General features: G+C 36.3%; 10 protein-coding genes across 14 annotated transcripts; 7 read left to right on the top strand and 3 right to left on the bottom strand.

Annotated features, from left to right (window-relative positions):
• Positions 1–12833: 12833 nt before the first annotated feature.
• On the top strand, positions 12834–13744 carry LOC120627118 (sodium/potassium-transporting ATPase subunit beta-1-like). The gene has a single exon (XM_039894976.1). The coding sequence runs from the start codon at positions 12834–12836 to the stop codon at positions 13731–13733; it is 900 nt and encodes a 299-aa protein (XP_039750910.1). The 3' UTR covers positions 13734–13744.
• A 21076-nt stretch (positions 13745–34820) lies between these two features.
• LOC120627097 lies at positions 34821–56447 on the top strand. Of its 2 annotated transcripts, none has more exons than XM_039894945.1 (6): positions 34821–34965; positions 47043–47191; positions 50487–50601; positions 51190–51388; positions 52369–52525; positions 56269–56447. In XM_039894945.1, the coding sequence occupies exons 1-6, from the start codon at positions 34959–34961 to the stop codon at positions 56374–56376; spliced, it is 735 nt and encodes a 244-aa protein (XP_039750879.1). In that variant the 5' UTR covers positions 34821–34958; the 3' UTR covers positions 56377–56447. The 2 variants fall into 2 exon arrangements, with proteins under 2 accessions (XP_039750879.1, XP_039750878.1); XM_039894944.1 differs by having other exon boundaries at positions 52363–52525.
• A 7009-nt stretch (positions 56448–63456) lies between these two features.
• Positions 63457–66304, bottom strand: LOC120626969. Of its 2 annotated transcripts, none has more exons than XM_039894786.1 (2): positions 66030–66304; positions 63457–63727 (listed from the first exon to the last, which is right to left on the bottom strand). In XM_039894786.1, the coding sequence occupies exons 1-2, from the start codon at positions 66136–66138 to the stop codon at positions 63489–63491; spliced, it is 348 nt and encodes a 115-aa protein (XP_039750720.1). In that variant the 5' UTR covers positions 66139–66304; the 3' UTR covers positions 63457–63488. The 2 variants fall into 2 exon arrangements, 1 of the variants encoding a protein (XP_039750720.1); XR_005658883.1 differs by having other exon boundaries at positions 63660–63780; positions 66030–66086.
• Positions 66305–72591: 6287 nt separating this feature from the next.
• LOC120627017 (sodium channel protein Nach-like) lies at positions 72592–101636 on the bottom strand. The gene is made up of 13 exons (XM_039894855.1): positions 101607–101636; positions 101357–101479; positions 91059–91117; positions 90394–90477; positions 88409–88606; positions 87851–88054; positions 85696–85831; positions 84544–84648; positions 81686–81881; positions 80271–80324; positions 79618–79696; positions 75185–75303; positions 72592–72698 (listed from the first exon to the last, which is right to left on the bottom strand). Exons 1-13 carry the CDS (start codon positions 101634–101636, stop codon positions 72607–72609), a joined length of 1479 nt encoding a protein of 492 aa, XP_039750789.1. The 3' UTR covers positions 72592–72606.
• Positions 101637–102952: 1316 nt separating this feature from the next.
• Positions 102953–132554, top strand: LOC120627149 (probable 2-oxoglutarate dehydrogenase E1 component DHKTD1 homolog, mitochondrial). Its single transcript, XM_039895019.1, has 20 exons — positions 102953–103153; positions 104434–104560; positions 105964–106129; positions 109199–109415; positions 111595–111756; positions 112337–112410; positions 114435–114548; positions 115577–115690; positions 117228–117335; positions 117798–117955; positions 118360–118495; positions 119550–119681; positions 123107–123209; positions 123791–123948; positions 124710–124866; positions 125721–125923; positions 127192–127312; positions 128792–128980; positions 130680–130765; positions 131684–132554. The coding sequence occupies exons 1-20, from the start codon at positions 103039–103041 to the stop codon at positions 131792–131794; spliced, it is 2751 nt and encodes a 916-aa protein (XP_039750953.1). The 5' UTR covers positions 102953–103038; the 3' UTR covers positions 131795–132554.
• A 412-nt stretch (positions 132555–132966) lies between these two features.
• On the top strand, positions 132967–133218 carry LOC120627164. Its single transcript, XM_039895040.1, has one exon. The coding sequence runs from the start codon at positions 132967–132969 to the stop codon at positions 133216–133218; it is 252 nt and encodes an 83-aa protein (XP_039750974.1).
• Positions 133219–136519: 3301 nt separating this feature from the next.
• On the top strand, positions 136520–144312 carry LOC120626672 (heat shock protein 68-like). Of its 2 annotated transcripts, none has more exons than XM_039894284.1 (7): positions 136520–136565; positions 139743–139966; positions 140562–141443; positions 141517–141786; positions 141856–141957; positions 142524–142751; positions 143305–144312. In XM_039894284.1, the coding sequence occupies exons 2-7, from the start codon at positions 139796–139798 to the stop codon at positions 143554–143556; spliced, it is 1905 nt and encodes a 634-aa protein (XP_039750218.1). In that variant the 5' UTR covers positions 136520–136565; positions 139743–139795; the 3' UTR covers positions 143557–144312. The 2 variants fall into 2 exon arrangements, with proteins under 2 accessions (XP_039750218.1, XP_039750219.1); XM_039894285.1 differs by lacking the exon at positions 136520–136565 and adding an exon at positions 136612–136640.
• Positions 144313–145636: 1324 nt separating this feature from the next.
• LOC120626906 (transmembrane protein 135-like) lies at positions 145637–170782 on the bottom strand. Of its 2 annotated transcripts, none has more exons than XM_039894695.1 (9): positions 170558–170782; positions 165532–165662; positions 161759–161885; positions 159425–159576; positions 157607–157718; positions 151667–151819; positions 150483–150623; positions 148664–148830; positions 145637–147621 (listed from the first exon to the last, which is right to left on the bottom strand). In XM_039894695.1, the coding sequence occupies exons 1-9, from the start codon at positions 170726–170728 to the stop codon at positions 147558–147560; spliced, it is 1218 nt and encodes a 405-aa protein (XP_039750629.1). In that variant the 5' UTR covers positions 170729–170782; the 3' UTR covers positions 145637–147557. The 2 variants fall into 2 exon arrangements, with proteins under 2 accessions (XP_039750629.1, XP_039750630.1); XM_039894696.1 differs by lacking the exon at positions 170558–170782 and adding an exon at positions 167632–168153.
• Positions 170783–171941: 1159 nt separating this feature from the next.
• On the top strand, positions 171942–252703 carry LOC120627016 (CCR4-NOT transcription complex subunit 6-like). Its single transcript, XM_039894854.1, has 5 exons — positions 171942–172039; positions 189661–189776; positions 191001–191194; positions 197097–197272; positions 252642–252703. Exons 2-5 carry the CDS (start codon positions 189669–189671, stop codon positions 252701–252703), a joined length of 540 nt encoding a protein of 179 aa, XP_039750788.1. The 5' UTR covers positions 171942–172039; positions 189661–189668.
• Positions 252704–253029: 326 nt separating this feature from the next.
• LOC120626762 lies at positions 253030–259431 on the top strand. The gene has a single exon (XM_039894436.1). It carries the CDS (start codon positions 253218–253220, stop codon positions 254619–254621), a length of 1404 nt encoding a protein of 467 aa, XP_039750370.1. The 5' UTR covers positions 253030–253217; the 3' UTR covers positions 254622–259431.
• Positions 259432–278732: the final 19301 nt, after the last annotated feature.

The following is a 278732-nucleotide window of genomic DNA, read 5'->3' as shown; positions in this document are numbered from 1 at the left end:
GTGTTGTGGCATCGGTATGGTTGGTTACTGAAATAATACCACGGTATTTAGTGTTTATTGTATAATCCCAAGAAGAGGAAGAGATAGTACCCTGAATAGATTCCGTTTTACTCCAGTTCATACATCAATATTCGGCAAGATGACTTATGTATTGGCACACGTTGAACTTTGAGGCCACATATACTAAATTCTGCTGCTGGCGCATTGAAAATCAGGATTTTTGGATGAGCTATATAACTTTGCCAAAAAATTTTCTTCCAGTGTTTATTTGTGGGACTTTTAAATCTTTATACTCAAATGCTCGAAGGAAAAGTAAAGGGTCAGGGGCCTTGACTCAAAAAATTATAGATCCGGGACCGTTACAATTGAATACCCTTTGATTTGCTAATTAAGTATAATTTCATTATATTGCTGATTGTGGTAATGAAAACAAAAAGTTATCGTTTGTTGTGACAATGAATATATTTTGTGATATAATCTTTAATCCTTCTATTTTTGATAAGCCTACAATGAATATTGCTAATCTTTACGGGAATTGTATAGCAGGAGATAAAATGGTTACTAAAGTATAGCGGATACAGCATATAAGATTGTAGATTCCTGAATAGCCTGTCAATTTTATTGAAATTGCCGATTTGCAAACCAAAACTTATTTAAAACTTTTGGTAAACTGATTATTTTTATATTATAAAACCATCTATTGTAGATAAATTGTATCAGTATTCACCATACTTACCATCTATGATGAAATTCCAGTCAATGATAGCTGCCATTGAATATTTTAAAAATACCTCCATTTACTAGACTAAATTTGAAAGGTTTACACTGTATATACCTACTTGGTGATTTCTTTTATATGTCGTGGCATAAAAGTTAAACATAACTTTACTTCATTTCCTGAATAACTTATTACTAAATTTTATATTTATATATAATAAAAAATGTGTTGCCATGGGCTTCTATTCTATTATATCTATCATAACCTATTCCGTATGCCATAATGTCACCAAGTATAATCTTCAGTGATTTTATCTCTTTACTTTGTCTATGCATATTATTTTTACGTCCAAGCAAACTCGGCAAATTCAATCATTGTTAGTTAGTAACTTGTGCAAACACGTACCAAAAAAAATCTATTTCTTATAGAGTTTAGAATTTATTTTCCTCAGAGAATCTTATTCGCTCGAATTAAGGCTTTCTAATTTATTATAAGTAAGTATATTTAAACATGTTTTTATGAGTTGCGTACTTAGGTCGATTTCTTCTTGCTAGACACCGGGCTTCTTTGTATTTAATAACATTATGTTGTGAAGTATAGAATTTATATTTTCAAAATTCCAATATTATTTCGTACGCAAGATCCGAATGTGATAGTAATTAGCTAGTGCCAATAAATAGTTTAAATTAAATAATAAAACTGTAATTTTAAAATATAAAAAATACTATTTTATTCTTGATTAAAATACTCGAAAAATATTACTTTCTTCAATGGGAATTTTATTTATACTTTGACTTAAAACTTAGATTAAATGTAAATCATTTGTTTACTTCTGACGAAAACTAAATAACTAAACGTTTTAACCAACGTTTCAAGATAATCTAATATTTCGTTTACGTTTTGGAATATTGAAGTCCTATTGAAAAAAGTAATAACGGAATCTTTTATTATTATTTATTATTAATAATGCCTATGAATGTTGTAAATAATAAAGCTACCGATGGATATAACACGTAGTCTCGATGTGTCGATGGATTTGTCGTAAATGTACCTTAAAAAGGATTAGGGCAAGGATTGTAATGTCTTCACTACTTAAAACAACTCTTAAAATAGTGGAATTTAAAAATAATCATTGAATTATTAGAATATAAATAAATTATTGAGTTAATATTTTTATTTGTTTTATTTCACCTGTTGTAATGACTTACTGATCGAAAATAATAATGTATAAAGCTATCCTAATTCGAAATAAAAAAAGCAATATGTTCTTTCTTTTCTCTGTAAACATTTATTCGTACTATGAACTCGTAATAATATTATAATATCATCCTTACCAACCAACTACAGGGTTCCGGTATTCTTTCAAATGAGAATGGTTTAAGAAGGTAGGGTTTTAGGCTGTAGTCCACTTCGCTGGTCAAGAGTGAATGGGATTTCACACGACTTTGAAAACATTATGGAGAACTTTCAAGTGTACATCCTCACGATGTTTTGCTAAACTTTTGTAATATTTCTTTGCTTTTAACGCACATAACTCTCAAAGTTTAGTAGTGCATGCCGGGGAGGGTCTCGGTCTGGAAAGAGAGGCCAAAATTCAAAAGTTTCCGATGGCTAAATCTTTTAGGAATTAAAAAATTAGCCAACAGAAAATTTTGGATTAGACTGAATTTTAACATCGGGAGTGAATGGTCTTTAACGTTGTACCTCGTAGTTACTAGTATTCCTAACATTTTTAACGCAACAACGACATGTTTAAAAAAGTACTTTAAATTATTATCTATTAAGCAATAAAATGCATGTGGGTATGCAAAATTCAAAAATTCTAAATTCAAAATTCATTTATTTCAAGTAGGCCTAATATAAGCACTTTTGAAACGTCAAGTCTGTCTGTGTGTAGTGACTCTACCAACGGTTCGGAAGGCAGATTCTACCGACAAGAAGCCGGCAAGAAACTCAGCAGTTGCACTTTTCCAATATCAACAATTTACATTTTACATTTTAAAATTCATTTTTCTATCTTGTGAGAGATGAAAGCGGAGCCGGATGCTTCCAAGCAACCTTGTCATTAAGAAATTCATAATTTGTATACTAAATAGGTAACCTCGCTGTAATAAATGTGTTTTAACACATTCTTTAAACTTATGCATTAGTAGGTCCAAAATTACCTGCAAAATTATATGCACAGGCTATGAAGATGATATTGAAGATCTCCAGTATGAGTTATACAAACTTAGGTTAAGTTTTTTAGTACTCTTATCTGATAAAAAAAACTTAAGGATTGCCTATCCTTAAGTTTTTTTTATCAGATACTGGAATTTTTTTTCATTTTATATCATTTGAAAACTTAGTGCATATCCATTTTATACCCTGTATGCACGCCACTGCTACCTTAACGTTTGTTCGTTGATTTAACGTTGGTTCTTAATAATCGACCTTTATGACTGAAATTCAAATTTCACTTGAACACATTTCATTACGAGAGCAAAGCTGTGATAATTAAACTAAGCACAGCACTTAAACCGAACTGTTAGCACGTAGCAAGCGAGTAATCATGTTCACAGATGTTGATTTTCGGAACAAAGCATAACTTCTAAGTAGGTAGGTGGTTACTTATTTGTGTACGTCAATAAATAGGCCATCAGCCATTTAAATGTAAGCTCACGAAATCATGTAAGCATTTTTAGGTCTAATTTTTAATTTGCTTCATTGTTGGATCTCAGTTACTATTACTAGCAGTGATAATATAACCGCTGCTCTAAACCCTCACTCCTAGGGTCATCGAGGGACACACAGAGTTTTTAGTGGGCGCAAGTCCCACATAACTACTCCGTTTCCCCCAACGGAGTGGTATGCGTCAGGCATTTTCTCTGTATTAAAAATAAAAAAGGGTCCTTTGCTCGGAAGGGATTAAAGGGATAACTCTATTGTTGCCTAATTTTATTTTTAAATAATTAAATATACTACGACAATACACACACCATCTAGCCCCAAAGTAAGCGTAGCTTGTGTTATGGGTACTAATACGACTGATGAATATTTTATGAAAAATATACATAAATACTTATAACATACAATAATACTAATAGGCACTGAAAGACATTCATGTTCATCACACAAATATTTTTTAGTTGTGGGAATCGAACCCACAACCTTGACTCAGAAAGCAGCCCACTGCGCAAATCGGCCATCATTATTTTATAGGACCGCAAACAACCTAGCGTGTTGATGCTATTCCGCCTTTAATTTCTTTGAGAATACATCAATCAACAATATTGCTATTTAATTTTATCAGGAAATATAAACTTTTATAATTCGGTTTCTAGCAATTTGTACTGCGATTTGTTGTAATTCATAGAGAATAATAATTTTAAAGTCATAAATAGTAGGCGAGACATCTTAATAATAATTTCTATAGCAGTAAACTATTTGGTAATAATCCCTCAAAGATCTTACCCTCAAAGCTTATATCTACACAAAATCATATCAAATGAAAGGGTTTTTTTTTTATTTTATACATTACATTTCGTATATTTTTACATTTTAGGTGCATATTTTAATTGAGTTTGATTAGTAGAATTATGTACACCATATTAAAATGGAATCAATATCTATGTTATTTTGTTTGTACATAATATTTAAAGAGAGGTCAAAGTGAATTGGGGTGCGTTTCATCGCCAGAACAAAGCTCTCAGCGGGTGCCTAATTGAATGAGGTGTCCTGCTGGCACGGAATGAGATAAGGACCATCAGTCCATTGCACGCTAGATTACATGAACATAGTTTTTTTATTACGCAAAGCTATTATGTTTTTATTAACAACATAGGTACCTACCTTGGTTATGGTGATGACAGTATCAAAATAGCTTATTGCAATGAAGTAGTAGCTATTCATTTAGATAATATTAAATGGTAGTAAAGTTCATTGCAATGATACATAGCGGATATATATATTTTAACAAGAAAGTAGACTGTAACAATATTAATATTAGAATAAAAAATAAACTTGTAGTGCAGTTTACTAGGCTGCATAAAATTAGGAATTCATTTAAGAGTAATCGTATATCTTTTTATAACAAATTAAGTTCAAAAAAAACGAAATAAGTTCAAAGTTTATATAAAACGTAAGCTTATAGAAAAATCCTATTATAATATTAAGGATTACATGTATGATAAAAAAGCTTGGGTATGAATTGCTCTTCTTCATAGCTAAACATTAACTTGACCGTGATATGGTGATAACAAAAAAAATACCTGGCTTAGTTTGTTGTGGACTCTTCTTAGACCATTGCGCGTTTGGAACCCTCCTAGCTTTAGTTTTAAGTTAACGAATGCAGTTATCACCTTCACTAATTAGTATAAGTGTAACATGTTAAATGTGTGAACGCTTCATAAGTGCCTTGCAATCACAATCACCGTAGCTAGCTATGTATCTTCTATTGTTTTACGTGGTATACTGAGTTACATACATACATCCATCCATACATCCATCCTCACAATCATACGCATTTATAATTATATTAATAGGGGGGGTACGCATGATTCAATTGTTGTCCCATATGCCTTGCTACTTGCTGTTATTTGTGAAGAGTTACGTCCTTCATCTCCGATAATATTTATCAAATCTTCATTAAAATTAGACCATACATGTTTTATTGCATACACTTTCAAATAAAAAAAGAGTTACAAAAATCGGTTCAAATTTAACGGAGTGATGAAGTAAAATTAATAAAAACTTTCATCCCATTTCCCGGAGGAAACTTTTTGTTTATCGGGATAAAAAGTAGCCTATATGTTGACCCGGAATATCAGCTACCACTATACCAAATTTTATTTAAATCCGTTCAGTGGTTTTCACGTGATGCCCGGACAGACAGACAAACAGACAGACAAAAATTAAATAAAAATCTGCTTTGGACTCAGTATCGATTATAAAGCATCCCCCGGTGAAAATTTTCAAAATATATTAAATGTACAGAAATCTTCCACAGTTTTATTATAAGCATAGATTATAAGTATAGATATGCTGTCTCTACAAATGATGTGATGCGCAAAATCTGATTGATTCGGGTAACGCCACGCTTAACTGTGTGCAGCCAGTCAATTCGATATGTTTTAATCACAATATTTTTTATTCTGTATCATGTATAGAAAGGTCATATTTTTATTAATTATAATTCATCCGATGAAATAGTTAGCAGCTAATAGACCAGCTAATTTGGAGACACTGTGAAAATAAAATAAATATAACATTAATTTATCATTTAAAACTACTTAATTTATAAAAAAAACGTGATTTATATATTTTTTTTTTGTACGTATGCGTAGCTTGTGTTATGGGTACGAAGATGACTGAAGAATATTTTTATAAATAATATACATAAATACTTATAATATACATATAAACAATTAAAAGTTAAAACACTAAATATGATTCATCTCAGTCCTCCAAATCAATAAGTGAGCTTATTGTAAAAGTTTCGCTATTAGTTCAACACGTAGCTCAAATCTACACTGCGGGTACAGTAGATACGTGCCGAGTCTTTGAAGTAGCCGTCGCTACGGCGGAGTCGGCGGTAGATTTGTGTCGACAAGAGAGAGCAGGTCCAGAAACATTAATTGCAGGTGAAAGTTGCAGTTTCTGTGATGCGAAAGAATTTTTTTTCGAACAAAACTTACAGACAGATTTTTTTATTAATAATAGATGGACCAAGACGGACCACTTGATGGTGGTGATTAACATTAATGAATAATTTCATCTCTGGGTTCGGATATTCGTCTCTGGAAACAATTATTTCACCTTCCAATTATAGATTATCCAATTAAGTATTTCCGACTTTTCCGGAAAGATTAGTACAAGAACAATTTGTTGGGTCGAGATAATCAGATTACGCTGTCTTTTCGTTGATTTATTAGTTACACTGCTACGTAATTAATATCTAGCTGGTTTTAAGAAAAAAACTTCCATACCTCAGTGGTCAGCTAATATAATAAGATAATAATATATAATCGGATACAGAAGGCAATAGTCCTTGAAACGGCGCGTATTGTGAGGAGGTTCCTCCCTCTGGAGCCCAGACCGCCGGTTGCTTGGGCATTCAAAAGCCCCGCAAGCTAGGTTGGATTTTTTTTCTATAAATTTTTAATAGTATTGATTTTATTAAAAATAAAATAAAAGGGCATAAGTTTTCAATTAAGAAGGATGATATATTCTATCTCTATAATTTATATCTCTTTACTTAAGAAAAGTATATAAACTGAAAATGCTATATATTATATATACTAATAATTCACTATAGGAATGATTATTATTTAGCAATCTATTGAAATAGAGATATGCTTATGATACTAATTATAGGTAACTATGTTTTAACGTTAAAAAAAAATCATCGGGCAGTTAATTTGGCCGACATTTATAATTTATATTCCTAGTACCTACCCAAAGTTCTTTGAATGAAAACAAAAATAATCCATTATAGAGATCGTGAACTAAAGATAACCAAAGTTTACGTACGCAAAACTTCGACCCATGAAAACAGTCTATTTACATTCATGCTTCATCCTTAAAGTTTCCTACGAATTACATTTAAATTGAACAGTACCTGAAGGGCCTTGAATATATTTTCTCTTCTATTAGGTATTCCTTCTCTCTACGTCGTGTTCCTCATTGCTGAGGGTCGTGAGCCCTTCCACTTACAACCTTCTGGACGATTTTGTGCCATTTGCCTCGGCTTTGAGCAACGTTTAAAGCAGTATGCACTTTGGTGTCGAGAGCAGTGCGAATTTGATCCGACCAACGAATCGGGCTACGTCCTCGAGGTCTCTTTCCTTCCACTTTGCCAGTGATCACTATATTTTCAAGATTGTCTATATCTCTTCTATAATGTGACCGAAGTACTCGAGAATCCTCTAAAGACAGGTGGTTGATAGCCTTCTTGTAATTTTAAGCTGTCTCAAAACCGATGCGTTGGTCCTGTGTGCCATCCACGGGATTCTCCTCCAGCACCACATCTCAAAAGCATCAATACGTTGTGTATCATACGTTGGCTGCTTTAATAGTCCATGTCTCAGCTGCTTACGTAAATATAGGAAAAATAAGTGCGCAGCCCAGACGCACTAGGTATTTTTAAATAGGTACAATTTGGAAAATTTAAGGTGAAGGAGTTTAAATAGAAGTCAAAAAACGGATATAACATCTTCCTCAATATTCCATTACAGACACACTGCAGGGCACAGGTATCCTCTCAAAATAAGGAGTATATAAGCTGTAGTCTATGGGATTAGTAGACTTCACAGGCGTTTGAGACAGTGGCGTGTGTTAGAATATCATAAAATAACAACTTGATATTTATCATATTTAATTATGATTTATTGAAGTATATTTCAAAGTTAATATTAATATCCTCACATTAAATATAAAGACCATTTTTATTAGTCAACATTCAGTGATGTCACTATACTTGAAGAATTAATAAAGGTGTCACTATACCGCTGTTAATACACAACTGTCATTATACAGTTTTGTAATTGTATTTTAAAAATAATATTTAGAGTAAGTGAAATTAATATAAAACCATTGTTGTTAAAGTCATCATACAATGATGTTATTATACTTTAAGTATTAATATTTGTTCATACAATTGTCATTATACAATTGTGTCACTATACTTTAAAATTAAAGCTTTCCGGAAATGGATATTAGTAAAACACGTGATGTCGAAAAGTATAAAACTAATGTGCCTTGTCAAAAAAGGGGCAGTCTCTGCTTTGCCAGCAAACAGTTGGTCCTTCACGTGGGTTACTGAGGCCACCACGCTGGCCGAAATACTAAAGTTAAGTACTTTGCATATTATTTAATTACTTTTCATACGATAAAATATGTGTTATAAAATTAAAGATATATAAGAAATAATTATAATGAAATATTGTAAATGTGATATTTAAAAAGAAGGGTTGCTCTGGAGTTTCTTTCGCCACTTCTTCTCTATGACATATGACCCCTTCCGAAGTGGTAGTAGTTTAAAAAGAAAATATTAACGTAAAGATTAATGTGAAATATATTAACAAAATACTTTAACGGAGTGTTCCTTGTTTTATTTTTATCTCATTTAATTTGGGTTTAATTATTACTTCAATGAGAAGAATTATTATTCTATCGCCCATTCGTTTAAATAAGATCATTATATCAAAGGCCTTCCTACCTAAATTGATAAAAATCTATTATCAGAAGTGGAGATTTTTACCCGTTTTGTTTCTATTTCTAATGCAATTTAATGTTTTTTTCCAGTAACGCCTTGTTTATGTAAGGAGATTTGACCCAAAACAATAACAACAACAGACAAAGCCGTCGGGCTTTGTAAAATGTCATCGAGGACCCTGACCAGAGCAATTGGTGTTATGCATCACCCGTGGTCGCTATTCTTTAGAGTGGTAACACTTAACACCGGTAAGGCCATATGGTTCTTGTTTATTTTGTTGAAACGAAAATAGAGAAACTAACAAAGTATTGTTTTGAATAAATTCGCTCACTTTCGAGATATTTGAATAATACACACTCACAGATAGTACAACTTATAAGATCGCAGCGCCAAAGGGTCGTCAAAATTGTGCCTTTATTTGATTTAAACCTCGTAAAGAAAAAAACAATAGTCAGGTTAGCCGAACGAAATGTAGTAAAAACCACCTACCTACTTTGAGGACAAAGTACTGTTCAGGAGGGCCGAGATAAATATTATTTAGATTTATTTACTAAACTTAAAGTGAATGTAAGAAAAGAGAAAAAAAAAAGAAAAAAAAAATTTTTTTTGGGTTAAATATAACTTTAGACGCAGATCATATTTTTTTGTTTATTTAAAGGTCCAAGTCAAACTAAAATAAGGAATATATTATAGCTGTCATTATTTAAGTAATGAGGGTATACTGCCATAAACAGTATTTTTGATGATGAAATTGTTGTTATCTAAAAAGAATAGATTAAATCTTTGTTTGTTAGGAAGCGTATACATAAAAAAAAAATATTAAAAGAAAACGACTGTTGTGGTGTGTGGTCCTTTTCGCACAGAGGCCGGAAATATCAAAGTATAATATTGCTGGTGGGTTACGGATCTGATGTAGTCTAGATTCCACGTCCAGCCGTGGGAGGATAGCATTAGAGGTCAGTAGCCTTTTAAAAAAAAAGGAGTACTTCGAGAGCGAAGTACAGGTCAGTCTGGCCGAGATATGGTATTAGAAAATGAATATGATTAAAGTGTAAATAATTTACTATAATAGAATATGTATGTTTCATTATGAATACATTTAGAGTTGGATAGATAATATATAAATTTTATGGGAATCACTTTATAAAACAAATAATTAAGAAAATAAATACGACAGACATTAGGGCCCTTGCCTATTATGAAATAGAACTCTTCCAGAATATTTTATTATGTTTATTTTATTATTATGTTATTGATTTACTATTTGTTTATTATTTTTGTTACCTATGTTTATTATATGACTATAGTTGGACTGTGACGCAACTGACATTATGGATATCACCAGAGAGTGATGGAGTTGTGGATATCACCAGTGAGTGATGGAGTTGTGGATATCACCAGTGAGTGATTATGTTGATATAATAATTACTTAATTATACCTAATGCATCAGGATCTTACTCGCGGCTGATTAAGCTTCAGCGTCTGCGAGTGAGGTGCTGTTGAGACACGTATTACACGTTGTTCAAATTGCTTTGGGATACTTAAGGTTTACAGTGACTGACTTTAACTGTGACTTTTCTAATGCCCGTCCTTTTAATATTTTCAACAAAGTAATTCAGAGATATAGATAGATATATAGATATATATATGGATGGATATATAGATGTATGTATATATATATATATCTCTATGTAATATATAATCTGGAGTAGAGGCAGAACTCAAAGAATTTTGAGAATAAAAATTGAAATGGAATTATTTTAACAAAGTTTGTACATGTTAAGATGTACAATTAAGAAAAAAAAAAAAAAGAAATACGTATTTATGTTTGTATTACAAAGGTCGTAAACATATTTATAATTTAGGATTTGCATTGATGCAAAGTTATTATATTACAATAATCCAAAAATTACAATTTTAAATAATTGATTCCCATGAAATTCCAACCTTTAAAAAGGGTTACTAAACTTTTAACCAAGATAAAGCTGAGTCAATGATTTATAAACTGTAAAAATTTTGAGTGTATGTAATTGTACTTAATGATGTACTTCGGGACGAAGTACGTGTCAGTATGGCCGTGTTAGAATATCATAAAATAACAACTTGATATTTATCATATTTAATTATGATTTATTGAAGTATATTTCAAAGTTAATATTAATATCCTCACATTAAATATAAAGACCATTTTTATTAGTCAACATTCAGTGATGTCACTATACTTGAAGAATTAATAAAGGTGTCACTATACCGCTGTTAATACACAACTGTCATTATACAGTTTTGTAATTGTATTTTAAAAATAATATTTAGAGTAAGTGAAATTAATATAAAACCATTGTTGTTAAAGTCATCATACAATGATGTTATTATACTTTAAGTATTAATATTTGTTCATACAATTGTCATTATACAATTGTGTCACTATACTTTAAAATTAAAGCTTTCCGGAAATGGATATTAGTAAAACACGTGATGTCGAAAAGTATAAAACTAATGTGCCTTGTCAAAGGGGCAGTCTCTGCTTTGCCAGCAAACAGTTGGTCCTTCACGTGGGTTACTGAGGCCACCACGCTGGCCGAAATACTAAAGTTAAGTACTTTGCATATTATTTAATTACTTTTCATACGATAAAATATGTGTTATAAAATTAAAGATATATAAGAAATAATTATAATGAAATATTGTAAATGTGATATTTAAAAAGAAGGGTTGCTCTGGAGTTTCTTTCGCCACTTCTTCTCTATGACATATGACCCCTTCCGAAGTGGTAGTAGTTTAAAAAGAAAATATTAACGTAAAGATTAATGTGAAATATATTACCATCATACTTTAACGGAGTGTTCTTTGTTTTATTTTTATCTCATTTAATTTGGGTTTAATTATTACTTCAATGAGAAGAATTATTATTCTATCGCCCATTCGTTTAAATAAGATCATTATATCAAAGGCCTTCCTACCTAAATTGATAAAAATCTATTACGTGCACACATTGTATGCACTGAGCGAGCAGATGAATTAATGATTTTACTTTTATTACACATTACAAAAATTACATTAAAAAGAAAAGTATCTATAAAAAACAACGTATACAATTTTGATGAATATATTGATTAAAAAAAAAAATAGTACAAAATAAGGCGAACATAAGGTAATGCGTATCATGAAACTAGACAATACTGCTATAGTGCAAGACTGAGTCGCAGTTATTATCGCACATCTCTGGAGCGAGAATGAAATAGCTTACCCTATGTATATCATAAGTCGTACTTGAGTTTATAAATATTTAATTTAATTTCTTTACGCATAACTCCGATAAGTTAAAGGCGCGTGTCAGTAATACCACCAATTATTCAATTTGCTTATAAGTTTTTTGTTAATTCATATAATTTTCATCTACAGCCGATTTCTCTATAATTAACAAATTTAATGGTGAATTGTTAACCGATTAATGTTACAGTATAATACGGATAGAAGTTTATAAATAAAGTACTTTTATTAAATAACAAAAAACTCACAAATCAAGAGTAAATAGGCATCTTCTAGGCATGCGCGCTCCACCTTAGGTTGCATCATCGCTTACCATCAGGTGTGATTGCAGTCAAGCGCTCGTCTATAAACATAATAAAAAAATAAATAAAAAAAAAACTAAACTAAAAGGTACAAATTAGTTTGGTTTTTATACTAAGCGTGTTTTTTAGTTTTTTGAACTATTATTTTTTCAGTTTATACCGACGGCCTGTCTTTCCATAACATTGCTCAAAGTATTAACATAAGACTTGTAGCCATCCTGTTTTATAAATCAAAATACAGTTGCCATCTTTGACGGTTGGTTCAGTGACGTTTAAGTGTACTATGTCATATTATGCATATTTAAATTTTAGATTTATTAAGATACCATTAGCATAATTTTAAATATAATGGATAAAAAGACACGTAACAAACATCCCTCGTTACCAGTGCCGGGTTCCTCTAATAAGGTTCCCAACGCTCCATTACATGAAGAAGTAGGAGAGCCACCAAAAAGGTCTTGGAGAAATCGATGTTGCCGCTATATGTACGATAGAAACACGAAAAAGTTCTGCGGCAGAACATGCAAGAGCTGGTTATACATTTTAGTGTACACAGTGATGTATTTAATATTTCTGAGCACTTACACACTGATTTTCCTGTACGGTTCACTATTGGTAATAAAATACTTGGACGCTTATCAAATGGTAGAGAAAACGGATCTATTGACGTATGCGGCTGATGGTATTGGGTTATCAGCGACGCCGACATCTTTAAACGCCATGCCACTGATTTGGTACAGAAACGAGCAGCAAGAATATCAAAAATACGTCAAGAGTCTGGAGAGTTTACTCAGTAAGAGAAGAAAAAGGGAAGTTGATAGCTTTCCCGATTTAGGACCCTGCGGAGAGGCTCCGTTCGGTTACGGAAATAGTCCTTGTGTAATTATAAGGATAAACAAACAGCTGAAATGGTCAGCTAAGCCTTTGAACGCAAATTCTTCGAGAATGGATATCCCAATGAATGTGCGGCATTGGTTGAAGTTAGAGAAACAGAGACTTTGGCTGCATTGTGACGGTTATCATTCATATGATAAAGAACATATTGGGAAGATAAAATATTATCCGGATCCTCCCGGATTCGATCCCAATTCTTTTCCTTTGGACAAAAACAGTCATTCGCCTTTGATAGCGGTACAAATTTCCGAATTCACTTTAGGCGTATCATTGGCTGTTCAGTGCAAACTGTATTACGAAGGTGGTTCCTCAACAAAGGAGTTTTTATTGTATGTAACACCCAAAAGAAAATAAGTAATGCAGGGAATTTTAGGATTACCAATTTGTACATAAATGTTATTTTTCATTTACTTATTATTTGTGGTGATCCGTGCCCTGTAGTGGGCCGGTAGTGGGTTGATAATAATGACGATAACGATCACGAGAGAGTAAGCTTAATGAAAACGGACTGCATCTCCCATCACTAACTCACAGATTGTGAAGAGTTCAGGCCTCAGATACATTTGAGTCTCAGATGTACAGATTTCCTCACGATGTTTTCTTTCACCGTTAAAGTAAGAAAAATATAACGCAGAGCTTCGTGCCGAAGATTGAACTCGTTCTCTTCGAAAGAGAGTCCGAAGTCCTATCCACTAGGTTATTACCGCTTACCGGTCCTGAGTCCCTGGTGCCTTGGGAGAGTTATAATTTAATAAAAATATATTATATAATAAATGTATATATATAATATATTATTTAAAAAATATATATAAATAAATCCCAACTACCTAACCGAAAAAATCCTGACAGGAATTGAGCCTAGGACCTCGTGACCCGTAGCCGAAAATGCTAACCGCTAGACCAACGGCATTACAACAGTAGAAAACCAATTTTACAATTCAGTTACTGCAAATAACGTCGCAAATAAGAAGATCTACAATAAATTCAATGTAGTGTAAAAAGAATAAGCGATAGTGTCGAACTTTGTAGCGAAAAATACGCGAATACATTGAAAATAAATTTGATTTCGAGAATTGAATTCTTTCACGTTTGCAGTCGGTAGTACTAGATTTGCTCGCTCGTAATCTAGTATAGTCGGAAAAATATAATAGGCCCGTTTTGACATTTGTGAAAGACCATAGAATGTAACTTGGAACGAAACTGAAAGAAACAAAAAAATAAAAATCAATTACATACAGTGTTTTAAAAAATACGTAAATTTTTTTGGGACGTTAAATAATATGAAAGAATATATCGCGAGTATTCTTTTTGCGCTTACTTCATAGTAGCATGCAATTTATAATTGTTGCGAAACGTTCCGAAAACAGTTACGTTCTCAGTCTTTTTTTTTTTTATACTAGAGCTGTAACCATTTTTTTACTGAATATCGAAATTAAATATTGTGTAGTTATCTTTACTGCAAAGAATGTGCTTGGTTCATAAAATGGGTTCTAAATAATGAGTCTGAGATGATGTATCTGACCAAGCGGCACATGACTGAAGCGTCCCCGCGCGCACTGCGCAGTTTTTCGTTCCTCATCTTGTAAAGTTGACTGTGCGCTCGTTTAAGTTTGATATATATTGTTTACTATTACGTTAACTATGGCTCTTCTATTTTGGACATTAATTTAAACATAGTGATTTGACTCGAGTTTTGTGTTTGTTGTTATATAGTACTAACTCTGTTTCAACATGTTGAAAAGTGGACGTATAATCAACAGCCAGTCACGCGTATTGGTTGTGAAGTTAAAGGAATACTTTGAACGAACGAACACTTTACAATACATAATAATATCAATCGAGTACTGATACAAACTTGAATTGATTTATCGTGAGTATCGAGTACAGAGTCTCATGGTTACATAACTAGTTACGTCGCGATGACAAATGTCAAAACGGGCCTATTACATTTTTACGACTATAGTCGTTTTCACATATCAAACTCTGTATCTTCAAAGTAAAAGGAGAGACGGTTTTAGAGCATAGACCCACTATGCTGCTCAAATGTAGGTTGGTGGGCTTTAACGACTATTACCACGGGGAACGAAGGCTTTACGTGCCTAATTTCGTAACTCCGGGCTGGTACCGGAAATATACAATACTTTGTATAATTTGACGCGACCCAGGATTCGAACTAAGGACCTCGTGATCTGTAGTTGAACATCTTAACCACTAGGCCTATGAGGAAATTAATATCAACATCACTATCTTACAAAATTAAGGGATTTTCCTTCGAAAATAATTTCGTTTAAGCTGTCGCAATGAATCACGTTCAGCCCGTTCCAAAATAGGTATTTATTTAAATTGCTTTAATTTATACTCTTCTTATCTCAATGCTTGATTTATTTTATCTGTATCGTTGTAGTAGAAATTCAATGGAAATAGAAATTATCAGCAAACACGTTTGAAATGGAAATTAATTATATGTATACCTCGTAATTGTTTTCAAAACTATCACGGAAATGGTTGGCAGAAAGTAGTCGTTATTTTGTTCCAATTTCTAAATTGGAAACTGCAGTAAAGTAAACTCATACTTCATTAATTGTTAAGGTACAGTAAATATAAAATTACTGTGGTTTAGGTATGTGAATAACTAGGTTTTTTGCTTTGATCCAAGTACAGAAATTGTTAGGTATGTATTGGGTTTTTCTAACAAGAATCTCTCAGTAAAGTTACAAAATCAACAATGTCGACTTTCTCGCCAAAATGGTTTTCTTATTCTATTTGAGCTTTAATGCTATGCAAATAAGATCCATTTTACTCCAACGTTCGAGTATTTCTATACTCGATATTAACAAACAGCTGATAATAAAACCGACGGGTTTGCTTTTATGCTTGTTTGTTTGAACGCACTAATCTTCGGAACAACGAGCCCAAATAAAAGGTTTAAGGCTATTTAATACTACGACCCGAAAAGAGTAAGCCGCAGTCCCGCCAACATAGCCCAGCGATTTGTTGTCGCTGGTTAGTTAGTATAAATATTTATATAATATAATGTCAGAATAATTAGTCACTTCTAAGTCACTATTAAAAGATCGTCAACATTTACAACTGATAGATATTTATGTTATATATTGACGTGACAACGTCTTATAAATTGGTTTGCCGGGTGACACTTCAAGAAACTGCGTTACGCTCCGCTCACGTTATGCGCTCACAATGAGAGCGAGTGAGAGGCACGCGCCCGCCTAAGAGCGAGAGAGACAGACATAAAAAGTGAAAGGCACGCGTCCCTTTGTAGTAAACGCTGTTTCATTGTACGCAAATGTATTGCAAGTTATTGTATGTATATTTGTATATAAATACGTATGTATGTGTAAAGGTAAAAGATTCCGACTCGCGCATCCGTCCCGTACGGATGTCTGTCTCGCAACCGATTGCTCGAGGTGAAAGTGTCAGTGGAAATCAGTGTCCGTTTCTGCGTTGTGGTAGTGCAGTGTAGTTCTAGGGTCTAGGATTCCTGTAAGTACACGTGTTATTATTAGCGTAGTTTAACACCCTCGTCACCTAAAGGCGAGGCCCCATAGGGCCACACCCTTTTTTTAGGCACACACCTCCCTGCATGGCAGGGAGGTCAACCGCTACCCCGGGGGCCGCCATGGCCCTCGCCGACTCCGACCTTAATCTGGAGGCCCTCTTAAAGGACCTCCAGGAGAATAACGCGGGTTACCTAAACCGCTTTAGGACTGTTAGGCCTAGAGTGTTCACGGACAGCCCGCAATCCCCGGCTCCCGCAGAGCCGATTACTGAAGACCCGGTCGCTATCCCTGCGATAGCGATCGAAGAATCTACCTCCCCGGCATCATCCGAGACCGACGACGGCTTCACCGTCGTCGGTGCAAAAAAGCGGAAGCTTAAGGCTTCCAAATCCAAGGCGAACCCGCCAAAGAAAGTGGTAACGGACCGCCCGATTAAGACCCAGTCCCAAGCGCCCCGCGCAGCGCCTCGCGCAGCGTCCCAGGCTTCCCCTGCGGACGAAGACGAGCCCGAAGACTCCCCTATGGAGGAGCAACCCCAACCCAGGGATAGAATCCCACCTCTCTTCATCCGCGACAAGCTCGCATGGATGAAAATCATCCCGCTTCTTGAAGCGAACGGCATCGGCTTCACCGGTGCCCGATCCACCGCTATAGGCATTAGAGTACAGTGCCTATCCTCCGACGACCACCGTCGGCTAACTTCAATGCTCAGAGAGCATAATATAGGTTTTCATACCTACGCCCTAAGAGACGAACGCATTCTCCGCGTCGTCATTAAAGGATTACCGAAGGAGATTAGCTCCGAGGTAATAAAAGCCGACCTTTTGTCGCAAAATCTACCTGTCCTGGAGGTACATAGGATGTACAATACCAGGACGAAATATGTCTACGAGATGGTTCTCGTTTTATTAGAACTTTCCCCCGAAGGTAAAGAGATTTACAATCTCGAAAAAGTGTGCCACCTTTCAGGACTCACTATCGAGAAGCCCCATAACAGAGGCAAGGTCGGCCAGTGCCACCGATGCCAACTGTACGGCCATTCCGCAAGGAATTGTTTCGCCCGCCCTAGGTGCGTCAAGTGCCTGGGCGACCACGGCACCGCCGATTGCTCCCGACGGGACCCGACCGTCGACGAACCACCGAGCTGTGTACTCTGCTACACCCAAGGGCACCCCGCGAATTATCGCGGATGCCCAAAGGCGCCGCAGTTTACACGGCGCAGGGGACCGCCGCCGGCTCGGAGACCCGCAGCACAGCCCGCCCAACGCTTCGTCCCAGCGCCGGTACCCGCTACCAGCGCATGGGCCAAGCCCCTTAACGGAGCGCCTAGCGCCTCCGCCCCCGCCCCCGCACCGGTGCCGGTAGCCCCTCAGGCCACCGCACCGGCAGCGGCCCACCCGGCCTCAGCGCCCTCGCCCATGCACCTATCTCCGGATATGGACCCCCTGGACTTCATCCAGTACCTCGTGTCTGCGGTTGACATGAACGAGGTAAAAGTATTCTTTGCAAAGGCAAAGGTCTCCCTCAACCAGGCTATGCGTGAGCACTCTAGCCTCCTAACAACCATCGGGACTATCCAAAAAGCAATCCGTTAATGGGTAGTACATATAAAGGTAGGGTAAAACCACACTCCCTGGCAGTCAGCTTCTTTAATGCAAACGGCATTATCGATCAAATGCATCAAATCCGTGAATTTATATGTGCACAACAAATCGATATCTTCCTAGTGCAAGAGACCTTCTTAAAACCTAGTAGAAGCGATCCCAAAGTTGGAAATTATAACTTAATTAGAAATGATCGGACCACCAACCGGTTGGGTGGTACCGCGATCTATTACAGAAGGGCTCTTCACTGCACTCCTCTCGATCCTCCACAGCTTACCAACATGGAAGCCTCCGTATGTCAGGTGGGTATGACCGGCCATCCGTCGATCATACTAGCATCCGTTTATCTCTCACCGAACAAAACCTTTTTAGAGAGTGACTTACTCGCTCTCCTCTCCTTAGGTGACTCTGTCATTTTGGCTGGCGACTTCAACGCTAAGCACACCGACTGGTCCCGCTCCACTAACGCGCACGGACGACAACTTAACATACTTGTCAGACGACCCGACCTCAACTTTATCGTAGTTGCCCCAGACTCGCCGACTCGCTTCCCGATGTCGGATAGTTCGATCGACCGACCGGACATACTCGACATAGCGCTCCTCAAGAATATCACCCTTCAGGTGAACTCTGTGGAAGTGCTATCCGAGCTATATTCGGATCACAGACCTGTCAAACTACAGCTAGGCCCCGTAGGCCCCGCGATCCTCCCGACCCGTAAAGTCATCGACTTCAAGAAGCTCTCCGGGCTACTCGAAGCGAAGGACTCTGTGCACCTCTCTAAAATTCCTGACGTCGTAGAGACATTAGAGCAAGCCCAGGCAGCCTCACTGCACCTGACCAACCACGTTTGTGACGCTACGAGCGAATGCTCCCGCGAGATGCCGTGCGGATTTTACCGCATGGTACTCACGGAGGACGCGCGAGAGCTAATCACAAACAAGAATAGGGCCCATAGGGAGCATGACAAATATCCGACACGACAGAATCGGTTAGAACTCTGGAGAGCCCAGAGGAAGGTAGTGTCTATCATTACCGCACTCCGACACGGACAATGGGACAGGTTCTTGGGGGAGCTCTCGCCATCGCGTAGTGCGTTCTACAAACTGGCGAAGGCTCTCAAAATGACCCGCGCTCCCGCCCTCCCACCGTTAGCACGCCCCGACCTTCCGCCCGCCTTTGAAGATATCGATAAGGCTGAATGCATGGCTGACTGCCTCGAATCCCAATGCTCTCCGAGCACCGTATCCATTGATAGGCCCCACGTCTTGCGAGTCGAAAGCGAACTCGCAACAATCCTCTCGACCCCTCCCGATGGTGAACCTCTCGCCCCGACGACCTGCGATGAAGTTCATACTATTATCAAGGGTTTCCACTCTAAGAAAGCCCCAGGCCCCGACGGCATTACCAATAAAACCCTAAAGTTACTCCCAGGACAAATTATCAACCTACTTGTGGTAATTTTTAATGTATTCTTGGCAAACTGCTACTTCCCCAACCAGTGGAAGGAAGCAACAGTCATAGGTATCCACAAGTCGGGCAAACCCCGCGACCTTCCCTCCAGTTATCGCCCTATAAGCCTCCTCAACACCTTAGCAAAGGTGTATGAGAGGGTAATATTACACAGACTGAAGGCAGTCGTAGAGGAGAAAAACCTCCTTAACGACGAGCAATTCGGCTTTCGAGCCAAGCACTCTTGCGTCCACCAAGCGCACCGCCTCACGGAGCACATACTGGCAGGATTCAATCGATACAGACACATGAGCCCCACTGGGGCCGTGTTCTTAGACATTGCCAAGGCCTTCGACAGGGTCTGGCACGCCGGCTTGTTGTACAAGCTGCACCATCTGGGCGTGCCAGCTAGTCTCGTTCGTTTGCTGCGAGCGTATCTCACCGATCGCACATTTCGCTATCGTCTAGACGGTACGCTCTCTTCCCCTAGACCCATACGAGCGGGAGTCCCTCAGGGCTCCGCGCTCTCCCCACTTCTATACGCGCTCTTCACGAGCGACATTCCCCGCGACCTACCGGCGACGGTCAAACTGGCCCAATTCGCCGACGATACCGCTCTCTTTGCGACCGATCCCAAAAAGAGCAACATTGCAAGTCGACTCCAAAAGGCGCTCCACCTGCTGGGCAAGTGGTTCCGCCTCTGGAGGATCGAGGTTAACCCCGAGAAGAGCGCAGCGGTGCTCTTCACGGGCAAACCGAGAGGCCGCTTCACGGTAAACCCCGCAGAGGTCACCCTCTACGGGCGTCCCATACCCTGGCAAGACAAGGCCAAATACCTGGGAGTAACGTTCGATCATAGAATGAGCTTCACCGCACACATTCGCAAGGCCCGCAACAAGGCTGCGTATGTGATGGGTCGTCTCTATCCGATGATTTGCCGCAAAAGCAAATTATCCCTCCGTCACAAGGTAACCTTGTATAAAACGTGCATACGTCCCATTATGACATACGCCAGCGTCGTATTCGCCCATCGCCCTCACAGCTCCTACAGGAGCTTTCAAGTCCTGCAGAACAAATTTATGCGTATGACCACGGACAGTCCGTGGTACATGCGCAACGTAGATCTCCACCGAGACCTCGATCTTCCCACCATAGCCCAGTACATGAAAACATTATCAAAGACCTACTTTGAAAATGCAGTCCGACACCCCAACCCCCTAGTGGTCGAGGCGTCCACTTATACCCCCGTCCCCGACGTCGAACCAAAGCGGCGACGTCCGAAGCATGTCCTTGACGACCCTGACGACAAAATAACTACCGACAACGTGTCCCAACAACACACACACACGCAACATTCACAGCGTCTTCGCCGGCGAAGACGAGGGCCCCGATTTCTGACGTCATCCGGACGTGGATCCTTACCACGGTCACGGGGGCGTTCGGACTAAACAATGATTAGTCCAAAAGTCCACCAACAGTCAGATTAACGTCGAACCGAGCCGAGGTCCGAGTCCTCGCAGGAGGCACCCTCGGGTCGACGTCTCCCATACTCCCCCCGATGTCGTCGAGCCCTGGGGCTCTTCTCATGGCGAGCTTTCGCGCTCGCCCCACTCCCCCGGTGACGCCGTAGCAACCCCTTAGGTGGTTATCGGCAAGTGTCCTTCCGAAAAAGCAAAAAAAAGTAAAGGTAAAAATAAAATTTTGTTAATATGAAATTCAGTGCGAGATTCTTTGTATAAATTAATGTTTTAAATATAATTCTTTGTATAAATAAATGTTTTAAATTGTTACTATTATTTCATCCTTCTTCCTACTATACGAATGAATATTCACATTAAAATTATTTTACCACTCAAAGTCGTTGTCACGTAAAACTTTCGCCCGTATACCGACTTTACAGGCAACCAATTTGTATATATATATTATAGTTATATTTATATACATATATATATTTTATTTATATTTATATATTTGTATAATTTTTAAATCTTATTTATTGCACCACCTACCTCTTTTTCTATGTTTTTTCCTTTTACGCCATTGGTTGCCTGGAAGAAATCGCTATGTAGCGATAAGGCCACCAAATTGTACTCTCTTGATTTGTATTTATATCTTTGTAACTACTTTTTGTTTCTTTGGTGTACAATAAAAGTGTATTCATTCATTCATTCAACTGATAAATGTTGACGATCTTTTAATTTATAACAATTAATAAAAAAGATCGACTAAAATAAACACCCAGGCACTGAAAAACATTCATGTTCATCACACAAACATTTTCCAGTTGTGGGAATCGAACCCAAAGCAGGGTCGCTGCCCTCTGTGCCAGTCGGCCGTCAAATGTACATTAAGAGTTAGGTTTTAATGGCATGAGCCCCCTAAACCCGCAGTGGGTATCGTTGTGGGTTAAGCTCCTAATCCCTCTAACGTTTGAAAGTAAATACGCATCCCGTACTTTCGCCGGTATCAAGAGACACACAGACACACAGACGGAATTTTTAGTGGTTGCTGACCTCATATAACCACTCTGCCCCACCCAATGTAGCGTAAGACATTTTCTTGTCCGCAATGGAAAACACATCATCATCATCATATCAACCCATTACCGGCCCACTACAGGGCACGGGTCTCCTCCCACAATGAGAAGGGTTCAGGCAGCAGCGTAGGTCGGCCCCCCACGAGGTGGACACATGACATCAGGCGAGTAGCTGGAGGCAAGCGGCCCAGGACCGTGTATTATGGAACTCCCTACAAAAGACCTATGTCCAGCAGTGGACGTCGATTGGTTGAGGTGATGATGATAACACACCTTTGAAAACACTATGAAGAACTCTCAGGCATGCAGGTTTCCTCACGATGTTTTTCTTCACTGTTGTAACCAGTAATATTTTGATTGCTTAAAACGCAAATTACTTACAAAAGTTATCGGTGGTATTTGAACTCGGCCCCGCGAAATTGAAGCCGAATTTCTTACCACTAGGCTATCACCGCTGTTATAAGGCATATATCGCGATTATGTTATAAACATTAAACATACATATAAAACACTACTCCAGAGTTATTTTATGTGGCGCTTTGTTACGTTATGGAACCAATAAGCTAAGGAGCGCATAAACTCTAAATATAGCAATATCGACATTATGCCATGTACCCAACACATGTAGGCATACCTCGTAAACATTATGTAGCCCCGGTAAACAAAGGTTTGCTCGCTTCACGTACCTACTGTGAAGTACATAAAACCATTGTTGCCATGTCTTATTTGATATTGATGACTGAGACTAGTAGATAAGTTAATCGGTTACATAACATATGTTTTTATGGATGATTTTTGTTAACGAATAATAAATAAATCTGTAAAATAAAAAAAATAACAAAATGAAGATAATGAATTACCTTTATATAGTTTCTTAATTATCTCTCTGAGATAGAATTCAGCCAAAAAGCTGTTAAACCACAGAATAAAAATCTTCTTTTGTCTCAATAGCTCGAGCACGGGTCTCCTCCCACACTGAGAAGGGGTTGAGGCCGTAGTCCACCACGCTGGCCTAGTGCGGATTGGTGGACTCCATGGTGACTCCACTCCACTTATTTTTATGTGACGCTTAGTCACTTCATGTAATCAATGATGATTAAAATTGAAATGATGTTTTCCTTCAAAGTTGAAGAAAGTGATATTTTAATTAATTACATTACTTAGAAAAGTTTGAGGTGAGTGCTGGAATTCGAACTCGGCCCCACGAAAGGGAAGTCGAGCTCCCGCCCAATTTGCTATCACCGCTGCCATTGCCATTGCTCGTGTAGTTCATTTTTAATAAACAGATGCATACCTCTGTTAAATATAATTTTTACGCCATCTACGTGTACAGTATAAGTATATAGCACTTATAGTATATTGGAGGTATGTTCCCGTCCCCAGAGTAGGATTTCATATGGAACATGTGACACGGGAGGGCTTAACAAGGTTTGCCTTTCAAACTAATGCATCGCTCGCAGCGGGAACCTAATACTGACACCGCAACACAACCCAGGGTAATTATATATAACAGTCTTAGATACCTACATTGTCAAAGATATAATGATAAAACTATAAATAACAGTGAGTAAGGCTCACTAAGAAGGAAAGCAGAAGAAATAGAAATCACGTGTTTTTTTTTTTCTTTACGGGTGGGAAATCTTCGAAATGATATCCGACCTCAGGCAAGCTCGGGTTATGTGGGTTTTTACACACCAAAACCCCCTCAGTGGCCATCCACGCATGAAGTGCTTGTCCCGGGATAAAATAATTCCCCTGCCTCGCTGTGGGCTACGGCAAGCTGCTAGCTTCACGAGGTCGTATATATTAATGGAAAACGGCGAGAGCACCCACTCTGTTCGATGTCCGATGCCCCTTCACCTGGGAGTATTGATAAGATTGAGGTGGGCGATGAGTGCCATCAACCCAGGCCCAATTGGAGGAAAACGGAGATCACGCGCGAAATAGATGTGTCCTGCGGCATCACCCAAAATAAATTTGGCAGTAACAAAAAAATCTTTATGTATTCAGTACAGTTAAACCGAGGGGTTTAAAGTGAGGGGTTTGCTATGAGCTATGAAGTTCTGTCCTCTATCTCCAATTATATTCATCAGATCTTGAAGAATTCGATTCATCAGATTAGGAAAAGCTAAACTGATAGTATAACCTATCCAGTACAAAAATAATGATTTCAGTTATTTATTATTTGAGGGAATTATGGTGTTAAATCTTAAAAAAATTTCATCCCCTCTCCCAAAGCCGAATTTTAGATAAGAAGTATCCTATGTCCTACCTCGTAGTTACGAACTGTAATCGTGCTGAGTTTCATTTTTATTCATTCAGAAGTTTCAGCGTGAGGATGCGGCATGTGCAGATAGACAGTAACCCAGACATTACTGTTTTGTGTTTGAGAACCATTTTAGAATATCCTCCATTTTTTTTTTTTTAATATCGTAAATACACAGATTTTTTTCGTTACAGTTTTTTTAAGTATACTACGCAGATATGGACCTTTATTTGTTTTTATTGAAGAAAGAAAGAGGCAGAGGTTTTGTAAATAACAGACAAATATTACAACAAGCCAAAGACCTCGTCATCAATAATGCTATGGTAATGAAAAATAACGTTTTGCTTAAACTGAATATCAGATTTGTCTTGCATCTGCAAAAGGACACCATTTACCTTACTCGTTTTTTACATACGTGTGGATATATCAATAGAGAACACAAGTAAGATAAGTTGGTAGTTTTAGCAAAATTTCAAAAGTAGCCTTTTTCATCAGGATGGCACCGAAGGTTATTCTAATTTCTGTTAATTATTACTTAATCGAATTAAATTATTAAAGTCCTTTTCCATCTTGAGGAAGGTTATAAGAAATTTAACATAACGTAACGTATTGTCACCAAGGTTTGTAGACCTTAGATTAGAGGCCTTACTAAGGAACCGTGGCATTACGTTGGAATAGTTTAATAGTGTTTTTCAAGTTCTGATACTTTAAAGGCTGTTTCAGTTGAAGGGTGACAAAACACTGCATTACACACTGCACTGCATAATTTTAATCACATTATTTACGGTCATAGGAGTCGTGTAACTCAGCGGGGAGTCGTACCAGTGGCACTACGTACAACGGTAGATTCCGGCCGACCAAGTACGAAGACAAGCTCAGGGAAAGAAGAAGGAGTCGAATAACGGGCGGGCGATGCGGTTGGTTTGCGTAGCATGAAAGTCTGTATGAGACAAATTAGCAATTAATTGGTGAAAGCGCTCAGGCCGCGATTGCCCGAGAGTCGCAGGTTCAAATCCTGTCGGTTCCGAAAAATTTTTATATGCATTTTAAATTTATAAAATTGACAATTCCTCCAAGTGTAGGTAAAAACACTAATAAAAATTATAAAAATTAGCATACAATCAGATGTTACGGGGCAAAGTCACGGGGTAAAGCTAGTATAGTAATAAAGTGTCCCCGTTGTAATGCCAACTACGGTGAGGTCACTGTATATTCCTTAAAAGCTTAAGGCACTCCAAGGCACCGTAAAGCTCACAAAAGCTTTTTATTAAAATTCGGAACGTAAGAGAGATGCGTGGGAAAATTTACCGATACATTATTTTGACCAGCATAGAATCTATTTTCGTGTTATTGCTACAAAACGCGGGAGAAGTAAGAATATTAAATGTCTCCCATGGCGCAATGGTAAGCGTCGTGGTCTAATGAGTGAAGTGCGGAGCTCGATCCCCGGCTGCGGCAAATTGGTAAGGCCATGGCTAGTTACCACCATACCAACAAGGACGTACCTACCGCCAAACGATTATGTGTTCCGGTGCGATATCAAGTAAAAACCGATTTAGGATATAGGTAACTTACCTTAACGGAAACTTGCATGTTTGGGGGTTATCCATAATATTTTTAAAGATGCGTGGAGTCTATATTCACCTATATCAACCCATTACCGGCACACTACAGGGTACGGGTCTTCTCCTACAATGAGAAGAATTTAAGGCCTTAGTCCACCACGCTGGCTCAGTGCGGATTGGTGTACTCCACCACCTTTGAGAACAAATAGATTTCAATAATTCATTTTTTATTTGAAAGTGTGTACTATCGAGCATGTATTGTCTAATTTTAAGTAAGATCTGCTAAATATTCTCGGAGATAAATAGCATAACTCTTCTTCACTGTTAACAGCAAGTAGCAAGGAATATATATTCTACAAATTGGCTCAAATATAACGATGTTTGTTAAAGATGCCACACCGACTTGGAGCTTTAGTGGCGTACGCCGCGAAAATGATTGATAATATATAAAATTAATGTACTACATATTTAAAGTAATCCTTATTACCTACAATAAAATCCGGGAGGCTATAATATGTCTAACTGTTAAGTCCCAATAACCGCTTTTTTATTTTTTTATAAGTTATCAATTAAAACATGGGTAAAATCTAAAGATGGTGACATTCGTATCATGGTATTAGTCCTTATCCAAATTAATAGTTTTATAATTAAAATTGATTATGTACCTGCAAGCTCCTCTTTAAATTATTTAAATTAGACCTATGTTTAAAAGTTACAACGGGTATAGAAATGCTAAAAGCAAGAAAAATGCAGAGGGACGCCCGACCGCGTATTATATAGTTTGGAAATTAAATTGGACGCGGTAGGTGGCGCTGCAATTAGGTTCTTAGTTTTTTTAAGATATAAAAACAGATAATAAACGATTTGATGTAGACGAAGTTGCACGGGTCAGCTAGTAGTAATATAATAATATTAAAATAAAATTAAGTTAAGTGTCTGTAAAAGTCCACTAAAGCTATTGTCGAAAAACTGTATTACAGTTTGACGGACTGTGTTTAAGTTTAAGTATACAAACCAATGTGTTTAAGTGCACAAAAGTTTGTACAAGTCTGGAGATTATTATAAGGAACAAATCGTTCTTGGAAAACAAAGAAAATATAAAATGTAGATTGAAAAATTTATCTCTACTTAATTCACTTGGCGTACTGTTCAAAAAAACAAGAGGGTATTATGAAAAGAAATGGACTTTTATAGGGACTAAATCCACATCAAAGCCGGGGAAGCCTCGAAACGCGAAAAATCGAGCAACCAGAAAGATAGTTTAAGATCGGGCACACACGTACATGAGCTAGAGATATTGAATACTACCTGTTGCCCGCGACTAAATTTACCAGTTTTCACATATCCCGTAAGAACAGTTATTTTACCCATGATTAAAAGCCTATTTGCTATTTCAAACCAAAGCCTATCTCTGAGACAACCGCCTCGATGATCACTAACTGCCTCTCCAAAACCCTTTTTTTGTTTTTGGCGTGGTATAAAAGCTTTATCGCTACCTCTGACCCTTGGGCAGGACGGAGGTTATGTGTTGTCTCTAAAGGGGTATAGCCAAACTAAAAAACACCACGGCATGTCGCTCTTGTTGGCTTCGTTAGACGCCCGGGGAACCCGTTGTTCACCTCCCGGACGTCTACCAACCACCCCGACCGATTTATAGGGCTCCCACGCTAATGATCCTCTCAAAAAAACCCTAGAGAAGCCCAAAAACCTACATTACCTCGCTGCTTTGGGTTTGCGTTCAAGGGAGGATGTTAAACTAAACGCAACCGCTTAACACTTAAGGTCCTGTCTGTGTTGTGAAAAGCGGCTCGCACCATTTCTCACAACGCATGCTCGCAACTCATTCTTATTTCTATCATCTAAATTAAATCTTCAAAACAGTTTGCAACTGTAGCAAACATCCATACGTCTATACATACTCACCAACATTCATTGTGATTATAAAAAAAAAAATTACCATTTCATAGCATAAAAAACTATTACCAATTGAGTTAAGTTTGTTCCGATTACGGCTTAGCATTTTACATGAACGCTAAATTCGACGCGTAACCCTGTAATTTGCAAACTTTATAGGGTTAACCCATGGCGACTTTTAACGGCGAAGTAGAAACGATCTCGAATCGATAATATACGGATGTATCATATCGAAATATCATATCTCTTGAAATATGACAAAACATTCCTACATGTAGATATTCCGGGACTCACAGAGAGCATTTTCCACTTTATGAATTTACGAGTATATTCAGATGACCACAAAGAAGGATATTTGCCTGTAATTGATCAATACAAAAAATACCCACCTACCACACCTCGCGGCAGTTGCAATGGATATGTGTATAAAGCCTGATTTGAATGTTTCTAATTGGTATATTATCCAGGGTACTCCGGACATACATTACGTTCCTGGAAAAAGCAAGCTTTGGCTGTATGTGGCAAGATACAGCTAAGACACCACAAAGCTGTAATCCTCATTTTATGGACTTGTGTCGTCTACATATAACTATTAGTGTTGTCTACATATAACTATTAGTTGCGTTTGTCAACACAAACATCACAGATCAAAAGCAACACTTTTATAGTTGTCGCTTTGTAGTTGCACTGGATGTGAATACTAATTTAGAAGCTTAAAATAGGGGATAACGAGATCTTGGCGCAAGGGACCGAAAATGTTTTTAATGGGCTATGCTAAGCAAACCATAGTTAATACTATTTTGCTTTTTAGATGCTCATTATTTTACATTGAGTTAAGTTAAGTAAACAGTTCAGTTAAGACTGGTAGTGCTGGGTGAATACAGTTCTCACGATTTTATTTTTATAACGATTTACGAACCAAGCAGTTGGAGCTACCTGATGGTACCTAAGTGATAAACAGAGCAAGACTTCGCAGAGCATGCAAGGACCTTCAATAGCGTGCATAGAGGATATGCACAGGGTATGCAGATGATATAAAATGAAGAAAATATCCAGTACGCAGTACCTGAGGCGCAGGTTTTAAGCCAAATGTGCCTGTAATAAAAGCGCACCAATTAATCAACCCACCACCCAATGCTGTTTAGCGGATAGGATTTTTCTTAAACGTTTTATATAAACTTTGAACTTATTGAGAGACATATCAAGGATTTCATCTGGTAATATGTTGTAAAATGATATACAATTACCCTTAAATGACTTACAAATTTTATGCAGCCTAGTAAACTGCACTACAAGTTTATCCTTAACATTCTTTCTCTCCATTATTCATTCTCGAGGATCTGTGTAATATAATAATTTCTATAAACTTAGATCGCGTTTTTTGTTGGAATATCAATATTTTTGACTTAACGAATATTATATATTAACGGTATATGCAGGCGAAGTACGATTTACGAAAAGTACCAAACTGTGTAATGCCCTCATAAAACTCTCACTTAGGGGTGGTCCAATCTACGAAAGTACCGAATTAATAAGAATTTAGTGTCCAGATAGGTCTAACGAGAATGCATGGTTTACGTCTTCCTTTTTACTGTCACATCGGCTATAATCCTGTGGTGAGGGTTAATTAAGATTTATGTTAGTATGAGATTGTTAGTAACAAATAAAAATAGCCATATAGATTATCTCAAATCCACTGCTAGAAATTGGTGAGGGTTTACACACGCCTACGGTTTTGTGCCGCTTGTATCCTGCGACTCTCTGCGACTCGTTTTTTGTAGTCTGCGATTTCAGGCGTGAAGTGAAGTGTCACCTGGACTCTTGGTACCCCAATTTTAATTGTGATCATCATCATCATCTTATCTAGCCATTACCGGGCACAGGTCTTCTACCCCAATGAGAAGAGGTTAAGGCCTTAGTCCACCACAGTGGCCCAGTGCGGATTGGTGGAGTCCACTCACCTTTGAGAGCATTATGGAGAACTCTTCCTCACGATGTTTTCTTTCACCGTTAAAGCTAAAGATATTTTAATTGATAAAACGCATATAACATAGCGAAGTTAAGAGGTGCGTGTTGGGAATCGAACTCGGCCCCCGAAAGTGAGGATGGAGTCCTACCCACTGGGCTATCACCGCTTCATCTAACCGCTTCATAATAATTGTCATAATAATCGTTGAAGCCCATCAACCCGCATTGGAGCAGCGTGGTGGGTCTATGGTCTAAAACCGTCTTTCCTATGTGAAGCGAGGCCTGTGCCCTGCAGTGGGACGTTAAGATGATGACAAAATGAGGTGAAATGGAGGTTGAAAAACTTTATGGTTCCCGTGTTTTACAAAGTTATCGGCATCTTGTGGATACGAGTTTTAAATCATTACACATTCGTAAACTTTAACGCGACTCTACGAAATAATATTAAAATGTACGCTATAAAAAAGATTTTATTCTTATTTACGATTCTAATGTCATACAAATACAAGGCGATGGTGTCTATATATTCAATATGTGTTTCTGAACAGGTGAATATTTAGAGTTTATTCAACACCACATCATTGACGTGTCGAACATCGTAATTTATCACAAATTGAGTATCGACCCTTTAACAGGGACGTAGGATGGTGAGGCGGGGTATTCGAGTACCGTAAGATATTGTTATTATCATGTAATGTAGGTAGGTACGCATCAAAAGTGCCACCTATGGTCCTACTTTTTTTGACTTTGACTTCGATTATAAGTACCGAATTTTAAAGCTTATGCATCATTCCTAGTATACAATTAACTTTAACCCTAGTATGCTATAATTCGCGAAAACCAGGCAAATTTAAAAATCAAGTGACGTCGAGGTCATTTAAAATTTCTTCAATGTTTGTTCACCATACAAATCTTACAAACACTCTAAGCACGTTTGGCCATTTCCCAGTAGTTTTGTGCAAGGCTGTGCCTTTTTAGTAACAGAACTAGGGGGAATAAAATCACATTTGTAGGGAATAAACGGCTCAGACACTGGAGCATCCTCATGTGAAGATATGACTTGGCTATTCTCGGATAAATTAAGAAATTGGTTACACCCCTAACTAGTTACACTGCTTGTGTCATTGGTTCATTTTAATTATTAGGTTTCCTCGTCGAGAAATTCACAGAAAGAGATTGCTCAACTGTGAGACATTCCAAAAGGCGATGGTATTCAATATCAATATAATAATTATGAAAGGTACTTTTTATGTAAATAAAAAGTACATTTTAAAACCCCCCCAAATAAATCCTGGCTACGCCCTCGCCCTTCGCTGCTTCGAACGTGAACGTCCCCCAGGCGGATTTGGCCTGATTCTATCAAACTTAGGTAGTTTGATTTTATGCCAAATGGAATTGCTTTGATTTTATTACCTAACATTGGCACGTCAACTTTGAAATTAGTTAAATGTAAGGGACTGAAAGGGATAAAAGATATTCTCCTTTCGCATACACACGTCATAAAGATCTCAAAGAATAAGTACACATCTTCTATAGGCAAGCTCGTTCTATCAAACACAAGATTTTTAAAAAGCCCATACATACGTTTATTATTTATACGTTTTTTAAATAATTATTTTTCTCCGGGTATTTGTTTATATGCAGCACCTACCTATTCTCTGTATTTGTTTTTATTTGCCATTGGTGGCCAGAAAGAAATCGCTTTGCAACGATAAGGCCGCCAAATTGTAGTCGTTAATTTGTTATACTTTTCTTTTTTTATGTACTTATTGTGGTGTTGAATAAAAGTATATTCATTCATTCATTCATTCAAACTGGTCGAAGTCACAGCGGACAGCTAGACAAAATTAAAATAATTTGCCCTTACGCTTAGGTCCAAAACATTAATTTAATAAAATTTACAATGAATAACGCTCTGTTAAAGATTGAATTTGTTTTACCAAAATAAAAAAATGACTTCTGAATGAAATGTTATACCAATTATAAAGTACATAAATTTTTGTCAAAATCAATTCAATCAAGTTTTAACACTATGCGCTACAACGAGCTTCCAGGCGCAATACAATAATATGCAGCTACTACCTTTAACTTTGATAGAAAATATGACTGCCGCAGGCCGTGGGTTCGATTCCCACAACTGGAAAGTGAAAACATGGATGTTTCTCGGTGTCTGGGTGTTTTACCTGTATATTATAAGTATTTCATCATCATCATCATCATCACCTCAACCAATTGACGTCCACTGCTGGACATAGATCTTTTGTAGGGAGTTCCACAATACACGGTTCTGGGCCGCTTGCCTAAAGCGGCTCCCAGCTACTCGCCTGATGTCATCTGTCCACCTCGTTGGGGGCCGATTTACCGGTGCGGGGTCGCCATTCCAGCACCTTAAGACCCCAACGTTGACCAATAAGTATTTATTTATTTATTTTTATTTATTTAAACTCTTTATTTGTACACCACTACACAGTTAGGAAAATATAAGACGAATAGAGAGAAACACAAAAAACTGGAGTAGAATACAAAAGGCCTTATCGCTTAAAAGCAATCTCTGCCAGACAACCTTAGGATTAGGAGAAGAGCGAGAACAAATAGATGGTGTAAAATTATTATAAACCTACATTCAAATAATATTTATGTGTATTATATTCATAAAAATATTTATCAGCTATCTTAGTACTCATAACACAAATTTCGCTTACTTTGAGGCTAGATGGCGATGTGTGCATGGTCGTAGTTCCTATATTTATTTATTTATTTATTTATCTTTGAGTGTTTGCCTAAACAATGCATCAATCGCGGTCGCGCGCTGTTCGAACATACAAAAAAACGTATTCAAATTCAAAAATGTTTTATTCATTAGACCTTAATATCACAGACACTTATGAAGCGTTCATACATTTAACATGTTGCACTAATGTGAGTGATGCTGATAACTGCATTCGTTAACTAAGCGAGGAGGGTTCCAAACGCGCCCAGGTCTAAGAAGAGCCCACTACAAACTTAGCCAGGTGATCATACTAAATGATAGCCTCTTTTTTGAAGACCGTAATAGCTTAACGTTAAACCATACAGCACTTTTATGTAAATTTAAATTAGGTTTAGCCTCATAAGCAAGCTATTCATTGGTGTACCTGACAACTAAACAAGTTTTAGCGCAATCAGATTTATAACTTTTAGTATGGATCTAGTCCCCACGTGTTTCGACTTCTAGTATACCGTACGTGTCTAAATTTTATTGAGGTTAATTGATCATCATAAACAGTCTACTCTCCCAAGGGGAGGGTTTGCCCATATTCAGTAAGCTGGGCAGACGGATTGGTGATCGCAGTAAATGGTAGAAGCAAAGAGGACGATGGTGCCCGTTTTCCGTTATACTTCCTTAGTCGCCTCGTACGACACCCGTGGGAAGAAGAAGGGTATACACACTGACATGACAACAGTATACTGATCTGGAGTGGCGTGCACTGGGTTTCTTACCAGGAATATGCATGCAGCAGAAAAATTGCATAAAGCAGCAAATATCCTCCTCCGATGCGAGTTATATATAAATTTTAGGGAAGGCAGTGCTTCTGTGCATGTATGAAGTGCATACCACTGCTGATCTGCCGTCACCACACTGCACACATTGAAATATATTCTATGTAAAAGTCTTCAGCCCTTATTGTTAGATATAGCATAACGTCGGAATAGCGACGAAGTTTTTTGTCACACTTCAACTCATAGCACCTTTCACCTCACTGCAAAACTATTGCGCGGTAAACCACGTTAATTATTAAGGTCCCCAGTATTCCGAGTTACGTTCAGTAATAACTAAATGTAGCATAACGTTGGAATAGTTACTCAGTGTGTTGACACACTTCAACTGACAGCGCCTTGCAAATGCAAGAGCATGAAAAAACACTGCAACACTATCCCGACGTTATGTCACGTTTATTAATAAAGTCTCAAACAGGCCTTCAGAAATTGCTGAGCAATCTTCTATATGAGGTCACAGCGTACAGGCTCCATACCCAAGCTGTTGCTTTAGGGGAACACTCTTCTACAATCCACGTAATTACGTCACAGGAATCGCAGGGAACCGCTAAACCATCCAGACCAGATTCTCCATCCAATCCTCCAATTTAGTTCGTAAGCATTGATTGAAAATACTTCAGAGAGGTTTTTACAGTGAGCTTATAAATACAGTAACATATTAAATCAATGGGTTCTTAGCTCGATGACGATTTATTTAAGGCCTCATGACACCTCTACTACCTACTACTGTGGACGTCAATAAAGTTTTAATGAGTTAAAAATGTATACAGTGTATTTTTTTATACGGCCATTTTTGCTTTAAGGCCTTTCTAAAATATTACAAGTTAGCTATATCTAAGATAAAATAATTATTATATATATCTTTGAAACATTAAAAAAACAATATAAAATATATAAATGTGTATTAAGATTTGAATGTTACAGATAATCAAGGGCCTGTCTTTTTCTTTCTAATCAGATAACAGCGCGGCGGCGTGTCAATTAAGTGCGAACGATAGAAATGCGAAAACAATTTTCCACCCTCCCAGCTTTATCCAGTTTGGGATCAGTAGCTTTTCCGAACCGCGAGGGAACGGACGTTTGCACCTTTGCTGCGAAGTTAACGATGAACAGAAATAAAACGGAGGGAATAACTTCGTTATAAATTAATTAATTCCAGTTCCCTTATTGAAGTCTAATGTGATTATTTTGTGATGTGAGTTACTGGATTAAACTTTCAATGCCCGGTGAGCTTTTTAGTTTTAACTAACGTAATGAATGTCTTCAAACTTTGAAGTAAATTACGTACGGTAGAAAAGGTCCTTTTCCGCTGTCCTTTTCCGCTGCACGCTATACCATCAAAGTTTGTTTCTCGATCTTTCTTGTCTTTTAGTAGTGTTATTACACTTTTTCCGCGGTAAAGAGTATCCCATTTATAAATCTAGTGTACTACTCGTATCTCCATTTCAAATTACAGTCAAATCTGTTCAGTAGTGTTTCCGTGAAAGGGCAACAAACGTCCATAAATCCGTGCATCTTCACAAACTCACTTTTATAATATAAGTAGGAATTTACTAAAGGACTTTACACATGACACGATGCAACGGATGTCGAATCGATTGTCAATTTGAACTATGCGTTTGTCCTCATTGAGCGATTTCGCCGTTTATTAAACACGCCACTACAACGCTTATGAGCAGAGCTTATGAAGGACAAAGAGGTATTTTAGTAGAGCTTTTTGTGCCAGAGCTCGTCCGGGAAAGTACTTAAGCAATGCTTATTTGTGCCAATTACAATGATCACTAATTAAAACAAACTTACTCAAGTTACTGGCACAAGCGTAATGCACATACCTACTATTTACACACTGCACGAGACGGGGCATTCTACTTGCTTGTATGTTATGCCACGTCCCGATGAATACAAATCAACGAAGAAGAAGAAGAAGAAAAAGACTTTATTGCACATACAAATATAAAGCCAGGTTAACAAAAAAAAAACGATAATATACATATGCACAAAGGCGGCCTTATCGCTTGAAGCGATCTTCTCCAGACAACCTATGGTTGAAGATATTAGAGAAAAAACGGGATATTTCAATACCATAATAGAATATCATAGCATCTCAACGAAAGATTGCAAGTGTGTGGACGGCAGTTTTGAAGCCAGGGATCGCTGTGATTGGCGTGCAATTAATCGCTGCGGCGGATTGGCTGTGAATAGGGTCCTTTTGTTTTTTTAATGATTTTAATTACCAAACCTAACAAAAACCATCGCCCATAAACAGATCAACACTTTCACCTACTACGGGGACATGAAATACGAGCAGTTTACCCCCGTTTATTATTATTGATAAAGCTGTGAGCATTTTTATCCTTGCCCCGGGGATAAAATTGTATCATCCTGAGGTTTAGGTGCTAAACAGCATGTGCCTATAATTACACCGCGGCTACGCATTTGTTTTTGTTGTCTGTCTGTTTAAATGAGTTCATCTTTGACGACCTCGCTGGCGCGGTGAGCACTATGAATTTATGTAAGCGTAAGCGTATTAAACGTAAGCTTATAGAAAAGTCCTATTATAGTATAAAGGACTATGTAATCGATAAAAAAGCTTGGGTGTAAATTATTGCTCTAACCAGGTTGCTCTTCTAATAATTTAAAATGACATTGTGAGATGGTGATAACAAAAAAACAAAAAACACCCGGCTAAGTTTGTTGTAGGCTTCTTCTTAGACCAGGACGCGTTTGGAACCCTCGTAGCTTTAGTTTTAAGTTTACGAATGTGGTTATCGCCATCATCTCACTACCGTGTGGTTCTTATGTACGCATCAAAAGTGCCACCTATGGGCCTACTTGAATAAAGATATTTTTGACTTTGACTTTGACTTTAAGCAGGAGGTTAATCAAATATAATTTTTAATTGTTTCTCTAAAACTATTTATTAATTACGTAATAATTATAAGCGCATTTGTAAAAAAGCTATTCAATTTAATAAAATATCTAGCCGTTATAAATTTATAGTTATCAAAAGTTTAATTTATGGGTAGACGGCCGACTGGCGCAGTGGGCAGCGACCCTGCTTTCTGAGTCCAAGGCCGTGGGTTCGATTCCCACAACTGGAAAATGTTTGTGTGATGAGCATTAAGTGTTTTTCAGTGTCTGGGTGTTTATATGTATTTTCTAAGTATTTATGTATATATAATTCATAAAAATATTCATCAGTCATCTTAGTACCCATAACACAAGCTACGCTTACTTTGGGGCTAGGTGGCGATGTGTGTATAGTCGTAGTATATTTATTTATTTATTTATTTATTTATTTAATTACAATTTAACATTTTTAAAATTACTGTAACAATAATTTGGGTTCCCGGAGATTATATGTATTAATATGTATTTTATTTATCGCTTTCTACCGAAATTAACGGTCCACTTATCCTTCCCTGAATGCAGAGCTTTATTAACCGTATAAAATCTCTCCCAAAAGTGGTAAAAATGATTTATGCTCGAGCGAGTTTAAGCTTAAAATAAAACTAGCCAGCTAACCATAAAACAGATATAAATAGATAAGTACCTTCTCGTCACAAAAGATTTTATGGTTTACAAATCATACAGTATTGTATACCTTTTGTTAAATTTTTACTTTTAATTTGTTATTTTTATGTGGTGTACAATAAAAGTGTATTCATTCATTCATTCACTATTTGACAACCACTGCACTATGGTGAGCGCTGTGATCTTTTAACTCAAGGTCCCGAGTTCTGATGATTCCGGTTGATTTATAATTTCTGAATTTTCATTGTCTGGCGGGGGCTTCGGTCGCTTCCATACCGACAAAGAGGTGCCGCCAAGCGATGTAATGTTCCGGTGCTATGTCTCTTAGAAACCAATTAGGGGTATGCCTACCATACTCCCTAACAGGTTAGCCCGCTATCAACTTAGACTGCATCATCACTTACCACGAGGTGAGATTGCAGCAGCAAGGTTAACTTGTGGTGCAAAAAAAAAATTTTTTTTTTTTTATTTGTCCCTATACGACTAAGAACACCTTTCAAATGTCAGACTGTGATAAAACACTGAATATGCGTTGGTGCTTCAGCCGTTCCTAGTGACTACCCTACCGACAAAGATGTGCCACCAAGCGATGTAGCGTTCCGGTACGATGGTATGAACCTGCCATATCCCTAGTAGGTTAGTCCACTAGCATCTTAGATTGTATCATCAATATCGCAGCTGGGGGAATAATATTATAGAATAATATAATTTTTTTGGTACTGTGTATGGTGCCCTTGAAACGTGATAGTCTAAGCATTTGCTTAATTTGCTTATCATTTTGAATTTTTTTTAAATTACTCTTTTTAGGGCCGTCTCTTACTTGGGTGCCTTTAAAAAATTAAAACTTATATAAAATTCACAAGTGGTTCCGCAGTGGAAAAATGACTCCAGCAAAGTAAAAGCTTACAATTACGGTGTTTTTCCCATTGACCTAGAATCTGGAAATTGCGCGCTAAAAAAGTGGAAAGTTTAAGCTTACAGGTAAGCCCACAGGTAAGGTATGAATTAATACACTTTTATTGTACACCAAAGAAAAAAATGTAGTTGCAGAGATATAAATACAGGGCAAGAGAGTAAGCAACTTGGTGGTCTTATCGCTACATAGCGACTTCTTCCAGGCAACCAAAGGCGTAAAACGAAAAAAACATAGAAAAGAGGTAGGTGGTAATAAGATTTAAAAATTATACAAATATATAAATAAAATATAAAACTATAATATATATTTATAAATATATTACATATATACAAATAAGATATGATATAAACAAACATGAAATTACCCATACTTAATGTAAAGTACTAAAAATCATATACAACATATATAGGTAGTAACGGGAAAATATAGTTGTTATAAATTTCGCCTTTGCAGACTATGATTAATAATAATATTTCACAGAATTAAGAATATACAGAAACCGCCTACACGACTAATATTGAAGCACCAAAAACCACTCGACTTAAGAAGTGTTTCTCGAACAAACGGTTAGTCACTTCCTACCATTCAGCAGTTCATCTTCATCATATCAACCCATTACCGGCCTACCACAGGGCTCGGGTCCCCTCCAACAATGAGAAGAGGGTAATGTCCACCACGCTGGCCCAGTACGGATCGGTGGACTCCACACACCTTTGAGTACATTATGTAGAACTCTCAGGCATGCAGGTCTGCAGGTCATGCAAGGAAGCAAGTAATATTTTAATTACTTAAAACGCACATTACTTAGAAAAGTTAGAGGTGGTAACCCCCCCCCCGAAAGTGAAGTCGAGCTCCTGCCTACTGGGCTATCACCGCGTCACACGTCGCTTCCCATGTGCCAGTAAATATTTTACCTCTAATCTTCTAATCGAAAAGATTTCCATAAAACCGGAAACTCTAAAAAAATCGATCTCACATTGGGAGCCTATGTACGGTAGTTTTGCTAATGAAAAAAAACTTTTTATGTGTTGTAATTTGTTTTCTTAGGTCACAGAGTAACTTTATGCCTTTTTATGAGGCGTATATCTATATCGGTTTGATAGCGTGCTAGTGTACCCTCAGATGTTTAGGTCAGTGGACTAATAGCTCTAACCACCCGTACTGACCTCTCAAGCGACTTTCGCTTTGATCCACTAGCAAAAAGCTTTCTGTATTAACCTACTTGAGAAGTTAAACGGTGCGAAATAGTCCGTAATTAGATTCTTATACATGACACATGTAAGGTCAGTTGGTATATTTTGTAGATTTTCGTACAGCTTTAATGAGCGCTGTGGTATTTTATGTGAGAAGTCTCGTGTTTACATTATGAAGATCAAGGAAAAAAACTTCGAAGAAATTTGGAAACTCAAAGTAACTGAATTTTCGGGGCTAGTTACCATCCAACCGACAGAGACGTACCGCCAAGGGAGTTAATGTTCCTTAACGATGTTACGTGAATACTGATAAGGAGTATGGTTTAATATAACTGCCATAATCCTAACAGGTCAGCCCGCAACCAACTTAGATTGCTTCATCATTTACCATCCAGTCAGATTGCAGTCAAGACCGACTTTCTGAGAAAAAAATAATAATATACATAACATAAACTTATTATGCAAAGAATATGAATTTATTTTATTGATATATATAAAACTTTAAATTGTATAATTCAAAATTATCCTAGCCGGGAATCGAATCACTCAAAAGACCGCAGCGACGTCATAAAAATCATGTAAATGTTTTCCTTACCTATTCACTGAACTTCCACTCACTACAGGGCACGGGTCCCTCTCACTGTGAGAAGGGCATAGGCCGTAGTCCATCACGCTGGCACAGTGTAAATTGGTGGACTTCACACCCCTCTGAGAACAATATGGAGAACTCACAGGCATGCAGGTTTCTTCACGATGTTTCCTACGCCTTAATGAATGAATGAATCAATACACTTTTATTGTACACCAAAGAAAAAAAGTAGTTACAAAGATATAAATACAGAGCAAGACAGTAAAATTTGGTGGCCTTATCGCTACATAGCGATTTCTTCCAGCCAACCAAAGGCGTAAAAGAAAAAAACATAGAAAAGAGGTCGGTGTAGAATAATAATAGTAACCTCGAGGCGCTATAATCTTGCTAATACATAGATAACTAGACAACTCTAGCCAGCAATGTAATTTAAACTTAGCTGACTACTATGTGGTCTCGAGTTTAAGCCAACACAAGTTTGTGTGTGCCGAAAAGCAAACCTTTCTCGAAAGGGATGTGCTATAATAATGTTCTGCTGATATTGAGCAGTAGAGCTTGTTGTCATAGACCTCGTCCAGGAACTATTCGGCATGCTTATTTCTGTCGCTAAGCAGCTTTTTTGCAATGCTGTGTACCGGGCTAAAATGTGTGGTTGCCGGTGTAATTTCAGGCTTAACACTTACGCCTGAAATTGATGGACACAGGGCTGCATTTTTTTCAAATATTGAATGAATTAAACAATGAATACACTTTTATTGTACACCAAAGAAAAAAAGTAGTTATAGAGATATAAATACAGAGCAAGACAGTAAAATTTGGTGGCCTTATCGCTACATAGCGATTTCTTCCAGCCAACCAAAGCGTAAAAGGAAAACACATAGAAAAGAGGTATAGGTGAATATATTACGACAACGCACACATCGCCATCTAGCGCCAAAGTAAGCGTGGCTTGTGTCATGGGTACTTAGATGACTGATTTATAAATAATATACATAAATACTTAGAATACACATAAAACACCTGGACACTGAAAAACATTCATGATCATCACACAAACATTTTCCAGTTGTGGGAATCGAATTACGGCCTTGGACTCAGAAAGCAGTGTCGCTGCCGTCTATGTTGCAGGACATGTTCTTTGCGTGCCCAGCTAAGTGTTGTGTTTCAACAGTGCTTATAAACCAGGCCTACTTGAGACAGCTTAACTTTGAATTTGAATTTTGAATTATAAGTATATTATGTTATTTAGGTAGGTAAATTAATAATAAAAATTATAATAACAAAAAAGTTGTGAAGTATATCTCCAATCTTTTTGATGGGCTTATAGGCCAGGAGGGTTACAGGTTGGGATGGGAAAGTCTTGACGTAACTTAGATAACCATTGAAATCGCTGGCGAATCGTATAAGTATTGCATTTCTCGGGGTGCTCCAGCTTGAAAAGGTGTGCTAATTGCATAAACAACGAAAAACTGAAAAAAAATGCAAAAATCGCGTTTTTTTCCGGAAACAATCGCGTATATCTCGATAAATATGCATTTTAGAGAAAAAATGTATACTTATAAATTTGTTCGTTATGAAATTTCCTATAAGATAGAGTTGGTCCGATATCCATAAATTTGCAATTCTCGCTGCAAAATGCTCGAAAGTGCGAAAAAAGTAGGTCAAAAACAAGGTCATTTTAAATTGTTTATTGAACAATGAAAAAATTCTTCAATCACGCTATAAATTTCAAGAAAAGTACTTGGTTCCAATACAAATCGAACGCCGTAAGAGCGGTTACGATCGGGCTGATAGTTTTTGCATAATTCTATTGTTAATTAAGCTACCTTGAAAAAAAGACCTTTTTTAAAATTTTGTGCCAGGCTCAAAGTTATGAATCTTTTTTTGCGCCCCCGCTTTCACACCTTCTTGGACCCTTAAACTATCATACGCAATTGTTATCTTAACCATTTTTCAATTTTTAACAACTTTTTGAGCGGTTTTAAAAAGTTGAAAATTTTTGGCTTTTAAATAAATAAGCCTGTGAAGCGGGATTTGCGAGTGTGAAAAAATCGAAAGGTAGGGAAAAATAGTACTCGGAGAGACGCTTCTTTTAAAAAAAAAATCATCCAATTTGGTCCGTTAGATGTTGAGATATTACATTCCAAAGTTGGGAAGGGTTTGCGGCGTAACGGTTAATGATGTAACAATAAATTTTATACCAATCGATAGGTTTTTCCGAGATCTTTTCCTATGTGCTTTAAAAAATGACATAGGATGTGTGCATCACGCGCAAAAATTAGCATAAACATAATGTAGTGCGCGCTCGGAGGCGCGCTCGGGCCGGAAGTAGGAGGGGTGGGGATAGAGTGCGAAACTTGAAACGGGCGCTTCAAAATCGGCGCGCTCGCTTCAGGGTGACTTATCTCGGCTTCTACTGCACCGATTTTGACCATTTTTTTTTTAAACTGGGGTACAAGAAGGAGATAAATTCAATTTTCGTAGTTGCGTTTATCAATTTTTATAAATAAACAATCTGTATTCGATTTTCATAAACATGCATTTTTAAATGTTGCTAAAAATTAATGCTAATCGTGATATCATTATTGGGCACACATTGTACCTTGTAAAATAGTATTAAATTGAAAAATTTATGCGGAATAATGATATAAATTAATTTTATTGTTATTGAATTACTATAATACATTGAATAACAGAAGATAAGGTATAAATAATTGTAAAATATTGACATTTCCATTACATTTACATAAACTATAGTATTTATTTATTAAAAAATTGATTTATTACGTTAATTTTTGTTTTTTACACGGAATTTCGTCGTTGCTGTCTTCGTTGTCGGAAACGCAATCTTCATCTAACATATTTCTTTCTACATCGAATTGAACATCATTTTCCCTCTCATCGACATCGCTGCTATCTTCTATATCTATATTATCTAATACATTTTTTTCGCAATTTTTACATGTTTGACCGTGGCATCCTGCGCAATAATCGGAACATTGTAATCCGTGTTTGACACAGCTGCAAGATTTTGTGCAGCCTTTAGTACATTTACAACTGATGTCCCGAAGTATATTGAAGTATATTGTTGTATAAGTATATTGTATATTGTATATATTGGGGTGGGCCTAATGAGGGCCTGTCTAGACACCTCGAGACACTGTCCGTCTAAAGTCCATGTAGACACCTGGAGACTGTCTAGACACCGCATAATTTACTTTAATCTTGTGTCTTGGTGCATGGTTAATAGCTAAGATAATAAATTAAGGGATAAGGTCATTTAAAAGCAATTACGATTTACAATGCCAAAGGCAGGCACAAACTTGTACAGATTATCCGACGTGAGTAGATATTAGCGTAGACAGGAGAATAGTAGCAAACAATAAAAAAGTTTAAGCATGAAATTTTTCAATTTAATACTATTTTACAAGGTACAATGTGTGCCCAATAATGATATCACGATTAGCATTAATTTTTAGCAACATTTAAAAATGCATGTTTATGAAAATCGAATACAGATTGTTTATTTATAAAAATTGATAAACGCAACTACGAAAATTGAATTTATCTCCTTCTTGTACCCCAGTTTAAAAAAAAAATGGTCAAAATCGGTGCAGTAGAAGCCGAGATAAGTCACCCTGAAGCGAGCGCGCCGATTTTGAAGCGCCCGTTTCAAGTTTCGCACTCTATCCCCACCCCTCCTACTTCCGGCCCGAGCGCGCCTCCGAGCGCGCACTACATTATGTTTATGCTAATTTTTGCGCGTGATGCACACATCCTATGTCATTTTTTAAAGCACATAGGAAAAGATCTCGGAAAAACGTATCGATTGGTATAAAATTTATTGTTACATCATTAACCGTTACGCCGCAAACCCTTCCCAACTTTGGAATGTAATATCTCAACATCTAACGGACCAAATTGGATGATTTTTTTTTAAAAGAAGCGTCTCTCCGAGTACTATTTTTCCCTACCTTTCGATTTTTTCACACTCGCAAATCCCGCTTCAGAGGCTTATTTATTTAAAAGCCAAAAATTTTCAACTTTTTAAAACCGCTCAAAAAGTTGTTAAAAATTGAAAAATGGTTAAGATAACAATTGCGTATGATAGTTTAAGGGTCCAAGAAGGTGTGAAAGCGGGGGCGCAAAAAAAGATTCATAACTTTGAGCCTGGCACAAAATTTTAAAAAAGGTCTTTTTTTCAAGGTAGCTTAATTAACAATAGAATTATGCAAAAACTATCAGCCCGATCGTAACCGCTCTTACGGCGTTCGATTTGTATTGGAACCAAGTACTTTTCTTGAAATTTATAGCGTGATTGAAGAATTTTTTCATTGTTCAATAAACAATTTAAAATGACCTTGTTTTTGACCTACTTTTTTCGCACTTTCGAGCATTTTGCAGCGAGAATTGCAAATTTATGGATATCGGACCAACTCTATCTTATAGGAAATTTCATAACGAACAAATTTATAAGTATACATTTTTTCTCTAAAATGCATATTTATCGAGATATACGCGATTGTTTCCGGAAAAAAACGCGATTTTTGCATTTTTTTTCAGTTTTTCGTTGTTTATGCAATTAGCACACCTTTTCAAGCTGGAGCACCCCGAGAAATGCAATACTTATACGATTCGCCAGCGATTTCAATGGTTATCTAAGTTACGTCAAGACTTTCCCATATCTGAAAGATTTTCCCGTAATTCTCCTGGCCTATTAATGCTCTATCAATATTCAGTGATAGCATAGACAGCGATCGATTTAATAAACACGGGTCTCGTAACTTTGCCTTCACTGAGCAAATGTTGATGTACACTTATGAACAACGCCACAGCAGTTAATAGTAAGTACATATTACAATGAAATAGATCTAACTGTCCGTTTAGGTATTTTATTACTGAAATGTAAGCAATTTTTTAGCAAATTCAAATAGGTCCATAGACCTTTAGATTACATAAGAGCTCTTTAGATTACATAAGAAGACCATGGTAGTGAGATGATGGCGATAACCATATTTGTAAACCAAAATAATATAAACCTTAGTACTGAGACAATCTACTTTTAACTTCAACTTTTCTCGAAAATGTAATATACTGGCTGCAGAGAATGTGTGTCTATATAGTGCTATCACTGACCTGTATTATACAAGGTAAATATTACAGTATAATAGAGGTCAGTAAGTGCTGTTATTTTATGCTTTAAAAATATTTTAAATTAAAGCAAAGATACGCGCTCCTGTTTTTTTTTTGTAATTTTACGTTTCGAAATATGTCACCATTGTCACAAACAATCAATGACTTTAAATTTAATAGAAGTTTGCATAAAAAAAGCTACATGGTCACAAATAAATTATACGAAATTGGTCTGTCTGTTTGTTTGATGTGTTTAACACCGATACAATTTTTTTCTGAATTACTCGAGTAATACTTATTTACATTCAATATATATATCATATGTTTTTGGTAATGCTTTAATATTCCAATAAAGGCAATTTAACCTTACCTTTTTAGATCTTACCTTTTTAATTCAAACACCGTAGTGCATAAAAAGTGTGATTTTAAAACTACAAACTCATAAATGATTCAATTAGGGATTCTTGAAAACACCGAAATAAATGCGGACGAGAAACGATGATAATCCAGTGGGTAGGACTTCCACTTCACTTTCGGTGGAACTCTCAGTCATGCAGGTTTTCTCACGATGCTTTCCTTCACAGTTGAAGCAAGTAATATTTAAATTGCTTAAAGCGCACATAGCATAAAAAAAAAAGTTAAGGCGCGTGCTGGGATTCGAACTCGGCGCCGAAAGTGAAGTTGAAGTCTTACCCACATAGCTATCACCGCTATTGTACTTTTATTTATACAAAAAGTGTGACAAATACTAGTCCTTGTTAAGACATCCCCAATAGGCAAGCACAGTTCACCAAGCATTCAGAGATCAGCAAGGTAGCAGCAGGAAGAGCTTTCTGTGACGAGCTTATCCGGGGAAGTACTGCTTACTTCAGCAGTACTTCCCCGGATAAGTAATAACAGGCACATGGGGCATAGCACCTACGCCTCAGGTTAGTGTACACAGGGCACTTCATACAAAGGCTTCCGACTTAGTGTTTGCTCTGTATACAGGCGATAATTTTCCACAAACCATCTGCTTGCTAGATCAAATTGTACTATGAAATTTTTTTTTAAAATTATAAACGCAAAATGTCTCTCTCCTTTAAGTGGGATGTTAATAATTTGGGGATGAAGTAGCAAACTCAGATATGACTTATAATCTCGCCAATAGCAATGAGCATGTTAACGCAGCTAACTACATTTGCACGTCGTCCGAATCGGGCGTAACTAACTTGCGTTTACCGTTTTCCAAAACTTTATCCACGTAGGTACGTACGCGTGCAAACTTTCATACTAAAATACGTTTGTTCATTTTATCAACTCACCCATTTACCAGCCCACAACAGAGCACGGGTCTTTACCCCACAGTGAGAAGCGTTAAGGCCGCCCCCCACGCTGCTTCAGTGCGGATTAGGCGGACAGTAGCGGTTAGGATTTCGCCTTAACTGTCGCGAGGCCGAGTTCGAACCTCTAACTTTTCTAAGTTATGTGCTTTCAAACAATTAAAATATCACCTATTTCAACGGTGAAAGAAAACATTGTGAGGAAAGCTGCCGAAAGCAGTGGGTTGATATGGTGATGATGATAATGAAAAGTACAAAAAATACTGGTGACTCTACCCCTAGCGATAAACGGCCATAAGCCGCTGTGCTCGAAGACTAGATCCAACCATTCATCTTTGAAAGTTATAAATAACTCATTTGTGCAAAACTCGATAGCGCGATTTAGGATATGGTTGCGCAATATAGCTAGGTAATATGGAGACCGCCGCATGTCAAGCTAGTTAGCCCAAGGAAGATTGCAGCCAATGGTTTAAGGCGTTAGCATAGTGGAATATAAAACAGCGACGGTACTTTCGCGGTCTCCACACCGTAGGCGTACCCATAGGCATAGGTAGGTAGGCATGTTGCTGACTTGATATGAGTCAGTTAGTGAGTTTTGCTTATTCCCTTGACACAGTGATCAACACCAAGGCGATGTGGTCGCGGAAGCAGTCCGTCTGCAGCGCAGTCAGTGGCACGTCCAAGGGCGACGAGCAAGATGCACACCTTCCACTGGGACAACGCATCTATCCGTTTGCTACAGCGCTGCGAGTTAGAGTACTACAGGTAAGTTGAGTTTTGCTTTTATTAGTATTAGCACAGAATTAAGAACATACAGAAGCCTCATTCAGCCAAAATTGCATGCAGTGCATTGCGTTCAAAACCGTGGAACGCCCCGCGCACGTCACACCCGCGTAATGTTGCTAGCTCACAAACTTTTCCCATTTTCCCCATTTTAAAGTAAGCGTTTAAAACATTAGAAATAAATTAACAGACCAAGCAAATGACCCATCTGATGGTAAGAGGAAAACCATCGCCTATAAACAGAGCAACACTTCGCAGGTCATGCAAGGAACATTTCCTACAAAGTGCCACCTCGTCCATCAACCGTAGGCGTAGGTGATAAGCATCTTGTGGTCGTGATTAATACCATGAAATACCATGCCTCAGAACGGAACCCAGCAATGGTGTGAGTACTATACGAGACAAGACGAGCTTTTTTAACAAAAAGCTTAGGTACTACTCATAATTATAAACATACAGAAACTGTGTACACGACTAATAATGAAGCATAACACCACTCCACTTTAGTAGTGTTCCTCGAACAGGCGGTTAGTCATTTCATGTAGCAGTTGACAGTAATTATTTTAACTCTTATATTCTAAGCATTCACCATAAAATGGGGAAAATGCGAAAAGTTTGTGAGCTAGCAACATTCTGCGGGTGTGAAGCGAGACGTGCTCGGGACGTTTTCTCTTTTTTGTAACAACAATCGTCAATGCACTGCATTCAATCATGACTGAATGAGGCTTCCGTATGTTCTTAATTCTGTGGTTTTGTACTTATCAGTCAGATTTCATAAATTACATTTTCCATTTGATACATTATATTTAACTTAACACTACGATCCTTAGGAACTATAGGACCGTTTGTACGTTACATCATGGGCCATCGATTTACTGGTTATTAATAAACATTGACACAAACATTAAATTAAATATTATTGACGGCCGATTGGCGCAGTGGGCAGTGACCCTGCTTTCTAAGTCCAAGGCCGTGGGTTCGATTCTTACAACTTGAAAATGTTTGTGCGATGAACATGAATGTTTTTCAGTGTCTGGGTGTTTATATGTATATTATAATTATTTATGTATATTATTCATAAAAATACTCATCAGTCATCTTAGTGCCCATAACACAAGCTTTGCTTACTTTGGGGCTAGATGGCGATGTGTGTATTGAAAAAATAAAAAATAAAATGATACTGCTTTATGCGATGAGGTTAGCCCTCGATTAGTAAAAGTAGAAAATAGTAAAAGTAGAAAATAGTAAAAGTAGTAAATATGAAACCTTTCAGAAATACTAATGAACAGCTCCGTCAGGCAGCTATAAATTCCTGCCATGTTATCAAGTGCCGGGATTTATTACTAAAACTCAAATATCACACGAATACCTACCATCTTAAATCCCTGACAAATTTAGACGATTAATATTTCGGGCTAAATTAACGATAATGATCCGGACCGACGATCCTCACTTAAAGGCTTAAGATAACATACTCAGAGTGTAGCAAATAACGCCAACGTTAAAGCTTATTCACAAGTGGCTTTATGTAAAGTAGAAAGTAGATCAACTGTATGCCTACCCCAAGTAATACAATAGGACAATATGAGTTACTAAATAAATTCCGCACCAGTAGTTCGAGTATTAATAAATTCTTACTAAGACGATGCTATAAGTAGGACAAATTAGATGAATAGATTTGAAAAAACTATTGCCGTTGCGCTGAACCTCTTTTCCACCGTAGTGTGCGATGGGGACAGCTGCAGCTCAGACCGATTTTACCTATAAAATTTGACAAGATAGCCGCTTTGTATTCACCTGTTTTGTCAGCTCAGTTTTGAGCCGATTCTTTTTACACTTTAAAAAAGATTACGTCTAGGCTTCTCTTTCTTTCTTTCAAGTTTTTATATATATTTTTATATATTATTTATTATATTTATTATTAATATTGATAAACAATGCACACCTGGCCGTACCTCTTCGCAGCCAGGTGGCCGGTACGGCCAGGTGCGCAATGGCAAACGTGATTTTTTTAAATTTTCATATAAATTACCGTGATGAAAACGTTATTTTATTCAAAAAAACAAGTGAACGAAATTTTTCCCCTAAAATGAATTAAAAATAATTTAATTAAAAATACTGGCGGCCAAATTTTGATAGGCAACCTGGTAAATACACTTCTAATTATAAACATACATGAACATTTGATTTTCAGCAAAAAATCGATGAACGCACTAATCCTGCAGTCGGATCTTAGACCATTTGCACAGGTCACACAAATACGCATGTCAAATTTGACAAAATCATGTTCATTCAATTTAAATATTTAGTAAAACTGTACATTAGACTATTTTCAAATACAATGTGTTAATAAAATATGTGTTAAATTTTTACATAAGACACATTAATAAAATTCATTAAAAATAGAAATTAACATCGAAATATATTGGTTCTGTTTATTTTGATTGCTATATATTTTAGCATGTTGTGAATGCATCCGAAAATTGAACGGAAAGTTGTACTTTGGCATGAACTATGATTACACCTGCGCTAAGCAAAGCAATGCCCCTAGCCCCATTTATGTAAGTCTGTATGTATGACAGTGCTTTGCTAGGTCAAAATAGTTCTTTGTGGAGTAATACTTTCGACTGACTCTAAGCAATGACTATTTATCTGGGCCTAAGTATCCCTATCCCTATCCCTACTAATATTATAAATGTCAATGTAAGTTTGTTTGTTACGCTTTCACGCAATAACTACTTAACCGATCCTCATGAAACTTTGTACACATATTCTTGGAAGTGTTAGAAGTAATATAGGATACTTTTTATCCCGACATTAAGCTCGGTTCCTTTGGGAGAGGGGATGAAAGTGTTTGACGATTTTACACCAAAACTCCGACAAATTATAACCGATTTAAATAATTATTTTTGTACCATGGAGGTTATAATATGTGTTTAATTTTGCTCAAACTGTAGACAGAACTACTCAGCGGATAGCAGCAAACCCCTCATTTAAGGCTCAGCAATACTGAATACTATTTTCAGAACTACAACTAAATTTGATGCCACGTCAAAAACAAACTCAGACGAAGTCGCGGACAACAGCTAGTTATAAATATTTTAATCTGTTTTCACGTCAAAACTTGATAGTATGCAAGCTCTTAAAAATCGACTTAAGACTTTGGGTAGCATGGTATGAAATATGAAGGTCCATTTAGTCAGCGCACGCAGATAAAGCAATTAGGTAACCATTATTCTACTGGTGTGTATTTAAAGTGTTGATTATTTCCCCCTAGATAGTCTGCGGTATTGGAGGATTGGTTGTTGGCGCCGTTGGATGGCTGGAGGAAAGGCAAAAGCTAGAGCTCGGACTTGGCGTTCCAGCTGGAGCAGTTACTGTTCTTGCAGCTGGTATGTTTTGTTTCATTTCTTCCAGTTCTACCTTTATGCTGCGTTATCTAACGTAACAAAATAGTATAAGAGCCACGCGAGCGTTACAAAAAGACGTCAATAGATAAGACGTCTTTTCCCGCGTAAATTACGGGACGCAGCGTTAATCACCCACTATTTGAAACCTTCAATCACGTACTCATTGCTAATCGTAAATGCCTGTCCCGAGGACCTGCTCTCGTATTGGCTTATTTAAATATTTTTAATTCCCTTTAACAAATGACTGCATTAATATTTAATTACATACATAATTACATGTAGTTATGAATAAAGCTAGCCTTAGGTTACTAATGACACATAATTTCACTTATAGGTAGTCACAGCATGCACTGGTTAGTATGTACGATAACTCAATTTTATACAAGCATTATTAAAAGATATGTAAATTTATAATAATAAAATTGAAACAGAAAGCTTCATAAGTGCCTGTGATAGGCCTATATGAATAAAAAAAATTTGAATTTGAATTTGAAATAGAAACTTACATTACCAATGTTAATGTCGGCAACTATCACAGATATATGCCGTTAATTTTTACATTATTACCAGCTACCTCGGTGTACTACAGCCGCGGTTTCGGGGGCTGGGTGTCAGCTCGATCGAGAGCCGTCAGAAGTTGGGGAGCGCCTTGGAGGGTGTTGGGACCATCGCCATGCGCTGCCATTCCGTTGACAGTGCTATGGACACTTGCGATAGCAGCCCACATTGCTATGCTTGCGTTCTGCATACGATCGTTAATGAATCTTGGGTAAGAAACACGGAAGTTTATATTTGAAATTGTGCGTTGGTAAGTCAACATCTCTGGTAGCGGAACTAAATGTCCATAAAACGCACTCTCCGTCAAAACTGTCTGGGTTTGCGTAGGTATATAGAATGAAAATTTATCAATAACACCATATATATTAGTCCCCAAAGTAACGCTATTGTAACCAATACGAACGTTTAAAATATCTTCGTCATTATCATGTATTTCCTCGCTACTTTATACTTTCCTTTCTTATACTTTACTACCGTAGTCCACCACGCTGGCTCAGTGCGGATTGTTGGACTCCTTTGAGAACATTATGTAGAACTCTTAGCAAACCGGTTTCCTAACAATGTTTTCTTGCACCGTTGGATCAAGTGATATTTTAATTTAAAACGCACATAACTTAGAAAAGCTACAGGTGCGAGCTGGGATTCGAATTCGGCCCCCGGAAAGTGAAGTCGAGCTCCTACTAAATGCGCTATCACTGCTTCCTACCGCTTTAATTTACTTTACACAAAATAAACTCTCTTACCAAGCGTTTTAACACTTAACGTTCAACAAAGTTCTTTTCATACATAATGCCGAATTTTCACCTAGTTGCTAACAATAGGTTAGAACGTTACAAAAATAATCTCTGACGAATCCACGGACTGAATCAGTGCAGTGGCATGCAGATTTTAGACCAGGGTAGGTATAATTCCGAAACTTGGCAGAAAATGGAAAAATCCCCCTATTTTACGAGTGATACAATCTTTAGGGTGGGCAGTACTTCTTTGCATGTATGAAGTGCACGCCATTGATCTATAGTCAATTATTTCGGGCGTTATAATATATCATAAATGCACATGTATTGATCCTCTCCTAAGTAGAGCCCGAAGTATAGTAGCGACATCACGCTAGCGACGTCCAGCAGTGAACGTCAATCGGTTGAAATGATGAAGATGATGACCAAATAAGTCTTTATTTTTTTTTAGATGCAGCAGTAGAACCTGTATAGGAGTGGCCGCGGCGCAACTGACAGTGTCCTTATCAACTTTAGCTGCTGCTTGTTTCATGGTACAGGTGGATTTTCGATTTGACGCCGCCCTGTCGCCACCGCGACCTTCCGACGCCAATATCTGTACCGCTGTATCCATGGTATGTATTAAATATATATTTTTTGACGACCTCCCTGACGCAGAGGTGAGCTCTGTGGTTCTAAGGTGGCCCTGGGTTCGAATCCCGGCAGGGACAATTTGGAAGATTTTAAATTCTGAATTTTCTCTAATCTGGTCTGATGGGAGATTTCAGCCGTGGCTAGTTACAACCTTACCGAGAAAGACGTACCGCTAAGCGATTTAGCGTTCCGGTACGATGTCGCGTAGAAACCGTTTCGGGTTATGTTTAATACAACTGCCAAACTCCCTAACAGGTTAGCCCGCTACCATCTTAGACTGCATACTTACCACCAGATAGATATAAAGTCTTTATTGCTCATATAGAAAAAAAAAACAAACTAAACAAAACAAAAGGTAAAAAATATGTATGCACAAAGGCGGCCTTATCGCTTGATCTAGGTCTATCAGCGATCTCCTCCAGACAACCTTTGAGGTGGTCAGGTGAGGTTGCAGTCAAGGCCTGATTAAGTAACATCCTAAAGATAAGGAGATTCCTAGGCATACATCAACCTTGCAACAATAGTTTTCACCTAAGAGTTGGTTGTTTTTTTTCTAGAGATATCGCGTTAATCATTAGGCATCCGAAGAGTTTCCTAGGTTGAGTGAAAACGCTCAGTATAGTTTTATCAGGTCTGTTGGTCTGATGGTCTGCATTGTGTAAAATATGGCGCTTGTAAAAAATACTTGTTATTGTTTTAAAAAAAGATAAAACAAAGAAATAAGAAAAGTTAAGAATAAAAACTTTCCCGTTATAAAATCTAATGAACTTTTTCATTATCACGATCAACAGCGATTGGTTATATCGTTTATACGGACATTTATAAATGCGTCAGTAATTAACGAAGCCATATTCATTTGCACGAGCTTCGACCCAATATTGGACCAAATGCTATTTGTCCAACCCTAATCGTCGTTTGATTGCATGTCAGGGCCTATCGATAACAACAGTGCTTGTAGGGTCATTGATTCGAGTTTGGCTTCACAATATATGATATTTTATGCGGAATATAAAAAAGAAAAAGTTTATTAAACACTAACATTACAACAAATTCAAAGTCAAAGTTAAAAATATCTTTATTCAAGTAGGCCCATAGGTGGCACTTTTGATGCGTACATAAGAATTACACGGTAGTGAGATGATGGCGATAACCACATTCGTAAACTCAAAACTAAAGCTACGAGGGTTCCAAACGCGTCCTGGTCTAATAAGAAGCCCACAACAAACTTAGCCGGGTGTTTTTGTTTTTTTGTTATCACCATCTCACAATGTCATTTAAATTATTAGAAGAGCAACCTGGTTAGAGCAATAATTTACACCCAAGCTTTTTTATCGATTACGTAGTCCTTTATACTATAATAGGACTTTTCTTCAACTTGTTTGTTACATGCAATAGGTACGTATTGTTATTGGTCACAACAGAACGAACGAACCGTTCGGTTTCATAGCTCATTTTTTTTCAAAACGTCGCATAAACATCACTGGCTTCTCTATATAATTAGTTTATAAGTATAACTTTCACTCTGAATTTCATATGTTATTGCCAAAATTAGCACTTTTAGTATATACTTAAACTTAAACTATACTAAAGTATATAATATATCAGTACTATTACGCATAAGTACTGTTTGTTTCCTTTCAAAAACTAATTATAAATATAAATCTATATATTATACATATATATATATATACATATATTTATATATTATATTTTACATTTGGTATTTATACTATATCTGTGCCTGTCTGTGTATTGGATATCTGTATTCTATTCGTATTATTTCTTCAAGTACTCAGCTCTACTCTTAAATTTTTCTTACATTCGATGGTTTCTGAAAGAAATCTCTTTAGAGATAAATTGTCATTGTGAAACATTTAAATTAACATAAAAATGACAGGAAAACTAAACATTAAATAAATAATTGACACACTTCTAGTTCCGGCGTTTTGAGTTGTTTATGAAAAAATACATTTGGTTTAAAAACTTTGGTGTCTTGGAGTATGGGCAGGCGACTTTTTGTCCCCGGGGGAAGTACAAAATGTTTTCTTCCTCCACAGTTTTATCAACTCTCCAAGCATTTTCGAACTGATGTGAATAATAAACGTTTATTAATAAACGGGGTAAGCTTCTCCTATTTCCTGTTGCCCTGCTTTGCCAGACGGAAGAGTTAATTTTATCCTTTGTCACGGAATATAACCGTGAGATATAATTTTTGTCTCCAGGTTATGCTAGTCTAGCGAGTTGTTAATAAATTAAATAAGCAAATATAAACGTTACATTCATAATATTAGGTGCTACAATGGTGCCCACATTTTTGTACTGGAACCTTTAAACCAAACTAAATTGGCACGTACAAAAGTAATTCTTTCCTTTCTAAATTACATGGTGAAAAGGATGTAGTTCTAAAAATCAGAGTTTACTTACTTATTCACAATAGCGGTACATATCTCGTAGCCTGTGTAATATGTAGAGCTAAGATAATCCTAATACACTGTCACGAACCTTGGAAACAAAAAGACCCGTCAGATATTCACCAGTCCAGATTACTTAGTCTCCGGCAATTCATAACGAATTCCACTCACGTATGTAGATACATAGCTCCCTTACACAATAGAACCACGTAGACAACGTGACACGGGAACAAAGCTTTTATTATCATTGAGTTAAGGATCATAGATTTCTAGGCATAGGTGACATCTATAGACAAAAGGAGAGATATCCCTTAATTGCTCTGTGAAATTATAGCTGTGGTGTGCAAGTAAAATTAAACGCAGCAATTTCGTTAAATGCGTGTTAGGAATTTCATACAATACGAATTCTAGCGCACGCTGTGAGTTTAAAACTTAATAATCCACGCGATAAATGTACACAATGAATATTTAGCTTTATTTTGTACACCTAATCTGCGAAAAACTGGTAATACAGAAAGAAAGAATATTTTTTTTTTTACATTGCGCCACACTTTACAATATTGCCAAGGTGCCAGCTCAGCATTGTGCTGCATGCGCCAGTGAGAGCATACAGCGCTGATTTTCAGTTGGCACCTTGTTGGAAATGCGTAGCTATCCACCGACCATATTATAATATTTTAATAAAATAATAAACTAAGCTATATAAGTAACAAATAACAATCGAAAAAAAAAACAAAATTAAGAAAATACAGCAATACAAACGAATACTAATAATATGGTACGGTTCTTCTTCTGAAGATGCTTTAGTGTCGCAGCGAAATGTGCGCGGAGAGTACATTGCGGAAGATCTGTTTGTTCTGGACTATAAAGATTAGATCTGGAAAGAAATTATAAATTGCAATTTTCGGATTATAGCAAATTAAGTTAGTTATTCATTGCATAGAACGGAATTCCGCAAAGTTACGCCTGTTTCCATTAAATTCGATGTAGTGTCTATTTAATACAATCTAATGTCTCCTTCCTTTCGACTTTGCAAAAACAAAATGTGTATAAATTGATTGTGTTATGTTTAAGTATTTTTGATTATTTGTATACATCGTGTAAACTAGTTTATTTATAATTTTTCCTGCATTACGTGTGTTCCTAACCTCAGAATTTTATCTTTACCCGGCATTGATGCAATAACTAAGTGCCTAGTGTGAAATGTTGTAACTATTCGATCGCGTGAAAGTTAACATGGATTTGTATGGAATTCCATGCTAATCGTAGCTATATTTAACGCGCTTAACTGAACTAACTTTATCATTCCACAGGTACCACTAACATCGGTGGCAATCAACAGCGGTAATAGTGGAGACGGTGGTCCAGAGGGTAGTCCTCTCAGTAAGGAAAAAAACCAACCCCCCGACCCACCTACTTGATGTGACTCTTACAAATATGGACTGTAAATATTCTATAATCAAATTGAATGTAAATCGATGATCCTTTGGCGAGAAACCATTTTGATGGCCTTGTTAATACTTTATTGATTATTTATTTATACCTAACAACAATATTGATACTTTTCATTTTCACATCACCACAAGTTGACCAAACAAAAGGAAAATAGAAAAACAAAGACTAAATCAGAATACAAATGGTATTAGTACCACGCAACCTTATGAAAACCTGAGGTTAAATACTTTGGCGGTGCATTTATGCATAATATTAAAATACATGGGAATGACTTAATACTGATACTTGAACTATATTACACAAATAAAATAGTAAATAATAAAAAAACTTTCTACCTCGTTAGAACAATTTGGATCTTAAGAAGTATTCCGTGTCTTATGATGAAGAATGCAAGGTTCGGCTGGCTAAACTGATTTGGGAAGAACCCTTACATCGAATAGCAGAAGTACAACGAATCACATGCGAAAACAGGCCTTGAAACATATGACATAAACCTCAATTTAAGCTGAATTGGCTAGATAGGATTTCTTAGGTGGATGAAGCCTGCCTATTGATGATAGTTTCATAGGTTGGCACCAATCAAATTATAAAAAGGTGACATGATACTGTAACATTAAAATAGTGAGTTTGGTGGTACTAAATTAGGTGTTGATGGTTCGAATAGCACTGCTGATGAATACAGGAGTAAGCTCCAAATCACTATATCCTATGAGAGAGCTCTTTGCTAAGCATTGGGACGTTGAAGGGGTGATGGTTGTAAAGATAGATGTTGATGTAGGAAAACTTAAAGAAACCTTTTTTTCGGATTGCTGTGTAACTCTAATGATTTTAACAGCGTAACGAGTGTTTTATGGATGGGCACTTGACTGCAATTACCCCTGGTAACCATGGTGATGATGCAGCCTAATCTGGAGCACGCTTGCCTAGAAGACGTCTATTCATTCTTGATTTGAAGGTACTCATATTGTACGTACTTGAGAAAATGGAAACTGGAATGCCCTTCCAGATCCTTACGGTGGTTCGATGGTAAAAAGGTGAGGGGGGAACTAGATCGAGCAGTTCTTGAGCACACTCTCCGAAATATATCCTATGGAATACCGAAAGGCAGGCAACCTTGCGACGATGCTCCAAACTCTTGAGTTTATTATTGCCTCGGTCACTCATGTGCCTTCTAGCACGGCTTGCTTGTTGGCGTGTCTTGAAATGGAGCTCTGCCAGGAAGAGTTTGACGATTGTAGAGAAAGGATCGACCGGACTTGTAAGCCCAAGTCCGGACAACGTCAGAAGTCGGGGACCGGCGAAGACACTGAGCAGAAGTTGAGTCTGTGTTCTGATAAAAAGATACTATGTTGGTAGATGGGGATCTACCTACCAAATACAAACAACTGGGGAGTTGTTCGTATTTGGAGGAGGAGGATGATAGGTTGCAGAGAGTTACTGAACAACTAAAGACCTAATTTTAAGTGGCCCCATTTGCGATACTTCACATTGGTTTTACAACTAACAACTGAAACGATGATGCACTAACAACGCTAAATGCTAAATATAGCGTTGCGAGATATTGCTATAACTGAAATAGTCCTTGACGTGAATTTTACCACCATTGTACTCACGAATTACACAGATTGTACATACAAAGGGACTCGTCATTGGATCATGGATAATAAGTACATATATAATATTATACTTCACCTACCAATAATGAGAGTAATCTTTTTTTTCCTTATAGAGCCTTATTTTTTTTTTTAACTATGTATTGCGGCCAATAGGCATGATGACTAAGTTTTGAAAAACTGCCTGGCGGTTTTCGGAAGTACCTAAAATATCCAATTTAGCAGATATTCAATTGTTGATATAAATTGAAAATGATTACTTCCCGCGAGAACCCTCGAGTGTCATGGCCGCATAGTGAGTTCTAAGGCAAATTCGATGTATCTGAGTTACTAAGTCCTTGTTCCATAGCAAAACATTATTTATTTTAACTGGGCAACTGTTAGGTTTAAAATCACAAAATACGCAAAAAACAAGTGCAGATATTTTCCATGTCGAAGCGGTACAAAATTATCTTTATATAGACGTGACGTCATTTGTCGTTTCACCTGTCATTACGGATAGCTAAATTTGCAAAGCTAAATACCAATCTGGCTAAAAATATAAATACGTTTTTCATAGTACATTAATTCATCGTTAGATAAATATAATATTTTAGCAATTCTTTGTAACTGTCATCATGCCTGTTGAGGCCAAATGTAAGGCAAATGAAATCAATGCGACCATGTTATCGCTGTCAAAGTTCCGCACGATACTTCGAGTAGACTCTTCCCTATAGCTTGTGCGTGGTTTTCAACAAATTATGGAATGATTCTGTTATTTACTACTAGCTGTTGCCCGCGACTTCGTCTGCGTCTGATTTTGTTTTTTGATGTGGCATTCAATTTAGTTGTAGTTCTAAAAAAAATTAAAGTATTAAGTATCGCTAAGCCTTAAATGAGGTGTTTGCTGCTGTCCGCTGAGGAGTTCTGTCCTCTATCTCCAACCACAGTTTGGGCAAAATTAAACACATATTATAACCTATTCAAAATTGTTTTTCAAAAATAATTCTTAAAATCCGTTATAATTTGTCGGAGTTATGGTGTAAAATCGTCAAACACTCATCCCCGACAAAGGAACCGAGCTTAATGTCGGGATAAAAAGTATCCTATATTACTTCTAACACTTCCAAGAATATGTTTACAAAGTTTCATGAGGATCGGTTTATTAGTTTTTGCGTGAAAGCGTAACAAACAAACTTACATTGACATTTATAATATTAGTAGGGAAGTAGGGATAGGAATTATCCAATAGCATGTCTTTTTGCAAAAGCATGCTAATGGATAGTTTAAAGTGTACTTGTGCAAACTATTATTTGATTTTCACCTCGCTAGTTTCATCATCATATCAACCCTTTACCGGCCCACTACAGGGTAAGGGTGAGACTCCCACAATGAGAAAGACTTATGACTTTCCACCACGCTGGCCCAGAACGTATTGGTGGACTTCACACACCTTTGAGGCCATTATGCAGAACTCGGTATGCAAGTTTCCTCACGATGTTTTCCTTCATAGTTGAAGCAAGTGATAGTTTAATTGCTTAAAATGGACGTAACTTAGAAAAGTTAGAGGTGCGTTCTGGGATTCGAACCAGTGGGGGCGAGTTCGAATCGATCCACTGCTTTATCACCGCTTAACTAATTTTCTTTATTTTAATGAGCTGTCCGTTACCTTGTATGAAAAAAAAAAAAAAAAATAGAGCCCGGGAACGAGTCCATTGCCCTGTGGTGGGCCGCTAATAATGATGATAATGATTCAAACCGTCAAAATGCAATTTCTGTAGTTGATAGAAGCCGGTGAATAAGTTTTAACAGTTCAGGTTGCCGGTTTTATTCCTACGCAATGAGTAGAAGGGATTAAGGGTTATATTAAAACGTAAGCAGTGCCTCAGACGACAGCTAGGTTTGAATAATAAAATTCGCCAACGACGCAGCGAGCTGACGAAAGAGTAATTCGACTAGTAGAACCGACCGCCCATTTTTATTAAATTCGTAACGACGCGACGTCTGAAAGTCCAAAGCAATTGTTAAAATGAAAAAAAGTTTTTATTACTAAAAAGCACTTAAGACGTCCGTTGCCTTTTATTCTACTTTATTCCAGTGTTAAACAAAATGTTATCTGGAAAAACATGAGCTCTAATGAGAATCTACTAAACGAAAGCAAAGATTGTAAAACGAGAAAAAACAACTTTGACAGCAATTAAGAACAATGAATCATTGTTTCAAAAGATATATGATTTACTTTCGCGTGAAATAAACGTTAAATCACTGAATAGATGGTAGTTGGTACTCAGGTAACATTGATTTAATATATTAGTACCATCATCAGGTAAGATCGGTTTAGTTTTATATATCTATCTTTACTTGATTGTTGTTGTTTGTTCCGAATTATTTAAAGAAACTTATTGATGTTATACTTCTTTTGGCGCGTTAGGGAAAAATGGTGAGAGTAAATTTTTACGATGCGCTCGCACACCGTCACAAAAAACCGACACCATGAAGTTAGCTATAGTCGACATTTTAGTTTTTCTAAAAAAGGTGACAGTTGACTTTAAATAATTCAAACAATATCTATTTTTTATTGTTATTGTTGTTTTCTCTACAAACCTAGAATAAGGCGTAAGAGACAATTTTTGAAAAAAAAAATACCTTGTTACGCCAAAGAAATATAACTTCTAACTCGTGTACATAAATAAGTACACACACATTTCTTTTATTTTTATAGAATATTTATCGTATACAATATTTTTATTGAACAACATTAATTCAACTCTAGAAACGGTAAGTTCCTTTTGAATTATGATATATTTATCATTTGAATGAGGCCATCCACAAATGAATATAAAATATATTATAAATTTCTGATACATTACCTGGTTTTATTTATTTCTTCATAGGTAGATAGGGTGGGAGTGAACTGAGATCCTTAATATTGGTAAAAGTATGTCCAATATTATAATTTTTAACAACATCAATATGAGCTGTTAGCCCGCGTTCGCTTTAATTGCTGTTTTTAACAACTCCCGCGGAGACAGTTAATTCCCCTGGGATAAAAAGTAGCCTTGTCCTTTTAACTAACTCTATGCCAAAAATGAAGTTAAATGGTTGCTATGTTAAGGCGTGAAGGAAAGAAAAACAAATAAACAAGTTTCGTAAATTAAGAAATATTCATTATACTATAGAATACATGAAGAAGTATTAATTATATTTCTTCACGTATTTTATATTTTAATTAAAAAGATCAATAATATTATAATATATATATATCTATATACAATGTGTAACCGAATTACGTAATAATGTTGAAGGATGCATAAGTACACTTCATAAGGAATAACCTAGTACCAATATTAAATAAAAAGCAGCATATTTATTTTTCCATACAAACGAAATCAAAACTTTACTCTTGACAACCCTGTTGAAGATAAAAGACCAATACGCGTAAAGAACTTACGGTACGCGACGCGTACCTAATAAAGTGACATTTTTGCATGGGATGTTAGGCTTGTATCTGATTTCTTTCAGTTAAAACTATTGCTGTGGTTTACTTAAAAATTATTAGGTTTTCAGTTTCACAGTGAAGTCTCACAGACAGTACATGACGTACCTCTATAACCGGTAAACAATTTAATTAATCATTTTACATTATAAACATAAATATAACATTTGACAAAGCACTCAGGGCTACTGAAGACAGCGCCAATCACGCTTAAATAGAAGGAAAGTTAAAAGGCAGTAAAAAAAAGAGCAATGTTGCATAACCATATCACGAAAATCGTGAGCTGGCACTTATTCAGAGCAAAAGTCGCATAAAGAAAGTCTCTGACACCATGTCAGAGGATAACTGGGTGCGAAACATTTAAAAAAAAAAACGGCAGAATATTATTTTAGATTACATTTACACGTTGCATGCAATAGTTAATTATATTTCTTCATGTATGAAACTTATTTTTTTTAATTTATAGACCATCGCTAATAATAATACTGCATAAGGTAGAACGCTCTTGCCTAGAAGACACAAATTTTCTCTTGATTTAAAGAAACATATATACATGGTGGCAAGGTGGAAGCCAGATGCCAAAGCAGAAATAGTTCAGCCTTGACCTGTAGTTATGAAATTCGAAATATAACTGAAACTGTTTGCTTTAGCCTCAATTTTTTTTTATTCCACTACAAGTCAACGCTTGACTGCAATGTCACCCGCTATTAAAGTGAAGATGCTGTCTAACATGGTAACGGGCTTACCTGCCAGGGTATATAAAACACATACCCCTAATCGGTTTCTACGTGACATCGTACCGGAACGCTAAATCACTCGGCGGTAGGTTTTTGTCGGTTGGGTGGTAATTATAGGGAATCATCATCATCAATTGAACTTATTGATGTTCACTGCTGAACATGGTCTTTTGTAGGGAGTTCCAAAAACCACGGTTCTGAGCCGCTTTAAAGCACCTAGGACCCAATCGTATTCAGCTTCGCGACTCGCTGAGCTATGTCTGTAACTCCAGTTCTTCAACGGATCGTCCCATTTCTGATTTTATCACGCATATAAACTCCTCGACGCAGAGCTATCACGCAGATATAGCTCTCTCCATCGCCCGCTCAGTGACTCTGAACCTTCTTATGAGGCCCATCGTAATTTACCACGTTTCAGATCCGTGAGTCTTCACTAGTAACACGCACTGTTCGAATACTTTGGTATTCAGGCACTGAGAAATTGGGAATCAAACCTGGGAGTTCACAATTAAAACCACAGCGACTCGTCACTAAAATAGGGAAGGTGCTAAGAGAGTATTCATCTAAACAGAGTTTCACCTAGCTACTCAATGGGGTGATCTGTTCTACTATAGATACTCGTATCTACCTATACTGACTTATATTTATCCCAGAATTTAACCCACGCAATAAACAGCTTTTAGACGAATAAAGGTATTCATACCTATCATAAATAACAACATAAAAAGCCTTAGAAAGTAGAGCTATTCAAACATCTTCGAGTCTAATAACATTTCGTAACGTAAATAGAAAATAAATAAAGTCATACGAAAGATTAAGAGACTTCGTACAAGAATACATTTTGACAGGTAGTTGAAGGCTGGATTAGTGAACGTAACGTGGCGTTTAAACGTTATTTTCCACAAAATGTATACCATATTTTAATCTACATAAAAAAATATAAGTAGTTTTGCGTTATTTACACATGTTAATTTGAAAAGGAGGTAGGTAACAAAAAGAAGGACTTTATTTCTCGTTTTAAATACGTGATCAATTTTATTTTATTTTGATTCTGGAGCATTGAGACGATTCAAGCCACGCATTATCAGTTTTTATATAGAAGTAACCTAAAATTAAAAAAAAACAGAGCCACGTGATTTAATGTTTTTGTCAAATAAAAAGAAACACTTTTTTTAGGCAAATATTATAATTATTTCACTTTATATTATTTACCAAGTAATACAAGGTGATACCTGTGAAGAAGAAAACATCTACTAGGGTTCCATAACCTCAGCAATGGTGGCATGATAATATGGATGTTTAGTGTTTCTTGTGAGGTATCGCCTGGGGGCCATGCAGAACTTGGTTTGGAAGCAGACGTAGGTGGGTGACCTGCATTCCAGCATGCAGACGCACCCGGAGGCACAGCTAGTCATGTTTGCCGGGCAGTAGCGCGGCGGGGCAGCTTTGGGGCAAGGATCCACACAGACTGGGCTGTCGCAGGCCATATCGTCTGAAAGCACTTCACTAGTTGGCCAAACTCCGTAGCAACGTTAATCTGTTATCCTATGTACAAAATAATTGTTTTAAGTTACGCTGATAAAAGTGGTGAGATAATCAGAAATTTGACAACTTCCCAGGCGCAACGGTGAGTGCTGTGAATTTAAGTTGGAGGTCCCCGGTTCGATTCCGGCTAGGGTATTTTGGGAATTTATAATTTCTGAATTTTCTCTGGTCTGGTCCGGTAGGAGGCTATGGCCGTGGCTAGTTACCACCCTATCGACAAAGACGTGCCGCTAAGCGATTTAGTGTGCGATGTCGCGTTGAAACGTACTCGTATAAGGGTCCGTTCACACAGACCGGCTCGGAGAGCATCGGCCTGCTTTTTTCTTTTCACACAGACCGGGTCGTATACGCTTGGAATTGGCCGGAGCGGAGCCGCCAACTATTTCACATCGACCGGCTGGAAGAGATCTGAAAGCGGGTGCGGCTGCGCGAGCGAGAAAGAGCACGCAAGCGGAGCCGGTCGGCTCCTTTTATTACTTCACACGAAGCGCGTTCAGGCATTTTTAATGACAAAAAAGGTGCAAATGCAAAAATAAACTTTACTACAATCACTCAAAACACTGTTTCCAACGTGATAAAAATCTGCTCTCCTCTCCGAGCCGGTCTGTGTGAACGGACCCTTAGGGGTATGACTAGGTATAGGTAGGTAGGCCATGCTCCCTAACAGATTCGCTACCATCTTAGACTGTATCATCACTTACCACCAGGTGAGATTGCAGTCAAGGGATAACTTTTAGTGGAATAAAAAATAAAATATATTTATTTATATGAAGAATAACATATACTCGGTGTTTTTTTATTCCATTGCAATAAAGCTTTGACTACAATCTACCCTGAGAGTATCTAATTGATAACTACTAAGACATCATGAGTTATATATTTGCATCGTCTGAGTCTCGTTCAAGACCGTATTTATATCAAAATACCCGCCGGCACAATGTCATGAACATGTTAAAATGAGGAATAATGAATGAATACACTTTTATTGTACACTGTAGCGGTCTCCACATTACAGAACTAGATGGCGCTACAAAAATTCTGCATGGCGCTAGCGAAGTGTTTACGAAGAATGCCTATATATACAACTTCCAAAAATGAATGTTCGGACCTCGGTCCCCGAGCACGATCACCCGCTCGGAGGAAGATCTTCCTATTGTCACGGTCGAGCGTATCACCGTAGCTCCCGTACATACACCAAAGAAAAAAAGTAGTTACGGAGACATAAATACATAGTAAAGAGAGTACAATTTGGCGGCCTTATCTACATAGCAATTTCTTCCAATGCGTAAATGGAAAAAAAACATAGAAAAGAGGTAGGTGGTAAAATAAATAAGATTTAAAAATTATACAAATATATAGATAAAATAGGTATATTTATATATATATATATATATATATATATATATATGCAAATAAGATATAAACATACATGAAAGTTAAAATGCTAATCAATTAAATAAAATATCTGGCACTTATCAGGATATATTGAATTATTTTTACAAAATTACCGTCACACAAGCGATGATAAGAGGCAGCGGGCTGACCTGTCGGGGGTATGGCCCTTAAACCTTTAATCGGTTGAAACGCAACATCGCACCGGAACGCAAAATTGCTTGGCGGCTCCAGAACAGACGAGAGTAAATTCTGAAATTATAAATTTCCCCTACTGCCTACTGGGTATCGCATTCGGGACCTCCCATTAATAGGACAATAACGGAGGGATAAGATGATCATCTTATCCCTCCTTTATCGTCCTCATCATCATTATTATCCTATCATCCCATTACCTATCGGCCCAAGGCCGTAGCGTGATTTTAAGTACCTTTAAGCCTTTCTTAAGAATCATATGCAATAATGATTTTTAAATCGGACTGGTATTTTCTTAATTTAGCGCGTTCTAAGAAATAAACTTCGCTCTGTCTTAAAAATTAATTTCTAAGTTATGTAAGTTCGGGGTACCTCCCACAATAGGAACGTTAAGGCCGTAGTCCACCACGCTGGCTCAGTGCGGATTGGTGGAGACATTTGACGACATTATGGAGAACCCTCAGATATGCAGGTTTCCTCACGATGTTTTGATATTTTTAATTAAGAAAATATAACATAACTTAAGAAAATTTAAAGGTGCGTGCTGGGATTCGAACGTGGTCCTCCGAGAGTGAAGTCGAAGTCCTACCAGCAGGGCTATCACAGCTCACCTACATTATATCAATATTCAAGTTATATACTATAGTTATATATTATACTACCATTGACGCGTCCCAATGCTCCAGATGCATCCCATGGATACCAGCCTTCCTGACACAGGGTCGAAGATATCGTTAAGAATAAAACAGCGCTCAGTAATTTAGAATCCATTATCAAAATTAGTTTTAATAACCCTGGAAAATCTTTTTTCTGTATATGATATCATCGGTCATTTCATTTATTTAGCTCTTGTATTGGTTTATAAACATGGCTTCTGAATGGCTTGTGGACTTAATTGTTGTGTTTCTGTATTTATTTTAGAATTTAATTTGCGTAGCACTGGTATGGTATCTATGGTATATAGTTATGATTATGACACAAGTGTGACAATCTATTTGCCACTGACAAATCTTTTTCCTTGGGCATCTTTTTTTGCTAAGAAGGAATCTAAAAAAACGTTGTTTATATATATTTTTTTTAAATCATGTTAATAGAATTTGTTACAATAAATCGAGCTGTCCGCAGGGTCTAGAAATTTTACATAACATACATAACTTAGAAGTTAATTTTTAAGACCCAGCGAAACTTATTTCTTATAACGCGCTAAATTAAAAAAAATACCAGTCTGATTTAAAAATCTTTCTTGCATTTGATAGCTTAATTATTCTTGAGAATGGCTTTAGGGTACTTAAAATCACGGCACGGCCATTAAGGCCGAGCAAACGTAGTAATAATATAGGCGGGCGAGTCGACGCTGTGGGTCGGAGTTTCTGTTAGGGTATATCTATTTTCGGAAGTGGTACGCGAACATTGTCTCGGGGCACCGCTCGTCATTGTGTTATAAGTGCTAAAGTGGTTAAATAGTGCGGCATTGACTGCTTACTTGACTTCATTAGTACTTGTGTTATCACAAATGTAGATAACACTTATATTGACCCGTTCATCTCCGGCAATAAATACCTAAATAGGTAAAGTTCTGTGGTCGGAGAACCGAAGTCGATTCAGAGCAATGATGAGAATTCATTACCAAATCTTGCTTGCGCATACGCATAAAAAGATACTTTGTTTGCCGAGTATGGATGCAAGTTATTTCTGTGACATATTATGAAGTTGGTTTTACGATTTCAAAATCAGCTTAGCGGTTTAGTTTGCGGTTGGATTGTTAACAAATAAACAGATTAAAGCTGTGAATAAATGAATTGAAGTGGTGATAAGGCATTGTAGGAGCTCGACTTTACTTTCGGGAGGCCGAGTTCGAATCCCAACACCTTTAACTTTTCTAAGTTATGTGCGTTTTAAGTACCCAATTAAAATATCACTTGCTTCAACGGTGAAAGAAAACATCGTGAGGAAACCTGCATACCTGAGAATTCTACATAATGCTCCCAAAGGTGTGTAGAGTCCACCAATCCGCACTGGGCCTTGGTGGACAACCTTAAGGCCTTAACCTTTTCTCATTGTAGGAGGAGACCCGTGCTCTGTAGTGGCCGGTAATGGGTGGATGTGATGAACAGATTAAAAAACATTTAATTGGAATTTCACCATTTTTACAACTATTTTTAATTGAAACTAAATAGGTAGGCATAATAACGTATATTTACGTATCGTTTACATATATAAAAATAAGCAAACAATATATTTGTATTAACTTAAGCTTATATTTACATGTGTTTTTGTGTCACTCATGAACGTCTGTTTTCCTGCTCTCTACCTACATACACGACCATAACTTGTTTGCTGTTGCTTTAGTTGCAGTGCCGCTTATAATATGGCTGTCACTGCGTATTTCTCTAAATGTATATATCTCAGGATTTTTTATTAATATGCAAACTGTAATACCCCATCGGCTGAAATCCCATTCCCAAATTTACTAATAGTTTGTTCTTTCGGATTGCATTATTTTTTCTAACCATAGGTTGCATTATCACTGGAATATAGGGCAAGAGAGCTCGCTAGAGCCCTAGGGCTCGAAGTAACTCCGGGAAACGTCATTCAATGGGCACCTCATGTGTGACTTGGACCACAACTTAGGTAGCCATTGTGGCTAATAGTCGTAAGATTTTTTGACTTCGTGCCCCATCTGAGAAAGTTGGCCGCGTGACCTATTTGGGGGCCTTTTGGGAGCTTGGGTGGAATATCTTCGGTTCGGCGTTATGCAAATAGGGCCCCGTCTGACTTTACCCGCGGGGCAAGTTTTCTTACTGGTCCCAAAAATAAATCTATTGGCTAATCCATCTTCCTCATCTTCGTTCTTAAGTGTATCTACATTGTCGGGGAAGACAATAGTATCGCTTACTGGCCTCCTGGCCTTCGACTGTGATAAACTTGATTTACTTGCAACAATTTCACTTTTTATAACACCCTTACTTTCTATAACCGTACACAATAAAAGCACAGATAGGATACACAGATTTGTCACAATCATCTTCTCGGTGTAAGTCGGATACACAGATTTGTCACAATTTACGTCTCGGTGTAATAACAAAACAATTTCGTTTTGTTTCGATAGGTATGTTCGAATTTAGTCAAAATATTTACGAGACGTGTTTATCGTTTGTGGTTTTCTGCTAAATACTGGCATTGCGGTGTGCGCGTATTATTTTATAGCAATGTAAAATGTGATTAATAACATTGTCACAACGGATTTTAAACCTTTGAGGAGCCATTACACTTGTATCTTTCTTTTTTTCCCGTCTTAGTTGTTTTTCCAATAAACACGAGGCAAACTTTATTATTGAGATTAAGTTAACATTATAACTTCTGCTCAAACTATTTTCCATATATGATTAGAAAACAGATGACTATAGCTGCTAAGCTGCGTTTGTAACTTCAATTATGCGCAAATAGGACCTCTTCTTCTCAAGTTACCGGAACAAATTCTTCCACCTCCAAACGCGAATTTATTAACAAGCACTGGCGTATTCGTGTCAATTATTTTTTGATCCGGAAATACAATAATGTCACTAATAAATAAATTATTGTTCTTTATTTGTGGCAATGCCTTGCTTTCTCGCTTATTAACCACAATTCTATTTATTTCGCGACTTTCTATGGACGCGAACAATGACAGCACTGTTATCAATAGTATACACAGTTTCTTTACAAACATAATGAATGTAATATCTTAATGTATGGTATATTAATTTGCTTAACTTGATTTGAACTCAGTTAATAATATTCAAAGAGACGTTATACTGATAGTGGATTTGAAGACAAATACATAACTGTACGCTAATGTTATTAATTTATATGTAGAATATCATGTAGATTGTAGGTTGAGCATAAAGGTGACCTTACACGGTGCAATCCATCGCTTGGTAACCCGTCGCACGTGAAATTGTAAGCGACTGATTGCACGTGCATGTTCAAATATCATTGCAGGCAATCGCATGGTGTACCGTGTAGGAGACTTGTTTCTCAGTAGAAAAGGACATAATTCCATTGAACCGTGAAATGCGCTCCCAATACACAAACAGCAGTCAAAATCTCTAGCTACATTTTACTTTAACAAGATGGCGCTTTCATATGTTTTATTTTACTGTTTATATTATTTACAAAAACTCTCATTGTATGTGTACCTGAGGTTTGAGAGGCCCTGAGGGCGGGGTCACTGCTCTTATGAAGTGCACGTCACTGCTTACAAATTCAAATTCAAATCTTTATCTGCGTGATTGCCTGCAATCACGCAGATAAAGATTACACAACAAACAATTTGATTGAACATTTTGACAAATTTGATCTTATACTAAAACATAACAAGTTACGTACTACAATCTGCCATTCTATAGCATGAAAATTATAATAACACCTTAATTTTAAAATTATTTTTCCAATTTATACAAAATGTCAGAAAATTAAGGTATCAAAAATTGTGAAATTAAATTACAATGTCAACTTAAAATTAAATAAAGTAAACCAAATTATATACCTAGAAATACAATAATTTAAGCCTTTGATTTTACAGTTTTATCCATTCCAAGCATCGCGGACAGGTGAAAATAATATCCAAATTATATACATATCTACATATAGCGGGGGGTAAACTTCTTTTTCTTGTTACCGTGTTTAGGAAAATGGACAGGTAAATTTTATCACTAGTCAGTGGATATAATTGGGGGGTGAAATGTTTGTTTTTTACCTAGCTAGCTGTGCTGGAACGTTTATACACCTGAAAGTCGTCGCGTACCCAAGTCTTGCCCGAGTATTTTTTCTACACCGCTTACATATTGTCCGGTAAGATATTGCTAATGTTACAGGAGCAAGCAATTTGTGCAAATTACTGATGTTTGTTACACTAACATGGAGACTATTTACACAAGTTACTGAGTGTGACATTCTACTTGCGACTGATAGCAGCGACCGATTGCACGTGTGTCGACGGCAGTTTGGAAGTAATGGATCACTGATATCTGCGGGCAATCGATCGCTGCAGCGGGTTACTCGTGAATACCTATTACAGTCCGCCGGGTAATCCGCCGTTTTTGAATCAAGATTTAAAAAAAAACAGTTCAAGATGTGATTCAATAAGTCTCATTAATTGAATATGTTACTAAAATAAGTTTAATATACCTTAATTGCACAGGGCATTTATTAAAGGAAAAGTTACGTACATACATACATATTTATGAGCAGGTACTTTGAGTATTGATTAATTTTCGGTTACTCGTGCTCTAGCAAAATGACTGTTTTTGTAACGATTAATTATTACAGATTAAACCTAAAGTTAAATAGTGTGCATATCCCGCTAAATAAGACTTACTTAAGAACCCGGAATTTCCGTCCTTCTGGTCATATGGGTATTTCATGGGTAAAATAACAAGGAAATAACATCTACCGAATATTAGCTCGTTAATTAATATTAATGTATATCTATTGTGCAATTATAATACTTCGGTGACCTTTATAAAACAGCTCTACTAAATAGGTATGCCCACAAAACATTAGGTACCTACAGAAACCCGATGTTTAAAGTGTTTTTAATTTTTTATATCATATTTCTTCCTATTTTTTTCTCCATTACTTGGGAAACTAAACTTTAATTAGGAACTCAACATTATGGAAAAAAGGGCACATCGATACAGCCATACCTAACCAAATGATGTGCTTAACAATACCTACTATCTTTTTAACCGCGACTTCGCTCGCGTTACTATATATTTTGTCAATCAATTCGTGTTTTTCCGTTCTTTAAAGTTATTTATCGGATAATTTTTCATTCAAATTCAAATTTTAAATGATTTCATTCAAGTGGGCCTAATGTAAGCACTCAACAAGTCTGTCTGTTTGTCTCTCTCTATCATTCTGGATGAAAGGTACTTCATATCATTTTCTGTACCCCTGACATCGTGTATACATAATTGTATGATCATCGGTTGAGGAATTAAGTCACGAAAGCGTTTCATACAAACTTCGCATGATTTATAATATTAGCAAGGGTATATATAAAACGTAAAATTAAGGCAATGTGCGTAGAATCACAAACGATTAAATTCAGGTGACATTAGTTAAGCCGAGCCAAAACGTAGCATCCAACTTGCATCGGTAGCGGCGTTCGAGTTTGCGTCAAGCATGCACCTTAGAAGAACTAAATTAATAATTGTTAAGTCGACTTAACAATTATTCGTTGTAACGTCAACATCTTCTGAGGATACTCCGGTATCGGAGCGAAACGTGCGTAGAGGGTGACATTGCCGAAGATCTGTTTGGTGTGGAGTATAAGGATTGAATAAATTATAAATTACACCATACAGATTCTCCTGTTTTTCGCGGAGTATAGCAAATTAAGCTTAATTTTCATAATAGAAGAAGAACTTTTGTGATAGAGCTCGGAAGTCCTACAGCCATGCTTATTTTTACCGCTAAGCACCATTGTTACAAAGCTGTGTTCTGGTCTGAAGAGCATGGTTGCCGGTGTTATTACAGAAACATGAAGTTGAATACCTGCGCATCACGTTGTAGGACGTATTCCTTGCATGCCGTGTAAAGTGCCGCCCAGTGTCCATCAACCCAAGGCGTAAGTGTTAAGACTCATGTCATCATCAATTCAAACAACTGACTTTCTCTGCTGGATATTGGGTGTTTATTAGGGAGTTTCTAAATCCACAGTCCTGGGCCGCTGGTTTTCAGCGGCTCCCAGAGAGTCGCTTGTCGTCTCTCCACCTCGTTGGGGGCTGACTTACGCTGCGTTTAGCAGTGCGGGTCGCTATTCCAGCACCTTAGGAACCCAACGTCCATAGGTTCTCCGAGCTATGTGCCTCGCCCAATGCCACTTCAGATTCGCGACTCGCTGAGCTATGTCAGTAACTCTACTACTTTTACGTATCTCCTAATTTCTGAATCACGTAAAGATACTCCTAGCATAACTCTCTCCATCACCTGCTGAGTTACGCTGAGCGTTCTTATGAGCCCCATGGTAAGCGACCAAGTTTCAGATCCGTAAGTGTTCTAATGTGCCGGCCTGTAATTACACCGGCAACCACGCCCCAAAGACCGGAACAAAACAATGCTGCTTGGCGACAATAATGCTGCTTTGCGGCAAAACTAAGCATGGCATAACTAACAAATCGCACGCTACCGTGGTAGATGGACGTCTTCGTATGACCCTTCAAAAGTTACGAGGTAAAGATCAAACAAAGTGCTTCAGTTTCGTCGGATACAAAAAAGGTACACCAGCTCGATCACGCTGAGGAGGGAGGCCCCAAAGAAGACTCCGCCCACTCCTCCAATGTCCACTGGAAGAAGAAAAAGTTTGTACAAAATTATATATAAAAAAAACTTTTCCTCATTTGGAATTGTGCGACAGAGTGTTTTTTTTTGTTTGTCCTTCCTTCAAGACCTAACTTAGGAACCAATCAAAACAAATTTCTAAATGAAATTATAAAATTTCGTTTGAAAATGTGTGAAAGCGTGTTTGCTCGTTCTTCCTTCCTACAAAACCTAACTAGCAAACAATCAACTTGATTTTTGGCATAAAGTTAGGCTACTTTTTATCCCAGGTCACAAACGGTCTAAAAAATCGTAATAAACCTGGACTAAGAGCTCGGTGTACTTAGAACAGCTATTTATAACTATGAAAACCTGACTTTTCCAAGTGAACTTATACAAAAGTGTTCTTTCATGTGTTCATCGTTGACTCATCATCAACTAGGTGAGATTGGAGTCAAGAGTTAACTGTACTGAAACAAACAAAAAACACTTCCGTTTAAAACTCTGCGTTTGTTGCCCTGACGTTAAAGAGTATCAATAGTCAACCAAGACGACGATTAGGAGTTTAAAAATCTCAGATTTAACGTAGTACCGCCCATGTATTTGTTTCTGTCGACAAGGCCACAGCTTTAAGTCAAAATATACGAGTATTTTATATACGAGTAGTCTGCACACCAACTCCGCTGAGCGGCAGGTAGACAATAAATTGTAGACCGAGCTTAAATAGGCTTTAATGCTAGAGGCCTATTTAACAGCTAAAGTGTGTGTCCTTCCAAACGTATGCCTGGATTTTTTTATTCGGTTTATTCGGCAAGTTTTTACCTGGCGTTTATACACATAAAACAAAGCCCCATTATTAAACACCTTCATTACATACACCATAGCTGAGATAGGGGTTTTTAGCCGAATATAATGTCCACAAGCATATAATATGTTTATATTTTTCCACATATTTGATATATATTTTTAGTTTTAGGTATTAAAGTCATCCTCACAATCCTACAAAGGTCTGGTCAAAGGTGTCTCCTCACAAAGCAAAGAGGGATTTAAAGCAAAGACCCACCCGGCAGATGCAATACAGGTTGGCGGGATTTAACGACTCTTATTACACATATGTTATAATAACCGTAACCAATGGCTTGAAGTGCTCTCCGAGGCGCGATAAGAATTAAAAAAAAAAAACCAATACCTAAAAATTGTGGCCCGATCTGCGAATTGAATCCAGTACCTTGTGATCCGGAGTTGAATATGCTAACTACTAAACTAATGTACTTAAGTACTTAAACTTAAATGCAAGTCATTAACTATAATTGTTAAATGTATGTATTACGAAGCCTATGCGTGGCACGTAGCTATTATGTTTAGAATATGCTGTCATACATCAATGATTGATGTGTTTTTATTTTTAACAATGTTTTTTTAAGTCACAGTCACAGAATTAAGGACATTATATGGAACCCTCTTTCAACCATTACTGCATGCAGTGCATTGTGTCCAAAAACATGTGGCATGGCAACAATGCCTCGCGCATGTCTTGTCACGTCACCCGCGGAATGTTGGTAGCTCGCAGACGTTCTCCGTTTTACCCATAGTATGTTAAACGCTTCGAACATTAGAAGTACATATAATAAAAATTGTCAACTTCTAAATGGAATTTAGTGACTAACCCACCTGGTCGAGAAACACTACTAAAGTGGAGTGGTTTTTGATGATTCAATATTAGTCGTGTCCACGGTTTCTGTATGCTCTTAATTTTGTGGTCACAGAGTCTGTCATCAAATTTAGCAAGTTAACATTGATACTCGTCCCGGTTTCTAAATCTAAAGCACCGACATTTTTTCAAGTTATACTTCTTTTGGCGCGTTAGAGAAAAATGGTGAGAGTAAATTTTTACGACGCGCGCGCACACACATGAACATGAAGTTAGCGGTCGACAACATTTTAGTTTTTTTTAAAAAGGTGTGACAGTTACCTTACAATAATTGAAACTATACCTTTTTTCCATTGTTAGTGTTATTTTTACTGCAAACATAGAATAAGGCGAAAGATACAATTTATGAAAAGACTTTTATCTTGTTACGCCAAATAAGTACAACTTCTAACGCGTGTACACACAAGTTTTCTTTTTGTCAAATTTAAAAAAGGAATGCCTTATGTTCAGTGGCGTGCCTAGGCATAGTCCTAGGATAGGCATTGTTAGAGTTATAAAACGCCTACCATTAAGTATTTATAACTCGTATTGTCCATTTTCTTTATTTTATATTATCTGCATACCCTGAGCATACCCTATGAACGCCACTGCTTATGTTTACTTACCGTGCGGTGATGGCAGATCAGAATACAGTTGTCACAGACCCCCCTCTTAAGGGTGTTGTTAGAAATATAACGTAGAAAGGGCAGCAGCGTTCCCCGTCTGCAGAGCGTGGTGATTATAGGCATAAGGCAAAGGCTCTCGTTGGGAGAGTCCTTATGTCCTGCAGTGGACCGTTTTAGGCTGACGATGTTTACTAACCTACAAGACCGAGTGTGTCTTTGATGGCCAGTCTTCGTACTCTCAAGGACGGCAGGTGCGCAAGGCGTATTCTTGCTCGGGAGCCACGTTTTAACATTTCTGGCGTTTGCTTTACACGACTGTTAACAAAAAAACATCGACTGTAAACTTGAAAAAACAAATATAAAATGATCAAAATGATTTTGTTATGTTACACTTACTTAAATGTTATGACTTAGCATTGACTTCGCAAGATGGGCACCGTATAAAGAACAGAGGTGCACCGCGAAGGCGCTCCTTTTGTACTTCAAAAATATTTTTTTTATAGTATTTCCGCTGGAGTGTCCCGCACTTTGAAAAATTGTGTGAATATCACCAGCTCAGCCATTCCATTGTATAAAAATTAAACTACACAATGTTTTATTTTTCTTAAAAAGTTATTTATTTTAATTTTTGTATTACTAAATGAGAATGTTTTATTATTTGCGCCTAACTAACAAATACCTATCTAATTGAACTAGCTAGGTAAAGTCACGGGCGCCGTGAAAAATTTCTTAACTTGTAAATCCGCCACTGGCCTAATAAGGTTGGGTACCCCTGACTTACACTAATGACTTACTTGCAGAAACAGGCTCAGGAACTTTGTTTCTGGACGCTAGTACTTAAAAAATTACAATATTCATTTATTTTAAGTAGGCTGGCTACTCTTTCAGCACAGTTGAAACGTCAAGATTCTACCGAGAAGAAGTGCAAGAAACACAGCAGTTGCTGGCATGCAGATTCCCTCACGATGTTTCCTTAACCGTTGAAGCAAGTGATATTTTAATTACTTAAAACGCACATAACTTAGAAAAGTTAGAGGTACGTGCTGGGATTTGAACTTAGTCCCTCGACAGTGCATTCGAGCTCTACCCACTAGGCTATCACAGCCCATAAATAACAATGTTATTTTATTAAACCCGCAGGTAACTTTTACCAGAAGCGTTTCCGGGATTATTATCTTATTTTAATCTCCAGGATGCTGGCTACACGTGTGCCAATTTTTATCAAGATTGGCTCAACGTTTGAGCCGGACAAAGGTAACAAACAAACAGGGACACTCTCGCATAATACATTTAAAACAAGCCAAGATAAGATGTTTTAGAACCTCGTTGCTCGTTGTAGTATTTCTCCTATCTTTAGTTACCAAGAAAACTGTTTTAAGCAAACTCGCTAACGAGAGAAAATAAAGTTATGGCCGCGAAAATTGAGTTGACTTTCCAAGCTTGAAAGCTGATAATTATTATCTAGGGTTAATTTAATAGCGAGAGTTCTGTTATTTTCTACTCTATTTGCCAGAGGCGAATGATGTTAATGAATTTTATATTTTTAATCTTTGTATCATTTATCGTTTTTTATTTATTATAACTTTACATTCATCCCTATCCCTACTAATATTATAAATGTAAGTGTGTTTTTTTACGCTTTCACGCAAAAACTTCTTAACCGATCCTCATGAAACTTTGTACACATATTTTTGGAAGTGTCAGAAGTAATATAGGATACTTTTATCCCCACATTAAGCTCGGTTCCTTTGGGAGAGGGGATGAAAGTGTTTGACGATTTTACACCATAACTCCGACAAATTATAACCGATTTAAACAATTATTTTGTACTATAGAGGTTATAATATGTGTTTAATTTTGCCCAAAATGTGGTTAGAGATAGAGGACAGAACTCCTCAGCGGACAGCAGCAAAACTCTCATTTAAGGCTTAGCGTTACTGAATACTTTAATTTTTCTTAGAACTACAATTAAATTTAATGCCACATCAAACGCAGACGAAGTCGCGGACAACAGCTACTAAGGTATACATTTTACAGCAGATGCTTTTTTTTGTCGTAATTGACGGACCAAGTAGATGGCCTACTTGATGGTAAGTGGAAAACCATCGCCTTTGAACAGAGTAACACTTCACAGGGCATGCAAGAAGCACGCCCTGCAACATGCCACCCTGTGTCCTTCAATTTGAGCCTGTAATAACCTTCACACCAGAACACAGCATTGCGACAATGCTGCTTGGAAATAAGCATGGCCAGTGGCGGTACAATACAAGCCGAAAAGCCCGGCTTGCGTTATAATAAATCTCCTAAAATAATTCATACTTGATAGCAATGAGGAAATTAACACGATGTATTAACTTTGACTCAATAGTGTATGCACAATGAGTATACAAACACTACGGCTGGCTGCATGGCGATAGTACTTCCCCGGACGAACTCAAAATGCTAAAATATTCCTTCCTTCCTATACTTATTAATTTATATAATTTGGTACAAAATTTTATATTATTACACTGTAGCGTCAATCAGCATTTTATTATCATACTAATATTCAAATGAAAATGTGTGACTTTTCGTATGTTTATTTATTGGCTTGTTATCTATGTTGGGCTCAGCAGAACCGACCTAAACGAGATTTCCACATATTACAATACCTGTTGAATGTGACATTTCATAACATTATTCCAACTTTAGTTTACGTTTACTATTATTATTATTATAACTCTTTATTCTTACACCAATCAAGAGTATATACAAGAGAAAAAAAGTAACATTAAGAAAGAAGTAGAATATAAAAGACGGCCTTATCTCCTAATAGCTATCTTTGCCAGGCAACCTCAGAATTAGGAAAAAAAGTGGAAACCAGACCTTTAACAGAAGAACAGTTTACCTATTTGTAACATCCTATATCTTTACACACATGCATACATTCTGCATGAATTTAGTGACGTCACGTTTAAAGCTACATCACGGAATAACTAATAGTACCTACCTACATATCTACTAGTGGTTATACATACGTCATAAATTCTTGTTATTCATACGTCATAAATTAAAAACAATCTGACTCAGGCACTTGTTTTGGCTTACTATCATCGCATCAAAATATTATTTTATAATTGACAACTGGACAAAAGTTCCGCCAAGCGATTTTACGTTCCAATAAGATTCTGCGTAGGAACCGATTAGGGTATTGATTTATAACAACTGTCAAACGATTAGCAGGTTATTTTTATAGCAATAATTGAGGGACCAAGCAGGTGGTCCACGTGATGATAAGTGGAAAACCATTGCGTATAAACGGGCAACACTTCGCAGGGCTACCATTAAACACTTCCTACAACGTTCTACTGTGTGTCCTTTAACCCGAGATGTTAAGCACGATGTGCAAAAATTATGGAACAATCCCCCATCAGATGTGTTTCTTCAAAAATATTTCACACATACACACACACACACATATGTTCAAAACATGTAACATAGTACAAATATGATTACCAGCGTTACCTGCGAATTGATATCTTTATTTTTTTACTTTTTTACTTTTTGTTTTAAACAAGCCATATTTATAAGGAGAGCACTGTCGCCTATAACACAGGTTTATACCTAGCTTAGGGACAGTTGATTTCTGTATATCCGTGTTAATTTTAACATTAATTCAAAATTCAAAATTCATTTATTTCAAGTAGGCCTAATACAAGCACTTTTGAAACGTCAAGTCTGTCCGTGTGTAGTGACTCTACCACCGGTTCGGAAGGCAGATTCTACCCAGAAGAAGCCGGCAAGAAACTCAGCAGTTGCTCTTTTCCAACATCAAAAATTTACATTTTATATTTTAACATTCATTTTTCTATCTTGTGAGAGATGAAAGCGGAGCCGGATGCTTCCAAGCAACCTTGTCATTAAGAAACTCATCAATTGTATAATAACCTCGCTAATAAATGTGTTTTAACACATTCTTTAAACTTATGGATTGGTAGGTCCAAAATTACCTTAGGAATCATATTATAAAAGCGTATACTCAATCCCACAAATGACTTCTGCACCTTTCGCAGACGATATGCAGATGTCACTAATTTATGACCATTTCTTGTAAGTCGACTGTTTATATCCACTTTTTGTTTATAAAGACTAATATGTTGTAATATAAGTTATACCTATTGTGCAGATGTAATGTAAATTGTACCTATGTTTTATTGAACAATAAACAAAATATTATACTATATTAAATACAATATAGGGTTATTCAAGGGGCGGATAAACAAATTCCTTAAAAGCCGCCAACGCATCGGTGGCTCCTCTGGTGCTGCAGATGTTTATGGGCGGCGGTTATCACTTATCATCAGGTGACCCACTTGCTCGTTTGCCCGCTATTAATATATAAAAAAAAGCGGTAATAGTTCCCCAGGCGAGCTCTGTCATAAAAAGCTACTCGGTTAGCTCACGACCTTCTTACTCATTAATTCAAAATTTTTACTGTCTTTTCGGACATTAAGCACACTGACATTCATTATCTCAGTGACAAAGTTACGAAAAGAAGTTTTCAATTCATTGGTGTGATCAGAGAATATGACTGATGTAAGCCATACAGGAAAGGATTTTTTATTAACCGTAAGATAATTGCTTACTCACTTGGAGAATTTATGAACAGCACTGTATTGGGTTTCATCGCAAGCCATGGGACAGTTGCAATCATAGTTTACTATCCTCTCTGAAAACATAGCAAAGTTATTATCATATATATACCTTAAATTTCATATATAAAACCTTTTCAAAAGCCTTCGTGGTTGTTAGATTTTTGAAGAGTTCCGTTGTCAGTCTCCGTAACGCTTTATCAGATCTATATGATATTAAAAATGGGACCCGTTCTGAATAAACCCGTTTCGAAAAAAAAATTTTGAAAATCCGTCCGTAAAGATATAAATAAAATAAAATATATTACGACACATCGCCATATAGCCCCAAACTCCAAAATAGGTGTAGCTTATGTACTAAATGTACTAGTATGGGTACTAAAATAACTGCGGAAACTTTATAAATTATATACAAAAAATACTAATAATATACAGATAAACACCTAGGCACTGGAAATTTATTCATATTCATCACACGAACATTTATCAGTTGAAAAATATTCATGTTCACACAAAAACTTTGCAGCGTATAAAATCTCGGAAATAAATGACGGAGCTTTGACTGAAAATACATTTAAAAGAACATCTGTATTGACAACCTCCTCGGTCCTCAGTATTTAACGGAAAAAAAAAAACATAAATCTCGCATACCTTTATTGTTATCCAGACAGTTTAGTCCCAAGATGTCGCAAGCCGGAGACCCGACTGTAAAATAAGGAACTAACTAAGCAGGTATTTATTTATATTCTAATAGCTTACTTCAGAAACTAGAATAAAGTTTAAACCTTTTAAGTTTTTGAAATGCCAAACCATTTCAAAAACTTAAAAGGCTTTTATATTATACGTTAATTAGAACCAACCGGAGTATGGCATAGTCGTATGCAGCCAGACCGCCTAGAAAGTATACAAAGACAATTCACACAATTTTATTGCATTTAACTAGACAAAAAAAAACTTTATAAGGATCGACTTAAATCTCATAAAACGAACCATAGATGAACTCTGAACTGTTGAGCCATCTATACCTTAAGGTTCTATCTCGTATGGCAAGGTTCCCCTTTTCCACTGTTAACCCACAAATTTTACAGAACTTATCTCGGCCACCGCTCCATAATATCTAGGCAAAGTAGATTGTATTTATATTATATAGGTTGTATAGGATTGTATAACTAATTCGAATCTGTTCATATATTTAAACGTCGTCTGAAGGATCACCTCTGATCTCGATAAGTTCATAAATGTATATGTGTATTTTTCTTATTAAAACCTGTAAAGTCTCAACATTTATGATTAATGTATCTATTTTTTAAATTATGTATTTATTTAGGGTGTCAACTATAGTGTATATAATTTCATGTAAGTTTATTGTATGTTTTAAAATGTCGATTTTCTTTTCTTTTTTTTTTCTTTTTTTATCTGTACACCAAGGACCATCTTTGTACCTTTAGAAAGTACAAAGATGATGTACAAAAGATGTTTTCCTTCACCGTTGAATCAAGTATATCACCTGCTTCAGTGCTTAAAACGTACGTAACTTAGACGTACGTACTGGTATTCGAGCACACCTCCCCCGAAAGTGAAGTCGAAGTCCTACCCACTGGGCTATCACCGCTTATAATAATTGTAATTTAATTTATTTCTTATTAATTCATTTATTTATTATGTTACAATGGCTTATAGACAGGGTATGCACAGGGTATGCAGATGATATAAAATGAAGAAAATCACCAGTATGAGCTATGAATACTTAAGGATAGAATTTTAATATCTCTTACAATGTCTATCCTTAAGTTTTTTAAAACTCGTAATGGAGATTTTCTTCATTTTATATAATCAGCATACCCTGTGCATATAGATTACATAACTATTATACCCATTGGAGCAGCGTGGTGGAACTATGCTCTAAAACCGTCTCTCCTATGAGAAAGCAGTTGCCTTTGCCCAGCAGTTATAGACTAATAATTGATGATGATAACTTATATTATTATTATGCTTGATAAAACCTACGCCCAGTAGTGGGATGTACTATGATGTGGAACGTGGAGAAAAAAGCCAAAAGAACTCACATATGTGTGACAAAAAGTGATGTGTACAATTGCAAAAGCTGGTCTGGGCCAAAACCCTGCAGTATAGCAGACAGGCGCTATACGTGAACTCCTTGAAGGGCCAGCCCGGGAGCTCAGGCCGTTCTTTCTTGAACAGACAACCGCGCAGAGACGGTGGCAGCGAAAGTACTGTCGCGTCGTTTACCGTTTGCACTACCTGAACAAAGAAAAGTATAATCACTATAACATTTTTTTTTCGGATTTTATATAGCTTGGACGGGAGCTATGACGAGGAAGATCTTCCTACGTACGGGTGATGGTGCTCGGAGACAAAAGTCTAGCCTAAACAAAAGTAAATTTTTGTGAACAATTACTTAGCGCGATACAGAATCTTTGTGACCGACAGATAATTTTGAACCTGACAGGACCTGATCCAGCGACTCTGCGACCAATCGCAGCCTGAGATAAAATTTATATAAAAAAACTACGTTAAAAAACCGACTTCAACAAGAAATAAATAATTTCTACAACATTTTTTATTCGTTGCCTACTAAAATCTCAGCGTAATCGGTGTACATGAATAAACAAAAAAGTAAGCGAATTGAGAAGCTCCTCCTTTCTGAAGTCAGTTAAAAATCGACTTGGTGTTTGGCATGAGTTTATTGAAAGGACGTTGAGCAATACAGGCTACTATCCCAGAAAAACCAACGGTACCTACGGGATTTATAAAATACCGTTATTAATCAGAACGCAAAACGCGTGACATTAAAAAAAAACTGATACCCGCGTTGTCCTCCTTTCAACTAACTCCATTCCAAAAATCAAGTCGATTTATTACTTAGTTAGTGCGTAAAGTGAGAACAAACAAACAAACACACTATTACATATTATATTTAATAGGATGGACTAACGTGGCCTACCTGATGGTCGCTTGAAAATCATCGCCCATAAGAAGAGCAAGACTTCGAAATACCTTAAAGGAACAAGAACGAAAAGTTCTCGAAAGTTCTCGAAAGTTCCACCCTATGTTAATCAACTTGAAGCGTAGGTATTAAGCGTCATGTGTCTGTAATAACACCGGCAACACAGCGACACTGCTTAGCGGCATAATATATTGCACGACTCATGATGCGAAGCATCAGAGAGTGCTTTACGATCGAAACATTTTTCTCGCCTCATTTCGGCGGCTATTTTTATTATTATAGCCTTGTTAGTTCACGGAATCAAGATATTTTGCATACTATTGTCGAGATAATTTAATGGAGATTAATTCCATACTTTTAAAAAATTGATTTACTATTCTATTGCATAGAATTCAAAAAAAATTCCTGTCCGTCATGTGTGAAACCCGAAAACACTCTTAACTTGTGAAAAAATCCATTATTTGAGTTAAATTTTTTTTTTTTTTAATTCTAATCGACGATTGTAGGTCACTGAATGCGAATGATTAATTAATTCAGTGTAGTTTAATTGCAATTAATAAAAAACGAAAACTGCAAGACTGTATATCTATATATATCCATGTAAAATTAACATGGATGGTGATATATCTATATCTATAGATATTATGTACATTTTATTCCAACATGGGCGCCTGTGCATCACTTTCCTAGTACAGCTGTTTTAAAATTTTTTTTTTTTCTTTTTATTTTGCACGACTCATGTGTTTTTTTTTCGTTATTTATTGACAAATAATTGGATAGCTATTTTATTAATGAGTCGTGCACTTTTGGATTTTCCAAATTTTTTTATTTGTATTGTTATATATTTTATTTGTATTTATATGTTTTATATATATATATTATAGTTATAGTTATATATATAAATTTGTATAAATTTAAATATTATTTATTGCACCACCTACCTCTTTTCTATGTTTTTTCCTTTTACGCCATTGGTTGCCTGGAAGAAATTGCTATGTAGCGATAAGGCCACCAAATTGTACTCTCTGTACAATTGTGATATGTATTTATATCTCTGTAACTACTTTTTTTACTTTGGTGTACAATAAAAGTGTATTCATTCATTCATTCATTCATAAATAAGCATGGAAACTAACAAGCTCGGTCACACAAAGCTCTACTACATTTTTTTTTTATTATTGTAGGAGGAAATCCTGAATGTCAAAAGGTCAGTTACTACCTCTTAGCATGACCGACTTCGCTGAGAGTACACTACTTCTGTAACCTACGGACTAAATCTTCCTACAAACCCCATCCGTATAAAAGTGCTTCTGCTATAATACATTTATTTAGTTTTGACAACCATGCTGGTGCAACGGTGAGCGCTGTGAGTTTAAGTATGAGGTCCCGAGTTCGATTCACGACAGGTGCAATTTGGGAATTTATAATTTCTGAATTATCTCTTATCTGGTCTGGAGGCTTTGGGCGTGACCACCCTACCGACAAAAGACGTGCCGCTAAGCGATTTAGTGTTCCGATGCGATGTCGCGTAGAAACCAATTATGGATATGACTACCATACTCCCTAACAGGTTATTCCGCTACCATTTTAGACTGCATCATAACTTACTACCAGGAGAAGTTGCAGCCAAGGGCTAACTTGTAGAAAAAAAAGTTTAGTAAAAACACACCCCGAGAAAGTTAGCCCAATTAGTCTTCCCAGGACTATATAAAAATTCAGCAAATTACAAATAATTACATAAATGATATAAATAGTACAAAATAGCAATAATAACAAACAACTCAAATAATAACAATAACCAAAAAATTTCAAAGTAAAAACAAAACATTCATCCATATAATTAAACCCACTCTCTATCACAATTTTTTTTCGCAGCTGAATAATAATATTATCCGAACGATTGTTACCTGTTTCACTATTTTTATCTCTTTAAAAGTAATTATATATTATTGTAACCTTTAAAATAGCCTCAAAATTGGTTACAAGAGCTATTTCGGAACTTTTAGGCAGGATATTTTCCAAAGTTACAGCAACCATATCTTCGGGTGCATGTATTTTCACCTAAAACAAAAAGTAGTATTGAAAAAGTTATTCGGTCCTTTTTCCCAGGAAAAAAATTAAAAAAAACAACTCAAAATTTTTATTAAAGTAAGAAATTACGAGTATGTTTACTATAATATAAAAAGTGCCTTGTGGTACTTGTGGCAAACCCTCCAGTTAGGAGAGTCCTCTTGTCCAGCAGTGGACTGTTGTGTGCTATTCAATAGAACGAGTAATTTATTGCATTAAACATTATTTTACATAATAAAGGTATCTAGCCATAAGCTTGCGTATGTCATATCAATAAATAAGCATTTATTGATAACAAATAAAGACTTAAAAGAAAACATAAAACAAAATACATTAATCCATGTAGAAAGAAATACAAACTAAAAAATATGATTAGCTATTTCAAGTCGCTTTATTGTGGTCAAAAGGCCACAACCGTCTCTGTGTTGCATTCTTCAGAAAATATTAATTCGAATAAGACTACACAGTTAACAAACCTCAAAATACTATATACTAAAATTTAAGTAAAGAACAAAATAAAAATAGTACATTATATGATACAATAAATAAAAATAATAATAATTAGAAAAACCAAGAAACTAAATTGTTCTAATTGATCGAAGGTTTAAATATCCAATGTCCATCCGGAATGCTTAATTTAGATTCAAAGTTGATAAATGATGAGCAGTAATAATCTCACAATCTTCTCTGAAAGATGAAGTAAAATATTTAGAAGCTCCATTTATAGTGCTTCATGGATGCAGCATCAAAAATTAAACCAATCATGAACTTACAATGAATATTTTTCTAATGGAATGCAATGTTAGAAATATATAAAAAACCAAACACAATAATTAACACAATACAATTATTCTAATTGTTTTTTTGTTAATAAAATAATGTCAAGGTTATTAAATCATTATTTAATTTAATGACCGTATTTCATTTACACTGTAAAATCAAATATCTAAAAACCAATCAAATAGTCTAAGTTTTAATACGAGTATATTAAGCGACATAGTTTCAGCTTGAAAGTCCTCTGTAAAAATATGTACTTACATGTACCGTCTTAACTGCGGTGAAAATTAAATCAGGAAGACCAATTTTTCTATTCACGGTACGTATGCTAGTATTTCCAACGATTGCGGAATTGAAAACGTAACATTCCCCATATTCCGTTGCCATCGGTTTAAATCTTAAATAATAATAGTATATTATACAACAAGTTCGGTACATGGCCTTTTACAGTAAAAGCGGTATTAGTCGCGCGAGCGCGATGAAAATGCCAAAGGTGTATTTAGCAATGTACCACACGTGTTGCACACAAAGATTTTCATCACACTTGCGATTGGTTTTCTTTCGGGGCTACCGTATTCGATCACGCACCTTTAACTTTTCGGTGCTATATATATATATATATATATATACCTATTTCATGCAATTAAATATCACTTTAACGGTATAAGAAACCATCGTAGGGAAACCAGCATGCATGAGCGTTCTCAATAGCGTTTAAAAGGCGTTTGATGTATCAATCACTTGGGTTTAGAAAGTAGTGGACTACTTTCTAAACCCTTCTCATGTTCAAAGAATACCTGTGTCTTGTGCCGGTGCACACCACAGAGGATATACACAAAAATCTATATATATAAAAGATAAAGTTTGTGGGTATGTTCCGTGTAGGCTCCGAAACGGCTGGACCGATTTCAATGAAACTTTCAGAGAATCTCCGGATTGACCTGGCGAGTAATCCTGTAAAGTTTGGTGACGATCGAAGCACTCCTATTTTTGAACTGTAAAACTGTCAAATACAGCTTTTATTTACTACTAGCTGTTGCCCGCGACTTCGTCTGCGTTTGATTTTGTTTTTTTATGTGGCATTAATTAAGTTGAAAATATAAAAAAAATTAAAGTATTCAGTATCGCTAAGACTTAAATGAAGGGTTTGCTGCTGTCCGCTGAGGAGTTCCATCCTCTATCTCCAACCACAGTTTGGGCAAAATTAAACACATACTATAACCTTTATAGTACAAAAATAATTATTTAAATCGGTTATAATTTGTCGGAGTTATTGTGTAAAATCGTCAAACACTCATCCCCTCTCCCAAAGGAACCGAGCTTAATGTCGGGGTAAAAAGTATCCTATATTACTTCTAACACTTCCAAAATATGTGTACAAAGTTTAAAGAGGATCGGTCAAGTCGCCTTTGCGTGAAAGCGTAACAAACAAACTTACATTGACATTTATAATATTAGTGGGGATGATGATATTCTATTGTTGGGTTAAATGGGTGTAGATTATGATCTTCACCCGTTCGAGAAGAGAATGAATACGGAGAGAAATAAATGATTTAATATATTATGAGACTTAAATAAAACATTTAATGATGTAAGTTTATTGTTTAAATAAAATAAAGCAAAGTCTAGCCCGGCGAAGCGGGTTGGGTACGCTAGTGCTAAAATAAAAGAGTGGTAGAAGATACACTTTGGCAGCCTTATCGCACCATACCACTTCCTGGGATCCAAAGGCGTAAATGAAAATGCTATATAATGCCGGTAATGAATCATGTACAATAAGGCCAATAAAATTCTTTCCGTTCACTCACTATCATCCTATAGATGTAAAAAGCAGGTCCATGACTGGCTTCTTGCGCTGGATTATGATAGCACAGAGAATCTCCTATCCTTACAAAAATGATCTCACATGTACCTTGTACTGCATATATCCATTCATATATCCATGCACTACCCACACACACATACACATTCTTTGCCTCACGAATACGCACGCAGCACCCACACGCACGCACATACGTTCATACACACACACACACATCCACATACACTCATGCACAAACTCATACACACCCGTACTCACATACATCCACTTACTGCATTACCCTGTTAAAACATTTAAATCACCATTTAATTTTTCTTTAATATTTTTGCATGTTGCATGTTAGTTAAATCAATATCCAAAATAAAATATACTTGTCTTAAATTTTTGTATCAAAACTAATTATATAGGGGAGAGCACTGATATCTATAGTACGAGTTTTTACTCAGTTTAGATACCATACAACCAAACATAGTACTAAGCTATGCTTTCTGTAACTATTTAATAATCGTGTGAATAAATGATTTTTATATTTATATATATTTATATTTAATGAGTTGATAATGATGATTGTGATAACAGCTAAAGACTACACACATGTCACAGCATTTGTAATGCTTCCCGCCCCACCAGCAATCTGTAAGCAGTTCCGGGCAATCGCGTCTGATCTCCATAACGTCGTGCTCAAAATCTTGCTTGCATGACACGTTGAGCTTGCAAACTTTACACACTTTGCAGTATCTCACGTTCCAGTACGACACGTCTTTGTAAAATTGGAATAATTTAGAAGGTTTCTTTTTCCTGTGCGAAATATATTATTGTTAGTCTATTAGTATTGTCAAAAAATCTATTTAAAAAAATCTGTCTGTTTGTTCCCGATCATCTCCGCAGAGGGAGGACTAGTATTAACGAAATATTCGCTCGCGGATAGCTAGTGTTATAAAGAGTAACTTAGGCAAGCAAAATCAGGACAAAAAATTACGAACACAAGAAATTGGTTTAGTCAATGTGGGTATAGTCCGGTACGGGATATCACTAACATATAATAAGATGCCTGCCAAAAGGCCAAATGCCATTGGAATATGAGGCAGCACAGGCCCACTACGAAGCTAATCATGGTGATTTCTTGAAACCTAGTAGGTAAATAGTCCTTACTCTTTCAAATACGCAGATAACTGGCTATTTTCAGGTACCGACTCGCAAATGGTAACTGCCGGGAACGGAGTATCCCAATGCAAATAATTCGTCTCCACGGAGTAGGATGCCGCACCCGTAGAGAACAGCTTGAGTGCTGACTGCAAGATCGAGCCGGCGCCGTAGCAGCATGATATTAATATGGCAAGCCAGAACACCCTGAAACAGAACATTTCTAATTTTTCGGAAGGACCTTTAGGTTTGCAACAGCGTCATCGGGGAGGTGGGGCGAGCGCAAAATCTAGCCACGGCTCGATGACATTGGAGTCAAAAAGGGGGACGTCGCCCGAAGAGTACCTTCTGCGAGTCTCATGCATTGCATGTATTACCTAATTGGGACACATTGTCTGTAGTTATTTATTCGTGTGTGCCCACCAATCCAAACCGCAAAATGATTGTAAATGTTGATGTTGGAAAAGAGCAACTACTGAGTTTCTTGCCGGCTCTTCTTGGTAGAATCTGCTTTCCGAACCGGTGGTAGAGTCACACAAACATACATACTTGACGTTTCAAAAGAGCTTATAACTAGGCATACTTGAAATAAATGAATTTAGAATTTTTGAATTTTGTGTTGGCCTGGGGTCGGGAGTATAAATAGAAGCCTCGGGTTGGGGTTTCAAATTATTTTTCAAAATATCGCATAATGATATATTTTTTTTTTTATTGGTTCTGAGCTATGGTCGGTAGGTCGATGTCTCTATACTTGAGGACTTCTAAGCTCTTATAAACATTGTGATGGAACGTATACACGTTTAATACGTATGGATATGAACTCTCGCAATCGTTCAGGCGTTATCGAGTATTTAAACCCTGTAACGTAAGAGTAAAATAAAATGTATTTTGTTTTGGTTTCTCGAGGTCTTCTACACTTTCCAAACTTTTCTAGAGACTTTGTTGGTCTCCAGGTTCTAAGGTATCTATGTCAAACATTTGAGCATTTTTGCTGAGATTGAACCTAACGTAAAAAAAACACATTTGCAGATTTATTACAAAAGTATGGATGTGAAAAATTTGTGAAAAACGCAAGAATCATATGACGCTAGATCATCTAAACATAAACGCAAAAGTATATTTGTTACATTTGTAACGTAATTGGAAAAGAGTATTTGTCTGTTCTTTCTTCACGCACTAACTACGCAATCAACTTGGTCTTTTTGCATATAGTTATTTGAAAGCGTACTTTTTATCGGTTTCACGGGATTTGCAAAAAAAACCGTAATAAACGAAGATCACGATATCTTTTACCCGCAGCTTCACTCGCGTGGTAATTTGAAAAACATTGCCAGGAGGAATCGGACGTCGATCATGGATGCAGAAGAGTGCACACAGTGTAAACAATGTTGTGACTTGTGTCTTTCCATTTACCGCTAAGATTTGTAAATTTCGAGCGTGTTCGAGCATTCGAGGTTTCCAAGTCTACCCCGGCTACCTGTAGTGTAGCCTTGTGTTATGTTCTATATTATAATCGTTACACACATACATTAATATTTACGCTCACGTTTTGTACTTCTTTCACGCACCATCTGAGCAACAGATTGACGTGATTTTTGGCATAGAGATAGTGTTTTTCTTAGTTTAGCTTCAGGAGCTTGTAGTACCATAATTATTTAAGATGTCACGGATGCCCCGTCCTAAAAATTAGATAATCTTTTACTTTATTGTTTTGACTTAAGATTTTTTAGTTTATGAGCTACATAGGCTTCTTTTTATCCCGGAGAAATGAAAGCAAGCGAGCAAGCAAGCGCGAGCGAAAGCGTGAGCGTTAACGTAAGCGTATCCCATAGGACCTTTGCTTCTACCAATCTAAAAAGTAGCCCATGCCACTCTATGGCTCATAAATTATTTCCATGCCTAATCACCTCAATCCGTTGCTCTGTTGCTGCGTTATTGATGGATAAACACACTTTCGCATTTATAAAATTATATATGAATTGATATTTTCCTACCTTTTCAAATAACCTATATGGGAAGTCGAAATCACATTTCGTATGCCATGCAAATTCGTCATATCCCCAAAATAACCCAATTTACTTTTGATATTGTCGAATAATAAATAGAAAATATTACTTTGGCTCCTTTTTACCATTTTGATATTTTATAGCTACAACTGTGCTTTACTCGCTATGCGTGACAATACAACGGAAAACTGTGACTGTTATTCAACACAATAATAATTTAATTGAAACGAATACATGTTATTCGTGCATCACATAATGCATTTCGCTTGTTAGTTTAAACTGATTACAGAGTAAACGGTGCATGTATTACATCGATGATTAATAGTAGATTCAAATATCAGGCACAGGACAACGTCGTCGATCAAAAATAATCGTAATATTTAATAATGCGAGTGATACTTTAAGCAATTAAAATATCACTTGCTTCAACGGTAAAGGAAACCCGCATGACTGAGAGTTCTCTATTATGTTCTCGAAGGTGTGTGGAGTCTACCATTCCCGCACTGGGCCAGCGTGGTGGACTACGGCCTTAACCTCATTCTCATGATGAATCCCCCTAAACAAACAAGTGATTCTGAATAATCATAAAACTTGGATAATCATTTTAACACGTTTTGGAGTCCCAGACATCGAGTGTTGATAATCTTTCCTACTTTTTGCCTTGATATAGTATGAAGTAGGAAAGATTTCCCTTACCGACAGAAACCTTGAGCTACGCCGAAAATACTTACTAATATTAGAAATACGAAAGTCTGTTTGTTTGTCCTTCTTTCAAGCCCTAACTAAGCAAAAATCAACTTGATTTTTGGCATAGAATTAGATCAAAGGACGGAGATTAAGATAGGCTGCTTTTTATACCAGGAAAATAATGGTGTAAACCCGTAACAAAGGCGGACAAAGAACGCAGGTAACAGCATTTAAGATTATACTTGCTTTTGCTTTTTCGGAAGGACACTTGCCGATAACCTCCTAAGGGGTTGCTACGGCGTCACCGGGGGAGTGGGGCGAGCGCGAAAGCTCGCCATGAGAAGAGCCCCAGGGCTCGACGACATCGGGGGGAGTATGGGAGACGTCGACCCGAGGGTGCCTCCTGCGAGGACTCGGACCTCGGCTCGGTTCGACGTTAATCTGACTGTTGGTGGACTTTTGGACTAATCATTGTTTAGTCCGAACGCCCCCGTGACCGTGGTAAGGATCCACGTCCGGATGACGTCAGAAATCGGGGCCCTCGTCTTCGCCGGCGAAGACGCTGTGAATGTTGCGTGTGTGTGTGTTGTTGGGACACGTTGTCGGTAGTTATTTTGTCGTCAGGGTCGTCAAGGACATGCTTCGGACGTCGCCGCTTTGGTTCGACGTCGGGGACGGGGGTATAAGTGGACGCCTCGACCACTAGGGGGTTGGGGTGTCGGACTGCATTTTCAAAGTAGGTCTTTGATAATGTTTTCATGTACTGGGCTATGGTGGGAAGATCGAGGTCTCGGTGGAGATCTACGTTGCGCATGTACCACGGACTGTCCGTGGTCATACGCATAAATTTGTTCTGCAGGACTTGAAAGCTCCTGTAGGAGCTGTGAGGGCGATGGGCGAATACGACGCTGGCGTATGTCATAATGGGACGTATGCACGTTTTATACAAGGTTACCTTGACGGAGGGATAATTTGCTTTTGCGGCAAATCATCGGATAGAGACGACCCATCACATACGCAGCCTTGTTGCGGGCCTTGCGAATGTGTGCGGTGAAGCTCATTCTATGATCGAACGTTACTCCCAGGTATTTGGCCTTGTCTTGCCAGGGTATGGGACGCCCGTAGAGGGTGACCTCTGCGGGGTTTACCGTGAAGCGGCCTCTCGGTTTGCCCGTGAAGAGCACCGCTGCGCTCTTCTCGGGGTTAACCTCGATCCTCCAGAGGCGGAACCACTTGCCCAGCAGGTGGAGCGCCTTTTGGAGTCGACTTGCAATGTTGCTCTTTTTGGGATCGGTCGCAAAGAGAGCGGTATCGTCGGCGAATTGGGCCAGTTTGACCGTCGCCGGTAGGTCGCGGGGAATGTCGCTCGTGAAGAGCGCGTATAGAAGTGGGGAGAGCGCGGAGCCCTGAGGGACTCCCGCTCGTATGGGTCTAGGGGAAGAGAGCGTACCGTCTAGACGATAGCGAAATGTGCGATCGGTGAGATACGCTCGCAGCAAACGAACGAGACTAGCTGGCACGCCCAGATGGTGCAGCTTGTACAACAAGCCGGCGTGCCAGACCCTGTCGAAGGCCTTGGCAATGTCTAAGAACACGGCCCCAGTGGGGCTCATGTGTCTGTATCGATTGAATCCTGCCAGTATGTGCTCCGTGAGGCGGTGCGCTTGGTGGACGCAAGAGTGCTTGGCTCGAAAGCCGAATTGCTCGTCGTTAAGGAGGTTTTTCTCCTCTACGACTGCCTTCAGTCTATGTAATATTACCCTCTCATACACCTTTGCTAAGGTGTTGAGGAGGCTTATAGGGCGATAACTGGAGGGAAGGTCGCGGGGTTTGCCCGACTTGTGGATACCTATGACTGTTGCTTCCTTCCACTGGTTGGGGAAGTAGCAGTTTGCCAAGAATACATTAAAAATTACCACAAGTAGGTTGATAATTTGTCCTGGGAGTAACTTTAGGGTTTTATTGGTAATGCCGTCGGGGCCTGGGGCTTTCTTAGAGTGGAAACCCTTGATAATAGTATGAACTTCATCGCAGGTCGTCGGGGCGAGAGGTTCACCATCGGGAGGGGTCGAGAGGATTGTTGCGAGTTCGCTTTCGACTCGCAAGACGTGGGGCCTATCCATGGATACGGTGCTCGGAGAGCATTGGGATTCGAGGCAGTCAGCCATGCATTCAGCCTTATCGATATCTTCAAAGGCGGGCGGAAGGTCGGGGCGTGCTAACGGTGGGAGGGCGGGAGCGCGGGTCATTTTGAGAGCCTTCGCCAGTTTGTAGAACGCACTACGCGATGGCGAGAGCTCCCCCAAGAACCTGTCCCATTGTCCGTGTCGGAGTGCGGTAATGATAGACACTACCTTCCTCTGGGCTCTCCAGAGTTCTAACCGATTCTGTCGTGTCGGATATTTGTCATGCTCCCTATGGGCCCTATTCTTGTTTGTGATTAGCTCTCGCGCGTCCTCCGTGAGTACCATGCGGTAAAATCCGCACGGCATCTCGCGGGAGCATTCGCTCGTAGCGTCACAAACGTGGTTGGTCAGGTGCAGTGAGGCTGCCTGGGCTTGCTCTAATGTCTCTACGACGTCAGGAATTTTAGAGAGGTGCACAGAGTCCTTCGCTTCGAGTAGCCCGGAGAGCTTCTTGAAGTCGATGACTTTACGGGTCGGGAGGATCGCGGGGCCTACGGGGCCTAGCTGTAGTTTGACAGGTCTGTGATCCGAATATAGCTCGGATAGCACTTCCACAGAGTTCACCTGAAGGGTGATATTCTTGAGGAGCGCTATGTCGAGTATGTCCGGTCGGTCGATCGAACTATCCGACATCGGGAAGCGAGTCGGCGAGTCTGGGGCAACTACGATAAAGTTGAGGTCGGGTCGTCTGACAAGTATGTTAAGTTGTCGTCCGTGCGCGTTAGTGGAGCGGGACCAGTCGGTGTGCTTAGCGTTGAAGTCGCCAGCCAAAATGACAGAGTCACCTAAGGAGAGGAGAGCGAGTAAGTCACTCTCTAAAAAGGTTTTGTTCGGTGAGAGATAAACGGATGCTAGTATGATCGACGGATGGCCGGTCATACCCACCTGACATACGGAGGCTTCCATGTTGGTAAGCTGTGGAGGATCGAGAGGAGTGCAGTGAAGAGCCCTTCTGTAATAGATCGCGGTACCACCCAACCGGTTGGTGGTCCGATCATTTCTAATTAAGTTATAATTTCCAACTTTGGGATCGCTTCTACTAGGTTTTAAGAAGGTCTCTTGCACTAGGAAGATATCGATTTGTTGTGCACATATAAATTCACGGATTTGATGCATTTGATCGATAATGCCGTTTGCATTAAAGAAGCTGACTGCCAGGGAGTGTGGTTTTACCCTACCTTTATATGTACTACCCATTAACGGATTGCTTTTTGGATAGTCCCGATGGTTGTTAGGAGGCTAGAGTGCTCACGCATAGCCTGGTTGAGGGAGACCTTTGCCTTTGCAAAGAATACTTTTACCTCGTTCATGTCAACCGCAGACACGAGGTACTGGATGAAGTCCAGGGGGTCCATATCCGGAGATAGGTGCATGGGCGAGGGCGCTGAGGCCGGGTGGGCCGCTGCCGGTGCGGTGGCCTGAGGGGCTACCGGCACCGGTGCGGGGGCGGGGGCGGAGGCGCTAGGCGCTCCGTTAAGGGGCTTGGCCCATGCGCTGGTAGCGGGTACCGGCGCTGGGACGAAGCGTTGGGCGGGCTGTGCTGCGGGTCTCCGAGCCGGCGGCGGACCCCTGCGCCGTGTAAACTGCGGCGCCTTAGGGCATCCGCGATAATTCGCGGGGTGCCCTTGGGTGTAGCAGAGTACACAGCTCGGTGGTTCGTCGACGGTCGGGTCCCGTCGGGAGCAATCGGCGGTGCCGTGATCGCCCAGGCACTTGACGCACCTAGGGCGGGCGAAACAATTCCTTGCGGAATGGCCGTACAGTTGGCATCGGTGGCACTGGCCGACCTTGCCTCTGTTATGGGGCTTCTCGATAGTGAGTCCTGAAAGGTGGCACACTTTTTCGAGATTGTAAATCTCTTTACCTTCGGGGGAAAGTTCTAATAAAACGAGAACCATCTCGTAGACATATTTCGTCCTGGTATTGTACATCCTATGTACCTCCAGGACAGGTAGATTTTGCGACAAAAGGTCGGCTTTTATTACCTCGGAGCTAATCTCCTTCGGTAATCCTTTAATGACGACGCGGAGAATGCGTTCGTCTCTTAGGGCGTAGGTATGAAAACCTATATTATGCTCTCTGAGCATTGAAGTTAGCCGACGGTGGTCGTCGGAGGATAGGCACTGTACTCTAATGCCTATAGCGGTGGATCGGGCACCGGTGAAGCCGATGCCGTTCGCTTCAAGAAGCGGGATGATTTTCATCCATGCGAGCTTGTCGCGGATGAAGAGAGGTGGGATTCTATCCCTGGGTTGGGGTTGCTCCTCCATAGGGGAGTCTTCGGGCTCGTCTTCGTCCGCAGGGGAAGCCTGGGACGTTGCGCGAGGCGCTGCGCGGGGCGCTTGGGACTGGGTCTTAGTTGGGCGGTCCGTTACCACTTTCTTTGGCGGGTTCGCCTTGGATTTGGAAGCCTTAAGCTTCCGCTTTTTAGCACCGACGACGGTGAAGCCGTCGTCGGTCTCGGATGATGCCGGGGAGGTAGATTCTTCGATCGCTATCGCAGGGATAGCGACCGGGTCTTCGGTTATCGGCTCTGCGGGAGCCGGGGATTGCGGGCTGTCCGTGAACACTCTAGGCCTAACAGTCCTAAAGCGGTTTAGGTAACCCGCGTTATTCTCCTGGAGGTCCTTTAAGAGGGCCTCCAGATTAAGGTCGGAGTCGGCGAGGGCCATGGCGGCCCCCGGGGTAGCGGTTGACCTCCCTGCCATGCAGGGAGGTGTGTGCCTAAAAAAAGGGTGTGGCCCTATGGGGCCTCGCCTTTAGGTGACGAGGGTGTTAAACTACGCTAATAATAACACGTGTACTTACAGGAATCCTAGACCCTAGAACTACACTGCACTACCACAACGCAGAAACGGACACTGATTTCCACTGACACTTTCACCTCGAGCAATCGGTTGCGAGACAGACATCCGTACGGGACGGATGCGCGAGTCGGAATAAGATTATACTATAAATAAGATTATCCATGCCCATGACAACAAGCTGGCAACAGCAAGGCCGAGCCTGAGCAGGTTCCTTTTCGGCATTCTCGCTCTTTTTTTTTCCGCAATCATAACAATAATAACTATAGATAATACTTGTTGGTATGTGTACAAAATTGTACTTTCTAGATTCGAACATAGCACCTTAATTTCTGTATATTATATGTATTTATGTTTATTATATTCATAAGCTGTAATCAGCTAAAAAGTTTAAAAACTAAAATAAAAGTTTTAAGTCCTAATATTTAATTTTGTTTGTTGTACCACCTACTAATTTCTTATAAAATTTTCTTGTATGCCTTTGGTTGCCTGGAAGAGATCTCTATTTAGCGATAAGGCCGCCAAATTGTACTTTCTACCTTATTGTGCTGTTGTATTTGTATCTCTGTAAATTTTCTCTGTGGTGTACAATAAAAGCGTATTCATTCATTCATTCATTCATTCATAAAAAATTCAAAGTTTATATGAACATATCAGGACACACCTAATAGGCTCTGAACATAGGTTAATAAATCTGCTTCAAAAATAATAAAAACTTTTTTCTATGACTATGTATTAATTTCTGACTTCCTTCGCTGGCTTAGTGACCCAAAGATAATCTTGGCCGACACCAGTAACTCGCTCCTATTTTGTGCCATTTCCCGCCAATCGACTTTTCTATCTATTTTTCACGTAACTGATCGCACGTGAAAAAAAATGTCTTGTGGAACATCCTAGGTTTCGATGGATTGATGAAGCCTGCAAAGACTTACACTCCCTAAAAGAAATTACATTTGCAGATAGATCTGTAGGTACAGTAGTACCCGTCCATTGAAATCTTAACTCATTTGTCAATTTTTACCTCTTGAGTACCTACATATTTTAAAGAGACATCCGTCATATTGAATTTTGAATATATTTAACTAATAGCAAGCCAAAAGCACTTTATTAAGATAACAGCAGCAAAAAAAAGACTTCATTCGGGTCCTGATCATCAACATTTACTATCGTAATATTATATTACCTCTAGTCGTTTGCCCTTTTCATCATGGGAGCAGCCTGGGGTCAAATTCTCTACCCAGCGGCACTTTTGCTCAACTCAAGCTCAAAGTATCTCATTTTATGAGCGATGATAAAAATAAATAGGACTCTTGTGCGAGAAGACGCTTTTTGCGTCCTTCAGTTTATCTGATACTAATATATAAATAATATTAATAATAATAATACAATTTAAAGAATAAAAATACAATAAACAGAAATAAGTAATAACGTCATTTTAAATTAATTAGACAAATTACAATTAATCAAATGTTGTTACACAGTTCGAAAAGTTAACTAAGTAGGTATATTGCTGTCACTAAGGTATTCTTTTACACTATAATAGTTTTTTTTTTTTGAGAGTATCAAAAATTGCTCGCTCTAATTTTACTAGTGGTAGATTTTTGTGACAGCTAAAAAGTAAAAAAGTGTGTAAAGCTGAAAAATTTATTTGTTTGTTCGTTTACTTGAGCGCGATGATCTCAGGAACTACTGGTCCGATTTAAAAAATATATGCAGTGTTGGATAGCCTATTTAACGAGGAAAGCTATAGGCTATATCATCGCACTAAGACAAATATGTTAAGCATTTAAATATCTAGGACATGTTGTTACCGAAGCTTTGGCGGTGCGCTGTAATATTATGCTGGTCCACAGGTTTGCCTGTTGTAGCCAGGAAGCAAAAGTTAGTTTGTTAAAAGCCCTTTGTCAAAGCTTTTACACGGGGTCCCTGTGGACCAGCTATACACAGGCATCGCTTAACGCCCTACGAGTAGTGTTGCCCAAATGCAAGAACAAGACGAGACTTAGCCAGTCTTGGTCTTGGTCTTGCGCCAATACACCTGGTCTTGGTCTTGGTCTTGGTCTTGCGCTCCCAGTCTTGGTCTTGGTCTTGGTCTTGCAGCAAGAGTCTTGCAAGTCTTGCAATTACCTATTAGTCTATTACTATTTATTAAAGTTTACTTTAAATCTTAGAAAAACGTATTAGAATTGGAACATTGTGAGCTTGAATTAACATAGCCATAGTAAAGATCAAGCAGATTAATAAATAACTGAAGATTTGATAAGAAATTCGAAAAATCAACTGACCTATATGTCGTTTTCCATGGAAGTAACTGTTTCTTAATAAACATTTATGATTTATAAGCTTACATTTGCTAAAACATGTAAAAAAACAAATTAATTACAATAACTTGACTGTATTTTAAAGAACAATACTTATCTGTCTAGAAAGAGATTGAACCCTCAACTTATAAGAAATTTAATAAAAGAGTTTTACGATTTATCATTTATTTGAATAAAGCTGAAGAGTTCGTTTGTATGTTTGATGACAGAAGTTTTAAAATAAATAAATAAATCCTGAACGTCACTATACCTCCAAAGTTACTATTCCTCGTGGACGAAGTCGCGGGCACAGCTAGTAAATACTTACTCTCATCATCTCTCTCAGAGATATTCGAACACTTTTTTGCTATTTTTTCTTGTAAAAACTTAAGAAATATAATGACTAAATGTACAATAATAGTACCTAAGTAATTAGTTTAAAACCATATAAGTAATCAATATTATAATTACTTACTAGAATGAATTATTATGACATCTACTACCTATCCTCACCATTTTATCCTAATCATAATACTACTTGCGTGATCAGTATAATGTATTCATTTTCATTCTAAGCACTCTGAAACTTATTTATTCTTTGGAACACCTGTAGGTACTCTTAAAATTCGAAATTATTTTGCATGAATAGTGTCAAATGTTATGATTTCGGCGCGGCGGCAACGATTGTTTTAGATTTCAAAAGAAGCCGCCGGCGCGTGTATCATAACCATAACTATGCATGCACTCAGTTTGATTTTAATAGATATTTTTTTATTCGCTATGTTTATGGTATTAGTCGTAATGCGCATAGGTCCAGTTTTTCATATTCTTTGATATAGTTTTTTGCGTCTCATAGAATTCCTAAGCGTACCTACCTACCTATACACCGAACTGTTACACCTAACTACTCCGTGAAATAGCGCTAAGTCCTAGCTGCAAGACGCAAGAGTCTTGCAGGCTATGTCTTGTTCTTGCTCAAGTCTTGCACGGTCAGTCTTGGTCTTGGTCTTGCTAAAAATACGCGGTCTTGTTCTTGGTCTTGGTCTTGCAAAAACGCAAGAACAAGACCAAGACTGCAAGACCAAGACTGAATTTGGGCAACACTACCTACGAGTTCAGGGCTTACAGTTCAGGGGTTGTTGTTCCGATAGTCGTTTCAGTCAATGGTCTTCTCGCGAAAAGCTTCGACCAACATCTCAAGAAGCTTTCGCTTGGTTGTTGGATCAAGGGTCGGATACAGAAGGCAGTAGTCCTTGAAACGGCGCGTATTGTGAGGAGGTTTCTCACTCTGGAGCCCAGACTACCGGTTGCTTGGGCATTCAAAAGCCCCGCAAGCGTAGGGTGGAAGTTTTTTTTTATAAATTTTTAATAGTGTTTTTTAATTTATTCTTAAGCATTGTTAATAATTTAAAAAAAAAAAAGAAAAATAATAAATGATAGAATTATCTTTATATTAACAAAAATCCTTTATTGCCATACACTATTGATAATACAAGATTATTAACCAAAAGATTATCAATTCATATTAACAATATGGCAAATGGCCGCAAACTCAGCCTTATGCTGTGCATTAGCAACAATGCTCAGCGCTGATTTTCAGTTTACACCAGTATCAGACTGAGCAAACAACCGCGACGCCCGTTGCGTTATTACTATAACTAGAGTAAATTTAAGTAAAAAATTTAAATTAAAAAAAATCCAAACAAACTGTAACAGAGAGCAAATAAAACTAAAACTAACACAAACAGAACATATTAAACAGTTTAAATTAAACAAGTAGGTAAATAAAAGTAATTAAAGAAAATAAAATAAAATTGTAGAAAAAATAAAAAAATAAAATACATAAAAAAAAATACACAAAACAACAAATATATCTTACTGATTAAATGACTTCCTGTTTATTCACTTATTCCAAACAGAACTCATTTTGCATAGACAAATCTCGCTGCTTCAATTTGTGAGCTAAGGTAAAATTTTATTAGCTTGTGTTTAAATACTATTTCGCCAAGAATATTATCCCATTTACGGAACGGTGTAACGGAATACATATTATATGTATATATGTGTATTATATTCATCAGCTATCTTAGTACCAATAACACAAGCTACGTTTACTTTGGGGCTACATGGCGATGTGTGTATTGTCGTAGTATATTTATTTATTAATTTAATTAAGGTTTTTGTTTGTTATTATTTCTAACTCATTAATTATAGAAAATAGTGCAATCAAATAACGCATCGCGTAACGCGATGGATACTGGAAAGTGGGAACGCTAAGCGTTGTTGCGAGAATGCACATATGTTGGTTCCGAGTTAGCGGCCATTTGCCGGATTGCAAAGTTGTAATCACTGTCATAATTTATTAGTTATTATATGTTTTAAATGTCTGATCTTTTGGTAGTAAATATCGTGGTGTTGATTTCAATTTGGGAATCCTGGCTTTCAATTTTAACAGGTAAGCCCGTTAGTATCTCAGTATTCATCAAAACTTAGCATCAGGTGAAGACAAGTCAAGTCTAACTTGTACAGAAATAAGAAAAAAAAGCTTTATTTTGTGTTCTTCTGATCAAATTCTTAGCTTAAAGAATCATCTGTTAGTGATAATAAAGCGAAATTGAGACGCACTCGCTTAGTAGACGCACATCGCTCTCATTTTATTGATAACAACATTATCTTCTGATTGGCTGAAACTATTCTATTGTTTGCAATATGCAATGGGAACGAGTGTATTAAAAAAAGGCAATAACAACGATTGTTGAAATCGCAATGTGTTCGTCACAGAATTAAGAACATACAGAAACCGTGTACACGACTAATATTGAAACCACTCCACTTTAGTAGTGTTTATCGAAGGATTTAGACACTTTCTCCGTTTAGCAGTTGACAGTAATTATTTTACCTACGTCTTGTTTTCTAAATATTTATCATAAAATGGGGAAAATAGGAAAAGTATGTGCGCGGGGCGCGTACAAACTAAGGCGGTCTCCAGGGCCTGTTGTACGGAACGCTCGGCGAACTCTTCAATGTCTTGAGCGCACGCTTCCGACGCGAAGTTCTCCGTCGTTGACTTCACGAGGCGAGCGGGCAGAAATCCACCCTGTTAATAATAATTAAAAAAATATTAAAAGTACTTTTCCCAAATATGCTTGTAAATTGAGGCATTATTTGACAACCTTCTTCGAGATCAATCGAAACTGTTGCACTGTTTTACTGCGCGTTTTTACTGTTTTTGGATAAAATGCACTGCTTGTCATTGCAGAACCCGAACATGCAGAAAATGCGGGTTCTGCATGTTCTTAATTCTGTGGTGTTCGTATTTAGCTATCGACCCCCAAGTAGTACAAATATAAGTAAATATTTTGAAATATGTACATAAGTACGCAAACTTCCATGCGTAGGTACCATTGGAGATAAGAAAAACAAAGTTAAGAAAATCAATATAGATGATGAATCAATCTCTTTACATTTATATCTCTTTATAATACTTTTCGTTAAATTTTTATTTACAATTTTTATGTGGTGTACAATAAAAGTGTATTAAAATTATTAATTTTATTATTATTCATTTAAAGTAAATTATGAAACACATTGATAAATTTCTAAATATTATTCTTTAAATCTAACCTATTATGTTACTGGAAAATTTCTTTACATTTAATATATTTTGAAAATTTTGACCGGGGGATGCTTTATAATCGATACCGAGTCCTAAACAGATTTATGTCTGTCTTTCTGTCTTTCTGTCCGGGCATCACGCGAAAACTACTGAACCGATTTAAATAAAATCTGGTATACCTAGTGGTAACTGATATTCTAGGTCAACATATAGGATACCCTTTATCCCGATAAACAATGTTTCTTCCGGGAAACGGGATGAAAAATTTTATCAATTTTACTTCATAGCTCCGTTAAATTTGGACCGATTTTAATAATTATTTTTTTATTGTAAAGTGTATAGTATAAAACATGTAGTGTCTAATTTTAATGAAGATCTGATAAATATTGTCGGAGATAAAGGACATAACTCTTCACAAATAACAGCAAGTAGCGAGGCATATGGGACAACGATCGAATACATGCGTACCACACTACTTAATATTATAAATGCGAAAGTTTGTGAGGTTGGATGTATGGATGTATGTATGTATGTATGTATGTATGTATGTATGTATCAACGCAAGCTAGCCACAATGATTATGATGTTAGCATCAGATCTATTCCAGCTTCTCGATTGACTAATACGCGGACGAATTCGCGATTGTCCGTTAGTATTAAACATGTCAAAATGTATGCAAAAATACTTTTCGAAGCAAAAGAAAAAAATATTTTTCTACTGTAAAAGTGTATCTATTCCGATAGTTACAGAAACTAATGACCTTGGCTATTGTTTTTAGTAGATATTTTGCGTCTTATCGAAAATAATAACACCTACTTATCAAGATATTTGTAAGTTGCTGACGAACAAAATGTTATACATTACAATTATCATAAATACACAAGTGAATCTTTCTTGAGCGACGTCGTACGACAGTGCGTTCCGAATAGCGGAGCAGTAAACTCCCTCGCGGAATTATTATGTTTTAAATTTAGGAGGCCGTGAAATTTAAGGAGTGTATTGAAATGTTATTTTTGTTTCGACGAGAGTGATAGAGAAACATGATTGGTTTTGGTAAATTGCGAGTGAGACAGTTGTTCAGAAGGAGGGATTGCATGAAATATCATTCGGGAGTGGGAGTGTTCGGGCATCGACCGCGGGAGTCAATCCAATTCGGTACGTTATCACTTATCAGTTTCATTATCCGATAGAGGAACTCAGGAATATAATTTCAAAGTGATATTCGTTTTGCTTGGATTTTATTTTAGTGGATTTTTTTATATTAATTTAGTTAATTAGGTAATCTATAAGTAACCTATTGATATGAGTATAATAAAGGCAGCAAAAATGAAAAGTATTAAAAGGGGGAAACTTTTTAAGCACAAAAGCATTACATTAATTTTAACTCTGAATAAATTACTATATAAGTAACAAAGTGCTATTATATCCAGCCTTGTCCAGTACAAAAGTGTTAATAATAAACAGTAACTTTTGTATTTATTCTAGGCCATTAGAACTTTCATTTAATAATATCATCTTCATATTAACCAATTACCGGTCCACTAGTGAAGATTGGTGGACTTCTCACGCCTTTGAGAACATTTTAAAGAACTCTCAGGCATACAGGCTTTCTCATGATTTTTTCCTTTACCGTTAAAGCAAGGGATATTTAATTGCTTAAAACCTTTGCTTAAAACGCACATTAGATACATTAAAAAGTTAGAGTCGCGTGCCAGGATTCAAACTCGGCCCCCTGAACGTAAAGCTGAAGTCCTAACCACTAGGCTATCACCATCAGCTGTAATGATTTAATTATATAAATATTTATAAATACATTATTATAAATGCGATAGTTTTTTAGTTTTATCTTTATGCCCAACCATTTATTTATTTATTTATACTCTTTATTTGTACACCACATGAAGTTCAGAAAAACAAAAAAAAATACACTTCATGTACGAAGTAGGATACAAAAGGCGGCCTTATCGCTAAGAAGCGATCTCTGCCCGGCAACCTTAGGATTAGAAAACGAAAAAGAAAAACGAAAAGAATTTTGCAACCAATCAACCTGATTTCTGATAAAGAGTGACATTGGCTACATTTTAGCTCAGAAAAACAAATAATTCTCATCTCAATAAACGCGACCTGCACTGTTTTTTTTTGTCTGGTCGAAAGCTTCTGTGGCTTGTCCCCTACCCTGTACCCTACCGACAAAGACGTGCCGCTAAGCGATTCAGCGTACCGGTATGTTATAGCGTAGAAACCGATTAGAAGTATGGACGCCATACCCCTAACAGGTTAGCCCGGTAACATCATCATAGACTGCATCATCAATTACCAGCAGGTGAGATTGCAGTCAAGAGGTACCTTGCAATGGAATAAAAAAAACCAGCAATAGCAAATTAGTTCAGAGATTTTTGCACCACCAAATTAACACTGTAATGTGAATTTATTAGAGGTACCAGAAGAAGTGCTTGTTAAACGGTACGAGAACTGCCGGGCGCAGCAACTACTCAACGCATACCGTATTTACGGCCACTTGCGAGCTGATATCGACAATGTTGACTATAGAAAGGAGAACAGGTAAATATAACAAGGTAACAATAGTGCAAATATGTGTACAAGAGAACACAAGTGTGAGAGTGGCGCGATGGTCCAGCACAGCGGTCCAGGGTTCGATCCCCGACAGGGTCTTTTTTTGGATTTCATCATCATCATAATTAGGAGGGTTAAGGCCAAAATAGCGGTGATTAGCGGTGGTAGGACTTCGACTTCACTTTCAAGAGTTCGAATCCAACCTCTGACTTTCGTAAGTTATGTACGTTTTAAGCAATAAAATAACACTCGCTTCAACGGTGAAGGAAAACATCGTGAGAAAACTTGCATACCTGAGAGTTCCCCATAATGTTTTCAAAGGTGTGTGAAGTCCACCAATACGCACTGTGCCAGCGTGGTGAACTACGGCCTTAGCCCCTTCTCATTGTGGGAGGAGACCCGTGCCCAGTTGTGGGCAGGTAATTGGTGGACATGATGATATAAATATAAATATACTACGACAATACACACATCGCCATCTAGTTCCAAAGTAAGCGTAGCTTGTTTTATGGATACTAAGATAACTGATTATTATTTTTTATGAATAATATACATAAATACTTATAATATATAGATAAACACCCAGACACTGAAAACATTTATGTTCATCACACTAACATTTTCCAGTTGTGGGAATCGAACCCACGGCCTTGGAATCAGTAAGCAGGGTCGCTGCCCACAGCGCCATTTCACTAGGCATCTCATATAACCTAACTTGTCTTTGATTCTTATCACAAGTTTCGTTTATATTTCAATTCGTTTTTTTTTAATAATCTTAAATCCATTTGAGATAATAAAAAAATAACGTATTTATGTTTTTTTCATCTGTCAAGTGTCAGTTTACGAGTTCCCTAAACGATACGCACCGCCGAATCGGTGTCGTATCTTGAGATGGCGCATAACGTCGTTAGTGTTAATCCAAGAGTTGTTGAAACATTTTTTTTCTCTACGCATCATCTAAGTCATCTGACTTAAGTATTTCCTAGGTTTGGTGCCAAACGGGCATTAGAGATTTCAGGAGGACCCTCGACGCTGCTCGAATGCGTATTACTTATTTTGCACAGAAGTAGGATCATACAGAAACCGTATACATGATTAGTATTGAAGCATCAGAACCACTCCACTTTAGTTGTGTTTCTTGAACAGTCGGTTAGTCACTTCATTCCATATAACAGTTGCAAGTAATTATTTTACCTGTAATGATGTAAACGTTTACAATAAATTGGAGAAAATGGGAAAAAGTTTGTGAGCTGGCAACATTCAGCGGATTTGAAGTTAGATATGCGCGGGGCGTTTTCACAGTTTTTGGAGACAATGCACGTCATGCAATAATGGCTGAATGAGGGTTCTGTGTCTTCTTAATTCTATTTTATTTTGCTTGTTAATTCCAGGAGCATCAAGGAGCTCGATTTATCAAGACACGGGCTATCGGCCGCAGACGTTATCGACTCGGGCCTATTGTACGGGCACAACGGGAAACAGACTGCGAGCGATCTGCTCGAGGAATTAAAGCTAATTTATTGCGGCCCGATTTCTTACGAGTTCTCCTACTTAGAGGTAAAATCAATTTCATGTCAAAGTCAAGTCATTTCTTTAATCTAAAAGGCTCGTCGACTGCACGTTTGATTTGTACATTACATAGAATATTTGACGTGTGGTGACGTCAGATCAAATCACAGTTGTGAGTGACCACCTGTCCTCTTCGCGCGGGTGTCGTACGAGGCGACTAAGGGCAGCGTCTTCAAATTCAATTTAAACAATAGTTTATTCATGTAGACCTTATCAAAGGCACTTATGAAGCGATCATACATTCAATATGTTACACTAACGTTAGTGATGGTTATAACTGCATTTGTTGACTTAAAACTAAAGCTAGGAGCGTTCCAAACGCGCCCTGGTCTAAAAAGAGCCCACAACAAACTTAGCCAGGTTTTTTTTTGTTATCACCATCTCACAGTCTAGTTAATGTTGGGCTATAAGTAAGACCAAATCATACCCAAGCTTTTTTATCACACATGTAATCCTTAATATTATAATAGGCTTTTTCTATAAGTTTACGTTTTATATTAACTTTGAACTTATTGAGAGACATCTAAATATAGAAAATGAGAGAAAATGTCATGTCTTCTGCGTTTACTACCATCTACTGCAATCATACGGGTTGGTGAGTTGGCCCAGCGTGTTGATTATGGGCTAACTCTTACTTAACCTACTTCTAATTATTGATAAAGGTATTTAGTCCAGCAGTGGACAGGTGTTACAGGTAGGTCGTGCATTTCATAGATGCACAAAAGCACTGCCTACCGTAATTTTTTAATATAATTCGTATAGGCGATATTTTGACTACCTCTTTGGCGCAACGGTGAGCGCTGTGAAAATTGGGAATTCCCGGAAGGGGAAATTTGGGAATGTCTGAATTTTCTCTGTTCTGGTCTGGTGGGAGGCTTTGGCCGTGGCTAGTTACCACCCTACCGACAAAGACGTGCCGCTAAGCGATTTAGCGTTCCGGTGCGATGTCGCGTAGAAACCGATGTCCACAGACCTAGCTAATTGGTTAGCCCGCTTCCATCTTAGTATCGCTGAATACCAGGTGAGATTACAGTCAAGGGCTAACTTGCAGTGGAATAAAAAAAAGGTGTACCGAAGATGGCGATGACTGCATTCGTAAACTTAAAATAAATAATAAAGCCATTTAATTCTAAGTAACATATTACCATCGCATTACAAAAAATAAAATAAAATAATCATAAATCAAAAAATTATTTGAACACCCATGTTCGGGTAAGAGCCACCTCCATCTTGGCCCACTGCACTGTATTGTTCGCGAGTCTTGTTGAAGTGGGCCCTGCGACAGTTTCCAGGTCGTAAACTTAAAATTAAACAAGCTACGAGATTTCCAAACACCCTGATCAAAGCAAAAGCCGACAGCTTAGCCGGGGTTCTGATTGTGTTCATGACCAAGTATAAGACGTAATGTTAATTTTTAAAGTAATCAAAATTAATTTATCCCATGGCTAAGTAGCGTTTTTTTATGAAAAACCACCAAATAATCGAAAACAGTTCCGAACTTCTTTAATATAATATTCTAAAGACAATGGAACAGGTATCGAGTTTCTTAATTATTGACATAAAAGGGGCCAGGGAAATTTTATAAAAAACAATCTGCTTAGAAATCATGATTTGACGGCCGATTGGCCATTGGGCAGCGACCCTGCTTTCTGAGACCAAGGCCGTGGGTTCGATTCCTACAACTGGAAAATGTTTGTGTGATGAGCATGAATGTTATTCAGTGTCTAGGTGTTTATATGTATATTCTAAGTATTTGTGTAGGTATATTATTCATAAAATTATTAATCAGTTATCTTAGTACCCATAACACAAGCTACGCTTACTTTGGGGCTAGATGGCAATATGTGTATTGTCGTAGTATATTATTTATGCATATTATTCATTAAAATATTCAACAGTCATCTTAGTACCCATTACACAAGCTAGGCTTACTTTGGGGCTAGATGGCGATGTGTGTATTGTCCTAGTATATTTATTTATTATTTACTAGCTGTTGCCCGCAACTTCGTCTGCGTTTGATTTTGTTCTTTGATGTGACTTTCAATTTAGTTGAAGTTCTAATAAAATTTAAAGTATTCAGTATCGCTAAGCCTTATGAGGGGTTTGCTGCTGTCCGCTGAGGAGTTCTGTCCTCTATCTGCAACCATATTCAGATCTACACAAAAAATTAAACACATATCTCTATATACCTCTTTAGTAAAACATATCCTATATTACTTCTAACACTTCCAAGAATATGTGTACAAAGTTACATGAGGATCGGTTAAGTAGTTTTTGCGTGAAAGCGTAACAAACAAGCTTACATTGACATTTATAATATTAGTAAGTAGGGATAGGGAAGTAGGGATAGGGATAGGGATTTAATGTAAACGATGGCACTTGAGGTTTAACAACCTACCCCGCGGGTCTATGGACACAGGGCGGCACTTGCAATATGTGTTCCTTGCATGCCCCGCGAAGTGTAGCTGTGTTTATAGCCGATGGTTCCCTATTAACCCTCAGGCCATATGCTTGGTCTGACAAATATTAGTATTAATAAAACAAATGAATTTAAAAAAGTGCTTATTGTTACTTTAGTGCCGCTGTTTAAGGCCACACCAAACAAACGGCGTTCAACCTGTGTCCTCCGCGGCGTTCAAGTTTGCGTCCAGCGTGCGACAAATCACAGATAACGCATGTGCGATCAACAGTCTTATGATTGTTCTCACGCTGAACGCGAACTTAAAAGCGGTGATAACAAAGTGGTAAGAGCTTCGGCCTCCTTATCAAATGGACCGAGTTCAATCCCCGGCACGAGCCTCTCACTTTTCTTAGTTATGTGCGTTTTTAATTTTAGCAATATCTCTTATAACGGTGAAGGAAAATATTGTGAGTTAACTTACATGCAACATGCATGCAACAGAGATCAAAAATCCTGTGTAGTCTACCAATGGCACTTGGCCAGCTTGATACGATGATGTGATGAACGTGATGAACGCATATTTGAACGCCGCGAAGAACGCAGGTTGCACGCGGCGATGTGGCCTTCGCTTTCGGTAATTAAAGACTTTTTTACAGACAGAAGCGGAAAGAGAATGGTTTGCTCGGCGTGTAGAAAGCGGTACAGATACAGTAGACAAAGAGAGAAGAATTGAAATACTAAAAGAGCTGTTAAATTCCCAAGCGTGGGATAAATTCCTGTCAGTCAAATACCCAACAGTGAAGAGGTACTGCGGGGAAGGCGCTGAATCTCTTCTCACTTTCTTTTCGACTTTGTTCCGGCTAACTACCTCAGGTACCTAATATCTTTACGTAGTTGCTAACCTTATGGATAAGTTTTGAATAGTTGGGCTCTGTAGGTTAAACTTTACAAGTAACTAGCTGTGGTTTTACCCGCGTTAACTAAACGTCGCAACTCAGTGTTACATTTGCCGCGGAGCTACCTAAGGTACTCATAGTCGTATACTCATTTGAAAATAACTGGAAACCACGCTTAATATTATTTTTTAACTACTTATCTTAATATATATAAATCTCCTGTCACGATGTTTGTCCGCGATGGACTCCTAAACTACTTAACCGATTTAAAATTAAATTGGCTCACCGTGAGCGGTCTGGTCCAACTTAAGAGATAGGATAGCTTAGATCTTTAATTATAGTCACAATTTTATTTTATTGCAAATTATTTGTCTATAAATTATTGGCAGTCACATGTTATATATATATACTACTATACTCATTTAAAGCTTAGCGATACTGAATACTTTAAAAACAAAATCAAACGCAGACGAAGTCGCGGGCAACAGCTAGTATCTTATAATATGCGGTAAAATAATATGCTGTAAATAGCTATATTTATCTGCATAAGATTGTCTCGATAATAAACCGACTCCTTTTCCTAAGAATTTATATTTTATCCCTAAAAATGACAGTGGGCATTTGACAAATGTTTTTGGGATTTATAGTTAATTATTCAGCCTCTTTTTTATTACCAGTAATCGGAGGTATTGCAATAAACATTATAAATAAAATAAATAAATATAAATATGCCGTCTCTTTCTTGCAAGTTACAGTTACTCAGGCTATTCCATTTTATTTATTCCCCTATCGATTACATTAAGTTTTAAATGTATAAATTACAACCTAAGGTAGGCAGTTTTGAAGGTAATAAGACGAAATAGTCATCGCAGTAAAAATAATAAAGTGGAAAGAAATGGAGGCCGTTGCCAAAGTTTGGACAACCGACAAAGTTGGCGGAAATGAGTTTCAAAAAAGAGTATCTATTACTAAGTTTCGAACAGTACAATTGTGTGAGGGAATAAAAGCTTATATTTTATGTATTATATAATTTTACAGCAGCAGGTTCTCTTTACCAACTCTCGTTTGAAACAGTATCTATTTGTTAACATTTTATTAAACTTAATAGGTGCCTCTGTTTACTCGCACGTTACTTAATAACTCAGCTGGGAACAAAAGTTTATATTGAAAGTAAATTGGATATTATAAAGTCATTTATTAGTTCCCCGTTGTTTGTTATGTGCGAGACTCTGTACATAAATCGGTAATGAATATTAAAACTGAAAAGTTTGCCGGCATATTTAGTACACGAAGGCTTGAATTGGGAGCGGTTCAAGTCACAAGAATGTCACGGATAATTGCAGTATCCTATCGGAAAAAAAAACGATTCCAGAAAAGTGCTCTCAAATGCAATTAAGCATTCGTTATAATTGTTCGAAATGCAAACATTTTTTAAACTACTACTAGATTTATGCTGACTTCTTTAAAAAAAAACGATCTAAGCACGAGTAATAATCTTCCTCTAAGGGTTCCATAACCGAAAAGGAAATATTATTTCATCATCGTTGTTAGCCCTCAGCTGGGCATTGACCTTTTCGAGAGCGCGACACCTCACGCAATACCTCACGCAAAGTAATCTATAGTTATATTAATTTATATTATTATTTTAAATGCGAAAGTGGGTTTGTACCTAAAAGCCCTATCTAAACGAGTTGACTTTTGGCGTAGGGTTAGTTGAAAGGACGGAGAGTAACAAAGGCTACTTTGATTCTGGAAAAACATTAAATTCCCAAATTTGAATGCATTTGGTTTATATTAAACTGGTTTGTACCTTAAAGCCCTATCTAAACGACTTGACTTTTGGCGTAGGGTTAGTTGAAAGGTCGGAGAGTAACAAAGGCTACTTTTGATTCTGGAAAAACATAAAATTCCCAAATTTTCATTTCATTTGGTTTATATTTAACTGAAATTCCGTTTAAACGGGTAATTATCATACCGAAAAAAATACGTAATAAGTTTCTCTCGGGATAGGGGATTGAATTCATGATTTTATAATCTTTATATTTACACCATAGCTCTGTTATACATAAACCATTTTCCATACATACATTTTTTCCATTTTTAGAAACCCTAGAAAATGCTTCCATCTTTAAAAATATACTTATTTTTTTTTACAGAAGAGTTAAAGCACGTGGTAATAGCAATGGCACACCGGGGCAAGCTCAACGTGCTTAGCGGTCTGATGCAGTGTCCGCCGGTGAAGATCTTCCACAAATTCAACGGCAATCCGGAATTCCCGGCCGAAGCAAATTCTGCTTGTGATATAGCCACACATTTAAGTGAGTACAACGAAAGGAGCAGCAATATTACTAGAAACAATACAATACTAAACTACATCCAAATAAATAATAATGGATATATACGTGTGTCGGTGTAAAAAAAAAAAAAAAATTTAAATCTTTTTATTATAAATAAAAAATACATTGTTATTAAATCTCAATTACATTACGCTATTCCTCATTATGGAAGATTTTTGCGCTTGAGAGGTTTGCACAAATATATATTAATTATTATATATTAATTAATGTTTAATGTAAGAAAAAAAACAAATGAAATATTTCTATAGTGTTAATTAATGGAATTTGTAGGAATGGTCTGGATGAACTTCCGCATTGTAGTTTTTGCACCTACCCTGAATGTAATAACGTTTCAATTTGTTTTTGATTTGCTTCAGGTTTTTATTTTCAATTTCTTCTAGTAAAGGTCTAGGTAGGTGTGTGTGTGTGTGTCGTGCGTCTGTGTTGGAACGGGTGAGTTAAATTGTATCTAATGTTATCGTTTTTCTCATGCCATACTTTGATCGTTCTCAATCATTCTACAAGGACTAGATTCATTTACAAAACGTTTCCTCTTTTACAGGTGCATCAAGTGATATTAGTATGAACGGCCACACAGTCCGATTCTCCCTCATTAACAACCCATCTCATTTAGAGGTAAAAATAACATGTAAATTCATATTTGCATCCGATTTTACAAGCTAAATTTATACATAGTGAGTTTCTGGGTCGAGAAACTTGATGTCTCAGTTGACTAGGTACTCTACATCAATTTGAATTGCACTCGTTGAATACCTCGACCGGAAATAACTGAATGTAGAGTTTCGAGTACATGATTGTTATGCTATCTCTCGCAAATACTGAGTGACCTTTTCCGAAATGAAAATTCAAATACGATTGGATAACAACAAAATCAATCAAATATACAGCATTCTACACAACATTCTACGCATTTAATAAAAACGAAATTATGCGATTCATCTGCGTAGATAATTTATTTTACACTGTAGGTGATGGTTGATGGATTATCAAAAGCTGTAACAGTTTATGCAACCTGCGCCAAAATAGCTTGCAGATGACAGATTTTTTTACGACTTATTTTACCGTCGTATCTTGCCAATTTACACGATGTATTTGTGAAGTTTATACCTATATGTTACTCTGGTTAGTTATTTCAAAGTAAAATTTTTGCGTCAGAGAGTAACAAACACGCATACGTTCATAAATCCTCAATAATTAACCCGTTTGGGTAACTCATAACCTTCCTGGCGCAGAAGTGAGGCTGTGATCTCAAAATTCATTTATTTCCAGTAGGCCTAGTAAATCAACACTTTTGAAACGTCAAGTCAGTCTGTTTGTAGTGACTCTAACACCCGTTCCCAAGGCAGATTCCACCGAGAAGAGCCGGCCAGAAACTCAGCAGATTGATCTTTTTCAACATCAATTTACAGTTTACAATGGCATGCATCTATCACCTTTGCAGCTATGTGCATTTTCTAAATCTAAGCAATTAAAAAAATATATCACTTGCTATAGCGGTGAAGGAAAATATTGTGAGAGAACCTGCATGCCTGAGAGTTCTCCATAAAGTTCTAAAAGGTGTGTGAAGCCATAGGCTGTATTCTACAGCACTTGGCCACATTGGTGGACTATGGCCTTAACCCTTTTTATTCTAAGATGACACCCGTGCCCATTAGGGGCCGGTAATTGGTTGATTGATGATGATCATCTGATATACATATGCAAGAGATTCATCTCAAAAGAACATTATTAACAATTACTATCACATTATTATTATCTTTATTAACAAAAAGTGGATATAAACAGTCGACTTACAAGAAATGGTCATAAACTAGTGACATCTGCATATCGTCTGCGAAAGGTGCAGAAGTCATTTGTGGGACTGAGTATACGCTTTTATAATATAATTCCTAAGGTAATTTTGGACCTACCAATGCATAAGTTTAAAGAATGTGTTAAAACACATTTATTACAGCGAGGCGAGGGATGAATTTCTTAATGACAAGGTTGCTTGGAAGCATCCGGCTCCGCTTTCATCTATCACAAGATAGAAAAATGATTTTTGAAATGTAAAATGTAAATTGTTAATGTTGAAAAAGAGCAACTGCTGAGTTTCTTGTCGGCTTCTTCTCGGTAGAATCTGCCTTCCGAACCGGTGGTAGAGTCACTACACACAGACAGACTTGACGTTTCAAAAGTGCTTATATTAGGCCTACTTGAAATAAATGAATTTTGAATTTTTTTGAATTTTTGCTAGAGAAGTGGTTCTAATTTGCCTTGCAAGATACTATTACATACAGAAAAACTTTGAAAAACAATCTTACTATATATATAGTAAGATTGTTGAAATATCCTACTAATATTATAAATGTGAAAGTGTGGATGCGGCTGAACGGAGTTGGATGAAATTTGTCATGTATGTAACCTTTGACATGGAAAGAACATAGGCTCTTAAGAAGTTCGAGGGAAAATTGAAAATTGTTTGCGAGCTAAGCCGCGGGCAGACCGCTTTCCAACCGATTTCTCAAATATTTCCCGTACTAAGATTAAAAATTGTTAACCAGCGAAGCTTCAGACCCAATACTGAAGTCCACGCGGACGAAGTCGCGCAGAAGCTAGTTATATGATAAATATTTCAAGTCAAATATTTTATTTTTCAGGCTGCGAATCCAGTGTCGATGGGAAAAACTAGGTCCAAGCAATTAAAGATAATGGAGGGTGATTATTCCGAAAGTGAGTCGTCGAGATTTGGTGATAAGGTTCTCAATGTTCAGGTAATAAAACGAAATGAAATAGATTTTTCGATTTATCATTAATTAATCAAGACATAATTTACTAGAATCCAGGATGTTTTTGAACATTTCTTTTCTTTTTCATTGTAAATGATGTTGCTGTCTAAGATGAAACATAACTTTCTCTCAGCGATATTACCAATATACCTTAACCGTGTTTTTGTGTCGTTAAACATCGACCTTTGAATCTATCCTCTTAACTCTAAGAGACATTGAAAATGATTAAATTTTACCAGTTACAAAAAATTAAAACATTAATTTCTGCATTCAGAAATTTGGAAGCAGCTGATCAAATTAAGTACTGTACCTATTTGATTATTTTGTTCTGCTGTATATATGAAACTACCGCAATTAATCGAATTGATATCGCCGCCGCACCGCGCCCTTGTCACTGGTTATAGGAGGGTTTTTGTACACCAAACTATTAATTAACTTTTCCTAATACACATATTATATATACATGGATATGATGGATGGATTGGATTTGTTGGAGGAATAGCTTCTGACAAATACGTGCCGCCAAGGGGTTTAGCGTTTCGGTACGAGACCGCGAATAAAGGGAATTTGAGCAATTTAAATATCAACAGTGAAGGAGCTATCTGGAGTTATCTATAATGTTCTGAAAGGCGTGTGAAGTCCACCAATCCTCATTTGGATAACTTGATGGACTAAACCCATACTGAGAGTAGTATAAATAAATAAATATACTACGACAATATACACATCGCCATCTCGCCCCAAAGTAAGCGCGTAGCTTGTTTTATGGGTGCTAAGATGACTGTTAATTAATTTAATGAATAATATACATAAATACTTATAGAATACAGATAAACACCCAGACACTGAAAAACATTCATGTTCATCACAGAAACATTTTCGAGTAGTGGGATTCAAACCCACAGCCTGGACTAAGAAAGCTCGCTGCTCACTGCGCCAATCGGCCGCCAATCGGTCGGCTGTAGTGGGGCTGTAATGCTTCGTTAATGATTGTGATGATGATTTCTATATAGATTCATGGCGACGCAGCGTTCACTGGACAAGGAGTTAACCAAGAAACTATAATGCTCTCACAAGTCCCCCATTTTGATGTCGGAGGATCATTACACGTAGTTGTTAATAACCAAGTGAGTACCCTAATATTTTCGGTCGACTGTATAACTTTGGCGGTAAAGTAGGTACTTACTTTCTATGGACGAAGTTTACCGCCAGATAACTCTCCTATTCACCAATTCAAGCGCGATGTTATTTCAAAAAAAATCCTACTGGAAAAGGCTTATGAATACTTTAGGAGCCTGACTTTATTACTCTTGGCGATCCTTATTTATTATATACTAGCTGTCCCGGCGAACTTCGTACCGCGGACAATATTTTTTTTTTGATGAATATTATATTTTAATACTTATTGTCCTATTCCGGTCTAAGAGGAATCCAAAAAATCAAATATCATAAAAATTGGTCCAGCTGTTCTTGAGTTATAAATGGTGTAACTAACACAACTTTCTTTTATATATATACTAGCTGTCCCGGCGAACTTCGTACCGCGCATAATTTTTTTTATGAATGTTATTATTTTAATTCTTATTATCCTATTCCGGTCAAATTCAAATTCAAATTCAAAATTTCTTTATTCATGTAGGCCTATCACAGGCACTTATGAAGCGTTCATACATATTTCTTTACATAATTGTAACGGGATGGTGATAACTTCGTTCGCCAACTTAAATCTAAAGCTACGAGGGTTCCAAACGCGCCCTGGTCTAAGAAGAGCCCACAACAAACTTAGCCGGGTAAATTTATTTTTTTGTTATCACCATCTTCCAGTAAATTTAAATATAGATTTTTAATAGCGCTAACCGTTCAGCTCAAATTAATTAATAGCGAAAAAGGAACATTTCTTATAAAGTTGTAGTATGATAACATTTTTAAAAGCATAAACCATTTCGAGATACAATTAGCTAGCCAATTAAAAAGAAAGAAAGAAAAATTGTTGTTATATTGAAAATCAATAAAATGCGTTGCAGTAAACTAAATTAATTTAAAAATACCAAAGCGGTAATAGCCTAGTGGGTAAGGCTTCGGCTTTCCTTTCGTGGAGACCGAGTTCGAGCCCACGCACCACTGACTTTTCGGAGTTATGCGCGTTTTTAAATTGAGCAATTTTAATATCACATGCTTTAAACGGTGAAGGAAAACAGTGAGGAAACCGGCATGCTTGAGAGTTGAGACCTAACGATCTCAAGGGTGTGTGAAGTCTACCAATCCGCACTTGGCCAGCGTGGACTCCGGCCTAAACCCTTCTCATCCTGAGAGGAAACCCGTGCCCTGTAGTGGGTCAGTAATGGGGTTGGTGATTATGATTCCAAAATATTTATCCAAACCTGTCTGAATTAAAACTTACATAGCTCTTAGCACTGTACCATATTTGTGTCAGACATAATGGTTCAAAAGTTAAGCAGACAAAAGATAATCTACCTATAAAATGTATAGAGATAATGAAGTAAATTAATTTTCAGAATATATTTTGCCCCCGTATCCAAACTAATTATTCCGGTTTGTTATTGAAAATGTTATCGCTTCATTATAAATTTATAAATCCTACCCGAAAATGTTTCATATTGTTTTTAGCCTTTGTTGCGGAGTTTAATATGAATTTCTGTACAGGTAGGCTTCACATTACCGTCAAATAGGGGTCGTTCCTGTCATTATGTCACAGACTTGGCGAAAACTATAGCCGTTCCCGTAATACACGTAAATGGTGACTATCCAGAGGTAAGTATATTTCAACACTCATCATTGTCGACTTCATGGCCTATGGCTTGGACATAAACCTCCTGTCTCGTTAGAGAGGAATCAAGACCTGAGAATCTGGAGATTCTCAGGTCTGATGAATACTGAAGGCTACTGATAGCTGGCTTCTACGATTATAACCGATACCTATAAATTATGCAATAAACATTATTAAAGGGGTTGAGCTACGCAAAATTCCTGCATTTGAGCTGGTCAAAATAATATTTGTTTTGGAAACCCCAAAACAAAAATAATTTCGAACTAAAGTGGAACGTGCAAGAACTAGACTAAAAAAGCAGTACTATCAAATTTGCTTAATCGTGGATAATTTATACACTTAAAAGGCCTCAAAGTAACCTTAATTTGCTTGATATTATAATAATAGGTATAGTTTATTAGTCTTAAAAATTTTTGAACAACTAAGAATATAAAATAATATTTCAGCTCGTCTCGAAAGCTACAAACATAGCGTTCGAATACCAAAGAAAATTCCGTAAAGACGTTTTCATAGACTACAATTGCTATCGGAGATGGGGACACAATGAGCTTGACGATCCTACCTTTACAAATCCTTTACTTTATAAGCTCATACATAACAGAGAGTAAGTCAAATTGGAAATATTATACGCATAGTTTATCTTTACACAATTAAACAGAATTCAGAATTCTCTTATCAGTGACGAATGGATCTCATACGGCACATAAATGTAAATATGGCCTGTCTTTCTTACCATGATTATATAATATATATACTCATATTTACTCATCATATTTCTTTGAATTCCTATCGCAATCGGAACGGTTCACTGTCCGCGCGAAAACGACTCGCCAACTTGACCAATTTTGCCATAAGGATAAAATTGATTAATACATTCTTAGGCAACAAAATGATTGGTTTTTTTCTTGCCTTTTCCACTGGCGATTATAACTCGGAACAAAAATTAACTGTAGACGCTCTAGAAACTAATAATGGCAAGAGTATTAAATTAAACATTATTTCTTTAAGTTCTATTCCTGATCGTTACGCAGCTGAACTTATGTCTGAATCAGTGTTGAGTGAAAAGGACGTCACTAACATTAACACAGAATATACTATGTTTCTACAAAAACAATTCGAATCAGCCACTACGTACACACCAAAGGTAAATTTTTAATTTAATCTTTTTTTTTAAATTTAAAATACCTTCCAAGCCAGCCTTTATAATTTCTACGCCACAAGTAACAAAACATTATTTTAATATCGTCGTTTGATGAGTTTTAATTGATTTTTTTAAAAAATATTTGAGGCTTTCAAATTCAAAATTCAAATTCAAAATTTCTTTATTCATGTAGGCCTATCACAGGCACTTATGAAGCGTTCATACATAATTGTTTACATAATTGTAACGGGATGGTGATAACTTCGTTCGCCAACTTAAATCTAAAGCTACGAGGGTTCCAAACGCGCCCTGGTCTAAGAAGAGCCCACAACAAACTTAGCCGGGTGAATTTATTTTTTTGTTATCACCATCTTCCAGTAAATTTAAATTAAGCTATGAAGCTAGAGCAATTCACACCCAAGCTTTTTTATCGTTTAAATAATCCTTAATGTTATAATAGGATTTTTCTGTAAGCTTACGTTTTATATAAACTCGTAATAATCATTCCATAAGTTGCTGTTATTTCCATACCCATTTTAATTTTACAGGTAAGTTGAGTTTATATAACTTATTACTTACTAACTTATTAACTTATTTTAGAGAGAGATTTTACTAAAAAAACTGTCTGATATCCAGTCTACTGGGGATCCTAGAGCTGACAGTTACCTTGGCCAAAGAATCAGTTTTGGCATTCAAATGGGCAGTTCTGCCAGCATCTTGGACACCAACCCTCGTTGCTGTGGTTTAAAACCGTTTTAGATTTAATTTAGTTTTATTATGTATGTATGAGTAGCTTATATTTTTTAAAATTTGTTGGTCCTTTTAAATAAATCCATACTAATATTATAAGGGTAATATATCTGGATCTACTGAATTTTTTTTTCCAATAGTAAATACTATTATTCGAAACGACTATGGGAACAATAAAGATCGACTCAACAGAAGTAAAGTACCTATTTATTGTTACCCACAAGAAATCCCCAGGGAAACAGACGGTTTCCCGGGAAGTCTCGGGCAACTGCTTGTGTGGTATAACTTCTAATAATTTTTGTTTCAGGTAACATATTTTCAAGAACAATGGACTGGAATGTCTGCTGCACCTGCTGCCGTCGAAGTATGGAATACTGGTGTGGATAAGGAAATGTTAAAACTTATTGGACGCGCTTCTGTAACTACTCCTAGTAATTTCGTACGTATTCAGATATTTTTATTCGCAAAAATCGGAGATTTTAATTTTGAAAGTTTGGTGCATAGAATTTTAAAGCCACAAAAAACTGGGTGACCATAGCAAAGTATTTAGAGACTATTATACAGAAAAAGGAGAAAGAAGAAAAGAGAAAAGACAAGACCATGAAAAGTTTCAAAATCGTTATCGTTAGGCCGAAAGGCGGGTACACGGTCAACGAGGTGACAGGAGGGGTTTTAGCCAGTAAAAGTCCGGCACTACCTAGCGCCGCTGGATGTCCATGAGGATGGATGACGAGGCCCTCCTGTTAGGTAAAAAAAAAAAGAAAAAAGATATTTTTATTGCTTTATTATTACCGTCTATAACTAAAAAGGAAACCAACAGATTAAAAATAAATATAAAGTGGGTCGGCCAATTTTTAACAATAGCCTAAGTACAGTAAGTAAAATATAATTCTTAAGAGATAAAACATCTTCCTTGTTTACAAGCGGGTGGAGGTTCTCTTTATGTTAAGAATAACATTAGTGGATAAGCGTACTTAAGCATTAAATACATACCGTACCACTTTATATTCTTGCTACAATCTCAAGCGGAGATGATTTGCATAACGGGATAAGATTATGCTTCAGTTAAATAAAGACTCAAAACAAAATTAGGGGATCACCACAAACATCACAAGCGCATTCTATTATTCTATTTAAATCCAACGTTACGTGCGTATCATTACTTTACATTAATGGCAAACGCTCTAATCATATGCACTAATGGTAACTTACCATTCTGAGATCTACCTCCAGATAATATAAGCTATTGATAAAATTATGAAAATTAAGCTTAATTTGCTGGACTCTGCGAAAAGCAGGAGAATCTATATGGTGTAATTTATAATTTCTCCAATTTTTAAACTCCACACCAAACAGATCTTCGGCAATGTACCCTCTACGTACGTTTCGCTCCGAAACCGGAGCATCCTCAGGAGATGTTGACTTTACACTGAATAATTGTTAAGTGAAAAGCAGGAGAATCTGGATGGTGTAATTTATAATTTCTCCAATTCTTATACTCCACACCAAACAGATTTTCGGCAATGTACCCTCTACGCACGTTTCGCTCCGAAAACGGAGCATCCTCAGGAGATATTGACTTTACAATGAATAATTGTTAAGTGAAAAGCAGGAGAATCTGTATGGTGTAATTTATAATTTCTCCAATTCTTAAACTCCACACCAAACAGATCTTCGGCAATGTACCCTCTGTACGTACTCAACGTACGTTTCGCTCCGAAACCGGAGCATCCTCAGGAGATGTTGACTTGACAATGAATAATTGTTTCGCGGAGAACAGCAAATTAACCTTAATTTTCATAATATTTCATGGATTTACGCAAAGTAACGCCTGCTTCTATCCAATATCTATTGTTAGAACACAAAACAGGATTAGGATCTCGGAATTCTTATTTATTAGCGAGTAAAGTTTGAATTGCTAAGTCGTTAAAGATTGGGAAATAACAATTTGTCCCAGAACTGAAAGTGGGAAAAGTTAATCTGGACGCCAAGAAACAATATCGGAAAAGGGACGACAAGAAATAAAATTCCATTCCTTATCTATGAAACAAAATTTTCTTTCAAACGGAGACGACAAATAAAATGAAACTCGAACCATCCAATTTACTATTTCCTGTAAGTATAGATAAATTGAAACCTTGTTATTTCAACCCATGTTATGGATCCCCAATGTCTAAAGTGGTAGCGGGCTAGCATGCTAGGGGCAGTTATATTAAACTCTGCAAATAATATACGAGTAAGTTGAGTCGTTACGGTATGCAAAGGCCATAGGGCAAATACTTTACAGTATATACATCATCATCGTCACTTCAACCGATCGACGTCCACGGCTAGACATAAGCCTCTTATAGGGAACTCCAAAATTGTGGCTGACCAACGCTTCGTTTACCTGTCCGGGGTCGCCATTCCAGCACCTTGGAACCCCAACGTCCATCCGTTCTCCAAGCTATGTGCCCCGCCTACTGCCACTTCAGACTGCTTTAAGACTTGCTGAGCTATGTCAGTAACTTTCCAGTTCTTCTACGGATCTCCTCATTTCTGAATTAATCACGGTTCGATGATACTCCCAACATAGCTCTCTCAATCGCCCGCTGAGGGACTCTGAGCCTTCTTATTAGGCTCATAGTAAGCGACCACGTTTCAGACCCGTTAGTCATCACTGGCAACAATCATTCTTCGAAGACTTTTGACTCTGGATTTGATGTGACTTTTTTTTTAATCCCTTTTAAAGACCTTGATGTGATGTATTGAAAGGTGTTAACAAATTAGGTTTTTGAAACAAAAAAGCTTAACCTTGAGAGGCCTTTAGTCCACCGCTGGACGAAGGCCTCTCCCAACTGAAAAGTTTGCCAATAATCACCACATTGAGCTGCCGTGTTAGTGATCGCAGTAGATGTTAGTAGTAGCACAGCGGACCCTGCTGCACATACTCGGTTATATTCCCTAAGTCGCCTCGTACGACACCCGCTGAACGAGGAGGGGTTCTGTCAACTGTATTCTGATTTGCCGTCACCACACAGCCAAAGCGTAATATATAAACTAATAATAAAGTTGGAGAGTTCGCTTTTTTGTTTGAATGAACGACGCTTAAGGTCGTTTATTGGGATATATAATGTAGAATAGCGGATGAAAGTTTGTATGGTAGAAAACTTAGGTTGTGCGGCGTACAAAGGAGCTGACGTGAACAGTGAACAGTGAACAACGTGACGTGAACATCGACTAAGTATACATCATTCACACACATACACAATATTTAATACGACTTATATTAATGCAGGTCTAAGTTCTAATTTAGATAATATCATCAAAGTCGGATCCTTCTGTAAGGTTGAAGTACAGCTCAGAGAAAAACATTAAAAATACAATAATAATACAGCGAAAAGATAGAAGGTACAAGTTTGGTTAAGACTAGACTCCATTCTTCAAAGTAAACTTTGATCTTTAATTGGGCATTTACTTAGTAAAAGGTTTATTAGCGTGAACTTTAAATGCCCTGCCATTGAATGAAATGAAAATTTCTTTACAGGGATTTATAACCCTTTCATGGCCATTCATTGTTATACAAATTTAATGGCTTTGCGAATTTCAAAAAGTTGAAAGGCTGTCTACACGGTTTTTTACGGGTTGTGTTAGATTCTATTACCAGCTCACGTAAATTTGATTCAACATGAGATCTTCTATGTTCGCTATGTATTGATCACTGGACAAGACGCGTCGTCAAATGAATTAGCATTAGCGTTCGGAACGATTCCACCGCATATTTACTGTTATGGATGCAAGAAACTTTCAAACACCAACGGGGTTCGTTGGGTGTTTACTTACGATCAAATAAAAAAAACTTTCGCTATTATTTTCTTGTTGCAGAATATTCACGCGCATCTTGCTAAGACTCATGTCAAAAACCGTTTAAATAAAATAACTCAAGAAAGCGACCTTGACTGGGCAACAGCTGAGGCTATGGCAATCGGTAACTATTAAAACCAACCAAACCATTTTTAACTACGATAGCTTGTTAGTGGAAAATAAAGTTTTACTATTTCAAATATCCGAAATTCTGATTTCATTTGCTTAGCCGGAATTTGTTGAACTTTTTAAAGTTTTTCCAACTTGAATTGTAGACAATTAACGTTACGATAGCTAATTTTCCTGACATTTATATTGTCAACCACAATCCTTGTCCTCAACTATTATAACCGTCCACCATGAGTTACAATTTACAATACAAATTTTGGTGGAATCGGTAAAGAATTAATAGAATTATACATATTGACAATACAATTTCCTTACTCTACATACATTCTCGATTTAACAACATTAATCATTTCCTGAAAGAATACATAATTTTGAAATAGGTCTGTTACCTACATTCTACATCTCCTCCTTTGCATTTTAAGATAACCTGGTCTTAAACCTATAGATTCGACTCGAACTAACACCTTTCAATGCGAGTTCCTAATTCGGAACGATCTTCCCGAATAAACAGTTTAACTATTATATCCGCCAATAAACAATACGAAACAATTGCATTAAGCTTATTTAAACATCCAGGTTCCCTTCTTATGGAAGGCCGTCACGTAAGATTAAGCGGTGAAGACGTCGGTCGAGGCACATTCTCTCACCGACACGTTATGCTCATTGATCAGCAAAAGGAGACCATACATGTCCCTCTCAACCACATACATGAAGAGCAGAAAGGATTTTTAGAGGTATGTTGACGGTTGAGGTAATAGGAATAATTGACGTGACATGTCAAAGGTAACTTTGATTGGCACACAATAATTAATAACTATACGACCAAACGTACTTTAACGATTAATTAAAGAATGATGAAAAAAATTATTGATGTTTTATATAGGCGTATCATGAGATACATTTATTGTGTAATGTAATGATTTGAGTTTAGAAATATGTGTAGTGTATAGGAAGAAATTCATATAAATTCGGCTCTAACCTAACTCATACAAAAGTTATCTAATGATATAAATCTGTCTCGCTGTGTTTTACAGTTATCTCAGGAAGACATGATTACTGCCTTACACTGTTTTATTCATTGAGTTTTCGATTAAGTGTACTTATTTAATTTAATAACTGCATGCATGTAGACTTATGCTTTCTGTATAATTAATAATTTAATTAAAGAAAAAAAACAGTTATATTACTAACTAAGCTGAATGCTTTCCATTAGGGAAGGAAGGATAATATAGCAATAAATAGTAATCAGATATTTATCAAAAATCGCGAAATTAAGAAAATAACTAATGCTAAGTTATAAATAGAAAGCAAACCATAAATATGCAGTCAAAACAGCATTTAATTCGGTCCTTTTGGTTGGACGATGGTATTAGACAGAGATGGTATATCATTATCTTTGTAACTACTTTTTTTTTCTTTGGTGTACAATAAAAGTGTATTCATTCATTCATTCATTGCTTAGGGGTTTAAAAAAAAGCTAAGATTTCACTTTCAGGTAGCTAATTCGATTTTATCTGAAGAAGCAGTACTAGGATACGAATACGGCATGGCGTTTGATTCCCCGGACAACTTGTACATTTGGGAGGCTCAGTTCGGAGATTTTTATACCGGAGCTCAAATCATCGTTGATACTTACATCGCGTCTGGAGAAAGTGAGTTCCTTTTTTTATAATTCAGATGTTTATTCCAAGTACCAGTTTATACATATGCAAATTTACGAAACTCCTTTAAAGTTATCTGATGCAGTGTAATTTATATATAGATATATTAGAATGAATTCAAACTGCAACGAGACTTAAAAATACTGAGCATTCGCAGAAGACTTCTGACGTTCTAACCAACTAACTTCGTTTAGTTTTTCATATCTAAATCTTTTGATATCCTTCTTCTTTAACTTAAGAGCTCTTGTGGATGTAGATTTTTCCAACCTCATCTATACGTGGCCCTCTTTTTCACCTCTTTAACCCCCAACCTTTTGTTTTATATGTCTTACAAAATTCAGTCACACAAAATATTCTTAGTAGGTGATTTCCCATCTTTAGATTTCTAATGCACCACAAAATTTAATATTCAAATTTCGATACGTTACTCTGATATTTTTTGTAGTTTCAAAGTGCATTTTAATCGGAGAGTTTTTTTGCTTCCTGGACTGATTAAATGTAGGCAACGATTGATTGAAAGTATTTAAGCAAATATTATTATAATTATCGCTTAAACGAATATTTTTCTTTTTGACTGCATTAAGATGATGTAGATAATAAGGTTTATAGATTTATGCTTATATATACATTCTACAATGTACTTTTATATAATAATTTTAAATTTTAGGGTTTCTCTACTAGCGAACATTTGCAATTATTTTGAGAAATAAAGATCTTGAATCATCAATTACGAAACATTGTATAGAAACAGAATCCAAGCTGAACTTCTAAAACCATATCCTACCGGTTAGAGGTTAGCAATGTAGTTATAACTTCATGTTATTGGTCTCATTGTTTTCATTTAGGTAAATGGGTACGCAGCAATGGTCTAGTAATGCTGCTTCCACATGGGTTCGATGGCGCCGCATCAGAACATTCTTCGTGTAGGATTGAACGATTCCTGCAACTCACCGACAGCTCTGAGACCACTCCCGATTCCGAAGCAGTATGCATGCACGTGGTTAATCCGACAACTCCTGCGCAATATTTCCATCTGTTAAGAAGACAGGTAAAGTTCATTATTTACCTTAATTGTTATAGTATTTCGTTGACATGCAAGTATTTACGTCCCATAATCCTTAGTTATAAACCTAGCCGGCCAAACCTGAACCACCCGTGGCAAACTCCGACCATTAATTATAAAGGGTTTCTGGGTACCAATGACTAAAGTTAAACTTATACACAATAATAAACTTTTCCGTGTACGTAGTTTATTGTAAGCCTAAAAACTCAACAATCACCTAGCTTAGGTGTAATAATTTGCCCGACCGAACAAACAACTGACAAAACGCGTCGCTGTGAAAAACTTGGCATGTAAGAATAAGAAAACTTCACTCAATGAATTCATTTACTCAAATTATTTTCTGTGATCATGCAGTCTAATAGTATCGGGCTAGCCTATTAGGCGTTTGGTTTTTTTTTTTTTTATTCACGATAGGCCAGCGTTTGACGACAATCATGCCGATTAGAAAGCAATGATGAGGTCTAGGTTGGAGCACGCTTGCCTAGAAAAAGCCTATTCCTCTTGCCTTGAAGGTACTCAAATTATACGTGGCAGGAAACACAGTTGCCGGGAGGGCGTTCCACATCTTAGCGGCACGTATCAGAAACGTGGATAAAAAACGTTTCGTGCGTGTTGATGGAATATCAACCACATAAGGATGCCACCGCATCCGTAGTCAGATGGTAGTTATATTAAAGCCCTCCTAGATCTCTAAGCGGCACAGTTCCGAAACGCTTAAATGCTTGGCGGTACATCTTAGTTATGGTGGTAACGCGCTCCAGCTGAAAACTTTACGAGACTAGACCAGAGAAAATTAAATACAGAAATTATAAATTCCCAAATTTCACCTGCCGGGTATCGAAACTGGGACCTCCCACTTTTATAACCAAAGCGCTTACCAGGGATTTGGCCAGAAACGTCTCATCTAAGGTATCGTCTCACCTTAATGACATTTTCAAATATGAGAAATATAAGGATCTACGTGAATAGAAAGAAATGCAATATAAATTCGTCATCAAAGCTTTTACTTTAACGACATGCTTACGGCCTATTTAACCTTTTGAAAAGAAATATCGATGTAACAATTTCCAACCGTGTAAAATTGGTAATATGAATTAATAACGATGGAAAATTAGTCTTGACATCAGTAAACGCTGTCTCATATATGGTATTTATGTTGTTTTACAAAAGTTTAATATAAGGATAAGTTTCAACGAACAGGTCGCATGTATATCGAGTGATTTGTTACTTGTAATACGTCTTTATCTTTCCAGATGATCCGCAACTACCGAAAGCCTTTAGTGGTGGTAGCTCCAAAAATCTTATTGCGATTAGCTGACGCGACATCACCACTATCCGACTTTGAACCGGGGACGCATTTCAAACCAGTCATAGGTAATGAAACGAACTTACCTGTAAATACTAAGTACTTACCTGCTTATTGTTTGATTATGTTTTGATTACCCGCCTGTACGAAAACACACACACCTATATTTCGGATAACTAATGACTATGATAATAATAAAATCCCGTTTAAAGTTTGTTTGTTACGCTTTCACGCGAAAACTACCTAACCGGTCTTCATGAACCATTTTATACATATTCTTGGAGGTATTAGAAATAATATAGTATTCATTTCATTGAAAAATATATGTGTATACTATAGCAGTACGCTGCCTCCCAAAATTACGCGGGCGAAGCCGCGTGGCACATCTAGTATTTTTATAAATTTAAAGTGCATATAAAAACCTGATGTTAGAGGCATATACTTATTTCGGCATCGACGGTAGGAAGGACGGTAGCTTAATTGGAGAAAGCGCTCAGGCCGCGATTGCCAGAGTCGCAGGTTCAAATCCTCCAAGTGAAAGTAAAACACTAATAAAAATTATAAAAAAAAACAAAATAATAAAATACTTTAATGTGCTTACAAACTTTGTTAGTGGAGGCTATCCGGGCCCTTAATTTCAGAGCCCCGGGGCACTGCCCAGCCCTAGGGTATTTACGCCACTGCTCAGGAAACCATACTCTGTTTGAGTAGATAACTCTAAACTTCAGTAATATTGGGAAACCTTGTTACCTATTGTTCTTGCTCTACAGACTACATCTCACAAATTGTATTTGTTTAGATATTGATATTTCATGGGGATTTTAACTTTTGGGTTGGAAAAGGGATAGAATTCCGCGTCACGAGAACGTTTTCCTTGTAACTAAAAAGAGTTCTGTCATAACAATAATATAATATCCTTTTCACAATTTATGATTGATCTTTGTCTAATACATTTATTTTTGCAGTGTTACCGTTAATATTTTAGAACAGTGTTTTATCTATAGTTATAAATGACGGACCAAGCACCTGATAGTAAGTGTAAAACCATCGCCCATAAATAAAGCAAAACTTCACAGGGCATGCCAGGAGCACGTCCTGCAACATGCCACCCTGTGTCCAACAGTTTGTGTCGTAGGTGTTAAGCTCGAGAAGTTGACGAGCTCTGTCACAAAAAGCTTCAATACTACTAACAAATATCCTGTATATGTTTTTTCTTATAAGTTTTTAGGTGTTTTTTATTTTTTTTAAGCATTCTTAAGAATTTTAAAAGATATAATTAAAATCAATAAATGATAGACTACCAAATATTAAAAGAAAAACGGTAATAACTTCTTCTATTCCATGTTCCCGTGAATTAGCAGGTGGAAACGTTAATTATATGCCTTTACAGGGGATATAATTTTTGTCTCCTGCCTGAGCTATCCCTGCTGGTGTAATTGCAGTCATGGGCTAACTTGTATTGGAATAAAAAATATATAAAATAATTTTATGCTTTGGTTATGTAAAGAAAAATGTACTTTTCTTAAACGTTTAGGTCAATTTTGCAGGTGATGCTATAGCTGATCCGTTGAGAGTCAATCGAGTGATACTAGTCTGCGGGAAACACTACTACGAGCTGAACAAAGAGAGGTTAAAAGCGAAAATAGACGACGTAGCCATTTTGAGGGTGGAATCGCTCAGCCCTTTCCCCCTACAAGCACTGCAACATGAAGTTGCGAAGTATAAAAATGCCAGGAGTAAGTATTTATAACCTTGTGCATGGCTTGAAACTGCCATACAAATTGACGGCCGATTGGCGCAGTGGGCAGCGACCCTGCTTTCTGAGTTCAAGGCTGAAGATTCGATTCCAAGAAACGAAAAATGTTTGTGTGATGAACATGAATGTTTTTCGGTTTATGGGTCTTTATATTATCTTTAAGTAGATATTTCTGTATATGATTCATAAAAATATTCAAAAGTCAAAGTCAAAATTCCTTTATTCAAGTAGGCCTATAGTTGCACTTATGATGCGTACATTACATGAAAAATGTGTACACGGTAGTGAGATGGTGGCGATAACCATATTCGTAAACTTAAAACTAAAGCTAAGTACGAGGATTCCAAATGCGCCCTGGTCTCAGCAGAATCCTACAACAAACTTAGCCGGGTGTTCTTTTTTGTTATCACCATCTCATTAAAAATTATCTCCCCGGGGAAAGAAAAAAATATATCTTCTCCCACAGCTTTATCAACTCTCGGAGCTCTGACGCACAAGTGGAAATAATATCCAAATAATATATGTGTACTAATAAACCGGGGTATATTTTTCCTATTCCATGTTCTATTGCTATACGAGGTTGACATGGTAATTATACAAAAATTATATCCTTCTGAGGGGATATAATTTTTGTCTCTAGCCTGCAGGGAGAAAGCAAAAAAAAAAAACCCTTGATCCAACAACCAATCTCACCTCCTACTGCAGGTGAGATTGCAGTCATGGGCTAACGAAATAGAAAATAAATATTTTAGCTATATTGGGCTTCCCAATTTATTAGACCAACAGGGAATTGATCTCCGAAATTCCCACTTAAAAAACCACTCGGACTCATTGCGCCAGAGGGGTCGTCAAGACCTCACATAACTCGTAGTATTCGTCCCCTGTCATTTCCACCTTCTCATTTCCGCAACTGCCCGTGCGGTTTCCACGGGGGATTGGGACGAATCCAATTTCATTCGGTTTTAATTAAAATTCCTACTCATACACGCCAGCGTTTCATATTAACTCGCTCATGTGGGCGACTTTACTGCGCATTTCTAATATTAACTGTGGAAGACAAATATGTAGTAAGTAACTCCGTTAGCAAATACTAGTTATGATTATCTATAATGTTACTGAAATATAAATTTATTTTTGTTTATTTTTTAATAGTAAATTAAAAAGAGAGATGGCCCAGCTCATGGTAAGTGGAATACCATCGCCTATATAAAGCAAACAGGGCATGCAAGGCCCAAGGCATAATTGCTTAAATGAAAACGCACGCACGTGCTTACGGGGGATCGAACTCTGTCCTGGAAGTGAAGGAATTAACCACTAGGCTATCGCCGCTTCATATTAAATCATAGTAGTGTTTAATACTATAGTAATATAGATATTATATAGATTTTGGGCAATGCTTTCTGATTCTAAGGCCGTATGTTCGATTCCCACTTCAATGTCTGGGTGTTTATATTTATATTATAAGTATTTATGTATGTTATTCATAAAAATATTTATCAGTCATCTTAGTATACATAACACAACGCTTTTACTTTGGGGCTAGATGGCGATAGGTGTATTGTCGTAGTATATTAATTTATTATTATTGTTTATTTTCCTAAAAATTACAAATCACTGAAGCAAATGATCGATGTACAATTCTATATAATTTAACAATTCTGTACTATGTACTATTTTAGAATTCATATGGAGCCAAGAAGAACATAGAAATATGGGAGCCTGGACATTTGTTAAGCCTCGGTTTGAGAATCTTCTAGGCAAAAAGGTGAGGCTTCTTTAAATCTTTAAATACACAAAACTTTCTCTGCTTCTACAATTTGATATTTATTCGTAAAACTGACCTCTAGATCTTTATTTATCTGCTTATCGGGAACTTCATAACTTAAGTTCGTGTACTTTGATGTGTTTTTTTTTATAGTAATATTTTCAAGCAGATTGAAACCATCGCCTATAAAAGTATTACTGTTGCTATTTATTAAAGCAATCTACAATCTAAATTTATCTTACAGAAAAACTGTCTTAAGAATTATATACAATTTACGATACGATTAATCGGTACGAAATGAAAATACCTTCCCGTCACTTGCCTATATATTATAGAAATCTGCATTTTTATTAAAGTAAACAAGGAGTATTTTGTCAGAAATGTAAAGATAATATTCGTACGAAATATAAATAAATATAATATATGTGTTCCTCAAATTTAATGTTACGTATTTGCGAAATAAGCTTGTGGTATAAAAATTTTTAACCATTAGTATTCAAAAAATAGGTTAAGAATTTGGTTAATGAGTATAATTCATAGAAGTAATTCATAACGAATATTTTTGTTTAGAGTTTAGAATTTTAAGTGTTAAATTAATAGTCATATTATGCAAAATAAACTCTTAGTATATAAGAAAATTGCACGCCAGAAACTGGCAAACTGTTCGCACTATTGCCATTTCGAACACAAAAAAAAATTTCACAATTTAAGCAATAAAAAAATATTCTACTCTATTATAAACGTTCTATTCTATTCTGGCCACAATACCTTTATAGCTACTGTAAAAGTGAGGCCTATGAGCATTCGACTGGGTGATTGGTCCCGTGGTCTACTACTCTCCACCTTACCTACCACTAGTAGTTTATCCATGTTCCTGGGCAGGCCTGTAAGAAATTAAAGCGGATGTTTTGTTTGCAGTTACTTTACGCGGGAAGGGCAGAAGCGCCAACGACAGCCGTGGGCGCCTCTAAACTACATCGTGTTGAGGTTGAGCATGTTTTGCGAGAACCCCTATACAATATTAAATAAAAATTTAATTAACTAATGACAACTGACAGTACGTTCAGTAGGATGAATGTAATAAAGTTATTGAGATTGGATTTAGCTCAAAACGCAAAGGGTGTTGGCGTGATGCATATTTATTCACGACTTAATATTTATCCAATAATATAGATTAATTAGAGAATGAAAACAAATTTATTGATTATTAAAAACAGTTATAAAATTTGATTGAAATATTGACTCTTAAAATCGAGCTGCAATGCATTAAAATAGATTTGAGTGTCGCTTTAGATATAAAAATCATAAAATTCAATATGGCGGACATACGAGTAAGACGTCATTTTCGGACGAAGCTATTATAAAGCTAATGAAGTCTGACAAATGGAGTAATATTTAGGATTCACCATAATAATATTAATATTAGTGTTTTCGAAGTGCTGCATATAATAAGGACCATGTTTGTGGCGGAATGCAGTTTGGCATTTTACTGAGGTAGTCAAAATCATTCAAATTCAAATTTCAAATTAAAAATTCAAATTTCAAATCTCTATGATATTTGCCAACCCTTTATTTGCAAGGCTAAAAAGGCAAATTTTAAAAATTAAAAACAGGTTACGCAGTATTCCATGAGTTCCTAAACGAAATAAATACCTTTTAGGATGATGATAGAATATTTTACCTGCTATAGGGATATTCGCGGGCAAAATGAATGCCTCTGACGTGAAAATTAATGACCTCTGATAAGTGCATTTAAACCGCATTCATAAGCTTAGTTTGTACTTTGTTACCTTACATAATGTTACAGTGTAAATAAAAGTGTTTTGCTATGAAATTGTTTTTCATTATAATCGCAGTAAAAACGGAGGTTCTTGCAAAGATCTGCCTTGCAAAGTCCTATTAAAATCAGATCAGCCATTTCGTGCAAAATGCGTTTTTGGTTTTTTAAAGATAATAAGGTAGGCTACCTATCTTTATTAAAACAGGCAGTTTTTTCTCAATCACCGAGTGTTATGGTTATAAATTTAATAAATTTGAATAAATTTAAGTATTACTATAACTCGGGAAACAGGGAGGTACATTGTTATCTCCCTGTTTACCTATGTATACAATGCCTTCAACGGTAGGTTCCGTCCTCGTAGCGAATTGTATAATCAATATTGACTAGCAACCGCTTCTGAAGTAACGAAAACGTATTTGCAATGGCGGGCAAGGGAAAAGGCAAGAAAAAAGAAAAAAAGGAGAAAGAAGATGGCGGTGACAAGAAAAAAGCCAAAAAAGGCGGCGGAAGACCAAAAAAAGGCAAAGCTAAAGGGAGATGTAATGTAGATATGCTGACGGATGCAGCTATGGAAAATGTTTACTACGCATGTCACAATGTGCAGGAATTGCTACAAGCCCGCGGATTTTGCCCTCCCGACTTCAATAAGAAGAAAAAGAAGGGAAAACGCTAATCTGAACCTTACAACAGAAATTTATTGTTGTTTTGCTTACTATTTGAAGAAATTTTCGCTAGTGAACGCAGAGCTGCGTGCTTTTATCACTCGAGTCTGTTTAAGTTTGTGTCATGTTAATACTTTTAATTCTATCGAACTATGTGATATGTAAGTTGGACTTTATTAAAACATTGCTGGGTATATCCAAACGTAACATGGTCAGGGGGCTTACTTCCGTGGATTAAAAGCAGTAATTCATGTAACATTTCAATGGACTATAGGTACGCGTCACGTAGCTTAGGTACTATGCGAGTGTCGGTCTTTTATCTTCAATAGGGTTGTCATAAGTAAACAGTTAGAATGTTGTGCATTAATTTGTATGGAAAAATAAATATGCTTGTTTTGATTTAATATTTTCACACAGTGATTGCTTATGAAATATACTTATGCACCCTTTAATATTATTTCGTAATTATGTTACACGTGGTATAAAGAGATTATGGTATGCATGTAATTTTTTTGTCTGAAACTCTTGTTTTTTTTTTAAGGACCTAAATGAGTTATTTATGTGGTAAAACTGTTTAAGGTCACACTATTATTAATATTTGATAATATATAATTAAGATATCATGTAATTGAGGACTTAGCATCATATTTAGATAGGTGGTCTACGTCAAAAAAACAATTTTCAATAATGGTTTTTTTGACGTGACGATTTTGTTGTAGATCATGATAGACCTAAAAAAAGGACCTCGGCCAGACATTTTTAATTTATATTGTGGGAGTATTAGCCTGTGTCGGTGACGTAAAAGAACAGTGACTGCATTATTGGTTTGTTCTGGGGTTTCGTATAAATAGTACCTAATGCTTCCAGCTAACTGTTTAGCAGTCGTCTTATTGTAAAAACACTGACAACCTTCCTAGCACAGCGATGAGCACTGCAGATTTGAGCGAGAGGTCCCGAGTTTGATTCCCGGCAGAAGAAATTTTGGAATTTATAATTTCTGCATTTTCTATGGTCTTGTCTGGTGTAATTCTGCCGTGGCTAGTTACCACCCTTCCGAAAAACAAGACGATGTCGAGTAGAAACCGATTTGGGGTATTACTGCCATACCACTTACAGATTAGCCCGTTACCATCTGAGACTGCATCATCACTTACAAGCAGGTAAGTTGAGATTGCAGACAAGGGTTAACTTGCAGAGGAATAAAAAAAATAAACAAAGCAACATTAACTCCTAACAGGAAATAACTCTTATTAACCTACTTACCCACTTTCTGGTTTCCTTTTTATCTATTGAAAGTTTAGCGATCTACCTAACCTAACTGTAGTTAATCCCCGCCGTTGCTTTAATCCTCCTGTTAAAACTTATAATGCACTGTTTTATATCTATGTATTATTTGCACACTACTAGTTTGAAAAAAAACAGAAGCAGTATACAAAAGGCGACCTTAACACTTAGTAGCCATCGCTGCCAGGCAACCTTAGCATAAGGATAAAAGACTGCAGGTTGTGCGTGATTAAAAAATAATAATACTTACATACGAAAAACTACATACCTAGTAATACTTGAACTACTAGATTATTCAAATAAAATAATACATAATATAATAAATATTAGAAAAAGAACTAATATGTAGGTACTATTAATACGGAAAAATAACAGTAAATACTGAAGAAAACGCTATGAAGCGAAAAGACCGCCAAATTGTATACGCTGTTCTGTTATACTTTTCTTTTTTATAAGTATACTGTTGTGGTGTGCAATAAAAGTATATTCGTATTCGTAGCGAAGTCCGTTAGGCGCAGTTGACAGTCTTCGGAGTCCGAGGCCCTGGGTGCGCTGAACGTGTATGTTTTTTGGTGTCTGGGTGTTTATCCTCATATTTTAAGTTTTACGTATAATATTCATAAAAATATTCTTCAGTCATCTTAGGACCCATAACAGCTAGATGGCGGTATATATATTCATATTTGTTAAAATAACACTAGAAGTTATACCTTGATTGCAATTTCACCTGGTAGCGGGCCACCAAACCAGACCAGACCAGAGAAAAGTCAGAAAATATAAATTGCTAAATTGCCTGCTGAGAATCGATCCCAGGAACTTAAAACCACAGTGCTCACCAGGGAGCCGCGCCGCGTCTAAAGAATAAAACGTACGTGCAAGAACAAAACAACTATGTAAATTTAAAAGTATTTGAAAATAATTTTATGGTATCATACATTGACACTATCGGTGTTTAAATGGACTCTTTTAGAGTTATTTGCCAGAGGCACAGAGTAGGTACCTAACTATGTATGCTTGGACCAGGATTATATAGTCATGAATGACCCAAAGAACTCTCACTATACATTGTTGCTTTCATATACATTTCATATACGCTTTTCCCAAAAGCAATTTAAAGCATTCGCTCGAACTTACAATGGATATAATTATTTATTGCCATTCCAGTTGACACAAATAAATGCAGAAACCCAACTACTTCACCAATTACTTTCACCAAGGGTTGTCTGTAAGAGATTGCTTTTGCAATAAGGCCGCCTTTGCACAAAACTGTATTTAACTTTTTTTTCTTATTATTTTTTTTTTATTGTTTTTAATTTTACTTATTTTTTTTGGTTTTCTTGTGTGTTTCTTGTATTGTTTCTAAGTTTGTGCAATAAAGTATTCTAAATAAATAAAAAAATAAATAAATACTTCATACTGACATAAAAATCGGTGCCCTCGAGTTGAAAGTATAAAATCGTGAACACTTTAAATATTTAGTATGGACTAATATTTGAAATGCAAAAGTCTGTCTGTTTGTATCTATGTTCGACTGAAATAGTGTAATGATCTTGACGATATTTGGCGCGGCGATAGCTTCTCTCCTTGGATTGTTGACGTTGGATACTTTTAATAAAAACATCCGGGCTACACCCACAAATAAACGAAGATCTGATTTGACTCAAACATCATAAGTAGATACCAGTAGAGAAAAGAGCTGATAACCCTCTAACTACTGTTAGTTAGAAGATTTATCCATTAATCAGGTAAAAACAATATCGACTAAATAAAATCGCATGCAATTCAATGTAAACGAATGGAAATCGAAAAATTTGTATTGCATTGTATTTTCACAGGCGTAGTAAAAAAAATCTCATTACGTCAGTGCTTGTATTGAGTATAGTGAAATTTTAACTTATAGCACCCTTCTCTCATAAAAAGGAGGTCAATCTAACTCATTTAGATTTTTTCAACAGGACACGTCATGTGATTGCTTTATGACAAAAAACTTCGTTTAAGAAACGTCAGTTTTCCACATAATTTCATGTACCTGAAACATCGCAATGGAAAATCATATAAATAATGTAAATTAAAGGTAGGTATATATCAAATAATAATTATACAAGATGAATCTATGGTATCGAGCAGTTTGCTATTCATTAATTAAAAGGTAAGTATCTAAAGCATTCAAATCAAATCAAATCCAATAAACATTATTCAACACCAAATACAAATCAATAAAATAAACACAATTGAAAGAAAGAAAAGTTACAATAGGCATGTATTATAACTACATAGTGTTTGTACTAAAATAAATGTTAGGTAATGAACTTCTCCGATAAAATAATCTCAGTATCCGCCCGGAGTAGCGTTATCCATCCTTACCTAGGAGAGCCCATTAACCTATTGGTCCTGATTCATGAGATAATAATCGTTAATGCTCGAATATCCCTGCATTGGGTAATTCCTGAAACTCTACCTGCAAACTAAAATTATATATTACAATAACCTATAAAAATACCGATGCATAGATAAAGCAAACTCTCAGGAATCTTTAACGCTTGTAAATTTATTTTCAGTTAAATAAAGTTCAATTTAAATGCAAATTGGGTTTTATTGAATAAGAAACTTTTCACGCTTCAACATCTATAAAGTTTAAATAAGTTTAGTAGTAGATTTATTTAAAACTTGCTAAAGTCTTTGTAACGTTCTTTTTATCTAGGTATCTAATAGTCTTGCTACAATACGTCTTACAACGAACTGGTGTAGAGTGCATTACTATCTTGTAATGTCCAATGGCAATAAATCTTTCCGATTACTATTTACTATTTATATTAAACTAGCTGACCCGCGCAACTTCGTGTGCACCGAATCGGTTATTAGAGGTTTTAATATCTAAAAAAAACCTAGAAACGAATTGCAGCGCTACCTTATACCTACCCAGGTCCAGTTTTATTTCTAAACTGTGTTATTCGCGGCCGAGCGGCCCGCTGCATTTTTCTTGCTTTCTGCCATTCGATACCCGTCGCAACTTCTAAGCGATAGTTCGATTTGAATAATTTAAAAAGGAATTTGCAGGTTTTTAATCAAAATTAATATTTAAAAAACTATTTATTTGGATAAGTATTAATATCATGATAGGAATGTCAACATCTTAGGAATACCGTTACCCGTGTTTTGAACGAAAAATTAAAGAAAAAGCAGTTATTGTGACTTAACCATAATAGTAAGACTCGCGGATTCTTTTGTAGATAATCATGATTACTTTAAAAACATGTAGTAGTATTATTTTAATGTACTCGTATCATCAATCATTTTCGCGGCGTAGGTACACCAGTAAAACTCTAAGTCGGTATTTTCTAAAAAAAACATCGTTATATTCCAGACAATTTACAGAAAATCATAATAATAAATATACAATTAAAACCATCCATACATACATCCATCCTCACAAACTTTGGCATTTATAATATTAGTAAGATGGTACGCATGCATTCGATCGTTGTACCCTATGCCTTGGCATCTGTGAAGAGTTATGTCCTTTATCTCCGACAATATTTATCAGATCTTCATTAAAATTAGACAAAACATACTTAATAGTATAGACTTTCAAATAAAAAAAAAATATCAAAAACGGGTCAAATTTAACGGACCTATGAAGTAAAATTGATAAAAATTTTCGTCCCGTTTCCCGGAGGAAACTTATTGTTTATCGGGATAAAAAGTACCCTATATGTTGACCCGGCATACCAGCTACAACTATACCAAATTTTATTTAAATCCGTTCAGTAGTTTCCCGGACAGACAGACAGACCGACACACAGACAGACCAACAGAAAAAAATTAAATAAAAATCTGTTTTGGACTCAGTATCGATTAAAAAGCATCCCCCGATCAAAGTTTTCAAAATATATTAAATGTACAGAAATCTTCCAGTTACAGTTTTATTATAAGTATAGATTATTTGATATTAATACCCATATATATATATAAATATATATGTAGTATTAGTATGTATTGTATAAGTAATGTATATAATTAGGAAATTTGGATATTGAAATATCCCGCGACAGTTTTATTATAAGAATAGATGATAGGAAAAAACATTTTAAGTGCCAGCCTAGTTTTATAGAGCGGAAATGCAACCAGCATTTTTGCCACCATTACAAGCACTTAACATGATTATCATTAATAGCCCACTACAGAGTATATGCCTCAGAATAACAAGGTTTTAGGACGTAGCTCACTATGCTGGCCTTGTCTGGATTGGTAGACTTCACAGGCCTTTAGATTACGAAGAACTATCACGCATGCAGGTTCCCTCACGATTTTTTCCTTTTTTGTTAAAGCTTACATCATATGCATGTTTTTCTAATTGAGATACATACGTACTTAAAAGCTTTGGATAGTGGCTTAGTTTGGCGTAGTGGTTACTAGGCTACCACCGCTCTCAGATATAACTAGGTACTACTGCTAATCTAGTCATTTTGAACTATATTTGAAGTCAATTAAGAACATACAGAACCCTCATTCAGCCATTGTGTCCCAAAACATGCATAGTTGCATGCAGTGCATTGTGTCCCAAAACATGCACAGTTGCATGCAGTGCATTCTGTCCCAAAACAGTGGAAACGTTCCGCGCACGTCTCACTTCACACCCGCGGAATGTTGCAAGCACACAAACTTTTCACATTTTCCCCATTTTATTGTTCATATTTAGAACAACAATTTTGCTGACTACCAGTGGCGAGCACTTCATATATGCACAAAAGAATAACCTACTCTAAAATAAATGTATAACTCGTATAGGAGGAGGATTTTTGCTGTTTTATGCAAATTTCGTGTTGTATGCATACCCTGGTAAGAAACCCAGTGCACGGCACTGCTGACTACTAAATGGAGTGAAGTGACTAATCTTGTTGCCTGTTTGAGAAACACTACTAAAGTGGAGTGGTTTTTGATGCTTCAGTATTAGTCGGGTACACAGTTTCTGTATGTTCTTAATTCTTTGCATAAAATGATTAAAAAACTTTTTGTTGAATATCAACAAAAAGTTTTCGTTTCGTGAATCTCTCGACTCATTTGCTAGCAAAGTTTTCCAATCTTTTGATAAACGACCAATTCACTTATCGCCGCCACACAACTTTTTGGGATTATTTTTTATCGAGAGTTCACGCTTGATCAAAATGTCACGCTCCTTATTCAAAATAATATTTATTTTGTTTCTTTTTTTTTATTTAATTAAAAGTTAGCGCTTGTCTTTGTTTTACAGTACAGTCTAAAACCTAGAAGGCGTAGGGCAGTTTTAAAACAGAACTTGACACTATGGCTGTACCAGCAGTAGGTATAGACCTCGGCACCACGTACTCCTGTGTAGGCGTGTTCCAGCACAGCAAGGTGGAGATCATCGCCAACGAGCAGGGCAATAGAACTACGCCTTCCTATGTCGCATTTAATGATACTGAGAGGCTCATTGGAGATGCTGCCAAGAATCAGGTATCTAACTATCTGTAGTAATTCAATACAACGAACTCACTGGTTGGTTCTATGGGCCTCATAAGAAGGCTTAAGGTCACTCAGCGGGCGATGGAGAGAGCTAAGCTAAGCTCAGAGTATCTACATGAACAAATCAGAAATGAGGAGATCAGTAGAAGAACCAGAGATGCCGACATAGCTCAACGAGACGCGAAGCTAAAGTGGCAATGGGCGGGGCACATAGTTCGGAGAAAGGATGGACATTGGGGTCCCGAGGTGCTGGAATGGCAGCCCCGCACTGGCAGCGTTGGACGACCCCCAACGAGGTGATGATGCAGTCTAAGATGGTAATGTGCTAAACTATTAGGTGAATCGCAGTTATATTAAAGCCATATTCCTAATCGGTTTCTACGCGATATCGTAACAAAACGCTCAATCTTTGGGCAGCGCGTCTATCTCAGCAAAAAAGAAGCACAAATTCAAATTCCTAATTTTACCCTACCGGGTTGATACCCGGTACCTCTACTCATTAATCCACAGTGCTCACCACCGCTCCAGGGAGGTCCTCAAAAAAACTTCTATAGTCACTATCTAATGCCTGTACTTACACTTTCAGATTGCAATGAATCCAAAAAATACAGTTTTCGATGCTAAGCGCTTAATCGGTAGAAGATTTGATGACCCTAAAGTTCAGCAGGACTTGAAACACTGGCCGTTCCAAGTTGTATCGGAGAACAGCAAGCCCAAAATTATTGTTGAATACAAAGGGCAACAGCGAAAATTTAGTCCTGAAGAAATATCGTCGATGGTTTTAACAAAAATGAAAGAAATTGCTGAAACATATCTTGGCGGAACTGTAAAAGACGCTGTTATAACAGTTCCAGCATACTTTAACGATTCGCAACGTCAAGCGACAAAAGACGCAGGAGTTATTGCAGCAATCAATGTTTTAAGAATCATCAATGAACCAACTGCTGCAGCACTAGCTTATGGCCTAGATAAAGATCTGAAAGGAGAAAAAAACGTTCTCATATTTGACTTGGGCGGTGGAACATTTGATGTGTCTATCCTTCAAATATCCGAAGGATCCCTTTTTGAGGTTAGATCTACAGCGGGCGATACACATCTAGGAGGCGAAGACTTTGATTCCCGAATGGTAGATCATTTCTGCCAAGAATTCGAACGTAAATATAAGAAGAAAATGTCTGATAATCCAAAAGCCTTGAGACGACTTCGAACAGCATGCGAAAGAGCTAAACGCACGCTATCATCCAGCACGGAAGCTAGTTTAGAGGTAGATGCTTTACATGAAGGTATAGATTTCTTCTCTAAGGTAACAAGGGCGCGTTTTGAAGAATTGTGTTCAGATTTGTTTCGGCAAACTCTTGGACCAGTTGAAAGAGCACTTCAAGATGCCAATTTGAACACGAGGGAGATTCATGATGTAGTGATGGTTGGTGGTTCAACAAGGATTCCAAAAGTTCAAAGGCTACTCCAGGTAGGGACTTTTTATTAATTAAAAAGGATTATTACAGAAAAAGCTTTGACTAATAACCAAATCTTACACATAGGAATTCTTCAGTGGAAAACTCCTGAACCTATCCATCAATCCTGATGAAGCTGTCGCTTATGGTGCAGCAGTTCAAGCAGCTATACTCACGGGTTCTAAAGACGCTCGGATTCAGGATGTCCTTCTAGTAGATGTTATACCGCTGTCCCTGGGAATAGAAACTGCAGGAGGAATCATGACGCGATTAGTAGAAAGAAACACAAGAATACCAATTGCACAGAAGAAAATATTTAGCACATACTCTGATAATCAACCTGCTGTCACAATACAGGTAAGAAAGGCGGAGAAAACATATAAAATTATTCCCGGTTGGAAAAAAAATAAGATTTGATGTTTTCAGGTATTTGAAGGAGAACGAGCGATGACAAAGGACAATAATTTATTGGGCACCTTTAATTTAACTGGTATACCACCAGCCCCTAGAGGAATTCCCCAAATCGAGGTTAGTGCCCGTAATAAATAATCACATAATGCAACTAACTCTTACGTTACGTTACGTAAATAATCTCTAACCTTAATAAAGTCATTGATAAAAGTAGTGCATCATTTTCAACAGTAAATATTGTGAAAAGCACTACTTTAAACCTCTCAATTTAATCTAGAGATTTTTGTACTTATAACAGAATCTAGACAGGTTAGTGTTAAACACGTTCGCGTGAGCAACCTCGAAGTGGATTCGTACCTTCTACTGCAGCCCACCATTATCCCATACAAACTTTAGCGACGTCTAAAGACGTCCCGCCAAATTGAATTTGAATTTGAATTCTATTGTATGTGTTTGTCTAATAAGACGTCTCACAGGAGTTTTTTTTATATAATAGAGGTTCTAAGACCTTCCACCGTAACAGGTAGGACCGTTTAAAGGAAGTTCGGTGACATTGCGGCGTGATGTGAAACATTTAAATCAAATCGACGTCGTACGACATACCTCACGCGAACCTGTCAGGTTACAAAACCATTTATATTTAGTATAATAACGTTATAATTAAATAAGAACTCAACTTATAGGTAACCTTTGATATAGATGCGAATGGTATTCTTAGTGTAAATGCATATGACACATGCAGCGGGCGCTCGGAGAGAATAACCATATCAAACGACAAAGGACGCCTAAACAAGAAGGAAATCGATAAAATGCTTCAAGACGCCGAGAAGTTTAAAGCTGATGACGAAGCTATAAGAAAAAGGGTGGAGGTCAGAAATCAGTTGGAAGCATATTTGTATGGATGTAAAATGGTGGGTTACTTTACCAAAAAATATTCTTCCGTTTAATTCTTACATTATATGTATATATAATATACTTCATGGCCAATAAGCAGTGACGCGACCTCTTGCCTCCCATTTTGATCATCCCGAACCCCACCCGAACGCAGGTACGCTTAGACAGGCTGCTTTCTTGGTGAAAAATCTTCCTAACATTCACATTTTCAACGGAAAATCTTATAGATAACTAGGTATATTTACAGGAAGACAGTTTTCATCTTCACCATCGAACCATTAACGGCCCACAGGCAGGGAACTGCTCTCCTCTTATACTGACAATAGTTAAGGCGGTAGTCCGCCCCGCTGCCCAAATGCGGATAAGTGGACTTCGCTCGCTCTTGAGAATATTTTGGACAACTTTTAGGCATGCCGGTTTTCTCACGTTTTCCTTCACTTTGATATTTTAATTGCTTAAAATAGCACAGAAATGCAAACAGTTAAAGGTGCATGCCATGGCTCGAACTGGGTCACCCGAATGGGAAGCCGAAGCCTTGCCATAAGTCAGTTTTACCTTCTGTTGTTGCAGGCCGCAGAAAACTCTGGCAGTCGATTAACAGACAGCGATAAAAGCGCTGTTGTTACTGAATGCACAAACCAGCTACATTGGTTGGAATTAAATTCTGACGCATCACAAGAAGAACTGGAGATCCATTTAAAAGCAGTTCAGGCTGTATGTCAGTCACCCATGATGAAGCTGCATGGAGCGATACCAAGTGGTGGCCCCAGTTGTGCGAGGCCACCTAGTTCTGGGGGCCCGAGGGTTGAAGAAGTTGATTAAAAACCTAACCTTAGACCATAAACTTCCTTATGTAGCTTAAACGTTGATCGCATAGTATATCTTAGCTTCAATTTTCATCTGTTTCATGGATTAGTTATAAAAAAGGCTAGATTAAGCCAAAATATATCAAAAAAATATTTAAATACCACATTAACCACAGTTCAATTAGTTCGCATTCTTCTCCACTAAATTATTTGGAGGATACTATATTACGAAATGAGTAACAAAATTATTCAGTTAGGAGATTAACTACTTGGTCCTTTTATTTCAATAATAGGTTTATTTTTATTTTATTCTTACAATTTATTTACCGCAGTGGTAAAAACATTGTACGGATTCGTGCGCTACTATTATGGTACTTACGCCAATTTAAATGTCAACTTGAAATGCAGAGTTAAATAAATTTTCCTGTACCCACACCAATCAGTATATTTATAAGAACAGTATATAATTGTTATATCAAATTTACAACAGACCATCTAACATATTGCCATAAGTGCATATATCATTAATATATTTCTGGAGCGTAATTATATGCACGATAATACAAAATATTATATGTCATTGTATTTCGATATCTGTTTTAAAAATAGAGGTACATGAAATTTAGGAACACTAATAAATTTGGTTCAATTAATAAAATAAATACATGCAATATTAAACTGTTTTATTCCAAAAATATAACAATATATATTACTATGGTATTTTTTTGGTACTTTAATCAAATGTAGGGTCCATACATTACCGGGCTTAATTTATCCCATACAAATGAGGTCTAAAACCAATTTTAAAACAAATCAATCTTATTTGGAATGCAACAACTTCTATAAATTAAAACCAATTAACACCAATAAAAACTAATATCTGGTACCGATAAATTAAACACAACCCATTTTTCGTCCTAATACATAGGTTACATAATAAAATAAAGTTTCCTCATAAAAAAAATATACATTTGTTCTTTTCCACCATGTCCGCCATGTCCTTGATCGCATTAATGCATTCGCACACCATATCGACTAAACATCGACTCGACTCAAATTGAAGCAATCGAAAATGTGCTTTATATCATGAGACATAAAGTAGACATCTGAAAATGGCTATGCCATTGTTTGTGTTGCCAGTGATCACTTTTGGCACAAAAATGTAGTCGCTAACAATGAGCGTTACAAGACGGCTTGGAGTCACTTAGCAGGCGATGAAGACAGCTATGTACGAAGTATATCTACGTGAACAAATGAGGGGGTGCGTAAAATAACCAGAGAATTAAGGACTTCAAAACAAGGATGCTCAACGAGTCGGCAGCTGAAGTGGCATAGATGGGGGAAAAAATGTTTATTGAGTGTCCATTAGAGTGGGTATCTGGAATAAGTACCAAACAACATAAAATTTCACACAATTTCACAATAACATAAAAGTTGCCCACGCGTCACAACACTATGTCGCATTATATGAAGCTCTCGAGTCGGTGTTGAGCTAATATGGTACGCCATTGGTGAAAGAAATTGGTGCCGATTCTGGTTTATCAAATCTGATAACTTAAACTACTGTATTGGTAGGTCGAATAGCAGTGCTTTCCGATAGCACTATTTTAAAACATGTTAATTTAGCTTAGATAGTGTTACAAAATGTGCGCCAATATCCTACTCAAAATACTATCCCTCTGTCTAAGTACTGTACGTACTATCTAGAGACATCGACTCGCAAAAAATTACAAGTGCTTTTTCGCCAGGGTACACACTATTTTAAATATGTTTGATGTAACTATTTAACAAACATGTTAACAATTGTGACAAAAGTTAGAGAAACAAAATTTTAATCCATGTTTACATAACGCCATAATACTTCATATAAATTTTCGTTCGTTTATGTTGTTTGCGTTATCCATTTTGAGTATTTTTTTATTACTTTGAGTGCAAATAGATTTATACTTATCTATTCATAACCTTTTGGGATACATTATATTTTAAAAATAGAATAAAAACATGTGCATTAACATAAAAGAAAACAAAAAAAAGAGTTTTTCATTTTGAATGCTTTCTTTTGTTATTTTTTTTTATATTTTCAATACATAGTTTACACTTAAGAGTAATGAAAAGATTGTTAACATGATAAGACAAGTGTAAAAAAATTAATTATAAATATCCCTACAATACAATATTCCCATAAATGTGCCCACATTGCATTATTGATAACGTCATTACACGGTATTTGTACCTATCGACTAATGGTTGACTTCCACCCTTAATCTCCTATTAACTTCTATTTGTGCTATGAAATGAATATGTGACATTGTTCCCAGAACAATATAACGTCAATGTTACATTAGATTAAAAACTAGATAAAATCTATTAATGTAATAAAAAATAATATAAAATTATAACACTATACACCCGGCAGCCGGGGTGGGTATTTCAGTGAAACACGTGTCCGCCCCGACTTCTGTGTGTTACCTCTATATTATATGTCATATCCCGAGGAGTAAAACGAATAAACTATAAAATAAATAGAAAAATAATACAAAATCATCTTTATATTGTCCCTTTACTTATGCAATATACATATTCAGTTTACTAGCCTCAAACCGAAGGTAAATAATAAAATCGTTTTTCCTATGTCATGTCACGTTTTATTAGAATTTTCATTTTAAGTTAGGCTGTAAACAAATCGAATAAGCTTTGCCATAAACTAGCTTAAACTTGATCATAAGCACCGTTTACTTATGGACTCATCTTGCCATAAGCAGCTTCAACAGAGACTCAATATGACTATAAGCACCCATTGTTTACAAGGCACAAATTATAATATAATTAATTAACATTGCGAACTATTGTAAAGAAGAATAATATTAGTGCCTAATAAATGTTATTTAGAGTCAAATACCAACAAAAATATACGTTTATTCTCTATTACCTACATTATTATCGTAACACAGTCCTGTAGGGCTAGCATGCGTACAAAGAGATAATTATCTCTACCCGTATTTTTTGTATAGCGATAGACGAGATAATAGGTAAACATTATTTGTTCGAACTTCGCATGCTAGCTCTACTAAGCACAAATTGTGACGCAAATATTGTTTATCCTCGTCATTACATTATCATTAAATAATTTAAAATTGAAATCCTTCTATGACATGTCAAATATTTTTCACTAAATACAGTAGCACTTATGAATCTAATGTTACAGAGAATCAGGGCCCATATTTATGATATTCTTTCTATTAACATGTCCCAAGCAACTAACAATGAGGAATATATCTATCTTTAAGAATTAGTCTGGCTCTATAAAAAGTGATAATTGTCTTTTACAATGATTGATCAACTAATAAGTCGATTGATGCTTACAAAAAACAATATGACCCCACTTTTTTTAAAACTGAACCGCCGCATCAAACACTCAGAAACAAGGTTTAGTCCGGTTCCGCCCTGGACTCTGTGTGTTCCGTACTTTATGTGGGTATTAGATTTTGAACATAGGTATATTCCGTTGCACTCAGATACCATTGGGGTGGAAATATTTCAATACCTTAGGTAATTAAAGCCAAATTAAAAAAGGACACTTGCCTGAGCGCTACAAATAATCAAATATTGTTGCAATTTTGTTGTACACCAATCTCTATAATAAACTTAACTGTCTTGCCTGGTTTTAAATGGTTGCCTGTAAGAGATTACAGCAAAAAGGCCGCCTCTACATTCCAAAATTTTCAATAAATTTCTTATTTTCGTTTTGTTATCTGTATTATTTTAGGTTTTGCGTGCAATAAAGGGTTCATTAAGTGTCAATTAAGTTTACTTAAGAGATTCTAAGGTCTTAAAGTAAGGCTATCCTTTTCACAGGCAGCATTGTGAAAAGGATGGCCCCATTTTTAGCCGTTTATCTATTGTACTGGTATTGAAATACATATTACCCAAAGGAGTTTCACATCAAGACACGATCGATAAAAACAATATATTTTTAAAAATGCGTCCATTTCATACGTAAATTACACCAAAATTAAACTAAGGATGGAAATCTTTGTACCTAAGGATCTTCTGTATGAAGGAGTGTTGAATTTCGTCAGCTCTGAAAGTAAATTAATTACAATTAGTCGATTTCAATGCATTCAGTGGCGGGCGCTGTGGTCTTTTGAGTTTAAATCTGAAGACACATTAAATCTTAGGATACGAGTAATAACTTCGTATTGTGTATAGACGAGCGCATCACCCGTCCAATTAGACAGAGACAGAGAAAAAAAAAGGGGGGGGGCAGTTTTTTTCGGATTATCCTTTAAATTTATTTTGAACTTGTGAACTCGTTTTGGGGTAGATAGGTGTTGCTCGTATTGGGCATGTATATTATGGTGTTGGTGTCATTCTCATAGTGGTGGGCTGTTTGTATGGGTGAGTTCTTTTAAAATGTCATAGAACTTATATGTCATAAACACAATATTTTTAAGAACTTGCCTATATAGGCAGCTAGATGCTAAGTGAGTGGCGCTGGTACTTCGGTAAGTGCAGTATAGGCACCAGTCCTTTGCGAGGCGAGATTGCGGTAGATTTGGGGAGAGAGTTTGGGGGGCATGTGCGAAGTTTCCCGCCCTTTTTGTCAGTCAATTTCTCCTGATGTTCTATATTTTAAGTTTCGCTAACTTTTATTAAACATATAGCTATATATTATATATATATACTCACATACACTTAAATCGGTTGTAATTTGTCGGAGTTATGGTGTAAAATCGGCAAACACTTTCATCCCCACTCCCAAAAGAACGGAGCTTAATGTCGGAATAAAAAGTATCCTATATTACTTCTAAAACTTCCAAAAATATGTGTACAAAGTTTCAAGGGGATCAGTTTAGTAGTTTTTGCGTGAAAGCGCAACAAACAAACTTACATTGACATTTATAATATTAGTCGGGATATATTACACTTGACGTTGGCTAATCTGTGTAAAGCCAGAAGAAAAAAGAAACTATCTTTTTCGTTTACCCGTTACAGCCGAAACATCCCATCATTATTATTATTGTGTTGTTTGTGTTTATAATTTCATTTCTGTTAGGCGTACAATAAAGTGTATTTTCATTTCATTTCATCCCACCAGAAGATATCGTATGATGAATACTTACTTCTTACTAGTGACGGTGCGCATGAGGTTGACGATGTAACGCGGGCACACGTCTTCGTGCATGACCCGCGCATGGAACAACAGGCCTTGGCATATGCAGTAGAGGAGCTCAACTAGGGGCCAGTTCTCGGGTATCGTGCCCCTCTGGTACAACCACGAGAACAGAATCTGCAAATGAATCATAAGATCATTATCATCGTCATCCTATTAACGACCCAGGGGCACAGGTCTCCTCTCTCATAAAGACTTTAGAGCATACACATAGCACGCTGCACCAATCATTCCGGTTTTTTTATTATACTAGCGGACCCGCAGTTGTTGTCTTGCCTGGTAAAGCAGCGCCACCTATCGCAACCCATTGAAATATACACACAAAATTACATCAACATCGTTCCAGTTATGTAAGAGGAATTGGGTGTTAAATTCACGTACAATACAATTATGTATATTGCTGTCGTTTATTCTTATTCGAATTTTTCTCACTCGTGAAAGTCCAGGGAAGGTTTAAGACCTTCCCTGGACTTTCACGAGTAGTTGAAGAACTAAATTAGCCAAATCGGTCGAGCCTGTCTCGTGTTTTAGTGAGACTAACGAACAGCATTTAATTTTTATGTATATAGATTATGTGATTATCATCATCATATCATCCCATCACCGGCCCACTACAGGGCACGGGTTCCACAATGAGAAGCGGTAATAACTTAACACATAACTTAGAAAAGTCAAGGTGCGTGCTGGGATTCGAAGTACTACCTACTGAGCGCTATCACCGTTTTTTATTTATTATATATAGAAAAAAAAACACACTGTTATAAGCCTCATATTTAAAGATATAAGATACGAGTGTTTTATGTAACACTAGCGTACCCAGCCCGCTTCGCCGGGCTAGATTTTGCTTTATTTTATTTAAACAATAAACTTACATCATTAAATTTTTAATTTAAGTCTCATAATATATTAAATCAAGTATTTCTCTCCGTATTCATTCTCTTCTATTTTCTTCTCGAGCGGGTGAAGATCATCATCTACACCCATGTACACCCAAAAATAGAATATCATCATAGTAAATAAAAGCTGTTTTTAAAGGTTAAAAATAGGAGTGCTCCGATCGTCACCAAACTTTACAGGATTACTCGCCAGATCAATCCGGAGATTCCCTGAAAGTTTCATTGAAATCAGTCCAGCCGTTTCGGAGTCTATACGGAACATACCCACACACTTTATCTTTTATATATATAGATTACCACACTAGCGTTTATTTACGAATATCCCGATTAAGTTGAGTTTGTACCTCACTGCAAGTTATGAGAAGTATATATGAAGATAAAACATTTTTATTTTACGGGGTAATACAGATTGTTCTTTTGAATACCAGCAAAGAGTTTCTGTGCTGTTGAAAATAGTACACCTTTTGCTAAAACGAAAATATATTTAGAATCTTCTTAATTATGGTAAATGACCGTTTAATTTGATAAAATTATTGAAGAAGCTATGTTTCTAATTCGAAAATGTTCTCTTTATATTTTTAATATAGGCTGTATACACCGAACGATGCTGAGTGAATGTCGGTTTGACTTGGTGATCGTAGTGAGAGCAATCATACATTTGTCTCCGTCGGAAATAACAATCGAGGTACGAATCGCGAGTGTAAAGCCTGTTGCCACCAAAATCTAGAGAGCGTCTTACGACACATCAATACAGTGAAAAAACAGCAAAAGTGGTCATTATTTATTAGAGTGTATTTAAAAGTTTATATTATATTTTGATCATTACAATCAGTAGAGTACAATGTACCATACTTGTTGCATAATGTAATTTACCTGCAAAGTTGATGTGACCGGCGCCAAAGCAATTGGCGTAGACGGCGAAGCTCTGAAGGCAACTCCGGCGAGGAAACCCGCGGGCAAGGCGTATAGCGCACTGTCTCTACCGTTCTTTCGGCACAGAAAGCATACTACTAACTGAAATAGAATATGAAAACAAATGAAAATTAAATTTATTAACACGAAATTCGTAATCTAATCCTATATATGTCTTCCATGAAAGAGAATGATGACAAAAGTAGTTTTCGAGTACCGAAACCCTGTAATACTGATTGTCAAAGCGAAATGGACCTAATCACAATAGCCGTAGAGTCGCAAATACCTTATTTTCTTTCTTGATGTTATTTTGACAACAACGCTTGTCGTAGAAGTGAGACGAATTTCAGCTTTCAAATTTGACACATTAATTTTAGCATTTTACTCTGACGTTACAGAAAATAGAGCACACAAACTCAATTGAATGAATGAATGATTTATTTATTTCTCCACATTACTTATAAGTATAAGTAAAATATAATTTCGCTTACGGGTTATTTTGTTACACAGTTATAATGTGGGGACTGATGCTTGAACTAGGTAAAATCTGTGTCTCTAGCCCTTTCCCCAGGATAAAATATACAAGGAATTCTGATAATAAATATTTTTATTATATTATATTGTTGTGACGACCACCCTGGCGCAACGGTGAGCGCTGTGTTTATTTTGTAGGAGGTCCCAGGCTCGACCCGGCAGAGGCAATCTGAATTTTCTCTGGTCTGGTCTGGTGGGAGGCTTTGGCCGTGGCTAGTAACCATTCTACCGACAAAGACGTGCCGCTAAGCGATTTAATTTTCCGGTGCGATGTCGGGTGGATACAGATTAGGAGTATAACTACCATACTCCCAAACAGGTTAGCCCCCTACCATGTTAGACTGCATCATCACTTACCACCAGACAGCGGCGTGCACAGGAATTTGGACCAGGGTAAGCATGGAGTATTAAAATGGCATAAAATGACAGAATTCTGCTCTACTGCCAAATGAAAATGTTAGGGTAGGCAGCACTTTTGTGCAAGTATGAAGTGCACGCCACTGTCACCAGATGAGATGGCACTCAAGGGCTAACTTCTAGAGAAATAAAACAAATAAAAAATATGATGTATGCGTAGGAAATCTGGATATCCCATGAAGGAAACTTCTTACCCTATAAATGCCAATGTAGCCTCCAAAGAACAGCCCAAGTTTGAGATGCGAAGGTTTCAATGACTTCAAGGCTTTCGTCGGTGTGAGTATCCGAGGTATGATCGTCCGCAGTATAGTCATGAGGCAGCCGACTCCAAATAACTGAGCCGCCCCCTGGAAATAATAAATATTTGTTTACTTTTTTTTCATAGTAATAATTGACGGACCAAGCCGCCGGCGCACCTGATGGCAAGTGGAAAACTTTCGCCATAAAACATAGCAACAATTTGACTGTAAATTTTCCGTATATAATTTTCCTTTATAGTCAAAAAATTATTCAATTACACTACTTTACTTTTTAACATACATTTGTTCTATTTATGTGAGGCAATGGAAATAATCCGTGTCTCTCGCCTTCTTAATTCTGTTTACAAAAACCCCGAAATTGACTTATTTATGGTAATATAAACAGTGTACGTCGCAACTTAGTAGATAAACTGTTGCATGCTAGGTTAACTTAATACTTAGTTATAGTTTGCTGCATTTTTGTTGGGTTCTATCAGGTACCCTTGTTTATATAAGACTTATCTGTGGAAACCTGTTATTAGTTTTAAGTAAACCAATTTGCTAACTATTTAGTATCTAAAACTGTTGGTTTTCCAATTAAAGAAAAATAAATCCCTACTAATATAATAAATGTCAATGTAAGTTTGTTTGTTACGTTTCCACGCAAAAACTCCTAAACCGATCCTCATGAAACGTTGTACACATATTCCTGAAAGTTTTAGAACGCCACACCCAAAAACAAAATCAAACGCAGACGAAATCGGCGGCAACAGCTAGTAAAGAATAATTCCTTCCCAGCTGGGTATATATTCGTTTTGTTACCACAATCCCATAGTGACACTTTAACCTAGTTATGGGTAATTTATTCCCAATCGTCATTAGTATATTATAAAATTTATGTATGCTAGGATTTTTCACAGAAACTCGAGTCGACTAAACCTGTGACGTGCACCTTATACATGCACAAATACACTGCCAATCCAATTTTTTATGTAACTCTTTTAAGAGGATTTTAATTGGTTTTCCATCTTCCTACATTCCAGCCAGTGGCGTGCATAGAGGGTATGCACAGGGTATGCAGATGATATAAAATAAAGAAAATCTCCAGTACGAGTTATAAATACTTAAAGGTAGAATTTTAATAACTCTTACAATGTCTATCCTTAAGTTTTTTATAACTCGTACTGGAGATTTTCTTCATTTTATTTCATCTGCATACCCTGTGCTTTTTCACGCCGGAACCAGTGGCGTGCATAGAGGTTATCTCTATGCACGCCACTGGTTCCGGCGTGAAAAAACGCGCCACTGAACACACCTAAACTCAAAGTTATTGCGAGATATCCCCAACGTGTCATTAGGTAGTTAACGTAAAATCAAAACACGCAACTGACTCTATGACGACTGTTATGGAAAATCCACAAAAATACCACTGATGGTACAATTAAACTAATTTATCCTCTTACTCAGAGGCATAACAACTTTTTTTATATATATAATATGATTTAAAATTGTAACCATCATAATTAAATTACGCATGACATATAATATGTAGATATGCGTACTATTAAATAATAATTACTTGACGGGATATTATATATTATCCTTGTAACATGTCCAAGTGACTTATTGTGACGTTATAGTTATCCTCTTCGTTAATCTCTTAGGTATGGCCCCATTTATAATTGTTCTCTTATAACACTTGACGGCCGACTGGCGCAGTGGGCAGCGACCCTGCTTTCTGCGTCCTAGGCCGTGGTTTCGACTCCCACAACTGGAAAATGTTCGTGTGATGAACATGATTGTTTTCCAGTGTCTGGGTGTTTATCTATATATTATAAGTATTTATGTGTATTATATTCATAAAAATATTAAACCGCTATCTTAGTACCGATAACACAAGCTACGCTTACTTTGGGGCTTACTTTATATTTTATTTAATACTTGTAACAGAATCAACTACAACATATATTTTCGTAGTAGTTTTTACCTGAATACGTAGTAGGACTTTATTTATGCACTTTTGAAATGTCAAGTATTCAAGTATGTCTGTTTGTACTTGAAATAAATGAATTTTGAATTAGAATTTATTGTTTCTGAAAATTACGACTCCGCGGGAATAACAATGAATGATTTTACTGCCACCTTTTTGTTTTGTTTGGTTGTTTGGTGGTTTTCAACTCAATTTAATGTATGTCAAATTAATTATCTCTATTTAAACACTTTTTGATCTCTACATTGGGAATTAACTTATCGGTGACATTTTCTTCGCCTGTCAACCGGAACTTTTAAGTCATACACACAAAGTATTATTTCGATCTTTAATACTTCACAGGCTACATTATTGATTAAATTAAGATTATTGTCAAAAAATTGCGCGTGCACTGTGCCTCACAGAGAAGGTGCAGTTTCTACCCAAAACTTCTCCATGATTATCTACATCCTTGAACAAATACCACCGTGTTAAATTTTTTCTATCGCAGATTTATAGATTATGTCCACATAAAATGTATCCTGTATATTTAATTGAATTACCAAAACACAAACATCCACACACGTTAATTGATGATGACATGACCCTAATTTAAAAGAAACATAGTAAAACGATGATATAACAATATTGTTTGTGTCCAAAAGATGTTTGGTCAAATGCGACATTAATAAAAAGGTAAATAAATTTTCTATAGACATTCATATAGGTAAATAAATGGGATGGATGATACAATAAGAACGATGACATTATATCGTCATCTCAACTCACTAGTGGCATTTTGTAATATTTAAAAGTTGACTGACAGGGGAAACTACCGAACTCGCTTTGCTAGACCTATAGAAAGTAAAATATTATGGCCATTAACTTTCTAATTATCGAGCTTTCTTTTAAATTAGAGATGGGCGAGCGGATGGAAGAGTGGGGTGTAAGTTTATATGGTAATATAGTTAACTTACAGCAACCTCGGCTATAGCAGTGTGGTGACGGTCAGAATAAAGTTGACACACCCCTCTTCCTCCTTCGGGTATCATATAAATAAATAAAATAAATATACTACGACAATACACACATCGCTATCTAGCCCCAAAGTAAGCGTAGCTTGTCTTTTGGGTACTAAGATGACTGATGAATATTTTTATGAATAGTATACATAAATACTTATAATATACATATAAACGCCCAGACACTGAAAAACATTCATGCTCATCACACAAAACTTTTCCTGTTGTGGGAATCGAACCCACGGCCTTAGACCAAGAAAGTAGGGTCGCTGCCCACTGCGCCAATCGGCCGTCAAAGCAATTAAAGAAAAAAATAATAATAATAATAATAAATATACTACGATAATACACACATCGCTATCTAGCCCCAAAGTAAGCGTAGCTTGTCTTTTGGGTACTAAGATGACTGATGAATATTTTTATGAATAGTATACATAAATACTTATAATATACATATAAACGCCCAGACACTGAAAAACATTCATGCTCATCACACAAAACTTTTCCTGTTGTGGGAATCGAACCCACGGCCTTAGACCAAGAAAGTAGGGTCGCTGCCCACTGCGCCAATAGGCCGTCAAAGCAATTAAAGAAAAAAAAAAAATAATAATAATAAATATACTACGATAATACACACATCGCTATCTAGCCCCAAAGTAAGCGTAGCTTGTCTTTTGGGTACTAAGATGACTGATGAATATTTTTATGAATAGTATGCATAAATACTTATAATATACATATAAACGCCCAGACACTGAAAAACATTCATGCTCATCACACAAAACTTTTCCTGTTGTGGGAATCGAACCCACGGCCTTAGACCAAGAAAGTAGGGTCGCTGCCCACTGCGCCAATCGGCCGTCAAAGCAATTAAAGAAAAAAAAAAAAATAATAATAATAAATATACTACGATAATACACACATCGCTATCTAGCCCCAAAGTAAGCGTAGCTTGTCTTTTGGGTACTAAGATGACTGATGAATATTTTTATGAATAGTATACATAAATACTTATAATATACATATAAACGCCCAGACACTGAAAAACATTCATGCTCATCACACAAAACTTTTCCTGTTGTGGGAATCGAACCCACGGCCTTAGACCAAGAAAGTAGGGTCGCTGCCCACTGCGCCAATCGGCCGTCAAAGCAATTAAAGAAAAAAATAATAATAATAATAATAAATATACTACGATAATACACACATCGCTATCTAGCCCCAAAGTAAGCGTAGCTTGTCTTTTGGGTACTAAGATGACTGATGAATATTTTTATGAATAGTATACATAAATACTTATAATATACATATAAACGCCCAGACACTGAAAAACATTCATGCTCATCACACAAAACTTTTCCTGTTGTGGGAATCGAACCCACGGCCTTAGACCAAGAAAGTAGGGTCGCTGCCCACTGCGCCAATCGGCCGTCAAAGCAATTAAAGAAAAAAAAAAAATAATAATAATAAATATACTACGATAATACACACATCGCTATCTAGCCCCAAAGTAAGCGTAGCTTGTCTTTTGGGTACTAAGATGACTGATGAATATTTTTATGAATAGTATGCATAAATACTTATAATATACATATAAACGCCCAGACACTGAAAAACATTCATGCTCATCACACAAAACTTTTCCTGTTGTGGGAATCGAACCCACGGCCTTAGACCAAGAAAGTAGGGTCGCTGCCCACTGCGCCAATCGGCCGTCAAAGCAATTAAAGAAAAAAAAAAAAATAATAATAATAAATATACTACGATAATACACACATCGCTATCTAGCCCCAAAGTAAGCGTAGCTTGTCTTTTGGGTACTAAGATGACTGATGAATATTTTTATGAATAGTATACATAAATACTTATAATATACATATAAACGCCCAGACACTGAAAAACATTCATGCTCATCACACAAAACTTTTCCTGTTGTGGGAATCGAACCCACGGCCTTAGACCAAGAAAGTAGGGTCGCTGCCCACTGCGCCAATCGGCCGTCAAAGCAATTAAAGAAAAAAAAAAAATAATAATAATAAATATACTACGATAATACACACATCGCTATCTAGCCCCAAAGTAAGCGTAGCTTGTCTTTTGGGTACTAAGATGACTGATGAATATTTTTATGAATAGTATGCATAAATACTTATAATATACATATAAACGCCCAGACACTGAAAAACATTCATGCTCATCACACAAAACTTTTCCTGTTGTGGGAATCGAACCCACGGCCTTAGACCAAGAAAGTAGGGTCGCTGCCCACTGCGCCAATCGGCCGTCAAAGCAATTAAAGAAAAAAAAAAAAATAATAATAATAAATATACTACGATAATACACACATCGCTATCTAGCCCCAAAGTAAGCGTAGCGTGTGATGGGTACTAAGATGTATGATTAATACTTTATGAATATAATACAATACTTATAATATACATATAACACTCTTAACAATGAAAAATCAAATAGAACCCACGGCCTTAGACCCAGAAAGCAGGGTCGCTACCCACTGCGCCATTCGGCCGTCAAAGCGATTATGGGAATATATCGGAGAACGAAAAGCAGAAACACACGGCTAAGTTTGTTGTGGGCTTCTTCTTAGACCAGGACGCGTTTGGAACCCTCGTAGCTTTAGTTTTAAGTTTACGAATGTGATTATCGCGATAATCTCACTGCCGTGTAATTCTTATGTACGCATCAAAAGTGCCACCTATGGGCCTACTTGAATGACGATATTTTTGACTTTGACTTTGCCTTTGAACATCTACTACGATAACCTACACGTCTGCCCCACGCAATCCTTTCCGTTCCTTTCCTTTCCGAGAAGTTAAGACTGTTATAGGCCACTGCTCGACTAAAGACCTCTCCGTAGACCTTATTTATGATTAAAATGAAACTTACCCTAAAAACGTAGTTTACGCAAGGTCCTTTGTGAGGGCACGCTGGACTTTTGTCTTCGATGCCTTTCACTGGTTCTCCAACTTCCTTGGAAACCCGCGGAGGTGTGAAGAACCTTAAAATATATGAATCGTCAATTTAGGTGACGAATATTCTGCTTCTTAAAAAAAAAATTACAAATTATTACTTTATATAGAGCCAAAGAATTAGTCTGGCTCTATAAAATGTGTGTAACCCCGGGGCGTCGATAAATTACGTGAAGTGTTTTGTTTTTTATTTTCTGTACCTCCCTCCCCCCTGGTGTGATGTCGTTAGATTTTATTAAACCCCCTCCCCCATCGACCAATCTCACGTGAGATTTTTCAAAATGTTTCTAAGGTAAACGCGTTGGACTGTTATTGTAAAAAGAAAAAAAAAATTGCTTCGTGCTTTTATTTAAGCATGAAATTAATCATGTACAATCTGGATTAAATGGACCAAAATAATATAATTGTTTTTTGTTTCAATCAGAAAAAAAAAGCGTGGTATTTGCCGAGATAAAAAATATTAGCATTCTACCCCTTCTCTATAGTCTATATAAACTATAAGTGTGGGAAATTTCATACTCCCCCGTCGGCGCAATTTTAGTAAAAGGGGTACAAAGATTTTGTTGCAGGTACATATAGATACTTTTTTTAGTTCTACGGGAACGGTGCCTGGGTGTATTACCGGGAATGCTGATGTACACCATAGGTGTAAATATAGATCCTGAAGATTCTACACTTCAATGCCGCCTATCTCCCGAGTAGGAGAAGGATAACACTACTCCATTTAATCTGTCATCTGAAAATTATGTTTATTATATGTATATTATTAATTTCCGGAGATGCCAAAATGTCATCAAAAATAAATAAATAATTCGCCTTTATTTTTGTTATTATGAGCAGATTTTTCATTACCATAGCAAAAACTATAATCTCACAAAATAAATTTAGAGCTAAGGTGATAAAGAATGATATGACTACGATAAGGGCATCCTTAATAATTGAGGTAGGTATAATTTGCGATTAACTTTATTTATCTTTCATGGCTACATGGATATCTATTGAAAATTAACTTAGTAAACTACAAATTTCAATACATCATTGTATTAGAAATACCTACCTACATTAATGCCTTTATATCACGTCATATACGTAACTTCCTTCTCTTTGGATTTCCTATAAATTTTCCCACATTTCAAACAACGGAGAAGTAATTTTTTGAATAAGAAACATCGCGTATGACGTATCTGAATAAAATCTGTTCTTTCTAATATTGCAACTCGCTCTAACGTATGATGGCGTCCCTGTCACTCACCAGAGCCTGAGAATCGCGAACCATAGACTAAAGATTGTACAAAAAAACCTTCAAAAACTGGATTTCATTACCCTCGCTACACTCAGGATTCTAGATGCAACACCTTCGCTACGGTCGAGAGTTACTCTAAAATCCCTCATTTGCTTGGGATTTATCCCGGCGCCCGTAATGAAAGACATTGCTTTACCCACTGATTGAACTATTAAACAACAGTCCATTTATTTATATTTTAGCATTTCATGTCCTTTTTTATTCATTATTTAAAGCGCTAATCTGTCCGGTCCGATTTAAAAAAACCTTTTTAGAATTATAGTGCGTTTGTAAGTCTTTACCTCTAAGGGGTAAGGGGGTTCGGGGGCAACCCGCTAGAATTTAATAAAGGTCGCTAGAATGTAATTATGACCCACACCAATTCAGAATTCAGTCGTCCGAAGTACATACATACTTTAACCTTATAGCATATTTATGTTTGAGTGCACTCACCAGAACAAAGGCGTCCGTTTGCTGTTCTCTCTTTCCAATCGCATAAGGTAGAACAAGGCGGAGCTACCGAGCATGAATATAAGGGTTTCGCGACCGACAGACCGCCGCAACCAACCCATATGGTCTAACATACGGGCCCAGTACTCGAAGACCTAAAACAAGCCATTGATATCTTGGGGATGTCTCTTAAAAAGTTCAAAGTTTATATTAAACGTAAGCTTATAGAAACTTCCTATTATAGTTTAAAGGACTACGTAATCGATAAAAAAGCTTGGGTGTGAATGATTGCTCTAACCAGGTTGCTCTTCTAATAATTTTAAATGACAATGTGAGATGGTGATAACAAATAAAAACACCCGGCTAATTTTGTTGTGGGCTTCTTCTTAGACCAGGACGCGCTTGGAAACCCTCGTAGCTTTAGTTTTAAGTTTACGAATATGGTTATCGCTATCATCTCACTACCGTGTAATTCTCATGTGCGCATCCAAAGTGCCACTTACTTGCCTGCTTGAATAAAGATAATTTTGACTTTGACTTTGACAAGTTTCTTTTACTGTTTTCCACCATCATCATATCAACGATTAAAGTCCACAGCTGGGCAAGTCTTTTGTAAGGATACCCAAATTTTAGACGCATGTAACCAGCGACCTCCTGCTACTCTCGTAATGTTTTATATACACACCACGAAAAAATATCTTATATGAAGCGGTGATAGCCTAGTGCTTTCCTTTCGTGGAGATCGAGTTCGAGCCCCGGCCACTCACTTTTCGGAGTTATGTGCGTTTTTAATTGAAGCAATTTGAATGTCAGTTGTTTTAAACGGTGTAGAAAAATTGCAAGCCTGACAGTTCTCCATAATTTTATTCATTCATTCTCAATGGCGTCTACCAATCCGCACTAGGCCAGCGTGGTAGACTGCGGCCTAAAGCCTTCTCACTCTGAGAGGAGACCCGTGCCCTGTAGTGGGCCGGTAATGGGTTGATATGATGACCACGAGCGAGAGTATCCTATTTGGACCAGAGCTTAGTAGTAGTAGAAGCTTTCAGTGCCAGTACTCCTCATTTTAGAGAAATTCTACCGCCATGCTTATTTCCGTCGCCAAGCAGCATTCTTCGGTCGTAATCGCTATTATTGAATTTGGTGATACAAATAAATAAATCCCTACTAATATTATATCCCTATGTAGCGCTATGTAGCGATAAGGCCGCCAAATTGTATACTTTTTGTTAAATTTTTTACTTATAATTTGTTATGTTTATGTGGTGTACAATAAAAGTGTATTCATTCATTCATCCCTACTAATATTATAAATATCAATGTAAGTTTGTTTGTTATGCTTTCACGCAAAAACTACTTAACCGATCCTCATGAAACTTTGTACACATATTCTTAGAAGTGTTAAAAGTAATATAGGATACTTTTTATCCCGAAATTAAGCTCAGTTCCTTTGAGAGAGGGGATAAAAGTGATTGACGATTTGAAACCATAATTCCGACAAATTATTACCGATTTAAATAATTATTTGTGTACTATAGAGGTTATAATATGTGTTCAATTTTGCCCAAACTTTGTGTAGATCTGATAAATGTGGTTGGAGATAGAGAACATAACTCCTCAGTTGACAGCAGCAAACCCCTCATTTAAGGCTTAGCGATACTGAATATTTTAATTTTTTTTAGAACTACAACTAAATTGAATGCCACATCAAAAAACAAAATTAAACGCAGACGAAGTCGCGGGCAATAGCTATAATAGTAACAAATAAATATACTACGACAATACAGTTATCGCCATTTAGCTTCAAGTTAAGCGTAGCTTGTGTTATGGGTACTACGATGAGTGATGAATATTTTTGATATACATATAAACACCCAGACACTGAAAAACATTCATGTTCAACACACACACATTTTCCAGCTGTGGGAATCGAACCCACGGCCTTGGACTCAGAAAGCAAGGTCGATGCCCACTGCGCCAATCGGCCGTCCAATAGCGGCCAATAAGATAGACTTATCATCACAATATCTACGTTCGTGGGGGTGCAGCCTAAGCTATAAATCCCTGTATCCTGTTGGAGATCTTTCTCTCCGTGGAAAAAGTCTGTCGTTTTCGGGAATCCATACAAAAGATATTTTATGTCCAGCTGTTGACGTCATCGTTTGAAAAGAGGCTAACAGCTACGGGCTTGTGTAGTATATTGTTGTGCACTGCTGGGTAGTGTGACACTAGTGGTCTCTTAAATCCATTTCATAATCAACAAATTTACTTTCCTCACCAAGTGTTGTGGCAACCCAGACAGTAATAAAATGAACGCAGCGTAGTTAATATACTCACCAAATTAACGAAAAGGTTGACAACCATAACTCTTCTGTACGGCGGTTCGAAGTAAACAGCCACACCGCTGACTGTACAAGGAAGTAAGACTGTTGTGTAATAATTGAATTGGCTAAAGAAGAGTTTCCTGTAAACAAAATTATAACATCAGTGTCTTGAACGCTTAATTAGTTACTTGGTGGCATGTTTTCGTCGGTTGGTAACTTAGTCACGGCCAAAGCTTCTGCACGGCTAGCTTGGGCAGGAGACAATTATATCCTATTATTATATCCTGGGGAAAGGTTAAAGAGGCCGACTCGCGCAGTGGGCAGCGACCCTGCTTTCTATATTATTCATTAAAATATTCATCAGTCATCTTAGTTCCCATAACACAAGCTTAATAAGCTGCACGATTCACTAACTTTTTCAATTAGTTTCCAACTCGGGGACTTCATACAAAACGCATAATTTTATCATCAGCATCAGCGCTGTGAATTTAAGTAGGTCTCGGGTTCGATTCCCAGCAGGGGCAACTTGGGAATTTATAATGACTTAATTTTTCTGGTCTGGTCTGGTGGGAGGCTTTGGCCGTGGCTATTTACCATCCTACCGACAAAGACGTGCCGCTAAGCGATTTAGTGTTCCAGTGCAATGTCGCGTAGAAACCGTTTAGGGGTATAACTACCATACTCCCTAACAGGTTAGCCCGCTACCATCTTAGACTGCATCATCACTTACAACCAGGTGCTATTGCAGTCAAGAGCTAACTTATAGTGGAAAAAAAATCTTGTTGTAAACTTAACGAATATTTTTATGGGGATAAAGGGTTACTGAATATGGCAACAGCTCACTGAGATTTTTTTTTTAAATATATATTAATTCCCCAATGACCTCTGCCGGGTATCGAACCCGTGACCTCTAACTTACCACAGTCCTAAACACTGCGCCAACGACTCATAGTAATAGTATTGAGACATCCTTAATTTGCCTATTCTAAATCATACTTACTAACCACTGAAAGTAACAATAAAATTGCTTACATAATAAGACAGATAAGAGTAAATTGACTCCATGTACAATCTAACTTTCTCTTCACTACCTACATGTATGCTAAATTACCTATATGTATATATGATATAACTAACCATGACCGATGCCTCTCGCCAAACTAGTAGGTACCATAATATTGTTTGTCAGTAATCTAAAAAATTTGGAAAATCCAAAAGTGGACGACTCATAATGCTCATTTAATTATCAAATATTGAAAAAAAAAAAAGAAAAAAAAAAGTTTCAAAACAGCTGTACTAGGAAAGTGATGCACAGGCGCCCCTGGTGGAATAAAATGTACATAATATCTATAAATATAGATATATCACCATCCATGTTAATTTTACATGGATATATATATATATATTGCAGTTAAATATATATCCATGTAAATTTATAAACAGTCTGTATAAATATATACAGTCTTGCAGTTTTCGTTTTTTATTAATTGCAAGTAAACTACACTGAATTAATTAATCATTCGCATTCAGTGACCTACAATCGTCGATTAGAATTTAAAAAAAAAAAATTTAACTCAAATAATGGATTTTTTCGCAAGTTAGAGAGTTTTCGGGTTTCACACATGACGGACAGGAAATTTTTTTGACCTATTTTGGTGTTTTTTTCCAATTCTATTGCAGTAAATCAATTTTTTAAAAGTATGGAATTAATCTCCATTAAATTATCTCGACAATAGTATGCAAAATGTCTTAATTCCGTGAACTAACAAGGCTATAATAATAAAAATAGCCGCCGAAATGAGGCAAAAAAAATTTTTCTATCGTAAAGCACTCTCTGATGCTTCGCATCATGAGTCGTGCAATTTATATTAATATTGCCTGTGCAATCTCAGCTGAAGCCTTAGTACTATATTTGCTTGCTCAAAATGCAGGAGTCGTTTTCGAATATCAAATTCTGTATCGTCAAAGTGAACTGGCTCTTCTTGTTTTCAGAGTCGCAAATCCTGAATTTCAATTATTTTACAAACGTTCTGTGAAAAGTTCGCTAAAGAATTGCAGGAAACTTTGTTTCATACGCATAAGATCCATTTTACTACGATGCTATTTCCATACTCGAAATCGACTACACGATTGCCGTGATGGCAACGGGCTAACATGTTAGGAGGTATGGCAGTTATATTCAAACCATAATAAATCTAATCGGTTTCTACGCGCCATTGTATCGAAACGCTAAACACTAGCCACGGCCGATGCCTCCCACAAGACCGTAGAAGATTCAGTATTTTACTCACTACTACTGTTTCCCGGGGTATTGCCGCCGAATTTGCCAAGCGGATACCTTACTCATGCACACCGCTAGCGCACTTCCCGTAATTATATTTATACATCATCTTTTAAACTAAGCGACCAAAATATAAGCAGAAGAAAAAGTCTTTATTTCACATACAAATAGAAAGCCAGGTTAAAAAAATAAACGATAATACTAAACAAAGGCGGCCTTATCGCTTGAAGCGATCTCCTGGAACAACCTTTGGATTAAGAAACATATTTCCTAATTATAAACATTACTTATACAATACATACTAATACTACATCTATATAGTGAAAAAATATATATTTATATATATGGGTAAAAATATCCAATAATTTATAATAACGGCAAATTTTATCTACATAAGATTAAAATTGGCTTCACAAAATTTTGTTTGTGGCACAGAACTTTTTCTTGTTACAATATTTAATAATGAGGAACTGAAACTGGAGGATACGACAGTTTTTCTAGGAATAACGTTAGATTCTAAACTTCAATGGGGCCCTCATGTAAATAATTTATCGAACAGGCTTAGTTCTGCTGCCTATGCGGTAAAGAAGATACGCCATATGACCGACGTAGAAACTTCGAGACTGGTATATTTTAGTTACTTTCACAGCATTATGTCATATGGAATTTTACTTTGGGGTAATGCTGCTGATATTAGCACTATTTTCGTGCTGCAGAAGAGGGCTGTTCGTTCTATCTACAAAATGGGTCCGAGAGAGTCATTGAGAGATAAATTTAAAGATTTTAAAATAATGACAGTGTATAGTCAGTACATATTTGAAAATTTAATGTACATTCATAAAAATATTTCTAAATTTAAGAAAAAATGTGACTGCAATAATTTAAACATTAGAAGTAAGAATAAACTTACAGTGCAATATACTAGGTTACATAAAATTCATAATTCGTTTAAAGGAAATTGCATACAATTCTACAATAAACTACCAAATGTCATCTTGGAGATGTCTCTTAAAAAGTTCAAAGTTTGTATTAAACGTAAGCTTATAGAAAAGTCCTATTATAGTATAAAGGACTACGTAAACGATAAGCTTGGGTGTAAATTATTGCTCTAACCAGGTTGCTCTTCTAATAATTTAAAATGACATTGTGAGATGGTGATAACAAAAAAAAAAAAAAACACCCGGCTAAGTTTGTTGTGGGCTTCTTCTTAGACCAGGACGCGTTTGGAACCCTCGTAGCTTTAGTTTTAAGTTTACGAATGTGGTTATCGCCATCATCTCACTACCGTGTAGTTCTTATGTACGCATCAAAAGTGCCACCTGTGGGCCTACTTGAATAAAGATATTTTTGACTTTGACTTTTGACTTTATGCGTATGAATAATGTTACGGGCATAGACCGAGATGTGAATGTGATGACACAACCTCTGCTGCCTTTTATAAAAACATATTCTTTAACGGCACAGAGTATCGGAGTATACCGTGATACTTAGTTATTATAACTTACCTAAATATACAGTTTAATGTCACAAAAGAGCTTCCAACAGTTAAACCAAATATACCAGATTTCAAATATAGTTTAAATTGTTCGATAATTTCTTTTTTGCCCAATTTTTTACCTCTCATAAGTATTTGTATCTGTAAATAAAACAACATATTAGATAAATCTTTTTCAGTGGTTAAATTAAAAATAAATTATTAAAAATTATTCTCTGCATCATCAACTAATGGGACAGGATGTCCATTAGTTAATGATGCAGAGAATAATATTTAGATTAATTTTATCCATTCACTGGATATGGATCTATTGCATTTGTTGTTCCTAACTGATTTCAACACCCCTGATATTCAGTGATGGGTGTGTTCATGACCATCATTATCATCATCAAAATCAACATTAGCAACAGCAATAATGTTGAAATAGGTTAAAATTCGAATTTGTTCCCATTTGCTACCACACATACACACCGGATCATAATATTTTTACCAAAAGGCAAGTCTCTGTTAGGTCCTACCGTTGATTTATATATTAATACTGATGATAAAACTAATAACTGCTGTGACCCATACAGTTGCAGCACTAGCACTGTATGTGCAGCAGTATCTTAGATATAATACTTAGTTAAAATCTCTTAGCACAGGAAAACTTGCTATTGATAAAAATGAAGAGACATTCTTTAAATAAAGAATAATATGCTGCAATGTGAGTTGCTATACTGGACTAATAATTCAAGAAAACAGAACCTTAAACCCTAACTCTCAGCCTCAGCAAGGTGCACATCAAATTGTGTGGAGACATCATTATTAACTAGCCCACAACATTGCATGGGTCTCCTCCTAGAATAAGAGGATTTATGCCGTCCACTAAGCCAACCCAGTACAGATTAATAGACTTCCCACACCTTTGAGAAAATTATGGAGAAACTCTCAAGCATGTTGGTTTCCTTAAAATGTTTACCTTGACTGTTAAAGCAAGCAAAACTTAATTGCGTATAATGAATATAACTCCAAAAACTATGAGGTGCATACTGAGGATCAAACTCAGTACCCACGAATAAGTGAAGCCAAAGTCTTAGCTGCTAAGCTTCCACTGCAATAGCACTTCATTTTTTGTATACAAATTCACTGGATAAGCCCCCTATGGAGCTGTGAGTGTTTAATATAAGAAGGGATCCTATGAGAAAAAAGGTATTGGTCTAGCAATGAGGCAATTCTATGTAAAAGTATTTATAATTCATTATGATTTTAGTTTCATAGGTAGGTAATTAAATTATTAGTTATCAGAAAAATATGTTATCTTATCATACTATTCATAATTTAAGGAGTTGCTAAGCAATTTTAGTCATAATCAGTCAGAAATAAAAATAGTTATTATATAAATGAAAACTTAAAATGATGTTGTACTACTGCATCAATTACTAAATATTCAACTAAGAATTTAAATATTCATTATTGGTATATTTATGAATTACTACAAGCTAACATTTTATTAAAAACCTGGCATTTCTGCAGTGGTTGTCATTTTCTGTACATTGATTCAAAAGAAAATGATTAATGAAGAATATGCACTCTAACAAAAATATGAATGGAACCTAGTTAGAACTACAAACTGATTACTCTTGGTTATAACTGTTACTAGATCTTCTCCAGGGTTTCACCTGCATTAACTAAGAGCTGTAACATAATGTTATTCAGCATACTTTGCTTCTCAACCCATTTAGTCATATCACCTGCCTGCACTGTTACTTTGTTTTTACTTAATATTTTTATGACTTTGTTTCTTACTAGGCTCATAAAGGTTGCTGTGTGATGCTAAATAGCCTATTAACTTCATCTATACTAACTTAGATCGAGATTTGGGCTATGAAATGCAGAGAAGTTTTTTTTATAGCTATATTTGACAGACCAAGTGGTTCGCACATCTGATAGTAAGTGGATATTTGGCCTATGAACAGAGCAAATTGTTCCGCAGCATGCATAGAACAGGTCCGTCAAAGTGCTACAATGGTTTTCAAATGTAGCAGTTACAAAGATTAACAATTCATAAGCTTTAATTTAATACAGTAAATGGACTATCATCTTATAAGTAAATCAAAGAACAACTTACAAGGTAAACCATAGCATAAAACTTGTAGCTTCCTTTTATACAACTCAATAGCATAGTACTGGTAGCATCACTACATTTATAGGTCCAAGGATGGATTAGTGTGTTGCATTCGCAGGAACTGCATGCCTTTTGAAACCAGTGTTTGCTCGCTTCAACCATTATAGAAAATTTACACTGTTCTGGAAAATCACGTCCTTAGTACAACCTGTAGTCCCACTTTACTTAAAGAACACTGGCTTTGTATTCACTAAAGTATCATTGGGTCAATAACAACCGTCAAGGAAGGAACCCAATCGTGAACTAAAGTCTTTAGTCTTGACTCTTGACTGTTGAACTCTGTTATTTGTGAATTATTGAGTGTTATGGCCAGTTTGCTGTTTCATTTTGCGAATGGGTATGTGTGGAAATAACGCAACAAAACGCTAATTAATTGAGACAGGAGGATATTCAAGGGATTTCCTTAATATAAACTAGTTGCGTTATATGACATTCGTGACCAAATCAAAATCAAATAATGGCAAAGCAAATGGCATTATAAATCTGTCACAAATCACTATTGATGACAAATGTCAAATGCCAAATGTAAGTGCTGCCAGAAGCTTCATTGAATTTCCCCCTTATTAAGCCCAGCATAAAGTTTAGAAAAAAAATAAACGACAAAAATTTTCTGTTTTATTGAAAAGGCAACTTGAAAACTTATATCTAACTTATTACATTATTAATTAATAAAGTTCACATATCATGCCCGCTTGGAAAGCTGAATAAAGTACGGTTTGTATTTTAACGCTTAACGGATTATACGGCCCACAATATCCCAGTCATTGTGTAATATCTGTTGAAACTTTTTTCCACTCAAACTCCATGGCCCCAGGGTATCCACGACAAACTTGACAAAATAACTCTCTATTAAAGGCATACTTGCGCCACTTGACGTTTGCAGCCAACTCAGCTATAGCGTCTATATTTATTATTATTCAACTACAACTTGAAAGCAAGCATCTCACATGGTGAGATGGTGACGAGTTAAAGTTGTCCTTCATTCCAAATACAATTTCAAGCCTATTTTTCATGCTTTACTCAACCAATTATACATTGTTATTCTGTAGAAATTCATTCCCAAATACTCTCAAAATAAAATATGAAGTTGCAACATGGTGTCCCGCGCATATAAAAAAACGCGTACTTTTACGCCTTGTATTCAGATAATTCTAATCATAGTACTTCGACAACTTCTAAAAATAACAAAATTGCAGGGAAATACTATAATCTAGCAACATAGAACTCATGTTGTCAAACAGAAATCTAAGTACAAACTGTTTAAATTCTGATCTCTATGGTAGCGGGGTTACATTAAATTGTAAAGCGAAGCTTACACTGTCGAAATACTATTACTGTTGAAGAACTACTTAAAATTATGCAACTAGTTGTTTACGGCGATTTGGTTGGTGCTCTATTTAAATGTATTTTTCATATCAATTTGGTATTTCTGTTTTCTCCTTAATTGTCTTATTTTTTTTTTATTTTGTATTATAGAATCTTCATATAGCGTACATCGTAGCTTTAGGCTTAGTTGGCGAACGAAGAAATCTCCATCCCCTTACAATAATGTAAACATTTATGTATGAACGCTTCATAAGAGATAGCCTATGAATAAAGAATTATTGAATTTGAATTTATATTTTATACAGGCTGAAATAATTAAGGTTTTGTTTTCAAAGTATTATTATAAGGTTCCAGTCGTATTTAAGGAAAATTTCGATAATTACGGATTACAAGATCCTGTTTTCATTCCCACCCTAGGCCAATTGACAGATATTGGGTTATTTTTTCACAGTATCTGCTCGAATTTGCGATATTAAAGGTTATTTGCGTTATATAGCACATTGAACCATCAGTCCCAGTTATTCAATAGTTACAATCCCGCCAACCCGCACTGGAGTGAGTTACTTAACAAACTAACTGCAATATTATATTGTTCTGATTAAATTGTTTGATTTAAGGCGATACTTTACCCGAAAAATAAACCGTCTGACATCCTGACACAAAAATCTAGACATCTTTGACATACCCAAGACATGTGCATGTTATGCGCTAACATTCGAAAGCTATCAATACAACAGTACCTTACAATCTAGGAATATTTATTTTTCTAGATTGTGAGGAATTATGTTTATTACAAATTAGTTTGTGACAGTAATAGAAAATAAAAGCATGAGAAAATCGATTTCAAAGGTTACAAGTTATATAAGCGTAGTGGATAGTTTGATCTCCAGTAGGTACTTATAATTATTCGTAGTTATGTGTAATTGTTTATTCATAGTTGTGTAGTTGTGTAGCTTTTTGTGAGGAAACCGCACGCCTGAGATTTTTTTTATAGCAACTGCTTGGTTCATAATACTATAAAATGTATAATGTTTAAAATGTATAACATCGCCTATAAACACAGCAGCACTTCGCAGGGTATGCAAGACACAAGGACTGTAAAGTGCCGCCATGTATCCATCAACCTGAGGCTTAAGTGTTAAGCCTCATGTGCAACAATACCGGCATCCACGCCCTTCAGACCGGAAAACAGCTTTGCAACAAAGCTGTTTAGTGGCAGAAATAAGCATGGTGATATTACTTCTCTAGACGAGCTCTGTTATAAAAAGCTCTACTACTGCGAGTTCTCCATACTCTTCTAAAAGGCACGTGAAGCCTATCAATCTGCACTTGGCCAGTGTCGTGGACTACGATCTAAACCCTTCTCATTCTGAAAGGAGACCCGTGCCCCGTAGTGGGTTGGTAATGGGTTGTTAATGACGATGATGATAATAAGCTATATTGCCTTACAGCTCAAAGCCATATTTTGGTTCAATCCATCTTAACATTTTGTTGTGACATTCAATAATTTAAAAAATATTGGCATATTACGAAAAATACTCACAAAACTAAGACAACACATTGGAAACCAAAACATAAAATTTCCTTTCAAACACGCTTGAATCATAACTGCAAAAGCTTTCACACAACTGTCAGTCCAGGGATGCACTAATTCTGCACATCCATATTGACAAACACCAGAACGGTCCAATAAAATCTTACTCACTGCAACCATTTTAAATTGTTATTAACGTTAAATTAAAAATTTGATACCAATTACCACTTTTATCGAGCATTTCAATTAACTAAGTGAGTTAGATTATTCGTGTCTTCATTTTACAAGAAATACTAAAACACAAACACAGTCAATTTCTTAACAAATTTGACCATTTACTGCACTGAATTTAATAAATTATATTGAGATAGTTTAACAATACCTATTGTTTCATCGCCGGATCATTAGGTCAGTCAATGCATATTTTATAACCTCATACATTTTAATTCCTTTGTTCAACAAATATTATTGTGTGTTATTTGTGAGATTCCTACACTTATACTATAAATAAAAGTTTCGTAATTACGAGAGTTTAATGTATATACTACTTATTTATTATTAAAAATTAAGTACTTAGAAAATAACATAAAACCAGAAATAACTGAATTGAATAATTTAGCTAGTCTATAATGCAGTAGAATATATTATCTGCTGCAGTCACCATTCTCAACCTAATACCTATATTCTCAACCGATTTAAGAGATTATCGATGAAACGTGTGAAGAATTCCATTTTTTTTCCCTCGAGAAACGCTGGTGGTTCTGTTCAACATCTGAAAGCATTTTATAAGCAGTGTGGAGACCAAGGTTGAAAACGAATGAATTGGAGGATATGAAAATGATCTTTTTGATTTAGAGATACCTATGTGTAGATAAACACCACAATGCGAATGCAAACCTTTGTAATCTTTTGTAACCTTGTATTGAGGTAAAAAAAAGCCAAAAAAGCGAAAGGTCGTTTCCGTTTCTAGTTAAATTATTCATTAATTGTATAACAGTCATAAGATATATCAATTACCAACCTTTACCTACTGAAAATACATAACGTACATTATACAATCATCAAAGTAGTAGAATCTAGGCCTTGGAAACGGCTTCTTATGAATCTAAATAATCCGTAAAGAATATGCGCGTGCCTTAAAACTATGGTTTCTATACTTAACATATTATATATTCTAAAGGAATTTAAGGATCAACATAATAATCAAATTTATTTGATTATTAATGTTTCTTGTCAATTATTTTAACAGTAAGAGCATACGATTATAATTAGTTTAATAATTATTCATCTTGTAAGAACGCAACCTTAGCGTTAAAGTGAAAAGAAAAAGAAAAGTTCTAGAATTTACCGCCAATGTAGATTGTCGCTGCAGTCGGTAAATGGACGTTTGATGTGGTGTTTGTCAAGATTGTGCTGTTGTGTGTTTACAGTGATTTTTATCCCGTTACTATAATCCGGATTGAAGTTAACGCTTTTAAGGAGTAGATGAAGGTATTTACTGTGATTTACTTAATATATTAAGCTTTGAAATAATTTATAATGGTCGATTGTGATTTGGCGCTTGGACTGTGCGTCGACCCATCTCTTTCATGTCAGCTGTATACAAAGATCATACGCATTTACGTTTTTTTGGGCAATATAATGAATTAAATCACTAGTTTTTTCATAAACTATGCCTCGTTTGGCTATTAGAAGCGTATGATTACGATTAATTCCTTTCAATCTCTAGGTTTACCTCTCGAACGTCGGAGGTTATGGAACGATCCCGTTGTCCATATTTCTCGGGCGAAGATAATCCTCTAACAGACAAATTCCTTTTAACACCCCTAATGAACCTTCGCGGTGGTAAAAAGGTACATAGCAGTGCAATATTTTGGTACATATAGCGTAATAACAACATAGTTACTATCAGTGTTTTCGTAGATAAGTAAGTTTAGTTTATTTATATACTACAATGCGAAGATTTTTATACAATATTGTTTAGTAGTAATTGAAATTCAACAATTCGTTCTGGGAGTGGTTTAATATTAACTAGAGGCATCCTAAGTGTTCACTGTTCACATCCATGCTCAATGTCAGATGTTTTCTAATAGTGACACTGGCCCCAATTTCAAACTGTAGTAGCACACGATTAAATGACAATCCAATGTGTAGTTTTAATTTACTGTATTATTTAATATTTAACATGGCACACATCCAAATGATAAAGTTTGTGGTATGTTGAGGTTATGTCCTATTGTTTACAGTTTAGAAATGCATCATTTTCGATGCTAATAATTCATTTACACATTGTAAAAAATATAGCAGTACTTTTAGATGAGTTTATTTTAGTTACCACCAACATTTTAAAATTTCAAATTGGTGCCAATTGAAATACTTATTACAAGCTATTCTATTATTAATAAATATGTTTATTTAATTATTTATAGTATAGACAGGGATAATAATATGCCACCTTAACAGTCTTGTGTCTACACCTCTACAACTTCCATAGTTTTCTGGTATTTGTTAATTTCAAATATTTTCTTCACAATATATCAAAGTCATAACATAATATTACACAATTGATTTTTGCCAACATCAATAATTAATGATGCAGATTATCGTTTAAATGTGACAATGATAGTTGAATTTAAACAGCATGATAATGAGGGTGAACCGTAAGAGTTTGCATCTCAATACTAAATTAAAATTAAATTCAGTGGGTCTAGTCTATAGTTCTTTGCGAGGATACTCTTGTCCAGAACACACACATATACATTAAGTAGGCTGGAATATAAGTATCATATAATTAAAACTTGTACTCAATTCTTGCATGAAGTTATTAATATTTTAATCTTGGTTCTTTAAAAACTACTTTAAAGTCATAAGCTTGGAGTTTCTTGTCAACTTGTGCCTGATTCCAAAGTTGCAGAAAGGCCTAAAGAATTTGTTCACGGATATCATATGAAATATTTTCTTAAGGATTATTAAGATTACTTCTGCAAAGATTCCAAAACAAGCTTTAATGCTTTATTCTACACTATAAAACCTGATCCAACATGTTGCTCAGTCCACCCATAATATTACTACATTTTATGATGTTCATTAGCCAACTATAACCATCCTCAAGTCTTGGGATATCAATTGTAAAAACATTATTCTAATCCAAATGGAATACCAAAATATTAGCACTTTCAAACAAAACTAACTCTTCAATTTAATTATTAGAATAGATAATAATCAATAAAGATCTGGCAAAGATATGAAGTAACAACAAAATATAACATTTACATGTAATTGGTTAATTTTTGGTAGTTTAAAAGCAACTTTATCAATAGATTATATTAATTTGGTGTGAGTCACTTATGAGCAGTAGACAAAACACACACTTAAAGTAAGTAAACACAGGTAGGTCCTCTAAGATAATAACAACTATAGAGTTGATTGCTTTGCAATTTTATCACAAACTTATTACTAATATTGGCAGATAAATCTTTTGAACAATGTCTTATAATGTAACCTTATAATTTCATTACTTTTTTTTTATTCCGAAACAAGATAACCCTTGATGAAATTTTACCTGGTGGTAAATTATAATGCAGTCTAAGATGGTTGCAGGCTAAGTGGTTAGGGGTTAGAGCGGTTGAATAAACCAATCAGTTAAAAAACACCACAATGCTTTATCACTAGCTGGTTCGCTTTTGTCCGTATGATGGTATCTAGGCAAAGCCAAATTCTCCTACCCTATCACAATTATAATAAAAACATGCATAAGTAATAGAGCATTTTCGAAGAGTTGGTATGTATATATATTTTTTATATTGATTCCTGGAGCTGCAGGTTGTCCTCTACTTTGTCCACATGTTCTGTTGACATAGCGTTATCTCTTTTATCATTATCGTTATCAACTCGTTATATATGCAACTAATTATAATAATTAATAGATCATATTTAAAAATCTGCCAAATTTTGTTACAGTTTCTAATGACAATTTAATGAATTATTGTTGGTATTGGTTTTTGTTGGTACATAAATGGTCAAATCTCTTGAATATTTATACAAACTAAAAATAAATTCTCTACGTTAAACTTACAAGTGAAACCTTTTAAAGTAAAACCGTTTACCTACTAAAAGAGGATTTGAACATAATCATTTATGTTAGACTTCACATACCTAGGTCTTTGCTATTAGATAATTCTTTTTTTTAATAGCTATTTTGTCCTAGCTACTTAACCTACCTGTTTTATTGAACCCTTTTTTTTAACTGATTTCCAGTGTTGGTATTATTCTATCTCTGTTATGTCTATGCAGAAAAATCTCTGTTAAATCTATGCAGAAAGTTAGCTTAATTTGAAGGGCCTACAAATAATATATTATTAAAAATATATATATATTATTTATTAGTTTTTTTATTTTTTAAATCATATTACTAACATATTGTACATCCATGTAAAGAAATGTACATTAGTGTCTTTAATTTCGTGGTCTGTCCTTTATTTTGATTACTTCTTAAAGAACTAGAAAATGATATGAAAATCATTTTCCTTTGGTTAATATTGTTCTAACAATATTCTGAAAATCGGAATCGGAAAGCTAGTATTATAGTAATAGAAAGATCTCAGTTTAATGGACAGTGTCCAGTTTTAGTTTCACCACCTTTAAAGTTTACCTCTGTCCCGAGTAGTTTGTTAAGCTATTTTACTAACATTTCGTTTAAAAGGTGCGGCCCACATTACATTACATCTCAACTGTTTCATATAAGGACCAAATGGTAGTAATGACGACTGTACACAATCGCAGCGAGAGGTCGAGTCGGGCGGAGGATGCGATGTAATGTAATGTGCGATATAACATTTTATCGAAACGCGAGTGAAATATAAATTATTAGAATATAGAAATTTACGAAGAAAGTTTTTGCCTACATCAAATATGAAAAGAGCGCGCAAAAAGATTCAAGAAACACTGTTTAAAAATACGTACGGCATTAGGTCTCGCCTCAGTAGTTTTACCCTAGGAGTTATGTTGGTTTGCCCAACATTCGTTGTACAGTACATAAAGAGAGTTTTACTACTGCAAGTATGTAGTGTGTGGAAATCTTGACATAATATGTACACTGCCTATGCCAAGTCTTAGGCTATGAAACCCAATAAACTATTTTCAATTAATAGTTACAAGCGATACTTAATAACTGAGCGCACAGAATGAGTGAGCAGCTGATCCAACATAATATAATAACTATCGTCTTTAAAATATACTATGATACAACTAGTGTGTACTAGTTAACTGCGTCGTTATTCTAGTGGTAAGAAAATATTTTAAATCAGATAACGACTACCTGAGGATCGATTCCCCCCTCGGGACCAAAGAATTGGTCAAATTAAAAAATTCTTTGCCATTGTTGACCTGGCAAAGTTCGCTATGTAGCGATAAGGCCGCCGTACAATTTTTATGTAAATTTACATAGTGTACAAAAAAGGTATTAATTTATTTATTCTTTATTCATGTAGCCCTATGACAGGCACTTCCGTTTTTTTGTATACAAATTCTCAGTCTAGGCGTGGAGCTAGGAAGTTAGTTCCGGTATATAAATCCGTGATGATAATCGTTAAAGCAGCGTAATCACTCGTCGCGGTCTATGCTCCAAAACTCCAGCTCCTTTGACAGAGAGGGATGTGCCTAGCTGTGGGACGTTAATATGCTGATGATAATCACGATGACGAAATTCAATTAAAAGTCTCGGCCGGTTGTGTAAAGTCGGCATAAGTCAGAAGACCGCACGGAATGAAGAACATGCGATTGACCACATCACGCTCCAGTGAAAACGGTGGGCAAATACCATTACAATTACAGATTAAAATGACCGTATTTAAATATCTCTTTGCATTCACATACCTACTCAGCGGGCGATTCGGACTCAAGAGTTGATCGACAAAAGCATTTCGGTATGGACTAAAACGATAAAATCATTGAGAGATCTGGTATTGTTTATATGCTAACCCAAACGCCATATTATATGCACGACATTCGTTTGTATTAACATTTATCTGACAAGCAACTTATATATAGGCTGTTTACGTGAAACTCCATCTTTACGTTATTTTTGTACGTAAATTAAATTTTTGCTTCAAGAAAAATAAGCATTTTTCTAGTATACTTATTTTAAGGCACTTTGTAACCGCTATGGGAATCTTTTATCTCATGGGTTATCTGATCTGTACTTTAGTGCCTTTAGTTTCCCTTAAACTACGCGGACATCATCTTCATATATATACCGAGAATATACGAAACGCTCCTCGTAGATTGGACGTAACGAAACCCGGGATCTGTTCCTTGCGAAACGAGTTCTTGGGTACCGTTAGATACGTCAGAATTGTTATGCTTGTGTGAGGTACTAAATGGTTTCTTTGTTCTCTCTTTCGTTATTTCTAAATATTCAACAAATTTGCCTGAAAATTGCTCAATTTTTGTTGTCGTTTATCAACTATAGTAACGTATTTAATCAATGGTTAATCGAGTAACTTTATGTACCGAAGTCCAGTCCGAAAAATTTGTAAGTTTAATTTAACGATATTACATTTATTTATTTATTTGCCATATTGTGGGAACATAATAAGTAAACATTTAACTAAACAGTCCCTTCACAATCGAATGTCACAGACAGTGTGCAAAAGTTTTAAAAAATAATTAAAAAAACACATTATAATTTTGAGATTTGAAAAATAAAAATACAATAATCAGAAATAGCTATTAATGTGATTTACATACATTACATTACATTAAATATTTTAATTGTATGTTATTTGATCTTTCTTTCCTTATTTCAAAATCCCAACTTAATATTATAAATGAGAGAGTGTGTTTGTTTCTTTGTTTATCCTTGCCTCACGCCTAACCAATTGACTTGATTTTTGGCATAGAGATAGTAAGACTAACTCACCGCGGGTACCACTGCGTGGTGGGGCTAGTAGTACTAAATAAATTCACCTAACACTTTTTTACTGTTGTTGATTGATTAACGTAATGCACCGAAGTACGGACCTTTAGATTCATTACTGACATTTTGCGAATTAAAGTAATAATGTATTTATCAATCGAGTTCCAAAAGAAACTGGTAAGCAATAAAATAATTGGACGAGAATATTTTTGTTCCGACCTTAAAAAAAGGGAGGTTAGCAATTCGAAACGAATCGTGCACTTTATATTATCGGAACTGCAATATATTTACATAGTATGATAATTAATTAGGGCTGCGAACAAGCAGACAAGATGTTAAGGGTTGGACGTACATTTTCTTCAACTTTGGGAACAGCGTAGCCTAAGTTTGATCAATCGGTGAGAGTTGTTTTAAGACAAATGTTAATACATGTGTAAAAAGCATGGGCAAAGTTGTTTTTATTATTTCTTTTTTGCAATATATCTCCATTTCACCAAACATAGGTTTGCGGGGAAACCTATTCCGATTTCGCTGATGTTTTTATCAATAGAAAAGTTTTACCGTCAAGTTATTCCGATTAAGTTCTTATTAGGATTAATAAAAATCTGTGAAGATAGAGGCCAGAACTTCTCAATGGACAATATCGACATACTCAAAATTAGTATACTTTTTATGTGTACGATGGTATACGACTAGACTCCTCTTTCCGCGGGTGTCGTACGAGGCGACTAAGGGATAACAACGGAGATTATATAGAGACTCCCATCTGTACATTCCTCTTAACTTCTAGTACAATATAAATGGGATACGATTTATCTTTGTAGAATCCTATTTATTTAATTATTCGTAATCAACAGCGTTATAATAAAAGTATATTTATAAATAGTTTCACTTAAATCTAAGGCCACAAAGATTACATAAACATAGCATTTTGAAATAATACGGTCTCGGATTTAACATAAAAATAATAAAGTATTTTGAATTAATAAATATGTAAAAGAGTTAATAACATATAAGTGTGAACGAGACGTAAAGAAACAAAAACTATTAAGACTAATCGATCAAAAACAATCAAATAAAAATTTATTCGTCGCAGCATGTGAAAAAGCATATTTTTGTATGTACTGGTACTATGGTAAGCATAGTTGTTGATTCAATGGTTGCTGGTTTCACTGGAATAAAATATACTTAAGCCATTCAATAATTTCCAAATCAAAATTCATTTATTCAAAGTAGGCCTACATTTGAAACGTGAAGAGTGACTGAGCGTGCAAATATTATACAGAATTTAAGTAGTTGTACATCTTTTTGTGACAGAGCTCGTCCGTCACATTTATAAGGCTGAACACCTACGCCTCATTTTCATGGATGGATGGATGGGCGGATTGGCGGCATGTTATTATTATTAAACTCTTTATTTGTATACCACAACATTAACATATTTGAAATATAACAAAAACAGAAACATATCGAAAGAAGTAGTAATACAAAAGGCGGCCTTATCGCTTAATAGCGATCTCTGCCAGGCAACCTTTTTTTTTTTTTTTTTTTTTTAATCTATTTTTTTAAGGGACTTTTATAGGTTACCTATACGTCAGCCCCATCGTTACACACAATATGAATCCTAAATAAACATAAATCTTAAACTACAACAATTTGAGAGAATCACCAACGAATCTATAAAGTTTCATTGCCGAAGTGCTCAACGGTTCGCTAATAATAGAATTAAAAATGCCAATGTTCATAAAATTAATATTCAGTTCGTAGGTTAGTGTTTCTCTCAAGCTGTGATTCCGAACACACGAGGCAACCTTAGAATTAGAAAAAAAAAAAAGAAGAGGAGAATAGACTGCTGGTGGTACAAATATTATTATATGTTTCAGGACGTGCGCCTTGCATGTCCTGTGAAGTGTTGCTCTGTTCATAGGCGATGATCTTTACTAACGTAGCTCACCCGGCTCAGTACAGATTTGCTGACTCCACACGCCTTTGAGAACATTATGGGGAACTCTTAGGCATGCAGGTGTTTTCCTTCACCATTGAAGCAAGTGATATGCTTCAAAATATGGTCAATATTAATTGTCAATAATATTGACTGTGTTCCTTTGAACTGCTGAAGCCTTTGCACGAAGTGTTTTTTTAATTAGTTAAAACGCACATAACTTAGAAAAGTTACAGTGCCGGGATTCGAACTCGGCACCCCGAATGTAAAGCCGAAGTCTCAACCTCTAGGCTAGCACCGCTTACATCCAAACGTTGGAAACAATACTCAAATGTATGTTGGATGTAGTTAAACGACAAGGTTAAATCCTACCTACTTTGAGGTAGTTTTGAGACATTTAGGGCCTTACAAGTAAGTTTGGCATTACGTCGGAATGGTTACGCTGTTTTGTCACACCCTGACATTTGAAAGTTGTGATTGTGTGTGTGAGTGTGTTTGTGACTTGAAACAGTGCGGCATAAACCACGTTTATTAACAAGATCCTAAATGTCACAAACTTTTTTTTATTTCACTATAAGTAAACCCTCGACTGCAATCTCACCTGCTGGTAAGTGACCATTCAGTCTAAAATGGTAATGAGCTTACCAGTTAGGGTTATATTAAACCCATGCCCCTAACTGGTTTCTACGTGACATCGTACCGAAACGCCAAATCGCTGAGCTGTAAGTCTTCGTCAGTACGGTGGTAAATAGCCACGACCGCAGCCTCCCACCAGACCAGACAAGTGACAATTCAGAAATGATGAATGCCCATAATGCTCCCGGCAGGGATCAAACCCGGGACCTCCCACTCGAAACCGCAGCGCTGCGCCAGGGAGGTATAAACTACTTCAATGCGAATTGAATCCTTTTCGTTTAACTACGTACAATTGTTACCTATTCTTTTTATATCGAAGTGTATCTTATTAATGCAAACAGTCCTCTAATTATAGTCAAGGACATTATAAAAGGAAAACAAAGGCGAGTGATATGGCGGTGAATCGAGTGCATTTTAGTATCGCGGATAAATTTAATTGGTCGCATTTTAATTAACAACGATTAAGTAGATACAATGCAGTCGTTATAATAATATTAATTCATTTAAATCTAGGCCACGAGTCATGACTTTGTTTCTGAAATAGTGCGAATTCAGTCCAGTTAAGATAATCGCTAAGTGACCTTAAAACCCGCGTTTTATTTAAGGTGCTGAGTGCTGCTGAATGAGGTTAAAAGATTATTAAAGAACCATGTAGTTCTTTACGGCGATGAAAATATATGTATGTAATCTGACAATTTCTAACTGGTTGTCCAATTTATACGCATCAGTATAATTTTCTCGATCGAATGAATTGCCAAAGTTACCTGTAATGAAAATTTGTATTACGCATGAGAAACAGAAGGGTATAACCCGTAGTCTATCACGCTGGTCCAGTGCGGATTGGTAGATATTACACGCCGTTGGAGAACATTACGGAGGATTCTAAGGCACGCAGGTTTCGTCACGATGTTTTCCTTCACCGTTTAAAGCAAAGTTATATTTAAATTGCTAAAATAAAAGAGCACATAACCCCGAAAAGTCTTTGGTGCGTGCCGGAGTTTGAACTCGGTCTCCACGAAAGGAAAGCCTTACCTACGAGGTTTTCACCGCTTCATGCACATAGTATCTCATATATTTATTTTGATAAAGAATTGTACTGTTTTCTTCAAATTCAAAATTCAAATTCAAAATTTTTTTCAAGTAGGCCTAATATAAGCACTTTTGAAACGTCAAAATTGCTTTATATATATATCTATATAATCCATATTTTTTGTAATAGTTAAAACATAAAAATGGTTTCCAGTGGGTTATCCTGACGTGATAAAAATATACATCGCGATTTTTATTGATCTGTTTAACCAAATCTATGAATTTCTTGGATTTTCTCTCCTATAATATGCATGTATACTACATATAAACCTCCCTCCGAAATCAAATCATTCTATCTCTATCTATTGCTGTAAATTGCATCAAAATCCGTTGCGTTGTTTAAAAGATCTCAGCGTACCGGCGCGTTTGTTTTTTACTTTGTAAAGATTTTAAAATATAAGTTGCTTCAACGGTAAAGGAGAACATCGTGAGGAATCCTGCATGCCTGAGAGCCCACCAATCCGCACTGGGTCAGCGTGGTGTTCTACAGCTTTCACCTCTTCTGGTTCTGGGAAGAGACCCGTGCCCTGTAGTGGGTCGGTATTGGGTTGATATGATGATGATGAGAGGTTTTAAACACACTTAATATCGACTACTCTAGAATGCAACCAAAATATCACAAAAAAAATTGCATACTGATATCGAATCCGGTCACGATCTTAACGACATATTTGTTTACATCTGCCTTATTATCCTTTCCCTTGCAACACTGTACCTTCAGTGTAGTATAGTATCTAATCCAAGTAGCTGCGAGACGAGATCTTATGTTTTTCAGAATTGCATTTTTATATAGCGTTAGCGGTCCATACTTCTATACATAACTTGTATGTTATTGAATACCAATACTTTGCAGAACTGTACACCATACCCTTAGCACGAGACGAGACTTATAGTAACGTAAATTCATTCTATTTCGAAATCATTCCAGACCATACTAGTGCTAGTACGATATTAGTAGATGTAGAGCTTATTGGGATGGAGCTCGTCTAGGGATGAACCTACTACCATGCTTATTTCTACCACCAAGCAGCATTGCTGCGTTCCGGTCTGAAGGGCGTGGTTTCCGGTGTAATTACTGGCACATGTTGATGGACACGAGGTGGCTCTTTGAAGGATGTGTTGCGATCTTTTTATGTTGGCCATCAGTTTGGTCCGTCAGTTACTGCTTATTGTTATTTTTTCATATTTATCCAGTTATTGCTAAATTATTATTATCCAGTTATTGCTAAAAAAAATCGTATGTAGCCAATTTCATGCGTTGCCTCGGCCTCGGTATAACTTGTATGTTATTTGCCTATAAAATGGTGAATATTATATTTTTCCACTTCGAGATGTCAAATCTGTTACTAGGGCTAGTTACAATAGATAATCGTAAGAAGATAAACATTGCTACGTGGACGGTGGCGCTTATGGCATTTCAAACCATGGCCTTCGAATTTTACATTCAGCACTACTTAATAAACATCGGTAGAACAGAAAGCATGTTTAATTTTAAATAATCCGTAATACTCCATCTATATCAACTCATCACGGCCCACAACAGGGCTTCCTCTCAGAATTAGAAGGGCTAGGTGCAGACTGGTGGACCGCAATAATGAGACGCAGATATTTAGGAAAACCATGTAAGTTTTCGTAACGTTTGAACCGTTACTAGGGGTACAGTAGGTGGTCGTAAGAGGAAATCGCTGCGCTGACGGTGACGCTTAGGGTCATAGAAAACGATGGCCTGTTTCGAATCAATATGTCAAGGTCTGTCACAATATTTGAAGCCCACGGCAGCAACTGGCGAGGCAGCGATACAAAGGAGTGAGGCAATAGTGCTGATTTTGGGTCTTGAACATGAATGGATTAGAAATTGGCCTACTTAGGTACAGTGGTATCTACTAAAGAGAAGCGTTGGTGATTTTCGTACTTGCGAAACCGTTTACGCTGTGGTTTGCAGTTTACGTCTAGGCCTAAAATATATACTACGTAACTGCTTAATATTGCGTTATTTATACCGGCAGCTGCGCGTGACTTTGTCCGCAGGGAATATTTGTTTATTCGTTTCCCACGATAGAATATAACGTGGAAATTTTTCAAAATCCTTTTCTTACATCAATATGTTTATATTTTGCGTTCAGTATCTTGCTTTACATCTGTTTTAAATATAGCCTAGGTTACTACTTGCAATCTTTTTCATCTATGCGTATTCAAATAATAAATGAAGAGATCCATTAAAATACATTGCCCACTGCCCAAATAGTGGTGATGCTAAACCGATTATGAGTTGGGCACATAAAACGGATAAACCGATGGATAGTTGGAGGACAAAGCTAGTGCATGGATGACCGTTTAAATAAACTAAGAAGTAAAATAAGAAGAATAAGGAGAAGAAGAAGAAATTATATGCTTCGCACAAACCTAAAAATAAACAGAAGACAAATTAGCAAATTTCGTAGGCATGCAAAGGCGTCCTTTTTGCTGCAAGCTCTTACAGGCAACCTTTGACTGCGAGAACCTAGGTGCACAGACGGCAATTTGAAAGTCGCAGTGTACTGGACCCAAGCGACACAATCCCATGTTGTGTAGAACTCTCTACAAGGGATATATTTCCTGCAGTAAACATCAAGTCCATCAAATCGTTGAGATAACGACAACATACGAAGGGTTCAGCAATTCAAAGACTGACCGCACACAGTCAATATTATTGAAAATTAATGCTTCAGCGGTGACGGAAAACATCATGAGGAAACCTGCATACCTGAAAGTTCTCCATAGTGTTTTCAAGGCTGTGTGAAGTCCAACAAACCGCACTAGGCCAGTGGTGGACTACGGCCTTAGCACCTTCTCATTGTGGGGGAAGACCCGTGTCCTGTAGTAGGCCGGTAATAGGTGGAAATGTGATGATGAATGTGTGATGTGTGAATAATGATTTATCAATTGTCGGCGGGTAGCTTTTACCTTAGATTATAAAAATTAAGGTAATAAAAGTAGTTAAATAAGCGATTGATCAGACGGGCTCCGACCAGCGCCCGAGACAGCTCCAACTCTGTATCAGAACAAAAGGCAAAGTTCTTATACCTGTCTTACTTCGCGCCTCGTCACCCAGTGGGACACGTTCCCTTGGCGTTGCTTCGGCATAAAACGCCGACGCGCTGCAACACCAATACTTAAATTTTTCAATAACCCCGTACACGTTTAATATTATTGACAATGTACAGAATATTTTACAATAATATTTATGTGAGTATAAAACACACGTTTACTTACAAGAGTAAATAGGCTAAGGTAAAAAAAATACAGTAACAAACTATAACATTGCGATCATCGCAATCTTTGTTTTCGCCTGATTTTACGTTTATGTTGTTAAAACTGTTTTGCGTTGTAGGCCAGTTGTATAATACGCAAAAACCACACGTACTTACACGAAATCAAGTTTAAATTAGCTCTTACCTGCGTACGATTTCTTATATGTAACATTTCCGATACAAACTATCATAGTTATTTTATTTTTATTTTTTATTCGTGTTAAAAGTTGAACATAATTGCGAAACCCAAACCAAGTTCATAGAGTTATTGTATTTCAAACAGACCGACCGGTTTTGACTTAGGCACTCTGAGGCAGATCCTATAAAACAATCGAAGGCGACCTCTTTAAGTTATAAGGCCGCCTTTGCACGCTAACACTATGTATTGCTTCTTATATTTTGATGCAATAAATTTTATCTCTCTATCTATGAATTTATTGATCTAAATATTCAATATCTGAACTGAAGAAGCTCGTGATTTCTTTATATATGCTATGCTATATATTAATACGTTGAATCATCATATCAACGGGCCGGCCGACTTCATGTCACGGATTTCCTTACACAATGAGAAGGGTTTAGGCTTGTGCGCTGGCAAAGTGTCGATTGGTGGATAGCCTTTGACAGTATTATGGAGAACTCTTAGACATGCAGGTTTCCTAACAATTTTTTCCTTCACCGTTAAAGCAAGTAATATGTAGTGGGCTCCGGGATTCGAAACCCCGGCCGAAAGTGAAGCCGAAATCCAAACCACTTTAATATACAAGTTACCTATACTCAAGTTGTTGAATGTGATTGCGAATTTAGGAACTTTGTGTGAAAGTGCGACCGCATCATGTACGGAGCTGTGCATGTGTTTGTGTATATTACAAGGTATAATTTTGGCATAGTACTCAGTATTGTGCACCGAGAGTGGGTCATGTAGTCGCGGAGACAGCGGATTAATTTAATTTTAATACAAAACAATCGAGTGTAACCACTACATATAATATTCTGCAAAAAAACTGTGTAATAGTTTCTTTTTTCAAGTTATTATTGACGATCTAGGACTTTCTATAAATCGAAGCAAAACCAAGCTCATGGTGGTAGATCGATCGAGTAAACTTTTCAATATTTGCAGCATTCAGGATATAGACACTGTAGAGACTTATACGTACCTGGGTTCCTTAATCTCTAGTGATGGCTCATGCGTTTCCGAAATAAAACGAATGTTATCTAAGATGATAACAGGCTAACTTGTTAGGGACAGTAGGGTTGGAGTTGACGCGAATACTCGTTTATTACTGGCGACGCTTCAGTGTTATAAATTCCAAATTGCCCCTGTCGGGGATCGAACCTGGACCTCCCACATAATATAAGACAACAACTCTGCCCCCTGCGCCACGGAGGCCATAAAATTATATTATTTGCTGTTGTCAAGTAATCCGTGACCCCATTTGACCTCAATCTTGACCGCGCTATTTTTTTTTAAACAACTTTGAACAGTTACTTTTCTAAGTTTTAAAGTAGGTAAGTAAAAGTTGTTGAACTAAAGTTTTTTTTTTATTATGAACACTAACAAACTATAGCATAGCATAAAAACAACAAATCTAGCTGAATCAGTTATTTTTTTCATCTAAAAGTTTGTATCGTCAAGTAGGTCGCATTCAAATTCTGCTTAGATCATTGGCTATAGATGACCGATAATGTCATCCGAATACAACCAGTTAGGTTATGGCTTCGGCCGCCTTTCCGGGAAAGCGAGTTCGATCCCCGGCACCTGTAACTTACGGAGTTCTGTGCGTTTTAGATAACTTGCTTTATACGTCGTGAGAAAACCTACGCGCTTGAGAGTTATCCATAATGTTCTTAAATGGAGTCTAATAGTACCGTGTATAGTCTAACTTTGGCTTCGGTCTAAACCCTTCTCATTCCAGGAAGAGACCAGTACCCTGTAGACGGTATTTGTTTTATGATGATAATGATCCTGATGATAGTATTCTATAGCATATATAGTGAAGTTAGTTTGTCAGCCATTTTAGCTAAACAGGACTTTAGCAGATCTTGAAATTTAGTAATTAAGAGTCTTATCTTGATTTAAAATAGACTGTAGATGGCGTTTAACAATATTTTATTTATATAGGATAGGGTGGAAATCTCTGTAACGAAAAGCGATTGTACCTGCAGCAATAATTCTAATAATTTATCCAAACTTCTTTTCAAAACGAAAAGAACTAGTCTTCCCGAAACAGTATTTCTATATTCTGTCCTAGATAAATAAATCACATTGTATATAAAGTATTCAGGTTTTAGAACAACAATATAAAATGGTTTTAAAGTAGGTAACTTATCATATTGTAAACTAAATGTTGCTCGCGACTTCTTTCGCCCTTTTTTTCGTTCTCTTTGGAACAAAAAGCGAATCATATATGCTACAAATCAACATGCATGCTATAAATGTGCCAAATTTTATCAAGATCAGTGCAGTGGTTAAGCGGAACATAAGTAACAAATAAGTTGACTTTATATGGCTTTAATTCAAAGTTTAAAGCAGACACATTGGAATACAACATGGAGAAACACATTGGTTGTGGTGCGCCTGAGTTAAATGTCCTTTGTGTGCTTGGTCCTAAAATTAGAACATTAATTAAGCTGTCTGTGATAATGAATTGACAAACACAAAAAGTCCAAATTTACTCAATGAGTTCTACTACAGTTTAATTGTAAAATTGAGGCAGTTTCTTGCAAAGGCTTAAGTAAGCAATGGAGGAAGCTATGCTCGGAGTATCTCAACGTGATAAAATCTGAAATGAGCATCCGAAGAAGAACCTGATTTATCGACATACAACGACTGACGAGTCGTGTATCTAATATGGCATGGCCAAATAGCTCCGGCAGCGACTGCAGGCGATGATGGGTGGGAAAATCGGCGAATACGTAGATTCCTAATACAATTGATGGGTGGGAAAATCGGCGAATACGTAGATTCCTACATCCCGTAGAATTCCCTATAGGTTACTTAAGGGACTCACAGAGTTTTAAGTTGGTGCAAGCCCTAGATAACCATTTCCCCCAACGGATTAAAAAAAAAAAGGTTACATGGCCGAGGGCCGGTTGTCATCTTAAGGAGTCTCAAGCTACAGGAATAAATCTAGCACCGGAAACCGCAGTGGGTCTTCCCACTAAAAATCAACACAAGCGGAACAAGACTGAACCGTGTGTTGACCGTAGTTCCGACAATGGACTTCAATGAGATGATGTCTTTAGTCGTTCAGTTCGTGTATTTCTTAGCGGTTATCACGGACGCGCGGATTGCAAAATTTACCATTGTCAGTAATCTTGCTCTTGCTTAATTGTTGCAATATAACCGTCAGTGATTTATTTATTCTTCGTTATCGCATTTTGAAACGTTCTCTACAACACGTCCCTCTTCGACCTCCAATGCCAAAAGGCCCGTGCAAAGATGCAATGATGGAAAATTTTACTCGTATGAATTGGCACTCTGTTAGACATTTAAACATGAAATGCTTGTTTCGGCGTTTTTTTCAACAATCGCTAATTCCGTCTAGATATTCCTTTGCTAAACTACGTGACAACCAGAGTGTGTGGTATATATTACTTTCATTCCTTAAACGCAGCGCCTATAGATCATCAGAAACAGTTAAGTTCAAATTTTAACTAGCTGACCCGCGAAACTTCATCTGCACCTAGAAAAAAACCTAGAAAGTAATTGCAGCGCTACCTACCAGGTGGACCTGTTTTATTTCCACTATGTTATTCGCGGCCGTACGAGTTATCCTATACCCGTCGCAACTTCTAAGCGATAGGTTCAATTTGAATATTTTAAAAATGAATTTGCAGGTATATAATCAAACTTAATATTTATATTACTTTATTTCTTTCGCATTTATAATATTAGTTTTTAGAAGAATGATACGCATGCATTCGATCGTTGTCCCATATGCCTCGCGACTTGCTGTTATCTGTGAAGAGTTATGTCCTTTATCTCCGACAATATTTATCAGATCTTCATTAAAATAAGACAGAACATGCTTGATAGTATACACTTTCAAATAAAAAAAGAATTATAAAAATCAGTCGAAATTTAACGGAGCTATGAAGTAAATTGATAAAAAATTTCATCCCATTTCCCGGAGGAAACTTATTGTTTATCGGGATAAAAAGTTACAGTTACAGTTACAGATTTATTATAAGTAAAGATAAAATAAAGAAGGAAATTATTGGATTTATACCTCCTTTAGGTTATTTCAAGATTGAAAAATGATCACTTAGAAAGCAAGACTTCGACGAGTATTATATAGAGTTTTTCGCGTTATTAGTTGTATAGCAAAAAAAAACAAGTCATTTAATAGGTATTTTTCCCGTAATAGTATCTTAAAAGTAACCTTTAGAATCTGTATCAAGTTTCTTTACTTTGTTTATAAATATAGTTGCAAGTAAAACTGATCAAAATTACATTACAATATTGTTACATTTAAGGTAAATTCCATCAAACAATGTAGAATACAAATGCCCAGTTCGAGCGTAGCATTTTTTTATGATTATATAATATAGTGTAGTCGCCTATTACGACACCCGCAATGGAGGAAGCTATGCGACCAGCAACGCAGCGTGGTGATTATGGGTAAACCTCCCAGTGGGAGGGGTCTTTAGTCCAGCTGTGGACTTTTATAGGCTTTTGATTGACTGATTAATAATTAAATATACTTGGTTTAAAAGATATCAAGAATCCCAAGGAGTATTGACGTCATACATGTTCAGTCACTCAAAATATGCCAAATCCAAAACAACAAATGTCTTCAAGTTTGAAGAAGACATGTTTGGCCGAGCCCACAAAAGTAGCATGAGGGCAAGAAGAAGGAATAAGAAGTAGAGATTTTTGTGACAGAGTTCGTCCGGAAAAGTACTAGGGCCCATGCTTATTTCTGCCGCTAAGCAGCATTGTTGCAATGTGGTTTTTCTGGCTTAAGAGCGTGGTTGTTGGTGTAATAACAGGCACCTGAGGCTTAACAACTTCGTCTCAGTATACCCTGTAAAGTATTGCTCTGTTTTAAAGGCTATGCACTTCCACTTAGCGCTATCTACGTGGTGCGTCATTATTAAAAAAAAAGAAATCAAGATGTTATGTAGAAGAGAGACCAATTTTATTGGGAATGCTCTGCACTACTGTAGGTATTCCAATTACAAAAAAATCTATATTGTATGTTACTAATATGCGTTTGCCCGGTTCTTATTTCAGGTGACAGAATGTCTCGCAACAAAGACAAGCATGAGGGCGCTAGCGGGCGCACATATCACATTATGTCGGACGCGGAGCGGGCATCTGGCAGGCGCGGAGGCTGGACTACACTTGAGGTACGATATACGATCCATTTTACAAAATAACTGGTACTTTCAATGCCTTAAGTTTTGTTAAATTAACCGCGCCACTAAAGAATACATTTGTAAAAAGCGTACGACGTGCTATCTCATTCGCACGATATTCGAACTCCCGTATACTGTGAGAAAGAGTTAGCATGACATCGGCTGTCTTTTATAAATCTATTCTTTAATGGTGCAGGCACTACATAATATGCTGTCATATTAACTTCTCGGCCACGAATCAGACTACAGTATTCCGCGATTTAGAAATAATATAATATCTAACATTAAATTTAAGAATGGATTTCTTTATTAGGTTTTAATTTGCTTATTTCCATTGAAGTAAACGTAACTCCGAAAAACACAAAATATCTTTAAACATAAAATACCTACATGATTCTTGATCATATTTCAAGGGCGAGGTTTTAATAGCGCCCGCATAACTTCTAAACATGTATTGTTTTTAAGCAAGCAAAAGGAGGTGAACAATACGTTTAAAAGAGAAAAAGATGAATTATGTTGGAAACATATCCAACACAACACCAGATGGACACGGCACGTGTTCGTGGATTTTTTTATTATTTCTACCTGCGTCCTGCAGTCTTGAGAATTGAGTCCACAGAGAAATATAAAAAAAATGTGCGGTCGGGAGACACTGTCAGGAAACTATTAGAGTACAGAACTCGTTTCCTGGAACTCTGAACATATAAAAAAATTCGCTTCGCTACTTAAGTGTATAAGCTATCTGCTACATTCAAAACTGCCAAATCGGTTCATTGTGGCGTGAAGGAGTAACAAAGATCTAAACATACATATTTTATAATATAAATGAGATAAGGTTTGAATTTCATTACTCTCATGCTTAAAGGAAAGTTATGATGGGCTTTATATTGTATTGCTATAGAAAATACTTATTATCTTACATTTATGGTGAAGGTAAATTTTAGCCTGCAAGCCTGAGAGTTCTCCATAATGTTCTCAATGGCGTGTGAAGTGTTTCAATCCACTTGTTGTCCGCATGGTGAAATACGTAACTGATGGGTAACGGGTGTTAACTTAAATTTTCTCCTGATGTCTTCCTTTGGCAGGTAGATTCATCAATTTTATTCCTTGTGAGTGGATATAATCTAGGGATACATTTTGCCTCCTGCCAAGCGCTACTCTAAATACATTAGTTTTTTCCGGATAGGTAAGAAGTTTTGCTTTTTCGTATTCCAGATAACAGGAGGTGTGCGCGCGTTGGCGCCTCCATTGTTTCAACTGACGCACCTGTCGGCGTTGTACCTGAACGACAACTCACTTCAGAGGATCCCGCCCGACATCAACCAGTTGGTCAACTTGCATACGCTCGATATGTCCAACAACAAGCTGCGCACACTGCCCGCTGAGCTGGGAGATCTGATACAACTTAGGTAATGCCACTTTCAACTTGCTAAATTAACGCATCAACTGGTTAAATTAACGATTTAATTTGTTACATAAATACTTCAACTAGTTAAATTAGCGCTTTAACTTGTCGGTTGGTCAATTTTAATAGTTACATTCAATAATAGACTTGCAATTTTGTATGCAGTGCTCGAAGCTTCTTGTTCTCCAACAACAAGTTGAGCGCACTGCCTCCATGGTTAAAATAGTTAATGCATTTGCTACAACTTGTTCATAAACCAATTGGTCAACTTGATATGAGTTGCACGCATTGTCACTGAACTGAGAAAAACTTGACATTTTACGCTAAAGCTAGCATAATTTTATCAATCAGTAATTGATCAACCAACATAGTTTCGATATGGTGATTTCGATATGGTTACATTATATTCCTTAAAAATAAATGTGGCATTATGTCGGAATAGTCACTCAGTATTTTGTCACGCTCTGATGTTAATTGAAAGACGATGTTGGTTGACTTGTGACACAGCATAACTGTTCCGACGTTATTCCATTCTCATTTGTTAAGTTAAAGTTCGTTCCTTCGAACCTTCGACCTAGTTAACTTGGACAAATTCATTAAGCATTATTTCTCTTTTTTAAGTTATACTTCTTTTTGCGCGTTATGAAAAAATGACGAGAGTAAATTTTTACGATGCGCGCGCACACCGTCACAAAAAACCGCTGCCCTGAAGTTAGCTATAAGGTTTGACAGTGTACACTTTCAATTGTCAAAGTCTGGGGGCTCATTCTGGTGATTAAATTTATTCAATAGTACAAAAATCTCCGATAACGAGTCTATTAGTATTCCCAATTTAATGATATTTATTATATCCATTTCTTTAATTATATCGAAATTAGATATTTCTATGTAGAAATATTTTTATTGTTATATATTAATACACTTTTAACTAGATAATGAATTATTATAAAACTTTTAATATATATATCCCTTTTTTAATTTTATCTTGTTACGCCAAAGGAGTATAACTTCTAACGCGTGTACATATACTTTTTTTTTTATCATCTTCATCAATAGCGTATAACAGACCAATTCTGGACTAAACGCCTCTCCCAACGGAAGGGTTTGTCATAATTACCACGTTTGACAGCTAGGTCTGCGATCGCAGTAGATGATATTAGTAGCATGCTACTACTACTAGCTCTAGTAGCTAGTAGTATAGATACTGCCCGTTCTCCATTATATTCCCTTAGTCAAAATGTGGTGGACAACAGTATCCTGACCTGCCGTCACCACACGCCATTTATTTTTTTACCTTTAAATTTGTTTAAATTATTTTGGCTTGGTATTGAATAAAAATTAAACAAATGAAGAATCATGTACTTATGCCTTATCTAGTATTCCATTTCATTTATAATCGTATCTTCATTGCTAACGAAATCTCGGAATTTCAGCTTACGTCATACCCAAATTAATTGCACCTAGGCACCTAAACAAAATATCGTAACATTTCACAACATAATATGCATATTGCTTGTATGTAAAACAAAAGATACTTCTCATAAATAACATAATAATAAATCTTTTATAGATTTTAGAAAGATTAATGTGCGTACAAACTTTTACTATCTCAATTTAAAAAAAAATGCCTGTTAGGTCACTTGTTTGGTACCGCTTAAAGTTGGTGAAGTTCACCAATCCGCACTTGGCCAGCGTGGTGGACTACGGCCTATACCCATCGCACTAAGGGGAGACCCGTGTCTGTAGTGGATATGACAATAATTTTATTCTTCAAATAGCTTTTGCCGCGTTTTTACCGGTTTTAAGAAATCTCATGAAACCATTATTTTACCCGGTATAAAAAGTATCCGATTTCCGTGTTCTGAATGCAAACTATTTTGGCAAGATAAGTTTAGCTGCGAATTAGTGCAGTGGTTTAAGGGTTTTGTTTTATTCCCTTTAAACTCACCTGGGTGTATTTCCGGGATTGAATGTGTTAAGGGTCTTGGCTCTTTCATATATTATGTGCTAAATTAGATCAGATTAAACTGAAAGAAAGTTAGAAAAATACAGACACACATTAGTATACATAGTAAGATTAACAAACAACCAACAAACAAACAAGTTTAGTGGAACTTCAGCAGTTTGTATTCATTGGTTAGAACGCATAAGATCGTAATTAGTATAAGTACTTATTTTAAATTAACTTACTTATCCGGTAGATATAAAAAAAAATATATATATGAACTTATTTAAAAAAAAAAATTAATTTTAGTTCATTTCTTTTGAAGTTGACATATTTTGATAGTTTTTTTATTTCATTTTATTTTTATTAGTACTTTATCGTAAATTTTTGTTTTATGCATATAAACTGGCAATTCCCGGCATTTGGGAATGTATAACTTCTGAATTTTCTCTGGTCTGGTCTTGTCTCTGGCTTTGGCCGTGACTAGATACCACTCTACGTCAAAGACCTGCCTCTAATCGACTTACCGTTACGGTACTGTGTCTCGTCGCTGAGATTGCAGTCAAGGGTTAACTTGCAGTTGAGTATATAAAAAAATATATACCACACGACCAAATTAATTTAAATTTAATACCTACCACAAAATATAATCGTTTAATCGTCCGCTCATACATCTGGGGTCATTATTCTTTACATTATCAACATAGCGATCATTATGATAATATAACAGATACCACCTTGAGTCGGTCGGTGTGCGATATTCGCTCTCAAAACAATCGAGAATCGCGTTATTAGCAAGGTCGATGAACTGTCGCCTGCCATGATAAGCGTCTTGTGACGTATCATCAGTAAACAGCTTGCGAATCCAAAACAGCGCCGTTTAATATTTATAATGAATACTTAAATGAAGGAAATCTATTTCAAGAAAACCTGTTAAAAACAAATGGCTGTTGAATATTTTACAATATATTACAATATTATTAATTATAAATAAATAAATATACTAAAACACTACACGCATCGCCATCTAGCGCCAAAGTAAGCGTAGCTTGTGTTATAATAAAATAGTTTATTTTTCCAAATATTTACAGTTTTAACATGATTGCAAGTTTGGAACCTTCTTTTAGGTGTACTTCACCTGTATGTTATGGGTACTAAGATAGCTGTTGAATATTTTTACACGCTTTATATTAGCTTCACTTGTATGTATGTTTATAACCGACTTCTTTAGGCGCGATTTTGACCCACTTTAAACGGTCAGATTTCTTTCAAACTTTGTAGACATATCGAGGACCGATGATAATACACTAATCTGAAAAGATTATTCCAATTTTCACTATAAAAATAAGATTTTTTACTTATTACTACAGCGCCATCTAGACCCAAATGTAAAAAATCTATGGCGTTCGCGTACCTAACAAATTTCACAGAAAACATTAATTTACTAGATGGTAGAGGGTGTTAGCTGTTACTTTTTAATGGCCTGTTTTAAATAATAATTAGAAATTGCATTTCGAGAGACGGGCACACTGAATAAAAAAAAAATATTTTTTCTATATTTTATCTCTTTAATGGTGGATGGGTTACCAATTAATTTTGCTCAAATAAAAATAATAGATCAAGAAAAACTAAAAAAAAATCGCTATTATGAATAAAATAAAAGAAAGAAATTAGTTTAGTTTTTTATACCAAGCGTGTTTTTTAGTTTGTTTGAACTATTTAATTTATTATGAATGTAAATACATACACGTAAATGCTTACAATGTACAGATAAACAAACAGACACTGAAAACAATCATGTCCATCAAACAAAAATTTTCCAGTTGTGGGAATCGAACCCACGCCTAGGACTCGGAAGGTAGGGTCGCTGCCCATTGCGCCAGTCGGCCGTCTAAGGCATTCAGGTTTCCTCACGATAAGGTAGCATGGCTTTTTGTGTGTATGAAATGCACGCATGAGACCCGTACCCTGTAGTGGACCGTTAATGGGTTGATGACTGATGGGTGATGAACATTAATGTTTTTCAGTGTCTGGGTGTTTATCTGTATATTATAAGTATTTTATGTATATTATTCATAAAAATATTCATCAGTCATCGTAGTACCCATAACACAAGCTACGCTTACTTTGGGGCTTGATGGCGATGTGTGTATTGTCGTAGTATATTTATTTATCGCTGAATTCTCACACAAGTGATGATGCAGTATAAGATGCCAACGGGTTAACCTGTTAGGTGTTTGCCAGTTATATTAAACCCGTACCCCTAATCGGTATATACGCGACATTGTATAACACTAAATCGCTTAGCGGCACGTCTTTGTCGTTAGGGTGGTAACTAGCCACGGCCGGAGCCCTCCCTCCAGAGTAGACAGCAGAAAGTTGAGAAATAATAAATTCCCAAATTGCCCCTGCCGGAAATCAAACCCGGGAACCTGGAAACAACCTTCAATTTAAATAGTTCCAGCGGCCTTCTGAGGGTACTTGCTGGCAGGACTGATTGTCAGTACCTGTGCCATTGTTGCATGGTACACGTGCTTTCCAATCGGGCATGCTCGAAGGGTTTTATATAAACTATTTCCTTAGGCTAAGTTTACTAACAGTTAACTTTGTATTTTACTAACCATTTATGATCCAAGTCGGTTGAAATAAATGTTATTACGCTGTGGATTTAATAAAATAAATTTTATTTATTTTTTATTTTATTAAATCCGCAGCGTACACCGGTGCGCCATGAAGTTTTGTAGTAGAGCAGTAGAGTTTTTTGTGGCAGAGCTCGTCCGGGGAAGTACTAACGCCATGCTCACTTCTGCCGCTAAGCAGCATTGTTGCAATGCTGTGTTCCGGTCTGAAGGGCGCGGTTGCCGGTGTGATTACGGGCGCATGTGGCCTTACACCTTCGCCTCAAATTGATGGTCACAGGGCTGAATGTTGCAGGGCGTACTCCTTGCATACTCTGTATATACTATATATGCTATGATTTTCCACTTAGGTGGGCCATCTGTCTTGTCCGTCAATTGTAACTATAAAAAAGAAGGAATTTCTAAATAATAATAATATATAATATACTACGACAATACACACATCGCCATTTGGCCCCAAAGTAAGCGTAGCTTGTGTTATGGGTACAAACATGACTGATGAATATTTTTATGAATAATACAAGACACTGAAAAACATTCATGTTCATCACACAAACATGTTCCAGTTGTTGGAATCGAACCCACGGCCATGGACTCAGAAAACAGGGTCGCTGCCCACTGCGCCAGTCGGCCGTCACATATATAATAGGTACACACACATATATAACAAAAATGAACTTCATTGGTTATTTATACACTGATTGCTTAGTTAGGGTTTTAAGGAAGGGCAAACAAACAAACATACTTTCGCTATTATAATGTTAGTGCGGATGGACTTAAACAACGTAACACAGTATTATGTCACTGCCGACGTAGAGTTATATTTGTTTGTTTTTATTTTATTTAATTTTATTTAGTTACCTAATTTTAAGATCTTTTTTTTATTGTTTATGTTCTATGTTGATATGTTTTTGTGTAGTATGATAAATAAAGCTTGGATATGAATTGCTCTAACTTCATAGCTCAACATTAACTCGACTGTGAGATGGTGATAACAAAAAAAAATCTGGCTAAGTTTGTTTTGGGCTCTTCTTAGACCAGGGCGCGGTTAGAACCCTAGCTTTAGTTTTAAGTTCATGAATGCAGTTATCACCATCACTAACATTAGTGTAACATGTTAAATGTATGAGCGCTTCATAAGTGCCTGTGATAAGGTTTACATGAATATAACATTTTTGAATTTTGAATTTCTATAATTTGATTTTCACATAAGATGCGTTGTTTTTTTCTCATATAACAGATTTATTATTATTATTATTACTTTAATAGTAAAAAGCCATAATTCAAGGTGAAATTTTAAAAAATGCCCTCTTCTATTACAGAGAATTACACCTACACAACAATTACCTGAGGGTTCTGCCCTACGACCTCGGCAAGCTGTTCCACCTTCAACTCCTCGGCCTCCAGGGAAACCCGCTCAGCAAGGAGATGCTCTCCATCTACAACGACAACAACGGCACGTCGAAGCTGCTGACGTACCTCCTCGACAATATGCAAGGTAAGTGCCATATTTTATTAATTTATTCATCAGGTTACATACATAGATCATTTAATCTACGCAACTGTCTTTAAACATACCTACCTTTAAACGAGCAATTCTTGTATATAATATATACAACGTGTAACCAAATTACGAAATAATGTTGAAGGATGCATAAGTATATTTCATAAGGAATCATCCTGTAAGAATATTTAATCAAAAGGAGCATTTTTTTTTCTGTTCAAACGAATTCAAAACATTCTAAGTGTTTACTTATGACAACCCTAGTATAGGTAAAAGACCGCCACGGGCATAGTACCTATGCTACGCGACGCGTTCCTATTAAAGTGACAGGATTCACATGATTTTAATTTTGTCTGTGATGTTAGGGCTAAATCAGATTTCTTTCATTAAAAACTATGGCAGTGTTTTACTATAAGGTTTTCGGTTTCACAGATAAGTCTCTGGGACTTTACATATTATACCTCTACAGCCTGTGAAGTGTTATTTCAGTTTTCATTTACACGTTGTATATACAGGGTTGATTAAAAAAATACTAGATAGCTCTCGGCCTTTAGTTGTTGTTTTTTAACTCGATTTTATGTGATATATTAAATATTACTCTATTTGTTACTACTCTGTAATGTATCATCGGCGACAGCTCGCGAACGACGACTCGCACGCTCGCAGCGGCTTGGCAACAGGGTTCGATTGTATTTGGTGTTACAGTTTAATGTCACTTTACAGAAGAAACATGATGTATTATTATTTTATGTATGAAATAATTAATTAATATTGAATTTTGAAACTTCGTAGAACAAAAGTTGTTAGTTTTAATGATTGGAACTCAAAGGCCTAAATATTTTTTATTTAACCCTCCATATAATCTGAATCTCGAAAACGGCTCCAACGACTTTTAATAAAATTCAGTAAGCAGGTTAAAACGATCTAGCTAGATTATATTTTTAGAAAAAGCCATTTTATCCGTGTTTTCAAGCAATGAGTTAAATTACGTCACTATATTTCAAGGTAATAATAGCTCGGGTGGGAAATCTTGCGGTCCCGAAACCAGATGACCGCGGTTCAGTTACGGAAGATTATTTTTTCCGCTTTTTTCCACTCATCCTTTTGATTAAGTACACTAAGAAACTTTAAAGAAAACTATGTTACGGTTTTATAACTTAAAATGATAGAGTTCTCTGCAGGAATATCCACAGCAGAAGCGTTGTATCTGCTATTATGCTCAGAAACATGTTGCTTGACCAGAATCTCGTCAATAAAGACGCAGTTGTTTTTCCATCAAATGGCATCAAAGCTTTTTATTACCGTTCTACTATTTTTCCGCTGTTTACTAGTTAATAACTAAATAATCAATCAATAATCAGCACGAATATTTTAATATGTTCGTATATATTTAATTACATAAAAAGATCATACTGTTAATTTAATAGAGATGATAAGTTGACAATGCGACTCGAAACACAGTTAAGAATTAGTCCATAAGCAGTTAAAGCAATAAAAAAAAAATAAGCACTAAGAAAAAATATTGCTAGCACATGAAAGCCTGCATTTGAATAGTCACATAAATACTTAAATAAAATTTGGCTTTAGTTTTAATTATAACTATACTATACGGTTCGTCCATTTAATTAATAGTTTTCAACTCGCGCCCATGAAGTTTCGTTAGCATTTATACAAATAATATAGTACTTCATAGACTGGTACCGCCACCTTAGTGACGTCACACACATAACGGCTACTACGATTTTGCCACAGATTACAAATAATCGGTAGAATTAAATGCTAGTATGTAAACAAGTCGTAATATGTTATTTAAACAGGAAGAAAACAAAACTTTAAGGTTGAAACCAATAAATTAAAACAAAAACATTAGGTATATAAAGTTTTACTTTCTTCTTAGTAAGTATAAGGCATACAAATAAAACTGCCTGTTTTGCCTTCAGTCAACCGGCTTGGCTTTTCTTGCACTCCGGTACTTCCAATGAGTATACAAAGTAGCTTAATATATCCTCATGACCCTTTCACTTATATTCAGAAAGTTGATGTAAGCTCCATTACAAATGATGTACTCCTAACTTACTGTAACCTTACTTATTTATCCTGCCTAGTAGCATTGCAGTTTTTTTTTATACATGTTTCGCACTCAGTTATCCTCTGACATGGTGCCAGGGACCTTCTTTATGCGACTTTTGCTCTGAATAGGTGCCAGCTCAGGATTGTCGTGTAGTGATAATGCTATATTGTTTATTTTTTTTCTCCCTTTTAACTTCACTTTCTCGTCTTCAGTAGCACCGGAGTGCCCCGTCAAATGTTATGTATATATTGTTAATAATGTAAAATGATGAATTAAATTAAGTATTAATATATATATATATATATATATATATATATATATATATATAAAAAAAAGTTGTGTTAGTTACACCATTTATAACTCAAGAACGGCTGGATCAAATTTTATTATATCTGATTTTTTGGATTCCTCTTAGACCGGAATAGGATAATAAGTATTAAAATATAACATTCATCAAAAAAAAAAAAAAAACAAAAAGATCCGCGGTACGAAGTTTCCGGGACAGCTAGTTATAAATAAATGAATAAGATTTTATTCACTTTGCATTGCTGTGTTAAGGTGTGAAGGGCGTGGTTACCGGTGTTATTATAGGCACATGAAGCTCAAAACTCACGCATCAGGTTGATGGATACAGGGCGACACTTAAGGACGGGTACCTTACATGATCGGTGCAGTGGTACTGTTTATTAGCGATGGCTCTCGTTTTACAAGTGGGGCCATGAGCTAAATCCGTCTATTTTCATTATAAAAAAAATTCAAACAAAAGTTGAATGTTTATATACAAGCTAGCAAATTTTAAGGAACACAAAGTCTATTGACCTTACTAAGTACTATTAACAACGGCCTTCACTAGATGGCGCTGACAATAATCGGCGCCAAAACGCCTACAAATGGCATCACTAGATGGCGCTAAAACAAGCGGTTCTAGGTTTTTGGTTTTTTATTTTAATAGTCAATTTTCTATAGCGAAACGTGGCTGGGTCTAGCGGTCTATCATAAATAGTAATTAAACATTAATTTAAATGGTGAGAATTTTGAAAGCTTTATTTACGCGTAAATTCTTCTAAAATGAAACTGACAATAGATCGTCCTTTGCTAATCATAATTCACGTTCAATTCAAGTACTAGCTGACCCGCGCAACTTCGTCTGCATCAAATCGGTTATTATCTGATTTAATGTCTTACAAAAACCATATAAAAACGCGGCCAGGCGTCCGTCTGCATTTTTTTTGCTTTTAGCATTTCTATACCCGTCGTAACTTCTAAACATAGGTCTAATTTAAATAATTTATAGAGGAATTTGCAGGTATATAATCAATTTAATTATAAAACGATTTATTCGGATAAGGATTAATATCATGATAGGAATGTCACCATCTTTAGATTGTACCCATGTTTTGATTGACAATTTATAAAAAAAGCGGTTATTGGGACTTAACAGATAGACATATTTTGTACGGACTTTTTGTAGGTAATAATGATTACTGTGAACATGTAGTACATTATTTTTATATATTATCAATCATTTTCGCGGCGTACGCCAGTAAAGCTCCAAGTCACATCTTTAACAAACATTGTTATATTTCAGCCGATTTACAGAAAACCATAATAAAATACACTAAAACCTTCCACATAAGTCACTCTGTTCATTAGTGAAAACCGAACGAAAATCCGTTCAGTAGTTTGTCAGTTTTTCGCTCAGGCAGACAGACAGAAAGTAGCCTTTGTCACTTTTTATGTCTTCAATTAAGCCTTTCCAAAAACCACGTCAATCTAAAACGCGAATTGCGAAGATTTTGAAAGACAATTGCGGAAAAATAGCCATGCTATCCTGTTGGAGCAGTTTGCTTTTCTGGTATAAAAAGAAGGCTATGAGCTATTCCAGACTATATTGTATGTCTCTGCTAAATTTTAGCCAATTCGGCTCTTTCGTTGTGACGTTAAAGCGTAACAAAAATCCATCCACCCATATATATATATCCATTCTCACAAACTTTCGCATTTATAATATTATAAGGACGTTACGCATGCATACGTTGTCCTTTGCCTTGCTACTTGCTGTAATCAGTGAAGAGTTATGACCTTTATCTCCGAGAATATTTATCAGATCTTTCTTAAAATTAGACAATACATGCTTGATAGTACACACATTTTCAAATAAAAAAGTATTATTAAAATCGGTTCCAGTTTAAGACAAAGATTCTGTTTTGTTTTTTTGATCGCACCAAGAAGAAAGACATTCCACGAAAAGTACATTCACACAAACGCAATCAGGGCCCCAATGTGATCGTGGCAAGGGCAACCGTTTGAGTGGGGGCAATAAATAGATCACGGTCAAGAGCAATGCCTGTCATCAATATAACGAGGTCAATTAAGGTCCGCATGTGACAGTTCGGTCACTCACTTGTACTAATTGAGCTGTTTTGAACTCACGCGGTTTCAATTGATAGTGTTTATTTGTATTGACGCGAACACTGCACTTAGAAGATGCAGTAGGACATCATTTATTTAGGTTTTGAGGACATGCCCGGATAGCACCATGTTGGTTTATGTTACATTTATTACAAAACTAATCTCAATGGAATATTTTTTTTGATATAAAATATAATGTTCATTTAAAATCACAACCCAACGCCATCTCTTTCCGGTCGTGTTCAAACTGTGCTAGGGCACTGACGTATAACCTCACAAGTATATAACCTCCCAATAATAAGTTAACTTGGCTAATGTTTGATATCAGTTCATATCAAGCGCTCAAGCCAACAAGTTGTTTCAATCTTCCACACCTAACACCTATACGCCCGAAATTAACTATCTATCTCATCCAAAATCTATGAAGATTCAAAAAAGTAGTGCTATCTTTTTCCTACTCTTCCCTGCAGGGGAAATAATATCCTCCAATTATAGCCCCTTGAAAGGGATATAATAAACGTGTCCACCCGCTAAGCACGACAACATGTTGTAGGAGATTAAGTTTACTCCCGTTTATTATTACTATATTATTTGGATATTGTTTCCACTTGTGCGCCAGTGCTCTGAGAGTTGATAAAGCTGTGGGAGAAGATAATTTTTAATTCTTTCCCCGGGGAGATAATTGTCTCATGCCCATAAGGATCTATATTCAAGCATCATTATAATATATTCATAAGAGATGTAAAGGTTTTCATTTTTCATTTCATCCCAAGTTAGTGAATGTTGATAAACGGGCACGACCACTTAACATGCTCTCCGAGGCATGGGGGAATATGCTAACCACAAGAACCTAGAGCAGTGAGGATTATCAGAGATGTTATTGGAAAAATAGTTTTTTTACCTAAATTTGCAAACATTGCGTGCATTCAATGTAGAAGATTGACCAATCGAAATATAACTGTTAAAATTTACTGTTTTTAATCGTCGTGATATATTCTTCTTTTAAGCACGAAAATTATCTATCAATTTATTACATTATATAAGAAGTTATTTTTGAGTTTGCAAAATTGCGCTCACAGAAAACGGGCAGTTTTACAATGTGAGTACACTCGAAAATTTGATGTGCTTTTTGTTGTGAAAGTCCTCTATTTTGTGCTCAATGTAATCGTGTTAGAAAGTACGAATGTCTGTTGGTTTTTGTTTTTGGTCGTGTTTTTCAGCAATATCTTGATCGCTGTCACTCAGAGCGAGACTTTTTCCGAAATTTCAATCTTCTTTTGTTATGCCCACTTTTTTTTGTGAATAGAGGCACTTTCGTGTTGAACAAAATAAGACATTTACAGAGACATTGTATTGGCCTCCAATATTTATTTTAGGATTATTATCGCACCATTCTTTGTGTAATTACTTAATCGTCTTTTGGACCGTAACTGTAAAGAATTATTATATTTTGAAACATTAGCATATTCTAGATCGGCTGTTCCCAGATTTTATATGACCTTTGAGTGTATTTTATACTTTAAAATCCGTGATAGTCTAATGATTAAGACTCTGGCTCCTCTTATTTTACGGAGTTACGTTTTAAGCAATCATGTATGCCTTATGCAAAGGAAAATAAGGTATGCATGCTTGACAGTTCTACATTATGTTCTCACAGGTCTTGGTCTCACAATCCGAACTTGGCCAGCGTGGTGAACTAAGGCCAAAAAGCTCATTTCGAAATTAAATAGCTCTCTGTAGTTTGCGGGTTATAGGTTGGTAATGAATCATTTATGTTTGAAGGGTGACTTTTCTTTAAATTATTCACATGTGATAATATGTATAATAAAATTATTTTATAGTAAAAAAAGGTGGTGTAATATTTTTTTTTATTCACACTATTATTAATTTATATTTATTGAAATTTTTAACACTATTCTTAATTTAAATTTATTAAAATTTATTTACTATTTTTTAGTTCGATTTCCTATAAAAAAAGTTTTTTTTAGTTTTTTTTAAACTATTATTTACTACAGCTAACGCCCTCTACCATCTAGTAGCTTAATGTTTTCTGTGGAATTTGTTAGGTACGCGAACGCCAGAGGTTTGTCGTCTGTTGGTAACGCCATAGGTTTTTTACATTTGGGTTTAGATGGCGCTGTAGTTAGTAATTGTAATTAATAGTTCGAAAAAACTAAAAAATCTTATTTTTTTTATTGAAAATTGGAATAATCTTCTCAGTTTAGTGTATTGTCATCGGTCCTCGATATGTCTACAAAGTTTGAAAGAAATCTGACCGTTCAAAGTGGGACAAAAATGAGCTCAAAGGGGTCGGTTACATACAAACATACATACAGGTGAAGCTAATAAAAGCGTGTTAAAAAAAGAACGTTTAGAGAACATTTGAAGGACGGATTAAAATTTTGTTGTAGGGTGGTCTTTATTTAATCTATTTGCATATGAGTACTCATTACATATATGCACATGTGCTTTCATATAATGTCCCTTTATCCATACTAATGTTATCGGGCTTCAGTCGTTCACGCCTCGACACCGCGCCGTCCTTAATGACAATTCGACCCATATATACCCACGATCGAAGGTCGTGAATGAAAGTCTGCAGAAATCCGGTCGTCCAACAAAAATAATGTCTTGATTACACCCGACGAGACATGACAATAGAAACGTTCACGAAACGGTTCACTGAAAAGAGTAGAGAGATATGTATCTTTTAAAAGCTGTATCATTCCATTAGGGAACAAGTGAAGTGAAGCGATCAGCGCTAAAAAAATGTAAATTCGTTTATATTCGAATTAAAATCTATCAGATATTAACAATTATTAGATACCAGTGCCAATTATTAGTGGGTGCCAGACTGTGTGACTTTGTGTCCGATTCAAATGGTGAACTGTTTGACGAGAGTGTAAATAAAAGAAGGATACTTTTTAATAAGTGTTTGACTCTTGTAATGCCTGAATACATTATTAAATTAAAATTTTCAATCATTGGAACCATAATTGCACATTAAATCAATTAAGACGAGAATAGACGAAACTTGATGTAGGGAATTATTGAATACGGGTTGTGAAATCCTGACATAGATAATACAGCACAGACGTACAAAATTGTTGGTCGGTAAAAATAAATCTACCTAGTGTAGAATTTTTTTATTTCTTGTAAGTAATTTCGTGATTCAAAAACTATTTCGTAATAGCGTAAAAGAAAGAAATATACTCTTTAATAAGTGGTATAGTTCATTTGTGTCTGTCGTCCGCGTGCTACCTTAGTGTACATGACAATAAATCCGCGGGAGATATGATTGTTTCACTCCATTACAATGGCGTTAGAAAGTGTGGGAAGACGTTTGTCTATATAATTGATTGTTTCAGACTCCGGCCCGTTACCGCGGCTATTAGAGAAAACGTCCGTGGAAACGGCTTAGTTAAAGAGACTAACGTCGAAAGTGTATTGTGTGGAATGCATATTATAATTATTTTGTTGGCATAGGTCAGTTCCATGAATTGTATCAAGATCGTCTAGTCATATGGGTAAAATGCCACACCATTAATTCTCTTCAGATTCTGGTACTATTTTTATGGGATTAAAATAAATATAATTCTATACTGCTTGTGATATGCGACAACTATCTGTAATTTTTTACCATTTTAGGCGAACGAATAAATGAATAAGTAGGTTTATTTCGTGGATTACCTTTATTGTTTTGTTTGTCTGGTATACTTAAAACATCATTCGCAATATTATTTATTCGTAAAAAATAATCGATATATTATATCAGTCGATGAGTTAGCATTGTTTTACCGTCGGGCTTTAGTGCCTAGTGGTTCAACTCGTCTTCCATTCGTGGTCGTATTTATACTATGTTTAATGACATAATGTTGCCTGGAAGCAAGCCGCTCCGCTTTCATCTCACACAAGATAGAACAATGATTGTTAAATTTTAAAACGATGTTGGAAAACAGCAACTGCTGGGTTTCTCGCCGGCTTCTTCTCAGTAGAATCTGCCTTCCGAACCGGTGGCAGAGTCACTACAAACAGACATACTTGACGTTTAAAAGTGTTAAATGATTTTTTTATAACAGCTTACTTTAGGCCTATATATGTAGCTTACTGTTGCGAGCTCCAATTTGTGTGTGAACGGGCCGGCCCGTTAAGTGTCATCTCTCCGACTACGCGTTACAAGGTTAAGTTGAATTTAGTTATATTTTCGTTGGAGATATTGAAAGAAGGTATTGTTCTTCAATGGGCACTCGCTTTTCAATTGAAACTGTGACCGCAGTTTAACGGGCATACAATACTGCCCGGCTCGTTTGAATGCTTCGGAGCCTAGTTAACCGATTATTGTCCAGTCTGTTTCCGTTGTTTGAGCTTTGGAACTGTTTCATTCGAACAAACATGAAGAGTGTGATTTTTAACCGTCAATAGAATAGAATACCGTATAGAATATCACACCTTGCGAAAAGAAAAAAAAAGTTTATTATTAAGACGATCTAATGTTATCTACATTAGTTTTGCCAATAACAATTTCTAGTGGGTAGGGCTTTGGCTTTCCTCTCGGTTGAACCGATCTCGATGCTCTTTAAGCACCTCTTAACTCTTCCGAGATATGTGCGTTTTTAGCAATTAAATATCACTTGCTTTAACGTTGAAGGGAAATATCGTATTAAAACGTGCATGCCTAAGAGTTCTGCATAATGTTCTCAAGGTCGTGTTAAGTGACTTAAGTGTACTAATCTGCATTTGACCAACGCGAAACTCTGCTCCTTCTGAGAGGAGATCATGTCCCGAAGTGGGAATGGGTTGATGATGATGGTAATAAAATCGGACCCGGTCATACCATCCTCATAAAGATTTCCAACTTCTAATACCTAGAGAAAACGAAGAAGAGTCTCCAATTCCAGCTATATCAAGATCTTCCATGCGTTTCATATATTTTAAGGTGGACTTCATCAAATCTATCAACGACTTACGTTGCGCTGATAGATTTGATGAAGTCCTCCTCAAAGTATCTATCTTCGAAGGACCTGGCTTACTTCGAGGACGAGCACGAAATCTCCTGAAAAATCAAGCTCAAGATATTGCTTAAACACAAAACTAACTGAGAAGAACCAGAAGACAATGGCTTATTTTTAAAGTTTCACTTTCTACCAGAGCATTGCTGGAATACGTCTAAAAATTGGGATACGATAAAAAGCATTGCTATAATTCAAAGCTTTTGAAGCTAATAATTTGGTTTTAAATGAAAATAAAACTAAGTGCATAAAATTCACATTACCAAATGTTAAACATGTAAAAACCACTATACTACTTAATAATGAGGAATTGAATCCGGTGGATACAACAGTATTTCTAGGAATAACGTTAGATGCTAAACTTCAATGGGGCCCTCATGTAAATAATTTATCGAACAGGCTTAGTTCTGCTGCCTATGCAGTAAAGAAGATACGCCACCTGACAGACATAGAAACTGCTAGGCTAGTCTATTTTAGTTACTTTCACAGCATTATGTCATATGGAATTTTACTATGGGGTAATGCTGCTGATATTGGCACTATTTTCGTGCTGCAGAAGAAGGCTGTTCGTGCGATCTATAAAATGGGTCCGAGAGAGTCATTGAAAGATAAATTTAAAGATGTTAAAATAATGACACTCTATAGCCAATACATATTTGAAAATTTAATGTATGTTCACAAAAATATATCAAAATTTAAAAGAAAAAGTGACTGCAATAATTTAAACGTTAGAAGCAAAAATAAACTTGCAGTGCAGTACACTAGACTACACAAAATAAGCAATTCATTTAAAGGAAATTGTATACAATTTTACAATAAATTACCGGTTGATATCTTGGGGATGTCACTAAAGAAGTTCAAAGTTTGTATTAAGCGAAAGCTTATAGAAAAGTCCTATTATAGTATAAAGGATTACGTAAACGATAAAAAAGCTTGGGTGTAAACAATTGCTCTAACCAGGTTGCTTCTTAAATTTTTTCTAATGACAATGTGAGATGGTGATAACAAAAAGAACACCCGGCTAAGTTTGTTGTGGGCTTCTTCTTAGACCAGGGCGCGATTGGAACCCTCGTAGCTTTAGTTTTAAGTTTACGATTGTAGTTATCGCCATCACTACTCACTGCTATGTACACATTTTGTATACAATAACGCATCAAAAGTGCCATCTATGTGCCTATTTGAATAAAGGAATATTTGACTTTGACTTTGACTTTGACTTATAATTCAAGGTTTTGTAAAGTATTTTTTACACTTCAACGTATTGTATTACTAGTTAATGGTGCTCTAAAAACATTGACATAAGAAAGATACATATAAACGAGCAAGTAAATTTGTTCAACTCATTCTAAACTGCATTTATGTTTTATTATTAAGGAAATTGTAGGATTTATGAATATTGCCTTGGATAAAAATTAGTGTAAGTTGTCTGGACGGAGTACTCTCTGTTGCTTAGCCAGGGCGTAAAGGAAAGACAAACAAACAAACACACTTTCGTATTTTTATGTAAGATTATGATTTTAATTTATTTTTAGAGTAATATATTTTTCGTAGAGTAAATTAATATAATTTGTGAAAGTTGTAATAAAAATGTGTGATGAGATTATTTCAATTTTATTTTGTATATAAGTTAAGTTTTTTTTGTAATTCACTTTATTATGTGAGTTTCATGTACCTTTTATATTTGTTTGTTTAAATGTTTGCATGTAAAAAATAGCTGACACAAATTTATCCAAAGTACATGTACTTATGTAGGCGACTATGATTGCTTATACTATATTTCTGTATTTTTTTTTATTCCCACTGGATTCTGGTTTCCCAGAAAACAGTTTAATGCACCAGTTTACAGTTTTACACCCTTACACCCAGTATAAACAAGAATATTAATAGCATTATTATCATCATCTGAGTTTACGCCTCTTCTTAGAGGCAAAAAAGTGGACCATTGGCAACCCCATTGGCACTGTTTTAAAAACATAATTACTCCATACCTATACATTTTTGGCCCGACTTTTAAATCGAACCTGTCATCACGATCCATATTTGAACATGTTTCCCGATAGGCAGAAATTAAGAGCAAGAGAAGTGAAAAGACATTCTCGCATTTAAAATAATCCTATTATACGTAAACATGATGAGCGTTGTTAAAATGTACGCTGCGTAGGCACTATTAGATCGCACGTCCGACCTACAAACGCGCTGAATAAATTATTATCGATTCGATTTTGACTGGTCATCGATTCGAATTTCGAATGACAATGCCGTCGCCACGGCATCGGCACCGGGGCGGTCCGCCGGTGAAAGTGTACGCGAAAGTGAAGGCGGAAACGAGCGGTGACGTCACGTGCGATTTGCGCAAGCGCGTACGCGCCGTTGCGAAATGTTATCTGTATATCGTATTGTTTGTTGGCTATGTGTTGATTTTATTATTCAATCGATAACGTCCATTATTCGGTAGCACGTCATAATTCTTTTATAACGAAGTCATTACAGCCATGGGAAAAGCCATAGTATTTTCTCTTTTCAGGGTGCGAACACCCGGCTCTTACTACCGTGTACACATTTTTGTATGTAATGTTGTTTTAAAAGGTCCTCCTATAAGCACATTTGCTTAAAGATAATAATTATAATAAATAATAAAACCATTTATTCACACGATATTAATAATCACAGAAATCATAGCTTAATACTATGTTTGGTTGTATCACGGATACCTAAAGTGAGTAAAAAATCGCACTATAAAGATATATTTGATTTTGACTTAGAAGAAACCCTATTACTATGACAACACTGTCGTTCCGTTCTTCAGTATGTTTATCAGCGAGCTGTATCTCACGAACAGACTCATCATTTTTTTTTCTAATGTAGCTTTTTTATTTACTAGTTTCGTAGCCTTACAGTAAGGAATTCTTCTTCGTTCCTCTTACTGCCTAGTTCGTCTAGTGGTCAGTATTATAGATTATGGATCACGGAACTGTTAAAACGAACAAAAAAACATCAAAATGATTAAGATTTGACGGAGATATGAAGCTTTTAATGTAAAAGATTGTCCTCTAGATAGCCTTATTTTGAAAGTCGGTTGGAAACAACTTTTAGGGTATCTTTGCGAACGTTAAAAGTGAGAGTCGTAAAGTTTTTATTGCGTAACTCTTCGAATGAGCCACGTGCAATAGGTGTTTAAAAACATTATACGGTTGCTTTAACAACTTTGACATGTATGAATGCGAAGCCAAAAATATTTTCCAAGCTTTGAAACAAATTCCCAATTCCAATTTCTTACATGTGTTTTTAAGGAGTTTTTAAACTACACAAATGGTGTAAAAAAGAATTAGGTATCTGTTATTGTTATAATTTAGTGAAACGGCGACGGACTAGTGGTTAGTGATTCGATTCCTCTAACTTTTCCGAATTAAGTGCGTTTTTTTAAATTAAAGCGTTTAAAATATAAGTTGCTTTAACTGTGAAGGAAAACATCGTAAGGATAACTGCATTCCCGAGAGTTCATAACGTTCAGAACGTTCAGAAAGCCGTGTTAAGTCTACAAACAATCCAGTATTTGGAATATTGCCTAAATCCTTTTCATTCTGGGAAGCCACCCGAGACTAGTAGTGGTCCGGTAATGGGTGGACAGTGATGATGATTACGATGACGATGAATGTTATGGCTGACGAGGCATTTCCCCAGCAGTGGGTCATTAACAGGCTTTGGATAATGATGTTGAATTACAAATGAAGAAAAACTTTAAAAACGAAGTATGTCAGATGGGACAAACGAACAGATCGAAGTACTCACATCATATTTATAATATACAAGATGTATATTATTTATTTATTATTTATGTACCATAAATTGTGATTGTGAACATAAGATACATGAAGTGTACAAAGGAAAGCTTATTTCTATAACAGATCTCTTCCAGCTACCCCAGGGTGTGAGTAAGATGATTTAATTGTGGTATAGGTCAAATAAACTTACCTACTCATGGACGTAAACTCCTCTCCCGTACGTGTTCTAATTTTAATTTTTCATTATGTAAATATCAAAAAACGTTGTGCAAGTTTTTCCTTGACGATGTGTTTTTTTTTGTAAGGAATTTTATTTTGTGCTTAATAACGAAGACTAAAAATTAATCTATCTATTTAGTTTTTTATCGTCGACATAAAATGCGTTTTAGTGGCTTGTTATATAGTATATAGCTTCGTAGGTTTTTTCTGGATCAACGAAAGCTCGTACTTCTGTAGTAGACATATTATTTAAGTATAGCGATCTTTTGTCAGTTCATGCGGATAATGGATCATGTAAGCACTTTTTCTTTTTAATTGATTTACAAATACTTTGTAAAATTCTGAAAAAAAAAGTGTAAATTGACCACGTAGAATTTTAGGTCGCGTTTTATTTTGCAACGTTCTGAAATCGAGTACGGTCATGTCACGCTCTTAATTTTAACTTCATAACGCACTAGTTAACATCTGAGGATTTCTTCGGTATCGGAGCGAGACTTGCGTAGGTACAGAATGTATTTTAGAAGATCTTCGTAGTATTGCATTCAAAAGAGTTAATAAATTATCAAGTTTACAGTTTGTGTACAGGGCATGGATCTTATATTAGTTGATCGAATTAGCACCGTGGTTTAATTTGGTAACTATCTGACTGAAATAGAAAAAGTTGCTAATTCAATTGCACCGAATTTCTTTTCCCCAATAAACGTTTCAATGAGGCCAAAGTTTGTAACCGCATCACGATCGCTGAATACAACCGCAGAAAAAGAAATCATGCTTAAGCAGTTTTTACCCGCAAGTGAGGTCACATTTTAATAAGCGCATTTAAATTCAAATTAACGAAACTCGACATGGGTCCTAAAAAGGAATGGAAATTCGCAGGCGACTTTTTGTCACACGTACAAACAATTAAATGTTTCGTAATAACCGCTTGAATTCTTTTCAATAAAGCCGGATTCACTATCAACTGACGAGCTCAAGTGCCTTCTGAACTTGCAAGTGCGTGGTCTATGGCTTCTATTCATGACTCGGAGCAGTTTTGGGACTTATAACAATTTCTTAATTTGTTGTTTTTAAATGCCTCTATAGGTCTAGAAGTGAGTTATTCTTGAAGACCGAGCCGGGTCTCCGCTCTGTTCAGATTTTTTTTCTGTAGAACTCGCCTGATACTGAGAATTTCCAATTTTATGAACCCTGTCCAATAAAGTCATAAAAAAATTGAAATATTACTTTTGTAAACTAAACTATATTTTGTAATGTAACTAAAATAAAACACCATTTGGTCAAGTGAAACTGAGTCTTCATCATCAGTTTCACTTGACCAAATGGTGTTTCTCGAGAGAAAATGCTCTATTTACATAAAAAAAAACTCAAATCGCGCACTACAGGTGCACCCATAGGGTATTTGGAGAGTTTCTTCGATTTTTCGAAGATCCCTGCAGTAGATCTTCACAAAATAAAATGGTGGGCCCATTTTCTCTCTGGGGCATGAACGAGACAATAAAAAAAGTCATCAAAATCGGCTTATAATATGCGGAGTAATCGCGTAACAAATATACAAACAAACTAGCGCACCCCAGCACCATCTGTCGGGCTAATTTGTTAATCTAAACCATCCAGGGTGCCACCCAAACGTATACCAAAAAAATCATTCAAATCGGTCCATCCGTTTAGGAGGAGTTCAGTGACATACACACGCACACAAGAAATATATATATAAAGATATAGCGTTATCAAGAACCTCCTCCTTTTTTTTTATTCTGTTGAAAATAATTTTTGTCGGGAGTACTGTCAACATCGACAGTTAAAACAAAAACGAAAGTTTGCAGTGAGACTATCTATCACACGAAAAATAATTAACTAAAAGTTTCGTAATAGCATTTCTAAAATCTTATAAGTTATATTATAAAAAAAAATTAAAAACAATTACTTCTGAAAATATCATTATGTAAAGACCTTACATAATGTTATTTTCAGAAGTACGGTAAGTGCGGCCTTACCCTTGAGACAAAGTAAAAATATCTTTTATTCGGTATAGAGAATTAGTTTATAAAGAACGAGTAGACCGTGCAAATTCATCAGACAGAATGATTTATAGGCAACGAACTCTCGCGTGGCTACGTCACCTACGCGCCTACGCGGTATGTTTTTTAATTTTATAACTCCCGGCTAGTTTTTAGAATATCTTGCCAGAGAACCTCCGATACTAATAACATCTTTCCATTATCGACCCCTTTGATCGAGATTCATAGTCAATGATAGCCAAGACCAACAAGAATCGCAACTTAGTTCCTCCCAGGAAGAGAAATATTTACTTTTTAGAATATTATGAAAATAATTCCCTTAACATGTTACTAATTTGTCCGTTCGCTTGCTGTTTGTAAATAAAAAAATAATTACAAATTCTCCAGGATGTTAGCTGTTTGGGATAGATCGGTTGAGCCTTAAGCTATATTGATTTGATATTGTTTTTGATATGATATCGTTTGGTAGCCAACAGCGACGATATTTTATTAGCTTGCTGCCTTGCTATTTTACCAAACAAGATGGTTGCGTGCGTCGGGTGATATCACGGCAAGCGGTTTTGCCCTAACTACGGAGGGCGGACGGTGGATGCAAGGGCGAGGCGACCTTGCCCCGACGGGACGCAGTCTGGAGGTCGGCGATGTATCCCTTCCAGACCTGTACCCTTAGTGTGAGATTGCACATTTCGCAAGTCGCCATCGTTTTCGAGAATCGTTTATATAGGAAAGATATCTCGATCTAACTTGGCAGGTCTGACGTTGCGTCATCGAGATGTTCGCGTATGTATAACGTACAATGTCCATTGAGTTGCCTAAAAACAAGCCACTAGCAAATTATTTAACCAAATTTTGTAACATGTATTGAGAGTAGGTATATTATATTTTAAAAAGGAAAGTTTTGTTTGCTTGTTTGTAATTGATAAACTTCTTAACCGATTTTGAGCTTATTATCAACATTAGAAAGCAGTTGATAAATAAAATTTTCTTTTTTATTAATTAAATTTCAATTATTTCAAAAGTAAAGTTAAAGTAAGTATTCCAAAAGTAATTTAAGCTATATTTAATTTCACTAAGAATAAGATTTCGGCCTGAAATTATGGTTTTTATTGAAGTAAGAAAAAAGAAAAAAACGCAACTGCGCTACGCTCTCTAAAATACCCTTTTCTAATAAATAACCCACAATGACGCATTTAATGCTCAAACAAATTTTAATTATAAAAAATATAAATAAATAATTAAATTTAAATGTGATTTTCCAGTGATTGATAAGCGTCTCTAATAAGAAGGTATAGCATATCAATCGTTACAACAGATTCATTTTACTATTAAGACGATAATATGTACAGTAATTTTATAAAGTGGGTATATAATTAAACATTTGATTAATAACCAATGTTCATGACATGGAATTGGTGGGTATTTTGATATAAATACGACTGCATTATCGATATACTCCAGTCCTACATGGACTCCTCCCGGTGTCTTAGTCGTATATCAGTAGATAAACCTTGCTCTGTACATCATGTTATTTTAACGCATACTTTAGGAGATAAGAATGAAATGAAAATCGTGCGGGGGAGAGTTTATTTTTATTCCGTTCCGCGTGATTCCATTTAGTACCTACTAATTTAGTCTGGTAATGTACCGTTAACAATGCTCGAAAACGACCTTTGCGAGTTGCGGAATCGTTCTAAGGTACCTAGTCATTGATAGTTCATACAATTTTAATATAATCTCTTTGTCTTACCCTTCTTCTGGCATTTGCACTTTTTAGTGACTTTTATTTTACTGTTTTGTTGAACATTTTATTTAACCACTTAAAAAAAACAAACCTGTCGAATGGAAACGTTACTTTTATAGGCATGATGACAGTAACGAAGAATTGCTAAAATCTTGTATTTATCTAATGATATATAATAAATGTATTATGAAAAACGTTTTTAAATTTATATTCGAAGTGGGTTGTGGTATTTATTTCAATAAATGAAAAATCTGCAAAATCTAGCTGTCCTCCGTGACAGTTGAAATGCCGAATTTGACGTCACGTCTGTATAAACATAATTTTTTAACGCTTAAACTTCGAAAATATCCGCGTTTATTAAGTATTTTTTGACGGCCGATTGGCGCAGTGGGCAGCGACCCTGCTTTCTGAGTCAAAGGCCGTGGTTTCGATTCCCACAACTGGAAAATGTTTGTGATGAACAGGAATGTTTTTCAGTGTTTATATGTATTTTATCAGTATTGATGTATATTATTCATTGAAAAAATATTCATCAGTCATCTTAGCACCCATAACACAAGTTTCGCTTACTTTGGGGCAAGATGGCGGTGTGTGTATTGTCGTAGTATTTTTATTTATTATTTTTTTTGTGATTTCAAACTATCCGTCTAGCCTAGTTTTTTATTATCAATTTCAAATATCAGCCTTTAGCTATGGCACAAGGACTTACTTAAGTGCGCCCATGACGACCGGCGAGTGTTGTCTCGAGAAATATTTTTTTATTAATAATTTTATATTTGTAGAGTTCCCTCGATTTTTTTCAGGATCCCTCCAATAGATCTTCAACAAATGGGAACACCTCTGACGTATGACAAAAAAAATAATCGTCATCCGTGTACAATTGGCTGAGTAACCGCGTAACTAATATGCAAAAAAAAAAAATTCAGTCGAATTGAGAACCTCCTCCTTTTTTTGAAAGTCTGTTGAACAGCAATATGTTAGGCTACTTTAGTAATTTGCAGGTGGTTTGTTAACTTTCAACTTAGATTCACAGTCCGTATTCACTATCAACTGAAATCTTAATAACGGATAATCTGTCCCATGTAAACAAGTCCCAATAATTGTTACTATGAAAGTAATCATTGTTACTATGAAAGTAACAATTATTGGGACTTGTTTACATGGGACAGATTATCCGTTATTAAGATTGCGATCCATTAGCAGCCACTTAAATCTTGGATTTAGCGAAGTGAAGTTATCGGCCTTTGTCTACATATGAATCGACTTCTTTACTTATTCTCTCAGTTCTATCTTGAAAGGGATAATCCATTTAAGCGATACCTACTGAGCTTTCGAAGGGCGATCGGGCGTCCTGTCCTTAGACTAAAGGTCGCCTCAAATTGTTTCTTTCGTAAAGTTTCAGTTTATTATATTCTGGGAACTGTTGATGTTATTGTCAAAGCAAAATGTATTCAAGGACGAGGCTGTGCTCCGCGGTTTCAACTCTTTCTCAGCCCAGCTGCCAAGTTTACCAACAAACTGGGTGTTATTTTTATCTATTTAAATTACTGGCTGAGACCTTCGTTAACGTGGATTAAATTTATTCCCACAGGAAGAGTTCCTGTGGGAATAAAAATACTTTCGTTATTTCCCGGGATAAAAGGTAGCCTATGTTCATTTCCATGTCAAAGGCTATTTGCTTACCAAATTTCATCCAAATCCGTTCAGCAGTTTTTGCGTAATTAAACGTAACAAACATCCACAATTTCAATTTAATTTAATTAGGATTAATAGCAGTTCGATAATAAAAGGCAGGTAGCACTGCGACAGTTTGAATGGTGTCCTAAAGACGGGTCTTCATTAATTCGTCTTTATCAAAGTGGACAAATTTAAAACCTTTTTTTTATTCTCGCCAGGTGATAAGATATGATGCAGTCTACGATGGTAACCGAATAATTTGTTAGGGTGTATGGCGGTTTTATTAAACCCATACTCCTATGCGGTTTCTACGCGATATCCGAACGCTAAATCGCTCGGCACCTCTTTGTCGGTAACAGCCACAGCGGAAGCCTTTCATCCGAACAAATCATAGATAATTCAGAAATTATAAATTTCCAAATTACCCCTGCCGGGAATTCAAATTCAAAAAATCCTTAAATCCAAGTAGGCGTTATCACAGGCACTTAGGAAGCGTTCATACATATATGTTTACATAATTGTAAGGGGATAGTGATAACTGCGTTCACAAACTTAACCTAAAGCTATGAGATCCAAACGCGCCCTGGTCTAAGAAGAATCAAACCTTCGTTATAAAACCACAAAGCTTCCCAATGCGCCAGAGAGGTAGCATTATAATAGTAAAAGTTGTGCCGTGTGGTGACGGCAGATAAAAATAAATCTGTCCCCCCCTTCCCCTTATAACGAAGAGCTGGCAGCAAAGTCCTCTGTTCCACTACTATCATCCACTGGGATCACCAACCTCACTGCCCAACGTGGTGATTATGGGCAAACCACCCTGTTGGCATTGGCTCTAAGTCCATCAGTTGAATTGTGGAATGCGCTTCCTTTGAACATACGACAGGCAAAGTCACTGGCGTTATTTTAAAAAGCCGTTAAGTGTTATTATTTGTCCAACTGAAGGCGATGTTTATTTAATAGTTTTTATTTTCATTTATTATATGTTAGATGCATTCTTTTTTTCTGGTATTATCATCATGTTGTATACAAATAAAGAGTAATAATAATAATAATCAGTGGAATGTTGTAGGCTATAGATGAATAGTAAAAGTTAGAAGTAGAGAGTGGTTTATTTGCAACTCGATGAAACGCACCCGTCGTATATTTATGGAACTATACTGAAAACTACGTCGAACACGAGGTTCCGCGTTCGATTCTCGGATCGGGCCAAAAGTAATCAGATATTGTGGGTTTGTCTTAAATCTTTTTTTAGTTCCAGCCAACCAGTAAGATATTAATGCGGTACACTTAAATGTTACAGAGTTGTTCACAGTTTTTAAAACATAATGTGACAACCCGCCTCTTTATCATATCAACCCGGCCTTATACAGGGCACGGATCTCGTCTCATAATGACTAGAGTTTAGGTCGTAGTTACTTCGCTGGCCCAGTGCGGATTGGTGGACTTTTCACGCCTACGTGGAGAGAACGTTATGGAGATCTCTCAGGCATGCAGGTTTCTTCACGATGTTTTTTCCTTCTCTTGGAGAGAACTTTAGGGTATCCACCGTCATTATATTCCAAGACTAGTTAGTTCGTGAAGCGATTGAAATTCGGAAGCACAAAACTTCAATCGTTTAAATTAGCAAGTGTGTGGAATCCAGTGTTAGAATTATGCAAACCAAGAAAGCATCGTACAGCTTCTCAATTTAAAAGTGACGTTGTCAGTGTAGTGTGTTGAACAGTTCGGGAAATACCAACAGAAAGAACACGAAAGTAGGTAGTCAGATTCTGCCCGTGACATCCAACTTAAAATCTCGTATCTACGCAGTCCCGTCGTGACAACGATCCATGCAACTGGGTCGAAATATCGACGAATCCGAAATTTTAAGAAAATAATTAATTCTTAAGATTAAATTAGTAGGGATTTCTACGGAACACCATCGAATGCAGTTTTTCTTTACACGATGGTGAAGTGCGGCATAAAAAGCATTTCCAGCGTTGCAACTAGATGGACTTCGATACCATACGAATCGTAGTTAACTATCACGCGATCGAATTTACTAGGTAAAAAAACCTCACTCTTGGCACTCTGACCCTTTATTTTACTAGTAATATAACGTACATAGTGATAGCCTAGTGCGCTGGACTTCAACTCCACTTTCGAGGGACCGAGCTCGAACCCCAGCACGAACCTCGTGGTATTGAGGTCTATTCAGCTAGAAATTCTTGGATATCGTAAAAGCAGTATCGTATTAACCATTGTATTAATATAGTAGTAGTATATGATGTATAGTAGTAGTATGATGAATATAACGTACAGTGAATATGCTTACGTACAGCAGATTATGTAGGTAAATATAGAAAGTTAGTAATTCCGGAAGTGTATTTCGAGATCACTTTTCACAATTTCGACTATGAATTACAATGAATATGAATATTCGACTATGAATTACCGAACATGAATAAATTCGCAACAAATTGCAAATTGAAAAAGTGCTTACAAATATCTTTAAAATGAGTGACATAGCAACTTGCCAATACGTCTTGCTAATTAAAAAAATTATGTACATATTTTAATAAATAGCTGATTTCAATACATAAAGCTTTCGGTTTACTATATTCAGCTTTCACAATTAGTTGATGGCGAATCTATCTGTTAGTCTAGCCACGCTCAATACCTATATTAAAGTTATATAGCGAAGGTTTGCTTTCCTTAATATATTTATTAAACGTTTTCGCAGCTAATTACGTTCTATGTCGGATTTTCTATCGCTTCGCACTAATGACGAGCACTCCTTCGTAAGCACTGTCAGCCGAAAACTTAAGTTTTATTTTCCTACTGGCTGATACCTGCGACTTCGTTCGCGGTTAAGGTTTTTTATTCCCGCGGGAAATCTCTTATTTCCCAGGATAAAAGCAGCCTATATTATTTTCCATGCCAAAGGCTACATGCATGCCATATTTAATCCAAATCTGTTCAGCCGTTTTTGCGTGATTGAATAACAAACATCCACACTTTCACATTTATACTATTAGTTGGGCAAGTTGGATAATGATTTTGATCCTCTTTTATTTATATTCTTGTTTGTGAAATGTTTTTTTTTTTAATTTCCAATAACTTAAATTGTTAGTGTAATCTGAGTAGCGAACTAACTGATACCCGTTATCGTGAATCGCAGTTGATTATGGTAATTGGTAATAACTAATGTGGACTTTTTGCCTCTAAAGTTGGCGCCATAAGTATTAATGAGGGTTGGTATGTAATCTGGTTTGTGGTATGTTATACAAAGCCACGGGTTCCACAAGGGTTACACGAAGTCATCTAGTGTTTTGAAAATATATAAATAATTAATTTGCGTATATAAACAATTGCCATATTTATTATATAACATATTACTTTTTGTTGATGCTCGAAAGCTAAAGTCTTTTGACTCCATTGATCCACTGAATTCTTTTGTTACGAGTACCATGAAAGTAAACGTACAAATAGAGAAAAAAATGTTTATGACTTTATTCTATTTACGTTTACTCAAGCTTTTATTACACTAAACGCGTATTCGTGACTCGCCTCGAAAACTCAAGATTGAAAAGATAATCTCCCTAACAGCGAAAATTTCTCAAATGAAAATCACTTTCTTTATAAGATTTGGCATCACGACGAATATTTTCGTGAGCAAATCTTCAACCCGAGCTTCATAACATTCAGTCATGAGTTAAGGCACTGTGCAGACAGAAAATTTATCTCAGAGTTTTAAAACTTCGGCAACCCACAATCCCCTGATTGTGTTTAGAAGTGCCCTTTCATACTCTTCCCTGTTAATATAAGGACGATAATATAAATTTATGTACTTGATATTTCCTCTAAGTGTAGGTGCACTATTTAAATTATATAAATATACGGACGGTTTTAGTAATTTCATTATTTGAGCAGATGAATTTGATTATTGTTACAGTAAATTTATAAAGTGGGTAAATAATTAATATTATTTATATCTATAAATTCATATTTGCCAGATATTTTTGTTCATGACATTGAGTTGGTAGGTATTTTGATATAAATACGACTACATTATCGATGCTCCGCAGTCCTACATGGACTCGAACGATGCAAAGATACCTCCCGGTGTCTTAGGCGTTTATCTATCTATCTTATAGAGAAGCTATTTGCCTTATCTACTAATCGGGTTCGGATTTCATATGATTTCAACCAAACTTTCGATTTATTTCTTTACTAGCTGTTGCCCGTGAATTCGTCTGCGTTTGATTTTGTTTTTTGATGTAGCATTCAATTTGGTTTAGTTCTAAAAAAAATTAAAGTATTCAGTATCGCTTAAATAAGGGGTTTGCTGCTGTCCGCAGAGGAGTTATGTCCTCTATCTCTAACCACATTCATCAGATCTACATAAAGTTTGGGCAAAATTAAACACATATTACAACCTCTATAGTGCAAAATAAATATTTGTCGGAGTTATTGTGTAAAATCATCAAACATTTTCATCCTCTCTCTCAAAGGAACTGAGCTTAATTTCGGGATAAAAAGTATCCTATATTACTTCTCATACTTCCAAGAATATGTGTACAAAGTTTCATGAGGTTCGGTTTAGTGGTTTTTGCGTGAAAGCGTAACAAACAAACTTATATTCGCATTTATAATATTAGTAGGGATACACTGTATACCGTGTAATAGGCAAGTAAGCGATGATGCAGCCTAAGAAGGAGCACATTTGCCCAGAATCTGCCTATTCACTCTTCCCTAGAAACTGTATTTACTATTAATTGGGAAGCCATTTCGTTTGCCGAACTCATAATTTATTTATGGCAACTACTTACAAATAATTAGTTCTTTTATACATCTGGTCTCAGTTTTCACCTTGGGCGGTACGCGAATCTTTTCATTGGATTCCTGCCTTTCTCTGAGTATGAAGGTGAACCGCAAGTATGAACTAGAACCGTTTAAATTGTACCTTAGTATTTTTTGTAACAATGTTAATAAGGCTTTTCTAATAATGCATGCTAATAAATGGCAATAAGTTGTACATTCCTGTAACTAAGTTTTTACGTCAGCGCAGCGCCTTAACATGTTATGAATATAATTTTGTGTGCCTTAATACTCTTACTCTTTTATTTTTCTGTACATATGTAGAGCTCATATAGAGATTACAAATATTCTGAACTCCTCAAATAAATAATATTTGAGTCTGCCCTTGAAGTGAACACTATATTGGCCTAAGGGTTCAAAGATAAACGTGCGTTAGCACTTGACGTATTTTTTATCGGTCCATAGTAACAGTTCCATCTTATATTTTAAGACTGGTAACAAATGAATGTACTTTCAGCTCCCTACTGTAGCATAAGAATAGCGGTGATAGTGCAGTGGGTAGGAGGACGACCTTACTATCGGGGGGCCGAGTTCGAATCCCAGCACGCACCTCTAACCTTTCTAAGTAATGTGCATTTTAAGTACCTAATTAAAAAATATCACAGCTTCTACGGTGATGGAAAACATCGTGAGGAAACCTGCATGCTTGAGAGTTCTACATAATGTTCTCAAAGGTATTTGGAGTCCACCAATCCGCACTGGGCAAGCGTGGTGGACTAAGGCCTTAACCCCTTCTCATTGTGGGCGGAGACTCGCGCCCTGTAGTGGCCGGTAATTGGTCGATATGATAGCATAAAGCAGCGTTATTAAAAAATAATTGACGTGCCTGTTCCGAATAAAAATGATTCCCTTTAGGACGTCGAGCTAGTCTTTAAATCATGCGTGTCATTTAAAAATAATATTTCTCCAAGCGATAGAAGTAAGCCCACAGGAAAACGCAGCTAAACGCTAGCTCGTCATACGATAAACATATATTATATATATATATATATTATATTTGGTTTGCTTCTGATGCGTACCGCTAAGTGGAACACCCTTCCGGCGCCACGTTTCCTGGCGCCTATAATTGAAGTACCTACCTTCAAAGCATGAGTGAATGGCTACCTAGGCAAACAAGTTTGAACTTAGACCTTATCCATTGCTTTCCATTCTGAACAGCGTGAAATATATAGTGAGCGAAAATATAGGCGTGATCGTTGTCAAGTGTAACATTATAGTATCACTTTTTTATCCGATCATAGGAGGGTTATGTGTTCATCAGTCTATCTAGGATGCTCCATTTTCGTGATACTTATTAGTCCCATTTTCTTATCAAATCGGTTGCTTGCGCATATTTCCCCATACAAGTTATAATTACACCCTTTTTTTGTTTTCATGAATGATGTGGTGTACAAATAAATAAAATAGCCAAAATACTCCAAAACAGGTTACCACTATATCATTTTATGCTGCACTGACTGCATCACTGCACTGACTGACTGACTTGCATCTAGTGGAATAAACAAAAAATCTTAGGGTTTCGAGTGATACAGCGAGCGAATAGCTATGATCACGAACACTATAGGAATATAGAGAGCGAGAGTGAGATTTTCTGTTGTGTTACTTTACTCAGTAACTTAAAATCTATGCATAGATTATTATATATAAGCCTTTATTCTGACTTTGCATCAGCTTGTCCTGCAACATAGGATTCCTCCAGAGACTTCCACACTGTTCTCTTTTAAGCTGTCTAATGTGTTTTGTTAAATAATTTCCTTTGCTGCTTTATCTTATAATTTTTAAGATTTTGTCTTGCTTTTTAATGTACACAAAACTAGTCAAAATGAAATGATTGTAACTTTATAAAGCAAATTCTATTGTCAGAAATAATAATTATAATCCCGTACATTATTGCTTTAGAGTTATTTATAGAGTTTTCAACTAGCGACATAACGATAAATGATAGTATTGGACGGGAATCTCTGTATTTATGGCCAAATGGCTACAAATAGGTATCGGAGACTGGATAGCTCTTAATATTGCGATCTTGGAGGCTCGACACGCTGTTGTTTATTGCGTCGTAAAGCACGCTCGTGCCGTATACAACTACAACCTCAAAATAAGAGGCACAGCAAACGTGAAGCGTTTTCGTTGCGATTGTCTTTGGAAACAATATAACATTAAACTTGCCCGCGGCCTCCATTTGCGTGTAGCGTGTACTATCTACTTAATCAGTGGCGTATATAGGGTTAATGATCACAATCATCAAAATTAAAAAAAAAAAAAACATGTTAAAATTTTTAGTTCAAATTTCTTGATTTACTTATTACCACAACATTAACATATACATAAATATAATAAAACAGAAACATAAATAAAGAAGTAGAATACAAAAGGCGGTCGGTCTTAACGCTTATTAGCGATCTCGGCCAGAAATGGTGTGAAATGGTTTTATTTAAACTTTAACTTTATACCTGAAGCCCTTTGTTAGCATTTCTGTCTATCAGTTTGTATGATCTTCATACCGTGTGAAACAAATCGTTAGTGTCGTAACTAGCCTTAGCCTGCCACAAGACCTATTAAGAAAATTCAGACATTTTAATTCTCAAATTGCCCCTCTGTTATATGTGTAATTTCCAAAGTCCAAAACCAGTGATAGAATTAATATAGCAACCGGGTATTATTGTGTAACGATATTGATGTTACGTTTCAAATGCACGATCTACCGTGTCGTAACTAACTTGGCATGTTGACCTATTTCTCGAGCATGCTAACTCGTTCACTAGTTTTGCGTTTACATTCTATACAGATAGTATAGAATGTAAACGATTCCGAACTTAGGCGAAAGTTAACGGCGATAAGGGGATAGTCGGGGCTTCAGCTCGGGATCGAGCTCGGTCTTCCTGATATAAAGTATCCTCGGCACGCACCTCTTTAACTTTTCAGACTACCCCGCGTGTTTTATTGAAGCAAATATCACTTGCTTGCTGAAAGTTCTCCGTAATGTTTTAAGGCATATGTAGTCTAGCAAGCCGCAATTGGCCACCGGTGACTAAATCCTAGACCTTTTGAGAGGAGACACGTGACCTGTGGCTCTGCGTCCATCGTGCGAACAAGCGACGCGCCCGTTTGGGCCAGTCTAGTGTATGGCCGTACGCTGGACGCAAGACGTAGGTTGAACGCCGCAGTCTGGTCTTGCATTTAAACCTTGCAGAAATGTTGTTATTTCTCGCTACCCGCTGTATCTAGTTCTACAATTGAACCGATTGACGTCCTTTTGTAGGAAATTCCACAATCCACAGTCCTTGTTTCCAGCTGCTCCCAGTGACAATCAACCCCTCCCCAAGTTTGATTACGTAACGTTACTCCTAGCGTAGCTGTCTTCATCTTTCGGTGGGTGATTTTGAGCCTTTTTATGAGCCCCATAGTTATAGACCATGTTTCCGTTTTCCGCTGTATTGAATTGCCTAAAATAGCCCAGATCATTCCGTGCAAAGTTCTCCATCCGACTCTCACAGGCAGATTGGAGAACTTTCCATATTCTTTCTATACATCTTTTACGATGATAAGCCTGGAAAAACAGGTTGACCGATAAAAAAACATTTAAAACTTATGATTGCGCTAGACCGTTTAAATAGTACTGCCGTTCTATTGAAAAGGATGTCTAATTTGACGTCGTGACGTGAAACGTCTAATTTTTAATTGACATATAATTCTGAGTTACAGATTTTGCAATAGAACTACGTAGTCGTTCTCCGTAGTCTACGAAGTCTTTCTCGTTTTTTTCTATGTATCTAACATAGACACACTTAGATACTTAGATTGATGAAAAATTTCGACATTTCCATGTTTTATTTGAATCCATCACTCTTTTTAGGCCTCGCAAAAGAAAGAAGTCCGGTAAAAGTCCACGCCATTGAAAGAAGTTAGTGTGGTGTGACTCTAAGATACAATTTATTCCTAAAAATAAATCCGGTCAAGATAGAGTCGAAATCGCTTGTGGTGTTTCGTGGAAAAAAAACATTAAAACAGTTTTTATTTAACACGATTGTTAATCTCGGTTGGTCTTTGCTGTACTGCAATTGATTTTAAACGTTTCTTAATGTCAAGCTTTAAATTTATTCTCCGTTTATATGTTTGTGTGTTTATAATACCAACTCACAAAGGTGAGTGTAAAATCTGGAACATCCCATTGGCATTTTACTTCTGTTATGGACCAATCAACCTTATACAAACAATTAAAAAAAATAGGTTTAATTAATATTTTTGGGATTACCCAAATTCTCCGGGATATTAAGCATAAGGCCCTAGAAATATATGCTAACATATATGTCTTAAGTTTATACAACGTGTAAATGAAAACCGAAATAATACTTCACAGGCTTTAGAGGTACATAATGTACTGTCGCTGAGAGTACTTATCTGTAAAACCGAAAACCAAATGGTTTTTGAGTAAACCACTGCCACTGTTTTTATTGAAAGATATCAGATACAGCCCCAACATTACACGCAAATAAAATCATGTGACTCCTGTAACTTTAGTAGGTGACGCGTTGCATAGCGTAGGTACTTTGCACGTGTCGGTCTTTTATCTTCGAAAGGGTTGTCATACGTAAACACTTAGAATGTTGTTAATTCGTTTGTATGGGAAAATAAATAACCTTCTTTTGATTAAATGTTTCTACAGGGTTATGAAATATACTTATGCATCCTTCAATATTATTTTTGTTAAACGTTTTATAAGTAATCCCTATGCCATAGAAAAGGTAACTTACAAGTACAATTGTTGGTCGCTAATTCTGTTGAAACTTTTCGTTTGTCTAGGTTGCAAGCTATCTATGGGCCAAATTTTAATCATGATCAATGCAATGGTTACAATCGGACAGACACCCATTCGCATTTATAATATTAGTATGGATTTTAAATGATTACCTTTTTATATACAGTATCCTACGTATACATTGTGGCAGACAGACTGATATACACGCCAGTAATCCTATAAGATACCCCTTTCTGTTAAGAGGTATGGAGGTATTTATATCTAACGTCCTTTTACGCCTTTGGTTGTCTGGAAGAGATCGCTACGTAGCAATAAGGCCGCCAAATTAGAGACTATATATATATATTGCTCTATGTATTCTTATTTAATGTTTTTTTGCTCTCAGTTGTGTAGAATAAAAGTGTGTTCTATAATCAGTCATACGGAACTCTAAAATGGTTATTTTCGCGTCTCCGCGTCGCCGGTACCGGGTAAGCGTAAATACACTTCAAGGATACATTAAACATCCATTAGACTATTGATTCCGTGACGAGAGCACTATGTTTTCTTTGACATTTATTTTATTTCTAGCTGCGCCCCGCGGTGTTACCCGTGGTGAATAGTGAATAAGTCTTATGGTTGCTTTGTGAGGACGCGAAGGAAGGACGATATTTAGTGTAAAAATATGAATGTACTTGTAAACCACCCTTTTTGATATTGGAATTTGATATGTTTCCAGGATCAAAAGAAGCGTCTCTTATCTTTCTGACATATGCTGATTTTTATTTACTATAAAATAAAAAAAAAAAGGAAATGTTCAGATATTGTTTTAATTTTTATGCCATACAAAAGCCGCAATACCTGCAATCAGGCAAATAAAGTTCTAGTTTAGCCCCATGTATTTTTAATTTGTATGTCAAAGGCAAAGTCAAAGTCAAACATTTCTTTATTCAAATAGGCACATATATGGCACTTTTGATGCGTACATTACATGGCGATAACTAAATTAGTCAACTTAAAACTAAAGCTACGAGGGTTCCAAACGGGCCCTGGTCTAAGAAGAATCCATAACAAACTTAGACGGTTGTTATTTTTTTTTGTTATCACCATCTCACATTTTCATTTAAAACTATTAAAGAAGTTACCTGGTTAGAGCAATAATTGACACCGAAACATTTTTGTCGTTGACGTAGTCCTTAATACTATAATAGGACTTTTCTATAAGCTTACATTAAATACAAACTGAACTTTTTCAGAGATATCTCCAAGATATCAACTGGTAGTTTATTGTAAAATTGTTTACAATTTCCTTTAAATTAATTACTTATTTTATTTAGTCAAGTATATTGCACTACATGTTTATATTTTTTTCTAATGTTCAAATTATTGCAGTCACATTTTCTCTTAAATTTAGATATATTTTTGTGAACATACATTAAATTTTCAAACATGTATTGGCTAAAAACTGTCATTATCCTTACATAATTAAATTTATCTCTCAATGAGAATCTGACCCATTTTATAGATCGCACGAACTTCTCTTCTGCAGCACGAAAATAGTGCCAATATCAGCAGCATTGCCCCATAGTAAAATTCCATATGACATAATGCTGTGAAAGTAACTAAAATAGACTAGCCTAGCAGTTATTATGAAGAAAGGGACTCAAGGTAAAAACCTGAACATTCATTCACGTTTCACCTTTTAAGTTCGTAGTGCTTGGTTTCAAAGTCAAAACATAAAACTAGGCCTACAGACTACTAGCACATCTGTCGGGAGGCTGTACTATGGCATCTTAAATTTGACATCTTTACACAACAACAACTTACATACAACAACTTTAGGCTCATAACTTATTTAATATTATTTTACTCAAAACCTTGATTTTTTGAAGGTCAGGTTGCTATTGTTGCTTGCGACCTCTGAATTCTAGGTTATAATAACAAGCATGCTTAAGAAAAAATATATTATTCGCGAAATTACTGATACGTCAAATTGTAAACAACGTGAATTAAACGTGAGGTAAACGCAGCCTTTGTAAACGCCCAGCACCTTTCGGTTTTGGCGAGGCTGACATTCCAGCACCTTGGGAACCCATCGTCCATCGGTTCTCCGAGCTATGGGCCCCGCTCATTGCCACTTAAGCTTCGCGATTAGTAGACCTATGGCAGTAAATCTGGTACTTCTACGGACCTTCACTTTCTGTTTTAATCACTCAGAGATACTCCGAGAATAGCTCTCTCCATCGCTCTGAGTAAGTCTGAGCCTTGTAAAGACCCATAGTCAGCGACAACGTTCCAGAGACAAAAATTATCAATAGTCTTCAGGTATATCGGTCTAAAATATGTCACGAAGTTTCTCGAATGCTGCCCATCCGAGTTGGACTGGGCGGTTCCCCTCTTTCTGGAATTTGGACCTACCTAACTGGACCGTGTGTCCTAGGTATACGTTTTCATCGAAAATTTCGAGTTCAGTGCTCTCAACTACTACTATTCGAAGCGGAACTAGTCTTATTGAGGCTCCTATACAGTCCAAAGACAATCAGTTCCATATACCTTGTGGGAGGCGCCGTCAAACGATTAGGCGTTTCGCTACGATGTCGCGTAGAAACCAATTTGGATGGAATACAGATTAGGTAATTAGCCAGGATCGGAGCCTCCTACCAGAGCAGAACATAGAAAAAACAAAAAATATTAATTCCCAAATAGCCCCCCCACCTGGGACCTCCAGTTATTAGAATCATAGTGCTCACCACTCCGCCGAAACTAATCTAAACAAGAGAGGTACCTCAAAACAAATAAAAGGTTTATTTGTATATGAAGTCATGAACACTGAACACAAGTGAAAGTGTTAGAGCGGCGCCAATCAAAATCGCATTAAGTCCCACTGTGGCGCCGCCCGGCTCGTGCACTTCCAATAGTGTTGTAACTGTATTAATGTTTATAGTTTTACTGCTTACTTTTCTCTTTTAGTCGCTTTAAGTTCGCGCGTAAGGAGACTGGCTTCACCGCAAGTCGCAACGCAATACGCACTGCCTTAAAATAGTCGGTGTTAACCATAAGAATATTATAAGAGCTGATCTGCCGAGTGGTGACGGAATCCACGTCGCCAGAGTCTTCCCACGGTGGTCGTACGAGGTGACTAAAGGTATACAACGGCGATCACCTACTGGTCTGCCAAGCGTAATGATTATGGGTAAACCCTCTCGTTGTTAGAACCCTTTGGTCCAGCAATGGACTGTGATAGGCTGAAATGTGTCTGTTTATTTGTTTGTAACCTTTGTTTGGTTGTGCCGATCATGACGAAATTTGGCACAATTGCAGCTTGCATCCTGGAGACTACATAGAATGTATTTTATCTAGGTAAATTAATAAAGGGTTCCAGCGGGATTTTTAAAAACCGAAAATAAGCGTGGCCGAAGACGCGGGCAACAACTCGTAATTTATATAGTTCATTAATAATATTTGTAGATTTTAACTCCTCCTCCTAATCCTCTCAACGCGTCAGGAACTGGGCTCCCTTAACTTCATTTTATTTTTGACATACATAATTATTTTATTATTAATCTTTTTTTTAAATCACTTTTTGGTTCAATAATAATTTGGGGTCTTGAATAATTCAATGTTCTGCTCCAAATGAACGGCTCTTTCTTTCTTTGAGAATATTTCTATATTGTGTATTTTACATTGTAAATTCTTCTAGTTCACTCAAGTGTTGAATTACTACCTCTTTGTTTACTTGAACTATTGCTCTGATTTTTTTACCACATCGCTTTAGCAGTTTCTGCTAAAGTGTCTACTAGTGTGAATCTTAATTTCCAGTTTTATGATAGTTTTCTTCAAACTGTAGATTGTGGTAGAAGTCGGTCACTTGAGAAGTATTTTATTTATAGTTTCTTATTTCCCGTGTATTATTGTTTCCCGCGACAAATTTCTGGTTTCCCAAAGAAATTTTTGAGATAGATAAAAAGTAACTTATATCCGTCTTCACAGTGTAATAATTTATTAATTTGACTCTAATCCATACCTAATGTTTTAATACTACTTGTAGCCAGCTACTTCCTCCGCATTTTTGACCGTTTTTAAAATCCCCGTTAGCATTAGCTGAATAAAAGGTATTCTATAAACTCCAGGAGGTAAGCTATTTATAGCTATGCTAAATTTTGTCGTCGGCTCAGCTATTGCATAAGACGTGTCAAAACGTTTAGAAGGTCTAAAGTGATAACAGCAAAGTGGTTGCCTTTGCATCTCATGCATGCATTACATTGTGGAAATAGACGCGTACGCTGTAGTAGGCCGTTAATGGATTGATATGATGATGATTGTTAGACGTGTTATCTGACAACCAACATTGTCATCTGTGTACGCATAATTAAGTTGTTATTCTTTTCTTATAGTTTTTAAACAGTTCCTTTAAACGGACTAAATATAATCGATTACCACGACCTTATCTTATTCTTCGAAGAGTTTTAAACAGTCTTCGAAGCTCTTATCATCCTATCTTAATATTTTACCTCGAAAACCACTCGTACGTCGAAGGTGACAGACGTGAAATAAAATTATCAAAATATACTTGTATCGATTGCAAAATTACTTGTGAATAATACATAAACACGGGTATGTGACATTGTAAATAAACAATTTATCTGAATTATTATTTTTTGAAGGTGGTCATGGTCATTTATTTTCATAAAAAATATATTATGAGGTAGTTATCGAATAATAGGAATATTTTTTAAACATGATTATTTTATTCTTACCTAGTAGAATTCCTAGGACCTTGAATTTGAGCAAGCCCGTTACCTGAAGGACTAATTTCATTCTTCATGACCTTTAAATCATTACACCGTTTCAATTCGCTCACTGCTCATCGTTACGAACTTCAACTCGGAATCTTGCATATTATGTCCATACTAAATTATTGAATAATCTAGATTGTCTCTACTCAATACATTAAAATTTCTATGAGTGACAACAGTAACATAAAAGCCCCATATTCCAATAATAATATAAGCAAATAAGTGTAAGAGAGACAAAGCGAGAGCTCCGATCGTGTACGTAGTAGATTGGTAGGCCGACGTTGCGCTGGATAGATACTGTAAAGTTGAAAGCCATGAAAATGCAAAGAAGAAGGAGGACAAAGAATGAAGATTGGGCGATAAATCTTTTCACGCCACTTCTAATTAGAATATAATAGTACTTTCCCCCTGGCTCTCAATACTGACTTGTAAGTAAGCCCGCCAATCCGCATTGCAATATCAATCAAAACGTACGACACATAATAAAAAAAAGGTCGAATTAAACTTAAGCAGTTCTTTTAGGATACCGAAAGCTAATCGCTTATTAGGCACTAATTGTCCATTGTCCAGTGTATGTTTCTTTCTCTCTTGTTTGGAGATAAGAAAATTTATAAACACGCTGTAAGTAATTGTAACATGCAATCTTACTCGGTTACCCAATGCTGATAAGAATGAAAACCAGTCCATGTTTTTGATAACAGTTGCTGTACGCTGTAATAGCAGCACAAAACCATTAGGAGCCCTTATTGTAATACAAAATGATTGCGAGCGCGATATAGTTAACAACTACCGGCAAATAGTTTCTGGTTACGTATGAAAGTAAATAGCCTTTGGAGAAATAAATCATTTTCTTACTTCAAAGTATATACTCAATTTGATTACGACATCTACGTACAAAACTTGAAATTTCTGTACTTATCGTCATAATCATCATATAAACCCATTACTGGCCCATTATAGGGCACGGGTCTCCTTGCACAATGAGAAGGGCTTAAGGCCGTAGTCCACCACGCTGGCCCAGTGTTGGTTGGTGGACTTCACACACCTTTTAGAACATTTTGAAAGATAACTCTCAGGCTTGCAGCTTTCCTCATGATGCAAATGCACTGTTGAAGCAAGTGATAAGTGCTTAAAACGCTATGTGCGTTACTTAAAAAGTTAGTAGGCGGGATTCCCGAAAGTGGAGTCGAAGTCCTACCAACTGGGCTATTTCCGCTTTCATTATTTAGAGATAGTTTTGGTAGAACTGTGAGATTCGATTTTGGAATATTTTTAATGAACGCTTTTTTTTGCAAAACCACATAGATTTTAGTCATTAAAATGATTATCTGATTCACCTTAGCATGTTGCGCTTCCCAGTGCCGAGGACCTATCTAAATGGCGGAAAATTATCCACGAGATGGCTGATATTAAGACCCGTAGCAGAAACTTCATGAACCAAGATGACAGAATTGAACAATTTAATAAATAACGAATAGTAATGGCTCTCTTTTTCCAACAAAGCATTCAAACAACGAAATAAAAGTTTGAAAGATTGAAAGTAGGCAGTGATAATGGTAATAATTGAGAGGTAAATGTTTTTTAGCAGGTTTCCATTGCAAATCATAGGCCAGTTGTTTTGCGGTCACAGAAAAAAAATGTAGAAAATAGCCATCCTCCTGTATGGAAACTGTTTGCACTTTTAGCGTACGCAAACTTAACAATTTCTAAGCTGGCAGTTGTATTGTGAAGTTTTATCATAAACACCGCTGACCTTAACTGCAGGTAAATGTTAAGCTACACAATAGCTACAAAAATAATGGATCAAGTAGTTATCTGTTTGACGGCCGATTGGCGCAGTAGGCAGCGACCCTGCTTTCTGACTCAAAGGCCGTGGGTTCGATTCCCAGAAGTGGAAAATGTTTATGCGTCGAACATGAATGTTTTCCGTGTCTGGGTGTTTATTTGTATATTATAATTATTTATGTATATTATTCATATATAAAAGAGAAATTGTGTGGGTATGTTCCGTATAGGCTCCGAAACGGCTGGACCGATTTCAATGAAACTTTCAGGGAATCTCCGGATTGACCTGGCGAGTAATCCTGTAAAGTTTGGTGACGATCGGAGCACTCCTATTTTTGAACTGTCAAACTGTCAAATACAGCTTTTATTTACTATGATGATATTCCATTGTTCGTTGTACATGGGTGTAGATAATGATCTTCACCCGCTCGAGAAGAGAATAGAAGAGAATGAATACGGAGAGAAATAAATGATTTGATGTACTTATTATGAGACTTAAATTAAAAATTTAAGTATTTTATGTATGTTTAGCAAAGCAAAATCTAGCCCGGCGAAGCGGGCTGGGTATGCTAGTTATTCATTAAAATATTCATCAGTCATCTTAGTTTAGTACCCATACCCATTGGGGCCAGGAGGCGATGTGTGTATTGTCGTAGTATATTTATTTAAGGCCAAGAACCTTTATATCATGCGTTTAATTTCAGTAGAAACCTTGATATCTCAACAGTTAAAGGTTGTATTGATGGCCGTTAGTTCAAAGATCATCCTTTAAAACTATTGTCTTACTCACTCCCGACAAAAGCGGAGTGGGTTCGATGACCCACTTAGAGGTGCACGTTGCAACGTAGGTTTGTTTAATTATTGTAATTGAAGGTTGAATATTTATTATGACTAATATTAATGATGTGCATTCATGTCAGATAGCTTTTATTATTCATGACTACATACATATGTTTCAAATAACTGTATAACGAATGTTTTTTTTATTTTATATTAATAATCTGATGTTGTGTCGAAAACCAGAGCAACATTTCATTGATTGATTTTATTCTTCCGGTGAATATTTCTTGGCGATTGAAAAACGGCCCTTAATGTTGTAAAAGTAATTTATTCACAGCCAAATTGATCCCTTCATATTTCAATAGGGTAACGCAATTTTCTCGTAAAATGTGAATATTGATGCGGGCCGGTCCCGTCAATCACTTTATCGGTTAAATTATAATAAATCTTATAGAAGACCCTATAAATTTTGTCTGAAAAATAAACAGGTCGTTTATTATCATCTCTATCACAAAACTTCCTTATGTTGGATTTATGTTTTCAATAAAGGTTGGGAGTTAATAATTTCTGAATTTTCTCTGGTCTGGTCTGGGAGGCTTTGGTCGTGTTAACTAGTTACCACCCTACCCTACCGAACAAAAACGCCGCGTAGAAACCGATTAGGGGTATGACTTAAATATAACTGGCATGGGTACCCTCAACAGTGTTGCCTGTTACCATAAGGTAAGATTGCAGACAACTTTTAGTGGAATAAAAAAGAAAAAAAAATGTGATATTACTCTTTTTTTTTCAGTCATGTTTTCTTAAGTTTGACTATTAAATGTTTCTTTTTTAAAATTTCTCTTTTTTCTATTATTTGAATAACTTTTTGGAAAACGCATTGCTTAACATAAATAAAAATAAAAAAAAAGTTAAAACTACATTGTTAGCATACAAAACGGCAATTTACTAGGTAAACACCTAATGTAATAACTAATGACGTGCGTTACGATCTAATGTTGATATAATACAAACTTATGATAAATGATGATGCAATTTCTATCTGTAATTTTTTGTCCTAGAATGTTTTGAATCTTCGAGAGCTGTAATTGAATTTTAATACAAATATTGACAGTGAAATAACAACTGGGTTCTTCCAAGCTATCACTAAATATAATAGCAATAATATGAATTCTAGAAGCTTCGTTTATGGCACGATTTTTAATTTATGATAAAACTTAGAGTTGCTTTTATTTCGTCATCTTATCTTAGAGATACTTTAAACTATCAGATCCAATTTTTTTTATTACATCACAAGCCCTTGATCGCAATCTCACCCGGTGGTAAGAATAACTAAATAAATAATAAATAAATATACTAAGACAATACACACGTCGCCATTTAGCCTCAAAGTAAGCGTAGCTTGTGTTAAGAATAATAGGAATACATAAATACTTGTTATACACATATAAACACCCAGACACTGAAAGACATTAATGTTCGACATTTTCCAGTTCTGGGAATCGAACCCACGGCCTTAGACTCATAAAGCAGGGTCGCTGCCCACTGCGCCAATCGGCACTTTGAGAGTAGTAACGAAAAGTTAAGATCAGTTAGCGCCACATCTTTGTCGGTAAGTATTTAGGGTGGTTACCAGCCGCGGCCTCTCACTAGAGAAAATTTCTCCCGTCGGTAATTGAACCCGGAACTCCACCTATAAGACCAAAGCGCTCACCACTGCGCCAGAGAGGCCGTCAAACATCTGGGAGGTCGCCATCTATCGAGAATTATGTTCACGAAATATAAAAACAACGGCCAAGATACGGGCTCCACTATGCAAATATTTATTCTGTTCAATTTATGAAAGTGCGATCGGAACACAATGCGAAAGTATCAGAACTACGTGTGCCTTTCATAAGATATTACGTAAACTCGGAGAGAAATCTTGGGGCACACCGGAGATATTATGACTAAATTGAGACCGATCACCGGAACCAATTGAATTTGCCTTTATGTTTAATGACTACAGAAATGCAGCTTTTGATTCGTTCGCATTTTTTTTTACTGACTACATAATATTTCCTAGAGCACTGTTTCATTCATTCGATTGTTATTATTTTCAAAAGCAACCATATAACCAACAACCATACAACACGAGATGATTCTTCATTTCGAACTTTCCAGTTTCCGTAATATTGAATTAGCCTTTGCGTTCATTTCTGATTGTAAGATCGATCTCATTTTATTCTATCTTAACAGTCAATAGGTTTGTTAAACATAGAGTTAAGAACAAACAGAACCCTCCTTCATCAATTATTGCATCATGCAGTGCATAATGTCCAAAACAGTGTAAACGCCCCGCGCACGTCTTACCTGCTGAATGTTACTAGCGCTAGCTCACAAACTTTTCCCATTTTCCCAATTTTATGGTAAACGCTTGGAACATGAAAGGTAAAATAATTATTGTCAACTGCTAAATGGAATGAAGTGACTAACCGTTTGTTCGAGAAACACTACTAAAGTTGAGTGGTTTTTGATGCTACAATATAAGTCGTTTACACGGATACTGTGATATCAATTTATATCTCTACAGACTTTATAAATGCGATACGTTGCAGCGAGAAATGTGGACAAACCAACAAAATCACTCCAGGTTTTCGGGATAAAAACTATTCTGAGTCCAAGTCCTATAAATAACAAAGAACAATAACATACAAAGTCTAGTTCTCTGGCCCAGTTTTCGGGATGGTAACTATTCTGAGACCAAGATCTATAGTAATAAATAACAAAGAAGTATAACATACAAAGTCTAGTATTCGGGCCCATAAACTAACTCAATGCAACGAAGTCAACTCATTGCTCTGTTACTTCATGATAGAAGGACAAATAAACTGTCGTATTTGTAATGACAAATGCAGGGAATGTACACATAAGTGCTTCATTTCAAGATTTCTAAACTAATGACGTTCCAATCTACAGAACTCTTAAGATCTAAACAGCTTTAATACTCGTCATATAATCTAATTTCACGTAACGCTGTTGAAAGGAACTCTTTGCTAAAAGTTTTTTTGTTATATTCTAGCACGTGGTAGCATTCAATGCGCCAACCTATTCAATACTGACTCGGCAAATGCTTTCACAAAGTCTCTTTGTCCTTTTTAGATTATGTAACATTCGTAATTCGTAATTATTGTATTACATTCGTTATGAGAGCAGTGTGCTCCAATAAATCTCTTAGATTCTGATAGCGGTATAGATGTTACATTACATAAAAGTTTAAGTGCTTAAGTAGAGGTAGAGTCACTACAAACAGACTGACTTCGTAGCTAACTTAATTTCGAGTGTAGTTTCGTACCTATTTCAAACTAGCTTTTGCCAGTGACTTCGCTTATGTTAATTTCGATTTTAATTGGTAAATTGAAATTGAAAACTTCAAGGGATGAATTAAAAAAAAATCTTTATTGGTTCTCTGCGTTATATAGCTATACTATGTAAGCCAAATTCCATCCGCCTTTTAGTTTTTAATGTGCGTTGATACATCAGTCAGTCAGTTACCTATTTATTTTAGATATATGGAAGTTGAAAACAAATAATGACCGATAAATAAGGACCCAACTAGCGGTATTTTAAAAATCAGTGTTAATCCTGTACAAACACACTTGTTATGTGGTTTGGTGTCTTTGAAGCGATCGTACACTTATTTAACCAGATAATAAAGCAAATAAAGTTGCTCGATGACGCCTGCCCAGTAATCTGGATAAGCTAATACTGATAGGTAAGGTGGAGGGTAAAAGACCACGTGGCAGATCAAATCGTCGCTGGTCTGACCAGGTAAAGTTGCACACAGGCCTCCCTATAACAGAAGCTATCAAAAAGGCCGAGGATAGAACAGGGTGGGAAGGCTGTGATAAAAATCGATACGAAAAAACTTAAACGACGAAGAAGAACTGTTTTTAAAAAGTTTTGCGGGTTGAGATTATTATCAATGACGAAATTATGATGATTTTAAGATATGGTAGCACTGTCTAATATTTAATAATAGGGAGATTAGGCGCCGTCCTTCTCCAAAAGTGGACGCTTCGTTTCATGTGACGTAATTTATAGATGTTGTCATATCCGTTCTTGTATTTATCGTTTACACTGTTGCAATCGCTTTCACCTAATATCTAATGCCTTTCTATTGGGTAACCTATACAATTATAGTATTATATAAAGTTATATAAGAAACGTGTTTTCATAAAACTAAATCCTTTATCGTTTTATATTAAACAGTTCTAACTGCTTCCGTTCCGTTTTTGGTCGTTAGCGTGTACCACCAGCGATCACCTCGGTGGAAGGACCTGAGTTCGATTCACGGTTCTGGAGTTTTTCTTCAGAAATGGGATTTTTGCAATATTTTTTTTTAATTCCAAGCCAGTCCTTGCAGCAAGTGATATTGCAGTCTGATATGGTATTAGGGCTATGGTAGTTATGTTGCCTAATCGGTTTCTACGCGATAACGTACCGGAAGTCACTTAGCGGCACGGCTTTGCCGTTAGGGTGGTAACTAGCCACTACTGAAGTCTCCCATCAGCAGACCTGGTATACCTTTGGTTAGTAATTTCGGGCGTTTGCGAATAGCAACAACCTAAAAAATTTAATCTTTTATTTTAAAGTTACAATATGTTTAATTAGAGGCGCTCCCCCAACCGTTAACTTTCAAAATATGAGACAATTTTTATCTGTACCAAAAACATCACGTGTAGTTTTTGTTGCAATTACGTGAAGAAACTTATTCACCGCTGTTAAAACCGCGGGACGCAGCTAGTATATCTACAGTTACATCTGATCGATGTGATATGTAGTTTTTCTGGATTTTTGGGGGTAGCTCATGTGTTTATCCACAGTTTAATCTATCTAAATTAAAAAAATATGTCGACATTATTCAGTAGATGCGGTGTGAAGGATTAACTAACATACACTTACAAGAAAACTTTGCAATATTAGTGAGATTACAATATGTATATCTTAACAGACGTTTCTTTATGCGGCAACGATACTAAATCATATCAATTCTTTCTAGAAATCTTTGCGCATATTGAGTTGAGCAGTTCAGTGTTTAAATGGATGATGTAGCACACTTAACGTCAATCAATACGCATTTGTTTATGGGAACGCATAGTTTAAGAGATGTTTTAATATTATCAATACACGTATTGATATTTAAGTTACCTGTATTGTATTTTGTTTAGAATATATATTTTTTAATTATTATTTAGAAATATGGAAACTGCTTATACTCAATCGCGTGAGAAGCTTCTATCTGTAACCGTAAGAGGGTTTTCCGTAAGATATTAGCCGTCTGTTTAATGCCTTCTGGTTGAACGCTCTGTGCACTATTCTTTATTTATTTTTAAATATTTTTGTTTAAAAAACCGAGACACTTTTTGCTACAGATCGGAACATGCATCTAGCTGCTTTTTTATTCGCCATCCGAGTGTAGGCTTGTCGTGTGAAAGCAACTGAACACCATAAGTGTTAAAAATTCAAAATCAAAAATTCTCTTACTTCAAGTAGCCCTATTGTAGCACTTTTGAAACGTCAAGTCTGTCTGTTTGTAGTGACTGTACCACCGGTTCGGAAGGCAGATTCTACCGACAAGAAGCCGGCAAGAAACTCGGCAGTTGCTCTTATTCAACATCAACTGTTTACATTTAACATTTTTAATTTAAACATTTGTTTTTCTATCTTGTGAGAGATGAAAGCGGAGCGGGGTGCTTCCAAGCAACCTTAAGAAATTCATCAATTGTATAGTAACCTCCCTGTAATTAATGTGTTCTAACATATTCATTAATGATGCATTGGTGCCTACCAACGACACGAAATATTGAGTGTCTAGCTTCTTACGTGGCAAGAACAGTGTGTGTGTGTGTGTGTCAAGTGGAAGCGACTGGACACCAAATGTGTTTATGTAAGCAGGCAGATTATATAAAATTTAAAATATTTTTGTACTACTTTTTCTTTCTAAGGCGCTGCGCAAACGTAGTAGACACTTTTGTTGCTGAGATGAAATATTGTGTCTAATCACTTACGACGAACACTTTTTGATGGGCAATCCGTGGAGTCAAGTGAAAGCAAATGGACACCAAAAGTGTCTTGTCCGTGCAGGTTGAGGTTGATTTCCAATTGATTGCACAAAAATGAAATATACAACGTAAGTATGCTTGTTTATATTAAATACAAGACTCAAAATTGAGCCTGTCCGCCCTGCGCAAGCTTAATTAGCTCTTTGTTTACTAGTTAAATATAAAATCCATGAATTATCGACTCAGAACTAATCGTCCATTTAGTTGTACCGAAACATTTAGAACGCTTCACCGATGATTAACGACGCGTCAGTGGTTACGCAATATCGAGCTCAGTCTGGATAGTTACCTTAATAACTTTCACCTAACACGAATTGGTAATCGGCCGGCTCGTAATAACCATCATAACTCGCAATAAACCTCGTTGCAACCCATCCGAGAGCGAGAGTGGGAATTTAGTATAAATTTTGTGTTAGCACGCGAGCGCTTGGCAAGAGGTCGTTGTAACCGCACCAGGCTTTCCTTTAACTTATAATATACAAATGCGAAATCATCATCACCCCTGCCTTTTAACGTCGCACTGCTGGGAATAGCCCTCCTCGATAACATGAAAGAGGTTGGCGGATTCTAACTATACTATTATCAACTAGCGGTCGCTCACAACTTCCGCATATAAGTCAACCTTAAAAGATGGAACTTTTAAAGGGGAACAACGTTTTGGGGTGAAACTTTAACCGTTTACGCAGTGCATGCAGCGGTAGCTCACAAAAGGAAAAAAAAACCCCGACTTAACATTCTTTATTGGTGCTCTGCTCCTAGTGGTCTAAGCGTGATGATATATTTATAGCCTATAGCCTTCCCCGATAAATGGGCTATCAAACACTGAAAGAAATTTTCAAATCGGACCAGTAGTTCCTGAGATCATCGCGTTCAAGTAAACAAACAAACAAACGAACTCTTGAGCTTCATTTATTAGTATAAGATAAGTAGTTGCAAGCAAGACGTTTTCGTGCTCTCTTGAGACATTAGCGTGGATGGCGTCTATTTCCCGGGTTGTTACTGATAATTTCTCAACAAATAGATAAAGTGCGCAATAATTTCTGACCCGGTCAGATGTCAGATGAAAGAACTGAGGACCTCTCGTTCCATCAGATCAACGAGGCTGTTACGAAACATCGGTTTTTAACATCGGTTTTTATATGCGAATGATAATAATAAAATCCCGAAACCAAATTATGTTTCCATTTATGTTGCGTATTCGTTAATTTTATTTAATTGGTTAGCTATTGGATCCTTGAAACCAAGATTGAAACCGCAGAGCCATTTATTGTGTACGAGTTGGTATTAAATATCGATAGCTATAAATAATTAAAGGGATATTACGAATCAAACCAAAAAATCTTCAAAATCACAGACGCGATATGAAGCGTTCACAATTTTTTTTTAATTGTTTTTAATAGTCATAAGTACATGTTAACTTAAGGTAAAGGAACGATAACAAACGCGCCCTGCCACTCATTCTCAGAAAATTTCCCGTATTCTTCCAAACGATGGCGACGTTTTTATCTCTAGAACTGCCAGTCGGAATTAAGAACCTTAAAGATTTACATTTGATTTCCCAATTCTTGAGGAAAGCTTAAAGGTTAGAGCAACATTTTAAAATTCACCCCAAGATTTAAATCGGGGATGAAAGTATATAATTGAAAATTAGTATTAACGTTGGGGATTACAACGGCAAAATACATGTTTCCGAACAAAACTTAAAATCCCATCCCCAAAGGGGTGAAAAAAGTGATGAAAGTATATTTATTAGAACGTTTACACTTAGGCAATATCAGTTTATTACTATAAAATATATTGTACATGTTGCATTTAAAATATAATACACGAAACAATATGCAAGATAATGTTATAATGATACGATTTTGATAAAACATATTTAGGGTGTCATTATCACCTGTGTGACGACACATCCGCAAACAACTTTCGATAAAAACACTCATGTTGAAAGTCAGTCGTTAACACGTATGCAATTATGCATATGCTAAATGGGATTGAATACACACTGCCATCTGCCTCTTAAGACGAGCATAACAGTTAACGAAATATGAACGTTATGTGTCATTTATAAAAGTTATAATTGTTTGTACACATTTGAGTAATGTGGTAGTCGGGAATGAGCGTACCAATATGGACAGAGTTGTGTTCATCGAGAGAGGTATGTGAGTCATCAAACTCACTTTCACCCGTCCCTGTGAGCGCGAGGTGGTTTCAAAGGTCGACAAGCGCGATATCAAGGTGACATTTGTGACCTGACATGTAAGATTTTCTTCCCCACTAATATTTTCCGTGTGCCCAACTACGGGATCTGGCAAACTTTATCAATAGTTTATTTCGACCCCAAAGGATTGACTTCTAACAGCAGTGTGTCCATTGGAATTTAAAACTAATTGTTAAAGACATCTCAATGAAAGTCCACTAGAATAGATCTCATAAAAACAGACTGCCATCCACATTTTAGGGTATCCACCTCATACAAATAATATTGTTCGTAGCTAGTTGGTATTGGTAGGTTACATCGGTATATATTACATTTAGTTTATTTAGATTACATTTTGTATGACTACAAAACTTTTATTCCATTAATTAAGAGTTTTATTGCATAGTCAAAAACGTATTGGAATTTGTTTATTTAGTATGAAATCAATACTATAGAGAAAATCTGCACGTGTTGGACAGTGCAAAAATATAATATATACAATAAATTACCAAACTCCATAAAATAATGTAAAACATTAACATTTTTAAAAGTCAGCTAAAGTATTATATCTTAGAAAATATTGATAACTTAGTCATTCACCATATCTAGAATTCCTAATTTGTAACTTCACCATAGATATACTGTTATACATAATATAATACCTGCATGCGTTCTGTGTAGATTTTAAGAATTAATTGTACACCTATTATCTCTTTAAGTGAAGTTTTTTTTTTTTTTTTTTGAGAAATAAATATCTTTAAACTGAAAAAAGTTGGGATCGTCTGGTTGGTTTGGAAAACTCAATGGTTCTGGGTTAACCTGTATAGCCTTCAGCAAATACCATTTGGTTATTTTGAGTTTAAGACTTAACAACGTTTTAGATTAGATAATTCTGTACTATGAACCCGACACCACCCTCAGTTGGTTAGTCGCCTCTGTCTTATCGAATCCTCCTTTCAGACTTCAGCTTACCTTTAATATATTAACACGCTTGCTCGAGTAAGTAAGCATGGTTATATATTATAGGATTCTGATATATAGAATGCTACTTCCTGCTCAATGTTCTCGTTTATCGTCGATTGGTATCAGGTCTAGTTATCAGAATTAACAGTGGAATCTCTACTAGTGATTTCAGACATACTCTGCCGGCCAGAGCTAGAAACCACGGGATCCTCTTGTCCATCTTCGAAGTTTATAGTAGTCAGTGCATTGAGCGCTAGTATGAAATGAACGGGTACATCAACGGTTGGTTGTAACTTGCAAGCATCTTGGTTGTTAGACGATTGGATTCGTCATCGTCAGATAAAGTTGGCAATTCGGGATGCTTACTAGTTCTAGTCATTTCTTACGGAGTTTATTTCAAACAATTTTCAGAGCGTGTTATGCGGAAAGATTTGTCATCAGATATAAAGCAAATTGTAATAAATGTAATGTTCCATTTTAAGTAGCACCGAAATGAGGACCAGGATGAATTCATTTTGGACTTAGGAGTGCTTTTAAAACTTTATCCTGCAGCGGATCATATATTAATCAAAAACCTTGCGTCGCTTCGCTTCGCTTTGGCACCAAAAGCTGTAAAACAATTTGCCGTTTCATTTCAGCACTCTCAGTTTGTAATTATAACGTTTTAATTGATGTAGGAAATTAAGAGCCACATATTTCTCACCTATCTTACTTTCACTATTGCTATTAACTTCAACAAATTTTATTAAGGTTAAATAAATGTTAGTAAATTCTGACGATGGTATAATCGATATTAATTTTTCTTAAAATATAGCTAGTAATATAAAAAAATGCTTTCTTATTTAGTACCAGCAATGAATTGTGAAGTGTCGGGTCAATTTGGCTCTAGGGTCTTTAGCCAAACTTTCAACAGGCTTTTGTGTTGAGGTGTATAACTGTCCATAGAATTTCTCAACCTCACTTAGGATCTCTGGTTTAGAAGAAATGAGACTACCATTGTCAGTCTTCAGGCGAGTCAACAGGCTCTGTCCGATAGACAGATCTCTTGCGAACACTTTCGAGCCTTTGTTGCGCTCAATGGCGACTTTAATTTTCTCAGTGTTAAAGTGTCGCAAGTCTTTCGTCTGCAACTTCGAGATCTGTCTATTAATACGCCGATATTCAGACGCATCTTTTGAAGACTCTAGTCTCATTTCTTGTCTCTTCTCCATAAGCCCGAGTGTATGGGCTGAGAACTTTTTGGTTCTATGTTTACGGTGGGTCTTAAAGAACTTGGACCCAACCGTATGGACAGTTTCCACAAGCCTGTTGTTAAGATCGTCCACAGAATCGCAGTCCAGGCAATCAAACCGGTTTTGCAGCTCCAGTTGAAAGCTCTCGGGGTTTTGGATATGAGCACGAGTAGGCCGGAGCGTAGACTTTACCAGTCTGACCCTTTCCAGCTTTACATTTACATTCAATGTGCCTCTTACCATACGGTGATCGCTCCCGGTTTTCACCCTGAAGATATCCCGGACGTCAGCCTTTACGAGATTAGTATGGCTCTCAAACAACTTAAGAACAACAAGGCACCGGGTGATGACGGAATCACAGCAGAACTCCTGAAAGCGGGTGGAAAACCGATACTTAAAGTCCTTCAGCGGTTGTTCAATTCCGTCATTCATCAAGGCACAACGCCAGAGGCATGGCACAGGAGCGTGGTTGTTCTGTTCTTCAAAAAAGGTGATAATACCTTGCTGAAGAACTACAGACCTATCTCGCTGTTGAGCCATGTCTACAAGTTGTTCTCAAGAGTCATTACGAATCGTCTCGCGAATAGGTTCGACGACTTCCAGCCTCCTGAACAAGCCGGTTTCCGAAAGGGCTTCAGTACCATAGACCACATACATACGCTGCGGCAGGTTATACAGAAGACTCAAGAGTATAACCGGCCACTTTGCTTAGCGTTTGTGGACTATGAGAAAGCCTTTGATTCGGTGGAAACCTGGGCTGTGTTAAGGTCACTGCAGAGATGCCGAATTGACTACCGGTACATCGAAGTTTTGAAGTGTTTGTACAAAAACGCCACTATGTCAGTCCGTATACAGGTACAGACTACGAAACCGATCCAACTGCAGCGAGGAGTGCGACAGGGAGATGTTATCTCCCCGAAGCTGTTTACCGCTGCGTTGGAGGACGTTTTTAAGCTTCTGGATTGGAACGGGCTTGGCATCAACATTAACGGCGAGTACATCACGCAACTTCGGTTTGCCGACGATGTAGTCATAATGGCAGAGACTCTGGAAGACCTTAATGCGATGCTCAATGACCTCAGCAGAGTTTCTCAACAGGTGGGCCTTCGTATGAACATGAGCAAGACGAAAATTATGTCTAACGCTCATGTTCCGCTCCACCCAATTACTGTTGGGAACTCTGCACTCGAAATTGTTGACGAATATATATACCTAGGACACACGATCCAGTTAGGTAGGTCCAATTTCGAGAAAGAGGTAAACCGCCGAATCCAACTCGGATGGGCAGCGTTCGGGAAACTTCGTGACATCTTCTCGTCCAAAATCCCTCAGTGCCTGAAGACTAAAGTCTTCGAACAGTGCGTGTTGTCAGTGATGACTTACGGATCAGAGACATGGTCGCTAACTATGGGCCTCATAAGAAGGCTCAGAGTCACTCAGCGGGCGATGGAGAGAGCTATGTTAGGAGTGTCTCTACGTGATCAAATCAGAAATGAGGAGATCCGTAGAAGAACTAGAGTTACCGACATAGCTCAGCGAGTTGCGAAGCTGAAGTGGCAATGGGCGGGGCACATAGCTCGGAGAACCGATGGACGTTGGGGTCTTAAGGTGCTGGAATGGCGACCCCGCACCGGTAAACGCAGCGTAGGTCGGCCCCAAACGAGGTGGACAGATGACATCAGGAGAGTAGCTGGGAGCCGTTGGAGGCAAGCGGCCCAGGACCGTGCATTGTGGAACTCCCTACAAAAGACCTATGTCCAGCAGTGGACGTCAATTGGTTGAGATGATGATGATGATGATGAATGAATTGTGACTCTGTTGCGCAGAATTTTTATTTTCCCACGGTAACTATGAAAAACCTCAACTAAAACACGAAAGTGACGATTAAAGTCCTTGAAACTTCCCTCGAAACAAAGCTTCCCCTGAAATCCGTTTAGCATTTTTCGAGATGATAAATATTAAATATCTATAAAATTAATGCTCGCAATGGGATATTGAAAGACGTTCAAGCCGTTCTGAAGATTTGCTTGAAAAAAGGTAGAAATATAATTTATAGAAAATTAAACAATTAGCCAAAAATATAAAACGTTAGAAACTCAGCCATTCATTTCAACACTGCTAGTTTGTAATCATAACTTTTTAATTGGTGTATGAAATTAAGCTCTACTTATTTTTCACCTGTCTCACTTTCACTGTTGCTACGAGAATCTGTTAAGGTGGCAATTCTCGCGTACATAAAATTATTTTTTGCTGTAGGAGAAACTTAGCCGTCTCATTTAATAATAGAATACCTAGCAGTTAGACGTCTAGTTTGGTTTGCCCTCGGCATCTTTTTTCGCAAAATTAGGGCAAAGTTCAACAGAATGTATCAGGACAGACTCGATAATTAGACACTAGACCGGTAGACAAATACGTTTTCTTTATAAAAAACTTGTGTATGTTACCATAGTCGTTGGAATAAATACTCTCTAAGTAGTATGTTCTGTTTGTAATCACCTGTCCTAATATGTCCTGTTGTAAAAGTCAGGGATAGCCTAGTGGTAAGGAGTTCGGCTACACTTCCAAGGGAACGGGTTCGAATTTCAGTACGCACCTCTAACATTACTAACGTGCGTTCAAAATACTAATCAAAACCATGTGACCGGCGGGATCTGCTATTTTTATTTGTTTATTAAAAATAAACATGTATTAGGCTACTGCCAAGTTTAGATAAAAAATAAGTCATGTAATGCGGAGGGATGGATCTCATGTTAACAGAAGAATGTCAAATATTTGTGCAGAAGCGAACATAAGTAAAGGAAAACAAAAAAGGTTTGGTTGGAGTGTGTGAAATAAGAAAAACTTGTTAAAACAAATGTTGAATGTTGTGTAATAGAAAAGATGACAAGAAGTCCTGTTGTGCCACACTTAGCATGGCAAGGGGCAAATAGAAGAGTTGGTAAAAGTTGGAAAGCATCGATAGAAGAAATAAAATTTGGCTAATGATAATGATACCCAGTTAAGTTCTTTGTAGGCTTGTTCTTAGAGCAGGGACCAGCGATTGGAACCTTCTTAGCTTTAATTTTATATTTACGAATGTTGTTATATCCATCATGTCTCACACGCCACGTACACATTTTTAATGTTACACATTAAAGTGAATTATTTGACTTTAGTTAAATGTTTATTCTTAAAATTTACATAAACCGTAAACGAACTACAGAGAAGGCTGTAAACCAGCGAATACAAAACTTCACGACTGATACGACACTTTGAGTTATCGACATTCGGCTAAAGTAGCCTCTATGTCGGACTCGATACGATAGATATAAATTCGTATCTAAAGAGGTCGTGAACTTTGCCCATACAGTCTGATTTCTTAAGTAGGTAAAATCCTAAAAGTACCTATCTATTATAAATGCGAAAGTTTTTATGGATGGATGGGTGAATGTTTGTAACTCTCTTTTACGCAAAAACAATATAACACTACGCCAACCGAGAACTAATTATGGGAAACGAAACAACATTACTTTTGAAAGTGCTCAATTATATAATAAACTACCTAAAAATCTTAAAGAATCCAAAAATATACACACCTTCAAAATATTACTAAAATACCATTTTCAGAATAAAACTTAAACTTTACATTTTAAAAATAAAACTTATTTTCTATCTAAGAAATAAAGAAATTAATTACCAATCTAAATAACCAAGTAGCAGTTTCAGTACTCACATCTAGTTGTGTATGAATCCATGTTACCTATGCAGTGACATAGCCGCGGCTCGCGTCGGCAGTTGACCGTCGATATGATTTTACCACCACTACAATTTACAATTTATTTATTGTGCGCTCGAAGATGCAATTTTATATAATCACCCTCTTTTTGTTAATTAGCCTGTAAGTTCCGTTTAAGTGGAAATTCCTTTATGGAACAATAAATATCTTAAACCAGAAAAACTACTGAACAGATTTTGATAAAACTTTACATTAATATAATTTATACGTTAGAAAAAAACAAACGCTATAAATTATAAATATATGGTGTCAGTTGCCCAAAATATAACAAAAGTTCCAAGTAGGTCGGAAAAAAATCTACCAGCTGAGCGTAGTGGCGAGCACTGGGTTTCTTTATAGCCAAAATAGTTAACCATAAATACACAAAAAGTCAATTTCAATTCACTTTTTTTTTATTTTTAAGTTATTTCTTATCCAAAAAAACGTGTACAGCTTCTGGTATTTTTATAAGATAAACTTTCTACTTTACGCTAAAGTATAAAAAGAAATATTTTGAAAGTTATCGACGACAGGGTACAATGTCAAGAGACTGTTCTTACTCTTCTTATTCACAAGAAATCAAAAGTTCTACACAGACAAAGTCGGGGGCACCCGCTAGTTATCTATATTCTTAGCTATTAAACGATGGAAAATAAAACTAAGAGTATGTGCACTAATTACGTTACTAATAATATGATTAGGCAAGCGATTGATATTGCTCGATCTTCGCGGACTCTGCCCAGAGGCTTTATGCGAGGTCGGCACTGGCTGAGCTGACACTTGCATAACCCGTGGACTTTGTCCGTGACACTACTGGGCGTAATTAAAAACTCAGTGAACATACAATATATTTTAGTAGCTGTTGCCCGCGTTTATAACGGTTTTTACAAATCCCGTGCGAATCTTTTGTTTTCCTTTCCTTAAAACTACTTAGCGATAAGGCCGCCTTTTGTATCCTGCTTCATTTTTCATGTTTTCCTGTTCCTTTTCTCGTTTTTCTGAGTGGTGTACAAATAAAGAGTATAAATAAATATAACCATTCAACTAACTAGATTTAGGGTGTAAAGTTAGGAAAAGCAAATATACATACTTTAGCATTGATAATAAAAATTTGCTGGGATAAAAAGTAGCCTGTGTTATTCTCCGTCCTATCAATTATGCCAAAAATAAAATGAAAGTCGAAAGACAACAATATCTTTATTCAAGTAGGCCCGGCCCCGTAATAGATGGCACTTATGATGCGTACATTTATTTATACATGCCAAATTTGTATATGGTATAATCGATCGGTTACTAAGTTAGGGCGTTAAGTAATCATACAAACACACATTTGACGGCCGATTGGCGCAGTGGTCAGCGACTCTGCTTTCTGAGTCCAAGGCCGTGGGTTAGATTCCCATAACTGGAAAATGTTTCTGTCATGAACATGAAATAAATTTCAGTGTATGGGTATTTATATGTATATTATAAGTATTTATGTATATTATTTATACAAATTTTCATCAGTTATCTTAGTAGGTACCCATAACACAAGCTACGCCTACTTTGGGACTAGATGGCGGTGTGTGTATTGTCGTAGTATATTTATTATTATTATTCGCATTTATAATACGGAAGTAAGGACGATAAAGCGAGGTCTGAATTTTTACACATACATTTGTGAAACTTTGGGTACTAAATGTGTATTCTGTCAACTTTTTTCATTTGTGAAAACACAAACTAAACTGTTCGGGACGTGTTATTCTACCGATGATTTGATTAGCCAATAGATATTAATTGATCCTGGCATACTTTGCCCGGAGGCTTTGTGCGAGGTCGAGACGGGGCGCGCTGACATTTGCAAAACCCGTGAACTTTGTCCTTATTACAATAATTAGGAGTTATGGACTGTAACTAGATACCGATGATAATTTACAGATACTAGTTTGTTACCGGTGTTATAATCATCATAAACAGCCTATAACAGTCCACTGCTAGACAAAAGACAAAGAGTCTCGCATCTCGAAAAAGTCCTCTCCCGACGATAGCGTCGTGAGAGGACTTTTTCGAGATGCGAGTTTGAGTTTGCGAGTAACGAGTACTTGGTAGTAGTAGTTTTTTTTTTAATATTCAACTACAAGTTAGCCCTTGACTGCAATCTCATCTGGTGGTAAGTGATGAAGCAGTGATGCCCCCCCAGATGGTAGCGGGCTATCGTGTTAGGTCGTATGTTAATCGGTTTCTACGCGACATCGCACCGGAACACAAAATCGCTTAGCGCCACACCTTCTCGGTAGGGTGGTAACTAGTCACGGCCAAAGCCTCTCACCAGACCAAAGTAGTAGTAGTAACACAGAGGACTCTGCTGCCCGTTCTCCATTATTATTCCCATCGTCGCCTCGTACGATTTGCCGCCACCCCACGGCACAGTGACGGCCGTCCAGTCTAAAATAAAATCGTAAAGGAGGACCTTCTTCATTTGCTGGAATTCGAACCCGGGAACGACCTATCTGGCCGGTAAACATTAAGGTCGTTAAAAATTGAGGAATGGTGACGTCTAAATATATGTTTATACGAGTAGGTATTAACGTTTCCATTTAGCATATTACGAAACATAGGATCTTGTTTCTATAACTATTATTAACAAGCGACCCACCCCGACTTTGCACGGGTATAAATTTGAAAAAAGAGTGAAGTGCTACATGTTTCAATTTATATTAATTTTTCGGCAACTTGGCTGTAATTTTTTTTTCCTTCATACAAAAAACTTAATTCGGTTTATGTGTGTATATATATATAAAGAACCTGGAGTAACTATCTGAATGATGGTGAAACCCGCATCTAAATCCGTTTCATGGTTAAGGAGTTATAGTAGTAGTATAGCAAACGAATAAACAGACAGACGCGGAAAGCCACTTTATTTTATTCTACGTGTAGACTAGCGAATTTATCCTTAATATTATGTCATCGACATTGACAAACCACATCAAAATTGGTTTAGCTCTCATCAAAAATAGCTCACAAGCGTGATATTATATTTCACAAACTGAAGTTTGTACTGAGTAAAATTCTGTTCCTGATTTTGTTTTATGATATTGCTGTAGCTGCTGTTACAGTTTTAATCTTCTGTGACTATTCGTTATGGCTTTGTTACGGTTTTGCGTTCTGAATTATAAACGCTTACGTTCCAATGCGTGTTAACTATACTCATAATATTTGAAACTCATCCATACTAATGTTACTTATAAATGCGAAAGTATATCTGTATATTTTTGTTTCCTAAGTCCTTCCCAACCGTTGAACCGATCTCGATAAAATTCGGCATATTTAGCTGGCTTTCTTGGGGGTAAAATTCATTCCAGAAAAGAGTCTGATAAAGTTTCGCGGTTTTAAAAGAATACATAAGTAACATATGAAAGGCTCGACCAATGCACTCAAAATAAATTGAAATTGAGTATAGAAATAGTTTGCATCTTGGAATCGGATAAATGGAATCGGAATCGGATAGGATAGATCATAATTATATATATTTTTATATGTATTTATTTTTACATGTTTATATTTATATTTATTTATGTTGTGCCAAATATTAAAATTAGCATGGAAAGGGACAGTATGTGCACGAGGATATTTATCCAGAAACTCTCGAAGGTGGAAAAATGTTGAAGAAATAACTGATACTTATAGGAACACACTAGCTGACCCGCGCAACTTCGTCTGCACGGCTATTATCGGATTTATTACCTAAAAACCTAATTGCAGCGCCACCTTCCGGGTCCAGTTTTATTTTCAAACTATGTTATGCGTGGCCGGGCAGCCGTCTGTATTTTTCTTGCTTTTAGCATTTCTATACCCGTCGTAACATCTAAACGACAGGTCCAATTTGAATAATAGGTTACTGTGACTGAACAGTTAGACATTTAGCCTAATAATGATTACTTTAAACATGTCCATCCATACATCCATCCTCTCAAACTTTCGCATTTATAATATTAGTAGGATGCCTTGCGACTCGCTGTTATCTGTGAAGTATGTCCTTTATCCCCGAAAATATTTATCAGATCTTCATTAAAATTACACAATATTTGCTTGATAGTATAAACTTTCAAATAACAAATACATAAAATTTCATTCAAATTTCAAATAATAAATAAAAAATACTTATTAAAATCCTTTCAAATTTAACGGAGCTTTGAAGTAAAATTGATAAAAATTTTCATCACATTTCCCGGGAGAAGCTTATTGTTTATCGGGATAAAAATTCGCCTATAGGTTGGCCCGACAGACAGACAGACAGACGGACAAAAATTAAATAAAAATCTGTTTTGGACTCAGTATCGATTATAAAAAAAATTCAAAATATATTAAATGTACAGAAATCTTCCAGTTGAAGTTTCATTATTAGTTTAGGTATAGATATGTGATAGAAGAATAGATAAGAGAATATATAATTAGGAAGAAAGAAAACTCATTTATTTGTTCTGTAACAGTAAACACTAGTAATACAAAAGGTAAAAATTAAAAAAATCAAGAAATTAGACAATGTTACAACTAAATCCATCTATTGCACTTGTCTTCGAATAAAAAAATCCCAGATTTTCACCCCAATTTATATACCAGTATATATTTCCGAGTAATGTTGGAGGCACTGTGTTATACATAAACAACTCTTTTTTTGTTGATAGTAACGAACAAACTTACGGACGGAACAATCTTAAAAATAAACATGCATAATTTTAAAATTAGTTTAAATATATTATTTAATATCTCTGCCAACCGCACATTACAAAGTGTATTTTTATTTTTGTTCCCCAAAAACGAGTAAAGACGATTCATTTTATTTAACCAAGTGTATGTTATATGTATACCAAACTATGTATGTTATATGTGATTACAGAGATGCGATGTGATAGCAAATAATATACCTGCCAACCTATAATATTCCAAATTAGTTTCACATATGTTTGTCCTTAAATAATAATAAAGATTATTTTACATTGTTAAAACGAGTTTATATTGAAATTTTTATTCTTTATCTTTAAAAACGGGACGATTTATTTAATTTATGAATACGAGTTTAGTTTGCAGGAAACTATTATGTAACGGTTATGTAATACTAATTATAGTATCTCTGTAATTGTATGCAATTATGTGTATTCATATCACTGTAATTAGCTTAGAATTATAAATTTGTCAGTCGTTGAAAAGTGAAGTATATTAACTGTGTTGTTTTTTTGTTTCAGGTAAGTTCTATTGGCAAAATCTAATAACAGCTCTCAGATCAATTAGATTTTCTCGATTATAAAGGTAAGTGTTTTGGTTTATTTTATACCGAAAAGTTACTTTATCGTTATAACATTTTTAAACACATGCTACATTTTATAAAATTCTCTTACCTGAACCTCCATTATGTGAAATGAATTATGAAACTACTGGACAATACCAACAGTAATTAAAGACATAAAATTTCATAGGCAGTAACGATAAATCCCATAGGCGACCAAGTTATTATTTTTAGAGCTCTACAAAAGTAAACAAGGATATAATGGCAGAGTGATTAGGGCTGTAAGCTTTCCGTTGCATCTATGCCGGCGATAGTCGCGTGGTGCGCCACGGCACTCCCACTCGGCTATCGCGGCCGCGACCGGCTCGCGCTCATTCACTTCAGTTCTCAGCCGACTGCCGCGGCGCACACACGCCACGTTTCTACGCGCCCCCGATGTTAGTTTACGATTACGACATCGCGTCGCAACTCGGAGTTTCGCCGTGACATTGAACATAACTATCTCGAATATGGGTTAAACAACCCCATTGTCGAAATGAGTCCGGGCGAGCGCGCCGCCCTTGGGCGCCGCGATGCCCCTCGCCCTCATTATGCTGCTGCCGCACCGGGATTCCCGCCACCTTACTACCCCCCATACGGTGTACCACCACATCCCAACGCGTGGCTCGGAGCACCTCTCATATCGATGACGGGGCGCACGCCACCACCGCGCGAGAACACTGTATCCAAGCTTGCCATGCACGCCCAGGGAGCTCCACTCATCATACAGAACCGGCACGATCGAAGGAAATATACTACTGTTCCCGAGCAACGTAATCATCGATCCGCTGTTCCATCAGAGAATAATGCAAGAGACAGATGTGACCCTGAAAATACGAGGCATAGAAATCAACATCAACTTCAACAGCAGCAAACACGCCCTTCTCGAAGCGGACGCAACAACAATACGGATGCAGTCAGTGTTGCTAGTGATGAAAGTTCCGGCTCCACAAATTCTGAAACTATGTTGCCAAGAATTATAAAACCACGAAAGCGACGTAAAAAGGATAGAAAACCTAATAACTTAGTGCCACACGATTTAACATCAGCTGCGTTAGATCTTAGCGATGTTGACCACTGTACAAATATGGGGTCGTCATTGCACGGCATTTACGAGAAATCTTATTCCCGAGATATGGCGTTACAGTATCCTTTAAATTTAAAAGTGTTGGATTACCCCGATCCAGCTCCGGAGGCATATAGAGTGGCTGCGTTGGGCGAGGCTTTTGAGGCTACTCGTTTTGGATTGGCGGAGGCGGTTTCCCCTTCAGAATCTGCTGTCAGTACCTGTCAGTGTCGATACTGCGATCCCGTCGGGCAAATTTGGGATGTAAATTCAATTGCGCATTTATTGGATGAAAATTCAAGTGTTGATTTCGCACCCACGAAGTTAGAGGATTCCATGAAAGTTGTGGGGCCCATGGGTAGGCGTGGAACGGATACAATATTACGTCGCAGTTGGAGTGACCCTTCAGCGAGGATTCCGGAAAGAAAGACGAATAATAATGAGGCATTTTCTGCGCCAAATCTGTATTCGTTATTCCCACCACCGAGAAGAACAACTTCTCCAGAGCCGAGATCGCCCCTGGCTTTGGAGATATCATCTGAGATTGTTACTTCAATTAACGGACACCGTGACTTGGAAATTAAGTTATTTTCGACCTCGCCCCCGGCCTCGACCTCCGAACGTCGCTCTTTTTTCGAGGATAAAAGTGAAAGTGCTGTAAACGATAGAAGTGCGAACTATGAGCTTAAATCAAAAAGTGCAGTGAGCAGTGAAAAAGTTTCAAGTGAAAACAATGTTAAAAAAAGTGTAAATCTGGGTTCGGGGTGCGTGAAGGCACTCGGGGCTGGCGAGAACTCGCGCAACATTTGTGATTTAGCCTTAGTTTCTGCCTAATTGTCTTCGTTGACCAGTTTAATTGTCAGAATATTTGGATGCGTATGATTTATCAGTTCAGAGGGGCTTCACGCTCGCCATTTGAGCTGGACTCAAATCACCACAGCGAGGCAAACGCGGAGTATCTCAACGCTACCCGATATTATCGAGATCTCCGAATCGGTTTCCTGTAGATTGTATAATTAATTTATTTTTAACAATAGCTTAGGAGAACTTGATGGAACTTTGTCTGGAGCATTTATAAATTATGATTCGCCGTTTTGTCAAATTGTGTCGTTCAATACTGGGTGACATGATGTTAGGTGTTGGGTTTTTTTTCTTTTCAACAAAAGGGATTATTTATAGTAGTAGTAGGGCATTTTGCGAACGTTTTGCAGTTGCCTTAACCATGCGCAATTATAGTTTCACACTACTGACACGGTTGTGCGGATGCGTGCTCGCTATTGCGGTTTCCCGTGGTTTTCACTGCGCGCCGTTCCGGGTGGCGCCTCGTGCGCACCGGTTCATGCCATTAATGACTTTTTTATTCCCTCTCGTGGCTCACTTTTACCTTAACCGTTTAGCTCAGCCGACCCGGTGGTCTGAAACTAGTGGCCTTGAATAGCAGCAATTAAATAGTTAACATCGAGAGATAAAAAAATTAAATGTTTTATTACGTACCCAAGTTACCTACTTTCACAGATTTCATTAGTCTGATATAAATATAGTTAGAAGCAGTATTATCGTAGCGATAATATATAGTTAGAAGCAGTATTATCGTAGCGTCTGAAATTCGTTATTCCTATTAATTATCATTTAACCATATCTGAAAAGCTTCTTCTGTATGATCACATCACAGTACTCTCATTTATTATTATGTAGGGAAAGGTATCTGGAATGTACTTCGTTATTATTCATTAATTATTCCGAAAGTCAATCACTGACAATGAAATTTCAGTAATGCGGTAATCAATTAATTATTTGTGACACAATCACCGCCTTATATCGATATTTTATTGATAATTCATTAATCATCGTTGGTATCTTTTTTATTTAATCGCTAGCAAAAATGTGTTTTATTATTGTTTAAACATTATCATCAACCTTATCACCGTTAAAGTTTTAAGAATTAACTATTCCAAAATATTCAATGCATTCAGTACTTACTCGGAAGTTATAAACATTTTATTTGAATATAAGCCTCGTTGTTATTAAAAGGCGTTAAGAATCATGCATATAAAATTAAGATATAAGATTATTTCGAAATTTCGTCTCATTAAAAAAACGTGATGATTTTTTCTTCCTAATAGTAAATTAAATTCAGTGAACTCATATACATTGTTAAGTATTTTATATTTCTATTTAAAAAAGGCGCACTTCATTTGAAGAATGAAGATTAATGATATTTTGTTATCAGTGTTTGCTCAACGCGCGCAGTTCATTCACATCGTTGATACCGACGACACGGCTTTAACTTTGATAATATTTATAGGTAATAGGTATCAGTCTTGTCAGTTTAGTTTATTTAGTTATGCGTTAGAAAAGCAAGCATTCTACCGTGGAATTGTTTTTATGTTGTTTAGACAAGTTCTTTTTTTATAATATTTAATTGAGATGAAAATGTAAGTTGTCTATGTAGTGTAATTTATCTGAATCGCCAATTTGAGATATAAAAATAAATTTCAAAATTTGCTTTAAATTTAAAAGAATAACCAATATCTTATAGTTACGTTAATATTTTTATATTATCGTCTTATATAGATAAATGTTAGGATATAGTTTTTATCCACTGACCGTGATTTGTCCGCGTGAGATTTTGTTTTCCCGGAATAAAATCCTATGTTTCAATCTTGGAATATCTATTAGCAAATTTTCATTTAGATGTTTATACGTGCTTATGTCATCATATCCAGAAATCAACTAAAAAAAGTTTTTTTAACAAACTTTCACATTTATGTTTTGGTGATGTTGATGATAAAAACAAGTAATTTATTATATTGTTAATGTATTAATGTATGACATTGGAATAAGTTAATTACCCATGTCTTGGTTTACCATCACGTACACGCAATTAATTGTTTATTCTCATTAACATACGTACCTATAGAAGTAAAACATTAAACTGAAACATTCTAAATATTATTAAGTACAATTAAACGTCGGCAAATCATCTAAATTAAAATGCCATTAATGATTAATTCTATACGACTTCTGGTAGGGCTTAAAAAATGAACGGCGAATCACTAATTTCCTCTATACAAGTATTGCTTTATTTTTTTTCGTTTTCGTTTCGAGTTAAGGGTCCAACAGTGGGAACACCAGATAAAGTTCCATGTAATGTAGATAAATGTGAATATAACTAAGTTATACACACGAAATCGTTGAGTTTTACACTACTACAGGCTGTTCAGTTAGTGTACCTATGCAACTTTTTTTTATTTTTGTCTTGTGTTAGCTTATTGCGGAGTTTGCGTGGGAAGACGTGATAAATCGGTTCTTGTTTTATTTTTCTCTAAGATAGGCTCGACGTAGACGAGGAGTTATTACGGTGTGTTATTAAACGAGAAAACAAAATCAAATTTTCACAGCACAGGTTACCTCTTCCAATTGAAATTGTTTGTTTTTTTTTTTAACAAGAGGTAGAATCGAAAGCTGCATGATAGGTATAACCGCAGCTTTGATCTTCATATGTTAATTAATATATTACGTATCCTAATTAAAAACTTAAGCGAATAATAAATAATGAAATAAGTAGTCTTAAAGTAATTGTTTAATTTATCATAATATTAGCCTACACTCAGAAACTCGGAAGAAATTTCTAAATAATGTTTATTCATGACTACCTATATTCTTGTCTATAAAAATATATTCAGTAGAACAACTGAAGATGGCGTGAATTAATTTAGTTTTATATTTTAAAAAGCTATCGTAGAACAGTGTTTACGTGTTGATTTGAATTCAAAAGAGTGTATGACGTAACGTATTTCATTTATCGTTTTTAAATTAATATTGGAAGTTATTTAACTTTGACGACGTTTGATTTGCGTTATTGTTTAAGGACGAAAGAATATATTTATACGATTCGTAAAGAATTTAATCACAAAACCTTTTTTTATTTGTCACAATATTGTTTATAACAAAGTTGATAGGAATGATAACATCATTTCACTTTGCATTACTAACCACAAATGATTTGATTGGTGTTTTTCAAATTTATTTTTACCAAACTTAAGATGTTGTCTTCTAGATATAACTTTCTTAATACATTTTAGATGCATATAATTAAATAATTTCCGTTCGTTTTACGTACTACTGTGTGCACTTATTAGCAGCTAAAGCTGCTTTTTAAATTTAATTTTATAATTAACTTTTTGACCATTTTTTTAAAAAGCAATCTCAGGATTTTTTTTCCTTTAATATTATAAAAACTAAGTTCTCACGTCTTTAATGCGTTTAGCGTACAAGCGGTGCCTTGTTGATTGCAATATACTGTACCAAGTTATTATCGCTCTTCAAATAACAAACCGGTCACATTAATGAAGTGCCAGGTCCCCTCTCTGATGTACAAAAAGTAAAAGGGTGATAGCGAGTTTTATTACCCTGATAAGTAATCACTAGAGTCGAGAGAGTAGAGTAAAATATGTGTTAATGAATTTCAGTAACCTGGTCTGCAGAAGAGCGTAAGCTTTTTAAGCGTAGTCTCACTACCGTACACATTTCTCATATAATGTACGCATAGCAATCGCATACGCAAGTGCCATCTATGGGCCTACTTGGATAATGATATTTTTGACTTTTTTTTTACTTATGTGTATGTAATTTTATTCATCAAAATTACATTTTTAAATTAAACAATAAACAGTAAAATTAAATACAGAACCCTAAATAAATCAGTCTTCACTTTAGATTCGGTATTTCATCTAAATTAAAACTCACACTGGACCTGGCGTCACTAATTGATCGACGCCTATTTATGTTGAACGCGAACGTTTGATGATAATCGTTTTAAGTGAAATCCGCTATTTTTTTAAATTTGTCTGCATCGAGCCTACTGCTTGTCTTAGGAACAATCAATGTAAACAGCTGTAAAACTCAACGATACTGTAAACAAAAAAATAGGCTATGTCTTAGAGCTCCCGCAAACATATTTACGACCGGCTGATAGATTAGTCGGCTGTTTATTATAGATACAAACTAAGAATAATAATTTTACTGAAGGTACGATAAAAAGGTACGCAATAGTGAGACTAATTTTAAAGTTTCAGGTCTCCTAAACTATCGATTGACTGAGCTTTGTATATGCAAGCGCGCAGTCTCGCCGATTCGGTGACCTTGAGTTCGCACTGCTCCCGTATTCAGTAACTTTTCTGTCAAGATGCCAGCCATTCGGGTACATACAGAGTGCATAATTTGACAGCGCTATTTGTATCACCATGAATTCAGCTTGGAGTGAACGGCCGCTAACAGTTAAACAAGAGGAACTGAAATCGGGCGCTGATCTACTTAAAATGTCTATCGGCTGAGCGGCTGAGTTGATACCTTTTTATTACACAAAAATCATCGAGGGACGTGAGAGTTACTCGAGCCAAGGGTAGATGTAGCCAAGAAGTCAAATCGGCGCATAAATGCCCGGGTCAAAGATCGATCCGACTACACTATCGGTCGATCGTCTTCAATTTGCGGGAGCCCTTAACTTACTGAGTGAATGCATTTTATACATAAAATTATATATAGGTTTATTCATTTGTTTTGTGTACGTCGTGACGCACGAGTTACACGCTTGCACACTATTTTTGTACAATAAAAAAAAAAACCATCATGCCCTGATATATTTTATTTGTTTTATTTGAACATGTACTGAACCTACGATCAATGATAGTATAGATATGCTGTCAGTCGTCCTGCGTCCCGAATTAATTTAATCGGTCTAATCTAAAATCTTCCGATGAAAAATTTAATTGAGAAGTGCTATCCATTGCCTACCCTTTCCTGTAGATAACGATCATCATCATATCAACCCATTAACGGCCCACTACAGGGCACGGGTCTCCTCCCACAATGCGAAGGGGTTAAGGCCGTAGTCCACCACGCTGGCCCAGTGCGGTGGACATAGGTAGATAACGATAGCACTACTAAATTCAATCCAATATATTCTGAGTTTAATTTAATAGTTTTAAACACAGATACACACTTTTGTTACATACTAAATGATCCTTTTAATATTTTTTTTTAATGAAAAAATATCCTTTATACCCAATAATAACTTTATATACCTACCTATTTTTTATTATTCTAAAGTATAGAAAATTGGAAATAAAAAGCCGTATTTAAATTAAGTAAACAATGTACCTCTGGCCCTTTATCCCCGCTGTCAGTTGATGTTTGACAAAATACTCCATAACTATTCTGTCATTACGTTTAAAGCGTATATTATTGTAAGTAAGATTAGTAAAGTAAGTATTTAGCGTAAATTTTCAAATCATTAAATTCTGCCGTCAAATGTTTTGAAAACGCCATTTTAACTATATTTCTACACAAATATATTTGAGAAATTGAAATACAATTATTTACAGCATTTAATGTCAACTTTTAGGTAAAGTTAGCATAAATAAAAGATAAATGGATATAAGAAATGAAATTAATTTTTTTAATGTATTGCTTAGCCTTATTTGTGTTAATTGTATGCAGTGTTTCATATTGCATCTTGGTACGGAACGCATCGTGTGCAAGTCCAACTCGCACATGGCGGGATTATTTTATTGCATTACAATTATCACATTATGTGTCGATTACGGTATATTATGACGGTAAAAAAGAAAGAAAAACAAGATTGCGCCGAAGCTTGACTGGTAGGCTGCCTCGCTTTCGTGGTTTTTCATATCTATTTATTGAGACTTTTCTTAAAAAATATAAGTATGTATTCTACGATGATTGAAGATGACATTCTAAAAGACAATACCTGCTGGTATAGGGACTGAGCTCTTACTACCATCGCTTAAAGCAGTTGGTATTATGGTAAAATAACAGTTTTATATGGCAATACTTTACCGTAAGTAAAATCTAAATTAACATTATAAATGCCAAATTATGTCTGTTTATATTTTATTATATTATATATATATTTTATATAATATATATATATAATATAACTGCGAAAACCAGGCAAATCTGTACGGTGCATTCTTCTACCTTTATATCAACACACCCAGCAGATTTTCCTAAGTTATCCTATGTCCATTATCAAGATGCAATATATAGGTATATGTGGCAAATTCCAACAAGATTGGTGCACTAGCTCAGCCAAACATAGGTAACAAACAAAAAACAAACGTAGAAACAGACGTCTTCTTTGATTGATATAATAAAATATTTAAAGATATGTTTTGAGTATGAAACCTATTTTTATATGAGCATTTTTAGTGGTATTGTATCTTATTCTATACGAGGTTCAATATAAAATACCAGAAAGCTCTCGTCCTGTAGTTGTTAACATTAAAACTAACAACCACTGTTATAGTCCTTTTTTTTAATCCATAGTTCATGAAATATTAAATGTTCCTTATTTTACATAGAGTATCAATGTAAAATACTACTTGTTACTACTCTGTAATGTAATATCGGCAAAAGCGCGCGAACCATGTCTCAACTACGCGACGTTGTCGAATCACATGTATGTATTTGGTTTCACAGTGTAATACTACTTTACAGATGTAATATTATTTATTAATGTTTTTGTATGAAATCAATTGATACTGAATTTTTATGTTGCTTATAATGTTAGGAACTACCAGACCGAGATCTAAAGAGAGAATAAAAATTATGGTAGATATTCGAGTTAAGAAATAAAAAAAAAAATATATACCAACACGTTTTATGCATTACATCAAAATGCTCTCGTTAGTACCCAGTTGCTGTAACTTTGTCTATTACGTTGCGTAATACCTTACGCAACTTGTCCGGCAAGTTCTTTAAACTTCTTTCATATGCACCAGATGGATACGCGATAACCGTAACAAAAAAACCAATGGCGCCGTTACCAAAAAGATTATTACCGAATATAGCGAAAGTTGATAAAGCTTTCGTTTTGCCTTCTAGCGTTCTTCAAAACGCTTCAAACCATCACTTTTTTTTTTATTTAGCCAAAATTTCCCAATTATTGCGATTTCCTCTTGCGACCAATGCCCCTCTTCCTAGCAACATTATACATGGGACACTCTGGCCTATGACAAAAATTTAGGGTGGATATTAGGAATGCAGACAGTTAAACTTTTAGGTTTTAATGAGGTGATTCATTTTTAACTCGAAATATGCATTGACTTTGACTGGGCCAAAGTTCTGTTTTACCTTATATAAAGTAGCCTAGAACAAGCCTTGCGAAGCTCTTCTCCTTTCTTACTGAAAAATGTTTCTTTAGAAAGGTCAACATACAATTTATTTATTTCCTCACTAAGAATTTTATCTGTAGTGATTAGGAAAATATGAACTTAACAGTTAAATTTATAACAAAAGAATTGGCGTATTACCAGGTTCTACAAAATTTAAGTACTCATCAAATGATACAAATTGAAAAACAAATAAACTTTGTCTGCGTTTTAATGCTTTTCCAAAATGTTTAGCACATGATAAGGTCTGGACATGGCACGAAAGAAAATTTATAAAGAAAATTCCTGTCAAATCGTCTCTCAGCATTCTTAAATTAATAAATAACAACTAACTTTAGAGGAGTGAAGTAGAAACATGGCCCCTCTTCTTAGCTTACGACATTGTCCTTAAGTCCCGTTTAAAATATCTTCACCAGTTACAAAAAGGCCTAAAAAAATCAGTAAACGCGTATCGTTAACAGTCAAAGCATTTACGTAATTCCTTACACGACTTTCTATTGTTGTGGAACAGCTTTAAGTTAGCTACGCGCTGGCCATTGTGCTGTTGTTTGCAGAAGGTATGTCCTGGGTGCAGTTCATAAGCGAATTTCCTTAAAAGAATTCCTATTTCAAATGACTGGCAGTTATTTTAGATTTTTACTATACTATCGTGATTAAAGTTAATTTTTACTAATGTCTGAACCGGTGGTAGGAATTTGACTTCACTTTTGGGTCGGTCCCCCAAAAGTGAAGTCAAATTCCTACCTGAAATCCCAGCACACACCTCTAACTTTTCTAAGTTATGTGCCTAAACATCGCGATCGTGAGGAAACCTTGCATGCCTTAGAGTTCTCTATAATGTTCTCCAAGGTATATGGAGTCCACAAATTCGCACTGGTGGACTACGGTCTTAACCACTTCTCACCCGTGCATATTAGTTGGCCGGTAATGTGTTGATATGATGATGATGATGAATAGACAAACAATATTCGCACGTGCACCGATCCCCATGACTTATACCAAAATAAAAAAAAGATTCGAAGAATTATTTTAGATTAAAACCCAAGAATTAATAAATTTCCTCATAGTTCTCGTTATAGCTCAGTAGTAAAAAAAAAAAAAAATTTTTTTACTAACCTACGTATAGAGAGTATGGAATTTGATTTAAATGTCTTGTGCGGTAAAAAAATACACTGATGAGTTTTTAATTGAATGTTTTTCCTTAACATTGTAACAAACACTGCGTACGTCGTTAATTATTGCTATACGAGATTACGAGTATGTCACATGAAATAATTGTGATTTCACAGTAGCAAATTGATTCATCATCATCATCATCATCATATGAACCCATTACAGACCCACTACAGGGCACGGGTCTTATTTCACAGACCCAAATTGGTTGGTTTCAAAAAAGTTTAATTAGTTTTATATTCCGCCAACATGAAGCTTATAATTTTTGTATTTATCTATTTTACTTTCGTACTAAAATTCACATCTATGTGTGTATTGTTTTTCTTAGTAAACATCTGAACTTTCCGGCGTAATACACTGGCACTGTACGCAAGCAGGAAGAAACTTTTTTTACAGGAATAAATTGTGTCCAATGTCCATATGTGAAATGCCAAACTATCCCTATACCAATTTTAGTCAAGATTGATGCGATGTTTAGTTGAATACTTGGGACAAGTTATCGAACAAACACACTCTATGAAATATATTCGTAATATTAGAAGAGTTAAAAGTTAAACATTTGGGTTAACAAACGCTTTCACTTGTGAAATGGTCCAAGCACCCAAACGAAAGTGTTTGCGGAACATTTATGTACATTACTTTGTTTCAAACAAGGACGTCGTCTTGGTCAATGTCACGACGACGGTGTTAGTCTTTAAATTCTGTATGGTGCCAAGGTACGAATTTTCACAGTAGCTACCGTACGTACAATACAGAGGTTAGCATACGAGTTACGTGTGTATACATTTAAGTGATTTAAGTAAATAATCATCAGTGCTAGGTAACATGTATGCGACTGACCGTTTTCCAAGGGACATGATATCGTGACCCAAAAAGAAACCAACCCTAAAAAAACCAAAATTCTGCAAAAGCGCCATTTCAACGCGGCCGACGACCCTCTCGCCCTCATACAAGGGATTCAGATAGGTTATTTGAGCTATTTTAGGTACAGAAAAGAGTATATTGATTTAATTATTTTACGGACACCCGGAACGCTTCTATGAAAAAAATTACAACACGCGACAGATTTTTTATCACATACGGGGTATTAATGTCCCACCGTGAAATCCTCGTACATTTACAAACTCCGAGCTGGCAATTAGCATTTCTTGATATAAAACCCAATTCCATTTCCACCATTCATTGACCGTACCTAACCATTCATCAAAAATTTGGGCGAATATGATATTTAATGAAGAATTCCTACAACTAGAAAATAAATAATACACCTATCTGAGAAGTTAGATACGACTAGCAATTTTCGTTAGTTGAGAATATAAACTGGGTTGCACCATGAAACGCGTACGTATACGTCTTTAGAGCATTTTTATACGCGTACCTATGGCTTCCTATCTCGACCTAGCCCGATGACCTAAAGCGATTATGGACATTCCAGTCGCTTTTAAGGATAAGCTAAGTACTAAACAGTACGGACCGTGTTTTTTTATTTGATGTCTACTGCATGATATACATGCACTGACAAAGTCGATTGCTGTATATATCATAGGTGATAAGGCACTTTAAATTTAATTGCAGTTACCTTTGACTCACGATGGAAGGCACATAAAGCCCAACCTAAAGCTTCTTAGCCGGTGATTATGTAAATCGAAATACTCGGTGTATGAGTATGTTTCTTTTCTATTGCAAGGCATGGGCCTCTCATAGTATAGAAGGGACGAGCTTGAGATATAATTATTTATTTATGATAAACGAATAAGACACTGGGAGGCATCTGTGCATCGATAATGCATTCGTATTTATATCAAAATACCCACCAACTCAATGTCATGATCATAAATATCTGGCAAATATGAAGTTATAGTTATCAAAAGTTTAATTATTTACCCACTTTATAAATTTACATTAACATTTATTAGTAATATGTAACATTTACTTGGTGCCATAAATCTAAATTAATATAAACAGGACAGGACGTGCACAAGGTATAAGGCCTAAGGGTAAGGTATAGAGATGTATGATACTATTCATGCAAAATATAGGTATTGAAACAAATAATATGATTTCAGATGACATAGCAATGTTTAAGCAACTTACATTTTTATAGAAATCTGAAACATGAAATTTAAATCGACGAACCGATGAAATTAATCCACGATCTAACTAACCACTGGGTCAACGTAATGAAATAAATTATTCATAAACTAGTAAAAATTTATTCAAAACAAGTTTTGTTACGAACAAAACACTTAAATAGGGAAATGTATAACGGGAAGTAGGTATTTTTAAATTAACTATAATGGTCGTCTGCCGGTAATCGACGTCCAGAGTTGGACATTTAAAAAAATAAAATTAAAGTAGGTAAGTGGAATAGCATCCCCTTTAAACAGAGCAACACTTCACAGGGCATGCGAGGAGCACGTCCTGCAACATGTCGCCTTGTGTCTATAAATTTGAGGCTTAGATGTAGCCTCATTTGCCTGTCGCAACCACGCCCTTAAGACCGGAACACAGCAGTGCAACAATGCTGCTTAGCGACAGAAAAAAGCATGGCGATATGATTCCCAGCTGATTGTATACATTTGATCACGAAATAGTGGTTAATCTTTGTTACTGGCTATTTTCTTCATAAACGATCTCTATGCCAAAAATCACGTCAATCTAGTGTAGATAGACCAACGGTCTATTTATACTTATAATAAGAAAGGGAGATTTCTTTACATTTAATATATTTTAAAAATTATGACTTTTAGTTCATTTTTGTCTGTCTATCTGTCTGTTCGGGCATTACGTGAAAACAACTGAACAGATTTAAATAAAATTTGGTGTAGTGGTAGTTGATGTTCCGGGTCAACACTTATATATACTTTTTGTTAATAGGATACTTTTCTTAATATCCCGATAAACAAAAAATTTCCTCCGGGAAATGGGATAATTTTTTTTATCAATTTTTCTTCATAGTTCCGTTAAATATGAACCGATTTTAATAATTATGTTTTTATTTAAAAGTGTATACTATCAAGCATGTATGTAGGGTTTTATTTTAATAAGTATCTGATTAATATTGTCGGAGGTAAAGAACATAACACTTCACAAAATAACTATAAGTCGCAAGGCATATGGGACAACGATCGAATGCATGTATGCGTTCCATCCTTCTTATATTATAAATGCGAAAGTTTGTGAGGATGGATGTATATATCAACTAAAATATTGACAACTTAGTAACTCAGTATACCACGTAAAATAATAGTAGGTACGTAGCTAGCCACGATGATTATGATGTTAGCATCAGATATATTCTAGCTTCTCAATTGACTCATACGCGGACGTAGTCGCGGGGGTCCGCTAGTTGTAAAACAAAAGTATTCATTTACCTACTCCCCTCACCAACCCATCTGCCCAACGTGGTGCTTGTGGGCACATCCTCCCGTTGGGAAGGCCTTTAGTCCAGCTGGAGAACGATATAGGCTATGGATGATGATGGTACTATCGTTACTACGATTTTACCTCTTTGTTTTGATTACACACACTCGTGATAATGTACAATGTATGTACATTATCACGAGCTCTATGAGATAATACAGTTTTATAACATAAAGGCACTTTATTACCCTCGCCACTCGCGACTTGCCACTCGTAATGTTACGTGGCGACAATATTAAAGCGAGTCTGCCACGCATAAAGCACAATGATACTAAAATAAATTTGTTTCAGTGCTGTGAACGTTGCCGTTTTTATTATCATTTTGTTTATATTACGCAAGACGTACAACCAGCACAAATATCTTATGTTGTTGATGCTCTGCTAGATAATATTATTTTTACAAGATTGCCCAAAAATTGAGTTCAATGTTTTAATGGTTCATGGGTATATGTATGTATGTTTTTTCCAATTGAATACAATGAGGTATCGCTATCATCATACCGGGTAGGTAGCACTGGCTTTTTTTTTATAAATATAATAAATACGGTGGCTCAATGACTAAATTTTAAAATGTCAAGATTAGTCTGCATAAGTATTTCTTTTGTTTTATTCAACTACATACTAGCCCTTGACTTGACTAGAAGCTCAACTGGGGGTAAGTTAAGTCGGAGATGGTAGCATGTATGGTAGATGGGCTAACCTGGTAGACAGTTAAACGTATTTTAAACTTATGTTACAGCGGTTTCTACGCGGCATCGTACTGGAACGCGAAATCGCTTGGCGGTACGTCTTTGCTGATAATAAATAAGTAACTGGTAACAAGCCACGCCCCAAGTAACGGCAGGACTTCCACCAGACAACTTTTTAACATTTCCTATTGAGCCCTCAAAGCTGCATTTGAGTAGCTTAGTGGTTTTAAGCTCTTAATGTCTCTGTCCAGAGAAATTTGAGGCATGTTTTAGTAGTTGTTATTTTTGGGCTAATAACAATGGCGTGCATAGTTCTAACGTTATCTAACATCTAAGATATCGGTTATTTGGCATGCTTAACATTATTTGACATAATATTGCTTGCATCTGCTTGCATGGTGATAAAAATTAAACGCTTTATACAAAAAAAAATACTTCGGAATTTAAAAAAAAACCTGTTTTTTAGCAGCCTGTTTTTTTACCAAGCAAAATTAGCCACCTGTTTTCCTTCCTATTTGCTCCTGAAATCAAACATTACTCACGTACTATTAAATAATCGAACAAACGCGAACTCGTGTGCAACAGCTAGTTAGATATGTTAAGTACAAATAATGAGGAAAATGAATATGAACATATACATATTAATAAATGATGTTCATATTTTACCGTAGACGCAGTTGTAAGCTTAACAAATATTTATTGCCGGACCCCGAGAAATAACACAGCGTCCTCGATTCCTATTTAAAAAAAAAAACGAAGAAAAAAAAAATACGAATGACCGCAATAAATTAAACTGAGATCGCCGCTCGTTTCTATTTAGGACAAGTTTTTTAATTAATCTTTATTTCTATTCACAACATTAACATTGTATATTGGGAACATTATAGGCATGTTTTATTAATACTTAATTCATTATTGTTTACCGGTTATGTATATTAGGCGATGGACCCTGAAATGAACTCAAGGTGAACAGCGGTGTGTTTTCAAATATTTAAATTTCCTTGACGTCACGTGTTGAATAGGTTTGCACTGGAGCATGGGTATTATAAAGCACCATGAAACAGTAACAAAGCAGTGCACACGCCGTGAATAGGGTTGCCACTATCGATTTCTGTACTCTGCAGTAAAATTGTGGAAATATCTAGAAGAAGTTTTGTAAACATGGAGAATTATGTTCTCGGCAACCTTTATTATTTATTTTTAGTCCGCTACTAGTGGCCCTAGACTACAATCTCACCAGTTTGTTAAAGCCTAATACGTTAGCGGGCTAACTTGTTAGGTGCATTGCAGTATAAAGAAGAAAGTTATAAATTCAAAATTTTCCCAAATTGCAAGGGGATCGAACCCTGGATCTCCTACTATAAGACTACAATGCTCACCACGTTGCTAGAGAGGATAAGCATCGGTTGCCTTGCATTACCGACTAGTGGTTTTTTTGTTAGTTAGTCATTGGAAATTTGGTGCTTGCATCTGGTGATAAAGCTGGTGTTAAAGTGATATTTATTTAATTTATTCGCATTTTAACAAATGTGATAATAATTCATATTTAGCTAATAAATAGTTTTCAGGAAATCATTGAAATTTAATTTTGATTCACAGCCAATGTTCATGACATTGTGCTGATGGGGATTCTAATATAAATACGGGTGAAATTAGGATATAGGTCTTGTTTGAGACTCAAACGATGCATAGATATCTCCCGTTGTCATAGTCGTTATCACATATCTCTCTAATGCAATTGTATTGCGATTAGGTACTTAATGAACTATGAAGAAATTATACTATAAATAAAAGAAAAACGAGACAATTTCCATCCATGTAGTAACCCTAGCCAGCGAGTCTGCAGCCGGAGCACGTGGCGTTTGACCTTGTGGACGACCGGGTATTGAAGACGCTTCAATGTAAATATGAGCACGCCTACTCTATAACGACAAAGTTATACATTACATGTCTGAGACGCAATAACGATTTTTTCCACGGATGACGGCCGTTCTGATGAGAATTATGGTCTCGCTTGCAAAGTATCCTTAAGATACCAGGTTTGATCTAATAGACGTGGTGTTATTTTTCACTAAGCTATTTCTAGAAGTATCATCTTTATCAATCATCAATAGCCTATTACAGTCCACGCTGGACTAAAGGCCTCTTCAAACGAGAGAGTTTGCCCATAACCAACAAGCTCGCCAAACGGGGTGGTAATCAAAGTAGATGATAGTACTAACAGTGTTTACTCTTAATTTAAAATTTTGGCGCACCACAATACTCAGTACTATATATTTTTTTTTTATTTCAAATAAGGTTTGACTTAACAATTATTCATCTCCTGAGGATGCTCCGGTTTCGTGCGTAGACGGTCCATTGCCGAGGATCTGTTTGGTGTGGATTGAAGAAATTATAAATTACACCATACAGATTCTCCTGCTGTTCGTGGAGTATAGCAAATTTAAGCTTATTTTCATAATATATTATGGATTTCTGCAAAGTAACGCCTGCTTCTATCATAAGGTATGAACAGCATTAATTATAACTATTGACATTTTAGTTATCAGTTTTAGTATATGATGGTAGGTACCGTAACACTAAAAATAATAATTCCTTTATCTTTTGACATGTAAGGTAAATTCAACTTGTAAGCAAGAGAACCCGTACGCATTATCTAGTCTAGTAATGTTTTTCCATAAACTTAATAATTTAGCCTTAAATCAGTAAAATTATAAAAATTGATAATGTTTTCACGGTCGTATAAAAACAGTTAGAAATTTTATACAACTAATAAAATAGCGTGTATTATTCAAAATGAATTCCCTGACCATAATCTATTTCTTCATCAATTCAGCATTTTTAATCTGTGTTCGAGCTAAATCCTTGACACTAAATTCTAAGTCTGCTATAATTTATGCTCTATGGGTATATAAGTGTCACGCGAATATTTACACTCTCCAGTTCATCTGATCGTAATTTATAAATGTATCTAGCACATACCTGCTACTTTACTCGCATCTCAGGAGATTTTTTAGGTGTTCTACAACATTTATCAATAAATATACTTCTGGACAGGCTGTTTTGGCTTGGGTATGGAACTCTGACTCCAAGGCCGGGAGATTTAATTATTGATCAATTAAGATTTCCCCAAGTAGATCGCTGACTTCCTATTACAACCACATAATATTATATTATCACAGAAACAAACATCTAAATTATTAACATTTCTAAAGTATACGAACAATGTGGATCTATCGATCGATATCCATTCCGATTGGGATTGAACGTTTGGTACATTCTCAGTCCAAATAGAGTTTCTATGTTAACGAAAATTTAAAAAAAATATTTTAGTACAGACATGCCATTTCTTTTCCTATTATAATAAACAAACTAATTAAATGTATAGAAGAGCACTAATATTATCCAGTAGCTACTCACAGGTAGATGTTTACCGTTTTAACAAGTAGTTCTTTAATACTGTTGCAATGATTTATAGCCCGTTCATATACTTTATCTGATGACTTAGAATTAATAGATTAAACTAGCTATTGCCCGCGACTTCGCATGTGTTTGATTTTGTTTTTTGATGTGGCATTTAATTTAGTTCTAGATATTAAATAGAATATTCTGAAGTATTCAGTATCGCTAAGCCTTAAATTTTTAGGGTTTGCTGCTGTCCGCTGAGGAGTTCTGTCCTCTTTCTCCAACCGCAGTTTGGGCAAAATTAAACACATATTATATAGTACAAAAATTATTATTTAAATCGGTTATAATTCGTCGGTTATAGTGTAAAATCGTCAAACACTCATCCCCTCTCCCAAAGGAACCGAGCTTAATGTCGGGATAAAAAGTATCCTATATTACTTTTAACACTTCCAAGAATATGTGTACAAACTTTTATGAGGATCGGTTAGGTAGTTTTTGCGTGAAAGCGTAACAAACAAACTTACATTGACATTTATAATATTATAGTAGGGATGTGTCTTCGGTTTGTTGACTTTGTAGATACACTAGCAGCATGCCGTTAGACTAATAGTTGCAATACCATTATTAACCTATAACATCAATAGCCTATAACAGTCCACTGCTGGACTATAGGCCTCCCAATGGGAGGGATTGCTTATAATCACCATATTGGGCAAACTGGATGGTGATCGCAGTAGTAGTAGTAGTAGCACAGAGCCGCTGCCCGTTCACCAATGCTTCGTACCACACCCGCAGGAAGAGGAGGGGTGTGGACAACTGTATTCTGATCAACTCGTCTTCTGGCCATCACCACACTGCAGCTTACCACCAAACGACGTAACCGATAACAATAATTATATTTATATGATTATCGTTACTTTGTTTTTTTTATTTTTTTATTATATTATTAGCGGGCAAACGAGCAAGTGGGTCACCTGATGATAAGTGATCACCGCCGCCCATACACATCTGCAGCACCATAGGAGCCACCGATGCGTTGCCGGCTTTTAAGGAATTTGTTCATCCGCCCCTTGAATAACCCTAGATTGTATTTTTGAGGAAACACATCAGATGGGGGATTGTTCCATAATTTGCAAGGGCGCGGTAGAAATGATCTGGTATTTCGAACAGTAGAACAGCATCCAGATGATGAGGGTGGAATTTATTTCTACGGCGTGAGGTGCGGTCAGTGAACAGGTAAGGAGTTATCAACGCAAACAACTCTTCATAACACTCTCCACTCTAATGAATATGACCAAATCCATACGAGAAATATACAAGCCGGGCGCGGTTTCCGGGTGGAGCTAGAATTTAAAACATGAGTTTTTCTGTCAAGAAATTCCAGCGACAGCGTTTTTTGTTATTCAATACTAAAAGCCCGTCAACCCACATCGAAGAAGGCTTTAAATCGCTCTTTATGGAAGAAAAGGCCGGTTCCCATCTATGTGCCATTAGTTTGCCGTCGATGACGATAACGTCAGTAATGTATGCAACGTTCATGTCACATGACATGATAACTCATTGTATGCGACTACAAAACTCATTCGGCATTATACTTGTTTATTATTAATGCGGTGTGCAGTCGTAACATCTCGGGTGACGTGTGCTTTCGCGAGTGAAATCGTGGGTGAAACCTCCGAGCGGATACGAGTCTGCTTTCTACCCCGCCTCCCGCCGTCCAGAAGAAAACTTGCTGCCAGTACAAGTCCAATGAGCCTAAGGTCACGCTAGCGACAGATTGTTTCGTAGAGATTATTTTTTCTGTGCGATCGTTTGACAGACAAAAATCTGAGGACACCTTGTAACGAACCTCAACGACAAGCGTTAATTCTTTTAGGTTTTTAGGAAAAACCAAATCGCACGGGAGAAAGTCTCACCGAAAAACTTTGTCCGTCCGTCACAAAATTCAGCAACTTATTATGATATCTTGATAAAATGAACCAAGAAAGGTTTCATCAAAAAGGGTGAGGAAATTTCAAACTGGGGGTTACCAGGTTAAATTATATATTATATGAGAGGTACAGACTTTGAAATAACATATTTGATTTGATATCATTTAAGGTTGATAGGTTTTATTTTTCTCCTCAACAAACCTATTAGAAGAAAAATAAAACGTCTTCTTTAACTAGCACAGATTCGTGCCAATTCTGTTGTACGCAAATCTTTAATCGAAACAAAATTTATTAGTTTAAAATTAGTGCGGTCTGCTTCACAATGTTTCCGATGGAATAACGATAGTAGTATTTTCAGACCTATCAATTTAGATCAAAGAATTGTGTATAGGTATTTACTATCAAAATTCAAACAATGCCGAAATGGTGAAGCGTAACTTTAAAACAGGGTAACTATCATAATATGAAACAACTGCATTTGCGCTTTTCGTAATGTCGATTGTTTACTACAATGATGATTTTAAAATTTACATTTTAACAGAGGATAATTTTTTTTTACTTAAATTAATAATATTTTATAACATAAAAAATAACGCTATAAAGTCACATTTTCTTCCAAGGCAATGTCTTTATCTTCGAGAAATGCAGTTAATGAAGCTAAAACTAGATTTATTTTTTTATTTTATTCAAATAATTGCATCGTTTTATGTCGAAAATATGGGTGGATAGGAATTAAATTAATGCTCGTCGACATCATATAAACCTATATATAGTGTCTACGAGATTTTCGCGATATTGCAACTTGAAACCTTTGTTCGCACGTGAGCGATCACATTTTTCTAAGAATAGTTGAGTTACGTTGGGTAAGGCAAAAATGCATACATTTTCATAATGCTTGTATTCAAGGCGTGGGAACTGTAACTTGACACTCTGAAGGTGAAATCTTAAATTAAACAAATGTCGTAGACAATTTCAATTAACTCAGGGTCTCAGAATTAGCAAATGTCTAGTCCTATTTCGAGAAGCGGCATTTTTTCTTTGTCCACGTCAGATTTTTTATTGAAAATCGTTTTCCAAGCTATCTATTAAGGTGTAGCGATTGCATAAAAAGATAACTTCTTGAAGCCCTTCCGTAACTTTTATATTCTCTTAATATTTATCGTCTATTTTGCTGTACATGTATGAAAGAAGTACAGATAAAAAACACCACAAGCGTTTGCATCTGAGTTGGCAAATAAAATTTATATACTTGACATGACCAAATAACAATGCCATTAATACCTGTAAAAAATACCCTCTATTTTGGGTTATACATTCGGTGGACTCACTTAATACTATTTAGTGACTATGATACAAGCTGTATTATAACACGCTCTTTAATACTACGAAGAGCTATAGTATACGCAACTATTTTGGCCTTAAGTATTAGCGGTAGTTACTCGTAAGACTGATTAATTTTTAGCTGATATTCAGTATCAGTATTTACGCTGCATTGTGTGAAAATAGCAATTTGCTACAGTGGTAGTTAGTTAACGCCAATAACATCTAACTTGCTTGCTACGATGACATCTGCTAAAATTATAATAGCAGCAGTTTAATCACGGTCCATTGTAGAAGTACTTCCACTACAAGGTAGCCCTTGACTTTAATCTTAGCTAAGATGCAGTCTAGATGTTAGCGGATTAACCTGTTAGAGGTGTGGCAGTTAGATATAGCTAACGCACACACACCCACATATACCCCTGATCAATTTGTACGCAGCATCACGCTAAAACACTTGGCGGCACGTCTAAATCTTGATAAAGTTTATGCAATAATGAATTTAACTATCTATAAAACTAACTGAACCAATCGAGAATAAACTCGTAAGACGCTTGAAAGGCAACAGGGCATCGCTGCGTCAGAAAGGTCGTTATATAAATTCTTTTATTAAAACAATATGTTCATTTGTCAGACGGTAAGCCATATTTTCGTTAGTGGCGAGGACAAATGACGGTCAGTACAATATTCTCATTTAGAATGGCTTATCATCTGAATGCGCCGGTTGGGTCGACGCTCGAACGATGATCGGGCAGATTGCTGCGTGGAAGGGTTTGGAACATTACTTTCATATGTTCTTACTTCTTACCTATAGTTCATATAGATGCAAACTTGATGAGTGTTGATATATTATGTGTTAATTTTAAAATTAAGATAAAGATGTTTTATTGACCAAGTAAAACATGAAACGACGACCTCCCTGGCGCAGTGGTGAACGCTGTGGTGTTATGAGTGGGAGGTCCCTTGTATGATCCCCGGCAGCGACAAAATGAGATTTTGTTTATCTCTCATGGAAGAGGTCATACAGCATAGACACACCATTTTTCTCGAATGCTGGTTGGCCGGTTCTAACTATTTATCACTTCCAGCTAGAGCAGTGTAGCACTGTTTAATAAACGGAAGCCAATTTATTATACAATTTATAGAGATATCCTCGCGTAGGCATACAGCTGTGGCTGAGGACTCTTAAGTTTTAGGTTATTTATAAATTCTGAACTTTCTCTGGTCTGGTCTAGCCGTGGCTAGTTACCACACCAACGACAGAACGTGTCGCCAAGCGATTAAGCGTTCCGTTACGCGATGTCGCGCAGAAATGACATGTCTGTTTACTGCCATACCTCACTACTCCTAACAGACTAGCCCGCTACCGTCTTAGATTGCATCATAACTTATCATCAGTATAACTGCAGGCGTGGGCTAACTTGTAGTGAAAAAAAAAAAATAAGTCATACATGAAGATAATGAATGTACAGAAATCTTCCAGTTACAGTTTTATTATAAAGTATAGATTGTGTTTCAATTCTATGTTCGCGTTAGTGGTCCATTTTAATCATGTATATTGCAATGGCTGTTGTAGATTGTAGGTAGAGCTCATTTGTCTTATAGTTAACCATTTAATATACCATATATTTTGGAATTTGCCATGAACAAGTTATAATACGTAGTCTAGATTCCTCCTTCCCGCGATTTCGTCCGCCTCGAACTTATGATAAGTTTCTCATCCGCTTTCGTATTCGTATAACGTCGTTTTCTCGTCTCCTAAGATTCGTAGCGTAGTGTTCAATAGCCTTCCTCAAAATTGTATCTTCAGCTTTATTTTTAGTACACGTAATATGTCATTGATGGACTGCACTTATTTGGTTTATATTTTTATTTTTATTTTATCAGTGATTATAGTTGGGTTTGAAAACATAAAGTTCTTGATCGTGTTGAACAGAGAATAAAGTGCAATATTTTTTTAAAGAATTTGGGATTTTTTACTAATAATATTGACTTAAAAATCCCTTGTCTCCTTTCCCTGCAACGAAACTTAAATATTGTTCTAAGAGTACATAACGTCTGAAGTTGTTCACATTTTCGATTTTATTCCACCTTCTTGCATAGATGCACAAATTGACAGTATATAATTAAGTGATTATTGCATCTAGTGTTTTAAGCCATTGCCATGTTAGAGTATTGTGCCGTTTGGTAAAGGCAGACCATAGTACAATTATCACAGTAAGATGAAGAACGGGCACCTGCGTTCTCTTTAGAAATACACCAACCCGTCTGCCAAGCCTGGTGATTATTGGCAAACTCTTCAGTCCAGGAAGAGACCTTTAGTCTAGCAGTAGGCTGTTACAGGATATTGATGATGGGAGTATTCCTATTTAGTGCAGCAAGTAAATATTTGAATGTTTTCAAGATGAGAATCTATTCGAGAGAAATCGGATCCGTCATTAATTTGGTAACCGCCACTTTGTTACAAACGGTATGTTATTAATTGACTGTCAGCTATTTCATCGATACATAATTATCGTTGATTAATTGATGGTCTCTATCTACAAACCGCATATGTTTCAGTTGAATGTCCTCATTAGTGGGCATAATAACTGCTTTGCCCTCGATCTTACAGGTTTCACATGTTTTCCGTCCACGAGCGGTCATATCATAAGGGCTTTCGTAAAGTGAACCGTACTAATAGATATTCGAATGCATAAGTTAGCAAGCATACTTCAAAATACGATAAACAAATAGCATAAAATAAAAAGAAATCATTGTGTATGTGTAAGACTCTAGATAAAATTCTTATGAGCGTTTTGAAAAAAAAAACCTTGATTGTTGTCAGCCCAATAGGTAAAGCACTTTTCCTCTGCGTCTTTTCATATCAACGCGATCCATAAAAAAGAGTCAGCGGTTTTTCTTACCACTTGATTAACATTGTTTCAATTTTCTCTAGGTATAAAAATCGTGATATGATATTTTAAAACACCTTCGAACTCGTAAAGAAATATATACCTTATTTGTTATTTCATTAATTAAACAGAATAATTTCTGTATTACCAATATTTTACTACCTAAAAAAATATGGGTCGGACCTTCATCTGTCTTATACTATTTACCTATATCTACATTTTCGCATTATTTTATAGAAATAATAATTATTCAAAATTTTAAAAACCTTATACATCGTTATAACTTTCCGGTTTCCGTTGTCCCTGAACACTTTTTAACCATCTAGAGTTGAGCCTTGTTCTAGACAAGCGTGCTCTAACTTAGTTTGTATGATTGCAGCCAAGCGTTAGTCCGTATAAAAATAAATATTATAGGTGTTAATTTCTATTTCTTTACATTGCATCGAGTGAGGGCGAAATGTCTACAGTCATCTGCACGGTTAAATAGTGCGTTAACTCCTTTATTAAGAGTTATGTTAAGTCATCTAATGAAGTATTCAGGATCGAGCGCAACGCGGACTGCCCGAGACCGATCGGGTCCGGTTTTGTAAATTGCTCGCTCCAATTGTGTTTCCCATTATATTGTATTACTCGCCACTTTGTGGTTATAAACTGTTTGTTAACAGGTCATCCTCATCGTCAGTCTATAAACGCGTGTATCTAATAATGAGTCGGCTTCCCTATAATCCAGTTTTAGGAGCATGAATGTCCACCACACTGATCAAATGCTTGTTGCTGGGCTTTAAAGTTATCGTTGATATGACGTTGTTATAAAATGAAAATTTGCACTGCAGAGAAAAAATCGGCTAATCATTTTTCTTTGCTATTATTACATTTGCAAATGTTTTTTTATTAGTTATTCACCTATCTATGTTACACCAATATAAATCATCTTTATCGCACATCCACCGAATATGGATTGTCTACCACTGAAACAAAACAAAATTAAGTTACTCCCGTGTTCCAAAAGGTAGAGTAGAAGTTATTGCTGTCAAGAGTTAAGTCCTCTGTTAGCACAGTTAAATTTGTTTTATTTATTTATACTCTTTATTTGCACACAAATAAAAATACAGAAGAAGAATAAAAAAAAAACACAGAAAGAACAAGTATACAAAAGGCGGCCTTATCGCTTTGTAGCGATTATCGCTTAATTAGTTTGGTAATTTGTTAAATAAAGATAAAGTTAATTAGTATAGGTAAATAAAATAGTCAGTTTATTTTATTAGAGCACGCTAATGCGGAGGGTTTTTTTCTCTAAAATATGTATGAAGACTAAGTAATATGGAGCGCGTTAAAGTAGAAGAAAAAAATGGTGGTAACATTAATTGGCGTTTTACACCGCATTGCACTTTAGTGTCACGGCACCAAAGCGCTGTGCACCGAAGACGTTTAGCCCAGTTATTAGACAGACTCGGGCTCTTTGTATGCTAATACGTCAATGGTATCTTGCGACGCCAGTGTTCAGTACGCTTAGTACAAGTTATTTTGCTCGTTCGCAATCGAGCAGCAAAACCCTTGAATATCAGAGTAAAATGGATCTTACTTGTATGTAGCTAAGGCACACATTTGCCCACAGTTATTAAGCTCGGGCTTAAAGCAGAACTTTGAACTAAATATTGGAAGTATATATAGGATTTGCGATTCTAAAGCGAGTGACATGAGGCCTATTTTACTTTAACAGAGTTTAATATGCGAAAATACTCTTCGATTGAGAGCTTATGATTTTTTTTCACAAACATCCTGTCAAGGCAAAGAATTGTAATTGAAATAACATCTATTTTACACCTATGTAAGTATTTCCATACTCGAAACTCAATTGCAAGCAAGCAAATTTTGTACTAAGGCTACAGATATACAGAGAACGCTGCTCATG

This window comes from Pararge aegeria, chromosome 10 (genome assembly GCF_905163445.1).
Source record: "Pararge aegeria chromosome 10, ilParAegt1.1, whole genome shotgun sequence".
In the NCBI taxonomy this organism is placed as follows: Eukaryota; Metazoa; Arthropoda; class Insecta; order Lepidoptera; family Nymphalidae; genus Pararge; species Pararge aegeria.
This window is presented reverse-complemented; position numbering and strand designations above follow the sequence as displayed.

What these genes read in the sequence shown, in the direction of transcription:
- LOC120627149 (XM_039895019.1), top strand. Translation starts at nt 103,039, where the DNA reads ATGATTGGTTTTGGTAAATTGCGAGTGAGACAGTTGTTCAGAAGGAGG. An exon ending in TAACTACTCCTAGTAATTTC is followed by an intron (nt 119,682 to 123,106) that starts GTACGTATTCAG and finishes TTCTTGTTGCAG; the next exon opens with AATATTCACGCGCATCTTGC. An exon ending in TCCATCTGTTAAGAAGACAG is followed by an intron (nt 125,924 to 127,191) that starts GTAAAGTTCATT and finishes TTATCTTTCCAG; the next exon opens with ATGATCCGCAACTACCGAAA.
- LOC120626906 (XM_039894695.1), bottom strand. Translation starts at nt 170,728, where the DNA reads ATGGTTGCAGTGAGTAAGATTTTATTGGACCGTTCTGGTGTTTGTCAA. An exon ending in ACATTAAACTGTATATTTAG is followed by an intron (nt 161,886 to 165,531) that starts GTAAGTTATAAT and finishes TTTTGTTTACAG; the next exon opens with GAAACTCTTCTTTAGCCAAT. An exon ending in GCGTAAACTACGTTTTTAGG is followed by an intron (nt 151,820 to 157,606) that starts GTAAGTTTCATT and finishes TATTATTTCCAG; the next exon opens with GGGGCGGCTCAGTTATTTGG.
- LOC120626762 (XM_039894436.1), top strand. Translation starts at nt 253,218, where the DNA reads ATGAGTCCGGGCGAGCGCGCCGCCCTTGGGCGCCGCGATGCCCCTCGC.
- LOC120627118 (XM_039894976.1), top strand. Translation starts at nt 12,834, where the DNA reads ATGGATAAAAAGACACGTAACAAACATCCCTCGTTACCAGTGCCGGGT.
- LOC120627016 (XM_039894854.1), top strand. Translation starts at nt 189,669, where the DNA reads ATGTCTCGCAACAAAGACAAGCATGAGGGCGCTAGCGGGCGCACATAT. An exon ending in GAGGCTGGACTACACTTGAG is followed by an intron (nt 189,777 to 191,000) that starts GTACGATATACG and finishes TTCGTATTCCAG; the next exon opens with ATAACAGGAGGTGTGCGCGC. An exon ending in CCTCCTCGACAATATGCAAG is followed by an intron (nt 197,273 to 252,641) that starts GTAAGTGCCATA and finishes TTTTTGTTTCAG; the next exon opens with GTAAGTTCTATTGGCAAAAT.
- LOC120627097 (XM_039894944.1), top strand. An exon ending in AGTTACTGTTCTTGCAGCTG is followed by an intron (nt 50,602 to 51,189) that starts GTATGTTTTGTT and finishes CATTATTACCAG; the next exon opens with CTACCTCGGTGTACTACAGC. An exon ending in TCTGTACCGCTGTATCCATG is followed by an intron (nt 52,526 to 56,268) that starts GTATGTATTAAA and finishes ATCATTCCACAG; the next exon opens with GTACCACTAACATCGGTGGC.
- LOC120627164 (XM_039895040.1), top strand. Translation starts at nt 132,967, where the DNA reads ATGGCGGGCAAGGGAAAAGGCAAGAAAAAAGAAAAAAAGGAGAAAGAA.
- LOC120626969 (XM_039894786.1), bottom strand. Translation starts at nt 66,138, where the DNA reads ATGGATTCTAAATTACTGAGCGCTGTTTTATTCTTAACGATATCTTCG. An exon ending in AGCATTGGGACGCGTCAATG is followed by an intron (nt 63,728 to 66,029) that starts GTAGTATAATAT and finishes AAGTGCTTTCAG; the next exon opens with ACGATATGGCCTGCGACAGC.
- LOC120627017 (XM_039894855.1), bottom strand. Translation starts at nt 101,636, where the DNA reads ATGACAAGCAGTGCATTTTATCCAAAAACA. An exon ending in AGGCCCTGGAGACCGCCTTA is followed by an intron (nt 91,118 to 101,356) that starts GTTTGTACGCGC and finishes TTTTCGGCGTAG; the next exon opens with CTCAAGGTTTCTGTCGGTAA. An exon ending in CCGCAGTTAAGACGGTACAT is followed by an intron (nt 84,649 to 85,695) that starts GTAAGTACATAT and finishes TTTTTGTTTTAG; the next exon opens with GTGAAAATACATGCACCCGA.
- LOC120626672 (XM_039894284.1), top strand. Translation starts at nt 139,796, where the DNA reads ATGGCTGTACCAGCAGTAGGTATAGACCTCGGCACCACGTACTCCTGT. An exon ending in AAGTTCAAAGGCTACTCCAG is followed by an intron (nt 141,444 to 141,516) that starts GTAGGGACTTTT and finishes TCTTACACATAG; the next exon opens with GAATTCTTCAGTGGAAAACT. An exon ending in GAGGAATTCCCCAAATCGAG is followed by an intron (nt 141,958 to 142,523) that starts GTTAGTGCCCGT and finishes CTCAACTTATAG; the next exon opens with GTAACCTTTGATATAGATGC.